General features: G+C 37.5%; 2 protein-coding genes, 1 long non-coding RNA gene and 2 other non-coding genes across 5 annotated transcripts; 3 read left to right on the top strand and 2 right to left on the bottom strand.

The window, feature by feature from the left end:
• Positions 1–23,825: 23,825 nt before the first annotated feature.
• On the bottom strand, positions 23,826–24,754 carry LOC135079248 (uncharacterized). The gene is made up of 2 exons (XR_010258764.1): positions 24,445–24,754; positions 23,826–24,070 (listed from the first exon to the last, which is right to left on the bottom strand). It is a non-coding gene; the product is annotated as an uncharacterized LOC135079248 (long non-coding RNA).
• Positions 24,755–86,425: 61,671 nt separating this feature from the next.
• LOC135079266 (neurotrimin-like) lies at positions 86,426–199,832 on the bottom strand. Its single transcript, XM_063973879.1, has 9 exons — positions 199,668–199,832; positions 140,135–140,262; positions 119,591–119,798; positions 114,701–114,874; positions 112,111–112,239; positions 99,180–99,318; positions 97,608–97,756; positions 96,259–96,309; positions 86,426–86,772 (listed from the first exon to the last, which is right to left on the bottom strand). Exons 1-9 carry the CDS (start codon positions 199,732–199,734, stop codon positions 86,651–86,653), a joined length of 1,167 nt encoding a protein of 388 aa, XP_063829949.1. The 5' UTR covers positions 199,735–199,832; the 3' UTR covers positions 86,426–86,650.
• Positions 100,288–104,178, top strand: LOC135079191 (uncharacterized). The gene is made up of 3 exons (XM_063973778.1): positions 100,288–100,417; positions 100,781–101,780; positions 103,601–104,178. Exons 1-2 carry the CDS (start codon positions 100,288–100,290, stop codon positions 101,773–101,775), a joined length of 1,125 nt encoding a protein of 374 aa, XP_063829848.1. The 3' UTR covers positions 101,776–101,780; positions 103,601–104,178.
• On the top strand, positions 137,534–137,605 carry Trnal-caa (transfer RNA leucine (anticodon CAA)). Its single transcript has one exon. It is a non-coding gene; the product is annotated as a tRNA-Leu (tRNA).
• A 46,496-nt stretch (positions 199,833–246,328) lies between the features above and the next one.
• Trnal-cag (transfer RNA leucine (anticodon CAG)) lies at positions 246,329–246,400 on the top strand. The gene has a single exon. It is a non-coding gene; the product is annotated as a tRNA-Leu (tRNA).
• The last annotated feature ends 41,958 nt before the right edge of the window (positions 246,401–288,358 follow it).

Here is a 288,358-nt window from a genome sequence, read left to right as displayed (position 1 = left end):
GATTTTTCTTTTTTATCACCATTCCTCTCCGGATCCAAAGCAGACTGTAATTTACAGACTACTTAGATCTAAAGACACCAAAAATATTATATAGTAATTATTATAATAGGGTAGCAGGAAGGCGCTGGATGCAGGCCGCTGCCAACCGGACGATGTGGAAATGATCAAGAGAAGGCATAGATTCAGCAGTGGACGTCCTGTGGCTGAAATTATGAATTCAAAATATTCTTTGTTGATACATTTCATACTTAGTTATCTATTACTTAGTTTCATACTTATAGTTCTGTTTGGAAGGAATATTTTGCGTTCCATGACAGTTAAAAATATGTAGAATCACGGTTTCAACGGGATACTTATTATGTAGTACCTACATCAGTACCTACCAGTTTAGTAATTAATGACCATACAGCCTTTCTTATTGCAAAATGAAGTATCTAATACTATAGTGGTCTATCTTGTAATATCAATCAATACACCTTTGCCTTAAATTTTCTTCCGGGGCAATGACTGGCCGTCAAATATTTACGAGCACAAAAATATTGCTAGGCTTGTTTTTTCGACATTTATTTTATGTTCCGTATTCATAGTGTAGTAACGAACCCTTTTTAGTAACATAATTTATATGATAACATATTCATTCAAGCTAAATTAGAGACTTAGAGCTAGAGGATATAGAAAGAAAATGTCCAAAAAGTACCTAGGTACCTAGAAAAGGCCTTTGTCCAGCAGTGGACGTCTTTCGGCTGAAACGAACGAACGAACGAACCTAGAAAATACGCAAAAATTTACCACAAACTACATAATAAACAGCATATCTACAGTAACTTCAGCTTAACAACTGTAAAGTTTAGCTAGCAAGTAAGATAACTATGTTCTTACGCATATATTGGTTCTAAGTACGTTTGCAACGTTGTGTTTATGTTGGCATAGAGTTACAGGTTTTGTGGAACAGCCAGGTCACGATGAACTACATATTTGATTTAGAAAGGCATTCATTGGAAAATATGTAGGGGTAATTTTTTAGGTTGCTGTTCAATCAAGTACCACTGCTAGTTATAGTGCCTTTGCCTTTAACTTAAAAAAAAAGACGATTATCTCATTACTAACGCTAATCGCTTTGATACGATGAAAAATAAAATAAAGAAGTAGGAAACCTCGAAATGAACTATAGTCTCATAATAACAAAAGCACAGGCACGTCTTTGCCAAGCATAACTACAAGGCTTGCCCTTCTTGCCCTTTACTTTTCCCGTATCCCTGACAGTTCTATGTTTTGACTGCAAACGGGATGTCTGCTGGAAAATCCCGCAATGATTAAAGACAGTGCGCTCAGATTGGCGTCAGAACTCCACCAAGTGTATTGTCAAGCTCACTTCTTACCAATAATATGGTTAAGACTTTTTCCCTTAATTTTCCCTGTGTGTTAAGACACTTTTCCCCACACTCCTGGCTGTTTTTCCTCGGCCATAGCACAGTCTCGACTTCAGAAATGGGATGTCTGCTGGAAAATCCTGCAATGATTGAAGACAGCGCGCTCATATTGGCGTCAGATCTTCACCAAGTATCAGTTGTTGCCGATGTGTTGGAGATGTTTTCTTTTGATGTTTTCCCATATCCTCTTGGCATTTGCTTTCACCCTTCATTTTTCCCACTTTCCTTGCTGCTCTCGTTGTACACAGCACAGTCTCGACTTCGGAAATGGGATGTCTGCTGGAAAATCCCGCAATGATTGAAGACAGTGCGCTCAGATTGGCGTCAGAACTACACCACAACCAAGCAAACTTCTTTCCAATGTGATTAAGACTTTTTCCCTTAATTTTCCCTTTGTGTTAAGACACTTTTTCCCATATTCCTGGCTGTTCTCCCCGGCTATAGCACAGTCTCGACTTCGGAAATGGGATGTCTGCTGGAAAATCCCGCTATGATTGAAGACAGCGCGCTCAGATTGGCGTCAGTAGTACACCACAATCAAGCAAAGTTCTTTCCAATATGGTTAAGACTTTTTCCCTTAATTTTCCCATACTCCTGGCTGTTTTCTCTGGGCATAGTACAGTCTCGACTTCGGAAATGGGATGTCTGCTGGAAAATCCTGCAATGATTGAAGACAGCGCGCTCAGATTGGCGTCAGATTTATATGCGCGCCGGTTAATGTTTCGGCCGTGCCCCTATTTGCGTGGGCAAAACGATGTTACTTGCAAAAATGTTCCCGTGAATATTTCACGCAGCTTGGATTACAGCGGGATATTCGGGGTGATGTGTAGTAGTGTGTTTGTCGAGGGAATGTAAGGAAAATAATGTTTCGGTAAAATGTTTGCTTTCGACGTTTTGCTTAGTAAGGATGAATTCTGGATTATTTGTGGTTATACTGCTTTTACATCTTATGATAATAGTTAAGACTAATAATTTAGGGTCGCGAAGGCAAGATTTGAAGTTTTATCTGTTTATTTTCAAATTCAAATTTGAAACAAAAATTTTATGCAAATAAACCACGGTAAGGTTTATGTATCATACATTGATCTTCTCGAATGCATATCTTTAAGTCCGATCCGAGCATCCTGTCCTGATGAAATATCATCATCGTTGAACATAAGCATTCCCCAAGGCGCACCAGAATGCTCGATGTTTACCAGTCATTGATGACTAACTCTTTAAGTCTTCGTAGACAGAATCCATCGGAAACACTACAATTTTACCAAATTATAAGGATGTACCAGCAATTTCGTTTCCATATATGAACCGCTGTACATTCTGTAACATATTTTCACTGACGTCACATTTACACACAATGAAGAAACACTAAACTCGTAATATTTTAAAAATATTCCTCAAATCTATTTCGCACGGCGAAAAAACGCGATCTTTTGGCAATTCAGCTGATTTATGGGCAATAACGCAGGTTATTGGACTTTTAAGAAAAAGAACGAGTCACGGGGCAAAGGTGGGATCAGGTTTTATTTAACTTGTTGCAAGAGTCCTGATATAGGGGACGTGCTCATATTTTTTGGAAGATTTCATAATTTTAGATTTGTTCTCTCTTGCTTAGGTATACTTTCTACTGCCTAAGATGAATATGCTTAATTTAGAAGAACACAGCTGCATATACAGGGTGTTAGGTAAATGGGTATATGAGCCGACACTAGCCCATGTTAACATGGTCATATAAATGGTATGGTGAAGTCAGAAAATTGATATCTTCATTTTAATTATTTTAATTTTCATACAAATCGGATTTTATAAAATTTATTTTGTATGTTAATTAAAAAAATTAAAATGATGATATCAAATTTCTGACTTCACCACACCATTTATATGACCATGTTAACATGGGCTAGTGTCAGCTCATATACCCATATACCTAACACCCTGTAGACCTCGGGACCACTATTCAGTTTACGAAGCTGGTCTAGGCTGTTTCTTTTACTTGCAATCCCAGTTAATGGTTTGATCTAGAAGTAAACTTTGATTTCCCCAAAGTACAATTACTTTATTTCTTATTCTGTAACAAAACAATAACTATGCCACTGTAATTTTCTTTTTCACATTTAATCTTTGTTCAATACGTACCAGACGTACCTATTCTGTCAACAAGATTTTAAACCATAATTTTCTAAGGCTGGGTTGCACCATCTTACTTTGACTTTAACAAATGTCAAATATCTGTCAAAATCCATACAAAATACACCGGTTATCGTTATAGTTACAGTCAAAGTCAGGTGGTGCAACTAAGCCTAAAAATAAAAATCATTTCCTAGTCATTTTTATGATCACAAAGACAATTTTATTGCTATTTTATGTTGTGGATAACGGACGAAATTAACCTTTTACAAATACGTAAAACTCATAGTAGTGTTGTAAAAATCCATCGGTTAGTTAGTGTGTTTCTTTGGGTGCATATTTTATAATACGAGTAAGAGGTCCTTTAAATTCGTAATATCTGAGTAATAAAATTCTTAATTTAACATGTCAATATTGTCTCTTTCTTATCATAATTGTTTAATTAAAATTATCTCTAAGCTATATTTGGCTAAAAAGTCGACATCAAATATAAAATTTTCAGTAAATATGCTATTTTTGTAATGCTCTTGATAAAAATCTCACCCGAGGGGTGCAAGATGCGATCTACGAGTGGGCTAGTCTAGTAGACACCTATTAATAATTTTATTCACTCGTCAAAAAAATATCCTCATAGACGGTCTTCAGCGTTATTCTCGTTGACGTGGACTAGGTTAACACATCATTTTTTTAAACAAATAAAGCATCCCATTCATTCCAAAATAAAATGAAGCATTCAAAGTATAAAAGATGCTTAAGGTAACAAAATTAAATCACATTCAAAAACAGTATTGCTTGATTTCACAGTTTTCACAGTCAACCGGATTAAATATCAAAGAATAACTAAAGGAGTACCTTTTGAAACTCTATCGATATTAATATGGGTTAAAATCAAACAGAAACCCTCTGATTTCCGGCAGCACTAGTTGGCAGCCGAAATTGAATTTAATTAAATTGTAGGCCTAACGTAAGAAAATACTATAAAAGCGTCATCCCCGTCGGCTAATTGTAAGTGGATTGGCATTTATAATTACGGTCTTTGTTTAATTTTGCAAGTCCGGGGAAGTTATTACGTTCCTGAACCTCGGTCCGTTTTTCCTGGAATAGGTCAACGTCTAGTTATGTTACTTTTTGTTCTACAATTCTCAATTTCATTTCGTTAGCTATAAGATTTCTCCGCTTTGGTTTGTGTGTGAGAATTTTATTATTTGCGTAGGAAAAGGTATTTTGGTGACGGAAAATAGATTGTAGAGACATTACTTTGATTCTGTTTAGATAATTATCTAAGGTAAAATTGTAGAAATACCCAATGACATTAATTAAATGTTACCTTTACACTTATTTTGTACACTGAACTACTTTCAAGTAACTTAATTTAATTAGGTAATTTAATATGGAAAATCTCACGAGATTGAAACAAGCCATCCATTACTTTAGCCACAGGATGTTTACTGTTGAATATAGGCCTCCACACGAAACCTCATGATCATCATCCATCAGTTCATCAATAATGTTTTATGGTTGAACATAAACCTCCCTCAATAATTTCTAGATTGCCCGATTGTCCAAGCGGCCTCCTTAACGCATTTCTGCAACCCATGGATAGAACCGAAAACATAAGAAGATCGTTTTTATCCACATCTTTGTATCACTCTTTGACGACAGCATAAAGTCAAAGCAAGCTATTCTAAATCCATTCTTGTTCAAACACATCCGTATGTTGTTTGGCTCTGTTAATAGTTGCTTCGACTTGTCCCAAACGACTTGTCCCACAGGATATTGCGACAGCCCCGGGACATAGGTCTAGTCGCTTAGCTGATGAGTTTTCTCATAATAACTTTTTGGTGCCTTCGGTTTCGTAATTCAAAAGAAAAATAATATTATGAACTTTTAGAAATTATAGGCCTGAGGTCTGGGAATGGAACGTTAGGGTGTTTTCGAGACGTTGCACGAGTGAGACATAGTATGTCAATGTCACTCCTCCCATACCCCATGTCTCAGGCACTGAGTAATTTAAGCGCTAGATCTATAAGTAGAGCTATAGCAATTTAACGTTTCTATTTTTAGTATTTATTGCAATCAATAATTCCGTCCTAATTCCTAAAAGTCCTTAATTCCGAAACAATTCTCTGATTGGGCTTGGTGTGTATTACAAAAGAAGTCTAAAACCTCGATTATAACTCAATCATAACACTGAACAACAAAATTGCAACTTTTGGCTGATGATTGACTTTCATTACATGATGTTTACTAATTTGACGTCGCTGATTCTGAATCTGCCATCCATTTTTTCGTAGCAGCTCTTGTTTACGTGTTATAGCTTTCACTTAAAAATTGCTAAATTTCGGTCTTAATTCGCCGACAGTTCAAAAAATACTATGTTTTCTTTGTATAATTTAATATGGTAGCATTAAGAAGTGTTTGTGTGAATGTTTTAAATCAATTTTATTTCATTTGCGGAGAGCATATGTTTAAATAATCCGTTTAAATGTGACAAAGTTCGTAAAATTGGCTTACAAAAATTAGTTTGGGGACCCAGTGGAAATGAAAGATAAGCCTTGAATTCCGCAAAAGGCGTGGAAAAGATGCGTTGAGTTTTTACGTTTATAAACAAATAAGAATATGTGTAGATTTAGGTACGAAACCGCTATGATCTGAAAGGAACCCTTGAACCATCACGACGACTGTTATTTTTATTTTTGAACATATTGGTATTAACCAAAAAATATTGAACTAAATGGTAATTTCTTGCATACGTTTGGCATGTAGACGTCTTTTCAACCCTAAGAAGTCACCTGAACCTCATGTTGATACTTCACATGAGGATTTTGAGGCGAAATCTGTCAGTGTGGTAGAGACTTTGAATGTGACCCGAAATTTTCAAAACCATGTAGCCAAGATGGTTTAAACGATCGTTTTAGAGATTTAAGATCTTCAAGTCTTCCGAAAAGACATGGAATGAGATATTTTGGCATTTTAATTATTTTTTTTTGGAAAATCCGAAAAAATCTTATTATTCTTACACATCGAACAACGTACGAGTCACTTACAAACATGTTTTTTTGGTTGGATGTAATATAAACATCGAATTACACTCTCTTCGCAATCACCTGAACAATTTTATTACAACTCTTAAGGATCTAAGTGAAGAACATGGCGAGCAAATCCACCAGGGCCTTCGTACGATAGAGGGACGCTATCAGGGCCACTGGAATGCACACATGATGGCTGACTGCTGTTTAATCATTCAGAAGAGCTGTCTGCCTTCAGCATCAGCAAGGAAGTCAAATAAAAGAAAGTTTTTTCAACTTAACAACTTCATAAAATAGGATCATCTCTAAAAAAAGTGTGTTTTTTTACAAAAAGACCCAAGTGTCATATTTTTTTAACTAGAGCTGATACAGATATTTCAATCACAGATTTGAAATCGTCATTAAAAATTGGACTAATATCATGTAACATAACCCAATCATCAGAAATGCTGTTGTGCAGTGTAATTGTCTTATGATTGGTCTAAATATTAAAATCAAACGTTTTAAGTTTTGACCTGCGTGTCTTGTAATTTTAATATTATTTTTTATAAAGGTACCGTTGTAAGGTAAGTGGCGACCACGGGCTGGAAGACGTAGCGTGGGCAGGCCTCCTACTAGGTGGACCGACGATCTGGTAAAGGTCGCGGGAAGAGCCTGGATGCGGGCAGCGCAGGACCGTTCATTGTGGAAAACCTTGGGGGAGGCCTTTGTCCAGCAGTGGACGTCATTTGGCTGAAAAGAAAGAAGAAAGAAAGGTACCGTTACAGTATACCTGCCTAGACTAAAACTCATTTATAGGAAAAATACAGCTACAAATTACTTGCAAATCTTCAGTTACAACTGTAAAAATTTACCTTAACGTCGTTTAAGACCGATTTTATATCGTACTTTTTAGTTTAAGAGTAATAATACTAAGAAAATCAAAGTACAAACTCTCGTAGGGTTTCGCCCCGCTTGAGGGGCGCCTCACCTTGCCACATAAATCTTGGGTGATGACGTGCTTTTAGGCGCGTTACTCGGAGCCCTAACTGAATGTACGTGTGCGTAGCTTAGGGCCCTTTCTTACGAACATCCAGTTTTGAGGGATCTGGTATAAACTGGATCCCGCAAAATTATGTGTTCTTATGGCAGTAAGTATTCTGTTTTTTCAGGTTCGGTTTTTTAAGGTACGGGTGTTTGCAAAAATTGCAGAAAACTGCTAGTGGAACACTTCTATTAAACAAGAAATGATTGTAATTCAAACGGAGTCTTTTTTTAGACAAAACCAACAAGACACCAAATAGTCGGTTTTTTGTGAGACTCTACAAACGTGATGTTCGTGTGAATCTATACTAATTATCTATACTAATAATATAAATGCGAAAGTAACTTTGTCTGCCTGTCTTGCTTTCACGCCTAAACCACTGAACCGACTTTGATGAAATTTGGCATAGAGATAGTTTGAGTCCCGGGAAAGGACATAGGATAGTTTTATCCCGGTTTTTGAAACAGGGATGCGCGCAATAAAGTTTTTCTGTCACAAACCAAACTCCACGCGGGCGGAAAGCTAGTGTTTGGTATAAAGCACGTACCTACACTACTAAATAGTATCCTGCAAAAAACAGTAACCAAAAACGGGATGTTACAATGGGAAAGAGCCCTTACTCGTAGCCCTAACTGGATGTACGTGTGTGCAGCTTACTTGAGAGGAAACGACTTAATAGACTTTGACAGCCTTATTAGAGTGTAGATAAGGATCAGAATACATCTCTTATAATGTTGTAAAGAGGGGAAAATTTTCGCTACTATTTGGAAAAATCTTTAGCTGTTCCGTGATGGACGTGTGTAGCTAAAGATATTCAATGATAACAAATACAAGTTACCAATGGACAGGGCATATATTACGCAGAACTGATGACCAATAGGGCAGCAAAATTCTGAGATGGCGGCCACTTACTAGAAAACAAAGCATGGGATCTCCTCTCACAAGATGGACCGACGACCTCACAAAGGTAGTAGGAAGGCGCTGGATGCAGGCAGCTACCAACCGATCATGATTGAAATCATTTGGAAAGTCCTATGTTCAGCAGTGGACATACTGTGGCTGAAACGATGATTATGATGAAGTTATCAATGACTTTACGAAGTATTTCAGTAGGTAATTAGATTTACAAATTCAGAAAGTTTCAGAAATAAAATATTTTGTCCGTTCATTCTTATTTAAATGTGTACTAAAAGAATAGTAATTCATCCAATAAAACAAAAACAAATTACAAACCAAAAAGTGCCTACAAAACAAATTAGAACGTTGTTTAATCGGGCTCATATTAAAATCTAGCTCATTAATAACTTTCCGATTAATAAACCGTAATGACAACAAACTGCGATTATCTTTCGGCCAAATAGATAAAATTTGCGTTTCGAAATTGCAGTATATCGGAATTTCTGATTTATTTTGAACTAGCTTTCCGCCCGCGGCTTCGCCCGCGTCGAATTTTGTCTGTCACAGAAAAACTTTATCGCGCGCGTCCCTGTTTCAAAAACCGGGATAAAAACTATCCTATGTTCTTTCCCGGGACTCAAACTATCTCTATGCCAAATTTCATCAAAATCGGTTGCGAGGTTTAAGCGGGAAAGCGTAACAGACAGACAGACAGACAGACAGACAGACAGACAGAGTTACTTTCGCATTTATAATATTAGTTGGGATACATTTGCATAATCATGTCGTAACGAACAAAACGTTATTTACTGAACGAACATAATAGTAGTTAATGCCCAATAAATCTATAAGCCGTAGAAATAATACTGCACTTTATCAATGAGTGTTAATATTGCGAGAATAGTGTAACTGTAATTGATTCATAGTAAAATGATTTATTCCATTTCTAGGAAAGATATCAGCAGGCAGTGAATTCCAGTATTTAGTGTTTTGTTATAAAAGAGTCTTACAGCAACTTGGCCCACTTTTAGCTTGGTCCACGGGCCAAGTCGCCGGATTGAATTTTTAAATATTTTTTCTTCCGGTAACTGGGCACACCTTCGATTATTAATTTTATTAAACACCAAATCAACAAAAATCTAACTAGAATCTTACGCCCGTATTCACAAACATTACTATAAGGTCTCACAGTGCGCGTGGACACACAGAGTCACCCAAGAACCAATCATAGAGCTCTATTCAACGATGTGCGTTCAATTTGCTGCTTCACTTAGGCAAGCATCGTTTGTGAATACGGGTGTTAAGAGTAGGAGCAGTTAAGGCTGAGTTGCACCACCTAACTTTGACCGTAACTTAACGATAACCGGTGTTTTTTGTATGGAGTTTGACAGATTTTTGACGTTTGTCAAAGCTAAAGTAAGATGGTGCAACCCAGCCTAAGACTCAAAAGAGTGAGCGAAACGCCTTTCTGCACTGATAACAGAGCTTAATAAAATTAATATAACACGCTTGGAGTTTTAGCACGCTTACCGAATTACACCTATAACACGAGTCGTCACAGCCAGTATCACACGGGACACTCTCTGTGACTGATGACATCATATCTCAGACGTATACTTAGCGGCATAACAGAAATTAATGAAGTAGACTCACCTTTCGATATAGCACGTACCAGCAAGTGCAGTGTGGGAAGACCTCATAAGGGTAGCAGGAAAGCGCTGGATGCAGGCCACTGCCAACCGGCTAATCTGGAAATAATTGAGGGTGACAGGTGACAGTGAGTTTATGATGAAAAACTTCTCAACTTCGGAAATTTAGTAAATAAAGTATGAGTATAAGATGAAATTGACTCTAACAGAAATTGAACTACTAACTACCTCACTCGTTCGTTTCAGCCGAAAGACGTCCACTGCTGCAATATTGCAATACTATTCAAATTCAAATCGTTTATTTACTAAAAGAAACTATTACAATTTTTTTTATTTTTTTTATTGCACACAAAAATTGAGGTACAAAAAACGAATTTAATGCCGTGTGACATTCTCTACCAGTTAAGCTAATATTACTACTGACTGAGTTTCTTGCGCTACTTCACCTTAAAGGACGGCAACGCACCTGTAACGCCCCTGGGTCTGCGGGTGTCTATGGGCGACGGTAATCACTTACCGTCAGGTGATCCGTCTGCTCGTTTGCCTCCTGTCACATAAAAAAAAAACTTCTCAGCACTGGCCCATTTATTGTCCCAAAGCAGTGGTAGGGTTAATACTAGGACGAGTAAAAGTGCTATAAAAAAGCCTATTTGCAAAAATAAATGAGTTATGAGATTTTTATGGGTTTTTATTTTATACCTACCGTGAAAATTATTATCTGATTCTCAATATCTATGGTTCTACTGAATAACGTTGACTTTGTGTAAGCGCAAGTGGATTAAGCGTAGGTCTCCCGAATGATGTATGAAGGATACTCGGTATGATCTAAAACCTTACATTACTATATCTTAGCAAATAACAAAGTCCTTCAACGATGAGAATAAATATTTCACAATTCTATAGATTTACCTACAATAATCACTGTTAAATAGAATAGAGTGTAATTATTGTGAAGAACCAAAAGTGAGGTAGGTATTTCCTCAAAGGATTTAGAATTTTATTTCAATAACGTTTCAAATCGGCATGTTCGTTTATCATTACTATCACTACATACATAGTACCTATAAAACAAAGTCGCTTTCCGCTGTCTGTCCCTATGTACGCTTAGATCTTTAGAACTACGCAACGGATTTTGATGCGGTTTTTTTAATAGATAGAGTGACTCAAGAGGATGGTTTATAGGTATAAATAAAACATGCAAGCATATTATAGAAGAGAAAAGCCGGGAAATTCCATTGCAACCGTGCGAAGCCGGGTCGGGCCGCTAGTTAATATTAAAACACGTATTACTAAACGGCACCCTGCAAATAACTGGATGTCTCCATGTGAAAGAGCCCTAATAGTATGATAGTCATGAAGTCGAGCTAATTATATTTCCACTAGCTCGTCAGAGGCCTTGAATGTTTAAACCTACCCGCAAACTACAGCAATTACAGTTTAACTAATGCGTCAACCAAAAGTCCCGCGGCAACCCGTAAATTTAAGACGCATGCAAACTTTATTAGTTATCCCACACTACACTATCAGCTAACTAATGGCTGTTGATAAATGGCTGTTCTAGATATTAACGATTCGAAACATTAATTATTTCCTTTGATACACGCTCGTTATATCACTTGATATATGGACATAGACAACGTTAATACGTAGACCCTCTCATAAGAATAGAATAGAATAGTTTTTATTTGAAAGAAAGGTATAGGTACTATGAAAGAGATACACAAATGGACAGATAGCTGCATATGCCCCTCTGACAAAAAGGACTCAGCATACATCAAGACCGCGCCAGGGTCATAAGAGTGCTCGTTCCACTCATTCCTATCAATGTAGCTCCTGTGTAATCAATAAAACCCACCCAGTATAGACTAAGGGGAAGGGGTAAAGTCCAGGGGAAATATGAAATTCCGATTTAGACTCTACATGACAGAGTGTTTGATCCTGAAGCAGTGGAAGAGTTTAGCGAGACGCGTAAAAGCACTTTACGAAAAACCGTACTTGCAAAAAATGTATGACTTTTATTGTCAGTTTCACAAAATTTGACACAGTGAACCAATTAATTTGTGAGTAATCTGAATCCGGTCCGACGACGATCTGGTAAAGGTCGCGGGAAGAGCCTGGATGCGGGCAGCGCAGGACCGTTCATTGTGGAAAACCTTGGGGGAGGCCTTTGCCCAGCAGTGGACGTCATTTGGCTGAAACGACGAATCTGAATCCGGTACGTTTTCCGGTACGCGGCCTCCATTCCAGAACCTTGCTGCCCCATCGGCCGTCAGTTCTGCGTACTATGTGCCCTGCCTATTACCACTTCAGCTTGCTAATCCGTCTGGCGTCAGCGTGAGACTTCCACCTACAAGGAGGACCGACGACAACGTAAAGGTAGCAGGGAAGCGCTGGACGCAGGCCGCTACCAATCGATCAACGTGGAAAGCATTAGGGGAGGCCTGTGTTCAGCAGTGGACGTCCTATGGTTGAAATGATGATGATGATGATGATAAAAACCCAAATTAAAAAAAAAAAATGAGTTTCATTGTCAGTTTCACAAATATTGACACAGTGAACAATTTAATTTGTGTATCCATATCAGGCGGGATCTATAAATCTGTTTGGTCTATGTACTATGATAGAGTTATTACCGGGACGCTTTTTGGAGTTATGTATCAGTTATGGAAGGTACGAGTACATGGTTGAAGCAGATAAGCTTTAGTTATGATTTTGTCACGATCTGTGTTGGATAGTGGTTTTGTTTCTAGCAGATTTTAAACGCCGATAATCTAAATTTAATATTTATTTACACATATATTTAGTATTATTCACTTAATGATTATTTCAGCCAATGGACTCCCATTCTAAGGCTGAGTTGCACCTCCTTAACCGTAACTGTAATGATAACTGGTGATATTTGTATAGAGTTTGGCAGATTTTTGACGTTTGTTAAAGCTAATGTAAGATGGTGCAACCCAGCTTAAGACAGGCTTTCAGGAGATCATATCAGATAATAGGTATGTTAGGGTCTGACTAGACTTAAGATATAAATTAAAGGCGGACTGTATTTCATAGGTGTAATGATTATAAAATATTATATCGCTAGTTCGCGCCTACGTGGGAGGGCCGCGTCTGACACCGGTGACGGTCGTGAGGCTGAGTGGGCGTCGGGCACGTACGGAGTGTGCCGGCGCCTCGCGTGGAGCCGATGATGGCCGATCGATGTCGATGAAGCCCGAGGACCCGAGAAGCGCCAACAGGTATGCTCGTTTTCATGTGGCTAAATGAACTGATGATGATGAGGATACTCAATACTCATCATAATAGTGTACGAATAGGCTGACAAATAAGGTCAGATCTTTCAGTACAATTTAGGCTGAAAATCATTAAAATGTAGCTTTGTTTGAAATCTAATACATCCGTTTATTTTTCTTTTTCTTCTTCTTTTGTTTCATTTATTATTTAAAATAAAAGAAGCAATTATAATAATCTTAACTAGGGAATTTTCCGTTAATTAGTGACAGTCTGGAGACTCCGTTAAATTAATTATTTGAGCTATTGAGTAACGAATAATATAGGTACCTATTGTGGTTTTGTTGTAAATAACACCTCTAAAAGTGATTAGTATCGATGCCAGACTGGCCAAATCAAGACCGAGTAACGCTGGTTCGCTCCCCGCCGCACCGGACTTACATATTTGGTGAACACACTCCTAACACATACAAGCACAAATAATATTACACCCGTATTCATAAGCGATGTTTGCTTAAGTGAAGCATCAAATCGAACGCACAGCGTTGAATAGAGTTCTGTGATTGGTTCGTCTGTGACCCTGTGCGTCCACGCGCACTGTGAAACCTCATAGTAATGTTTGTGAATACGTGCGTTAAGCTTAGCTGAAAGGGTTAATATTAATACCATGCAAATAGTTATTTGATTCATACTCTACCTATGTTTCAATGTCTGATAATAACTGATTCATACTCTACCAATGTTTTTATGTTTTCAATGTCTGTGTGAGTAAATAAATACTTTTTGATTCGATTTTGACCTATGTTTTGTAGATTTGAAAAAAAAAACATATACAATAATTATTTTACAGTCCAACTTGAGATCAAACCCACGACCTCAGATTCCGAAGAGTCCAATCTTTCACTTTGAATGGAACTGCACTAAATCGCTCACGAGTCACGTATTCTTCAATCACAAATTCACTCCTAACAGAAAAACAAAATACATCAGTAAAGGCGTAACCCCTAAACATCTTGCCTCACACTATAACATTTAGCCCGCACTTAGAGTTAATTACACAATAGCACGTCCACGTAAGTATATCGCCGCTCATACCTATGTTACAGTCAAAACTCATAATCGGTGAAAATCACTTTTGACTGCAAAAATCACTCAAAAGTGATTTTGACTGATGCCCTTAGCTAATATCACTTTTGACTGATTATTCCAGTCAAAAGTGGTTTTGACCAAGGGCGTTCGTCAAAACTGCTTTTGAGTGCAAAAAATTTGCCAAAAGTGCTTTCGCCTGATTTAAAATTTTACCAACCAGTCAAAATTCATATAAAGTTGTGATTAGTGAAAATTCCTTGAAAATCATCAAAAATGTGTTAAGGCTTGGTATTTCTGCTAAAGTAGGTATTTCGCGCTGTCAAAATCTGCGCGCGCAATTCTTCGCTGAAGACAGCGCGCCAAAAAGCTCCCGCCACAATTTCCAGCTACACAGTATAGAAATACGCAGTTGGTTAGGTTAGGTTGACTTCCTTCCCTTCAAGCGTCACATTCACAACACTTTCTAATACAAATCATATCCAAGTGATACAAATTAAAACACCTTTCAGACTTTTTGGGAATATATTCTAGAATCGAATAAATATAAAATATAACTGCAGAAGTAAACACAGTTCAAAGTGGCCGTGGCGTCGCCCGACCTTCTGGAAGTTCTGCGCCGGCTTAAAGAATTTCAAGATTACGTCACCCGACCTATCGGTAGCCCTTGGGACCCTTGGGAGCTTGAGCGATTGCAAAAACATTTTATGATAAGTTACTCTTAGTAGCGATTATTTAGACCTTGGATAATAAATTATAGTTGTTGCAATTCACGAAGCTTTGCATGTGGTTAATAACATTAATCAGTACACGCGTCAATTTTGTTCAGTCTCTTTGTTTATTAATAAATAAAAATATCATACTAAAATTGCAGAAACATATTTGTTTGTATTGGTCTGGGTGTTTTCTTTCTATAATATGTATGACGTATGTACGGGGTTCTGTATCGAAAATTACTATGAGCATCACACGCGGTTACCTGCGTACCTCTGTGCACTCATGGGAGTTTAAGCAGAGGTCCCTAGAGTTTGACTTTGAGCTTTGTTTATCGTCATTACGAAGCAGACTGATGGGAAACTGCACTGTCTTGAATTCGAAAGGGTAATTTGACGGTGTTAGGGGAATTCTAGGAATAAATACAGAGTCTCCTCATTGAGATTGAGACATTTCAATTTGAGATTTCACTTGACATTGAACACAATCTGACATGGAGTTTTCAAACACTTGTAAAAATAAAAAGTAATTAAATCAAAAGCACTAAGTAGTATTGATATCAACTTCGAAGAAAATTACTGCCAAAATTACTTTCAACCCGTTCCACACGTCTTTCATGAATTATATTAATGAATTATTCAGCTATATTTCAAGTAGATTGAACCAAGGAATCACTTTGTCCCATACAAACTTTGCCCCCTTTTTTCACCCCCTTCATTTCACCCCATTTCGGAAAATCTTTTCTTATGAGATGCCTACGTCATACAAAGATGATAAGATACCTTCCAACTTTCAGGTCTCTACGATATCCGTCAGTCATTTAGGACAAAGCATTTTTATTAGTTGTCCAATACTCTATCGTTCCAGGTATGTCATTGACAGGAGGGCGCTACTATCTTAATGGGTTATTCATTAGTCCCAACTTTATGCCACTTGACATTTCAGAATCGTTTGACTTTAGATACCTAAGCGATTTGATGTTCGGAGTCTTTTAATGAAATCAAGTTCTGAAATAACTTGAGGTGTTGTACCCGATCAAGCTTTTCATTGCAGGACAGACAAATAGTTTTATATAATATTAATAATATAATAATAATAAATAGTTAAACAGTTGAAATCGGTTCAGTAGATCCCGAGATTACCCCTTACAATTTAAAAAATATGCAAACACACAAACTTTACCTCTTTATAATATTAGATATAGATAGGTAATTTGAAACCCTATTTTGTTTTTTTTTATTTTATTGTAAATATTTCACAATCCAAAGTAATATTTACTGTAAGTAAATGCTAAATAGTAAATATTAGTTTGGATTGTGAAATATCCTACTAATATTATAAAGGCGAAAGTTTGGATGTCATGATGTCTGGATGTTTGTTACTCTTTCACGCAAAAACTACCGAACGGATTTTGTTGAAACTTTACAGTATTATTGTTTATAACCCAGATTAACATTATGACGATATGTGGTAAATAAATTTCAATAAATAAATAAGACGTGTCTAAAAAGCGCCATCTATCGTCATTGGTTAAAATCTACAGCACTGGACAAACTACGGTATGACGTTCGTAAATATTCATTCGGGGGAAGCCGTGAAACGCCATCTATCAACATGGGTAAAACGAGGTAAAACATCATATCTAACGGGGGTAAAACGAGGTCCACGCGAACGAAGTCGCGGGCGGCCGCTAGTTTATAATAGGTAGCTTTCCCTCTGCAACCTTATTGGTATTCCATGTATGTGTCTTTTAACTGATTTCTGTTAAACATTTCATGTAAAATTTGTCCAGTTATAACTCTATTTACATCTGCATCTGTAAGCAAGGATTCATGTTCTCCAGCCCAGATGCCGAGTAAACTGAATTGTCTTTCAGTGACGTGCAGCTGCCCCTGTATTTGACCCACTGACCTAATTTTTTATTATTTATTTGTGTCAGTGTGCTCTTCTAAAGAGTGTAAGACGATTGTATGTAGGTACTATTAAAATGTAATTTTAACTCATTGCTTTTGTCTCATATTTGAGGAATGTACTATGTATAAACGATTAAAATTTCAATAGGTAGACAAAATTCATAATTCTTAATTATCAAAAATTTTAGCCTTCTCCAGTAACACTGATATTATTATACTGTGACTCATCAAAGTCATCATTGTCAAAAATATTGACAAATCGCGAACTGTCACGGCCAAAAAACTGACACGCGTCCGTCCTCCGTAAGCGCCACCGCGCGACTGATTGAGATTGTCCAAGCCGTCATGGGCGATTTTTTCCACATTTTTTAACATAGTAACTAAATAAGACGCAATATAAAAATTTCATCCGTTAAAAGCCCTCAAGTTATTTCTGAACTTTAGTTTAGTAAAAGATTCAGAATCTCAAATCGCTTATTTTAAAAATAAAACCATAAATAGAAAACGAATAGAGGTAACTTTGGGAATTTATTCTATCGAGTCAACTTCATCAAATCGTGTTTCCATCCGTTAATAGCCCTAGAAAATATCCTCAACTATGCCCAAAAAAAATCTTAGCCTTTAATTTTACTGTTTAGTACCTCAAAAATGAAAAATGAAAACCTCATTTTCGCCATTTTCTCTGCTACCCGGCCTTAAAAACCATCTTAGTGTAATTTTTTAATGATTTGTGTATACAAAATGATCACATCTAACTTACAACAACAGTAATATTGCTAGGTATTTATCAGGTAAAAGTTAAGTAGATTATTAATTTGTTCGGTTGGTTAAATAAAATGTTTTGTACTTTTTTACTGCAAAAATCAGTCAAAAGGTTATTTTTGCAGTCAAAATTGGTTTTGACCGATTATGAGTTTTGACTGTAACACCTACAGCAGCCCGTAATATGTGACGGCGAATAAAACCTCGAGTTCGTCGTATTTCCGCCACTCCTCTCGGGGGAGTAGCTGTGGGTTAAGAGATGAGCTTAGGTGATGTGAGGCTCTGAATAAATTAAAGGACTATATTAGATGCTGGACAAACTTGGCCTTTACTGGTTGGGTTATTAACAAGCGGTCACCTGTCATCCACTTTAAACTGGATTGGAACATTGTGTGGCTGGCATACATTTAGTATGGAAGCTGGAAACATTGAATTTTCGGATAGATCCAGCTTATTTTGTAACCTATTATTGGTACCGTTTGAAAGAGCTCGTGAAGCATTTTCAGGATCAATAATCACTTTTTCGATATCTTGTATGGTTTAGAAATAATCGAATGAGATCACTTATCATTTTCACCCTGTATAGGCACTTACTAGGGCAGATATGTACCATTCTAGACTGCATCTCACTTAACATCAGGTGCTATTGTTTTCAAATGCTTGCCTTTTCTTGCATAAAAGAAAACACTTTATTTTTATTACAGCAGAGTAGAATAGGACCATTTTACTTTTCTAGATGACGTAAAAGACGACTAAGGGACACTTAACAAAGATTAGGGCTCAACCTTCTGGTCAGAGGAAGGAGAGTAAGCTAAATCATCTTTTTGTCTCTGGTAAATTAAGGGAGGTCTTCTGTAGGGTAAGTCCAGGATAGATGCCCCACTTTTTGAAACAGCTCTGTAACTCAGTCAGTAAGTTTTTATCAACAATTTGACCTTAGTATCTATAAACTTTGGTGTTTCGTCTATGATATTACTTTAATTATTTTAGTTTAAGTTATACCGATTCTGAGTAAATACTATTTTAATTGACCTCTAAAAAGTGGGATAGACGCCTAATGTGGGGGATAGAAGACTCACTGTATGATTGCTTCAAAGGATAGATGCCTGATGCAGGGATAGATGACTCGTTAATACAGTTTTTCAATTCTAAGGATCAAATGCTTTTTGAAATCAAACAAGCCAAGTATTATTATTTAAGATTGTTTGTTATGAATGAATTAAAAATGAAATTTAGTATTTTTTATTAAAAAAATAGTACATATACGTACATCCACCCGAAAAACATAACCCTCCTTCTAGCGCAGTCGGGTAAAAAGGTAATTTGATCAGAAGGGCACCCTATTATTACTTTCGTAAGGTTAGCCGTACTACATTCTTTTTTTCTTCTTAACTACTTGCTACTTGTGACAAAAAGAGCAGGTTAGGATAGATGCCCCTAGGTGCATGGGACATGGCCCTAAGGGCATCTATACCCAAAAAAAATTAGGCAACTATCCTATGCTAAAAGGATAGTTGCATTTTTGAATAAAAAATATAATAACACTAAAAATCGAATTAAACATGGCTATCCCGTCTAATTTATAAAATAGTCTATCAAATTATATAAAAATCTGTTTTATTTTACAGCTGACAAAAAAATTATGCATTAAAAGATACTTACCAATTTTATTTCGACGCTCGTTAAGGTTTGGGCGCGGAAGATTTTTGCTCTCACTGGCTAAACGAACGCACTCTTTCATGGTTTGCGAGGCGAAAAGTGGTACGGGGAGGTCCCTTTCTATTATACGTACTATAACTTTAGGCTAAGTTGCTTGTAACATAGTGTACTTAAAATCGCGGCACCTATCCCACTGGGGCATGTATCCTGGAATTACCCTAGTGAAGACTAAGAGTAGGCGCACACCGTTGATTTTTCGTCGGCCGATATTTCAGTCGGGCAGTTGATCAGTATGGGCATGTATGGGAGTGCGCACACTACGCCGATTCGATTTGGCCGATTCTTCATACAATTTAAAATCGGGCACAACTATCGGCCAACTAAAAATCAACGGTGTGCGCCTACTCTAAGGCTAGATGGCACCATCTTACTTTGATTATAACAAACTCAAAAATCTGTCAAGCTCCATACAAAAATCCCCGGTTATCGTTATAGTTACGGTCAAAGTTTGGTGGTGCAACTCAGCCTAAATGACGTGATGGTGTCGATGTAAAAGTAAAGAAACTGGACCACGAAGGTGTTTTCCCACTAATTTGTTGCTAAATACATCAGTACAGGTACTGCTACTGTACATAGGCAGGTATGTCGTTAATTATCGTAGCTCAAAGAAGCCTACTTACATACTGCCTACGCACTAAAAATAGCAGGAGTGAAGTGATCACGAAAATAAGCCTTTCATGTTAAATTTCTACAAAATATATTTTTATTCTGACCGTACATAAAAATCTTATATTTTTAAGTGGTTTTAAAATGGGTTGAGCTAGGAATGTTTTTGGGGTGAACAAGGAACATAAAATTAAAAATTTGTAGTGGGTAGAGTAAGGAGTGGGTTGAGTTGTCGTGGGTCGAATACGGAATGACCCAAGGAGGGGTCTAGAGTACCTTTGTGAAAAAGAATATCAGATCAAATTGGAAATATATCTCTTTAAAGATAAATTAGTCCCGCAAATCTTCTCTCCCTTACGCCGGCCGAAATTCCCGAAGTTGGCGTGAATTGTTAGTTCAGAAATCGTGGCTAACTACGAGCAATAAGTCTGGAAGTCGCCGCCGTGACTGAGCGCTCCTTTAAAGACACGCCACTTGACTCCCTAATGTATGGATTGTTTTGGCACGACACCACCTACTCGCCTTTTCTGGACGGAAAGGATTTTGGGGAAAATGTTGCCTGAATACAACTGTTAATTATGAAAAATCTAAAACGTTAAAATAACGATATAGTTGTGGCCAATGAGTTGCTGTCATAGTGACATTGACAATACGTCAATGTCACACGAGAATCAAACGTCAGAATCAGGGCTGCCAGATGTACGATTTAAATCGTACTCCTACGATTTTTTGGCATTTCTTCTCATGTACGATCGCTAGACCACGATCGTACGGAAAGTGTACGATTTTCCTGCACCTGGCAACATTTCGTAATGAAACGAATGTGTTCCTTGCGGTAGCTTTATGGTCGTAGAATCCCCTATCAACATTACTTATGCCTAAATCTTTTACTTGAAAAATGACCTTTTTACAATGCTATAAGGTCTGTATTTGTGTACATTGTATGAATGAATGAACAATGAATGAATGAAATGATTTATTTACATGTACGAAACTTAGTACTTTTTCTTGTATTAAGTTATGTTGGACATCTCAAAAACCTGTTTTTCTCGTTAATCAAGCCGTACGTAGTGATTAAATCCTATTTTGATCTGAATACAGTTTTACACAGTAAGAATGGATAGTGAAAGTGAAGAAGAACGACCTGCGCCAGATACTCCAAAAAAGAAATTAGCTAAAAGAGGAGAGCTTCCTGCATCAGAAAGGGATAAGCACAGATCACAAAAGTATCGTGCCGATTGGGAAAAATTGGATTTGTTCAAGGGCTGGTTAGGGCCCGGTAAAAACCAATTTAAAGCCAAGTGCACTGTTTGTGACGTCGAAATGGTTTCGGAATATGGAGTTTTAAAGTTACACTCTTCAAGGCAAAAGCATATAAAAGCCATGTCTGCATCATCAAGCAAAACTAAACAGCGTAATATGATGTCAGCATTTGTGACTAAAGGAGTTGTGCCGAAAAATAAAGTTGTCACATCGACTGAAATCAAGTTGGCTGCTTTTCTAGCTGAACATAATATTGCATTCCAAACCGCAGATCATATGTCAGACTTAATAAATGGTATATTGGAAGATTTCGGAGTGGAACAAAAAATTTCTATGAAAAGAACTAAAGCTACAGCTGTGATTACCGAAGTCATTGGTAAAGAAGAAAAATCGTCTCTAGCCACAAAACTGAAAACTGAAAAATTCAGTGCTATGTCTGACGAATCCACAGATGTCAGCACTCACAAAGCGAGTTGTATAATTGTAAGATATTATGACGTCGACGAAAATAAAATTTTGAGTAAGTTCTGGGATCTTTGCAAAATATTTAGCTCAGATGATGAAAAAACAGCAGAAGAAGGTGCTACGGGGGAAAATTTGTATAGAATACTCATGAAGTCTTTTTCTGACTGGGGTATACCGATTGAAAATATTGTTGGTTTTGGTGCAGACGGTTGCAACGTGATGATGGGTGGGAATAACTCTGTGGCGAGCAGACTCAAGGAAAACTTGCCCGGTATATTTGTAATAAAATGTGTTTGCCACTCTGCACACCTTTGCGCATCTGAATCATGCAAACAGTTACCAAGACGCTGCGAAGATTTAGCTAGAGAGATTTATAGTTTTTTTAAAAACAGTTCGAAAAGACAATTTCGCCTTCAACAATTTCAAGATTTTGTGAGTACTTCACCTCATAAGCTTTTACATCCTTCGCAGACACGTTGGTTGTCATTGGTGGCGGTGGTAGATCGATTGTTAGAACAATGGGATGCATTAAAATTGTTCTTTACTGATTGCTGGCTGAATGAACGTCTTCTTTCAACCGAACTGATATTCAAAAGTTTGAATGATCCATTCATACAACTTTATTACTTGTTCTTGTCTTGGATATTGCCGAAATTCACCAACTTCAACAAACTTTTTCAATCGGAAAAAGTAGTGATCACGTTGTTAAACGAAAAGGTGCGCGAAATGTATAAAGACATTTTGCTGTGTATTTTGGATCGTGATTATGTCAACAAAACAGAGCTGTCTGCTATTGACCTTGAACGACAAGACAAATGGTTGAAAGATGAACAAATGTATCTGGGAATTCAAGTGATGAACAAAATTACACAGCCTGAACTTCGTTGCCAGAGTACTGCTTTCAAGGAGTTTTTTCAACGCTGTCGGCATTTTTTAATCACAAGTGCTAAAGAAATTAAAAAAAGATATGATTTAGATGACCCCATTTTATCAAAACTGGACTGCCTTGAACCTACCAATGCTGCTTCCAGTAACTACAGGAAAAAGGTACCGACGTTACAGCCACTCATGATACTTCTTCCGAGAATAATAAAACCAGAGCAGAGCAGAGAGATGCAGGCAATAGATGATGAATGGCGCAGTTTTCCGAGTATTGCTGATAAAATTGATTTAATTTCTATGAATACCGATGAGTTTTGGGGTGTAATTAAAAAACAATTTGAAGAATACAAAACACTGGCTCAGTTTGCCATAAATGTGTTGTGTTTACCCCATTCCAGTGCAGACTGTGAAAGGGCATTCAGTGAAGTCAATTTAATTAAAACAAAACTTAGAAATAGTTTGTCTAATGAAACACTGAAGGGAACATTATTGGCCAAGCAATTAATACGAAGAAACGAAAATTGCACAAAGTTTAAGCCAACTACAGAAATGTTAAAAAATATGACCTCAGAAAATTTGTACAAATCGAATAAATAGTTTTAGTATTATAATTCTAATACTGGAACTTCTTTTAATAAAAACTGAACTTCTAAGTTGTACGATCTTTTCATTTAAACATTTCCTTGGAATACGATTTTTTTGTGGTTGACGTACGATCATGCCTTTTTTTCATCTGGCAGCCCTGGTCAGAATAGAGGGACCATAAAGTTAATATTCCTTCGGAATAGAGCAACAATCACGAGCTGTCAAACGAAACCAAAAATGAGATGTCATATGTGTGTGTAAAAATAAATATGTGTGCATGTCAGTGATGTATGTATGTCGTTACTGTTCACATGAATATCGATATCGGTTAAATATTAATTAACACCTAACAGTAATAATATAAATAGAATAGGATGGAATGGGATTGTAGGTATATGGGAATTGGGAGAGTGGCCAAAGAAAATAAAAAAAAACTCAGAAGATTAAAATTATTCAACTTATTTATTTGGAAGAATGAGAGTTACAAACATCAAGACATCCATACAAACTTTCGCATTTATAATATTAGTAGGAGTAAAACAATAATTAAAAAATGATAATTCTGACGATAACGTAAGAAAATAGGATTCTAACGATGTAATAATCGTTGTTGGCCGTATAGTGTAGTGGTTTGAAACGGACTACTATTCCGGAGGTAGCGGGTTCGATTCCCGCACAGTACAAACATCTGTGTGCATAAACATATTTATTATTATATTTAGTATGTAATATTTAGTTTAGTTTATTAACTAACAGGTAATTACAAAATAATACTTTTCTATATTCACATACAAACGCCATTTATGTACCTACATAATCAGCAGTGACTGTGATAAACAGCGCAGAAAATATATTTATCGATTGTGGTACAACCCTAGTGTAAAACGAAAATTATTTCTTTACACAAAATATTCATAAATTCTGGATTATGAGCATGAAATCTTTGCTTACAACTTAAATTAATGTTTAAAGAACATAATTATCACACTTAGTGCTTAAAATTCTAAGCGCATTCACAAAAATAAAGCTAAAGTTTGGAGGTGTCGATTTCAATAAATTTACCTGTGAAATGAATATTTTGCAGGATTATTCCTTTGGTGTACATCACAATCAAGGACGGAACAGGTCACCATTATATAAGAAAACAAATTTTCCAAAAATAAACAGGATTTTACGATATTTTTATAAAAAACTATAATTTAAAATTTTCTTTGTGCCTCTATGTGTCACTGCCTGTCAAATCTTTTGCAAAAATGGTTCTATTGACGTGACGATGATAGCATCACACATCTCTTTTTATCACACAGGGTTGCAGATAGTGACATCTCGCTCGCTCATTCTTTGTTGCTCTATTCCGAAGGAATATTAACTTTATGAGAGGGACGCGCGGAGACGACTCCGCGCGCTTTTGTGCTAAGTGATGAATTGTATCTAAAATAAGACAATATAATGTATAAGATGAGTATCCAGTGTTTTATTTATGAGAATAGATCTACCGGCCTCTAATAGTTCAGAAGTGAGATCTGAAACCTATGATAGTAACGTGATTTCAAAGTGTTCCAGGTGACCAATGTTTCGTGTTATTTGTCACGAATATTAACACAAAACGCCCACGATTCTATGATTAAAATTGAATATGATGAAGAGAGAATGTCAAGGAAACCACGCTGACAAAGGTGTGAGATGCAGAAAAGTATTTAAGTACGAGAAATGATGGACGCAAATTATGAAGATACTCCCTCCGTAACTTGGCTTGTGGTCACGTAAGTGGTGAACAATTTGACTAACGATGGCCCCAGAGCAGGTATGATTTATTATTATTATCGATTATTCCAACAGCAACAATATTAACACATTTCCTTTTTGAGCAAAATAATGCATGGAAGTGAATGATGCATCAAATGTTATAGGTATTGTCAGTCTTTACTGATAATGCCAGGAATGTGTGTGAAAGCTATGGTATGTGCTCACTTTAATTGCAATGCCTAATAAACTATTTTAGTAAATTGAACAGTGTTAATTTGTTCATGTTTACATTCTGCGAAGAATAACCTGTTGAGATTTAAAATCTACAAAGAATAGATAGAATATGGTCACATAAATTAAATAAGTTTGGTGATCATGCCCGAGTAACCTCTTGGCATTATTTTGGAGAAGAATTAATAATTAGTTTTATTCAAGTAAATTGAAGCTAAGGTCTGTGTTGTGTAAACCAGTTTTAGTGTCATGATGTTTCTTTCTTGATGTTGACCACTATAAGATGAGATAAAATATATTAATTAGCTTCATTGTAAATTGAAATTAAGTAAAGCAGCCAGTTATGCCGTTAAACATGTGGTGTATTTTTGGTACTCTTATAGTGATTGATACTTCAATTATTGGGAAACATAATTATTATTATGTTACATGATGCTATATTTTGAGTAAAGTAATGTTAATATTGAACTTTTCCAACTTATCAATTAATTTCTGCTGCCAGTAGTGATTTGGGTTGTATCACTAAAATTGAAAATTAGTGTGGGTGACCAAATTTATCCAATTATGATATTACATAAAAGATATAGAATGTGGTACATTTAACTTAAAGGGGTATTCTTGTGTACCAGTCATTATTGTTGATTATTCTCATATGGTGAAAATGATTTTAATCTTAAGGTTATTTATTAGCTGTTTAATAAAAAGGTTTCTGGTTGTAGCATGTTGTGTGTGCATATTTTTAGATTTGACTTGAGTTTTAGATATGGTGACCTATCTGTCTGCGGGTTGGCCCTGTGGTGAGCAAATCAGTCAAGCACAATACCTGAGTGAAGCTTAACACTGAGCAAGGGTACTCCACATAAGTGATTTGGAGTTGAACAGAAGGTAATGCTATACAAAAGGCATCAGCTGTGATATTTGGTGAGTGAAAATGCCATACAAAAGGAATCAGCTGTGATATTTGGTGAGTTGAATTAATGTTTTATTGCAAGGGTTGAGCTGAGACTAGCAGTGCCACTGCGGCTTGGTTGTTTAACTGTGCTTATTCTTGTCATTGGCATGAAATTGCATACAATTAACTTGAGTGTGAACAGATTTTAATAATTAATTAGCTACAGTCTACTGCTAGATTTTAGAACTTCCCAACTGCCGCTAGCAGCCTTAAGCAAAAAGTTATTTAAAGTACTTGGGTATTTCTTGTGAATGCTTTGAGGATGGTAACTTCATTGAAGTATTTGCAATTGTGCTGTTACCTAAGATAATAACAAGAAGTTTATTTTGATAAAGTTGCATTTGTGTGTGGAGCAACTTGGTGTTCACCCAAATACAATGTTAAGCATCAATATGTTTCACTTGCATTGTTTTGTTGTCAGTGATGATTCATGTAGTTGTGTTATTCATCTTAATATTTTGATAATGTTGTGGTTATGGGAATGGTTTGAAAATAATAATAATAATGTGTATGATGTACTTGTTGATCATACACCAGTGGACATTGTCATGAAGCTGGGCGGACAATGTCATTCTGCGTGAGATGTCCTGATATCTGTGTGGGGAGAACATGTGGCATGACATGACAAGCTATGTGGAATGGCCTAATCTGTGTGGGTTTAAAGTGAAAATGTTCAAAGAAGCCTAACTAATCCCATAAATCATTTAGGATGATGACATTAGATGTACTGTATGATGGTGTATAGATGTACTGTATGATGATTTCTTGTGTCAGCAGAGCCGAAAGTAGTCAGCGTGCAAAGGTGCGTGGAGTGCAGCGCGCCTAGCGGCGCCAGCTGCAGGTGCCCGCGCGTGGGCGGCGGTGGCGGCTCAAGCGCGGCGGGCCGCAGCGGCGCGACAGCCAGCTCGGTGCAGTGCGGCGTGGCGCGCGGCGCGGTCAGCATGCGGCTGCTCCTGCCGCGTGTCCAGCGGGTGCCACCAGCTGTGTGTAACATGTTATGACAAGCTATGTGAGACATGTCATGACAAGCTGTGTGGGATGTCTGTGTGACATCAGGAATTGTGAAGATGTCGTGCCTTGTGTGGGATGTCTGTGTGACATCAGGAATTGTGAAGATGTCGTGCCTTGTGTGGGAGACATCATGAACTATGTTTGGCGCGGTTAGCGCTGATGCTTCGCGCAGCAGCGCAGTCAGCGCGGGCGCTTCGGACAGCAGCGTGGGCGCTTCGGGCAGCCGCGCGCACAGCGCGGGCGCTTCGGGCAACAGCAGCGCGTTCAGCGCGCGCGCTTCGGGCAGCAGCGCGGTCAGCGCGAGCGCTTCGGGCAGCAGCGCGCACAGCGCGGGCGCTTCGGGCAACAGCAGCGCGGTCAGCGCGCGCGCTTCGGGCAGCAGCGCGGTCAGCGCGAGCGCTTCGGGCAGCAGCGCGGTCAGCGCGAGCGCTTCGGGCAGCAGCGCGGTCAGCGCGAGCGCTTCGGGCAGCAGCGCGGTCAGCGCGAGCGCTTCGGGCAGCAGCGCGGTCAGCGCGAGCGCTTCGGGCAGCAGCGCGGTCAGCGCGAGCGCTTCGGGCAGCAGCGCGGTCAGCGCGAGCGCTTCGGGCAGCAGCGCGGTCAGCGCGAGCGCTTCGGGCAGCAGCGCGGTCAGCGCGAGCGCTTCGGGCAGCAGCGCGGTCAGCGCGAGCGCTTCGGGCAGCAGCGCGGTCAGCGCGAGCGCTTCGGGCAGCAGCGCGGTCAGCGCGAGCGCTTCCGGCAGCAGCGCGGTCAGCGCGAGCGCTTCGGGCAGCAGCGCGGTCAGCGCGAGCGCTTCGGGCAGCAGCGCGGTCAGCGCGAGCGCTTCCGGCAGCAGCGCGGGCGCTTCGGGCAACAGCAGCGCGGCCAGCGCCAGCAGCGGCAACGGCTCGCGCTCAGCGCGCAGCAGGTCGCGCGCCAGGAAGTGCGCGGGCAGGCGGTGCAGCCGGGCGAGTCGGCGCGCCACGAGCGGCGCCCGCGCGGCGAGCGCTGCGTGGTGCGCGGCGCGGTCGGCGCAGCAGGAGTCCAGCAGGTGCCGCGCGTGCAGCAGGAACGCGCGGGTGGAGCCGGTGCGCGCGTGGTGGAGCAGCAGGGCGCGCGTGAGCCAGGGCACGTTGTGGGCGCCTACGAGCGCGTTCACGGCCAGCGTGTGGTGCGAATGGTGGTGGAGATGGCAGAGTGGACCTAGCAAGGTGCACAGCTGGATCCCAATACGAGGCGTCAAGTGTGCTATGAGTAGAGTAGACCTTCGAGGGCGAAGGAAATGCAGGATGGCCGAACTGTTAATTATGAAAAATCTAAAACGTTAAAATAACGGTATCGTTGTGGCCAATGAGATGCTGTCATAGTGACATTGACAATACGTCAATGTCACGCTAGCATCAAACGTCAGAATAGAGGGACGCGCGGAGACGACTCCGCGCGCTTTTGTGCTAAGTGATGAATTGTATCTAAAATAAGGCAATATACTGTGAAAGTTAAGTATCCAGTGTTTTATTTATGAGAATAGATCTACCGGCCTCTAATAATAGATACTAATAGATAGTATTCTTTACTGTTCACCATACAGGCAACGTAATTCATTTAAGGTACTAGGCATTCTTTTCGCTGGTAAGCGATTTAATTACGTATAGCAAAGTTATTAGATTAAAGTTATCTATCTACACTAATATTATAAAGGGGAAAGATTTGATTATTTGTTTGTTTTAAATGAGCTCCAAAACTACTGGGGCGATCGCATAAGAATCCTTATTTCTGATGATCACAGACGGTATGAAGTTCGAGTCATTTGAAATAAAAACCGAATTCGTGAAAAAATCTTCATATCATATGATTGAAGGATACACATATTGCTCGTAAAGTCGCTTGGGTTTTTTAAAATGTGCTATCGACCACAGTGTTAACTACGAATTTCCGTTCTTGCTCTCGCTCTCATCAAATGGCGATTCTTAGCGACAGAACGATATGACATGAGCAGAAATAGGTAGTTAACACTGTGGCCGATAGTACCTACCTAAACTTTACCTTTGCATAACCGATTTAATTTTCTTTATGTATGTATTCTCAGTAGATACTCGCAACAATTACATCTCGCTCCAAAGCGTAGGAAACTCACACTTAGCTATGCAACACAAACGTTTCAAACAGAAAGTCGTAAATAAGAACTTTGTTCGCAAGGATCAGTATAAATGGGTAACCAAATGAGCCGACAACTCTGAACTCGGCTGGAGAGCTCAAATCTGCCTATATTTGAATATTTTAAGCTACGAAGTCTGCCACACAGCTTATTAGGTATGCTGCCTCGTTTTATTGTTGGGGACAAAAAAGGAGAAGACTTTGGCAGGATAATGTGTTATGGTTACGTAAGGCCCAGAACAGACGGTGAAACGCAACTGCAACGAAACTGCAACTGCTAGTTACTTTTGAGTTGCATCTAAGTTTCTGCCATAGCGTCCGTTGAGAGACCACACATGACGCGACCAGTTTGAAACTTTCAGTTTCAGTTTCATTCATAAGAATCATCAGAAAGTTGCAGTTTCGTTGCAGTAGCGTTTCACCGTCTGTTCTGGGCCTAATTGTAATCGTTTTTAATTGAAGTAAATTGATATTTGAATCATAGGCATAGCACTTTATTCATGGTTGTTACTTGATCAACATTGCCAACATTATTTCATAGAAAATTAATTTACACTTGAAAATTGTGTGGTTTTACTAAATGTTTGGGTGCTGAGAATACAGAACTTTCGGATAGATCTAGTTTCATTCATCGTCATTTGATAGAGCTCGTGAAGCACTTTCAAAATCAGTAACCAGTTTTTCGATATCTTGTAAGTATAGTTTAGAAATAAATAAGCGAGTAAGAAAACTTGTCGTTTTCACCCTGTATAAAAAAATAAGTTACCATTAGCCGTAGAAACATGTATTGCAATAAAATGTTTTTCGATATCCTACTAATATTATAAATATACGAAAGTTTGGATGTCTGGATGGATGTTTGTTACTCTTTCACGCAAAAACTACTGAATGGATTTTGATGACACTTTACAGTATTATTCTTTATAAGCCAGAATAACATATAGGCTATAATTTATGACGATCTGTGACAAACTGAATTTCACGCGGGTGAAGCCGCGGGCAAAAGCTAGTCTTGTATAGTTTAGAAATAATCGAGTGATCGTTTCCACCCTGTATAAAAAATAAGTTACCATGGTAAAAACATGTAATAAAATGCCTAACAAAACCTCAAAATATCGCTCTAGATTAGGTAAATGGTTCAATGGAATAAATCTTACAGAAATAATTGACCCTAAAAAGTTATCACGTTTCAGTGCCAAACCTTTAGAAGTGGGAAGAGTTTATGAGCCATCTTGTAGACAAAGATTAAATAATATAAAGAGAGAAAACATGATAAAAGAAATTAATAATCATCCTATTTTACATAGGATAAATAAAGTTTTCCTAAATCTGTTTTCTTGTGTTTAGAGTTGAAACTATTTTGGAGTACCTACAGGACAGAGACAACATTATTCGTTCCATCGTGAGACAAAATATAGAAAAACCATATACACTCGCGAGCAAAACTATGGAATCACTTACATGAAGTTGTTTCCACGCGAACTTGTGTACTAACGAATTTGTTAGTAACAAAAAAAGTGGCACCATTTTAAAGATTAAACTTTTATCTTTAAATTGACACCAAATTCATTTAAATCACACCAGCATTTAAAAAGATATCCCGGCTGATGTGAAGAAGTAACGAAAAAGACATGTATGAACTGTTTAATACGTCGCGAGTTGCGGCCTATTTACCCCATATAAAAGCACGCGTTTTTAGATTTTTGCTTTCATACATTGATTCATACACATCTCCGCTTCTTTTGACACTTTACCTGGGATTCTACACCTTCAGAAGCAACACAAATCGTTGCACTATTGCAAGAAAGGCTCAGCCAGCGGGCTGTCGCACATCAGCGCCACATAAGCCAGTCCTGAGTTTCGAAAGTTTCAAGACGCTTTCGGGAGACTAGTGGCTTTATCCCGAGACCAAGTCCTGAACAGCGCCGGTGCACATCGCAGAGGGAAGACCGTTTTTTCATGTCAACCTCTCTATGAAATCGTCATTTGACTGGAATCGATGTCCATCAAGAGCTCAGAAATGTTCGTAAGATAGCTGTAAGCGAGTGGACAGTTCGTCTAAGATATAAGCAATAGAATTTGACTCCAAAAAGGCCTGCCACAGGCTCGAAACTGACGGCAGGTCACCGATAAGCACCCTTTCAATTTGCTCGTACACATCTCGATGGGAAGGCGAGTAATGGAGGCGAGTTCTGTTCTCCGATGAATGCAAACTGTGTTTGCAGGGCAGCAGTCGAAGAGGTCGGGTTTATAGGCGGCCTGAGGAGCGATTTGTGCAGTGCTGGTTCGCTGAAACAGTGGCTTATGGGGATGGCTTGCTCGACTTAACATCGAGATGTGTACGAGCAAATTGAAAGCGTGCTTATCGGTGACCTGCCGTTAGTTTCGAGCCTGTGGCAGGCCTTTTTGGAGTTAAATTCTATTGCTTATGTCTTAGACCAACTGTCTACTCGCTAACAGCTATCCTACGAACATTTCTGAGCTCTTACTGGACGTCGATTCCAGTCAAATGACGATTTCATAGAGAGGTTGACATGAAAAAACGGTCTTCCCTCTGCGATGTGCGCCGGCGCTGTTCAGAACTTGGTCTCGGGATAAAGCCACCAGTCTCCCGAAAGCGTCTTAAAACTTTCGAAACCCAGGACTGGCTTATGTGGCGCTGACGTGCGACAGCCCGCTGGCTGAGCCCTTCTTGCAATAGTGCAACGATTTGTGCTGCTTCTGAAGGTGTAGAATCCCAGATAAAGTGTCAAAAGAAGCGGAGATGTGTATGAATCAACGTGTGAAAGCAAAAATCCGAAAACGCGTGCTTTTATAGGGGGTAAATAGGCCGCAACTCGCGACGTATCAAACAGTTCATACATGTCTTTTTCGTTACTTCTTCACATCAGCCGGGATATCTTTTTTAATACTGGTGTGATTTAAATGAATTTGGTATCAATTTAAAGATAAAAGTTTAATCTTTAAAATGGTGCCACTTTTTTTGTTCCTAACAAATTCGTTAGTACACAAGATCGCGTGGAAACAACTTCATGTAAGTGATTCCATACTTTTGCTCGCGAGTGTATGTACGTGCCTAGGGTTGCCCTCGATTTCCCTAGGATCTCATCATCAGATCCTGGCTTGGTGACAATGGGACCACTTCAGAAGGAATACCCTATCGAACAAAAAAGGAATTTTGAAAATCGGTCCACAATTGACGGAGTAATCAGTAAACATACATAGAAAAAAAAAACATACATACAGCCGAACATAATATGTATAACTTCCTCCTTTTTTGAAGTCGGTTAAAAATACGCACATCTATGTTCAATTGTTCATGCGCATGGACTGACGAATTACCATCAAAGTAAATGAGAGACATTCGCGCGTATTCACAAACGATACTTGCTTAAGTGAAGCAGCAAATCGAACGCACAGCGTTGAACAGAACACTGTTATTGGTTCGTGTGTTACCCTGTGCGTCTACGCGCACTGTGAGACCTCGTAGTAATGATTGTGAATACGGGCGAGAGTCATAAAATTATCGACTATGTAATGCATATCAAGAGCTTATTCGTGAAGTTCGACCATCTTTCTATATGCGATGATGATGACGATTTCTACGTGACGGGATTTATGATCATAGGTAAGTAGGTACATTTGCAACTTAGACGTTTCTGTCTTATTAGTCTATGACCCAAAATATCGCTTGACGTATTCATAGTATAATGTGCCGTTCCACAAAAGTTTCTCATCCTGTCTGCAGGTTGAACATTTAATTTTTATTACGTACTCAAGACGTTCTGTTAAGAAATGTTCTGGCAAAATTATAACTGGTATTAAACCTAACATGCTCGCGTGAGATCATATTATGTAGAGGAATGAGTATATTTGAGTTAGTCACGTTACGTCGAATGTGGATTGTGGGTGTAAAGTGGGATATAAATGTATTTATATTCATAATTATCATTATGTTGAGTGGGTGTACTTGAATTTATGATAAGTGGTAGGTCGTGTAGGAATCTTGAGAAAATTTGTATAGATAATGACGTAATTTATCAAGTTTATTAATATATCATGCAATTGCGATTTGAAATGCAACTGCAACTACATTGAAACGAATTCTATTACCTACGTATAAGAGTCTAATGCCAGTTTTCACCACCAATCCCTAATGTTTAAGTTACCCCTATGAAAACAAAATTCCTGTTAAGTGTTACCGTAGAGGTCACTTAAAAATTAGAGATTGATGCTGAAAACGGGCATAAAGGTATTCGTTCCGCCTACGTTTATCATAAATAATGTAAGATTCTAACGGTGAAAGATTTTTTCAAAGCAGTGCAGTGGTTTCGAAGCCTTTTCAAAACAAACAATCAAATCATCTTTTTTATAATATTAGTGTAGATTGTCTCATAGTTAGACCCAAAACGACCAAGCTGGTATTTATTTTGACAACAAATAGTTAAAATAGATGCATGAATATTCTATACCCATTCGACCACGTAACCAAAGCTTCGTACTAATTACGAACGAACTCTATTTCTGTCTTGTGTAGGATTTGAACCTGCAACCGCAGACTACTAGGAACGCCAGACGACTATCCAATTACAAAAGATGTACCTAATAATACTAAAGGAACTGCTAGAAGGATTTTCTTGGAACTGGTAGCTTTAGGCCTTTATTAATAGGACTATTATAGATCAATCAGAAGCTTGGACTTTCGCCCGTATTCACAAACATTACTATGAGGTCTTGTGAGACCTCGCAGACGCATAGGGTTACACACGAACCAATCATCGGCGAGACAAGGCGAGAGTGAATAGGCACTTACAGGGCAGATATGTACCATCCTAGAATGCATCCCACTTAACATCAGGTGCGATTGTGGTCAAATACCTGCCTTGTTATGCATAAAAAAATCAGAATGCTCTATTCAATGCTTTGCATTTGATTTGCTGCTTCACTTAAGGAAGTATCGTTTGTGAATAATACGGGCATTAGAGTAATATTCTAGTCCTATCATTTTACAATTAGGGTCGGTAGAAACGATTCTGTGATTGGTTTAAAGACCTACAGAAATTCAACTCATGACATGAATCAATGCTAGAGGTTGAATTGAGATTTTAGCGTCATTTCTTAATACATACAAGACCTGTAATCAACCCAAAAATCAAACAACCTAAGTAATTGCTTAAAATCCCAGTTAAACTATCTAATAACTGACAATGCAAATTCTCGCTTGAAAGTAAACAAACCGTCTGCAAATCACGCGAGAGATACATTACCATTAATAAAATAATGCACGGAATTCCAAACTCTGACCTGCCTTTTGGAAGTTGGAAGCAATTATCATTCCATTTGGTTCTTGCGAAGGTGCTGCAGCCAACTGCTCCATTTGAATAATGCGGCGATTCGTTAATACAACACGCGATGTAATTAAGCCACTTTGCACTGTCGCGAGGTGCCGTTTGTTAAGGTTTTTAGATCGTATTCAAATGATATTTAAAATTAATCCACGATCATTAGTTGCTAGACTCTATGAAATAATACTATATTATTTTCAAAAAAGCTACGAATGGAAGTTGTCAATGAATCTATACTAATCTATACTAATATTAAAATTTCGAAAGTAACTCTGTCTGTCTTACTTTCACACCTAAACCACTGAACCGATTTTGATGGGCATAGAGATAGTTTGAGTCCCGGGAAAGGACATAGGATAGTTTTTATCCCGGTTTTTGAAACAGGGAAACGCGCGATAAAGTTTTTCTGTGTCAGACAAAATTCCACGCGGGCGAAGCCGCGGGTGGCAAGCTAGTAGATTTATATTTCTGTCTTACTCGTTCTGTTTGAATTCTTCATTTCTGTACTTTCAATACCATTGGACTATCGCATCTGCTTCAACAGCTTGGCATCTATTTACATTTAATTTTAACTCTGATTAAGGAGACCTCCCCCAAAGTACTAGGACTAAGCGGATTCGGGTGCAACGACCCCTATTGTTGTTACATTGATTAATGTCTATATGATTAGGGGCGGTTCCACTGATGCGATTTTGATTATAATTTCGTATGACAATAAAGGTTGTCGTTAACAACGTAATTCTTGGAAATAATTAGTAAATCAATAAAATATTATTTTTTTACCACAACCAGTATATCTAATACTAATAGTAACGGTCCTACTGTAATGGAGACTAGATACCCTGATGATGATGATGACATCTACAAATAAAATTACCTTAATTAATGTTAGTTAAGGGCACTCACAAAATTTCAGCATAAGCCGTCCTTCAAAATGCTCCAATTGAGACATTTTGCAGCTATCGTTAACAACCCAGTGTTTTACTAAATTTCAATTTGATGTCGGATATTATTAGTTCATAAACGTAAAAAATACTTATTATAACTGCATTCGCATTATGAACTATTATTTTGTTATGAACACCTTACTTATTATCTAAACGTAAAGTATTTTTGCGACTAGTCGCGATGATGACACGGCCCCTTAAGAGAAGTAGGGTGAAAGCTGCTCCTGAAGTGGTTAATGCAAGAGTTATGAGTGTTATGATGGATCTCGCGACTTCCCCCGAAATTAGTCGCGTGTGTGATATGGATAAAGATGAATGGTGTATGGAAACTTTGGTTCGTTAGAAATAGTACTGTAATTATAGTTTATTTTATTGTTTTTATTTCATTAATATTCGTTCGTTTCAGCCAAATGACATCCATTGCTGGACAAAGGACTCCCCCAAGTATTACCATAAAAAAATTGTAGGTATTGTTTTTTGATTTTGATCAATTTTACGCTATATTTCGGTGGTTTATCAACAGTGTGGACGGCCTACACTACGTTCACAATTTCGTCTATACCCTACAAGTGTATTCTACGTTTCTCCAACAAATATAGCTGTTTCACTGCCTCTTGACATTGCTGTATTTTTAGACTTGCTATTTCAAAGTATTCATTAGAATATCCTGAACCTGTTTATTTATTTTAGAAAATATAAAGCGTCGACTTTATAAGCTTCACAATAATTTGAAGCAATTACACGCTCCACCTCATTGGTCAACAGAGCAGAAAAACGCTACATTTGTCAAGGTGTGGTCTCTATTCAAGATCCCTTTTATTCCGTCAGTTCTCTGACAGCTAAGTATACTTCTTGAGTTTGCTCCATTTTTGAGCTAAATATGTCTTTTATCGAATTACCTCATTTCCAATATTTCCTGACCGATACTTCCAGCATCGTCTTTTCCAAGACTTCAACAATAAGTGACATAAGAGTTGTTAATCAAAATAAACAACTAACCTCACTTAACAGCAATCAAGTTATGAAGCAATTAAAATCCATGTATCACTTTGATCCACACACGCAGTTTATGAATATTAGAATGGCCGACAACTAAGCGTTTTATTATATTCTTTAGGGCAGCGTTATTATTTTTAACGCGTGAATAAAACATAATCTAGATGCTGAGTGTTTACCCTCAAAATTAACGAGGGACACTTCTAATTTGCGTTTCGTTGGAAAATAAATATTCTGGACGTGAGAATAATGTATATTTAAATGCGGGTGTGTAATTGTAAAATAATTAACTTAACTGGCATTTTGATTACGGTTTCTTCTACATGTCATAAAAGGCTATTGTTATTTTTATTATGAAACTTTTGCAAATAAATTAATAATACTAATCTAACCTCTACTAAAAAGCGCGAGGTTGACCGATGACCTCATATAAAGGCAACAGGAAGGCGCTGGATGCAGGCCGCTACCAACCGGCCGGCTATATGGAAATTATTGAGGGAGGCCTATGTCCAGCAGTAGACATCCTGTGGCTAAAATGGTCCTGATGATGATGACCTAACCCATATTTTCTATTCGATTGTCATAGAGACTCTAACATTAATCTCATTATTAATTTGCAATAAAGATGGTTTTCTAGAAAATAGAGATTTGACATCTCGTAGAAAAGTGTGTGTAGACGGCCTTATAGGTACACAAGATTCCATTGGAGTAGCCTATACGATTATTATGAACGCCTAAGCGAAGATTTAGTATAAAACATAATTATAATAAAGCTGATGGATCACTAATAATTTATTAAGTCTATTAGTAAACCTCATTACTAAAAGAATTAATTGAGATTGAAAAATTCAAAGCCTAAAAAATAAATTCCTCAGGATTAACGCCCCTAATTTGTATGAGATCCATGATTAAAGTTAGTCTAAAGAAAATTCTAGAGTTCCAGCGGCACTGGTCATTAAGGGAACTTCGCCGTCAGGTCCCAGGGGATAGCGGCGACAACCGAATGCTACGTTGACCTGGTTTCCCTGGGCTGTTTAACCATATCGAAATTAAAACTTTTGTTGTAATATTCATAAGTTTTCTGTGGCTTTACGTCCAATGATGAAAACTAAGCAATGCTGTTTAGGATTGCCGCCATATGTAACGCTCTTTGATATTGTCGTCGAAAGCGCACCAAATTGTAGAGGTTGGTGCGTTTTGGACTTTTTGTAATTATTTTAACAAAAATGTAGATTTTGTTGCAAAATAAAACGTATTAGAAGTAAATAAGATGTCGCAATATTGAGTTTGCTTGATGAGTATTATGTGTTTTATGTTCGTCAAGCCTTTTCAACCTGTCTGGCCAGGGTGGTGACGGTGAGTATGGGCCAAATCCTCCATTTACCTTTGGTAGTAGGTAGAGAGTAGGTAGTGCTGAGCGATACCAATTGAGGATGATTAGGTATATTATGTGTTTCTTGAAATTTTCTGTAATTTAAATAACCCTTCCATAATCTTTGTATGATGGAGTCTGGATCTGATAGGTTCATCTGATACACATTTTCAGATTTTTGAAAATTTATTAAATAATATTAAAGCTCCTCCAAAAGTAAGAATATCATCAGCTCATTTATATTCCGAACATTATTCGAAACATATGAGCGTTATGTGATTTTATTTTATAATCTTTATAATATTAAAATTGCTCCATTTTTGCTCTGTCAAACTGAACTCACCTGAACCGACAAAGAGATTCGCAATCGCATCAAAAACAATCAAAGTTAATCGAAATGAGCCTCTTGTTTCGCTTCTCATTACCTCCTTTTTATCCCAATAACAAAGATTTGCATTCCACCAGTAATCGCTTAAACTACCTACTTTTAAACGAGTTCGCAGATCTACCAAATTGAAAAATAACTGGGCGTCCTTACGATAAATTTCAACTCAAAAGTTTTCGTGTAATCGTTCGCGAGACGGAATTTCGGTCTTCTAAGCACAGTTTTATATTCTTGGTTATTGCGAGCGAATGGAGAAGGCTTTGATCGTTAGATGTTTGAAATTAACTTGATAACAGGGTCATAGTGAAATGAATACTGTTTCTTTGCGTAAAGGTATACGTTGCTCCGTGCGTGGGATGCCAGGCGAAGTTTTGTGTGGAGAGAGTTGTTATTTGTACCAAAAAGCAATGTGAATGTATGTAACAGTGACGGCACGTCAAGCTAAAAACTGTAGCAGCATGTTACAATGACGATAGAGCCGATTTTGCGTAATGTATAGACTAATTCACTGCTGACTGATCTTAAAATACATAAACATCATTAGTGAATTTACTAGTCTTTATTTGTATCTATGTAAATAACGAACTTGTGAAGAACTTCGCAAACTATGCGGTAAAAAGATCCACTTGACTTTAAGAGAATATGAAGGTTTTTGAGTCATTTACAGTCTTATTTTAAACAAAAATAACTTTTCGGACTGCCGCATCCATCGTGAAACCTTTATTCAAAGCATCGATTACAATTCAACAGAAACTCATGCCAAAAATAAAACGGTTCCTTTAATGCTATAAATATTATTATAATTCGAAGCAAAATTTCCATTCCGATATTATTCCAGAAACATCGTCAAAATGCTTCCGCAAATGACGGGCCGGTAAAATAGGGGCTTCCCCTGACAATTGGAATAACGTTTTTCATTACTTTGAGTGGTACAAAAACTAGTTTCACTAAGAGGATATCGGAAAAAATAATACAGATCCAATCTATTGTGTATTCTGAGAAAATATTAAGAAAAGACCCGTTTTGACAGTCCTATTACAATACCGGGCATTTTTTGTGTTTTCTTTTAATATTGCGGGGAATGGGTCTCATCGGTATTTGGGGTTAAATGGAAGTGGTCTAATTGTTTATTTATGGTTTAATACTTAGAAAAACTTATCTATTATTACATTCAAGAAATCTTTAATTTATTGTTATCATACAAAATCGACGAGTATGAGACGGTTTTGACATTTTTTTAGCTTTTAAACATCAGCTTGTAATTTTTATGAAAATAGAGGCTGACGAAAGTTATTTTCACCAGTCGATGACTTACGCAACTTCATTTTAACATTAAACTTCTCTGACTCTTTTAGACAATCTTACATAAACATTTAATGGATGTTAAAAGCAAACTTAAGAGTGAACACTTTAATTATGAGGTACAGAGAGTAAACAAAGGAACTATCGCATTTATAATATTCGCGATATTAAATTCAAAACAAGAAACACCAGAGAATAGCACTATTCCAAAGCGTTATCTGCTCCTTTTTACCCCGAAAATATACAGTTCCCGAGATACCCGATACCCCAGCCAAATATCCAGTTCTACACCGTAGGGGAGACCGAGGAGAGTTGTAACAGAGAAGAGTTCTGACTGAGTCGATTTTTTGGAAACCAATTAACTATCAGCAAGCTCGCAAAAGCGCGTATTTGTTAGCTCGAGACTTGAACCAAAACGCGCATTGTTACGAGCTCGCTAGGAGATAGGTATGTTCCAAAAAATCGACAACGTCACAACTCTCCTCTGTTAGAGTAGGCGCACACCGTTGATTTTTCGTCGGCCGATAGTTTAGTCGGGCAGTTGATCAGTATGGGCATGTATGGGAGTGCGCACACTACGCCGATTCGATTTGGCCGATTCTTCATACAAATTAAATTCGGGCACAACTATCGGCCAACTAAAAATCAACGGTGTGCGCCTACTCTTACAGCTCACCTTGGTCTCCCCTACAAAACAACACAACAGTCGCCGAAGATTGAACGAATAAAAATCCCATACAGAAAATCGTTTCCGATTTTATACCTCGAAAACATTTTACGATTAAAAAGGTGAATCAAATAAAATAATCCGAATCACAATCTAAGCATGAGCGGATTTTTACAGCGCATAAAACTTTTACACCTTCCTAAAAGTAGGTTGGGGGTTGAAGCAGGTGGGGGTCACTTTTACAGCGTATAAAATTTGTAATTTATTGCCTTGAATGAGATATGAGTTTCGATCGGCGTATTTGCGTACTATGTTGTATGGCTGAAATACATTTTTGATCTTTATGCGGCATTAAAGTTGACTTACTTTGACTTATGGTCCTATGTCCCCTAGGTGGGGCAGAGGGCGTCCACAACAGTCCTCCATCTCGTTCGGTCTTGAGCTAGTCTCGCTTGAGCTCGCTCCAGGTCTTGCCGATCTTCTTCGCCTCGTCCGCTACAGTGCGCCGCTAAGTTTGCCTGGGGCGAACACTTTTGTTATGGGGTAGGTATTACCGCATTAAAGTTAACGCCGTCGAAATGGACAGAGGCTTGGTGGTTTGGGTGATTATTACAATGCTGGCTGCGGTAGCAGGCTCAATCCTGCAGCCTACTTGTTCGAATATGATAGCGTGTTGTGTCCATAAAAACTATGACTAACTGATTGTGTTTGGTCACAACTTTGCACGCAGCTTATGGTCTATGAGTTATAAGTCCAATAGCATAAGCAGAAGAACCTATCCTATTAAGTCTTAGAAAATAATTCTTTGTAATATTATTATCAATACTAATTTAGATTAAGGTGAAAATTAATAGTCTGAAAGCTTTTTTATTAATTACTGCTGTTGCGGTGGGTCACTGAAGTTTAGTTTTTAGGTAGTATTTTAAAGCGACAAATTAAAAATGTTGCATTTATCGACCGAGCTAGAGGTATAATCAGCACACAAAGGTTGTAAGTAGTTGATAATAAGAACTCTTAGCAAAAATGAATGATAAACTTTGTCATTACGTTCACATTCACAAGAACAGCTTGCCGTCTGCTATAAAATCTTGAAGCAGACTCTTTTTTTAGAAAGACATTAAGTGGCAAGGACATCAAGTTCTGACGTGTTAGTGTGTAAGCTCCACGTTTCCCGTAAGCCTCGCATAATGAAATAAGTTTCACTCTGCAGTTATCCTGCTCGGGGGATTCTTTAATACTTTTAATATCCTGTCGCTTTTCAAGTTTGTAACGTCGGCAGTGAAACTGGGTGTTTGACTTCTGATACGGTTTTAAGTGGGTTTTTAATATTTGTGTTTTTTTGCGGGATAAAAATGATACAGTGATTGTCAAAACTGAATAAATGCAGGTAGTTATAACAAGACAACTACAAGTATGATAATGCACTGCACAGGTTTTAAAGAAACTCCAAGGAAGTTTAGTTTATTTAGTAAATATTTTATATGCAACTACAAAAATTTGTCCTGCTGGTATTCGAACCCGGACCGTTGGTCCGCAAAAACGAATGGAATAGTTTTTTTAAATAATTCAAATTAATAGACAGTTTTGTACGTACTGACCAGTTAAGTAAGATGAACCTCGTACTTACCTGTAAATAAAGAAAATAAATTATAAATAAAAATAGGTTATAATGACGTTTTTGTCTTTTATTAAATGATAAAAACTCATAAAAGTAATTTTATAGACAAACATAGGTAAAGTACTTACATAAAATTTATAAGAATGTAAGTCTTTTTCAATTACAATTTTAATGGTTTTGCCGATCATACCAGCTTTAATTCATAGTAAGAAGCCCTCACATTGTAACTACAATGTATCTTGCTCTCGCAGCTTTATCACGCTTTATTTTCTCCCGAGCTTACGTATAAAAGCACTAAAATGACACGTAAAGGAGCTCAGTATAATTAAATATTAAAATATACTTTATTTATACTTCGCCTTGAGTGGCGACCACGAGCCGGAAGACTTAGCGTGGGCAGGCCTCCCACTAGATGGACCGACGATCTGGTGAAGGTCGCGGGAAGCGCCTGGATGCAAGCGGCGCAGGACCGGTCTTTGTGGAAATCCTTGGGAGAGGCCTTTGTCCAGCAGTGGACGTCTTTCGGCTGAAACGAACGAACGAACGAAATACTTTATTAATTTGAGATATTTTTAACTGACATTATGCTAGAAGGCAGAGGCGGGCCTTGTTTGTTTTAAAGCTAAGTTGGAAAATTCGTAAACAACGATGTAACGTACCATGTCAAAAAAAAATCTAAGCTACAGGCATAATAAAAGCTTCTCTATTATCTTTCAGTAAATAAGAGCACATTTTTTTGTAATATTTAAAACCAAGTATTATAAATTGGGCAGGCCCCCCACTAGGTGGATCGACGATCTGGTGAAGGTCGCGGGAGGTGCCTGGATGCGGGCGGTGCATGAACGGTCGTTGTAGAAATCCTTGGGGGAGGCCTTTGTCCAGCAGTGGACGTCATGTGGCTGAAACGACGATTATAAAACATGTTGGTTGCACCACCCTTTGACCGTAACTATGACGATAACCGGTATTTTTTGTATGGAGTTTGACAGTTAATTGACGTTTGTCAAAGGTAAAGTAAGATGGTGCAACTCAGCCTTAATGTTAAAGAATGGATAAATAATACCTCAAGAACTTCAGTTATTGCTCAAAGATGATGTAGACCACCTTTTTAAATTGATTCTCCAAAGACTACCGATAAATTGATAATAAACTCAATAGGATTTTTCTTTTTTATCACCATTCCTCTCCGGATCCAAAGCAGACTGTAATTTACAGACTACTTAGATCTGAAGACACCAAAAATATTATACAGGGTGACTGGAACTGAACCCGCCATAGCTAATACGCGTATAGAGGAGGTCATTTGCTAATTATTGAACCCTACTTTCTATGACTAAAGTTTTATAGTTTCGGAGATATGTCAATTTTTATACTTTTTTCAGATTTTTCCGAAATTTGACCTAAAAACTGCTTACATTTTTTTTCTCGCATCTTTTTAACCGATTTTTTTATTTGATACTAATATCGAATAAACCTGTAGTCAAATAAAATAAATTTCAGATCTAGATAATGATTCAATAACTAGTTACGAGCCGTCAAAGTTCAACAAAAGTACAAACCACGATAAAAAATTCAAGTGCGAATTCGATTTAAAAAAAAAACTTATGGTGATAATGGATTGCCAATGATCTTAAAAATATCTCTACCTTCTCTTCTTTCCAATGATATATCACACGTAGTAATTAGATATTATAATTGATTAAAAATTCAAAGTTTATGGAAGAAAATGGAGTAATAATACGAAAATTATCCATACAAAGTTTCTTCAAACATCTCATATTTTCTGCTATACTCCTTTTCATAACTATTTTTGTGTGTTTTTTGAAAAATGAATTTAAAAACAATAATCAAATTATGATGAAAAGAGTTTAAAAAAATTCAAAGTAAACTTTGCATGGATAATTTTTGTATTATTACTCCATTTTCTTCCATAAACTTTGATTTTTTGACAAATTTCATATCTAATTACAACGTGTGATATATCATTGGAAAGAAGAGAAGCTAGAGATATTTTTAAGATCATTGGCAATCCATTATCACCATTAATTTTTGTTTCAATCGAATTCGAAGTAGAATTTTTTATAGTGGTTTGTACTTTTGTTAGACTTTGGCGGCTCGTAACTAGCTATTCAATCATTATTTGGATCAAAATTTTATTTTATTTGAATAAAGACATATTCGATATTAATATCAAATAAAAAGAACTGCTGAAATCACGCGAGAAAAAAAATTGAAGCAGTTTTTAGGTCAAATTTCGGAAAAATCTGAAAAAAGTATAAAAATTGACATATCTCCTAAACTATAAAACTTTAGCTATAGAAAGTAAGGTTCAATAATAAGCAAATGACCTCCTCTATACGCGTATTAGCTATGGCGGGTTCAGTTCCAGTCACCCTGTATAGTAATTATTATAATAGGTAGCAGGAAGGCGTTGGATGCAGGCCGCTGCCAACCGGACGATGTGGAAATGATGAAGAGAAGGCATAGATTCAGTAGTGGACGTCCTGTGGCTGAAATTATGAATTCAAAATATTTTTTGTTGATACATTTTATACTTAGTTATTTATTACTTAGTTTCATACTCATAGTTCTATTTGGAAGGAATATTTTGCGTTCCATGACAGTTAAAAAATAGAATCACGGGTTTCAAAATGATACTTATGTAGTACCTACATCAGTACCTACCAGTTTAGTAATTATTTATTGACCATACAGCCTTTCTCATTGCAAGATGAAGTATCTAATACTATAGTGGTCTATCTTGTAATCTTAATCAATACACCTTTGCCTTAAATTTTCTTCCGGCGCAATGACTGGCCGTCAAATATTTACGAGTAGCGGCACAAAAATATTGCTAGGCTCGTTTTTTTGACATTTATTTTATGTTCCGTATTCATAGTGTAGCAACGGAACCTTTTTAGTCACATAATTTATATGATAACATATTCATTCAGGCTAAATTAGAGACTTAGAGCTAGAGGATAAAAAAAGAAAATATGGCCAAAAAGTACCTTGGTACCTACATTAACGCTGAAAGTTATGAAAATACGCAAAAATGTACAAAAAACTACATAATAAACAGCATATCTACAGTAACTTCAGCTTAACAACTGTAAAGTTTAGCTAGCAAGTAAGATAACTATGTTATTACGCACATATTGGTTCTAAGTACGTTTGCAACGTTGTGTTTATTTTGGCATAGAGTTACAGGTTTTGTGGAACAGCCAGGTCACGATGAACCTGAGATTTAGAAAGGCATCCATAGGAAAATAAGTAGAGGTATTTTTTAGCTTGCTTTTCAAGCACCACTGCTAGTTATAGTGCCTTTACCTGCACCAAACATTGTTAACATAAAAAATATCTCTTAACTAACGCTGATCGCTTTAATATGAAAAAAAGAAAATGAAGAAGGGAATCTCGAAATAGACTGGAAAAGGCAAATTCTACTAATAATAACAGTACAGGCATGTCTTTGCAATGAGCAGGGCGCATAGTAAGCAGAACTGACGATCGATGGGGCAGCAAGGTTCTGGAGTGGAGGTCACTTACCGGAAATCGCAGCGTAGGTCCGACAACCTCATAAAGGTAGCAGGAAGGCGCTGGATGCAGGTCGCTGTCAACCGGCCATTGTGGAAATCATTGGGGGAGGCCTATGTTCACCAGTGGATGTCCTATGGCTGAAATTAAGTTGATGATGAGGCGTCATATCCTTGCTAAATATAACTACAAGGCTTGATTTCTTGCAATTTATTGCTGGCTGTTCTCCTTATACACAGCACAGTCTCGACTTCGGAAATGGGATGTCTGCTGGAAAATTCCGCAATGATTGAAGACAGCGCGCTCAGATTGGCGTCAGATCTTCACCAAGTATCAGTTGTTGCCGATGTGTTGGAGATGTTTTCTTTTGATTTTTTCCCATATCCTCTTGCCACATGACTTTCACCATTTATTTTTTTCCATTAGCTTCGGAAATGGGATGTCTGCTGGAAAATCCTGCAATGATTGAAGACACCGCGCTCAGATTGGCGTCAGAACTTCACCAAGTGTATTGTCAAGCTCACTTCTTACCAATAATATGGTTAAGACGTTTTCCTTTATTTTCCCCATGTGATAATACCCTTTTCCATATTACTGTCTCGACTTTTCAAAATGTCTGCTGGAAAATCCCCCAATTATTCAATACAGATCACTCAGATGGGCGTTAGAACTACACCACGTGTATGAAGAAAAATACTTGCAAATATGACTTTCGCCCTTAATATTTTTCCATATATCTGGCTGTTCTCTTTGTACACAGCACAGTCTCGACTTCGGAAATGGGATGTCTGCTGGAAAATCCCGCAATGATTGAAGACAGCGCGCTCAGATTGGCGTCAGAACTCCACCAAGTGTATTGTCAAGCTCACTTCTTTCCAATAATATGGTTAAGACGTTTTCCTTTATTTTCCCCATGTGATAATACCCTTTTCCATATTACTGTCTCGACTTTTCAAAATGTCTGCTGGAAAATCCCCCAATTATTCAATACAGATCACTCAGATGATCGTTAGAACTACACCACGTGTATGAAGAAAAATACTTGCAAATATGACTTTCGCTCTTAATTTTTTCCATATATCTGGCTGTTCTTCTTGTACACATCACAGTCTCGACTTCGGAAATGGGATGTCTGCTGGAAAATCCTGCAATGATTGAAGACAGCGCAGTCAGATATAATCAAGCAAATTACCTATTATGTTGAAGACTTTCCAGTGCCAGTGGGCCGACCTGTCGAGGAAACGCTCCAGGCGTTCCAGTATACAGTGTGTAAGAGTTTTTTTAATATTTCGTCATTATCATCATCAACAGCCCTTTACAGTCCACTGCTGGACTATGAGCCTCCGCTTCTATAGTGGAGGATTTTGCCATGATCCCCACGCTTGGCAGGCGGGTAGGAGATCGCAGTTTAAAATATTGATGTTTTTCAGAGAGCGCTGCTGCCCGTTCTCTGTTTGATGTGTAGTCCCTAAGTCGCCTCTTACGACACCCGCGGGAAGAGTAGGGGTTGGTGACAAATGTATTCTACTCTGCCGTAAGCCGTGTGGTGACGGCAGAGTAGAGTTTTAATCTTTATTTTCCACAAATTCCTGGCTGTTCTCTCCGGCCATAGCACAGTCTCGACTTCGGAAATGGGATGTCTGCTGGAAAATCCTGCAATGATTGAAGACAGCGCGCTCAGATTGGCGTCAGAACTCCACCAAGTGTATTTTCAAGCTCACTTCTTACCAATAATATGGTTAAGACGTTTCCCTTTATTTTCCCCATGTGATAATACCCTTTTCCATATTACTGTCTCGACTTTTCAAAATGTCTGCTGGAAAATCCCCCAATTATTCAATACAGATCACTCAGATGGGCGTTAGAACTACACCACGTGTATGAAGAAAAATACTTGCAAATATGACTTTCGTCCTTTCTTTTTTTCATATATCTGGCTGTTCTCCTTGTACACAGCACAGTCTCGACTTCGGAAATGGGATGTCTGCTGGAAAATCCCGCAATGATTGAAGACAGCGCGCTCAGATTGGCGTCAGATTTATATGCGCGCCGGTTAATGTTTCGGCCGTGCCCCTATTTGCGTGGGCAAAACGATGTTACTTGCAAAAATGTTCCCGTGAATATTTCACGCAGCTTGGATTACAGCGGGATATTCGGGGTGATGTGTACTAGTGTGTTTGTCGAGAGAATGTAAGGAAAATAATGTTTCGGTAAAATGTTTGCTTTCGACGTTTTGCTTAGTAAGGATGAATTCTGGATTATTTGTGGTTATACTGCTTTTACATCTTAAGATAATAGTTAAGACTAATATAATTTAGGGTCGCAAAGGCAAAATTTGAAGCTTTATCTATTTATTTAAAACTTTTATGCAAATAAACCACGGTAAGGTTTATGTATCCCACATTGATCTCCTCGAATGCATATCTTTAAGCCCGATCCGAGCATCCTGTCCTGATGAAATATCATCATCATTTCAGCCACTATACAGTCCACGCTGAACATAAGCCTTCCCCAAGGCGCACCAGAATGCTCGATGTTTACCAGTCATTGATGACTAACTCTTTAAGTCTTCGTAGACAGAATCCATCGCAAACACTACAATTTTACTAAAATAAGAATGTACCAGCAATTTCGTTTCCATATAAATATGACCCGCTATACATTCTGTAACATATTTTCACTGACGTCACATTTACACACAATGAAGAAACACTAAACTCGTAATATTTTAAAAATATTCCTCAAATCTATTTCGCACGGCGAAAAAACGCGATCTTTTGGCAATTCAGCTGATTTATGGGCAATAACGCAGGTTATTGGACTTTTAAGAAAAAGAACGAGTCACGGGGCAAAGGTGGGATCAGGTTTTATTTAACTTGTTGCAAGAGTCCTGATATAGGGGATGTGCTCATATTTTTTGGAAGATTTCATAATTTTAGGTTTGTTCTCTCTTGCTTAGGTATACTTTCTACTGCCTTAGATGAATATGCTTAATTTATAAGAACACAGCTGCATATAGACCTCGGGACCACTATTCAGTTTACGAAGCTGGTCTAGGCTGTTTCTTTTACTTGCAATCCCAGTTAATGGTTTGATCTAGAAGTAAACTTTGATTTCCCCAAAGTACAATTACATTATTTCTTATTCTGTAACAAAACAATAACTATGCCACTGTAATTTTCTTTTTCACATTTAATCTTTGTTCAATACGTACCAGACGTACCTATTCTGTCAACAAGAGTTTAAACCATAATTTTCTAAGGCTGGGTTGCACCATCTTACTTTGACTTTAACAAACGTCAAAAATCTGTCAAACTCCATACAAAATACACCGGTTATCGTTATAGTTACAGTCAAAGTAAGGTGGTGCAACTAAGCCTAAAAATAAAAATGATTTCCTAGTCATTTTTATGATCACAAAGACAATTGCCATTTTATGTTGTGGATAACGGACGAAATTAAGCTTTTACAAATACGTAAAACTCATAGTAGTGTTGTAAAAATCCATCGATTAGTTAAAGTGCGTTTCTTTGGGTGCATATTTTATGATACGAGTAAAATGTCCTTTTAATTCGTAATATCTGAGTAATAAAATTATTAATTTAACATGTCAATATTGTCTCTTTCTTATCATAATTGTTTAATTAAAATTATCTCTAAGCTATATTTGGCTAAAAAGTCGACATCAAATATAAAATTTTCAGTAAATATGCTATTTTTGTAATGCTCTTGATAAAAATCTCACCCGAGGGGTGCAAGATGCGATCTACGAGTGGGCTAGTCTAGTAGACACCTATTAATAATTTTATTCACTCGTCAAAAAAATATCCTCATAGACGGCCTTCAGCGTTATTCTCGTTGACGTGGACTAGGTTAACACATCATTTTTTTAAACAAATAAAGCATCCCATTCATCCCAAAATAAAATGAAGCATTCAAAGTATAAAAGATGCTTAAGGTAACAAAATTAAATCACATTCAAAAACAGTATTGCTTGATTTCACAGTTTTCACAGTCAACCGGATTAAATATCAAAGAATAACTAAAGGAGTACCTTTTGAAACTCTATCGATATTAATATGGGTTAAAATCAAACAGAAACCCTCTGATTTCCGGCAGCACTAGTTGGCAGCCGAAATTGAATTTAATTAAATTGTAGGCCTAACGTAAGAAAATACTATAAAAGCGTCATCCCCGTCGGCTAATTGTAAGTGGATTGGCATTTATAATTACGGTCTTTGTTTAATTTTGCAAGTCCGGGGAAGTTATTACGTTCCTGAACCTCGGTCCGTTTTTCCTGGAATAGGTCAACGTCTAGTTATGTTACTTTTTGTTCTACAATTCTCAATTTCATTTCGTTAGCTATAAGATTTCTCCGCTTTGGTTTGTGTTTGAGAATTTTATTATTTGCGTAGGAAAAGGTATTTTGGTGACGGAAAATAGATTGTAGAGACATTACTTTGATTCTGTTTAGATAATTATCTAAGGTAAAATTGTAGAAATACCCAATGACATTAATTAAATGTTACCTTTACACTTATTTTGTACACTGAACTACTTTCAAGTAACTTAATTTAATTAGGTAATTTAATATGGAAAATCTCACGAGATTGAAACAAGCCATCCATTACTTTAGCCACAGGATGTTTACTGTTGAATATAGGCCTCCACACGAAACCTCATGATCATCATCCATCAGTTCATCAATAATGTTTTATGGTTGAACATAAACCTCCCTCAATAATTTCTAGATTGCCCGATTGTCCAAGCGGCCTCCTTAACGCATTTCTGCAACCCATGGATAGAACCGAAAACATAAGAAGATCGTTTTTATCCACATCTTTGTATCACTCTTTGACGACAGCATAAAGTCAAAGCAAGCTATTCTAAATCCATTCTTGTTCAAACACATCCGTATGTTGTTTGGCTCTGTTAATAGTTGCTTCGACTTGTCCCAAACGACTTGTCCCACAGGATATTGCGACAACCCCGGGACATAGGTCTAGTCGCTTAGCTGATGAGTTTTCTCATAATAACTTTTTGGTGCCTTCGGTTTCGTAATTCAAAAGAAAAATAATATTATGAACTTTTAGAAATTATGGGCCTGAGGTCTGGGAATGGAACGTTAGGGTGTTTTCGAGACGTTGCACGAGTGAGACATAGTATGTCAATGTCACTCCTCCCATACCCCATGTCTCAGGCACTGAGTAATTTAAGCGCTAGATCTATAAGTAGAGCTATAGCAATTTAACGTTTCTATTTTTAGTATTTATTGCAATCAATAATTCCGTCCTAATTCCTAAAAGTCCTTAATTCCGAAACAATTCTCTGATTGGGCTTGGTGCGTATTACAAAAGAAGTATAAAACCTCGATTATAACTCAATCATAATTGTCTTATGATTGGTCTAAATATTAAAATCAAACGTTTTAAGTTTTGACCTGCGTGTCTTGTAATTTTAATATTATTTTTTATAAAGGTACCGTTACAGTATACTTGCCTAGACTAAAACTCATTTATAGGAAAAATACAGCTACAAATTACTTGCAAATCTTTAGTTACAACTGTAAAAATTTACCTTAACGTCGTTTAAGACCTGATTTTATATCTTTATTTTTAGGTAAACTGTAATAATACTAAGAAAATCAAAGTACAAACTCTCGTAGGGTTTCGCCCCGCTTGAGGGGCGCCTCACCTTGCCACATAAATCTTGGGTGATGACGTGCTTTTAGGCGCGTTACTCGGAGCCCTAACTGGAAGTACGTGTGCGTAGCTTGGGGCCCTTTCTCACGAAAATCCAGTTTGAGGGATCTAGTATAAACTGGATCCCGCAAAATTATATGTAAGTATCCTGTTTTTTCAGGTTCGGTTTTCTAAGGTACGGGTGTTTGCAATAATTGCAGAAAGCTGCTAGTGGAACACTTCTATTAAACAAGAAATGCTTGTAATTCAAATGAAAGAAAGAAAGAAAAAAAATTGTTTATTTGGTTCAAGCAAAGTAATTTTACAAAACTCGTTTTTTTAGACAAAACCATCCCGGTTTATGAAACAGGGACGCGCGCAATAAAGTTTTTCTGTCACAGGCAAAACTCCACGCGGGCGGAAAGCTAGTGTTTGGTATAAAACACGTACCTACACTACTAAATAGTATCCTGGAAAAAACAGTAACCAAAAACGGGATGTCACAATGGGAAAGAGCCCTTACTCGTAGCCCTAACTGGATGTACGTGTGTGCAGCTTACTTGAGAGGAAACGACTTAATAGACTTTGACGGCCTTTATTACACTGTAGATAAGGATCAGAATACATCTCTTTTAATGTTATAAAGAGGGGGAAATTTTCGCTACTATTTGGAAAAATCTTTCGCTGTTCCGTGATGGACGTGTGAAGCTGAAGATATTCAATGATAACAAATACAAGTTACCAAATGGGCAGGGTACATGGAACGCAGAACTGATGGCCAATGGGGCGCAAGGTTCTGGAATGGAAGCCACTTACTGGAAAACATAGCGTGGGACGTCCAATCCACAAGATGGACAGACGACCTTATAAAGGAAGGCGCTGGATGCATGCCGCTATATACCAACCGGACAATAATGGAAAACATTTGGAGAGTCCTAGGTTCAGCAGTGGACATACTGTGGCTGAAATGATGATGATGATAAAGTTATCAATGACTTTACGAAGTATTGCAGTAAGTAATTAGATTTACAAATTCTGAAAGCTTCAGAAATAAAATATTTTGTCCGTTTATTCTTATTTCAATGTGTACTAAAATAATAGTAGGTAGGTAATTCATCCAATAAAACAAACGCAAATTGCAAACCAAAAAGTGCCTACAAAACAAATTAGAACGTTGTTTAATCGGGCTCATATTAAAACCTAGCTCATTAATAACTTTTCGATTAATAAACCGTAATGACAACAAACTGCGATTATCTTTCGGCCAAATACACTCAACATCAAATAAACCGCACCTTCCGCGACGCGAACTTTAAAGATTTTCTTCTGACACAATCATGGTGCCCCAACAATATTGGTGTTATTTGAAAGCCCAATAAATATCCTTAAAGAAAAACACATTTAATTTCTAAATAAATGATTATCATATACCATAAATGTGACTTGAAAAGAGACCTCACTTTGGGCTCACCTGTGGGATCAATTAGACCAAATTTTATGGTTATAAAACCAAATAATGATCACACGTGTCCTCTTTAACAGATGTATACCGATTAATCCCAACTTAACAGTTTTATAGCCATAAAAGTTGGCTCAAGCGTAATAGCCTATTTTTTGAAGAAGTGACTCTGGGTCCTTCTAAAGACACATTTTTGGGGTAAAAACCTTTCCTTTAATGAAATGAAGCTTAGAACTAGGATTTTAAATGGTGCCAATATTGGTGGGAAGTAGGGATGCATACGTTTGAAAGTGCTTGTTGCGGGAGGTGCGATTTATTTGATGTTGAGTGTAGATAAAATTTGCGTTTCGAAATTGCAGTATATCGGAATTTCTGATTTATTTTGAATACATTTGCATAATCATGTCGTAACGAACAAAACGTTATTTACTGAACGAACATAATAGTAGTTAATGCCCAATCCCAACTAATAATATTATAAATGCGAAAGTAACTCTGTCTGTCTGTCTGTCTGTCTGTCTGTTACGCTTTCCCGCTTAAACCTCGCATCCGATTTTGATGAAATTTGGCATAGAGATAGTTTGAGTCCCGGGAAAGAACATAGGATAGTTTTTATCCCGGTTTTTGAAACAGGGACGCGCGCGATAAAGTTTTTCTGTGACAGACAAAATACCACGCGGGCGAAGCCGCGGGCGGAAAGCTAGTAAATCTATAAGCCGTAGAAATAATATTGCACTTCATCAATGAGTGTTAATATTGCGAGAATAGTGTAACTGTAATTGATTCATAGTAAAATGATTTATTCCATTTCTAGGAAAGATATCAGCAGGCAGTGAATTCCAGTATTTAGTGTTTTGTTATAAAAGAGTCTTCCAGCAACTTGGCCCACTTTTAGCTTGGTCCACGGGCCAAATCGCCGAATTGAATTTTTAAATATTTTTTCTTCCGGCAACTGGACAACCTTGGATATTAATTATACACCAAATCAACAAAAATCTAACTCTAGAATCTTACGCCCGTATTCACAAACATTGCTATGAGTGCGCGTGGACGCACAGAGTCACCCAATAACCAATCACAGAGCTCTATTCAACGCTGTGCGTTAAATTTGCTGCTTTATATTAGGTAAGCAGTTTGTGAATACGGATATTAGAGTGGGAGCGGTTAAGACTCAAAAGAGTGAGCGAAACGCGTTTCAGCACTGATAACAGAGCTTAATAAAATTAATATAACAGGCTTGGAGTTTTAGCACGCTTACCGAATTACACCTATAACACGAGTCGTCACAGCCAGTATCACACGGGACACTCTCCGTGACTGATGACATCATATCTCAGACGTATACTTAGCGGCGTTATAGAAATTAATGAAGTAGACTCACCTTTCGATATAGCACGTACCAGCAAGTGCAGTGTGGGAAGACCTCATAAGGGTAGCAGGAAAGCGCTGGATGCAGGCCACTGCCAACCGGCCAATCTGGAAATAATTGAGGGTGACAGGTGACAGTGAGTTTATGATGAAAAACTTCTCAACTTCGGAAATTTAGTAAATAAAGTATGAGTATAAGATGAAATTGACTCTAACAGAAATTGAACTAATAACTACCTCACTCACACACAATATTGAAATAATACTATTCAAATTCAAAAATCGTTTATTTACTAAGAGAAACTACATATTACTATTTATTTTATTTAAAACCTATAATGCACACAAAAATTGCGGTACAAAAGGCGAATTTAATGCCGTGTGGCATTCTCTACCAGTTAACCAACTATTACTAGTGACTGAGTTTTTTGCGCTGCTTCTTCTCAGTAGGTACTGGCCCATTTATTGTCCCGAAGCAGTGGTAGGGTTAATACTAGGACGAGTAAAAGTGCTATAAAAAAGCCTATTTGCAAAAATAAATGAGTTATGAGATTTTTTATGGGTTTTTTATTTTATACCTACCGTGAAAATTATTATCTGATTCTCAATATCTATGGTTCTACTGAGTAACTTTGCCTTTGTGTAAGCGCAAGTGGATTAAGCGCAGGTCTCCCGAATGATGTATGAAGGATACTCGGTATGATCTAAAACCTTACATTACTATATCTTAGCAAAGAAGAACAAAGTCCTTCACCGGTGAGAATAAATATTTCACAATTCTATAGATTTACCTACAATAATCACTCTTAAATAGAATAGATAGAGTGTAATTATAATGAAAAACCTACCACAAAGTGAGGAATTTCTTCAAAGGATTTAGAACTTTATTTCTTTAGCAATAACGTTTCAAATCAACCACTGCCCTTATCTTACACTGCAGTCCGTTCTCTCTTAAAACTCGATTCAATTTCAATGACTATTCTGGGATTTTTTAAATATTTAAAATCAACCAATCAAAACCCTCAATTGAGACTCAAGCTTAGGCATCAGATAGAATTGAACTTTCAGCGTTTTTTAATGCATAACAAGGACACAATCGCACCTGATGTTAAGTGGGATGCAGTCTAGGATGGTACACATCTAGTGCCTATTCACTTTCGTCTTGAAATGGCCCGGATTATAGTCTTCGGGAAAGACAGCAGCAGCTTAAAAGCTTTGAGCTTCGTTCTGTTATAATGCACCCACATTTACCATATACCTCTATTCCCCGTTCAGACAGCTCCATTACCCGTTCGTCTAATCGTATGATATTATTATCATGAAGTCGAGCTAATTATATTTCCACTAGCTCGTCAGAGGCCTTGAATGTTTAAACCTACCCGCAAACTACAGCAATTACAGTTTAACTAATGCGTCAACCAAAAGTCCCGCGGCAACCCGTAAATTTAAGACGCATGCAAACTTTATTAGTTATCCCACACTACACTATCAGCTAACTAATGGCTGTTGATAAATGGCTGTTCTAGATATTAACGATTCGAAACATTAATTATTTCCTTTGATACACGCTCGTTATATCACTTGATATATGGACATAGACAACGTTAATACGTAGACCCCTCATAAGAATAGAATAGTTTTTATTTGAAAGAAAGGTATACAGCAGACAAGACATAGGTACAATGAAAGATACACAAATGGACCCTGGCTTGTGCCCCTCTGACAAAAAGGCACCCACTCAGCATACGAGTCATAAGAGTGCTCTTTCCACTCATTCCTACAATGTAACTCCTGTGTAATCAATAAAACCTACCCAATAAAGACTAAGGGGAAGGGGTAAAGTCCAAGGGAAATATGAAATTCCGATTCAGATTTGATCATCATCAGGTGATCCGTCTGCTCGTTTGCCTCCTGTCACATAAAAAAAAACATGACAGATGTGGAAAGAAAACCGAGAAAAGAAAAGCGCTTCATCAGTAGTTTGTGATTTGAGGGAGATAATAAAATGGAATGAAGTTCGAAGTCAAATCAGGCGGCAATTGCGTATGCTGAATTTCTTGCGCTACTTCCTCTCAGCATTGGCCCATATTATTGCAGTGCCTGATCCTTAAGCAGTGGTAGAGTTTAACGAGTCGCGTAAAAGCACTTTATGAAAAATCCTACTTGCAAAAAATGTATGACTTTTATTGCCAGTTTCACAAATATTGACACAGTGAACAAATAAATTTGTGAGTAATCTGGATCCATATCAGGCGGGATCTATGAAACTGTTTGGTCTATGTACTATGATAGAGTTATTACCGGGACGCTTTTTGGAGTTATGTATCAGTTATGGAAGGTACGAGTACATGGTTGTGTAGATAAGCTTTAGTTACGATTTTGTCATGATCTGTGTTGGATAGTGGTTTTGTTTCTAGCAGATTTTAAACGCCGATAATCTAAATTTAATATTTATTTACACACTAGCTGACCCGGCGAACTTTGTTCCGCCTTAATGGCAATAAATAAGCAGACTTTTTTTTAATTTCGAACGGGATAAAAAGTATCCTATGTCCTTCTCCTGGCTCTAAACTACCTCCCTAACAATTTTCAGCTAAATCGGTTCAGCCGTTCTTGAGTTATAAGTGGAGTAACTAACACGACTTTCTTTTATATATATAGATATATTTATTATTATTCACTCAATGATTATTTCAGCCCATGGACTCCCATTCTAAGGCTGAGTTTCATCTCCTTAACCGTAACTGTAACGATAACTGGTGATATTTGTATAGAGTTTGGCAGATTTTTGACGTTTGTTAAAGCTAAAGTAAGATGGTGCAACCCAGCTTAAGACAGGCTTTCAGGAGATCATATCAGATAATAGGTATGTTAGGGTCTGACTAGACTTAAGATATAAATTAAAGGCGGACTGTATTTCATAGGTGTAATGATTATAAAATATTATATCGCTAGTTCGCGCCTACGTGGGAGGGCCGCGTCTGACACCGGTGACGGTCGTGAGGCTGAGTGGGCGTCGGGCACTTACGGAGTGTGCCGGCGCCTCGCGCGGAGCCGATGATGGTCGATCGATGTCGATGAAGCCCGAGGACCCGAGAAGCGCCAACAGGTATGCTCGTTTTCATGTGGCTAAATGAACTGATGATGATGAGGATACTCAATACTCATCATAATAGTGTACGAATAGGCTGAAAAATAAAGTCAGATCTTTCAGTACAATTTAGGCTGAAAATCATTAAAATGTAGCTTTGTTTGAAATCTAATACATCCGTTTATTTTTCTTTTTCTCTTCCTTTGAGAATAGTCAATTATTTGTCCGTCAGACAGATAATTAGAAAACATTAAAGTCATATTTTTTATTTTCTTTCATAATTAAATAATAACATACGATGTAGCACACATCGAGTTGAAATGGCGCGATACGTCACGCTTGAGTAGAATTTTTACAGTGACAGTCTGGAGACTCCGTTAAATTTAATTATTTGAGGTATTGACTGACGAATAATATAGGTATTGTGGTTTTGCTGTAAATAACACCACTCAAATTGATTATAAATATGTCTAACTTAGAGCGATAACCGCCTAATGGTATCAGTGCCAGACTGGCCGAATCGAGACTGCGAAACGCTGGTTCGATCCCCACCGCTGCCGGACTTTTGTTGTGGTGAGCCCACTTCTAACACAAGCATAATAATAATAATTTACACCCATATTCACAAACGATGCTTGCTTAAGTGAAGCAGCAAATCGAACGCACAGCGTTGAATAGAGCTCTATGATTGGTTCGTCTGTGACCCTGTGCGTTCACGCGCACTGTGAGACCTCATAGTAATGTTTGTGAATACGTGCGTTAAGCTTAGCTGAAAGGGTTAATATTAATACCATGCAAATAGTTATTTGATTCATACTCTACCTATGTTTCAATATCTGTGTGAATAAATAAATACTTTTTGATTCGATTTTGACCTATGTTTTGAAGATTTGAAAAAAAAAACATACAATAATTATTTTACAGTCCAACTTGAGATCAAACCCACGACCTCAGATTCCGAAGAGTGCAACTCTTTCACTTTGAATGGAACTGCACTAAATCACTCACGAGTCACGTATTCTTCAATCACAATTCACTCCTAACAGAAAAACAAAATACATCAGTAAAGGCGTAACCCCTAAACATCTTGCCTCACACTGTAACATTTAGCCCGCACTTAGAGTTAATTACACAATAGCACGTCCACGTAAGTATATCGCCGCTCATACCTATGTTACAGTCAAAACTCATAATCGGTCAAAACCACTTTTGACTGATTTTTCCAGTCAAAAGTGATTTCGACCAAGGGCGTTAGTCAAACACTTTTGAGTGCAAAAAAATCTGTCAAAAGTGCTTTCGCCTGATTTTAAATTTTACCAATCAGTCAAAATTCATATAAAGTGTTATGATTAGTGAAAATTACTTGAAAATCATCAAAAATGTATTAAAAAACCATCTCAAAGTGTATTTTTTATGATTTTATGCATACAAAATGATCACATCTAACTTACATGATCACATCTAACTTACAATAACAGTAATATTGCTAGGTATTTATCAGGTAAATTTGTTCGGTTGGTTAAATAAAATGTTTTGTACTTTTTTTTACTGCAAAAAACAGTCAAAAGTGGTTTTGACCGATTATGAGTTTTGACTGCAACACCTACAGATGCCCGTAATATGTGACGGCGAATAAAACCTCGAGTTCGTCGTATTTCCGCCACTCCTCTCGGGGGAGTAGCTGTGGGTTAAGAGATGAGCTTATGTGATGTGAGGCACTGAATAAATTAAAGGACTAGGTATATTATGTTTTAGTTGCTGGACAAACTTGGCCTTTACTGGTTGGGTTAATAACAAGCGGTCACCCGTCATCAGCTTTGCACTATATTGGAACATTGTGTGGCATATATTTAGTATGGAAGCTGGAAACATTGAATTTTCGGATAGATCCAGCTTATTTTGTAACCTATTATTGGTACCGTTTGAAAGAGCTCGTGAAGCATTTTCAACATCAATAATCACTTTTTCGATATCTTGTATGTTTAGAAATAATCGAATGAGATCACTTATCATTTCCACCCTGTATAGGCACTTACTAGGGCAGATATGTACCATTCTAGACTGCATCTCACTTAACATCAGGTGCTATTGTTTTCAAATGCTTGCCTTTTCTTGCGTAAAAGAAAACACTTTATTTTTATTACAGCAGAGTAGAATAGGACCATTTTACTTTTCTGGATGACGTAATAGACGACTAAGGGACACTTAACAAAAATTGGGGCTCAACTTTCTGGTCAGCGTAAGGAGAGTAAGCTAAATCATATTTTTGTCTCTGGTAAATTAAGGGAGGTCTTCTGTAGTGAAGACTAAGAGTAGGCGCACACCGTTGATTTTTCGTCGGCCTATAGTTTAGTCGGGCAGTTGATCAGTATGGGCATGTATGGGAGTGCGCACACTACGCCGATTCGATTTGGCCGATTCTTCATACAATTTAAAACCGGGCACAACTATCGGCCAACTAAAAATCAACGGTGTGCGCCTACTCTAAGGCTAGATGGCACCATCTTACTTTGATTATAACAAACTCAAAAATCTGTCAAGCTCCATACAAAAATCCCCGGTTATCGTTATAGTTACGGTCAAAGTTTGGTGGTGCAACTCAGCCTAAATGACGTGATGGTGACGATGTAAAAGTAAAGGAACTGGACCACGAAGGCGTTTTCCAACTAATTTGTTGCTAAATACATCAGCTACTGTACATAGGCAGGTATGTCGTTAATTATCGTAGCTCAAAGAAGCCTACTTACATACTGCCTACGCACTAAAAATAGCAGGAGTGAAGTGATCACGAAAATAATAAGCCTTTCATGTTAAATTTCTAAAAATACATTTTTATTCTTTATTTTTATAAAAATCTTATATTTTTAAGTAGTTTTAAAATGGGTTGAGCTAGGAATGTTTTTGGGGTGAATAAGGAACATAAAATAAAAAATTTGTTGTGGGTAGAGTAAGGAACAAAATTGGGTTGAGTAAGGAAAAAATAATGAGTGGGTTGAGTTGTCGTGGGTCGAATACGGAATAACCCAAGGAGGGGTCTAGAGTACCTTTGTGAAAAAGAATATCAGATCAAATTGGAAATATATCTCTTTAAAAGTATATTAGTCCCGCAAATCTTCTCTCCCTTACGCCGGCCGAAATTCCCGAAGTTGGCGTGAATTGTTAGTTCAGAAATCGTGGCTAACTACGAGCAATAAGTCTGGAAGTCGCCGCCGTGACTGAGCGCTCCTTTAAAGACACGCCACTTGACTCCCTAATGTATGGATTGTTTTGGCACGACACCACCTACTTGCCTTTTCTGGACGGGAAGGATTTGGGGAAAATGTTGCCTGAAAATAACATACCTAGAATAATGGGTAGGTACAGCTTGAACGTGGAAATTTTTAGAATCTGGACGGTTTTTTATGGATGACAAATTTTTTCTTGTCATTCTGAGAGCTTCTTTAAAGAAACGCCACTTATTGACGTATGGAATGTTTTGGCACAACACCACCTACTTGCCTCTGGACGGGAAGGATTTTGGGGAAAATTCCGGGCAAAATGTTGCCTGGATACAACGCTTGAAATGTGGACCTATTTAGAATTTTGACGAAATATTTCATTTTTTTGTATGGATAATAATGTTTTTTGTTGCTCTGAATGCTTGTTTATAGACACGCCACTTTTGAATCCTTAATGTATGGATTGTTTTGGCACGACACCACCTACTAGCTTTTTCTGGACGGTAAGTATTCTGTGGAAAATCAATACAAAAACTGGCACTGCTTGAACGATTAAAACGTGCGAAATATTTAGAATCTGAATGACATGTTAAGAAGTAAGCGCGAATGACGGAAAATCAAGCATAACACTGTTGCATCTTGTGGAATTGTTATAAGGGCCCTCGCCCACGGCGACTATTTGTAGCGATGCAGTCGCGCTGCTGTAGTGCGTTAGTAGCGCGTTGGCATCACTTCTGTAGTGCGTTGCAAATGCGACTAACGCGCGTTTGTAGCGATGCCGCGAAAAAGTCGCTGTGAGCGAGGGCCCTAAGAGTATTTTTGCAACAAAAAACAAAAAAGCGATGTGCTTTCGCTCAGCTACAAAATTTCCCAATGATTATTATAAGTGTAATAAGATGTTAAGTCGTTTTTTTTACTACATACCAAAAGTACGGTTTGTCTGAAAGGTAGATCGATATCTAGCTCCAGACTTTTGGCAAATCCACCCACACGCGCGGCCAAGTCTTTTGAGCCGCTTAGTTAGTGTAACACTCATACGACGTAACAAGAATTAAGAGACAGAGCAATCTTTATTATAGAACGACTTTTTCAGTAGGCAAAATAATTATTTCTTTTGCAGTAATTATCCCAGCGCAGCGTGGGACGTCCACCCACAAGGTGGACCGACGACGATATCATATAGGTAGCAGGAACGCGCTGGACGCAGGCCCCTACCAATCGATCAACATGGAAATCATTGGGGGAGGTCTATGTTCAGCAGTGGACGTCCTATAGCTGAAATGATTATGACGATGATGATGATGAATTATCCCAGCGCAGCGTGGGATGTCTTCCGACAAGGTGGACCGACGACGACATCATAAAGGTAGCAGGAAGGCGCTGGACGCAGGCTAGGTACCAATTTACTACCAATCAGCTACCAATCGATCAACATGGAAATCATTGGGGGAGGCCTATGTTCAGCAGTAGACGTCCTATGGCTGAAATGATGATGATGATGATGATTATCCCAGACCAGTAATTGGGGGTGGGCTAAGTCCAGCAGTTGACGTCATGTGGCTGAAATGATGATGATGATTATCTCAGGGACATCATTATTTTATAATCACATTTTTGGACTTTCCTGAACTCGCTCCAAACAAACGAATGCCTCTGCCTTGTCTTGAACTAGAACAGAAATCAGCAATGTTTCCACAGTTACGTATGAATATGAATACATAATGTACTTACTTACCATTTTATGTACTACCGTTGTACACAGAGAAATTATGAAAATTATAATAGAGTTTTCCATCGCACAAGGAACTGAATAGCAGTTTTTGTTGTATTCTAATGTAAACAAATATTCTTGCAAGGATCTGTAATTACTACAACTGGTCACATTAGCAAGTTACCCCTCCCTGTCCGTCCACAGCACATCATTCTTTCACTTGCAAAATAGCTCCTAATTCAATTACACAAGATTCAAGATGCTGTTCAGCTTGACGTGCTCTATCTATTCAGGAAGATTTGCAGGTCCGGAGTTGGAGCGGCGCCCAGGGACCGTGTACTGGTTACGATTGCTATAGCCATGTGCACCGTGTTTAGTACAATTAATTAACTATAAGTGAATCCCTATTGGATCATTGAGTGGTTGAAGAATACTCATGGACTGTAGGGAGGGGTTTGACATGATTGATTGGGCTTTGGCTTTTATTTACGGAACGGAACGGATAATTTGTAGTGTTTGTATGATCGCTAATGATAAGTTAAGATTTGAATGAATAATAAATTTTATACTATGCCATCTAGTCCCAAAATAGGTAAGGCAATATTGTAGCCTTACTAAAAAGCAAAGCTAACATTTCTGTCATTGCGTCAATTACGTATTATTAAGGTGCAGTTTTTCACCATTATTTCCCTTATAGTTTGTTCGTTCATTAAATTAATAAAACTACATAAGATCCCCTAGTTAAGCTTGTGTAGTCTTACGCAGCCTCTGAGTAAAAAATCCCGACCACGGATATTTTTTCCAAATCCGGAACTTCAGTTAGCATTTTTCTTAAGAAATAAGAGTTAAATTTCATCGCACCCACAAGGCGAAAGCGATATTTTTATCTACGCGCCAAAAGCCCGCGGTCGGTCCCATGCGAGCTGTTTACCTTAAAAACTTTTTATAATGGCTTTAATTTTTTGCTCTCCCTTTTAGGGTTGGAGTTGTAAATGTCCAAAAAAGTGGAATCAACGGAGCAAAAAAATAAAATTGAGTTTTAAAAAAGGAAAACGTGGAACGGTAACTGGCAGCTTGTAAATGCTTGCAGTTTATGCAGTGTTAAAAACAAAATTGTAATTCTTGATTTCGCAAAAAATATAAGTTTGTCGGAAAAAAAACCATAGATTTTGTGACTGGCCACAAAAAAGAAAAAATAAGTTACAGTCGTCGTCGTTGTTTCAGTCAAATGAAGTCCAATGCTGTATAAAGGAGGAGGACAAGGATTTCTACAATGAGCAGTCCTGCGCTGCCCGCATCCAGGTACTTCCCACGACCTTCACCAGATCGTCGGTCCACCTAGTGGGAGGCCTGTCCACACTACGGCTGCCGGTCCCTAGTTGCTACATGAGAACTTTTCTGCCCCAGTACAGTCTACTATGTACACGAAAACTTTTATGTCGACTGTGTGAGAAATCTCAATTAAAAGCAAAAAATCATGCCAAAAAAGCAGCAGACGATATTTTTAGAAATAAAGAGTTCTTTTAAATCAAATAGCAGTACCAAGATAAATAAATATCCTTTTTCTGCCTTGGTTTCTTTTGGTCAGTTAAATAAAACAACATCTACGTGGGTGCACATGAATGATTCCAGGAAGAAAAACTTTCATTCAGATTTTTCTCGGAATCTGATATTTCTGTAAAATTATCTGCGAATCATTTTCGGAATCGGATCGGACTTCAAAGATTACTTTTAAAAGTTATTCATCGACATTCATAAAGTAAAAAAAAAACAGATAAAAGTTCCTTCCGCATATCAAACATTATACAGTACAAAAACTGAATATTCTATAGAATATCGTGAAATATTTTTGGACAAAATATTTTTGTGCGAGGCTTTCGTGCCAGGCACGCTCTGTACCCAGAATTGGTACAATTAATCAACATTGTGTATTAATATAAAACTTTAAATAAAACTTATTGGCGACTGCTCTCACTACATTGGATTTTAATTTTTATGTAAGAGCTATTTTGGCAATATTTTAAATACTTAAAAAATATGAGTCACTGATATTGTACGTTTCATATAATAAGGTATCAATGCACACACATAGAATCAACTATACTGTTCACAAACGATGCTTGCTAAGTGAAGCATCAAATCGAACGCACAGCGTTGAATAGAGCTCTGTGATTGGTTCGTGCGTCACACTGTGCGTCTACGCGCACTGTGAGACCTCATAGTAATGTTTGTAAATACGGGCGTTATACTTGCATACAACCATTCCTATGCGCTGCGTTGGATCTCAGCATACACGTACTCGTACCCTTACACGTACACGTACCCATTCGCAAACACGGTAGGTTCATTTACGCCGTGTTCAAACTGACCCACTTTCGTTTGCTTTTCGTTAAACTTCATTGAGAGTTGGAATATACCATTTTAATTTTTCACGCGGGCAGAGTGTTAGGCAAGTGGCTTAGAGTATTCGTTATTAAGATTCCGTAAATTAAAATTAAATAAAAGAACTACCATGTCTGTCTAGGTCAAGTGTGTCGTCAACGTAGTGTGCCATCTGACACCTAGGTATTAAACTTTTATTGCAAAATAACACATATTTAGTTTGCAAATTTTGCAATTGAAAAAGTTACATTTACATTGTATTAGAAATCATTTTGATAGTTTTTTAATTATTATTAAGAGACTAAGGATATAAAGAATTCTTTGTGATCGAGTTCAACTCGCACTTGGCCGTTTTTTTATATATTTCGTAATTTATTTACACGTTAATTACTCGTTAGCTTCGCAACCAATTCACTGCAAATGTCCCGTCACAAAAAGTTTAAATCGGGATTTGTAGCTAAATTGAGCATTCACGAACCGGAATTCCGGTAGCCTATATTCCGCTGAGTGAAAATGTTAGTGTGATGAACATTTGTACCTGAAGTTCTATTTGTTACAGTCAACGTCAAATAATTCGTGACACCCAAAGTAGTCAAAAACTTGACAACACAATCATACCTATTCCAATCGTAAGAAAGACGTGTTGCGAACTTATTGGCTATTTTGGGTGTCACGAACTCTTTGATGACTGTACCTGCGTCTGCATGCAAACGAATTTGAAGCTTAAAATCACCAAATCCATGGATTTAATAACAAAATAAAATTAAGATTAAATTTGACTAAATGAAATATGAATAAAAAAAATTGGGAACCTTTGATGCCTCTACAAAAGAAATAAAGTGGAACTTGTTGAAAGTTTACGGCTTCACTGTAGGTAGAAATCGTTATTATTTCAACTTTTTACGCTACCTTCAACATATTTTATTTGTAAATCATCATCATTTCAGCCATATCACGTCCACCGCTGAACATAAGGCCTCCCCCAATGGTTTCCACATCGGCCTGTTGTTAGCGGCCTAGGCATCCAGCGCCTTACGGCTATCTTTATGAGGTAGATTGTCCACCTTGTAGGTGGAAATCCTACACTGCATTTGCCGGTACATAGCCACCAGAACTTTGCTCTCTACGCATAACAATATTTTATATGTAGATAAAATATTATATGACAATAATGATGATAAAACTTCGACTACAATAGCACTCAAAATACAGGGACCTTAGTTCGACAGATCCCTTTGTTGCCAAAAAACTCTAGATGGTTTGATCGTAACATGTTTCTCTATACAAAAGTTCCACATTATTTGTATAAGGAAATACATATAATATGTAAATATATAAGTTATAAGGAAATCCGATTCAATAAGGTGAAACTAACCAAAACATATTGTGTGTAGCAAGGATAAACTTTTCTTTTGAACAAGTTGTTGTATCGTTACACGTTTACTTATATGCGGCTTATATTTGGAGGCTTACATAAATCCGATAGAATACAATAAAATGTTTTGTTGAGTAATCCAGCCAATGTACTTTTATTTAAGAACATTATACGGTGATTGCGGTTCAGATTATGGTTTATTTTATGTCCTATTCTATGGTCAGAGCGCAGAATTAGTTTCAGTTTAGATTTATTAGATAAATTTTACTTCTAATATGTGTTTGTAACATTAAAGGTTTTTTGATGGTTAAGGTTTCTTAACCAAATTAAGTCTGACATTTAAACAAACTTAGCGTGAAACCTTTATACTATTTTTCTGTTCAATCAGATCGAATCGAAGATAAATAAAATACAAATGGCTTTCCTAACAGCCAAAGGCAAAAATAAAGCAAATATAGCTAAATAAGGGCTTTATTTTATGCACATTTACTAAATTACCCACTAACTATATAAATCAACTTTTCACGATCATGCCCAATTTTTCTATTACACGGTTTCTATGAAAATATCCTCAAAATAATGTTATAAAGTTAATTCACCATGTGTTCTACGAACCACGTCATGATCGATAGGACTAGTCATGGTAGCAGCACGGCACAAGACAAAGAAATAAACATGCACTGTACTTCCATTAGCGAGCATGGATAGTCCGGGAGCTTGGTCCCTTTTTTTCAAATATGAACGAAATAATGTAATTTTTAAAACGATCCTAAGTTCCATTATGTTTTTTCAATAAATAAATAACTTTTTAAGAGGAGTGGAGTTGTTCAGTAGGTATTTGAGATTCTATCTAATTCTAGTGCTTTGGGATGCGACATAAGTCTTATAATAAGTTCAGCATATTCTGTAAATAGGTATAACCAGCATCTACATCTACAACTGTGTATCAAGCCTGGGTGTTTATCTTGATAATGCTGTCGTCTGTACAACATCTTGTTTGCACTTTGCAGCAAATTAAATATTCCGTCCCTTTGCTCCTAGACTACTACCTCACATGCAACGTGCTTAGCGTTTGTAGAAAATAGAGTAAAACAAAACACAGTGCGCTATCTCATTACATTACTAACTAATGGGAGGTCTATTGGTCTGAAATGGAAACTTAATTTAACTTAATGCTAACGGGTGTTTTCTTAAGTGTCGTTTTACAAGGAACTCAGTTTGAACTCGCATGTGACTGTTGATTTTAATTTCACGGAATATGAAGTTACCATTCAAGACAATTAAGCTTTCATTTAAGTTCTAGCTAGTTGTTAAAAGATGGCGTTGTCTGTCAGTTAGCTCGCAATGTAAATGCATTGCTGGAATGAAATAAGTTTTGTAATATACACGTAAGGATGACTTCGTAAAAGAAACCTTTGTCCACAGTTTTAGGTTTATACACGGTTCGTTTTTGGTACTATGTCACAGAGGTACATTTGCAAATCCTTTTGGGAACTGCGTGGCCTCCTGCAACCTAAATTTGATGGATTTTGAGTACTGGATGCAAGGGAGTCATTTAATCATAATCATAATCATAATCATAATCATTTATTTGCAATTAAACATGGTATATAAAGATGTTAGGTACAGACAGTGAGAACTATACATGTTTAGCTAAAATTATTAGCATGCAAAAGTTAAATTAGAAACACCACAATATTAGCGACGATTCTAAAGAAGAACAAAACTACAGCAAGTCAAAGAACTCTTTTAAATCGTAAAGTGTCAGTGATAGCAACCATTTACTCAAATGTTTCTTAAAATTACAAATGCTTAATGTCCTAAATTCTTTGGGTATTTTATCATTATTCTTTGTTTGGTCGATATTACTTTACTATGTGACTAACCTTAACTTCTTTTAGTTTAACTTCACTATCCTTAACTTTTTTAACTTTAATGTGAATATTTTTAACTTCAAACTCCTCCCATTTTCTTCTGATTTCGTTGTGGGTCCAATTCACCTAAGACATACTACGCCTTCTGCTGATTGGGTTTTTATTGGTCAAGCTGTTGCACCGGTGGGAAAGACAGGTGGGAATACTCCTGTACGTGATTACCTTTATCTTTCTAGAGTAATGGCGCTGCACTCAAATAATGCCACAGAGCTAGAATTAAACAGACAGTGGCCATCCTTTACAAAATTCCTTTTTCGTGATTAATTTATACAAAAATCTGTTACTTTGTTCTTCAGATTTCTAAGTCTTTTAATGCTATTATATTTTAGCTCGTTCATTTCAAGCAAAGGTTGTCATCGTAGATGTGTGGGAGAGTTCTGCCCACATCGCTTCTTCCATGGTCGACACTCGAGATCTTTTCCCACTCCAAGAGCCATCAGTCCTACGAGCTTTATGCCCCGCCCACTGCTCATTATCTTAAGTATAAATTCTTTAATGACTCTACCAGGAATCGTACTCAGAACTCGGCAAATCTCGATACAAGACATAAAACCTAGCTCAATATTATAAAGATTCAAACAACCCAACCTTGTAAAGTTTTGTAAATGAGTATGCAAAATCACCTTTCAAGAAAGGAGAACAAGCGTGGCAGTTCCACAATACACCTGTTGTTGAAACCTGTCTTAAATTTTCACTATAGCTCGCATCAAAGGAGCGCGCGAAATAAAAATTACGTACATTCACCATGTGCACAGTGAATTGCACATTTTGTCATGCTGTAGCTTTTTGAAGGGATTTGTCATCCAGTCGTGAAGTTTTGGTCTAAGCGTTAAGACAATTGAGATTTATACTTGAGTAATGCGAGCCAGATGCTGCTTAGTACATAATGGGCAATGGAAAAGTTCTATCTATCAAGTGTAAATTTTAAATTATGACCTATGGGATAAAACGAATGCCTGTTACTGGATGAGCTGTAATGTTTTGACCCAAAAGTTTACACGTTATGATGAGACTATCCTGTTAGAAGTGCCAAAGAAGTGTCAACCTTAAACACGGGAAATCTGTATTAACTTTTGCTTACTTTGGTGAACTGACGATTTAGTGAAGTTGCGGGAAGCACCTGGATGCAGGTAGTGCAGGGCCAGTTGTAATGGAAATCCTTGGGAACCATTTGTCCAGCATTGGTCATAATTTGCTTGCAACGAACAAACTAACTTATGCACTAGATGGCGCTGTATAAAACCTCGTTTATTACAATATTTTCTCTTATGGCTTGTACCACACAAAACCCGTCACCGGCAAGCGTCGACTTAAATAATAACTTCTCTCTAGATTCGCTCAGGAAATAGTGCTACAGGAACGTCTAGGCAGTGTGGATTAGACGTCTCCTTGACCTAATGCGAGCGATAACTCTGGGGACCTGGACTGAGCTGGTTAAAATGGGGGAAAACAAACGGTTCTTATATTATTTCTGGTTTTGCTGCGGATCTCTTCATTTCCGACTCGATTACACAGAGAAACTCCAAGCATAGCCGAAAGGGCGATGGTGCGCCATCGCCTTTTGAGCCTTCTCATGAGGTACATAGTAAGCTACCACGTCTCAGATCCATATACCATCACACTGGTCAAAGACACAAAACTATTACCATAGCCCAATAATGTCGGTGCCGGATTGCTAGTTATGCGTTCGCTATGCACTGGAGGAAAGTCGAACCCTAGCTTCGAACTCCTCCAATGTTCTTCTGACTAATTTCGTTGAGGGTCCAATGACAGATGTTGCTCCGGGATGAACTTGACCTTCACTAGTTGGGTTTTTATCGGAGTTCAAGCTGTAGATCCTGGCTACACAAGAGTTGCAGCAGTGGGAACAAAAGATAGGTTTATTTCCGTAACTCCCAAATATATCAAAAATAGTAACTTCGAAACTTGTTTTTGTGAGTCCTTGGATACCACGATGCCCTGCATAGATTTTTTCTTACAACCTTCATAAACAAAAAGGTACATAGAGTTATTTGTTTCACACCATCTAGACCAGGCGTAGATTATCTGTCTGCGAGGCTAATGTAGGCGATAACTCGCGCTGGAATCTAGGCCGAGTCTGCAAACGAGTTGACTGGAAGCGTGAATATTTTGCTTCTGTTACTTGTGACGGGGGCGTTGTCACAGTATCACGGGTCACTTTGTTACAAAATGGAACCAATTTATTTCATTGATATTCGTTATAACTTAACACTTTGGTGGACAGTACAGGTTAAGAATTTCTTCCCAATACGACACTACTTATTCACATACGTTGCCTATGTGAGTAGTGTCAATGTAAAATGAGTAAAAACTTGACGTCTATAGGCGATATATATCATCCTTTACTACCTGAACGCCTGTGGACATTACTGTCCATTAAAGTGTTAAGGGATATACACCCGTATTCATAAACATTACTATGAGGTCTCACATTGCGCGTGGCGCACAGGGTGACACACAAACCAATCACAAAGCTCTATTGAGCTGCTTCACTTAAGCAAGCATCGTTTGTGAATACGGGCGTTACTCAAGTAAGCTCAAACCACGACGTTAGTACATCAAGCTATTTGTGGCATCTTATGTAGAGCTAGATTTATTATACAACAAAACTGATAAGTCTAAAGGGCTGTCGAATGTAAGTACATTTGTCAGTAAATAAATTAAAAACTTCATAATATCTATAAAGGAATTATAATCATAATAATGATTCCTACTCATTTTTTTTTTTTATATATTAGTGCTACTGAAATGCACTTGCAACTGCTGCTAACGGTTTACTCCAATTGCAATGCGGTGTTTTAGATGGAGATTTTGTGGGTTTTCATTTATTAAAATCTTTCAGGCTGTTTACAATATAGGTTATGTAGGTATATTTTAAAGCTATTGGTAGTTTCTTCTTTTTTGGTTATATCTATTAGATTGTATGGATTTACGTTAAGCAAGCGAGAAGTGGTTTCATGGATGTGGCGTTGTGTGACGAATCTAGGGCATTGTGTAAGAAGATGTTCCCATGTTTGTGGCGTTTGGTCGTCACAGGGACAGTGGTCATCTGCGACGATATGGAAACGTTTTAAGTAGCTTTTGTGATATCCGTGGTTGGTTAACACTTGGGTAATTGCGAAGTCCGGTCGGATGATCTTTGTGAACTCCCGTAGGGTGTTAAACGAAGGCAGGAGAGATCTTGTATGGACGCAGGTATTAGGGTCCATATATAATTTCTCGGCCGATACTTCGCATATGTGTCTATTATGGTGTTTAACCAGGCTAATAGGGACGGCTCGGTAGTCCGGTGATTTATGCATCTTGGCAGCAGCCTTAGCCGCCGAGTCATCGCCGAGCCTCATTGCCGTTGAATCCAGCGTGGGCCTTGATCCACGCGAATTCGATGTCTAAGCTGGATGAGCGGGCTTGGTATAGCAGTCGGTGAATATCAACGGCCAACTGGTTATGGCTGCTGCCATTTTGCAACTCTGCGAGGCCGGATCAGCTATCAGAGAGTATGAGTGTGTTTGGGAGTTGAAAGTCAAGTATGTATTTACAAGCCCTCTGTATAGCGAGCATTTCTGCTTGGAACACTGAGCAGCCACCATGAAGTTTGAGCCTCTTGACGACTGGTGGTTGTGAGTTGGCTGAGTCTTTGACGACAAATGCAGCCCCTACGCAGTCGTCAATCAACAAGACACATTATTTCCTTTAAGTTAATATTCGTATACTTTACAAAGCCCTGTAATTGACTGGATTTAAATATTTAGATCTATTGCCCATATTGTCAAGCTTTGCTTAGTTTAAGACTAGAGGCGCAATATAAAATTGTCGTCGTATGTAACCTACTAACTTCTAACTTCACTGCAAACTACTTTAAGCAAAAATAGTACTAAAATATTCTGCAATACGAAATTGAATTGTGCAACTTCCTCGCAATCGCAAAACAGGTTTTATTGGGACTTAAATAAGAATCGGAAACCGTTCGTACCTTGAGTTTGTGGAAATATAATGCGGAATCTAAGCGGATATTATATTCGCGTTTACTTTGAAAATGACTTTTTAAAGTACATACTTACTCGCAGATCCGATTTTGACTCGATTTTAGTCTAGGTTCCGAATACCTAAAGGCGATGTTTCTCTGATTTATTTTGAATGTGTAGGTTGGGCACGCCAAAGAGTAAACAAAGTAGAATTAATAGTCCGTCACTAGGGACAATTATTTATTGTATAAGAATCATAATTATGAAAATCATAATAAGCTACCAAAACCAATTTTACTTTGCCATCAAAGATTGATTTATATATCAGTGCAGTGCAGTGTATTTTATGCATACTAGTGTGGCGACAGTATGATATTTCGATTATTATTGATCGATTATTGTTAGAGATAGTAGGTTGTTTTGGTTCGCAACGTAAGTAGAGTGAGCTGATTTGTTTGCAAGTCTAATGTAGCTCGTACTGTATGTGTATAGCGAATGGTAAGTAAATACTTAAACTGACTCGCGATATTTCTACTTTAAATCATTCACATGACGTAAATGCAACAAATTCAGTTCCATATTGCATTCATCGACTGCCTCCGTTTGCTGTCAATTTTCGTATCATTTTATATTTACCACGCCAAGCATTCGGAGTGTGGAGAAATATGGGAACTAAAAGGATTTAAGATTTGCGTTAGTGACAACCTGATATGCATTAAGTTTAAGCCTCAGTTGCACCTCAACTTTAACTGTAATTATAACTTTGTTTAACCGGTGTTTTTGTATGGATTTTGAGAGACTTTTGACGTTTGATATAGTTAAGTAAGATGGTGCAACCCAGCCTTAGACTTTTTCAGACAGTAAAGTTTTCTTGGGGAACTGTTTCATAGGTCCAGCTTCATCCCAAACCTGTATGACGTAATAAACTTATTATACTACACAATTACAGAAACAATACAGACACGTTTTGACATAAACGGCATGTTAATTGAATTTGGGCGTCAACATGTCTACGTTATACCAAAACTAAACAATAATGAGAATTGCGCTTCCGACAAATTCCGATGAAGTGCTCTTCTCTACGCAATCGCGCTATAAATTATAGTCACGTCATAGGTTTAGCGATTAACACAGTCGGTACCTGTGGTATAATTACGGCACAGGAGGGTGATTTTGTGACAGTCAAACGTCAGCGAGACTTCAAATTTGTATGTCCTGTCTTTTTAGGGTTCCGTAGCGTCAAAAAACGGAACCCTTATAGATTCGTCATGTCTGTCCGTCTGTCCGTCTGTCCGTCTGTCCGTCTGTCCGTTTGTCCGTCTGTCCGTCTGTCCGTCTGTCCGTCTGTCCGTCTGTCCGTCTGTCCGTCTGTCCGTCTGTCCGTCTGTCCGTCTGTCCGTCTGTCCGTCTGTCCGTCTGTCCGTCTGTCCGTCTGTCCGTCTGTCCGTCCGTATGTCACAGCCATTTTTTTCCGAAACTATAAGAGCTATACTGTTGAAACTTGGTAGGTAGGTAGATGTATTCTGTGAACCGCATTAAGATTTTGATGCAAAAATAAAAAAAAAAAAAAATATATTGGGGGATCCCCATTCTTAGAACTGAAACTCATTTTTTTTTCAACAAACATACGTGTGGGTTATCTATGGATAGGTCTTCAAAAATGATATCGAGGTTTCTAAAATACTTTTTTTCTAAACCGAATAGTTTGCGTGACAGACGCTTCCAAAGTGGAAAAAAGTTGGTAATAATGTCAATGTCACCCCTCCCGTGTTGCTTCCATACCTTACCTACCTCGCCTCATACCTGTCACTGACTGAGTAAAGTGCTAAACCCGTAGCAAAACCACCACTACACACACTACACTACAGTTTGATGCAATGTGAGCACTTGAAGACCACAATGAACGCTATAACCTACATCCAGTTTTAAAATTGTAGGAAGCATTAAAATATTGATGATCCAAGCAACGTTATAGTCCCGGTAGATTTAAACATAGTTACCGTAAACAGACGTTGAGCGGACGACATCGTAAAACTTTTAATATTCCGGTGAGTTGCGGTCTTCGTGTAGAGCGATGGAGTAAAGCTTGTAGACAAAGTAACTTTCAAGACTGATTCAATTGGTGACTGCTATAAGTAGTGAAGTAATGAAATATAAACGTAGCGAAGCGATTGCGACATTTAATTTGACATAATCAATCAGAGATAAAGAGGCCTGGTGTACCTTTAGAAAATATCGTTACATTTGTCCAGAACCCTAGCTCCATTAACCAACGACCTAAAGAAGATAGCTAACAGTAACAGATCACACAGATAATGGAGGTTAGGATGAAGGAATAAATGATGGTTTGGTTATATTACGACCAAAGTATTTGTATGTGGAGAGATTTTGAATGTCATTCATTACCGAAGTAAGGAATGACAGTAAGATAGTACGTTAGTGTCTGGAGGCCTATTAACTAGATGAAAAAAGTGGGAGATAGTGTTATGAGGCTCTTTATGGTTGAGACATATCTACGTCTAGCAGAAGTCTGCCATTGACTGAAATGATGATAAGACAGAATTCAACAACTTATTTTATCTTGTCCCAAAAATTCAATTGTCACATTTCGTTATAGACACACAAAAAATACTTCTTTGGCGTATCTCAAAGGCATTGTTTCACAAAAAGCTCGTCACCAGTTTGCTCAGACAATAATGAAGCCAAATGAAAACTTGACTTAATAGGGATTTGTGTAGCTGTTTGGTTAGATTCAATGATGACAACAAGGTGTTTAGGTTTATATTTTACATTTTTGTAATTGTTTTCAGCATTTTTTATGACTTCAAACATTTTTACAGATATATTTAGGATTAACAAGCTGAAGTGGCAATGGGGAGGGCACATAGTACGCAGAACTGACGGCCGATGGGGCAGCAAGGTTCTGGAGTGAAGGCCGCGTACCGGAAAACGCAGCGTGGGATGTCCACCCACAAGGTGGACCGACGACATCATAAAGGTAGCAGGAAAGCGCTGGACGCAGGCCGCTACCAACCGAGAAACATGGAAAGCATTGGGGGAGGCCTATGTTCAGCAGTGGACGTCCTATGGCTGAGATGATGATGATGATGATGATTTGTTATTTTAATCTCGTCTTGAACTTCTTAATGATGTTAAGGCCATTTTAAGCAGCACTTAAGACATAACTAGTTTTTCTGGTCAGATTTTTCTTTGTTAAGGTCTCCTTAGTATCCTGACATGAGAGCTCTTAGTTCGTCTAAGAAACAATTTAGCGACATAATCTTGAAGAAAAGTGTCTTTATTTTCGTGACGCGCTCTGATAGTGATGTGGTTGTGTCATCGATTCACTATTTGTATAGAATCTTACTTTGTCTTGTGATAAAATAGAAATGTCTGTATCGAACATTATAAGTTGGGACAATTTACCGGGACATGTTGAGTGTTGACCTGGGACGTCTTTATCAACATTAAGGATCATTCAATCTACTTTGTTTTCCTCAAATCTTTTAAAACATCCAAGTTTCATACTTTATAGTTTACGTATGGAAATATTTGTCTCAAGAAGTAAATAACAGCTCAGGAAATCTATCATTTAACATCTGGCACAGCGTGCGAATAATCCTCGCGCTAATTGACCTGGGACATGTAGGGAACATGATGTTTACTCGGAGCGTTTTCAACTTTGAAAATAATTAAATGCTAGTTATTTATTTTACTCCTATTACCTTTAAAAGTGGTGAGTTAAGTTTTCTTAGTTTACGTGCGAAATTTACTTTGAAAAATAAAAAAAACAGTTGCAGAAATCTATCATTTGATATCTGGGACAGCGCGAGAATAATCCCCGCGCTAATTGTCCCGGGGACATGTTTACCCGGGCGTCTTCATCAATCTTGCGACGCGTCCCGGTATTGACGCTAAATGCGCTGAGTTATTACTCACCCTGATACGTTCGGTTCCATCTGCGGATCCCTAATCATTGCGGGGTCCTTTGGAGAGGCGTTTGCTTAATGACGTCTTGTGAGCCGCGAAAAATTGGATTTGAGGTGATCTCGTGTTTTCCCATGCGATTTGTGAAATGTTGTTTTTATAATTTTATTATAACTGTATTTTTGGAAATAAATGGTATTATGAAATCATAATGCAATGATTACAAAAAACTAGATGAAACTTAACTACAAAACTAGATTTTAGTATTTTTATTTACCTACTTGATTGGATTCTGTATGTACTTAAAAACAGCGCCCTCCGTGTTTTTAATTTTAGTCCATATTAAAGGCGAGTCTTTACGATCCAAGAACTTAAATAATAATATTTTATAGCATTTCGTATTATGTATCATTACTGACACATTTATTTACATAAACGTCGCAAAATATTACAGATTTTCCGGATGATTTAACTGGCAATAGAGAAGATAAAATTTTATAGCTCAATATCACATTTACAATCCCGTATCTCTACAATGACTGGGTACGTTCGATTCTTTCATAGTTTCATGCCGTTTGTGACTTTATTGAGTCAGAGTGAGACAGATAGTCTGCACTGCTCTCGAGTTGACTGCATTTGTTTATTTTCTGGTCTTCAACTTTGAAAAATATTGCCAGGAAATTCTCCGTAGGGAACGAATTCTGAGGCGACATAGACTTGGGAAAGGATGGACGCTGTCTCCAAGCCACAAGGTTCACATTCGGTGCAGTTTTCGGCCAGTCTACGAGAGACATATTGGATTTACTGTTGATGTTTGAAACTTGTGTTTATTCAAGTTGCTCTAAGAATTCCATATTGGCGCGACCCAGATTCGGGTCATATTCGTCTCGAGTTATCATAATAATATCGTTTATTCTGACTTTGGATCGAGTACGGTTCGGTTAAGTAGTTTTGAAACTTATCTGCTTTGTTGGAGAACAAGTGAAATTGGTGCAATTGAATGCCGGATATTGGGTTTCATATTCATTGTCTTTATTTCTTACTCAATTCTCATTCTGGAATTTTGATTAATCTTTTAATAGGTATCCTTCCGTTTGGCCAAATTACTTTTCGCCAAATTTCACTTCGCAAACAACTTATCGCCAAAGTTTCATTTCCCAAATAAACTTTTAGCAACTGTACTTTTCGCAACTAATTCATTTGGTCAAATTAACATTTGGCCAAATTTTACTTGGCAAATGTTTATATAGCAAATGTTTTATTTTGCCAAATATTATATCCCAAATAATTTGCTTGGTCAAATTGACACTTCACATACTTACGAGTACCCACCGTTACCCACAAATCAAAGCATAAGGCACATAGTCATGGTTTTCACAATAATTTTATGTAAAACAGAGAGATTGCAGAAAATAGTATGGTTGCAAAAAGTAGGTATTGTAGAAAATAGTAGGTTAGGTTAGGTTAGAACAGTGACCCTTAATGCGCGAAGGCGAGCGAAGCGTGCCGCGGCAGCGGCCGCCGAGCGGTAGAATCATCTCTATTGTTAATGAATCATTTGGAAATTTCGATAAAAAGAATGAAATATGAAAATTTATTTAGAAAAAAAAATTATATTAACTACCCACTAAACAAAATAATAACCACAAGCTAATTTGTATTCCATTTTATGCACCAATCAAATTGTTTTGTAAATAGTTTATCGTGAAATATTTTTGCCAAATGAAACATTTGGCAAAACATACTTTGCGAAACAATAATTTGCTAAACAATAATATGCCAAAAACGACATTTGCGAATTAAAAGTTTGCAATAAGTTGTTTTGCCAAATGAGAATTTGCCAAATGAAAATTTGCGAAACGTTGTTTGCGATGTGATAATTTGGGAAACGTTTTTTGGCCAAACATTAGTAATCCCCTTTTCTTAGGTCTAGCTTATTACCCTATAAAAATTGGTTCAGTAAATGTGAAAACGTGACGATAATAATAATTAATGCTACATGAATTCGCCTAAGAATAATGTCATTATTAATAACATTGTGTATTGTTCAGCTATTTTAATATCATCATACTTATGTACGAGTATATCGACAAACAATACTTGATAGGTCCCACAATTGACAGGCGAATCTATGAAAATATTATGAAGAATATTTTGGACAAAATAAAGGTCCGGATCAAAGTAACTTACGCTGAGAAAGTTTATTTTTATCTGGCCTGGACCCTTGGAAAACAAATTTCATGAATAAATTTTTCCTTTGTAAACAAATCGAGCAGCCCATATTAAATTAAGGCTCTCCTGTGACGGGAATGCAATAAAAAACAGAATTTTAGACGGTGTTCGTGTTTACATGAACTCACGCGAATCGAGATTGCTTATTTGCGAGATATGAACGTTTTTCATTTGTACGGTTGATGTTTTGGATGCGTATAAGAGTCTTATTTCGCCTATTAGAGTGTTGATATTGGAAAAATTTGCGAGAAAATTAGGCCGATTACTCGAGTGTGTTTAGAGCTCGTTTTACGCTCGATCGGGTAGTCTTTGATGTCGTGTGTATTGAAAAAGACCCAATAATACGTTGTAATTTGTTCGCGTGAAAAGCGAATTACCACTTCGATGAAATATCTTCAAATGCCTAGTGAAAAGCTGCCCTAATAAAAGCCCGCTTAAATTTAACTCGGAGGATATGAAGCTCAACAAAGTATAGTAACTTTTAGTGCTTCATTGATGTCAAATTAAAATCGCTGCGACTATATTTGCTGCTAAACTTTCCCAGGCCATTGACGTCAATTCGATGATTATTGTTTTATAGTTCCTGTATTTTGACCTATAACTATGTGATAAGTAGGTACCTATAATGTAACAATAGGTGGGCCAACGACCTGAAGATCCAAGCATTGAGGAGTGGGATATCGTGGCTTATGACGTTACTTGAGAGAGACTTACGTCCAGAAGCACACTGTCATTGGCTAAAATGACCACCAATCTCTCTCAAGATTAAGACGTGTCAATGTCGAGTGATATATTCAAGCACAATCTAACACGTTCATAACTGTATTGACTGGACTGCAGCTTGTATTTAGCCAGAATTTACATCGATTGGTTTATTTTTATTTTAAAAGCGATTGATTTCCAGCACAAATAACAACATATTATTATGGGCTGTTTTTTCGAAGGCACTAATACACTTCTATGCGAGCACTAGCCAGTTTCTTTATATCTATAAAAGCGAAAGGTCACTGACTGACTGACTGCCCCACTCATCGCGAAATCTCAGAAACTAAAAGTGCTAGGAGTCTCAATTTTTGCATGGGGGTTTCTTTTGGAACGTAGGTGCTCACAAAGACGGGATTTTGCACAATTCAAACCCTAAAGGGGGTAAAACGGGGTTCACGAATACGAAGTCGCGGGCGGCCGCTAGTAACAACATAATATTATAGGCTGTTTTCTCGAAGGCACAAATATACTTCTATGTGAGCACCAGCCAGCTTCTTTATAGGTAAATATCTATGAATTCCTAAGACTAACCCAAGAAAAATATACCCACAACCTCTCCGTTATACTTTATTACTTGCCCACGTACCAGCCTCCTTATTTAATAGTTTTTAGGCACTTGGCCCTTTTTACGAGGGGAAAGATTGTATGCTTTTTGCCACGTTTGGAGTAAAACAGTTTTTATAACCGCAACGGTTAGGCTTTACACGCTACTAAAGTATACTGGATGGGCACTCAAGAATTATCTGTAGAGATAAAGAACTTAGTGGCATGTTATGTCCAGTTTTACAACCGGAGTTTAAGGGCAGTAGGAAAGGATTATGTACGTACCAGTTTGTTTTATGGGCTCGGTTAATTTAATTAAAAAGTTTTTATGGTTGCGGTATTGAATGTTATCGCGGCATTTAATATTGATAAAGGTTTATGATGTTAGATAATGTTAATTGTCATGGCTCGCCTACAAACTTTAGTTTCTCAAAGTAATAACTGGATACTTAAAACAACTTTAGATTGCAAAATTCAACGTCAAATACTTTAAAAATTACTTTATATTTATTATAACAATAAATTCTACCTACCTACATAATTTATCATCTAAATATTGATCATCTCATACGTTATACCAAATATTACCATAATGTAAGAAGTAAATTGGTACTTACCGCTTGCAACGCCAGAAACAGTCAGCGACACGTCCACTCTCGTCCGTAGCCCCGACACAACTGAAGCAAATGGCAGTCCATCCCCACTTTTTCATATTTCAACACGTCCTCTCTCGTTCACAGCTCCGGCGCAACTAAAGCAAATGGCGGTCCATCCCCACTCTTTTACAGCGATATTTTGCTGTCAATATCTACCCACATTATAAAATGTTACGAAAACGTCAATCAACAAACAAATAAAATACCTTTATCGATATAATTTTATTTCAGTAATTAAACAACAATATAAATCATAAAAGAACAAGTGTAAAACTTAATTACACCACTAATCATTTAAACTCGGCGCTCAATGAATAGTAAAATACTATTAAAACTAAACCCAACTCGTTAAAACAATAGGGCAACAATATAAAATGAAATATGATAAAGTTAAGTCGTTCTTATTGAATTTCATTATTAAACGGGGTTACAATGGAGGGTAACCACGCGTCCGAATCTTTCCGGATTTTTTTTATTTTATCCGGCTTTATTATTTTTTCTAATACATTTTGGATCATAAGATTTACATTACATAATATTGGTAAGAATAGAGTAGTCAAGCAAGAGCCTGGCGAAAAGTGAGTTTCGCCACCAGTCGATATTCAGTCACCAATAAAAAAAAAGTAAATTAGTACTTACGGCTTGCAACACTAGAAACAGCCAATAAACACATGCTCTTTCGTTCACAGATCCGACGCAACTGAATTAAAAATGACAATCCATCCCCATTCTTAAAACGGGCCAGTACTGCGAAGAAGCAGCGCAAGTCACCTACTCAGCCAATCAAAAAAATTTTTGCGCTAAAAATTATCATTAATATTTAAGGCTGGACTTTTTTCAGTCTCTTGAAAATTTTCATATGGTAACCCTAACTTCGCCGGAGGGTTTGGGTGTAACTCAAACATTTTACAGGCCACGTTAAGGGGAATAAATATTTTCGCAAGAAAGTTAACTTGTTTGCTCGAGATATTTTATAATTATTTTATGTAATTAACCCGTTTTTTAGAACAAGGCATTTTATTTCTTTGATGTAAAGATACAAATTGGGGAAAGATTAACGGGTAATTGTACTGAAAATTGGGTAAAAAGGGTCTTAAGACTGGCAAAGTGGGTATTATTTTTCTCTGGATATAGAAAAACATCAAGGCAGTTTCTTTCCCAATATAAGAAGTACCTACCCAGTAATCTTAATAGTGAGTAATCTAAATAAAAATGAGAAAAGACCATGCTATCAAATTGTTTTACTCTTGATATTTTGAACTTTACTTACCTACACTTAAGTTTGAAATTTTGCAGTAGGTTGATAGTTTTCACCGGTATTGTAATAAATTAACAGCAAATATTTTTCAAATAATATATTTCATTGTAAAATGTTAACAAAAACTCTTACATTTACATCAATTGCGACATATTTAGCAAATAACTAAACAACATATTTACATTCAACAAACGTACTGTACAGAACAAATAATGCTTTGAAAACATATTCAGAAACCGGATGTTAAGCAAATAACGCCCAAAGATACGCGGGATAGCCTGAACGTGGCTGAAGTCGTTTATACAGGGTGACTTAGAAATCGATGGCATCCTTTTAAATAAGATTCTACTCATGATACATAATAATATTATTATGTAGTATATTCCCCAAATGAGTTGGAGCTAAAAGGACAATGTTCGTTCTCCATACATTGTTCGCCTAAAGAACCAACAATTTTGACATATTACTACCCGAAAGCGAAATAATACGATTCTGTGTGTAAGAACAATGATTCCTGATGGACACTTGCCATAAAATTAATGATTAAGAATATTAAATCACAGCGATTTTATAATATGTCGTTTATGACAACATGGCGTCTAATGTATTGTGTGAATGTGTATTGTGTAATGTATTGTGAACACCGATTCGCGAAAAATGTTTTGTATTGTCGTCACGCCGAGTCGCAGCCAAATAGTATAAAATAATAGAACAAGTTTTAGAAATACAACTCGGCATTCCACTTTTACAATATGCCCACATATTGCACGTAAATAAACAACATGAATCGTAGGTTGTTTCCACCCTTGTCATCTGACACATGAAATAAACTCCTATTGTATTATAGATATCGAAGCCGAATCGTATATAATAATAGAATGGGTTTTGGAGATCACTCGGGGTTCCACTTTTATAAAATACCTACATATTACATAAAAATACCACGAATCATGAGTTTTCTTTTCACCATTTACATCTGACACGAGATAACAAACTCCTATCTCCATGACTACCATCGTAGTCTATGCCAAAGACTACAATATTTTAAGCAAGAAGTTTCAAACCTTAGCGGCTACGGTAACCCCTGGGCCACATACATCATGATAACATTCGGTCGACACCGGAACGAAGTCTTGCGATTATGCAAAAAAGCATCGTATTCTAGTGCGGCTATATCACGTTCAACCGGGGTTTTAATTCGACTAAAGTCCTGACTAAAGACTGGAAGAAAATACGCCGCATTGTATGAGCACTTCGTGTTCGTTAAAGCGGCTTCAGATCTAGAGCCCACATAGTTTTCTTTCCAATAATATCCGCAAGTAGCGCTGCATGATCTTTACAACAAAAACGGCAATAGTTATTAAGGTGCCAAAATTATATGATTACTTTGGCACGGTATTATACACGTTCGAGTATTTGTCATTTTCATTCATTTCTTCATCATCATCATCATTTCAGCCACAGGACGTCCACTACTGAACATAGGCCTCCCCCAATGACTTCCACATCGCACGGTTGGTAGCGGCCTGCATCCAGCGCCTTCCCGCTACCTTTATCAGGTCGTCGGTCCACCTTGTGGTGGGTTGACATTGCAGAATATGACTTTTGATAGGTTCATCATAGAATTCGGCGGGGATATCCTCACGGAGGAAGTTCGTAAAAGGGCGGAACAAGATCTTATAATAATGCAAGGCCGAAGCTGTTACGCGCGTGCTCCTACGTGTAATCCGGCGAGTATGCAATAAATAGTAATGTCTGGTAAATAGTGGTAATACGTATCGTTCGTTCGTTCGTTTCAGCCGAAAAGACGTCCACTGCTGGACAAAGGCCTCCCCCAAGGATTTCCACGAAGACCGATCCTGCACCGCTCGCATACAGGCACCTCCCGCGACCTTCACCAGATCGTCGGTCCACCTAGTGGGAGGCCTGCCCACGCTAAGTCTTTCGGCTCGTGGTCGCCACTCAAGAACTTTCCTGCCCCAGCGGCCATCAGCTCTACGAGCTATGTGCCCCGCCCCGTCTATGTCTGTATGCGCTACGATTACAGGGTATCATTTTGCATAGTCGCAAGACTTCACTCCGCTGCTGTCAAATCAATGTCGCATAATGTTATCGCAATGTGTGTGGCCCTTGGCCAAATCACAGAAGCCTATGCGAAGAAAGAGCACTTGAATGACAATAAAAATCAGGGTTACCATTTTATAAGATTTCCTCACTATTGAGGGTAACAAAGTAACATTAATAATCTAGCCATTAATTACATTTATTACCTATACGAGAAAGTAAAGCAACATGCGGTTTTATTTTAATTTGTAAAATATTAAACCCCTCATATTTGTAACAGTTTGTTCCAAGTTTAGTTTTACTGTTTTGTTAACAGTATTGCTGTTTCAGCTGTCACTGTGAAGCTTTGGGAAAATAAATAAATAGAAAAAATATTAACATAAATATTTATTTAAGTTTTTATGTTCATTATCATAATATGCCAATTTAAGTTACACTGTGTGACAGTCTTTGACACTAAACAAACTCTTCAGCTTAATAATACCTACCTACAGGGCGTTTTTATAGTTACTCTTGCTGATGAAACAAGAAGGGTTGATTCTACTACTGAAATACAACTACTTTTCTTACAGGACCAATATCAAATTCTCAAAAAAATTCACAACCTCGTGATGGTGATAATTTCTATGGAGAGGTTTTTTTTATATTCGGTCTCTTGGGATAAGTTATTCCATTTGAGCAGTAGAATTAATCCTTTTTATTCGATCACATATAAAAACAACACAAGTGTTTAGGAAAACTTCTTCTTTGGTATGGTATCACTACGGAGTTATAATGTCGGCAACTCTGTATCACTGACTTGTAACTTTCAAACAGCATGAATAATAAGGGCACCACATTGGTTTTCTTTCTGAAAAAAGGCTTTCAGTTTTAGTACTAACCCTTTAGCACTATTTCATTGAAATAAAAATACAATAAACGCACAGAAGACTGAAATTGAGTCAACTGACGTGACATTTATAATTTGTTGACATTATGACAGTTTGACAAGACTAGGGATTGAAAAAGTTTTAATTGAAAAAGTAAAATGACAATTTATTAAAACGATTCACATGGATATAATCGATTAAAAATATTTATAAAATGTTCTGATACTTGCCTGTAGCGATTATCCAATCCTGGTTTCTACTGAAAAACTACCTCGTGGCAAGATTTTAATAAAATAATAAAATCTTTATCTTCTCTTTCACAATCTATAAAAGTTCATTTGGTCTATTATTATACATGTGCTATGAATGAGGGTTTTCGCGATTGAAAAATCCGCGAGATGGCAATACGTAGACGCGAGGTCCAAATGCTGCATGATTGGTGGATATCTGTCAATGTCATGTCAAAAATAACCAATCATGCAGCATTTGGACCTCACGTCTACGTATTGCCATCTGGCGGATTTTTCAATCGCGAAAACCCTCATTGGCATAGATTATGAGAGACTGGCAACTATACTAGGTTGATATCAGGTGATCCGTCTGCTCATTTGCCTCCTGTCACATAAAAAAAAATATATATGTTTCTCACACTTCAACTGGCATTGGATTCAACATCGGATTCTGACACTTTTACAGTTATGATACCATGAATATCAGTTTATGGTCCTAATTATTTTTATTTTATTTACGACCTTCGACCAGTTGGACACTTTAGATATCTTCTTGTAATAGTGTCAAACTGTCAATATCTTTTTAGCTTTTAACGCAAATCTAGTCTTCAAAGCAGTTTAATCGATTTATTTTATTTTCAAAATCGATATTTTATTGTCTATGATGGCCGCAGGAACATCACTATACATGGACTCCCAGCAATAAAGTACGGTAATGCCTCGTACAGATTTTATCGGCAAAAATTATGGAACTTGATAGGTTTTAGACCATGCCACGCACCAAAACGTCCGGAAGTTGTAATAGTATTATAGAATAAACGTTAAAAGACTTATTTATTTAATTTTTCAATGCTTAAGTGTCCATTAGAATGAAAGGGTGCTTAATGTATTAAAAAAAATAGAAAATAATTATGATGGGTTAATGTTTTTGGGCGGTTTTTTAGGCGGTTTCTGACAATGTCCTTTCAATATTTAAAATCTTGTACATCAATCTTATTACTGTGACATTTTATTCCGATGTATTAAGTGTTATTTTGCAATAAAATGTATATATAGGCTGATGTGCTGTTGCTGTAAAATAGTTAAACTCTATAAAAGAGCTAGGGTTCGAAAAGAGCACACTAATACAAATACATAGTAAAAATAATGTCAAAAATCTTATTCGATTTGTCTCATATTTGGAGAATGGACTATGTATCAAGAGTAGAGGCTTATATTAAAAGGATGACAATGATTTCAAAGTCACCCTGTATACAAGCTGAAAGTATACAAACAGTCATTTCAAAGCGAAGAGTTTATCTGGCGGAAACGGGTGCTAAAGAAATCATAGAAGCCACGCTCCATACAAATTCTTTATTGGAATTAAAACTCGAACGGGATGGGTCACCGAAAAAAAGTGATCAACTTATTTTTAACCAAAAAAACTTTTCCGAAATTTTTTACCATCATTAATTATAACACAATAGTTGATTTTGGTCCACCCACAAGGTGGACCGACGATCTGATAAAGGCGTAGCAGGCAGGCGCTGGATGCGATGTGGAAGTCATTGGGGGAGGCCTATGTTTAGCAGTGGGCGTCCTATAGCTGAGATGATGATGATGATTTGGGTTTGATAGGAATACATTTTCAATTTGCTCCTAATTGTAGAGACTGAAGGATCATATTGATGATGATGTGATGATGTATTGAAATTAAGATAAAGAATTCATACACTACACATTCGCTTTAGTTTGATTAACACATACTTATCATTTTCTTCATTTTCCTTAGCAAATTCATAATAATTGCAAACGAAAATAAAGAAAATGGAACATGTTTACAAATATACTCTTTTGCATTCCTTCAGTTTGTTTAAATACACAACATTATAACTACTCTACGTAACAAATACTCAGTAACTTTACATGATATTTACAATCTTAACCTTCATTTGAATACACTGATATGATTGAGCAATGAAACACCAAGCAACAAAACAAAGGGAATATTTACACCACTATTTTGTAAACACCTATATTTGGAACGTATGTAAGGCTAGGTTACACCATCTTACTTTAACTTTGACAAACGTCATCAATCTGTCAAACTCCATACCAAAAACACCGGTTATCGATATAGTTACGGTCAAAGTTAGGTGGTGCAACTCAGCCTCAGACTTTCGACATTTTTTCTTTATTACTAAGCTTTATATTCAGTCACGAAAAATTACCTCAAATTACTACAGTAACGTTATTGACTTCATTTATATACAGTCTTTCATTTGAAACATTTAATTTTATTTACATTACCTCTAATTTAACAACGGCTACGATAACGAGTGTTAAAAGATAGAGTGTTCTGGAAAACACCTCGCTTGAGTCACTTGAAGCTGGCTTCTGTTTCACAGCACCTTCTGTAAGACCTGTAAAAGAAAATGTATTTTTAAAAAGGTCCATACTCGCTACCACGCGCGACCCATGACAGTTGGCGCGACCTCTCATTGGCCTATGAACGCACCGGCGATGGCGAGTAATGTGAGTGTATGTGTAGTGTGTACCTATGTGTATGTGTGTATGTGTATGCGAGTGTGAGTGCGTTTTTACAAAATGTTTTGGTTTAAACATTGGTCTTATGTTTGTGATTAACATTAAGATTTATTTAGTGTAAAAAGTCAGCGGCGGTCACCATTTTATCAGTAAGAAAAGAGTCCTTGGGGTGGGTTGTACCATCTTACTTTAACTTTAACAAACGTCAAGGGTCTATCAAACTCCATATAGAAGGCACCGGTTGTTGTGGTCGCGATTGGGGCGGGGTGGTGCAATTCAACCTAAGTGTTTTACTTGGCGTGCCGTCGTCTGTACCTATACGTATAATTTTATTTAGAGGCTATGTAATAACAGTATTGTGAGAACTGCTGCCGACAAACTGTGTCACAGTTTGGCAGAAAATATTAATGTTTACTGTGTATATTTATATGGAAAATAAATAATAAAAAAAATATGCGCGCGGTGAGCTTCAACCTTGCCAACGCGATCGCCATCGCCGGCGCGATCATAGGCCAATGACAGGTCGCGCCAACTGTCATGGGTCGCGCGACATGTCATTGGCATACGATCGCGCCGCGATGGCGATCTGCACGCGTTGGTGTGGTTGAAGCTCAAGTTATGAACACATGGATGGACAGTATAAAATTATCGAATTTAGTTTAGGTTAGTGACAAATACGCCACGAAAAACTTGCCCTTCTTGTATAGTATGGAACATCAAACGTTTTAAGATGTACTAAATGAAGATGAGTAAGACTACACGGTATAAGACTGTCAAATAGTTATTAAGCACCTACATATCGCTATCAAGCTACATGTCAGTAGGCTACAAAATTTATAGACGAACGAAGGAGAATCCTCATGTTTCTCTCAATATTTTTGACTTCTGCTTATAAGTAAAGAACTACAATTATTAATAAGGTAAGGCTGAGTTTCACCACCTAATTTTGATCGTAACTTTAACGATAACTGGTGATTTTGTATGGAGTTTGACAGATTTTTGACATTTGTGAAAAAAGTCAAAGTAAGCTAAACTCCGCCTAAGTGTCATAACTAATAATAACATCATGACAATAGTGCTGCAAATAACAATAACTACTTTGTAGAATGGGCACAACCAGCAAAGATTTCGTAGAACCGTAATCTTAGAAGATTCAATAATAAATTAACTGGAATGGTGCAAACCCTTATAGAAGTTTGGTTGTTACTCACAAAGACCGCGTATGTGGGCTTAGAACGGCCATTAAAACTATTCCTCTAACAGTTCCACAAAATAGCATAGTTCGGATATTTGACGGTTGTGTTTGGCCTCATTTATAATTAAGTTAATCCTTTCAAGGCTTGAATATGAAGTAGAAAGACGCAGAAGGTTCGACACATCAGTGTTAAAGCCTAATCTCCCTGTTTTTTAGATGTTTTTAGATGTTACCCTCAGGTGAAATGCTGGCCAGGAGCTACCTCCTTGAAGATAAAAAAAGACCTTCAACTGTACCTATGTAATTATAAAATCTGATAAATAAATAAAAGAACAACACTGTTCTCAGTTGGGGATATCTTGGCTCAATCTTATTCACAGAAAGTAGCATTCTAGTTAGACAAGTATTTGGTTCGATAAAATGTCATATTCACCAATTTTTTATCAGCTCTGCCAAACTTTGTTGGGTGTTTTGCCAGTGCACAGGAACGTTAATCTTATCTTGCTAGTATAAGACTTAATACGACACTGTTCACATTTGCCGTATGTCTACAACCATTGTAGATTATGCCAATTATAGATCGTTTCATCCACGAAGACGCGCCCCACCATCTTTTGGGCGAGGGAAGCGCTGGGTGCGGAAAGTTTGATCCGAGTAATCCGAGCGTCATTAATGTAGTGTGCATGTGCACTAGGGTGTCCCTTATATGGCCGAAAAAAATTTTTTTTTAGATATTGAAATGCATACCCCCTATTTCTTTTCGTACTACTCAGACATACTTAAATACAAAATTTCATCTTCCTACGTCAACATTAACCCGTGCCGACCGAGCTCTGAAGATTTTGAAAATTGCTGGTTTTACCCCTTTTATTAAGTAGCTAAATCAATTAAAATATTTATTTTTTATAAAATATTTATAAAAAGAAGATAACATTACAGATCAGACAATATATTTTACTTTTGAGGGACCTTTTTTACATTCTGGATACAGATTTCCATGCTCCTGAATATTGGCCTAATTTTTGCTACACTGTGCGAAGCAAAAAAAGCTTTTGCTCTTCCTTTGCAGTGATCAAACCAATAAAATCTTGCATAGCTTTATTGCTCTTTCAGCTGTATCATTAACTACCCTAAAAGAAAGCACTTTTTTGCCTTTAAATAGGCAACATCTTTATCTCATAAAGAAATGTGTCTCAGGGGGAAATTATTATCAATTTTCAATCGAGAAAATAAATTTATACACTTGACAGACACAAAACCACTCAATGGTTTTCCAGCAACAATAAATAAGGCTGTATTATTATCAATTCATTAAAAACAGGATAAAAAATTAGTACAAAGTCCTATTTACCATAGAAATAATCATACCTTCTTCAGATGGAATGTATCTCTTCCCAGAATCATACATACTCTCTCTTTGTACTTTTACTACAATATTGACGGTGTTTGTTCATTACCTTCATCATCAAATAGTGATAAAACGGCAATTTCTTTTGATATGAAGTACCAAAGATGTTGACTAAACTTGCTCAGGGCTGCCTTGGAAATCAATTTGTCAACACTCTCATATACTTTTTGGAAAGTGGATGTCAAGAGTTCCTTAAGGCTTTTCTCAGAGCTGGTAAGCTGGTCGTGATGTCCTTGCGTTTGTATAGAATCTTGCGTAGTAAGAGATGACGATAAACCTCCGAAACATATTTGCTCTATTTTTTATTTATTTATTTATTTAATTTTCTTTGTCTTGCACTTTCTACTTTCTTAACTATAACTTTTTGTCTACACCTCAACACTCTGGACGCCTTGGTTTTATTTGTTTTTGTTAAAATATTTTATTTGTTTTTAAATCCTCCTCACCGCGGCGCTTATAAATCTTGATTTTTTTAAATAATTTTTCTTGCAACTCCCTCCAAGCATGGTGAAGATACACAAGTTTTTTTTACACAGTTAGGCTCTGGTATGATTTATAGCTTTTCCCAAAATATAATACACTCCAGAATGATGAGATTAGAGCTTTCAATAACATTTAATTAACTTCGCAAAATATGTTAAAACATACTGCAAAAACTTGACGATTAACGGTAACTTTGTGCCTATTATTTGATAAATTTACGTCTCCGACTAAGAAAATACTTTTTTTATTGCTTCTTAATTCCACAGCCATCTTCTAAATGTCAAACAATAGGTGTTAATCACGAGATTAATTGAGAACAAATGACAAATACCGTAAATACGCACCGCAACTGCCGCGCAACATGTTTCGATGCAAGTCGGCACGGGTTATCGTACTCCAAATAAGGTAAAAATTTATTTCCGAGTGTTTTAGAGGTAAACAAACAAAACTAAGACCTATGCGTTACAAATTTAAAACTTTGAAAAATAAGGGATACCCTAATGTGCACTCATGGATAATTAGGCGTGTAGGAGGCCTAAGTTTGGTGTGTGGTGTGTAGCCTTCCTACTTTTCAGTGTTGAGGAGAGGTAGTTGAAGTAAAACTCAATTGCTGGTTCAGAAGGGAATAATTTATTGGCGAAACAATGCCATATTTATTTACAAAACTTATGTACAACTAGACTACCTAAGCAACCATACATTTTGACCAATCGCCGTTTGATGTTATATTCTTGTCGTCTCGCTCCCACGATGTCTCTCTGTCATCGGGTTCGCGCAGTGTTCCGAGTGCGGCGCGAGTCTTCTGTCTCGCTCTCACGCTACCTCCTTGTCGCGCGGCGCGCGCGCGGAGTGCGAGGGGAGGTGTCGACTGGAGTGCCCACTGCCCGGCTTCGATCTTTTCGACGGCAGGCAGCGGCGCAGGACGCACGTGTGCACCGGAGCGCGACGCGGCGCGTGCCCACGCGGCTCGCCGCTCCACACGTGGGCGTTGGTGATGCTGCTTGGTGACAGTGGTGCGAGCGGTGCTGGTGCTGCGATGAGGGACGGTGCGACGTGCAGTGGTCACAACAAAACAGCTCTTCTCAGAGCTATGCAACGGCTCTTGTCAGGGCCACATTCCTGTTTCTATTATGATGACCAATGTGGTGTTCCTGTGCTGAAAGTTGCTTGTGGCTTCGGCTGCAAACATTCTTTGTTTCTATTCGAAGACGATTTTATTGTGGTCGCTGGCGGCTACAGTACTCCCCCTCAAGCGAAGCGTACCGGCAGCTTGATGACTCGCCCTGCTCGGGTCGTGCGGGGGGCAGGGTCGCGCTCGGGCTGGCGGGCGGCGCGAGCGTCGCGCTCGCTCCGCGCGGGCTGGCGCGCGGCTGGCTGGCGCGCGTCGGGCGCATCGTTGTCGTCGGCGGGAGCCGGTTGCTGAGCGTGAGCGGCGAGTGCGGTGTCTTCAGTGTTCATAGTGTAGGCCGGTTTCAATCGATCGATCGAAATCGTGGCTTCTCTTGCAGGTAACTGTAGTGTGAAATATTTGTCGTTTCTTCGAAGCACGGTGTAGGGTCCGTCGTAGGGTGGCTGTAGCGGTTTTTTCACGGCGTCGACTCGTACAAAAACTTGTTTGCACGATTTCAGGTCTGGGTGCACGAAGATTGAACGAGTGCTTCCATGCGAACTCGTTGGCGTCGGTCGTAGTTTGTTGATAGTGGCTCGTAGCTTCTCGACATAGGTGTAACCCATGGAGTCGTTCGCGATTGATGGGACGAAGAAATCGCCTGGTAGCCGTAAGTTGTGCCCAAGCGTGAGTTCAGCTGCACTCACACTGTCGTCGGTCCTGACGGCTGCACGGAGTCCAAGGAGGATTGTTGGTAGTTCTTCGACCCAGTTGGTGGTTGATAGGCGAGCTCGAAGTGCGGTCTTCATGCATCGATGCCAACGTTCGACGATGCCGTTGCTCTGGGGATGGTAGGGCGTGGTGCGAATCTTCGTGATGCCAAACAGCTTGGTGAGCTCTCCGAACAGGTGACATTCGAATTGTCGGCCTTGGTCGGTAGTTATTCGTGTCGGGCATCCAAATCTTGCAATCCATTGTTCATAAATAATCTTAGCAATTATTTCAGCGGTGATCTCTTGTATTGCGTGTGCTTCTGGCCATCGTGTAGCACGGTCGATCATTGTTAACACGTAGCGTTGACCTTGGGGTGAAGTCTTCAGCGGGCCAACGATGTCAACATGAAGGTGCTCGAAGCGTGGCGATGCGGGAAATGACGTAAGTGGGCTGTTAGTGTGTTTTTGAATCTTCGCGCGCTGACAACCGATGCATGTTTGAACCCATTTCTTTATGTCAGTGTTCATTGATGGCCAAAAGTACCTCTTCTGTATGAGTTTTCTCGTGGTTCTTACGCCGGGATGACTGAGTCCATGAATCGCATTGAACGCGATTATTCTAAACTCTTCAGTTAGGTATGGGCGTGCTGTTTGTGTTGATGTTTCGCAGTATATTTGCTTTGTAGTCGTATCCGGTAGCGATATTTGCTTCAAGGCAATGTTCGATTGTCGTAGCAGCGCTTGTATAGCGCTATCTCTCTCTTGCGCGTGAGCGAGCGCGTCGTAGTCGATCGTAGTCGGACAGCTGATGGCTTCTAGGCGAGATAAGGCGTCTGCTATGACGTTGTCTTGACCACTGATGTGTCTTATGTCACTAGTAAATTCACTAATGAATAAGAGTTGTCTTGTTCGGCGTGGTATTTCGTTGTCGGTCGATATCTTCTGCATTGAGTAGGTGAGCGGTTTGTGATCGGTGAAGATGATTGTTTCTCGGCCTTCTATGATTTTTCTGAAGTGTTTGACTGCCATGTATATTGCTTGAAGTTCTCGGTCGAAGGTAGAATACTTTTGTTGCGCAGGTGTGAATTTCTTCGAGTAGTAACCGAGAGCTTGCCACTTGTTGTCTACGAGTTGTTGTAGTACGGCGCCGGCACATGTGTTTGACGCGTCACACATTAGTGCGAGCGGGACGGAGTGATGCGGGTGAGCGAGGTAGGTGGCGTCTTCGATACATTTCTTGCAGTTTTCGAAGGCTTGCGTTGATTGCTCGGTCCATTGTATTTCAGTTTTGTCGTGTTTTTTTGTTTTGTGTAGGAATGCGTGTAGTGGTGCTTGAACTATTGCGGCGTTAGGGATGTTATCTCGGTAGTAATTTATCATACCGAGAAAACGTCGGAGCTCTTCGATAGTTTTCGGTTGAGGGTACTCGGTGATAATCTTGACCTTTTCTTTCGGTGGTTTGATACCGTCTTTGGTGACTGTGTAACCGAGAAAAGTTACTTCGGGCTGGCCAAACACACACTTGGCCGGGTTTATTGTGATGCCGTATTCTTCCAGGCGTTGTAGGACGATGCGCAGGTGTTGGCGGTGCGTTGGCTCGTCGGTTGAAGCCAGGAGGAGGTCGTCAACGAACGGATACACGAAATCGAGGTCTCGTAGTACTTCGTGTATGAAGCGTTGGAAGGTTTGGCCTGCGTTCTTGAGACCCGGACACATTCGCGGGAACTCAAATAACCCAAATGGCGTGATGATGGCGGTTTTCTCTATGTCTTGCTCTTGGACTGGCAATTGCTGGTAGGCTCGGTTGAGGTCCAGTGTCGAAAATACTTGCTTGCCGTGTAGTTGATACGTAAAGTCCTTTATTCTCGGTATCGGGTAGCGGTCGGGTTTAGTGATGTTGTTGAGCCGTCGATAGTCGCCACAGACTCGTAGATCTCCGTTTTTCTTTGGTACTATGTGAAGAGGGCTTGACCACGGGCTCTTGCTTGGTCTGCAGAGGCCTTGTTGCATCATGTTTTCAAACTCCTTTTTGACTTGATTGTAGCGGTGCGGCGGGATCGGTCGGGGGCGGCAGTGGAGTGGTGGGCCGGTTGTTTCGATGAAATGTTCGACGTTGTGCTTCGCGTTGAGTTTCATTGATGTTAACCGAGTGGTACCCGGGTATTCAGCGAGTATGTCGTGGTATGACTGTCGTACATCGATGCTGCGAATTGTTGGCGTATTGTTGAATGATCTTGCCGTGTTGGTTTGTAGCTTCGTGGTATTGTCGATGAGTCGTTGATTCTTTAAATCAACTAACAAGTTGTGATGTTTGAGGAAGTCGGCCCCTATTATAGGCTTGCTAACTGCGGCTACGATGAACTTCCACTTGTATGGTCTTCGAAGGTTGAGGTCGAGTTCTAGTGTCTTCTCTCCGTAGGTAGGGATGATGGTGTTATTTGCAGCGTAGAGATTGAATGGTAATGGTTTACCACACGATCCCTTCTTCTTTGGTATGACTGAGATGTTGGCGCCGGTGTCGATCAGGAATGATAATCTTGAGTTTTTGTCGGTGACGAATAGGCGGTAAGACTTGTTTCCTACGTTGGATTCCGCCTCAGCCAACGTTTGTTTTAGTTTTCCGTTTTCTCGTTGACAAAACTGCACGGCGATGTGCATTTTCTTGCATTTTTGCCGAACTTGCGGTGGTAATAGCAGTACGGTGAAGGCGTGCTATCTCGCTCACGCGGGTACGGGCTGTGCGAGCGAGAGGGCGATGTCTGCTTTCCTTGTCTGCCGCGGGAGTGATGGTATTGTTGGTAGCGCGATCGTGGGTTGTTGTAATTATCTCTGCTGTAGTTGTAGGCTCTTAATTCTGCAACTTCGATTTGTAATTTTCTTACTTCCTCGACGAGAAAATGCATGTCGACATGTTGGTCTTGCTGGCGTAGTGGCGGTGCGTGGGCGGCAGCGGAGACTGCAGAGACTTGATGAGATTGCTCGATCATCTTGTCGGCGAGTTTTGACAGTTCGTCCAGCGCTGTGTCCTTGCTGATGGTGTCGCTGACAACGAGTACGGAGCGGACGTGAGGTGGTAGCAAGTTCATCCACATCAGCCTCAGCGTGTTGTCCGGAACCTTGTTGCGGGCAAGTGTCCGCATGCGGCGTAGTAGTTGGCTGGGTCGCTGGTCGCCGAGTTCCATGTCGGACAGGAGTTTCTGCAGTTGGCGGCCGTCGGACTCTTCGTACACGGACACCAGTCGCTCCTTCAGTACTGTGTACTGGTTTTCTGCGGGCGGGTCGTACAGCAGGTCGCAGACTTGCTCGATGTCTTCCTTCTCGAGTTGCGCGATGACCATTTGTGCTCGCTGGGCTTCGCTCCTCTTCAGGTCGTTGGTTGCTGCTTCGAAAGCGATGAACCAGAGCCGAGGTCTGTCGCGCCAAAACGGTGGGACACGCATAGACAATGCAATGCCCGATACTTCTTGCGCCGTTGTTGCTTGTTGTTCTTCCATGTTCAGTTTTCAGACGGGGTCACCACTGTAGGAGGCCTAAGTTTGGTGTGTGGTGTGTAGCCTTCCTACTTTTCAGTGTTGAGGAGAGGTAGTTGAAGTAAAACTCAATTGCTGGTTCAGAAGGGAATAATTTATTGGCGAAACAATGCCATATTTATTTACAAAACTTATGTACAACTAGACTACCTAAGCAACCATACATTTTGACCAATCGCCGTTTGATGTTATATTCTTGTCGTCTCGCTCCCACGATGTCTCTCTGTCATCGGGTTCGCGCAGTGTTCCGAGTGCGGCGCGAGTCTTCTGTCTCGCTCTCACGCTACCTCCTTGTCGCGCGGCGCGCGCGCGGAGTGCGAGGGGAGGTGTCGACTGGAGTGCCCACTGCCCGGCTTCGATCTTTTCGACGGCAGGCAGCGGCGCAGGACGCACGTGTGCACCGGAGCGCGACGCGGCGCGTGCCCACGCGGCTCGCCGCTCCACACGTGGGCGTTGGTGATGCTGCTTGGTGACAGTGGTGCGAGCGGTGCTGGTGCTGCGATGAGGGACGGTGCGACGTGCAGTGGTCACAACAAAACAGCTCTTCTCAGAGCTATGCAACGGCTCTTGTCAGGGCCACATTCCTGTTTCTATTATGATGACCAATGTGGTGTTTCTGTGCTGAAAGTTGCTTGTGGCTTCGGCTGCAAACATTCTTTGTTTCTATTCGAAGACGATTTTATTGTGGTCGCTGGCGGCTACAGGCGTGTACCGATAACACTCAAATATTAGCGGAAGAATGGTGGGGCGCGTCTTCGTGGATGAAGCGATCTATATGTGCTCTGAGCGCTCCTCGGATATCGAGTCGGTCAGTCAGACCCCTTCACTGTTCGGCCATCGTAGCTTCTGAACCGACTGTGACATTAAAATAAGCAGTGGTCCTGGTGCTATTTGCTATGTTATGGATTAAATCTTAATTACTCACCGCCTACATTCACTTCTGCGGCCGACTGCGAGCTGGGGTACAGCTTTATTTCTGAAAAATAGATTATAAAATTGAAGATCGTTATTCATTTGGGACTAAAACTTCCTGATTAATGTTTTTTTGTCTTTTTTCGCAAGTTCCTGTCTTACTGAAGCTTGGGCCATTTTTATTTTTTGGGAAATACTTGTACGTAAATGAAATGTTTATGTAATCAAATGCTCATCAAAGTACCTTCATGGATAGTCTTAATTGTTTTTCAGTTTTTACTGCCTATCAAAAAATAAAAATATTCCTCCAAACGGTTCAATAATGGGCCTTATACATAAATTAGCTTAGTTAAAATTGAAACGTAATTACGGAAAATAATTAAATCATCTCTTTTGAGAGATATAACTTTGGGATTTCCCTAATAGCTCATCAAAGTAGCTGACATGGACAGTCTTAATTGTTTCTCAAACTCGTGCCTTTAAATTTGTTATTTGATACTTACAGGCCGGAAAATATAATCTAGTATTCATTTTATTCAGGACTAGCGGCCGCCCGCGACTTCGTACGCGTGGATCCCGTTTTACCCCCTTCATCTATCTTACGCGGTTTAGATTTTTTCATACAAATGTTCTTTCCCGCTAACTCCCGTTCCCGTGGGAATTTTGCAATATCCTGTTGTAACTAAGCTTTGAGTTTACTAAGGTACCTGCATGCCAAATTTCAAGCGTCTAACTTAAGTGGTTTAGATTTTTCATACAAATGTTTTTTCCCGCTAACTCCCGTTCCCGTGGGAATTTTGCAATATCCTGTTGTAACTAAGCTTTAAGTTTACTAACTTAAGCAGTTTAGATTTTTCATACAAAAGGATTTTCCCGCTAATTCCCGTACCCATGGGAATTCCTAAGTATCCTTTAACCTGCCCAGGAGTACCAAGAATAATTGTACCAAGTTCCGTTAAAATCCGTCAAGTAGTTTTTGTTTCTATAAGGAACATACAGACAGACAGACAGACAGACAGACAAAAATTTTACTGATTGCATTTTTGGCATCAGTATCGATCACTAATCACCCCCTGATAGTTATTTTGAAAATATATTTCATGTACAGAATTGACCTCTCTACAGATTTATTATAAGTATAGATAGTATCTAAACTTAAAAGAAGAGAAAGAAAAACTCAGAAGAAAAAGAATAGTCAAAATAACTGTTACATCAAGCAGAACAGTCGTGTAAGTTGTTTGCCTGTCACGCACTTCCTGAGGAAAAAAAAGGCCGTAGCCCGCAATGGTGGGCCAGGGGTTCTTTTGCACCAGGATCATGAGGAGAAAACCTTTATAGAAAACAATCACCATAATAACTTACCATAAAGCCTTAAGGTCCCTTCGCTCTTCCCTAAGGAGTTGGTGCTGACACAGTTGTAGGTCCCGATGTCGTGCTTCGAGAACTGCTTGATGGTCAGCTTCATCATCACCTTGTAGGATGACCTCTCCTCGCTTATTATGTATTTTGGCCTGCAATAGGTGGATCATGATAAACTGAAGACAAATTCAATTCTTTAGGTGTCCCTTGATAAGACTGGCCTGAATGTCATTTGATTCTCTTTGAGTGATAAAATTAACTAATTTCTTGAATATCTGGTCGCTTCTTAGGCTGGGTTGCACCATCTCACTTTAAGCCTATGCCCAGACCATTGATTTTTCGTCGACCGATAGTTAAGTCGGCAGTTGATCAGTATGGGCATGTATGGAAGTGCGCACATTACGCCGATTCGATTTGGCCAATTCTTCATACAATTTAAAATCGGGCCAACTAAAAATCGATGGTCTGCGCCTGGTTTAAGTTTGACAAACGTCAAAAATCTGTCAACTCCATAAAAAAATCGCCGGTTATCGTTATAGTTACGGCCAAAGTTAGGTAGTGAAACACAGCCCTCTTTTTAGTGTGATTGTAATCATTCACTGTATATTATTTCGATTTATTTATAAAAGCAGGACTTTTAATCAGAATCAACCATACTGCTTTGGATAAAGAAAAAAATGTCGACAAAGCATCAAGGATTGAAGTTTACTTGGTTCAGTTTTAATATATATGTTACAGGAAATGTATGAATTCTAGGAATTGTATACTATTCCTAGGAAATGTATACAATTCCGAAGCTATTTCGGAAATGTATAAAATATTGCTTCAGAGATTTTTTAATACGCACATATCCTAGGAAATGTATACTTTTCCTAGGAATTTTATAGAATTCCAATATTGTATTAGGAAATGTATAAAACTAAGCGGCACAAGCGCGGTCGCGTGATCGGGTGTCCCTCGGTACGCCTAAAATTTCATTTAGCCAAACCACATTGGCCGATAGGTACTTTTAACTCACAATTATTATTGTTTAGCCTGACAGTTGTTTTCGCACTATTATACCTTTCTTTCGGCATCACGCATATTACGCTGAAGTATTGAAAATCCCTAATTTTAACATCTCTTTTATTAAACTATTATTGACATGAAGGTTTTAGTACTCCTTTAGCTGGATAACAAAGTCTCGGTTAGGTTAGGTTAGACTTGCGACCTTACACATACACAGCTGCCGCGGCGCGGTAGCGCCATTTAAGTTTCGGAGAACAAAAAAAGGCGTAATAAAAAAAAAATTATGTAAAAAAAAAAATCTTAATTACATTTCCGATTGCTGTTTAGGAAATGTGTAATTTTCCTAGGAAATGTGTCTAATATAATTTACATCACACATTTCCGGGTGATTTTAGGACTTATACACAATTCCTAGGAATTGTATACAATGACGGATTTCATACATTTCCTGTAACATATACAGAAAATATTGAATTTGAGCTACTGATATGAGTTCACCATCTAACTGTCCCATAATTTCAATCCCTGCATAAGAAACAAGATAATAATTTAGAAGTAAATCGTTACCCATCTAGCAGCATCTCGCCACGGTTCTTGACCCAGTAGTTGATGGTGTTGGGGTATGCTTCTACGGTGCATTCTAGCACCACATCGGTTCCAAGCGGCGCTCCTAACAGCTGGTTTGGCACTATCACCGTAGGTGGGACTGTGAAAAAAACAGCGTTGAAAAAACTAAAAAAAGTAATTTTAACACTGACATTTTTTTATGCTTAACAAGGCAGATTATTTGACCACAATCGCACCTGGTGTTAAGTGGGATGCAGACTAGGATGTTACGCTAACCTGCGTTTGGTTCACCGGTGATGGCTGGTGGAATTTTCCTGCATACCAGAAAATTAAAATTCCGCGTGCTTTTATGATTTGGTCACAATAACTACAAGGTTCATGGAATTTAAATTTTTCGCGCTCTGGTTTCTCTCGTTTAAAGATGTGAGCATTGTGTTTTTTTTAGTTTTAAATATTTTTTGTTTTCATTGAAAGCTATAGAGACCCACCATTTTTCTTTATCTGGGATCCTATGAGTGGTTAGGATGATGCTTCATTTGTAAAATAACAGTATACCTCAATATTATGAAATTTTTAATTGTCAAGCAAATTAGGATAAATATCCTACGTAAATATGCGTACTTAACCTCTTACCTACGGGAGGCATCTATAGTTGCCAAGTCAAAAGTCACTTCTCAATACGGGTGACATCTATTGTTATTTTGGCAAAGCCAATACTAAATCACGGTTTACGACAAAAAACAATAAAATTGCAAATTAAGTGTAAAATGCGCTTGTAATTATGAAACTACATTAGTTGCAGAATATAATATTCTAAATTTCAATACCGTAAGTCTCATACTTTTTAAAATATCTTGATGTAAAGTGGAGCAAACAATTTTATAGGTTATTATATTTCGTCACTTCATTCTTCAGATAAAGTTTATTTATAACCAGGTAGTCCTTTTAACCTACAGGCAACATCGCACGTTTTTTAGAGAAATCGATAATCAATAAATCGATCTTTTAACTTAATCGAATGTACGGCCGCGCGCCCCTCCCTAGGCCGGCCATGTTTGAGCCATTCTTTTTTCGTGCGGCAACGAGTGCACACCAATTATACGAAAAAATGCCTAAGCGAAGTGCTCAGGAGAAGTTAAAACGATACAAACGTAAAATAAGGAAAATTCAAGAAGAGGAGAGTAAAAAACGACGACTACGACGTGTTTTTGATTCCTCAGATGACGAAAATGTTACAGGTAAGCAAAGTGTTAATTATTTGGTGATAATAAATGAAGTGATTTTACGTTAAATATCGGAATAGACTGCGAGTTTATTGCGATGGGGTGTAACTGCGAGTTACACGCCGCTAATTTACATTTATGAACTTGAAAGTCGGGATCGACTGCGAGTCGATCAAGACAATGTGGGTAACCGCGAGTTTACCACAATGTACTATGTTACACTTACAATAAAGCCGAATATCGTTAATTACAACCGATTTTGTCTGCGAGACAAAATTATTTTGTTAAATACAATTAGAATATTTTTGTCGAAGGGGATATAAAATTACCCACATTTATTTTTATTGGCAAAGTGCTAAATTTAGACTTGCTTTTTAGATTTGGATCAATCCGAATCATTCGGACTTATGGATGGACAAACTGAGGCTCCGATTTCCATGCCGGAATGTCAACCAGATGAGCCGGACGAACCACCACCGGCGTCTCCGACTCCAAAACTATCAGAGTCCGCAGACGGGGCGCAACCTGAAGACTCGCAAGTACCGAACACATCACCTACGGAGGTCACGCCCGAACCGGAACAGACCTTAGATCCCGAGCTATTATCGGCTTTAGGTGCTTCCACCTCAGACACGCCAGAATTCGGGGAAGCTATTCACGACAGCTTAGCGACTTTGTGGCTCCCTTTGCTGCGGAAAGGATTGCCCAAAGACGAGAAAGACAAACTAGTTAAGGACCATTTGATTCCCAGTAATTGTAGACTTTTACAGTCACCAAAACTGAACCCAGAAATTTCAGCGGCTGTTTCTGAGATTGTCAGAGGTCGTGATAAAAAACTTGCTGGTTTCCAACAAACGCTCGGGATAGGTATCTCCGCAATGAACCGAGCTATGGATATTTTACTCAAGTCTGACGATAAAATAAAATCTTTGAAATATCTCAGTGATAGCTGTCGTCTTTTATCCGACTTACACCATTCTTTTACTAAAGACAGAGTAAAACTTGTTACACCAAGTTTAGAAAAGAGCGTCCTACACGTTATTCACGACGCAGAACGCGATGACACGCTTTTCGGTAGCTCGTTAGGGGAGAAAATTAAAGCCTGTAAGGCTATAGAAAAGCAAGGCCAACAAATTAGAAAAGTTGGCTATCAGGCTAAACAGAATGCCGCTCCTCAGCCCTCAACAAGTCGTCCTGTCCATCAGGGAAATTGGACAGGACCTCCTCGCTACCCTTCAAACAGAGGGGGACGGGGAGGTCAGCAGAGGCCAGCACCGAAAGTGGTTCGTCGGACTTATCCCTCGACGACAACCCAACAAACGCCGTCGAAGAACTTCAACCAATCCAAGAACCGTGCCAACGCACAGCAATAGTGCAGGTACATGCTGGCCGACTATCTTATTTTTATAATTGTTGGGAAAATGTCACCAATAATCGCGTGATACTAACGTGGATTGAACAAGGATTTACAATTCCTTTTAGTGAAAAAGTAACCCAATCTATTGTCCCGCAGTGTACGTTTAATATTAATGAAAGTCGAGAAATGTCCACTGCCATTAAAAAACTCGAACAACTAGGGGCTGTATCTCCTTGTTCTCCCTGTAATGAACAATACATATCTAAGATATTTTTAGCGCCTAAGGCTAATGGTGGCAAAAGATTTATACTGAATCTAAAGTCATTGAATAAATTTATCCCACACATGCATTTTAAGATGGAGGATTATAGGACAGCCTCCAAATTAATCCCTCAAAATGGATTTTTAGCCACCATTGACCTCAAGGAAGCTTACCTTTTAGTCCCAATTGCTATTTCCGATCGGAAATACCTAAGGTTTCAATTCCAAACTTCACTCTCACAAGAACCAACTCTGTACGAGTTTTCAGCAATGCCCTATGGTTTGTCTGTAGCACCAAGAGTTTTTACTAAAATTATGAAGGAAGTAGTCACTTACCTGAGAAGACAAGGTTTTAAGTCAGTTATATTCTTAGACGACTTATTATGCATAGGAAATGACCTGCAAGAGTGCAAAGACAATGTAAGAGCGACTTTAAATTTATTGCAATGTTTAGGCTTTGTTATAAATTATGAAAAAAGTTCTTTACATCCTGAACAAGTAAAAAAATTTTTAGGATTTTTATATGATTCAAGTAACCTTACAATGTCTTTGCCAATAGAAAAACGCAATAATATTGCTCAATTAGTTGGTAAATATTCAGGTTTACCTCGTTGTAGTATTCGAGACTATGCTCAACTCATTGGAGTCCTCAATGCAGCATGTCCAGCATCTAAATACGGATTTTTATATACAAAAATATTAGAACGCCAGAAATATCTAGCCTTATTGGATCATAATAATAACTATGAAGCAAAAATTAGTTTACCAAGCGTTATATTAAATGATTTGAACTGGTGGAAAGATAACATATTTACAACATTTTCTCACATAAGCGAACCAATATACAAATATGAAATATTTACAGACGCCTCCCTAACAGGTTGGGGTGCTGTTTGTAACGATAAAAAAGTTAATGGAAAATGGAAGAATATTGAAAAGCATTACCACATAAATCAACTAGAATTGTTAGCTGTATTTTTAGGACTCAAAAGTTTTGTTAGCAATGAATCTAATTGCGCAATATTATTACGCGTGGACAACACCACAGCTATTAGCTATGTGAACAGAATGGGAGGTATCCAATTCCCACACCTAAATAATCTAACCAGGGACATTTGGCAATGGTGCGAGAGCCGTAATATCTGGTTGTTTGCATCTTACGTGAATACCAAGGAAAATCGCGCAGATGCCGAATCCAGGAAAAATAACCCTGATACGGAATGGGAGTTATCAGATAACGCATTTCAGGAAATAACTAAACTTTTTGGTTCACCAGATATAGACCTTTTTGCCTCTCGCCACAATGCCAAATGTAACACATTCATTTCTCGATATCCGGATCCAGATGCATTGGCCGTCGATGCATTCACTATTAATTGGAAATTTAATTGTTTTTACGCTTTCCCGCCTTTTTGTTTAATACTAAAATGCCTAAGAAAAATCACCGACGACCAAGCTACCGGCATATTAATATTCCCACACTGGCCTTCACAGCCTTGGTTCCCAATTTTACAAGATCTGTTAACGTCTAAAATACATTACTTTACACCCAGTAAATATCTCCTACGTTCTTCTTCCAGGGAGTACCATCCCCTGCACAACACTCTTATCCTGGGTGCCGCGAAGCTCTGCGGACGGCGTTTGCACGCAGGGACGTCCCGCCTGCCGCGCTTGACCTAATGTTAGCGTCGCTATCCGACAACACTGTCAAACAGTATAGCGTCTCGATAAAACTCTGGTGGCAATTTTGTATGGCTAATAACATAGATATTTTTGACAACACCATTTCTCATGTGTTATCCTTTTTAACAGAACAGTTCAATAAGGGGTGTTCGTATGGGTCCCTTAACAGCCACCGGTCGGCATTATCACTTCTTTTGGGAGACAAAATCGGTTCTGATGATCGGGTCAAACGTATTCTTAAAGGAGCTTACAAAATTAAACCTAACCGACCCAAGTATCATTCTACTTGGGACCCTCAAGTAGTACTTAATTACATATCAAGTTGGCATCCAAATTTAGAATTAACTCTGGAAAAAATTACAAAGAAATTAACCGTTCTTCTAGCACTGTGCACAGCGCACAGGGTTCAGACTATTTCACTAATCAAGATTGACAATATTGTAATAACAGACAGCGGCGTTAAGATACCCATCACAGACACAATTAACCCTTTTCTTGGCATTGTGCATTTAAAGATACGTTGACCAAAACAAAAATATGGGCGAGAAACCAAAAACAATTTTTAATTGTTTTTTTAATATAACATTAGCCCAAATACTACAGATTGTGTTACACAGTATAGAATCGCTACAGGCTGCACAGATTTATCAGTAATATACAAAATGTCAGACCATTGACAGGCGTCTACGCACCGGCTAATAATTTTAATTATTTTCGGTGTTTTTTTTAAAGAATATTGGTGATTATTTGTAGTAATATGGATAGTAAATAAAGGTTTCTTGATGATAGTTCTGTTTTTTCATCACAAAACTTGTATAATTATTCTTGTACGATGCGGATTGTCCGAATGTATCTCTAAATGCACACTGTCAGATACGTAATAATTTACTTTCAATTTTGAATGTATCTTTAAAGACACATTGCCAGGTTCTCGTTGACTTTATTTTATGATTTTTTTCATAGATTTTATCGCATAAAGAAGGGATCATGTTATTAGTTAGTAATATTTAACCCTTAACCACTGACGTGTCATTTTGTTACACTAACACTGACGTACGTACGGCATACGTACGTAACTTTGAAGGCCTCCTGGTGTATCAATAGAGTGTAACTTTGGTGAAATTCGAATTTAAATTATTTACACATGTTTATATTAAACATAGATAGCAAAAAAACATAGTAAGATTAATAGAATAGTATGATTTTAGTGAAATCCTCCAGATGTAATAAAAGTTAGACAGGCATTTTTTTAAAATCAACACTAAAAATATTCGATAACACTAGGAACTTATATTTTGGCCATATTAAAGATTAATAATAGTTTTAATCAGGAAAAAATCACAATAGCAATAATTCACAAATTAAGTCACTTTTTAATACAGTTCATTTAGGAAGGCTATTTTCTATAGTTTTTCTTTGTTTGATGACCTGGTCACTAGTTTGCCGTGCTTCAAACTAGCTAGGAAATATGAAAATATGGTATACAATCTTCAGAAGAAGTCAAATCCAAAGCCACGAACTAAAGCTCCTTTACCATCATGATGTTTGTCCTCGAAAACCGCAAGTAATATAAAAATTTTCATCCATTGGATTTTTTGCTAATTTCTTCGTCATTTGTAATAATTTTTGGCGTAAATAAGGTTTTTTATAAATAGACGGCCAAGTAAATAAATTAGACTGCTAACAATTAATTTTATCTATGGACCAACATACAAAAGCGATGTTGAAAAAGTTACACTAACACTGACGTTACGTACCACATACGTCGGGTGGTCTAGCTCTCCTACTTAGGGACGTGCTACCCATCTATTTTCTCCCGTCGCACACGCATCTCTGGCCATTAGGAAACTACCAAAAAGGACACGCAAAAATTCCCGCACAAAATGAAGTTTTGAACGAAAAACCGTTTGACCGACGTACCACGTACGTACGTCAGTGGTTAAGGGTTAAAGCTGTAAATTATATGCCGATGTGAGTTTTAATTCATGTAATAAAGAATGTTGTTTTTTGGACAACTTTGTGCTGCAGCAACAAAATCAGGCGCGCAAAATGCTGGTTCTGGTTCCAAAATCTGGAACCAGGTCGAAAGTTAGTGGCGGTGACACTTCAGCTGATGAATTAGAAGCCGCACTTAGCCTCCTGATTCTCTTGGGTGGTTATCTTCCTACTCCAAACAACCCAGATCACCCCCAAAAAGCGAGCAGCCTGTGCAGGCTGCTGCATGCTTCTGGTTATAAAGCTGGTGATTGAAGAATTTCAGCCAGTTCGACTGCTGCATAGTTTCCCAGAGAGTTCCAGAGATCCATTTCCGCTATCTTGCGTTTCCACTGTAAGTTGGGTATCAAATTATCTTCAATCGAAGACGTGAACACAGTGCGGTACCAGTTGGCATCAATACCCCTCGTATTTTTTTAATGCTCTTGCAGGATTCCTATGTGTCCTATCTGCATTTGCTTCTCCTGGATGGTAAGAAGGGTGTGAGGTTCAGGAGGTACTCCAACGACGCTGATGGACTGGTTCTCATACATCCAAATGCAGCTATACTTGCAAGGCGTTACAGACTTTGAAGTGGGTTTTTTACTTTGTTTTCAGTTTTTTGTAAAATATACTTATTTTTTATTTCTCAAATAAGGAATAGCTTAAGGTTTTGTAGTAATTTTCATTTAAATAACTAATTTTTACTAACAATTAAACCATTTTTTAGTTTACTACAAAGCTGGCAATGTGCACTTAAAGATACATACTATATTTCCAAAACTACATACCTAAGATTTTTTTTCGTATTTTTTACATGATTTTTACTCGTCCTAAATCCAATATTTATAGTGTAAATCACAAATATTAACCAAAACCGTCTTTGCCAAGTATAGGGTTAAAACATCTGCACCTGGTCGCAATCAACCGGTGCTATTCTTACCCTACTTTCACGAAGATGTAAGGATCTGCCCCGCTTCCGTCCTCAAGGATTATATTTTTTTTACAAAAAATCTGAGAACTGAGAACGCGGGTAATCTATTATTGACCATCAAAAAGCCACACAAGGCTGCTACCGCTCAATCCGTTAGTCGGTGGATCAAGGCAGTACTGTCGGAGAGCGGCATAGATACGCGCATTTTCAGCGCGCATAGCACGCGACACGCGGCCACGTCCGCCGCTTGCTCCGCGGGACTCAGCGTAGACGTAATTAGGAAGACAGCTGGCTGGACTTCCACGTCTCAATGTTTTGCGCGTTACTATAACAGACCTATAATCAATGCTGATAGCGATTTCACAAGATCTGTTTTTAATCAAATTATTTGAAATGTTTCATTTCATTGATTCTGAAGAAGAAAAGACTGTTTTTGTTACTTATTTTTTATTATGTCTTGATTAAGAGAGTGTTTCTGTATCGGACCCTGTCCTGTTTACTGAATTAAAATGTGAAGTTTAAGTTTACGAAATAAATATTATTGATTATAAAAGTAATTTATTCTTTATTGATAAAACTGCAAATAGTAGTTACATTCTGAATTTGCTTAATAGCAAAACAAAACTTTAGTCTCTAAACATCTACCTGGTTATAAATAAACTATATCTGAAGAATGAAGTGACGAAATATAATATATGATCAAACGAACTTCCAAGTGAAGTTCGATCATTATTATATGAGTCACTTCATTCGAAGATATAGTTACCCTAAACCCACCCTGAGAAAAACAGCAGAATGCATGTTTTTCAAACCCAAAATAAAGTTTTGTTTTCCTTGAACTCTAAAAAATGGCTCAAACATGGCCGGCCTAGGGAGGGGCGCGCGGCCGTACATTCGATTAAGTTAAAAGATCGATTTATTGATTATCGATTTCTCTAAAAAACGTGCGATGTTGCCTGTAGGTTAAAAGGACTACCTGGTTATAAATAAACTATATCTTCGAATGAAGTGACTCATATAATAATGATCGAACTTCACTTGGAAGTTCGTTTGATCATATAAAATACCCCGTATTGAGAGGCGACTTTGGGTTTCCAAGGGCCCGTAGGTAAAGGGTTAAAGTTTTCCTCCTTTTTATTGTTCTTCAAAGAATTAAAAAATACAAACCTTTCCGTTTTTTAGTAAACATTCAAGGCAGTGATTTTTTACTTATTCGGATTTTCTTTTCAGAGAAAGAAAAGGAATCCAAATCGAAAAGTAACAGCTGAACGTCGCTTTTAAACGTTAACATTTATCCAAGCCATTACATAACACTCGATTGTGTACGTATCGATTATTCGTATCGTTTCGAAATCGATTTACATAAATGGCAATTAATGTAAGGCAGAGAATGTAACGGTGGTAATACGACTACAAAGCGAAAAGGGAGCGAAATACTGAAATTTGAAAGACGAATTAAATGGGTTAAAAAGTAATCAAGTCTAGACGGGTCTTAAAAATTTTTATTCTTTGGGAGTTGTTTGGTAAGTCCTTCTTTGTATAGATTCTTAGATTAGAAAACTCTTTGTTAATAGGTACAGTAGGTATCCGTAGGATGGAACACAGAAGATTTTTATAGAATGGACCAAGGCGTCTTGATGGTGAATAATCATAGTTAAATCCTCAACCCAGTAGATAAAAAATAAGGAAAAGATTTTCTAAAAAAGATTGATAAATTATTTGGAAATCATAATGAATACTGATATTTTAATTTTACAAAGCTCTCTTATTATTTTGAGCCAAAAATCCACCTTAATCCAATCCAGGCAGAGCCGTGCAATTTCCCCAAAACTGGCCAATAAAGAGAAATTGCTTAAAAACCCAATCTACTAACCAACAGATCATGATTATTGGATCCACCGAATGCATTAAAATGGGACTTTCAAATTACCCGCAAATCGGGTAAAATTTCTAGCAAAATCGGGCAATTCGATGAGTGGGGATTTGCTTAGCGGTTAGTGCGCTGAAGGCAATGTACTGATAAACTGGGATTCATCCCACAGACGGGATTCGGAATTGGAGATTCGGGATTCGATGGTCCGTGTAATTCACTCCGCACTCTTCACTGAGTTTCGAATGTGGGAGGGGATTCCAATTATTGTCTCTGATTTTGGATGTAAGTGTAAATTGAACTTTATTGTATTAGCTATAACCGTTAACGTTAGCTTTTAAAGTTTTAATAACATTAAACTTTAAAATACGATAAAATTGTTGCACTCTGAAACATAAATTAAGTACTTTAAACATTCAAATAAAGTCACTTTGCAAAAATAATTTTAATTTCTAATATTAATGTTTTCTTTCTTATAGAATGTATAAAATGAAACTGGTAATAGAATAAAATATTTAAGTGACGCTTAAAAGTTATATGAAAAAGATAAGAATGGATTTACCGTCAAATGACCATAGGAAACCATTAAATTTCTGCCCAATAATGCCCCTATAAAAAGTTTAGATTGCAATAAAAGCTTTAGAGATGACAAAAATCATATAAACTTTGTAATATCCGTAAACAAAGGATATTTTACGGGGAACTGATAGATATAACCTCTGATGTATTGGTATAAAGTCTCTAATGATTTATGGGAATAACTGTGGCTGCAATCGCCCAAATTGAGATTCCTGGATCCCTTTTGTGAAGGCATATAGTAGCGGAATTTATCCTACTATGTATTTTCCGAATATCACAATATTGTGTCTCATATTCTTTGTTTCGGTGGCTTCAATCAATGGGCTTTTCTCTTTATTTTTAGGAAGTATAGGTAAAGTTCTTGCAACTCATAAAGGCGAGTGAGCTTTTCTTGTGTGTGTACGTGTACATGTATATAACGATAGTGTAATGTCAAAACTTTTGAAAAATAAACAGTAGCGGGCCACCACACATGTAAAGCTCACTCGCCTTCGTGAATTGCAACAACTATATACATAATAATAATGAGATGTTTATTGTAGCAAAAAAGTGAAATTATGAAATTATCATCAACTTATATTTACTGGCGACACCTATATCTACTGACAGGCAGGAGAGTATAGCACGAATAATTAAAACTTTATTTCCATACTAACCGACTCCCACGCAAGAGGAAGGGAGAAGAAATTTACGGACGAGAGCACATCAGTCTTTACAATTTTGTTGCAAAATCGCCCATATTAGAACTACATAGATGCTACAGTGATTATCTTGACGTTCTTTCGCTGTACGATAGCTAGATAATAGATATACGATACAATGTACAAAATGGAAGTCAAAATAGCAACCATTAACCAAGCAGGAACTAGTAAAGTCAACAAATAAAATATGCTCGCATGTTTTGGAAAAAACGTATTCAGTGTGCCTACCATGAGTTTGCGTTAGGTGTGCTCGCTAGCGACTGCGTAAAAAAATGACATTTAAATGTATGACATATTGTGCAGCGCCTCTAGTGGCTACTTTCAAGAAATAAGATCTTCATAGAATTTTTTGACGTATTCGCTAGCGAGCTCACCTAACGTAAACTCATGGTAGGCACACAGATATTGCAAACATTTTCATTTGAAAACCGAATTTTTCCACCTTATTTCGATATTACTTCCATAGAAAAACCTATTGAATACCACCTGATTCGGCGCCACAAAGGGTACACTTACTATGATTTCATTTTTACGGTGTATTATTGCATGCTAAAAATAATATCCAAATAGTTTTAGCAGAATTCCCCCGGGACTTTCGTCACCGCAACCGTGAGCTACGAATCTGAATCCCGGGATCAAGACAGTGCGGGATTCAATCCCTACATTTATATCGGCTATGGGAGTGGCCAATGACAGGGAAGAGTCAATTATACGCAAGGACGGCTTACAAGAGGGAGATCAATTCGACTTTATCACGGCTCTGGGCAGTGGTTCAAGGGATGAGCTCGAGGGAAAATTTTCCGGGAAAATTGTGAAGAATGGGATTATAACGCGGGATTATTGTGGAGTGATTTGTGACGGCGATTTGATATATTTTGTTTGTTGGTATTAGTTTTGTTATTTATGCTGCAGGCTTCCATTAGCTAATTGGACAGTGGGTCGTTGTAATAGAAAAACATTTTTGTTGACTTATCAACTGTCTAAAACCATTAAAGTTGTAGTAGTATTCCTAACTTAACCCAGATCATTGATTTAAAAAAGATAAGTGGAAGTATACAGTTTTTGACCCCAATTTGGCTATAATAATATCTGCTTATCGGGAAAAAATGTGATTCAATTTAGTGTCGATTTTGGAATTTACCTTTCGTTTTATTTTGTTTTTTTTTTGTTTAATTAAAAATTTTAACATTGGGCAAACTTATCCAGTTTACCTTCCGGTTAATATAGGTCTAAGTTTTACAATAAAGTCATGGATTCAAAACCTTCTTTTCATGACTTGCACCACCTTCCTTAGTATACGTAGGCAGGTAAGAGGAATCATGCTCTAATTGTACGGCCGTCAAAGGTGAGACGCCTAGTTTATTCGATTCCAGCCTTTATTTGATCCAAGATTCGAAGGTACTATTATACTCCGATCAATTTTGCCCCTTCAAAAAGAATTCGAAGCCAATTTGCGTCAGAAAAATATTTGAAACCATCTAAGAGTTTTACTGTTGAAAAGTATTTTCACAGAAAATATTGGGAAGAACCGTTATTTTGATGTTGGTGTATTTCAATTTATAAATTGAAACTTGAGCTTAGAGTTATAAAATATTTTCTTGCGTTCTTTCTAATGTTTTTTCTTTTAATATTATATGAGTTGAGTGTTCTGTTTTCACACCACTTAGGAATAAGCGAGGATTATTTACAGACCAAGCGCATTTTATTTTCATATCTTTACATTTTGACCAAAAATTGTATGAAATCAGTCAGTAACAGAAGTAGTACCAGTTGTTTAGATTGTATAGGTCGGATAAACTCCTTACAAAAACTATTTACTTGGGAATCAAATTGTAGACATGTAGTTGATACTGTCAATACTAATTTATTAACAATATACTTATATGACCTGTCAAAACTCCAGTCCCTTTGATGTAAAACCAATTTTTACCAGAATTTCATGGCTAAAGAAAAGACATTAGCTACCCAACTGTGTAGAAAATAGAATCCAAAAGTGTTATCTAGATCTTTAGATAATACTCAGTAAAATTGGCTTCAAAGTTGTTTCCAACGCCACTAGTCCCACGTGTGGATCTAGACAATAGCTTGTCCCAAACGTTGGTGCCAATACTATTATGTAGATCCACATGTTGGATAAATTAGGCCAATGTTGGGGCCTACATGTGGAGTCAACATTTGGCATTATAGGACTATTCCCATCTCTCGTTCCCACCGCTGCAACTCCTGTGTAGCCAGGATCTATAGCTTGACCGCCAATAAAATCCCAACCGGGGATAAGTGGGTAAGTTAAACTGTCATTGGACCCGCAACGAAATTAATCAGAAGAACAGCATTAGCATGGATACTCACAATTGACATTCAGTATGATCCGCTTGCTGACGGCGGGAGGGACGTCGTTGGAGGCGATGCAGAGGAACGCGCCCATCTGCCGCCGGTCCACCCGCCAAAGGGGCAGGGAGCTGCCCACGTAGCTCTCCACTGCACAAAACAATCATCATCATCATCATCATCTTCAGGTCATTTATTTAGTCTCCTCTTCAAGAGGATGACCAGAGAGGCAGGGATCTGCTGACGTAGCTCTCCACTAGACAAAACAATCATCATCATTATCAGCTCATTTAATATCTACTGAAGGGTCCTCTTTAATGTAGCGCCACAGAGGCAGAGATTTGCCGATGTATATTTCTACTGGGCAAAACAATCACCATCATTATCAGCTCATTTAGTATCTACTACAAGACGACGACCCTCTGTAATTTAGCGCCATAGCTAGTGGCAGAGAGCTGCCGACGTAGCTCTCCATTGGAAAAAACAATCATAATTTATCATCTTCATCAGCTTATTTAATATACACTGTAAGAGGGGTCCCTATCCAATGTAGCGCCACAATGGCAGAAAGCTGCCGTACACGGCTACTTTTCATTAGACAGACACAACAATCATCGTCATCATCATCAGCTCATTTAATATCCACTCCTAGAAACTCCTCTCTAATGTAGCGCCACAGTGGCAGAGAGATATAATAAAAAATACAGATAGTAGATTTTTTTATTAGAATCCATCAATAAATCGAAACATAGTCCGAAAGCCTGCCGTTCGGCTACTTACATAAGTACGTTATACATTATCGAGTTACTAGATAAGAACACCTTCCACGAAAAGTAGACCTAAAATAGGTACGTCAAATGTTGGTTTACAAGGCTCAACCAGAAGGATCCTTGGCAGTAACAAGTTATGTTACCCATTATTGAGTTAAAAGATATCATTAATTGAATTATTGTCTGTAAATAAGACAGCTTATTTTTAATGTGCAGATTCAATTTTATATTTTGTTCATTTTACAGTGCATTTTAACGACAATAAATAATAATGACACGTTAGTCTATGTAGTTCATAATAAACTATGTATGACACGTTATAACGCCGTCAAAAAAGTGAATATCATGGCTGAATTTTAACTTATCATGCCCTACAAAATAGTCAAATCAGTTAAAAGTTTCTAATTCATTAATTCCTTAACTAAACACGGAATCTCGAAAACTACTTGACCTTCCAAGCTGAAATTCGGCAGGTAGTTTATAAATAGAAGTCGTCTAAGAATGGATATTGCGACGGGGTTCAATTATAGGGGGAAAGGGTTTAAGCCTTGTGAATCTGTTGTTTTACATGTAAAGTTCTTGGAGATGGTTATTTTAGTTTTAGGATTTAGAAGACACGTGGAAGTATTTATAGAAATAGCCTACTTTCACGTTAATCTTGAGCTGAGTAGAATAAGACCGACCACCCCCATTCTTCCCGGTGATATCAAAAGAGGCGACTTAGAGAAGAACATGCGATATTCAGGCATCCCCAACCCGTTTGGACAGCGTGGATAGTGTATGCCAAAACTTCCATTTACCTCTTGTAAATTAAATAGAGTCGTCTGCTTGCAGTGGAAGCTATTTTTTATCCACAACGGTTAGCTCAGTTCAGATACTGCTAGAAAGTGATGATCAGGCCAAAGTTTGAAGCGAGTATCAACCGGAATCATTGACCACACAACTGTCTGTCTTATCTCGAAATGGCTAAAAGCCTATTCAGACCTAAGCGGTATTCACTACCGTCTGCGACAGAGAAAACCCAATCGGTATGCGGTAATAATACTGTTTAGACCTAAGCGGTATTCGCTACCGTCTGCCATGTACCTCTACCCAAAGCGGCAGCGAATATCGCTCAGGTCGCTCTAGCCGCGATACTTGATACTAAATACCTGAGCGAAACCGGCGCGGTATGTACCTCTACCAGGCCTGTTCATCTCCGCGAGTTTACATCGAAAACAAAACACGCACGATGGCCCACCTACAGGATACTATTCGACAAGGCCTCACATACGAGCGAACATTGACTCACGCACGCGTATTCTTGTGTATTATGGAAGAAAATAAAAAAAATGGTGTACTAAATACTGTGCAGTATTTAACTGCCTAAATAATAATAAAAACACAGAATGTACTTTTTTAAGTTGCCTCAAGACACTGAGAGGTAAATAAGTAGTTAATATTATTCGTGATAATTCATGCTAAATCATGTATTTCCTCCGCCATTTTCCGCAGTTTGGCACCTCACGTCACATCATTTTACCGAAGTCAGCCCTATAGCTTCGGCGCAGTGCCGATCACTGACGTTTGTCAACAAAATGGTGCTTGACTCTTGAGACAGGCTAAATTACACCATATTGTTAATGACATTGAGCATACATTTTTTTTTAATACCTTCGCGAAGTAAAACTTCTGTACGTAGTACTTATTATTATTCTGTGCCTCTACCCACAGCGGTAGCGAATATCGCTCAGGTTTGAATAGGCCTTAACTTACTTCTAACTCTAAAATGACGTGATCATAATGATAATGAAGTCGTCAAATCAATATCAATATCAAATCATAACGTTAAAAGATCTTACCTTTATAAAAGTCTCTGCCGCCAACTTTCTTCAGCAGCATCTGGTCGTGGTCCTCTCTCCTCCACGTGATCTTGGGAGGAGGGTGGCCGGTAGCTTTGCAGGAGAGAGTGACGTTGTCCAGTTCCTGGGCTGACACGTCCGTTGAAGTCTCTTCGTTGCTGATGTCTGGGGGCACTGTTGAAGATAAGGAACATATTTTAGGTTGTCCTTATGACGGTTTCCATATGGAGGAGGCTTGTGTCCAATACTCAATGCTCACATCTTTTACTGCATTTCACACTGTGTACAAGATCTTACAAAAACACAGTTCTTAAGAGCGTTTACGCCGTTTGGCGCAAAAACAGTACTTTTTCAACTCGTTACAATCATTAACCAGTAATACTACAAATATGTTATAGGCATAAATAGTTAGGCAATTTCGTCGTCTAAATAGTTAATTGAGAAAATATTGCGATTAGTTTAGTATTTAAGAATTCTATCAAGATAAGTCCACACAGGTTTTGTAAATTTCCACTTTAGCGTCAGTTTACAAGCTGAAATTTTTATAAAAATACTGTGAAAACGTTTTAAAAAACATTTATATCCTATAGCATAGATCCTTGAGCAAATAGTTATCTGAGAAATTTTTTAGATTTAAGCATTTTACAATAAGAAATCACAAATTAAAATAACGTGAAATACCCAAAAATCAAAGTGATTTTTTCACCAATATTCTTCCTTTATTCAACATAAAAATAGCTTAATATAATAAAACAACATCTTCTTTAAAATATTTACTTTGAAACTATATTTAATTCATTGTTATTGTTTTGCTATAAACATTTGAAAACTATTAGAAAACGCCGCGCGCGAATCATTTCCAATGATGCCCCTTGAAACGCCGCGCTTCGCGTAAACGCTCTTAATAAATCATTATTTTGTGTTTTGTTGCCTTTCAAAAAACTAATAATGCCGTGGACTAATAATGCCTAAGTTTGAAATACTATCGTTTAATTATTTTACTACGCAAAAACGTTACTATCTGCAAAAATAACTCGCTTTCACACCACCCACTCATACAAAACCAGTTGTTTTTGCCGATAGCCCTCCGACAAGTGTGGCGCAAAAGAGCGCAAAGTTAAAAGGCAATAAAAGGCAGCGCACTCCCGAACGCGTTTATGTAAATACGAGTGCGACTGTGGGAACAAACGAGGCGATACACTCCAGCGGTCGTAAACCGTGCCCGTAGAATAACTTGCGAGAAAGTGGGCGTCATCTAAAATAATATTGCGACAAAGTGTGGCATCGACAAATTTTGGGAACAATAAAGAAATATGAAGGGAATAAGATACATTGATATTATTTTGGATGTGACATGAGAAATTGAAAAAAAAAACAAAAATAAAGAAAAATTTTGCTGTTGCTAATAATTTTGTCGAACGATAAAATAATAAAGCGCAGTCAATAATTGATTTTTTTGCTTATGTAAATACGAGTGCGACTACGGGAACAAACGAGGCGATACACTCCAGCGGTCGTAAACCGTGCCCGTAGAATAACTTGCGAGAAAGTGGGCGTCATCTAAAATAATATTGCGACAAAGTGTGGCATCGACAAATTTTGCGAACAATAAAAATATATGAAGGGAGTAAGATACATTGATATTATTTTGGATGTGACATGAGAAATTGAAAAAAAAAACAAAAATAAATAAAAGAAGATTTGCTTTCGCTAATGATTTTGTTGAACAATAAAAATTAACAATACTACTACAGAATAATAATAAGTACTACGTACAGAAGTTTTACTTCGCGAAGGTATTTAAAAAAATGTATGCTCAATGTCATTAACAATGTGGTGTAATTTAGCCTGTCTCAAGAGTCAAGCACCATTTTGTTGACAAATGTCAGTGATCGGCACTGCGCCGAAGCTGTAGGGCTGACTTCGGTAAAATTATGTGACGTGAGGTGCCAAACTGCGGAAAATGGCGGAGGAAATACATGATTTAGCATGAATTATCATGAATAATATTAACTACTTATTTACCTCTCAGTGTCTTGAGGCAACTTAAAAAAATACATTCTGTGTTTTTATTATTATTTAGGCAGTTAAATACTGCACAGTATTTAGTACACCAGTTTCTTTATTTTCTTCCATCATACACAAGAAAACGCGTGCGTGAGTCAATGTTCGCTCGTATGTGAGGCCTTGTCGAATAGTATCCTGTAGGTGGGCCATCGTGCGTGTTTTGTTTTCGATGTAAACTCGCGGAGATGAACAGGCCTGATACTACCTAATAAATAAAAAAACGTTGTAGCAAACACTTTGTCTGACTTTGTCATGACAGCTGATACACTTCGAGATACGAGTAATTTTGTTTTTTTATTGTCTCTATCACAATCTAGCCTAATTCGACTCAGAGACTGTGCATATTATATTCCTAAACATTTAGTAAAAGCATAAAATACGTTTATTTTTCTTCTTTAAAATTTCAAATAAAAAGACATGAATCGAAAAAAATATGATCTTTTCATACACAGCTGCCTCAAAATTCGAAAATCTGACAGATCCACTTTATCAGACAAATCTCAATCAAATGCTGAAATGATTAGCTGTTCAATATTTTATAACAATGAGATGTTGATTACGGTGGATATTAGGGCCGCCACTGGTCAAACACAAAGTGATGGCCCGCATTGAGGCCCTTGGTGGATTAATAGCTTAATCTGCCGATGTATTGGGAGTTGGCCATGCAATCAGTATACCTTCGATGTAGTATTGTGTATAATGTTGGGCATTAGTTCCATTTGATGGTATGCCGAAAGCAGTTTCAAACTATCCACAAACTTTGATAAAACATTATAACAGTACTAGCTTTTGCCCGCGGCTTCTCCCGCATGAAATTTAGTTTGTCACAGATCGTCATAAATTATAGCCTATATAATGTTGTTAATCTCGGTTATAAACAATAATACTGTAAATTCATCAAAATCTGTTCAGTAGTTTTTGCGTGAAAGAGCAACAAATATCCAGACATCAAGCCATCTAGACATCCAGACATCCAAACTTTCTCATTTATAATATTATTAAGTAGGATATTAGTAGGATACTGTAAAGTTTCATCAAAATCTGTTCAGTAGTTTTTGCGTGAAAGAGCAACAAACATCCAGACATCCAGACATCCAGACATCCAGACATCTAGACATCCAGACATCCAGACATCCAAACTTTCGCATTTCTAATATTAGTAGGAGTAGGAAGTAGAATCTAGGTAGGTGTTATATTTTACAATAACATCGCTGCTAAAGAAAAAACTTGAACACACGCTTCTTCAACATACTAATTTAAAATTCACGCTGCAACAGATTTTGAGTTGCGAAAGCAATCGCATGTCGTTAGGGTCCCACAATTCCTTCCCAAGTAATCCACAAGAGTTCCACATCTTGAAATATTCCAGGGCAATTTCGTCAATTTCATTCCACGTCAAAAGATTGCATAACTCTGCAACGTGACGGCGTATTAAATTTCCCAGGAAAAGTTGCGGGCCACATGCCTCAGAGACATAGTAAAAATTCAATATTGAAATCCATACTTCAAAAGTTGAAAAGAAAAAAGAATAGCCCCGAACTAATTTGAACTGGGCGATAAAAGTTGGCTCTCACCTCCAATGGCGCGAGGAGGTAAAGCTAACTTTTCTTACGTGATTTATTTTCCCAAGGAAAAATACTTTTCCACCGTTTTCATTCGAGACATTTCATTGATATTGAGTTTTGTTCTAAGTTCGACGTAAGTACTTTGAGATGTTTTGAAGCCGTCTCCTATTCCTAATAAGCTTAAGTCCCCTCTTTTATATTTTTGCGTATTATGCGTTTAAAGAAATCGCCCGTTGGGAGTTTCTTTTGAAAATGTTTACGGTTGAATTCGCATGGGGAAGTTTGGAATTCGGTTTGTTTCTCTGTAATTTACTTAAGTTCTTTACGGCTACACCTTTCAGTGTTACCTGGGACAACTCAAATTTTCATTTACGCTACTTTGGACTTTAATGACGTTCCAAATATCCAGCTTTGTTTCAGCATTTATTTCGGAAATTTATATTTAAATGTGCAATGGAAAATGTATTTTGTACAGCAATGAAGAATTTAGATGATTTAAAAATCTTAGATGTAAATTATGATATTAAGTCCTTACTTCATTTAATTAAAATGGTAGCTATTAATGATAAGAATGTGTCTTTTAAGGTGAATAACGTTGATATTTTTATCACAGACGTTATTAAAAACAAGAAGGAAAATCCATTCACAAAAAAAAAAAAACTCTACCACACTTTTATTAGAAATGTTATTGCCAGCAATCTCTCAGAATTCCAAAACAAACAGAAGTTGTGAAGTAAAAACTCAAAACAAAAGCGTTGCTTGTAGGAGAGAACCGCAAACGTTGAACAAAACATTTCAATAAGTATAATTTGCTAACTCAATTAGGATCCTCACCATTATCCAGGATAACTGTGAATAAAGGATACGTGCAGTGCAGTGGGATTAAGAAACATTTTCTATAATTAGTTGCTTTTGTTAGATTGGAGTGGTACCACAGCTTTTATAATTGAAACATGTAAATTAACTTAATCAAAAATACATTAGGTACTCATCACACTAGCAGCTGTAAACTTTTAAATGTTGACTAAATAAAATTACAATAACAATAATTTATAATTAATTTATTTATTAAGGATAAAAGATAATAATATGACTATAATTACTTCAGCAAGAAGTTAGAACGTTTAGTACTGCATTTTGCGAGAAACTGGATCATCTCGGATATCCAATGGCCTGCAATATGGCGGTACATGATTGGGAAAGCCAACCCCATGTAACAGGATTAGGTGAGGCGAAAGAAGAAGACCCAGAAACTTACCATAAACATCGATGCAGCCAATCTGCCACTTCATGACGGGCTGTGTGTTGATTTGGCACATGTAACAGCCCCGGTCCTCTGCCCTCAGAGGCCTGATCCTCAGCTGCCAGGTGCTCGGAGAGTCCAGGCTGACGGAGTACCGCGGGCCGAGCACCACTCGCTCGTGAAGGGACAGGACTGTTTGGTCTTCAGCTCGGAGCCAGCCGACCTGAGAAAAAAAGGCTTTGTTTAGTTAGAATGCAGATATTTTTTTTATAATATGTTTTCTTTTCTGACGGCGCCAGAAGGAGCCCTGTTTCGTGTGTAAGTCTACTTAAACTTTACGGAATAAAGATTGGGATGCGTTGTCAAATTCGTGTCAGTTTTGAGAGTGACAATGTTTACATCAAAATAACATTTCAGTTCTTTATTGAAATGAAAATATTTGTCTTCTCTGAAAATCTTTCTGTACCGAAATTGTTAGCTTAATTTTTCAGTTGACGCATTCAGTTTTTATTGTTTACTTCATTGTGACTATCAAGATTGGGCCTACGGTCATTTTGAAAGTTACCGTAACTAAACCTAGTATAGCATTCAAGATAGCACGAACTATAATGCTGATATTAATAATTAACTCATGAATACCCCGTAATTCAAGACCGTTTGTTGATGCTCACAAGTTAATACCCAACTAATTCAAAGCTACTATTCCGATGCAACTGTTAATTCGAGCTATTTAGCATTCCCATTTCCTTGTGGAGGCTAAATTAAATACCAGGCTACAGTCGTGAATAAATTCCTTCTATTGCTATTTGTGTTGGGGAAAAGACGAAACAGAACGATCGATTAGTACTTCTTTATTCTCTTTATTCTTTACGAGAACGAGTATCTTTGAATGGTCAAAAAAGCTACATAACGTTTTGATAGAATCTTGAGCGCACCGCAATAAAAATTGTATGATTTTAGTCAAAATTAAATATTATTATAATAACATTTTTGATTGATTTGATAAGATACTGAGTCTAAGTTGCACCATCTTACTTTAAACATGTCAAAATCTGTCAAAGCCCATACAAAAAACACCGGTTAGTGTTATAGTTACGGTTAAAGTAAGTTTCAACAATAACAAATGAAATTTAAAAGTTTGAGAAGTCGCATCTTGTCAAAGAAGTAATTGCGAAGCAAAAATAACTTGTCCTTTGTTAGAGGTTTTATCGAACTACTGTGACCTGGTTTTCTAAGAACAGGTCGTTTTGTTCTGTCTCAGTATTGACTATTCCAGTTCTTGTGCGAGGACGTTATCTAAATGTGGTAATAGCGATTTAAATAAGCATCGTCTGAAGATATCCTTTGAGATGTCGCAAAATAGGAATAATTTACGAAACAAAATCTATTTCGCTCGAAGATAGGAAAACGTGATAAAATTTCTTCGTAATTTGGCATCGATTATGCAAAATTGTTAAAACTAATTTTTACAAGAGAAACAAAATTTCATTGGACGATCTGGTGAAGGTTGCCAGAAGAACCTGGATGCGGGCAGCGTAGGACCGGTCGTTATAGAAATCCTTGGGGGAGGCAAACGATGGAACTCAAAACATAGACATACGCCCGACCGTATTCACAAACATTACTATGAGGTCTCACAGTGCGCGTAGACGCACAGGGTGACACACGAACCAATCACAGAACTCTATTCAACGCTGTGCGTTCGATTCGCTGCTTCACTTCAGCAAGCATCGTTTGTGAATGCGGGCGTAAAAATACGCCAGATGTGAGTTGGCCATATATTTTTCACACGATTGTCTTAGTGTACTTACTCAACTAATAGAATAAAGACACCAGCTTTATTCCATACCAGATGTCGCATCCCTATATTCTTACAATATTAGCAGAAAAAGATTAGGAGAACAAACATCCAGTACAATAATCGCAGCCATTACCACACCCTTTGTGTAAGCTCCAAATTAATCTCAGGAAAGCACAGACATTGTCTGCCCCTTGCTTTCTAATGTACTGGGAAATGGCCCCTTCCCTTATGGTTTTAATAGAGGAGACCGAGGAGAGTTGTAACAGAGGAGAGTTGTGACGTTGTCGATTTTTGGAAATCTATTATTCGCAACCACACAACAGCGCGTATATGTTAGCTTGGGACTTGAACTCTTCTTCTTCGTCGCTACACTCTTGCCAGAGTGGTCTTCACACCAGGTCTGGTAGTAAGCCTCACAATCCGTCGCCATTCCTCCCGCACTGCAGCCTTTCTTGTGCACTCGTGGAGTGGGCTATTGAGTGCGACCTGCCACGCGCTCTTGTACCCTCAACCTTCCCCTGCACAACAATTCGTTCAACAGAAACGACGTCTCCGCGTGTAATATGGCCAAAGAAAGTGAAAATACGACTTTGGACGATGGAAGAAAGACGCTGCTTGACATCAAATTCTTGGATCGATCGAATCGAGTGGTTCGAAACTGGGACCTGTGCACCTACCATGAGTTTACGTTAGGTGTGCTCGCTAGCGAGTACGTCAAAAATCTCTATGAAGATTTTGTTTCTTGAAAGTAGCCGCTAGGGGCGCTGCACAATATGTCATACAATTAATGTCATTTTTTTACGTAGTCGCTAGCGAGCACACCTAACGTAAACTCATGGTAAGCACACTGAACTAAGTTCCAAAATATCGACAATGTCACAACTCTCCTCTGTTATAACTCACCTCGGTCTCCTTTAGTATAAAGATAAGGATCACAAGGCCTCAGAAACTAGAATATAACAATTTTTTAATAAAATATACGAATTTGGGAATCTAAAATACTCAGTCAGCGTCTGTCATTAGAGTTCAATTTTGGAAATATCAGTAAAAATCTCTTTCAAACACTGAATCTATTTCTGATTACAGCAAAAAACTTAAATCTGATCGTCCTATCGAATAAAATAAAAAAGTAATTTTGATAAACGAATATAAAAGTATTTTGTTGAATCGTACGACATCGTTATAATATTACAAAGGTTTTGGAATATAATCTAAGAAATGCTTTATTTATTGAAAAATAAGGGATTCAATAAGTAAATAAAAGGGTTTAGTCTTTATGAAATTACTTATTCATGGAAGGCTTTCCACATGAGTAAGCGACTAACTAAAAACTATTTTGTCTCTCAAAAATCTTCAAGTGGTGAAGTTAAACGTATTCTGACTTGAATAGGACTAACATGATCTATTAATAAGTGTTTATTATGATTTTTACATATTGAGGTGTTTTCACAAATTATTGTTTTTTGTGTTGAACGAGCTTTTAATTTGTACTGTCCCTTATATCTATAAAAGAGTGAGTGTGAAGAAATGTGCGTCAAATTGATCCAATAACTTTAAGTGTATTGATTTTATCACTAAAGTGTCCGATTAATGTAAGATTAAAATTATTTTCGACCCCATTCACTAATTTAATAATGGATAAAACAATATCGCATTATATTGAGCAGAAACAAATTTTAGGTCGAAATTGCTATGTACTTTGTTTAGCAAAATTAATGGATACTTGTAATTAATTTTTGTTGAGAAGCCTTTATCCGTTACAAATATTGTTTGAAGTAATAATTAATTTTGATTTTAAATATGGCGGTAACTGAGGCCACTTAAGAGGAAAATTGTTTTCTATGGGCTTATACTGTTTGTTCGCTTTAAACTGAGGTTATTAGACTCTAGTAAAATAAATACTGAATTTAGGTAGGTACCTAAAGGCAGTAGGTTTACTTAATAATGATATACCTAATTTAAAAATTAAGAAACGTAAACATAATACGGTGACTTTCAGATCACTATGTTAGCTATGTCTTCTAGAAATCCATTAGAAAAATACAATGTAGCACATGATGTCGTGCCCTGCGTGCCCAAACCACTGCACGCAGGAAGATTTAAGGAATGCTACTGACAACGCCTCTCTTTTAGCGGAGTTTAGGCGGACACTATAAGTTCGTTGTCGACACGACAAGAAGAAGGTCAGAAAACCAGAATCAGATGATATCGTAGAGTAAGAAACACGTTGTGAAATTATTAGACAATGTAATCAAATTCATAGAGATTTATAATAGTGTAATAAGGTGGGTATTACTTATGTCTAATAATAATTAAGTACCTAATTTATACACACCTTAATGAAGCTAAAATCTGAGATTCTGGAGAAGTAGGGAATTCAAAACATGTAATACTAATACGTATTTAATACATGTACCTATCAGAGTTTCTCGACGGCAAAGGAAGAAATTACAACATTCTGAACATTCAACATACTATGAAAATGATCAAATAAAAATGATTTGCTTTCTCACACGAGTAGGTAATTTCGTGTGCTCATTCGATCGTTTGACGTATTTGCGTATCTACTGTACCTCACAGGGCCGAAATAACAGGACAAATGAGTTTTTTACGTACATTTTTATTGAAATGAAATGAATTAGTTTATTCAGTACATAGGCCCTTTCCATGGCACTTAAACACGTCCCAAATATAGCTTGCCCTACCACCACTTTGGGACAACATACAGGCTGATGTTGAGAAGAAGTGGCAGAAGAAACAGTCACCTTTGTTATCCTCTTTTTCAATCAAATACAGTAATTTATAACTTACACGACACGTAAGTGCGAACAAGGTAGGTAAAGTCCACGCACTTTTGTCATTTCAATAATCTTTTACTTTATAATAACTTAATTACTTTTTTCATAAGGATTTTTTTAACATGTACTTTGAATTTATGAATTTTCAGTGTGATCGAATATAGGTAGTAATGTAGATGAGGGAAGTTTATCGATACAGAAGATATAAAGTAGAATATTGAGCTGAGTAAATATTACTATGCTTAGAGAAAGCACAACTCTCAAACCACCTAAAGCGTCACATCATAAGTACTGAAATTGTTAAAGAAAAATGCTCAACCGAGCCTAAAATGGGTTTCACGAGACAAATCGCTGTCGCAAAACGCTCGGAGCTATCACTCGACACAATGAAACTCTATGTTATCCTCGGGGACATATGAAAGAACACCTCCCGCATTAAGGTGTACGCTGCTAAGCATCAGATGGTTCCGTAAGAGCACTTCATTTGAGATACCACTTCACTTTATCATACGCAATGTACCGTCATCGTGGTTATGGCCTAAATTAATGGTGCCTGTCAAATGGCTCTTGAAAGATGTGTATTTTGGTCTAAGATAAAGGGTTGGGTATGCTTGTTTAACTGATGGTATTACTCATTCGATAATGGGCCCTGCTTTATGGGAATGTCTGAGTGGAGACGCTTACGTTTATGTTGTGATCGTAAAGATTAGGTAAGGTAATGATAAGTACCTAACAGAAATATTTGTACAATGTAGTTAAACTTTTTATTGTTAACTACTTACAGAAATGACTAGAGGAGCACCTAATTGGATTTAAAAAAAAATGAGAATTGCAAAAAAAAATGGATTCTCATTTTTATTTTAAAACTTTTATATTTGGGAAACACGTTTTCCATATACGAGTAGCTTCAGTGCATTTCTCCAATACAGAGACAGTATTTTTATTAATTCAAATGGATTTTGGGGCACACCAATCAAAGCTATTTCACATACCAATAAAATATGAATGTGTTCAACGTATCGGTAATAACAACAATATGAAGTAATAGTTTCAATAAATGTATTCACTTTATTCTATGAATGTGCAATTTCTAATAAAAATCATATTTCTCCCGTAACTCTGTTTGTCAGGTGATAATTTTAAATTTTTTGTGGCGTTTTTATTCCAAAATATTTGTTAACACACGAGCACGCATGAGATTGGATTTTTATAGTCCACACAAACAACTTTCCCCAAATCACAGTCTCAGTTACGCAGTCATAAAAAAAACAAGACAAAATCGTAAAACTCGAAAACTTTTGTCACATTCGCGTACCGTTCGGAAAATCGAACGCCCCTGATTGTCGAAATATCGGAAAACGAAACAAATGACGGATGTATCGCAGCGTAAACGCGGGCGTTATCTCGACATTGCTACCGGACGGTCTCCCTTTATTTCTTGTACATTTTATTGCCCCATTGTTGCTACAAGTGAATGATGGCGGTTTTACCAGGGCCCGCTTTTGTGTACAACCTTCACGTCTCGAGGAGCGCTCTCAACAAATTCTGACAGGTATCATTAATTTAATACGCGCCGCGATGGTCCAATTTCCCATGATAATGTTAGGGAAAAATTGTTTTAGACGATCTGAATCTGATGCTCGTACTCTTGACAGCGCCCGTCATTGGATCAATCGGATCGCGATGGGTCGGGTAATTTATTGTAAAAGAGGGTCTTAGATGCCGTGATTTAACCTTAAAGGGTTGTTTTTAGATAAAATATATATACTTTTATAGAATCTATACAATCATGCTCACTGTGTTCTCGTATTTTCTATACTTAGTTCAGGCGGGGCAACAGTTAGGCGAGTTGTAATTTAGTATCGTTTTAATTAAAATGTCTACAGCAAAATGAAGATAATGAGTCGATTCGAAGTGTTCAGTATCTGTCGAGATTAATTTAGATGTTATTTCGAAGGCTTTAATGCGAAAATCAGTAACAGTCAAGGAGGTACTTATTTTTCGATTAGCAATATAAAATCGGACCGGTCTTTGTGGAAATTCTTGGGGAAGGCTTTTGTCCAGCAGTGGACGTTTTTCGGCTGAAACGAACGAATTTATAATATCAACTAAGATTAGATAAAAAAATCTAAAAATCGAATGCACAATGTTGATAGCGCGTTCTCCTGAAAAAAAAAAGGAAAACTGATATTTTTAAGATTTTAAAATTAGTTAATAATATAAATATATTACGTTAACGTCTCCCCACTTGCACCACATACCACAGACGTATAAATACGTGTAGACATGCTCGTAACACGCAGATACGTCTTATTTTAACACGTGCTTCCCATTTCTTGCACGTTACCTGTTTTAAGGATAAACAGCATACGTGGCGGTTCTTATTAAATGTTCTTGCTTGAAACCTAAAATGAATGCTATAATTGTATGATTTTGATAAGGAAAGGGAAATATTTGAAAGTTTTATAGGATTCTCCATTTGAGTCAATTAGGTTTACCAGCGACTTCTCATAAAAAACTCAACTCTAATTTAATATTTACAAGTAGGCTTTTAAAAAGCACTTTTACACGTCCCTGTATTATTAACCCTACCACTGCTTCGGGACAATAAATGGGATAGAGCTGAGAAAAAGCATCGCAAGAAACTCAGTCACTATTGCTACTTCACTTGTGTGGATTTCGATTTCAGAAATAATGTATGCTATGATAAAATCAATCAATCTTCGTACTTCGTAGGTAAGAACTTTAAGAGGTTGTCAATGTCATTAAACTGAATTTCAGTTAATTACTTTTCCGGAATTCATCCAGAATTTTGCGGTTTAGGTAGGTGAAAAATGAAACAATTGTTTTCTCGTTGATATAACTTAGGAATTGATTTGACAAAAGAATAATTTTAATCGTTAAAATTTCTAAGCGAATAGAGTCGCTTCTCAAACTAAATTTTAGTAAACAACTTGAAAAAAACGAATGCCCAATAAATGCCCGGCTTAGGCAGGACTCGAACCCACGACCTTCCGCTTACCGGGCGACTGCTCTTACGGACTCTTCTTCTCGTGGGGTCGAGTCCCGCCTTAGGCAGTTCGTGTTTTTAAAATTGCTTATTAAAATGTAGAATAATTTTACACTGTAATGAATGACAAAAAAAAATACTTTAAAAACTCAGCTCAATTTATTTTTTATTATTACTTCGTTACATAACCAAAAAAAATTAACAAAGAAATTATGTATTTCGAAGCTGAAACATTAATTGGGCTTATGAATGAATAATTCATTGATTTAATTCAGAGAGAACCATCATAATTGAAATCAACAGTTGCCTTCGTATTTGAATAAAATTAAATAAAAATCATTTTGAATGTAGCTTTGGTATTTTGGAAGATTGGGCGAGTAATTGAGCCATGTATTTCTTCATATACTGACATACCTCAACTGAATTGTATTAATATTCGGTTATCAGGTTAAAACAAGACTATTTTTTAAACTGGAAGGGAAACAATACACAAACTAGGTAGGTACCTACTCCTACACTTTTTTGATATTAAGGCGACACACTGCACCGCGCTCCGCTGCGGTCCGCGTGGCGACATAATAACGAATCCCGCGCGCAAACGCCTTGTCAGTGTGTTGTGCCGCGCGTGTTTTCTGTACAAATTGAGGTACTTGCATATAATGATTAAATCTGTCGTCCCGCGTACCGCCGCGGAGCGCGGTGCAAAGAGATGCGAGCCCTACATAATAACTTTCCGATTCTAGAGAGCACAACCACTGTACTTCAAATTTTTTAGAGTCGTGGAAATCTAAAAAGCCTCGAGATATTTTTACAACATAACAGAATCCAAACATTAAAATTCAACTAAATTTAAATGTTCGTGGCCCATTCCTGTCAACTCTGATTCCAGAAACGATTATTACAAATCGTGATAACAAATAACAAAATATAGATTTAAAACATCGCCGGAAAAGCAAGATTGTACGACGCAACGGATTATCCCCTATTAATTTTATCTCCTGTACCTCTAGCACGAAAATCTTTCGTGTTTGAATCGTTTGCGTATCCGAATAGTCATCAAAAGATTAAGCTGGGTTGCGCCATCTTACTTTAACTTTAAGAAACGTCAAATATCTGTCAAATTCCATACAAAAAATACCGGTCATCGATAAACTTACGGTTAAAGTTAGATTGTCTCAGAATTAGTACGAAAACTTAAACAACGCCCCTGCAGTGAACGTGACGTAAAGTGAATTTAGTATGAGAAATGGTAGCACGAAACCAATTTTGACAATCGAGATCGCCACGTTATCGTTGAATTCGAAGGCGCTGTATCGAATTTTCTTGAATACGCGAACAATTCGAATTCAAAAAGTTTTCGTGCTAGAGCCACTGAACGTACCCACGAATCGGTGCTATCTATAACTGTTTTCGTTTTGTTTTTAATCTCTGGGGTGGGTATAATTGTCGTCCTTTATGTTTCGCTGTCTTCGCCGGTCATATTTCTGGGCGCCATGTTAACAACGCGAATCACGATTGTAACAATTCCCAAGAAGTTGTCCTAATTGCTTGTTTTTCAAATGATGAATTTGAATATTTTATTCATAAATAAACTGTTTCCTTAACGAGCCAATTAGCTTTTTGGTTTGGGGAAGGAATAACTCAAACTCAATCAGTATAATAACTGGGTATATAGGGTGTTTCTTGTGTTAAGTGCGAAGAGGTAAATCTGTATCAAGGTTATTGATTGAACTCCCGTGTAGGTACGAGTATGTTCAGCGATTGCGTACCTAGTTATTGAGTTATAATCTTTCAAAGTTTATTTAGGATGTTATGCCTGAAGAGAATAATTATGTTATCATTAAAATGAAGCTTAATTAAAAACGCTAGCGATTATGTTGCAAATAAGAACCGAAGAAAAAGTAACCAAAAAATATGAAGAAAAAGTAAGCCAAAAATATGAAAAAATGCTTCATTTGAAAGTTACAAAAAATACTGTTCAAACTTTATAATAATTTAAAACTAAGAAAAAATCACATAAACATGGGGGCTAAAAATATTATATTCCATCAAATTTCACTGGTATAACACCTTACAAGAAATACCCTGTATATTAACCTACAGCATTCTATCATGAAAATATCAAAATAACTTCGTACGCGTGTACCCCGTTTTACTCTAGGGGTTGAATTTTAGAAAATCCCGTCTTAGTGAGCACTTAAGTTCTAAAAGGAACCCCCATGCAAAATTTGAGACGCCTGGCACTTGTAGTTTCTGAGATTTCGTGATGAGTGAGTGAGTCAGTCAGTGACCTTTCGCTTTTATGATGTACATAATATTCAATTTGATTTAACAGAACCTTTGATAAATTTTGCTGTTCTGCTGTACTTTAAAGAGAACTTTAGATTAATGAGGCCAACACTAATTAGTATGCAGACTATTCACTTTGCGCTAAATACAGACCTTTAAAGGTACTTTTATGTCCTAGGATAAAGGAACGTCTAAGCTTGCTAGAATTAAGTAACAATTTGCACTTTAGTTACCTTGCAACATGATGGACAATGGACCTCAGGCTATACAAGTTTGTTGAAAAATTGCTCGTATTACCACTATGTAAGTGCCACAGTTTTATCTTGGTATTCCGAAGACACAGTTCTGTTAGAAGTAAAGCCTTTTATTCTTAGGGCACAGTTTAAATTCATTAATTTAGCAGAAATACCTATTTTGTAAAAAAAAATATTTTTTAGAATGATAGTTTTCTTAACTTTTCTAGTTACGTGACTCAAAACTCATTAAAACTCATTTTGTTTTTGTAAGTAGGTTTTTAAAACGTACTTATTATACATCTCTGTGAATGACAATGAAAGAAATTCTTTCTCTATACGATAGGATAGAAGGATGGGTTATTACAAAAATAATTCGTTAACCAGACATTCCGTTATCGTCACTATGTAATTATTTCTCTGGCTCTAACAAAATTATACCAGTACCTCTATTTAATTAAAAATTAACTAACAACATTCCGCGCGACATTAATGTTTTTAATTTCATTAGCTTTAACATAAGATCCTATGCAAATGTTTAAAATTAACCCTAAAATGGGGGCGGGTTTAATAACCAAGTGTTTGTAGAAGATGATAATCATACTTCCGCTCTCATATTAAGGCTATATGACCGCCATAAAGATATATTAGGCCTGTGGAAGTGGCGTACTTTATTAGAAAATATTTACGTTTCATTAGGCGCTGGCGATGGTTATGACAGGTTATAAACGGAAATTAATTAGTGTAAACATGGAAGAACTAGTTATGGGTTATTAATTTAAATTGGGAAGACGGGTATTGTTAACTTAGTTTTAATAACCCTTGATGGTGCATGATACATATTTGAATCAACCGAATATTAATTTGAAAAATAAATGCAAGAAGAAATAGCAGACTTTTACACTAGGTACTTACTTTATCAGATGCTGATAATAACCATTGACTTTTAGGCCCAAATTCTTAACGACGCTTAAATCTCAATTTAAGTTTAAGCCCGTGTGATATTCATCAATACTTTCATCACGTTTCAGGCATTTAATTACAAAATTACTACTGTTAATTTAACAGAGTTACAGTGACCAATACTAAGGCTGGGTTGCACCATCTTACTTTAACATTGACAAACGTTAAAAATCTGTCAAACTCCATACAAAAAACACTAGTTACGGTCAGAGTTAGGTGGTGCAACTCAGCCTAAAACTTGACATCCCATGTGACAAAACAAAGAAATCCATACCGGGTTGTGACCGGGTCCCGTAAAACAACACCCAATAAATTACCCAAAACAAAACACATTAACCCTAAATTCATTTGCAGCTCCCATAACAGTCGCAAATCATTGTGTCCCTTCATTCAGATGGGAAATGAAGAATTTGAATCACGCCCCATCACTAAATTGATTTGGTGTTCGCGAGCGCAGCATTTAGGTCCGCAGTCACGTTCTGTTTTATTGTGAGGCAGAAGTTACAATCGTCCGGCGCGAATAGCAATGGCGACGCACCTAATGTTATGTAATCCGAAAATTGAACCGCCTGAACGGATTGTGAAGAGCTTTTAAAGTTTCGTTTAGGACGGAGTGAAAGGTTGTGGTCCCGTAGGGGGCAATTGTAAGGCTTGAAGAAATAACTGTGGCGCGAATAGTCAAGTTACATGCCTGATTTTTTTTATTAGATGAATACTAGGCCTAGCTGATTCAGAAGTTTCAGTTGTAAAAAAATCATTACTCTAAAACTATCAAAAGGTGATTCGGGTAGCCCTAGTGATGCTCTACCTCTGGACTTCGGCTTGACACTACTTTTTGGGACACCCTGTATAAACATGGTCTAAGCAAACTTCAATGTCATAGTTTTTCAACCGATCTTGATCTCATCAAGAGCAATAATTATATTATGTGTAGGTAAATTTAAAAGTGCATATATTTGGTGGCAAATAATCATTTTTCCTTCTTTCGTTCTTTCAATAAATATAGTATTCATAGAAACAGATTCTCGAAGTCACTCTTTAGTTCAATAGCTGTTACCATGATATTTTTGTAAGTTTTACATAAATTGACTGCCAATTAAAAGTTTTAAATTTACGATATTCTTAATTTGATATTCGGTAAACGACCTTAAAACTTTTTGACGTTTTTATTTTAGTTGTCAAATTGAAACAGATCGTCGGACTTTGTGGAGTTATAGAGTTTCCTCTTTTACAAAGCCTTAAAGAGTGACATCCACAATGAGACTTTTTTAAGAAACGGTGTCATGTTCCGGCACTTTTACAAAACGCTCCGCGAGTTCACAAAGTAGTTAATGATATGTCTAGGTCATAAATAAGTTCTTACAGAGTTAGATATTTCATGATGGTAGATTTTCTTCCTTTTGGCTTTATATTATTATCTAGGCTGAGATTTGATGGATGGAATGGATGGAACCATCATCAAAAAATGTAGCTGATTAAAATGATACATTTAAGCAACGTTTCATTTATTCTTTCTTTAACCGATTGAGCCCCAGACGGCATTAATTAATGTCATAACAATTGATTATCTATTGTGTCTAGATTCGCGGACCTTGAAGGATTAAAAATATTTTTAATGAACAGTACTATTATTATTTACTTCTACTCTTTCAGTAGACATTCGCAAAAATATATTTTTTTTAACAAAAGTTGGCACCCAGCAATTTTTAAAGCCTTGAACTTAACTTTAAAGGACTGAGCTTGATCTTACTTCAATCTCATAACTGTTAGTTTAATAGAGCCAAACGCCATTTCTTTTGTGCCAAAAAACTATCTATTTCTGTAAACATCCATTCACTAAACCAACTACTAGTCGATTCGGATCCCATAAACGTACCGCGTTTAAATCGTCCAAGTTATCCACTTAAAACGCGAAATGTCCATTAAACGAACCGATCGTTTTCGAGCAATTATGAATAATACCTTTATCGTTTTCATACATTTAAAAGCTATCGGAGATTAAATTCACCACTTGCCTAATTGATATCGTGGCATCAAAGGGCGCTAATTAATTTAATACCTCAGACGCCAAAGGAACATGGTGTACAGAGTAATTATTTCAGATTTGGGGGTAATGTTGCTCAATTGAAATTGTATAAGAAATACGCAGGTTTTTATATACATAAAGGCGTATTTGGTGTCTCAAGCAATTTTGTATTTGAATGAAATAAATAAGGTTATAAGCATTTAAAATTATTTCAAACTAAATCTCTACTTGTACAGTTTATTAAAAAGCTCATAAAAACTAATAAAACTAATTTATTGTTTAAGTAGGCTTTTAAAAAACACTTTTACACGTCCCAGTATTAACCCTACCACTGTTTCGTCGGGACAATAAATGGGCCAGTGCTGAGAAGAAGCAGCGCCAGAAACTCAGTCACTATTGTCACCCTACTTTTCATCATATTACACCTAACACCTATCATACTGGCATATTTTATGCTTAAATATCAAATATACGTCTTTCAATTGAAAATGGTTTTATGAAACAGAAACTAAGCTTTCTTATTCAGGTTTTGTACTTAAAATAAATTCAGAAAAGAGCTTGATAAGATGGAATCGTTTTGGTTCAATATTTCTTATCGCATTTTTCCCCATCGAGGAGTGTAATCCACCCTAAATGCTTTTCGAATTAAGAAAATTGGGGTTCATTTCAAAATTTCGAAACCATAATATGACGTAACATAAAACGTGTTTACTTATTTATGTGAAATGGAATATGCGTAATCCTAAAAATAATATTCTATTTTTACGGCGTCTTAAGGATGAAGCACACTTATCGACCCGGATACGGATCGTAATCGTATCGAGGCTGTCAGTATTATTTGTATGAAACTCCGTAGGTACTGCAACGCACACTATCCGCACCGTAAACGCTTCGCCTCGCCACAAAGCCTCGCGGTCGACAGCACAATCGACAGCGCGGCGGTTAATCCCATTCTGGGTTGATAAGTGTGCCTTTAATAAAAATTAATCCCACCAAAAACATTCTGTAAAAAACTAGTCAAGTATCGATGGAGCTGTTGTTTATCTCTAAAAAGTAATGAAAACTAGACAAAGTCGTGCCAAGTCTATAGTTTCTTACTGCGATTTCTTTATTATTTATAGTTATCTAATGTTGTGTGACTTGGCCGTCTTACATTAGTGTATAAAAAAGACACTGAATTTCATTAAGGGCAATCAAAATTAAAATGCATGAATCAATCCACCCCAAACAAAACCTTAGCATTAGCAAATTAAACGATCAACTAACCAAATGAATTCTCAAGAATTTGGACCGTGGTTTTCCTTAATAAATAATTCATTGTGGCCAAGAAAACTCAAAATGTACGCACATTTTGGGTTCCGTAGCTAATTACGGGACGCATTATTAAAGCAGGGCTATTGAGATTAACGCGGGGGTCCTAATTGCAAAATTTGTGTGAGGAGAAAATAAAAACAAATGTACCTAGTAGGTAATTTCCTTTGGGAGGGCGGATTTGAGACGATTGTATGGGAGCAAGTGCGTTCATTATGTTTTTATTCATTGTTTATTAATATTTTTTGTGAATAGTTGTAGGATAAAAGAACACCATACCTATGCAAAAGAAAGAAAGAGTAAAAGGGAGAAAAAACAGTTCGTAACTAAAATAAACAACACTTTGTTAGAATCAAAATGACAAGTGCTCAGCACAATGAGGGTTTTCGCGATTGAAAAATCCGCCAGATGGCAATACGTAGACGCGAGGTCCAAATGCTGCATGATTGGTGGATTTTGACATATCTGTCAATGTCATGTCAAAAATAACCAATCATGCAGCATTTGGATCTCGCGTCTACGTATTGCTATCTGGCGGATTTTTCAATCGCGAAAACCCTCATTGAGTCATGCAGGTCAGTAGATCCCAGAACATATCGCTGGTGTTCTGCGGCAGCAATAACTGAAAATATCGAATAATTGATTTATGAATATTGTACAAATATTGAATATCGATCTTTAGATCGATTATTTTAATTGCATCATACACTTCTCACATTTTCCAGGTGGTTTGGGAAAACCGGATCCGCATATTTGTCCTATAGACGCCTTTTACGGATAATAACGGGAAGAGCGATCACATGGTTCTAATATATTAAGACCACTCCCACTCATCCCGTGGATCTTAGAGGAACACAAAGGATAATGCCAATACATGTATGGAAGTTGTGGAAGGCCATTGTGGAAATCATTGAGGAGGCCTATGTTCAGCAGTGGACGTCCTGTGGCTGAAAATGATGATGATGTATGGAGTTGGACCAAGTATCCAGACTTGACAGACTACATTACTACTACTGTATTATTTTACATGAAGAAAGTGCCCGGCAATTTAAGCTGTACGACTGATTAAGACATTTCTACACTTATAGTGGCATATAAAGCTTTACAGCAAGGTCGTAACCCCGTCGTAACACCCTCAGGGTAGAAGAATATTTTTTATTACAAAATTACACCCCATTTCTCAAACACAAGCTGTTTTCAACAATAACTTATAGTATTACAAACTTGCACCTGCTCCTATAATGTTACCTTAAGAGGCTGAAAATGTCGGTGATATAAAAAAAGCTTTTAAAAAAAACATATTCTGCGAAGATTTGAATGGATAAAAGTATAATTTGTTTGCATGATTGCCAGTTTTTATTATTTTTAGTAACACAACTTCAACTGGCGTAAGATTCTGACACTAAGGCTGAGTTGCACCACCTAACTGTAACCGTAACTATAACGATAACCGGTGCTTTTTATATGTAGTTGACAGGTTTTTGACGTTCGTTAAAGTTAAAATAACATAGTGCAATCCAGGCTAAGTGGTTAAGTAATCAACAGGACTAGACTTCGAGTAAATAATAATAAAGAATTATTATAATAATAATCGTCTCTCTCTCGAACCCTTATTCTATGAAAAGTGAGAAAAACTCCAACCATAATGATCAAGATCGCTTAATATGGACCCTGGGTGCGTAAAATTAAGACTGATAGCAACTTAATAGCAAGTGAGTGAGACATATATGGCAGATTTTTCACGGGAAGCTGAGGAAACCGGCCATTTTTACCAATTTCAACCCCGCAAGTGTAAGCCCTTAACAAATCTGTGGGGTATTTGTATTCATGAAGAATTTGAATGGGTTAAATGCGAAAGAAATCTTCTTTAAATATATAAAACTCAAAGGTGACTGACTGACTAACTGACTGACATAGTGATCTATCAACCCACAGCCCAAACCACTGGACAGATCAGGCTGAAATTTGCCATGCAGGTAGATGTTATGACGTAGGCATCCGCTAAGAAAGGATTTTACGAAACTCCACTCCTAAGGGGGTAAAACGGGATCCACGCGTACAAAGTCGCGGGCGGCCGCTAGTTATACCACAGAATAAGTAATAGTACAGGTACAGAAGGATTACTCCGCAAGACGATTTAAATAAATGCGAGTCTTGCTGCGACGCGATACAGTGGAATTCAGCTCGCACAGCACTACGTACCTACAAATTTATTCACCTACAAGTTTTGTCTCTTTCTATCACGTGCCTCTGAACTCTTCTTACGCTGTTAGGGTTGCTGTCTAGTGAAAAAAATAATTAATCTACTTATATGTCATGAGGTACGTACCTCATGATACGTATGTATGTAAGTACGCATTCATTATGGAAAACCTTGGGAGAGGCCTTTGTCCAGCAGTGGACGTCATTTGGCTGAAACGAACGAACGCATTCTGAGCAGTAGTCATGGTAGGTTAGGTTCCTATACTATCCTAAGAATTATTGATTACCTACATGGCCAACATACCTTTCAGTATCTTTGGGAAGCGAAAAAAAAAAGATAAATCCGGTAGATTTCTTTTCGAATTTAAACACCCGAACGCCGCACAATATTATTTCTTTCTCTTTATGTCCATTTTTAAATAATACTTCGATCATAGAATTAGGTACTACAACGCACGCCAGCGTCCTGACGGGCGCGCGCGTGACACTCGACTGATATAATACCCGCCGGCGGGGCGCTTCGCTGTAGGTAATTATCGGATGTACCGCGCGGAGTGAGCCAGGCCTGGTTATACATAAATACTTAGGCTAGACAGAATGTCAATTTTTTTTTATCGACATCATGCCGACAAGGCTGATCACGGCTTGAACACATATTTTGTTTGTACATCATACTCCTTACCTGTGTTTCACAAATAAATTATTTGAATTTGAATTTGAATTTGAATCATCTTATTAACTCGAAGTTTATTATAGGTAGGTAATTATTAGTATAAATTACTATAATTATAATTTTAAAATTTTAAAACATTATTAAGAGACGATGCGACGCGACGCTCAATAGATTTAACTTTTTTTAGTGAATTAAAATATGATTTTAAATTGTTGCTATTTTTCAATTATTTTCAACGCAAAGAAAGCTTTTATTCATACCAAAAAGGTTGTCAAACCCTGTTTTAGACCATTCATTAAAACAAAAATTCTAATAATAATATGCCAGGTAAATTTATCCTAAGCCCTCAATTCTAGGCAGAACAAGTGATCGTGAAAGCTAATGCCAGCCGTAATTCGGGAGCCTGGCAATTATCTAAGCAATTACTACCCCACTGATGCCGCATCCGTTCCAGGAAGATAGTTTCGAAGCTCCTTGCTATAGACCATTGGTTCCCAAAGTCCTCCAATTTGGGAACCAATAGTCTACAGCGCCTCACAGGGGAGGCGCAAAGACCTTTAAAGGAGGGCGTGGGCCATCTGTGTACTTAAGTATAAAAAACCTGTGACCGATGAGAGAATGCATTCCAGACTGCTCGATACGACCAATAACCGCCTCTGTGGTCTAGTGGTAAGACCACCTGCTTCAAATGCAGAGGTCCCGGGTTCGATTCCCAGTGGGGGCAGATTTTTCTGTTCGGTTTGTTTGGTGGTAAGGGCTTGTTCTAAGTCCGCCTGGCTAGCTACCACCTGTCTGCCTGTGTCTGTCGTCATAACAACAATGTTAACAGCATTGTTTTGCATTCCGGGTGAAGCTCGCTTCCACCTTCGGCCTGATCATCACTTACCATCAGGTAAGATACAGGCCAAGAGCTTCGACGTTGTGGATAAAAAAAAATCTGGACATGGGGGGGATTTTTTGTATGGTCAAAAGGGGGCGCGTCTTAAATAAGTTTGGGAACCAATGCTGTAGGTAGAGAAATAGAACGCTTTACTCTATTACCCATCTACGTCGTCTATTTATATTGCCGGTGCAAATGTGTAATTATATCGTGGAAGAGAACCCTATTCTGACACCATCGTATAACACAAGGTCTTAAGAAACTTGAAACTTTTAAATTGAGGTTTATTTTATTTATTTAGGTATATTTTAGGAGTAAAAATGTGAAATAATTTCAACAGACATGGTATTGTGTATCGGTTCCACAAGGCAGAGAGATTAATACAAAATAGTGCAGTATGCTTTAAAAATATAGGGTGTACGACGGTTGGCACCACTGTCACGATATATGGTATCACTCGCGATCGCGAACAACACCATCAAAAGTTTTTTCACTAATTTCTATCAGATCTTTCAGTTTTATTTCGTTTCATTCGTTTTAAGCGGATTCTAAAAACTTATTCAGCATCTGTCAAAGTGGCTTATTTAAATTTTATTGGCCGAAGTAAGCCAAGCTTCGGTCGGACGAACGCTATCACATCAATATTCGTTTCAGCCAAATGACGTCCACTGCTGGAAAAAGGCCTCCACAACGACCGATACGATATCAATATGTACCTACCTAATTATAGGTATATTAAGCAATTTTATCAGGTTCAAATTAGCAACAGAAATCTACAATCAAATATGCCGTCTTTAAAAATCATTCGCACAATAAATCCAATGCAATATTGCTTCAATAAACATAAACTGAAATATCACAAGTTTGAACGCCCCATCAAACGGTACAGCTGTAATATCCTCGAACAAAGCTCACTGTGCTCGTTTTATGGACTGGTTGTTCAGGTGGTCGTCAAAGCTAACTGTGCCGTTACTCCGGTATTCGGTAATAAACAAGACGTAATTACGGTACGCGCGAACAAATACCGCATCCGTTCCGGAGGCCAATTAAAGTTTTTAGCTCCTTGGTTCGTTTGATTCGGTTGGGGATACGTTTATTTCTTGGTGCATTTAACGGGACAAAAGTAAAGCTGTTACTTCCACATCGCTTAGCTTGAAGTGCGGTTTTTATGAAACAGTTACCACAAGCAAAAACTTTTAGATTAAGTACTCAAAAGTCTATCTATAAGCTTATTTTTAGTACATACGAAACCTTTATTTGTTCAGAATCAGTAATAGAATCCATCGCAACATTTTTATAATCTTTTTTTTATGTGCCAGGAGGCAAACGAGCAGACTGATCACCTGATGGTAAGTGATTACCGTCGCCCATAGACAAACTTAACAAACATTGCGTTGTCAACAACGAAAGTGCCGCGCGCTGTACCTACGATGTATACACTCGCGTGCGGATAATGGGACAACAAAAAAAGCTTGGAACTTCGTGAGTTTTCAAGGTATCATTTTAATTTTTTTTATACTGATTCTAAAGTATATATATTTTTAAATTCATTGTTTAAATCAGAATATTGTTATAAAATATTATTATGCTGTGTTAACTGTCTGACTGTTTATATAAATAACTCTGTTCACTTGGAAAATTCCAATTTAAATGATTTGTGGGAATGAATAGAGGTATCCGTGGCCGTGGGCTCCACTGATTGTTCTGTTCATTTCCATAAATCAGCTAGTAGTGCAAAGAGGCAAGGCATGTTTGTAAGATGGGGATAGCGGTGCGGGTTGTACAATAATTAAATGTCGATGTATAACTTTACTGCATATCTGAATTGTACAATTGTTTGTTATCCTAAATAAAATAAAATAAAATAAAAATAAAATAAAGATTGAAATACGTGACACGTGTTTCGGCTTTCGTATATACAAAAAATAATGTTGTATTAACAGTCTACGATATCGACCTAAACTCTGGCATCTTATTCTGATTCAAGTTCGCAACACGTCTTTGTTACAATTTGAATAAGGTCGTGTTGTCAACTTTTTGGCCACTTGGAATGTCGCAAACTATTTCACGTAGATTGTGCATAGAAATCATCATTTCAGCGATATGACGTCCACTGCTGAACATAAGTATGCCTTCTCCAATGATATTTTCTAGATTAGCCGGTTGGTAGCGGCGACCTGCATCCAGCGCCTTCCTACAGCTTTAAATTATGGTCACACACGTCATGATCATCATCATCATCATTTCAGCCACAGGACGTCCATTGCTGAACATCGGCTTCCCCCAATAATTTCGATATTGACCGGTTGGTAGCGCTGCTACACACGAGTAAATAGTGTTATTTGTATGAAATTCTCTGCCTAATCTACTTACCTTATGTTTCCCTAAGTTGACGATGGAGCACCCCAGCACCGCTTCCCTGCCGATGTGGAAGGTCTGGTTCCCGATCGGCTTCTCGAACTGCGGCACGTCGGCCATCTTGCGATTTATTATGTTCGAATCTGTAACAAAAATAAAATGTTAACTGTTATTAAAAACTGCATCTTTTTGGCTGTGGATAAATCCACATATCTTTAATAAACTTCTAGAAAATAAAAGTGCCTTCCACTGCGTACATTAAAAATGCAGCGTGGGACGTCCACCCACAAGGTGGTCCGACGACATCATAAAGGTAGCAGAAGGCGCTGGACGCAGGCCGCTACCAACCGGGCAAGATGGAAATCATTGAGGGAGGCTTATGTTCAGCAGTGGACGTCCTATGGCTTGAATGGCGATGATGATGATGATGATGAAAGTGCATTCATGGTGCAATGATGTAAAGTCTCTCTTACAGCATGGAAGAAGATTGAAGTCATAAAAACGTTGTCAAAATTCGTAAATAAGAAGCAATGAATGATTTTTTTGACATATTTCAGTTTCAGAACTCCTAAACGTGTTTCAACTAAAATAAGTTCTTGAAAGCTTACAACCTAGAACTTCTTCACTACTTATGACTCAAAGTCAACATTGTTTTAATAAAATTATAGCAGCACTCTTGAATTTATCATTAGGGAGAAGCATAATCTCTTCGTAGTTCCCGACCTTAGTCCTAAAGACAAATGGAAAAGTTCCCAGCTCCACTGTGCAAAGACTATAGACCTAACTAACTAGCTAACAAGGGAACAACAATAATAATTTCCATCAACGCCCCCACTCGGACAAAGTTTCAACAATCGTACGACCCGCACTGCCCATGGAACTTTGCCGCTCTCACCACAATGTGTCATTTTGTGCTGAATGTGTGGAGTGGTCGGGTACACGCATTGCTTGTTTGGGGACTCCATTTGCGGGGTCAATTCTAGAATTTTGAAACGTGCTTTTTAACTTATCCTTTATTTTTGCCCAACTAGATGCTTCCGGGGATTTTTGAGAAAGTATAATGGTCAGTTTTATCAAGTTATTCCACTTATGCTTATACACATCAACTTTAGAAAGTTTTTCGTAAAAAAAGATACTTTTAGTCATATAATATTTTATTTAGTTAATGTTTTATCTTTTCCAAGCTTAAAATATTTGTTAGGTACATAATAAACTACACATCGATGACATCATAATAGTAGCAGGAAGGCGCTGAATGCAGGCCGGGTATTATACGGAAATCATTGGGGGAAGCCTGTGTTCAGCTGTGGACGTCCTGTGAAACTAAAAAACATAGTAGTTTTCCTCTGTAATAAATATACCAAAGAAATAATTTACTGTGTCTATTTTACACACCGTTATCGTTTTGATGATATTTTACAAAATGTTCGACCAAAAACATCCGATAGCAGACTTCCAATCTACCAATGTTTGTTTGTTTTGTTTTTCACATCAAGTTAAACACTGTGGCGTATTATGTAGTGGTAATAAGAGCGATTTTGTAAGGATTTTTGGTACGTTTTTGCATGCATCCCGTTTAGTTTACCTCGTTATTTAAAACTAGCGGCCGCCCGCGACTTTTTACGCGTGGACCCCGTTTTACCCCCTTAGTGGTGGAGTTCTATAAAATACTTTCTTAGCGGATGCCTCCGTCATAACATCTACCTGCATGCCATATTTCAATCCGATCCGTCCAGTGGTTTGGCTGTGCGTTGATAGATCACTATGTCAGTCATTCAGTCCTTTGAGTTATATTTATATAGATACATCGATATTGAAAAAAAATCTAGTATTATCTTATCAATGGTCAGTTAAAGTAAAGCAGCCACTGAAAGTCGTTGAAAGCAAATAAATCACCACCTTTAACACGTTCAAATCCACATACTGAAATAATTAATCGTCTGCTAATCCTGAAACGAAACGGGAAACAAATTGAGGGTAGCATTAAAAAAACCAGCCTCATTCCCACCTCGGTATTTTAAGGGTCCTTGACCGGTGATTACCGGTCACTGGTAAATTACGGAACCTCTCGTTGTTTAACTTTGGCAATTACCTCACCCGCATCTGAGGTAACTACAGATTTCGGACTTGAATTTATGGGATCAGACATTTTTGTTTTATAGAACAACTAAATAAATAAACTCTAAAGCTGAGTTGCACCACCTAACTTTGACAGTAACTATGACGATAACCGGTGGTTTTCGTATGGAGTTTGACAGATTTTTGACATTTGTCAAAGTTAAAGTAAAATGGTGCAACTCAGCATCGTTTCATTTATTCTTTAAAATGCGGCGTATTTTTGTTTACGACACAACTTTTTTAGTTTAGTAGACGAATGGCCACCACTGTCCAAACATTTAAAAACATGGCTCACGTACAACGTCACCCGCCCGGCTGACACTATTTGATATATGACCCCAGTAACGTTTAAAACGAATTTAAATAGCATTTTTACAATTCATGAATTATTTATTACAAACCATGAATTTCTGATTTCGCTTTTGTAATTTTGCTGTGCGATGTATTTTTCCGGTATAATCTACGTATTTATTAACAGCCTTGCGGCCGTTGTGCGAAACTGACAATATTCTTTTAGATTAAAACATAAATTGTGTCAGTAGGTACTATGATTTTTCATTTGCGAAAATGGGAAAATGAAATACGGGCAAAGAGCCGAAACAATTGAACTGTGACAGTTATATATCACATAGTACGCAGAACTGACGGCCGATAGGGCAGCAAAGTTCTGAAATGGAGACCGCGTACCGGAAAACGCAGTTTAGGACGTCCAGTCGTCCACCCACAAGGTGGACCGTCGTGAAGGTAGCAGGAAGGCGCTGGACGCAGGCCGCTACCAACCGGGCAACATGGAAAGCATTGGGGGAGGCCTATATTCAGCAGTGGACGTTCTATGGCTGAGATGATGATGAGTTATATTTCAGCATGATATTAGTACCAGTTACTGTACTGGTATCAATACCAATTTTAAGGATGTCGCGATGACAATAAATTTGTCTTGTTATTTAATGTAAAAATCTAAAAAAAAAATACAGTCTCCGCTGCGACTCGATCGCACGACCTTTCATTTGCCATTGAGTAGCTATTCTAACCACTGGACTTTTTTAGTTACACAAACTGAAGCTCACACTAAAAGCACCTAAAAGCAACTTATCGCCTTCCAACTCTTTGCTCAATATTAATAACTGAAAACGTGGCCTTTGTCACGTTTCATAAAAGAATAAAATATTGCAACACTCACAATACATTTTGCGAAAAACATTTAACTCACATTGACCTTTCGCTACATCAAAAATAAATTCATTCGCAACTGTAGGGCTACTCCGAAATACTGTTTACGTAGTTTCAGGTCTGTCTGTCACCGTCGCTCATACTGACATCTCGCTATGCATGAGAGGGATGGGAACATTCGAAACTTCGGATAACGTTTTTCGGAACAACCCACTGTACGTTAAAACAAAAGCCTGTAAACGGGTTACAAAGGTTCATTTGTTGCATTAATTGGGTCATTATTACACTATTGATCCTCTAATTTATAGTTAACAGTTACTAGGCTGGTTCAGATTAGATGCAAAATCGATGAGTTGGTTTGTTACATTTCTGTTTGGAAGGGTTGTTGTTTCAGCCAAATGACGTCCACTGCTGGACAAAGGCCTCCAAGGTTTTCCAGAATGCACAATGGAAGCGTTGATCTGATAATATTTGCAATAATAGTTATTAACTACCTGAAGAGGCACTTGAGAAAAAGCATCTTTGACCAATAAACATGTGCAAACTCTTTAGAGAAGACGCAGTAGTCAATAGAGGTCTGTTTACTTCATTTTATTGCCATACATGCAGTTCCTTCTGGCATTTTGGCTAAGAAAGTCTCAAATTATATTGTCCAAAGATAAACTTAACCAATTTATCACGTTAAGTGTGATAACACATGGCAACACAAGTGGAAGCCGATAACTACAACAAATTAAATATTAATCACATTAAAAGTTGCCATGTTACATCGGTTTTCGGGGCTTAGACGCGTCCAACGAAAGCTGGTCTTTCACGTTTCTATCCTGAACTCAGATTCAAGAGGAAATGTTGTAGGTTGGGGTTCTAAGTGCTCTGGACATCCTCTGGCAAACAATTAACAAAAGTTAAACACGAATTTGACCCTAACTCCCGCTGGAGGCGATTCCTCATTCGGCTTGAAAGCTTACTCGACGAATAAGAATCTGTTTCTAAGGCTGAGTTGCGCCACCTAACTTTGACGATACCAATATTTTGTGTAAGGAGTTTGACAGATTTTTGACGATTGTTAAAGTTAAAATAAGATGGTGCAATCCAGCCTAAGTATTTCGTTATATCAGTTGTTATTTCAGGAAGCCAATCCAAATAAACAAAATTCAACTTTAACAATTACTGTCAGAATTCAAAATTCAAGGCCTCAAAGTCTGTCAAAACAAGTCTGAAACCTGAATTCAAAACAAGTTCATCGGATGGAACGTAAACTCGCAATTAACAGGCAAACGTTATAATTAGTTGGGCATTAAAATGAGGTTCATAATTGAGCCCAAACTTGCTTCTATCTAGCCTTTAGCAGAGTCACGCTATGCTTAAGGTTGGAAGTATCCAGTGTTACACGAAACTTTGTAGGCTGAAGATTCTTTAAAATATTTAACAATTCCGTCTCGGAAAGTCTTAAAAAGCGCTTTATCAAAGTACGTGTTACTTGCAATAAGGCTTTTGAAAAAGATTTTTGGCTCTCTATTATCTAACCCTACTACTACTACGGGACCATAATGTAGGCCAGTACTGAGAAAAAGTAGCACAAGCATCTCAATCACTCTCGCTCGCAGCTAGCAAACATGTCATGTACTCGTAATCAAAATTAAATAAAGGCACACAGTTACGTAAATAAAAATCAGACTGAGAAACTAAGATAGATAGGACATACATAAAGTACGAGTCGATTTAAGTTAATAAGATAACAACAGCTTTGAAATGACAAATTTCCAAGATGCCAACTTCTATTTACTACAATGCTTATGCAAACTGTAGCCAACAAGGTATTTTACCCCGCTTTTCTTAACCCAATGTGCATTGTGCTAAATTGTGCCAAATCCCAGAATTTCCTTGCGACAATTGAGCATGGCCGGCACCGTTTGCAGCTATTGAACAGGGACCATTTTACGTCACCGACTACAATACAATTTAGAAGCCGTGCACACTTGCGTTCCAATGCCGTTCCAACGAAATACCCGTTTCATTGTTCTAGATTCTGGACTCTAGACATTTGACGCAAAAGGTATTAATATTGAATGGTAACTTTGCGTCTGTGCGGCTTCAGTTGCTATCTGCAATGTGCTGTTCTTGCACTGCTTTAGTAGTTAGTTTAGGACAATGCAGCGTATTGTTTAGTGAAGCAAGCGCTTGGTTTGAATATTTTTTGTTTTATAGTTAATCCATCCAAATAGATGGATTTACTAAAGAAATATTGGTACCAAAAACATTATTCTTTAGTTCGTTAAAATTATCGCAAGAAACAACTATAATTATGGACGTGGCTGATGCCAAGCCGAATACAAAAACATCAGACAGAAAAAATAATTGCGTTTACGTTGACTGTCAAAATTTAAAACAAATTAAGCCATGATCGATAAGACGTGTAGACAATGGAAACCAGCGGCATCGTGACAGCCACCACCTGTCACGGCAATCGAGTCAGCACCTCGAACCCCGCGGATATAATTGTCGGCGGAATTAACATTTTCGCCTTCCGCTGGACGAATTAAAATTTCGGAAGTGGAACTGTTCCGGGCACTTTGAATCGTGTGATTAATGGCTCCGAAAAGTTTATCTTTAATTTGCTTACTTCGCTTTTTGAATCGGCATTGAGTTCCTTTTCGCTGTCGGATCGATGGGCTGGCGATTTGCACGCGCCATTTCGGGCCATTCGTCAATCTTTGATACGCAATTGGTTGGAATTTTTGGGTGCATCACTGTAATCCTGGGGTGAAACTTTTTTTTAATTTCATGGAGTTTTGCAGCGTGTGCGAAGGTAATTTTTGGTGTGGAGATGATTTTTGTCAGTTCGAACTTAAGAATACTAGCATTGAAGGCACTCCGAGAATGGGCACTAGAGGTCTAGAAACTGAAGTAGTTATTTTGTTTTTCTTTTCGACATTTCAGTTGTATTTGAATTTGTGAACTGTTCGAATCTAAATATTAACATTTTCATTTCAACTACCAATGTTTAAACTATTTCCAAACTACTCTAAAATCTGCATCAATCATAAACTTATCCAATTATTTATTCAGCTGACTAGTCGGGATACTGAAACGGCAAATATTTGAACAAGTAAATGACTAAAATAAAAACATCGTTATATTGCAAAACAAAATAATAAAAAGCATTGATGAAAATAACGATTTCAGTAACAAGAATTCCTTTTCAAAACAAATGAACCCAGAATGAGATTAGATCATTTTACAGCAATAATATAATCAAATACAGCTCATTTAACTGTAGCAAGAATACAAGTATTCCTCGGCAACAAATAGAGCAAAACGAAAAAATCTGGTGAAAAAGACATTTTCGAGCACAGCTCATAAAAATTCAGACTTGAAATAACAGGCCTACCTGCAGTAATCACTTCGGCTAGAACAGTATTCCGTGAGCTTGTAAATTTTCCCCCAAGCTGAAAAACACTGTAACCTCTGACATTAAAGTCGAATTTCCACTACAAGATCCAGATGACGTGACGCATAAAATTCGGTAGACAGTACCATAACGGTTTAATTTATTAACTTGATGATTTTCAACTTTCCTGCTCTGCATGAATAAGAAGGTTGAATGACAAATTTTTGCGTCGTTTTCAAAAGTTTAGGGAGGCGATTTAGTTGAAGTACGGCGTTTTGAGAGCCGATATAACAAATTATGGTATTATTGTTATCTTTAGGCTACTTAACTTCCTTAATTTCATACATTTTTATAAATAATGTATTTGGAAATTATAAACCTTCAAGCTAGGTCCTACGCCGCCCGTATCCTTCACCAGATCGTCGGTCCACCTAGTAGGAGGCCTGCCCACACTACTACGTCTTCCGGCTCGTGGTCGCCACTCGAGAACTTTTCTGCCCCAGCGGGCTCTACAAGCTGTGTGCCCCGCCCACTGCCACTTGATTTTAGCGATACTGCAGGCTATGATGGTCACTTTAGTTCTCCTGTGGATTGGCGCAGGACCGGTCTTTGTGGAAATCCTTGGGGGAGGCCTTTGTCCAGCAGTGGACGTCATTAGGCTGAAACGAACAAAAGAAGCAATGAAGCATAGGTATTTTATTACTGTAGCATATTACCTATTAATTTTCAATTTTAACGTAACATTCCCTCAACTAAAACATATTCCCATACCTGCCAGATGTTTGAAGTTAATTGAGTCAGAATAATGGATTATTTTCAGTCAACTCGACTCATTTTATAACATTTACTCCATCTGAAATTGTAAGATAGAATTACTCGCATATTTTGATCCAGGATTATTATATTAAGTTAAAGTAAGTAGAAGCCAATGTAATTTGAAAACTAAAATTGTAAGCTTAAGGTATTACTTAGTTATTTACTGTATATATCTTTTGGTTGAATAATCTTTACTAAATATTATAAAACTCCAGAGTTTGCAGAACTAATCTCAGGAACTTCTGGCCCGATTTGAAAAATTATTTGTTTGTTGGTTAGCCCATTTATCGAGGAAGACTTTACCCATATAACGTGACCCTACAGCTAATAGTGGCGGAGCTGTTAATAAAAATGTTGCAAAAACGGGAAATATTACTCAAACTAATAACTAACGGGAAGTATTAATTAAAAAACTCCCTATAAAGTTTATTCTCGCTGTTTACAGCAAATAATATATTTTTGTTAATAAATGACTGAATACCGACGCTGCAAATAACAATAATCCAACCACGTACACGTAATGAACACGGATAATCCCGGGTTAACTGTATCAACGGACTTTTTCAATCCAGATCGAAACAATCAAACTGTAATTAGCACTAAGCAAACCCGCATTGTAATTGTTTAATCGGTGAAATTCACTAGACTTTTACTATGAAACCGCCACAGCATTTTGAGCTTTAAAGCTCGAAGAACAAGAGCCAAAGCTGTATTTGCTGGTGATACCTGCGTACCCTTTCGTTAGAAATGAGTGGAGGAAATGAGAGGGCTGAGTACTCTCGATGAAACGTGAGGAGGAATCTAATAGCAGCCCTCCAACAGAGGATTGGGGTGTGTAATTGAAAAATCATTTTGAGTAAGGTCAAAGATTTGTTGGGATCCTGAGCTTGGACTACGTACTTTTGTACTCTGTACTCAAAAATGCGGTAGGTATATAATTTTGATTTTCATTAAGGGATATTGTATAAAAAATATCAAGTGATTATCGTGGTCTTAGGAAGGAAAAAAGATTTATTTACAGGATCCCACGCAAATGATAAACAGAAACCAGATAAAAGACAATAAAAAGAAAAAACAAATAGTATAACCATAGATAAGTTACAAAAGACGTTCGTAAATATACTGTTACGAACTTTACTTTTTTGTCGACGTGTTGAATTAATAAGGTTTCTTTCTAGGTCAAGTTATTTTTATAAGTAAACTTAGTATAATACGGTGTCAAATGATCTAAAGACTTTATTTGAAAAGGTATAAGTATTATTTTTACAAGATATTGACTTGGTATCTCGATCTACAGATTTTGGGTTTGATTTTCTGGTAGACACAAAAAATAATCGTTGAGTAAATGTTCTCAGTTTGGTAAGAATATAGCAAACCGTCAGTCTTTTGTCATGTCAGACTGCATATCGAGTTGTAAAGTATATGTAGTATTTAGGGCTATGTTAATCTTGGTTACAAACATACGACAGAAAAAGAATACTCTACCTTGTGTCAGAACCACAATAATTCTTGACATCAACAATAAGGTGGCTTTGTTAGTGATTCAGTTTTGTCGAAATGAACAATAAACCTTAGCTTTGCTTAAATTTTAGTACCTACAATAATGAAAACACGTCTGAAGTGCAGATTGTTTGTTTCATTACGAGCTTACTCGTCGGATCTCAGACTATAGCGTTGTTTCATTTCCTACCATCGGCAAATAAAGGGTGCTTACTGCGAGGGTACGACCGTCGGCGTAAAGTTTACTGGAACAGACTCATTGTAAATAAACATTATAAGTATTTGAAAACAAAATAATGTCTGGTGTGCTTATTTACCTAATTTTACTGAAGCTGTGGTTTGAGAAAACTGCGTTTATTAGCTGTGTTAGGCATTAATAATAATTTCATTTAAATTTCAAAAAGCTACCTAATCATATTCAATTTTATTCGTGGTTTCTTTTCTCTTCTCTTTTTAGCCGTTCCACTCTTAGCAGAGTGGTCTTGTTCGTCCTGAGTGTGATTTGTTGTGGGCAGACTTAACCCTTGCCCCTAGTTAAAACCACTTTTGACCGATTTTTGCAGTCAAAACTGTTTTGACTCCGGGCGGCCAAAAGTGGTTTTGATCGGTCATGAGTTTTGACTCATCACCTCAGCCATAGGACGTCCACTGCTGAACATAGGCCTCCCCAAATGCTTTCCATGTTGATCGATTGGTAGCGACCTGCATCCAACGCTTCCCCACTACCTTTACGATGTCGTCGGTCCACCTTGTAGGTGGACGTCTCACGCTGCGTTTCCCGGTACGCGGCCTCCATTCCAGAACCTTTCTGCCCCATCGGCCGTCAGTTCTGCGTACTATGTGCCCTGCCCATTGCCACTTCAGCTTGCTAATCCGTCGGGCTATGTCAGCGACTTTAGTTCATTTACGGATCTCCTCATTTCTGATTCGATCTCGCAAAGAAACACCAAGCATAGAGTATTGACTCACCGAACCTATAAATGTATTGTACCTAGTTCTTACCCCATCTAGATGTCAACTTTAATGCTGTATCAGTTAAATATAGTCCAATAGACGATATCGTCTGCAGTGTGAACCGATTTATACCGTGTTCCCGCGGTTCACAGCTCTGTCTGGCATTGTTAACTTCGGCCATACCTTAATGAAATTCAGCGCTGAATTTAATGAGTGATATAAAAGAGGTTACCTAACAAGCTGGGGGGAAACTTTAGCGACTATTCTTGGTAAGTATTGGTTGTTTGTAACTAAGGTGTCTGTTCAGGTTTTGAAAAAAGGATTTTCTGTTGCTTTTTGCAAGGATTTGACAATGATTTATGAATTTCATGGTTAATAAAAAGAGAGTTTTACTTCTCAGATTAAGAAGTAAAGCTCTCTTTTAAGGTATTCCTTTAAGGTTCGAACTATTATTATGAAAGGTGAAGATGAAACCAAGTTTGATAGGTATCGTTTAGCTTGACAAAAGGTACCAGAAAACCCCATGTAATTTTCAGTGGCTATGTTTCCTCCCATTACCGAGTCCCTCACGAAAAAAAATATGTTAAAGCATGTGTAACCCAATTAGCATGGACTATAAACACCAGAGTTCAATAAAGAATACAGAAATACAAGTACCTTCTTGCATTTTCAGATTGAAGATGCGATAATTAAATAATAAAGATTCGATTGTCACTGTCTTTGCTTTAAAAGTTTGTTTGAAGAGAGAATAATGTACTTAGTCGATAAGAAACCACAACTTTAACTTGTAATTTTAAGTATACTCCAGCTCGAAAAGAGGCCATCAAATCTAAGGAAACAGCCCTATTCTAAGAGGTGCAAGATTTTGCAAATCATTGTCTATTCGGCTTTGCCTGTAATATACAATGAATGGCTGAGGCAGTGACTAGGCGAGAAATAACAAAGTTGTGCAGAGAAATTGCAAAGTGTAAGCTTCTCTCGGCTTCTACTTAGATTAGATATTGTCTTTTAGTAATATACCTCATTTTTGAAATTGGTTAAAATTTAAGTGCTAACCAGACTCTCGCATTTGTAGACTATTACAAAGTTAACTATGTTGTAAGAATTACTGACAAGACAAACTGACTGTTTAACATACAGGTAGACAGAATTCTCGCTAACTGAGGCTTACTTATTACCTTAAAACTTGTTCCGTACACGTATTTAAATCTCAAAAAGAATGAACAACAAGGAATAAGGTAGTACGTAATTATTCAAGAAACAATTAATTGTTATCCTTATTATTTTTTCCACGAAAACGCTGCTGAGTATAAAGACGTAATAAACAAAACATTAGAATATAACATTTTAAACTTTCGCGTTCCATTTCAACTAAAATAATAGAGACGCCGCGAGCCGCCAGTCAGCTTGTGACCACGGCTGCGGCATAGCAGCCGAAACGTCAAGCCGTGAGTACATAAATATCTCATATAAAAATCTCGCGTTAAGACCCGGGTTTCTCTATTTAAGTTAAAACTTAATTATTGGAATAGTTTAAATTGTATTCTTGATTCTCAGTTACTTTTTACAACCGTTAACAACTACGTGAGTATATTGACCAGTTCTAAAGTGTGCGCCAAGTTTGCCAAGCCGCAGTGTCCACTCGAGGGCACGTCTACCCCATCGTTTATCGGTTCCACGGCAAATGTGACAAGCTCTTGGCCACTCCAGTTTGCTCCTTTGAGCTTTAACAATGTTTTTGTTCTTGGTCCAATTACATTGTTCTTATTTTATTCTTTTTAAACCTCGAACGAAGGTGTTTGTGCATTACAGTGTTGAAAATTTTAGATTGAATAGTAGGTACTATATGCGGATATTAGGGCTCTTCAACCCGTCTGACCAAAGCATAGGGAGATTCACCCCAATCTGACTTGTGCGGTTTTAAATCATCATCATCATCTCAGCCATAGGACGTCCGCAGCTGAACATTGGCCTCCCCCAATGCTTTCCATGTTACCCGGTTGGTAGCGGCCTCCGTCCAGCGCTTTCCTGCTACCTTTATGATGTCGTCGGTCCACCTTGTGGGTGGACGTCCCACGCTGCGTTTTCCAGTTTTAAATAATCAATCTGAATCAAAAATCCGTCCGTCAAACTGTCTAATTTAATTTGATTTTGATCAAAATATCCCCTATTTTCGATATTTTCACATTTTTATATTGTTTATAAGACTATTGATAGAGTAAGAAAGTGTAATAGCATCGAAAATAATTGTGGATATTTGATCGAAAACAGATTTGAATTTGACAGTTGAAGGACGGATTTGGATAGGAATTGACGGCATTGAAAAGATTTGCATCAGAGATTATTATATGACCTGATAATGATAATAAAATAAAGTTGGAGTTAAAAAGCCTTATTTTATTTTATCTCCTTACTCGTAGCTCCCAAAAGATTTAAACGTCTTAACTTACGAAAATTCCGACGTAGATTAGTAGCGAGTGTAGCCGGCAGATAAGTGGGAAGTGTGGCAACCCTGCAATAATTATTGCCAGATTAGGGTAATGGCAACGTAGAGCCTGCGTCTTGGCTCAGGTGGTAGACTGTGAGACCAAAATGACATGGTTTTGGTAAATATTCTGAAAAAATAGACCTTTTAGACCTATATTTAGGTCAGGATAGTCACTTGCAAAACGTCATTATTGATAATTGGCATTTTAATGAAAAGGGTAGCTTATTTATTTTCCTGTAGAAATTGTGTAACTTCTTCCCTCTTCTGCTGGGTTATTCATACAAATTTTCATTTTCAATTCTACCCAATTCAATCTTTGTTTTGCGATAAAAGTTAGCTAGGTTAGCACCAGGTTCTGTCTAACTTTATATCATGCGTCAAAATTGGATCAGCTACTTACGAGCGAAAATAAAGAACAATAGAAACTTTACTTTGCTAAATACCTTTAATATGTGTAATCCCAAAGGCATAAAGCAATCCAACAATAAGCCGTTACGATAAATCCTACTAATATTATAAATGCGAAAGTTTGTATGGATATCTGGATGTCAACATGTTTGTTATTCTTTCACGCAAAAACTGCTGAACGTATTTTGATGAAGCTTTAAAATATTATTGTTTATAACCCAGAATAACATATAGGGTATAATTTATGACAATCTGTGACTAACTAAATATCACGCGGGTGAAGCCGCGGGCTAAAGCCAGTCCTCTATATTTTCTAAAAATACACTGGGTTCTACATGAATTCTGAATTGCTTTCCTTGAGAAACATGTAAGTATTAGTTACCTTCATTTACCGTGTCCCGTGTGAGTATCGATCGATCAGTAAATACAGAGCAGTAGTGCACTCTCTGATATATTATTCAACAGTCTTGTCTGTGTTTCTAGTTTCATTTCCTTTAATTTAGGATGTGCCTCGTAATTGTGCTATGAATTATTTCCTACTTTTTGTTTTGGTCCCGAGCAATCTTTTCTCGTAGAAGTATTGTGAGGGCGGTCGGTTAGTTTAACTTTTTCTTTTAGCATGATTAAAACTGAATAAATACATAGAAAATAATTATTTGTCACAGGGTTTGAACATAATTATTACGAGTACTTATGTCATAACAAACGTCTTAAATGTTACAACTACATTGTACTCTAGAAATATATTTTTTCGGATCTTTACCCAAATAAGGTTAGTTTTCAATATTCTAATAACTAATGCAATTAATTGATTGCTATCTTGATTCACTATATTAATAAGTAATCGAACATTAATATTACATTCTACTACGCTCCTATTTTAAGTTAGAGTACAGCTATGAAAAGTGTAATACACGTGCACTTATGTGAATTCGATGAAGCGCGGCCACTGCAGTTATAATTAAATTTGATATTTCTGAAGCATTTTCAATAACATTCTTGGAAACCAAAACCCTATGCCAAAAACTATCCAACTAACGTGTTTATGTCTAGGAAAACGTATGGAGTTTAACAACTTTAAAAAGACCGGAATGATCATAAATCCTTTGTTATTCTCAGCTTAAGCTAAAAATTGGTGGCTATTTTCATCTGGTTACATTAGCTTTTTAGCTATTAGCTTTTTCAGGTGTAGTCACCAGTGTCCTAATTCACGTATTTTGACACAGTCAAAATCTCGCTGAAGTTCAGAAGTTTTTCCATTGAAAAACAGTTCTAAATCCGTATTCACAAAACTCATTTCGATAGAACGATTACTCGATAGGATCGCAACTCAGCGATTTGTTGTCGTTAAAATTTTGTTCGTGAATATGGCTACAGTACTACTTCTGTTCTTTAGTTACAACCTTTATCACAAAAGGCCACTTTCTAGGCTATTTTCATCGGTGGCATTAACATTTTTAGCTATTAACTCACTCAGTAGAACCTACTAATGTCACTTCTGTTGTGTCTAAACTGACAGCCAGTTAAAACTTCCAACTTCCCAAAAGTACTATTTCATAGTTGGCATAAACAAAAACATCACCTTCCACTTCGCTGTCGGCTAATTAATATTACAGCTACACCAAATAAATGAGCCACAACAGTTTATGACACTTTATGGGCGTGGGACGCCCATCCAAAGGTGGACCGAAGCTGGTGGCGGTGGCTGCCAGTGGAAAGCTCTGAACGCTACCGCTACCAACCGGGCAGCATGAAAAGCATTGGGGGAGGCTTATGTTCAGCAGTGGACGTCCTATGGTTGAGATGATGATGATGATGATGATGACTTTATGGGAAACTGTAAGTAAATATCACCTGCAAAGTTGACAAATGACACGAAAATTACGCCCGTATTCACAAACATTACTATGCGCTATGGTCTCACAGTGCACGTGGACACACGAACCAATCACAGAGCTCTATTCAACGCTGTGCGTTCGATTTGCTGCTTCACGTAAGCAAGCATCGTTTGTGAATACGGGTGTTAATGTATTCATGGTCGGAGTACAGAATATTTTGTAGCAATTAGTGTTTCATTCAATAAAATTGTGATAAGTTTGAAGTGACAATAATATAATAGTGTTATTGACTTAGGTAAAAATGGTGTCGGTGTTGGATTAATAATTATGAGAATATCACTTGGTGCGTTCAATATCGCATGAATATCAAGTTAGCAAACCTATATGTATTAGTTTAGGCTGTTGCACCACCTTATTTTAACCGTAACAATAACCGCGATGCTTTTTGTATGGAGTTCGACAAATTTTTGACGTTTGTCAAAGTTAAAGTTAGATGGTGCAACTCAGCCTTAATCTTGCTGTCTATTTGACATGTCATGACACAATGACATACTTATTTGAGTTGTTCTATTTTACGTTTTTAAATTGCTTGCGTTTCTTTTTAAAACCTGGTTTATAATCACAATACAATATACTTTTTAGTTGGCTCTACAAAATGTATTTCTCTTGCTGCTCAGCGTAGGTAATTATTTACCACCAGTTCGCAGAGTCCAGCAATACTGCCCTGTCCACTCAGGCCACACAGGTAAGTCGTAACATAATTACGTATTTTGAACACGTTGAGCAGTTTGTACTATTTATGCTATGGTAGGTACTCGTAGTGTAACCTCCAGGGACAGTCCGCCCGAGTAAGTGGTACAGTAACAACCCAACAGAGAGTAACTGTAATATCACGTAATGATGATGCGAGGTGCTGATCGAAGTTACAAAGTGCAACTTGTAGTTACCTCGTAGTTAGTAGACAAATGACTAACACTGGAGTGGTCGCGTGAGTGACATGGAGTAGTTAAAAGCATAAAGCAACTTCATAAACTTTTTGGTGTAATTCGAGTACGAATTTATTTCTTAATGGTACAGGTACAGCTGACCATATGGACCATCAGACTATTAAAATTTTAGTCTACATCAGAATTAATAAAATATTGTCAGACTAGACAGGTATCTGCCTGGGGGAGGCCTATGTTCAGCAGTAGACGTCCTGTGGCTAAAATGATAATGATGATGATGGAGAGGTCCCTCTTAAACACTCATAGAATACTTACTAGTACTTAAAAGTAGCGCCATCTCTATTCCATTATCAAGAAAAAAATACACCATTCTCGAGACTAAATAAGAAGTAATGTTTTAAATAAGTGCCATATTCTACGGCTTATAAACTCAAAAAAAAAACATTGCAAGAACAGCACGTTTTTAAACTGGAAATGGAAGAGAAAATCTTTGGGTACTTCACGAAGTTACTCCGCTCCGAAATAAGTGCGCCCCAGTGCAATCTCCGCAAGGTGGCGCTGTACGCGCTCTAATACTGCAATTTAATTTAAATCCTAGCACGCGAGAATGCGTCCTGAGTTACACGTATTTACTGGTTTGAAGACGTACTCGGTTATACAGCACTGTGTTTATGCATAGGGTTGCGAATACCTTTGTTTAATAAAAAGTAATTATAAGATTTCAAACTTTCGCGTTCCATTTCAACTATAGTATTTTTCACCTAAGATGATTCGTATGACGTTTCGAGTTTGAAAGTTAAAGAGATGTCAATGATGATCAATCGATTTTTTTCTAAGAGTTAGTAAAACCTACTTTTAGAGAAATATTTTGTATAGGTGTTATTTAACAAAAAAACATGTTTTTTTAATTACAAATATTATTTTAACAATTTTTTATTGATAACATTCAAATTCCATGGACTTCGTGTTAAAAAAAACGATGCCTAAAAAGTACTGGTTCTATTTCTTTAAATTAAAAACTAGTAATTTATTTTCAATGCGTTTATTAAAGTCAACAATCGAAATCAAATATAGTTGATTTTTGTGATGTTTTTAATAACTAAGTATTCACTGCAATCGATTAATGAACCGCGGAAATAATCGATTTTGTTATACAACAAATACCCCAGCACTAAATCTATTCCGTTTCACACATTGCGTACATTAAATAAAAAATATTTTTACATCGTATTTAATTAAAATATAATTAATAGACTCAGATTTTACTATATATTTCAAGACAAGTAGTTAACTTTTTTTTATTATATTGCTAATAAAATACAAATATTTTTTTTAATATAAGTATTCTGCATATGTAGTATGCTTAGGTGAAAAAGACTATAAAGTAGTAAGACACGGGTCTGCTTGTGACCACGGCTACAGCAACGTAGCCGAAACGTCAAGCCGTGAGTACATAATGTAACTCATTAATAAACGTCGCGTTAAGAATTCTAATTATTTAAAGATACTACCTACTTTGGTACAAGAGTTTCTAAGGTATTGGTTTACATATAACCAACTTGAATTAAGCTTATAAGGCATAATACACAAACTGTATTGTTGCTTGCAAATATAATCATACATAGACTAGAATTAAGTATTGAAACCCCATATGAATCACTATCTTCTGTTTTAGATAATTATGCATCCTTGACGCTAAAATTATCCTATCCCATCGCTCTAGGTATACGTATCGTACAGGTACATCTCAAAATTGTAAGCACGTTTTAAATAAGGTATTCTCAACTCCATTGTTTTGTCACCGTCTGAAATTCAAAAAAGGCTGTCCAAGTATAGTTGGGCACGAACTATAGTTAGCTTGGCATAATAGTCGCCAAGTAGTAGCCTCCCAGACGGTCTTGGCCGGGGGTCAACTCGTTATCGGGCCTTTGAGACCTGATATTGGACCTCCCGTCGCATCACACGAAACTTTCTACATTTTCTTAGCTACTCGAGAGAGTAACTAAGTGAACAGTGAAGGAGATAGTACAGTAGTCTCGCAATCTACGTAGCCACGATAGCCGAACGGTGAAGGGGTCGACGTAGCCGACTCGAGATCTGAGGAACGCGGGTTCGAATCCCATCGCCGCTCGACTATTGTGGTGAGCCCACTCGTAGTCGTAGGAGCTAATTGGACTATCAGTAATTTGGGCAATACAAATTGCTAATAAATCTTTTGAAAAAAAAATCTAGCGACAGTAGCCGAACGGTGAAGGTGGCCGAAAATGAAGAACGCTAGTTCGAGCCCCGTCGCTACTGGACTATTGTGGTGAACACACTCGCAACATAATAGCTTACGAGAGGGTAACGGAATTAATATTTTTTTTTATATGAATAAAAATAAATTATTCAATATGAGCCATCCCTGATGATTATAGTCGGTATATCAGAAGTCATAGATGACGTATAATTAATTTGGGGTGATTAATAGCAAACTGTTAAGCCGATTCTTGTAGAAATATAACCAATCCTACTCTTCTCATGGATGTCGTAAGGTCAGGCTTCTTCAACCCGTCAGGACGGCTCGGAAAGAATAGGACGGATTCCCCATTTGCCTCTCGTAAATAAGGGCCTTGCCACACTGGCGGATTGCAAGCGTTTTCTGGGCGGAGCAGCGGCGTAATCGATTATGACAGTCAAAATGATTTAAGGATCTATTCAGGACTACTCTAGAAAGTTAAAAAATCTTTCATAACCATTGAAGTCAAGGGTTCTTGCTTGAAGACTTTTTTTAATCATGTATGTCGGTTTATAAGTGCCAAGAAGTAGGTATATACCTAGGTAAAGGGTTGATATCTACCTAATCTATCTTACACGATAACCAGTAGACCAGTAGTGAATATTATAATGACAATAAAAACAACTTAGACTACCTAGTACCTACAAACTTAGGTTCTAGTTTGAAAGGTTTTAGCGTGAAATGTAGTAAGTTAGACTAAGTATATTTATCTATTAATAATTACTTTAAGTGCATTAAAATCAATAATGCATAAATAAAAATATTTAAAATTTTGCATGTCCATTACTCGCTTCGCCGCGCGTGCCCGCAAAAAGTATTTATGTAGTAATGTTAGGCACCATAGGTACTTACGACTACATAAGGTTTGACCGCTACAGTTTGCAACAGTAGCCAGAAAAAAAATAAAAAAGATTTTTCTCCATACAAATTTTCTTGTCATATTTTTTTTAAGCATGAAAGGCTCGTTTTATCGAAAAATGCATAATAACAAATGTTGATCAGCATTCAAAATGCTATCCAAAACAATTTTTGTTTCGGTGAAATTATGACTTTCGATCGTATGTCCACCTATTTTTAAAATCAAACTACTGTGCGGCGCGGCGCGGTACGCCGCGACTCCGCTCCGCTTGCAATCCGCCAGTGTGACACGGCCCTTATGCCCGTTTTCACTATCAATCCTTAATTTTTAAGTGACCCCCTTGAAAACAAAATGCCTGTTATTTGTTACCATAGGGGTGACTAAAAATTAGGGATTAATGATGAAAACAGGCATTAGAGTACCTAATCCTTCTCCTGCAATGGAGACAAAATTTGTAGTTATAACGCTACGTGAGCCTACTTACTAGACAGTGTATTGTGCTGGGATTTTCTACTTACAATACCTACTCGAGACTAACTCAGAGGTAAAATGAGAAAAGCAAGCAGTTACGTTTAAAATATACGCTTTGAACGCGTGACCTTGAGTTTGCAAAAACACTAGTAACAAAAAATATCAATTGTTTTAAAAGCCTTAACGAGGTATTCTTGAAGGAACATGGCATTTATTTTGATAATCTCGATATAGGGAATTGGGTAAAATAATATTATTATACTTAGAATAATTTGGAAACAGAACTTAGGATCAATTTCATTGGTGTCAGATTAAAAATAAATAATAAATATCCTTAGACATTTTACACTGCGCTTCTAGTCCCAAACTAAGCAAAGCTTGTACTATGGGTACTAGACAACGGATTTAAACATACTGAAATACTTTTTTTTTGTAAATACATACTTATTATACATAGAAAACACCCAGTCCAATACAAACAAATATGTTTGAACTGTGCGGGAATCGAACCCGCTACCTCCAGAATAGTAGTCCGTTTCGAACCACTACACCAAACGGTCGACAAAAGATTAAAAAGCCACCATAAATGTGTGACGTTAAGAAAAATCAAGCTTTTGAGTAGTACCTACGTAACTCAGAGCGTGTACGTACCTACTCTTCAAAAAGCGTATTTTCATTTGGTATATCCGTAAGACTCAATCCTATGTATTGCTCCAAAAATAAATTTCACCCGAGCACTATTTATTGTAATCTTCTAAATGCAAATAACTTTATTTTGGTTAAAGTTATTCGGCAATTCTTTATCAAACTCTTATTGCATATTCAAAGCGGTTTCCTGCGATGATTCAACAAGAAAATATTGCGTGAATTATTCAAATTAGGCTTTTACAAACTCTTATGAATGCAAATGAAGTCTCAGACCGATCTGAGAAAAATGGTAGACTAGAGGGAGAAAGGGGACAAAAGGAACGATGACATAATTTTGCCAATCCAAAACAGATAAATGTGGAAGTAAATTTGGATTTGTTTGGGGTAATGCGACAAGAATAGCATCTAGTTATTTGTGTTCCAAGTCAATACTTAGGTCCATATTACAGATAGAGAAAGAAGCTCAAAAGTATACAATATCAAGCATAGATTGACACTCTTAGTTTTCTATATTTAGGCAAATTATGGAACAGGATGCAAATGCAGGCCTCTACCAATCGGCCAATCTGGAAGTCATTGGGGGAGGCCTATGTTCAGCAGTAGACGTCCTGTAGCTGAAATGATGATGATGATGATCATGACAGAACAGAATGAATGATTCGGGGTTTAAGCGTTGTTTTGTAAGATAAACCTTAAGGTTAGGTCATTTATTAGGTCCATATAGGGACGCCAAAGCTTAATGTGCTGTCGTCCATACATTGTTAGCAAAGAATTTATCAAAAAAATTCGGCTTTATGTCTGAGCAAGAAAGACTAATGACATGAAGTTCTGGAATTCACAGTTAAAGTTTTAGGTAAACTGTACTTTATGTCCTTGTTATAAGATCTTATTCTTGTTCCAGAGGCTAAGCACGCGATCCTAGGCATCATTGTTATATCACGTCCGCGTCTATCCGTCACAGCATTGCGACAAAGTTATCGAGCGCCTTCCATGTAAATACTACTATATTTTCCACATTTACAAGTAACTACATACAAAAAAAATGTGGAAAACCTTGGGGGAGGCCTTTGTCCAGCAGTGGACGTCATTTGGCTGAAGCGAACGAACATACAAATAAGTCTTGATGCACAAAGGAGGTAGACTTTTTAACCGAATTCGAAAAAGGAAGTGATTCTATTTAATATTTTTGTCACATTGCAATAGTTTTGTATCTACTATTCAATATTTAGGAATGATATGAATTAATAAAACAGCAGAACCAGTAACCAACATTGCCTACGATTATTTTAATCAGTTCTCCTGCCTACTGATATCTTTTCCGATCACTATAATCTAGGACTCTAAATGCCTAGGCATTTACTGGGCAGGTATGTACAACCCTAGACTGCATATCTCAACACTTAACTTCAAATGTAATAGCGTCAAAAACCTGCCTTTTGCTTCAAAAAAGAAAGTCCCGGAAATTAAACAGATAAAGTAGAGTGAGTATACTCGTAGATCGTTTCATGCACGAAGACGCGTCCCACCATTCTTCCACTAATGTTTGAGTGTTATCGATACCTACACGCTAATTATCAATAAGTACACGCAAACTACAATAATGACGCTCGGATTGCTTGTATCAAACTCCTCGCACCCCACGCTTGCCTCGACCAAAAATTGGTGGGGCGCGTCTTCGTGATATAGATACTTACAGGGCACGTATGATGTACCATCCTAGACTGCATCTCACTTAACATGAGGTGCGATTGCAGTCAAATACCTGATATTCACTGCATATAGAAAAAAGGAGGTAAAGAATTCAGACAAATGATTAGTTGATGATGATATAATTAATAACGTTTCTAACCTCAAATTCTACCAATAAACGTAACCATTATTACCCTAGTCAGTCTACTTTGGCACGATTCAGCGAGGGTTCGTTAGCATTCCCCAGGGATCCCAAATAACAGTGCGGTCCTCATCATGCGATCGAAACGGCCATGTTTATTGAGTGACAGGGTATTCTGCGTTTGTCATGTGATACCAGGAGTAGTGACTGGATCATGAATATTTTTTCGCGCATTATCTATACTTCTATACTAATATCTATCTATCTATACTAATATTATAAATGCGAAAGTAACTCTGTCTTGCTTAAGTAACTCTGTCTGTCTGTCTGTCTGTCTTGCTTTCATGCCTAAAACACTGAAGCGATTTTGATGAAATTTGGCATAGAGATAGTTTAAGTCCCGGGAAAGGACATAGGATAGTTTTTATCCCGGTTTTTGTAACAGGGACGCACGCGATATAGTTTTTTGGTGACAGACAAAATTCCACGCGGGCGAAGCCGCGGGCGGAAAGCTAGTTTATTATAATTATAGAGTCTAGTCAAATACAGGTATAATTAAAGTAATGAATTACGAAATCGAAATTATAAGATACACCTACAGAATGTTAGTTCCTACTTTTTGTGCGGACATACCTATCAAGAGACTTATTTATTACTAGCTTTTTCCCGCGGCTTCACCCGCGTGAAATTTAGTTTGTCACAGATCGTCATAAATTATAGCCTATATGTTATTCTGGGTTTTATACAATAATACTGTAAAGTTTCATCAAAATCCGTTCAGTACTCAGATCATAGAAGGGAATAGATGTGAAACGGGGGCGTGGCGCGTGTCTCCGCGATATGCCCAGAAACGAACATCGGCCGCGTAGCTAGGTTAGTCGCGATTCAGTCGTACTAAGGAAATGTTCTCCGATATTTTGGATAATGCGTCGTTACGTGCAATAAAACAAGTGAAACGAAGAACTACAGGAACAATGGAGTCATTTACTACATGTAAGTATTGCAAATCCATTGGTATTTTGCTTATAAATAAAAAAAACTAAACATTTTTACGAACGAATTCAGTGCCGTAACAGTTACTGCGATATCGAAATCAGGGGTGAAATTCTAACACACTTGTACATTGACGATTTAGTTAGCAACCACTTTATGTCATGCTCAACTACTGCGCAATGTATTTAATTTCTTCCGATATCCACTGTCGTGTTTAAATACACAGTACGGCCGCATGTGCCGGTCGTAACATAGTGCCGTGCTCGTGTTCTAATGCGGTTTCCTATTATCGATAAATAGAAATAAATTATAATTTTCTATTTTGTAATTTTCAATAAAAAAATGATGTGTTACTTGCGATTATAAGATTTTACAAAAAAAAATAACAGTAGAAATAATTAGTAACTGTCAACTATGTAATTACTATAAGAGCTAGTTGAAAGCCTAATATAGGCATTATTTTTGATATAAAACATATTTTATGCGGTACGCAGATCGCCATAATTAAAAAGTAAATGCGTGATAGCAGTTAATTATAACGTATAATAATAAAAAGGTTTTCATACATAAGCATTTTGTGAAACCAGTTTCGAGCCTTGCCCCTATAGCGATTTAAAGTATCGATATCTTGTCGACTCCATTTTATCTTTGTTCTCTCACTAGCGTTTTCAAAGTGTGCGTCACGTCACGCGGCCATTGATTGGCCATAAGGCACGCCTTCTGGCCAATCACAGCACTTTTAAGCCGGTTGCACATGTTGTCGTAGACTCTCAGTCGCTTTGTTTTTACACAGTTGAATGTGTGTGTGGGAGCTGTGGTGGGGGAAATGTGGGGACACTGGTTCTCGTTGTAGTTACGCGCGACTTCATATCTATTCTCTTTCTATGATCTGAGGTTCAGTAGTTTTTGCGTGGAAGAGTAACAAACATCCAGACATCCAAACATTCTCATTTATAATATTAAGTAGGAAGTAGGATAGTAGGATGATTTCATTATGTTTGTAAGTCAACAAACCACGCAAATGTGCTGTTGACTGTTCTCGTACTTGTGAGTACATTGTAAAACTACTCACTAACTGTAATGGTTTTATATTTGACGAATGGTGTGTTTACACTGTAACAAATTTTACTTTATTCTAAAAGACTATGTGATTTAAAAATATTTAACTTTTTCATCGTAATGCGAAATCGAATAATGGAACTAAGCAAACTAAAAGCATCTAGGAAAAATTAATATTCGTATTGCGATATGAAAAATACTTACCCAAGGTAATCAAATAAGTGAAGGTATCTTCAATATGAGGGCAGGTACAGTCGCCAGCACAGAGACTATACATTTTATTGTTAAATCTATACTATCTTTACTTCTATGCTTACTTATTAATATTATAAATGCGAAAGTAACTCTGTCTGTCTTGCTTTCACGCCTAAACCACTGAACCGATTCTGATGAAATTTGGCATATACATAGTTTGAGTCCCGAGAAAGGACATAGGATAGTTCTTATTCCGGTTTTTGAAACAGAGATGCGCGCGATAAAGTTTTTCTGTGACAGACAAAATTCCTTGCGTGCGAAGCCGCGGGCGGAAAGCTAGTTGTAAAATATGACTTATTACAATAACATAAAGTAGTATAATGTGCTGTCTGTACAAACGACATATAAAACAGTTGACCGGCTTTTTATTTCGACGGAATATTTCTTAACATTTTCTATCACAGACCAGTGAGCCAGTAAATATGAAATTGATTGCAGGCAATGTACCGCTTAATGCATATTATTATGCTGAGTGTACTTAAGCAGGACAAGGTTTGAGACTCTATGGTAATGTAGTAAAGTTTACATTCAAGTGTCATTAAAATATATGGAGGAAGAAGCGCCCCAATTGATTGGTGGAAGTAAGTGTTCTTTGTATTATTAAGGAAATAATACACACCATTAACCTCTTACCTACGGGAGGCACCTATAGTTGCCAAGTCAAAAGTCACTTCTCAATACGGGTGGCATCTATTGTTATTTTGGCAAAGCCAATACTAAATCACGGTTTACGACAAAAAAACAATAAAATTGCAAATTAAGTGTAAAATGCGCTTGTAATTATGAAACTACATTAGTTGCAGTATATAATATTCCAAATTTCAATACCGTAAGTCTCATACTTTTTAAAATATCTTGATGTAAATTGGAGCAAACAATTTTATAGGTTAAAATACCCCGTATTGAGAGGCGACTTTGGGTTTCCAAGGGCCCGTAGGTAAAGGGTTAAAAGCCTTTTGTAAGGAATTCGGTGGCAGAGAATAAGAAATTAAATATTGATTTTTTTGGACTATTTACTAATGAAAAGGAAGTTAATAAATAATAAAGCTTGTGGTGGGAAGGTTTAGCAGTTGAGACTTGTAAAAAACATATTACCTAGTCGACAGTTGTTAGTAGAAAACTGATGGTTTTCTCAGCTATATTTTACTATCCTAGTATACGTATGAGAACATTGCCGTAAGTATAAATGCGCTTTGGTATTACAACGAGTATGTTACATACATAGTACGCAGAACTGAAGCCGATAGGGCAAAAGATTCTGAAGTGGAGACCACGTACCGGAAAACGCAGCGTGGCATATCCAACCACTAGCTTGGTAAACCGACGAACTCATAAAGGTAGCAGGAAGGCGCTGGATGCAGGCCGCTACCAACCGGGCGATGTGGGAATCATTGGGGGAGGCCTATGTTCAGCAGTAGACGTTCTGTGGCTAAAATGAAGATGATATTGATGAAGTTACCAAAACATAATGCAGTAATCCAGGATTAAAAGTGTATTTCGAGGTAAACGCAAAATAAAGTGGTTTCGATTTATACAAGTGATTTAGACTGCATCCCACTTAACATCAGGTGCGATTGTGGTCAAATACCTGCCTTGTTATGTATAAAAAAAAAAGAAAAAAAAAAGTCTATAGTCGAGGTATTAAAAACGTCTAATAGATAAATATTTCTGCCCACATAGTGCTTTGATTCTAAAGTACGTCCAATAAAGTAATATCAAAGAGAATTATTACTAAGCTGGAGCTCAGGGAGTGAAATGGGCCTATTTACGTCACTTCTGAAATATACCAAGGGTTAAGTCTCAAGATTACCGACCCACGCAGTAAAAACTACGTCTTAAGGCATCTTCACACACATGCGGAGCTCACTGCGGAGTTTCAAGACTCAAAACAGGACGTGAAACTGGTTTCTGCAAGCTCTTTGCGTTTATGCAAATGGAACATGTGGAGCTCGAATTTTAAACTTCTTTTTTCTTCGTGCAATTTGTACATAAAGCCAGTGTCAAGTAAAATTAAGTATACCAAGGGTTAAGACTCAAAATTACTGACCTACGCAGTAAAAACTACCTCTTAGGGCATCTTCATACTATGCGGAGTTTGCTGAAAAAAACGTTCAAATGTCAAACTTTGCAACGCACTAGCACTTTTTAGCACTTCTACACTGCTCTAGGTCAACATTCTATGGTCACCTTACTTTACCTACTTGATATACTTTTTTGAATGCCCAGCCCCACTATCCCATAGATTTTGTATGGCAAAAGGAACTAGGTATGCTGTTATTTGGTTGTTAATTGAATTATCTAACCTGATACTCGATTCTCAGTGCTAGAATATACTAACATAGGGTTTTTTAAGCTGTTAGTGATCGGTAACTACCCAATTTCAACAGAAAAATGCACAATTATAAAAAAAAAACTGCGCGTTTAAAAGAGACCTGCCTGAAAATGTACGCATGGAAAGTTTTATTACATGCGTAATATTTTGAATAAAGAAAGGAATGATGTACAAAGAAAATTACTTACTTATAAACCAAATTATAGGCTGTCATCTACTTCGACTATGTCGGAATTTCCTTATTATTTTCAGTTACTTTTTTACCAGTTATGGGGAAGAAAATTCTATTTTGTTTTGGTTATTGGAAGATTATTTATTATGTAAGCTTAACTATTTCATACAATATCAATAGAAAGTGTACAGTCTTTCGTAATTTATTTAAACACTATGATTTCTAAGAAAGTAGTGTAACTAAGATTTAAAATTTTACTCTTGAGTTCTCTGCATGTCTTAATAAATGTACTTACTACAAAATGTCAAAATATCGTTTTTATAAGCTTCTTTGCGCAGGATAAAAATATTGTCAGATGGTAAACTTTAATATTTAAATACTGTTTAAGAAATAATATGGCGTCCATGTAATAATATACTGAGTGAAACAAGAAGCTTTTGACTTTGAAATATTCTGTTTTTAGTGCCTTTGAAACAAAAATGTTCAGCCATAGGACGTCCACTTTTTCAACCGACTTCAAAAAAGGAGGAGGTTTGTTACGCGATAACTCCGCCAATTATGAACCGATTTGAACAAATCTTTTTTCGGCGTATAGGTAATACCTCAAGGGTGGTCCCATTTAAATTTAATAATAAAAAAAAATAACCCCCTAGGGTGGAAAATTGGGGATGAACTTTTTTATACGCAATATCTCCGCCGATTATAAACCAATTTGAACGATTATTTTTTTGTTGAATAGGTATTATCAAAAGGGTGGTTTCATGCGAATTTGAAGAAAATATTTCACCCCCAAGGGTGGAAAATTGGGGATGAACTTTTTTATACGCAATATCTCCGCCGATTATGAACCAATTTTTTTTGGTCTCAGTGTACTGCCTACCTTCAGTGGTAACATCAAGGTAATAATTAGTTAACTAAAAAGCAAGAAATAAGTAAAATTTTATAAAAAAAATTAAAACCGACTCCAAAAAACCTACACTAAAACGTAGAAAAATAATTACTAATTACCTACTTATTTATTAGGACGAATTATTAATATTTATGTAGGTATACCATGATTGATACTTCTGGAGTCGGTGCCAAGATTATGAAACATGTAAAGTTTGCCTGCATTATTTTTCTACGTTTTAGTGCAGGTTTTTTGGAGTCGGTTTTAATTTTTTTTATAAAATTTTTTGGTTTGACAATTTAAATTAAAGTTATTATTTAAAGTTAATACAATTTTAATTGTTTACATTTTGTACAATAGCAGTCACTCGAATATTAATATATTAGCACAAATTAGTATACATTGTAAACATAAATATGATTTGTCCACTGTTTAGGATATTGAAAAAATCTATCACATTTTTGTGAATTTATCTTATTGGAGTTAAGTGAGCAAACAGCCTTACACCGCTTAAATTTTTCATCCCTTTCAAACATTCAGCGCAATAAAAAAGGTTATGTCAACAATAATTGTGCATTTGGCGATAAATATACAAGAGTACAGTTGCCCTCACACGTAAGAGGGAAGACTTTCTAAGAGGATTAGAGGCGATAATAAGGTTTGCACCGACACACTTGGCAGGTCAAGTAGGGCTTACCAACTGGAGTTTTGTTCTAGTGGCTTATTAGAGAGACCGTTTTTGTAGTTGCGTGGGTATAAAATTATTATAGTCTGTTCTTGGGGATACAAAGTTTGATAGCCTCTTCGTTCGTCCGTTCGATCGTTTCAGCCGAAAGATGTCCACTGCTGGACAAAGGCCTCCCCCAAGGATTTCTACAGACCGGTCCTGCGCCGCTCGCATCCAGGCACGTTCCGCGACCTTCACCAGATCGTCGGTCCACTTAGTGGGAGGCCTGCCCACGCTACCTTTTCCAGCTCATGGTCGCCACTCAAGAAATTTCCAAATTTAAATACCATAAAAATATTTATTACTGCATGAAAGTACTTTATATTTTATTGCATACGTAATATTGTATTTATCAGGACCAAAACGTAAACGTTTTGAAGATTTTTTTTTTTTGAAGAGCCCTTTATTTTATAACATAAAGCAATTATTTTTATCAGACTATTTATACCTAAGATTTGTAGAATTACTAAACTTGATTTTTCATGCTTTCCATATTATCGACCTTTGATAAGAGACGTCCTTCTAAAACAAAATGCAACATTATTGTTAATTGGTAGGTTTTGATGGAATATATCAATGAAATTGAGATTTTCTGATGCACATTTATTGCAAGTAAGAACACTGTTCCTAGACCACAGTAATAGAGTGACTTTTTTTTTTTTATTACATAGACAATATTTTATTGCTCTATGACCAAACCATTCATCAACATACAGCCAAGACAAACAATGATAGACAACAAATGATCTCTTAAAAATACAAATGTTTGAGTTGGCAAAGATTTTGTTAAAATGTCTGCTAATTGATTGGAACTGGAAATATAATTAATTTTTAATATGCCTTCTTCTACCTTCTCTCTTATAAAGTTATATTTGACATCTATGTGCTTAGTTCTTTTGTGATAGATAGGATTATTTATCAACTTTATTGCACTTTGGTTATCTACGTGCAGGGTAATACAATCACACATTTCACCTAGGTCAGATAACATTTGTTTCAACCACATAACTTCCTTAGCAGACTCACTAGCGGCTACAAATTCCGCTTCTGTTGTAGAGAGGGTAATAGTCTTTTGTTTTTGACTAGACCAAGTGATTGGTCCTCCATTCAATAAGAAAATGTATCCAGTAGTAGACTTCCTAGTGTCTAAGTCACTTGCAAAATCTGAATCAGAATATCCTGTAAGACTGCTGCTCTCTCCATAAGAAATACATAAATCTTTTGTATCAATTAAGTATCTTACAATGCGTTTCGCGGCATTTACATGTTGTCTTTTAGGACTGTTTACATATCTGCTTAACAAGTTTACTATAAAACTGATGTCTGGTCGTGACACAGAACATAAGAACAACAGTGAACCTATTAGTTCTCTATACGGAAAGTTTACAATTTCTTCATCTAGATTTTTAGAGATTGTTACATTTACATCAGATGGGGTTTTTACAGGATTAGCATCATTCATGTTAAATCTTTTTATGATCTGTTCTATATAATTTCTTTGATGAATGATAATGTGATTATTATCTTTTATTATTTGCATACCCACAAAATAAGTTAAATTTAATTCTTTAATTTTAAAAGCTTGTTTCAAATAGACTATAATTTGTTTTATCAGGTCTTCACTTGAGGAGACCACAAGACAGTCATCAACAAAAATTAATAAGTAAATTTTTATGCCATTAAATTCTCCTACATATATACAATAATGTCTGCCTGTGACTGTGTAAAACCATAATCTTTTAGAAAATTAGTGAACTTTTTATTCCAACATCTGGATGCTTGCTTAAGGCCGTAGAGAGCTTTATTCAATTTTAAAATATAATCATTACTCACTGACACTCCCTCTGGGACTTCTAAATATATGTCCTCATCCAGATTACCATTTAGAAAAGCTGTTTTGACATCGAACTGTTGAATTGCAAAATTGTATTTAGCTGCGAGAGATAGAATAATTCTAATGGAATCATACCTGATAGTTGGTGAAAATATTTCTTCATAGTCAATGCCCTTTACTTGCCTGAACCCACGTGCACATAAACGAGCTTTATACCTTGTTACCTCTCCATTTTCATCTCTTTTTATGGCAAAGACCCACTTGGCAGATAAGGTTCTTTGGTTTGTTCTTTTGACAGCAGTCCAGGTCTTATTGTCTTCATGTGCTTCAAGTTCTTCATTGACAGCTTTAGACCACTTATCTTTTTGGGAATCCCTCATGGCCTCTTCATATGTGGATGGCACTGTAAATTCCACAAAGTTTGCTTCATAATTTCTATTATATCGAGGTCTTAGATTTATTTGTCTTTCTTCTATGTCTTCTATCTCTTGAGATGGTTCATAACTGGGATCATCGTCTTCTTGACAGCTGTGCAAACTTTCAACTGAGTTTTCTAATGTCGATGAAGTGTCATTGGGATCGTGTACTTGTGTGTCTTCTTGAGTTTTGTCATCTTCTTCATCTACTAAAATTGTTGATATATTTCTTCTCATTTCAGGTGCTTTGTCTTCGTCGAAAATTACATTTCTTGATATTTTTATTTGTTTATTCCTTGTATTGAACATACTGTAATTGTTGTTGTCGTATCCTACTAATATCATTTTCTCACTCTTCTTCTCTAGTTTCTTTCTTAGTTGGTCTGGTATGTGTACATATCCTTCGCTTCCAAACACCCGCACATGATCCAATTGAGGTTTTACACCAGTCCATGACTCAAAAGGTGTTTTATTGGGAGATTGACTTGAAGAAGTCCTGTTGAGTAGATATACTGCTGTATTGACAGCTTCTGCCCATAAGTATAATGGGACATCTCGAGCATATAACATAGAGCGAGCACTCTCTACTATGGTTCGAAACTCCCTCTCTGCACGTCCGTTCTGTTCTGGAGTGTAGGGTGCTGTGAGCTCATGTGTTATGCCTTCTTTCTCCATGTACTCCTTAAATGCAGTATTGACATATTCCTTTCCGTTATCGGTGTGTAAGATTTTGACACTGTGCATGTATTTGTTCTTGATCATGGCATTATAGATTTTAAAATAATCTAATACATCACTTTTATTTCTCATAAAATACACACATCTGTAGCTAGTCTTGGCATCTTTGAATAACACGAAGTATCTCATACCTTGTATTGATGTCTGACTCATTGGGCCGCATACATCGCTATACACCAGATCCCCTGGCTGTATTTCACTTCTTGAAGATTTTCGAAACGGTAGCCGATGTTGTTTACCATAAGCACATGCTTCACAGGTGTAGTTTTCTTCTGCATTGCCTTTTATTTTCAAACCTTCAGCCACATTGTTAACATTCATGTTTTTGATTTCTTTCAAATTTATGTGACCCAATCTTTCATGCCACTTTCTAATGTCAATATTGTCTTGTACTAAATTGCATTTTGCAGGAATTACTGGCTTAATATTCAATTCATATAGGTTATTTGTTTTTATTTCTGCACTCATTACCACTTCTTTGTTCAAATAAATTAATGCACTATTTCCTTTCTTTGTAATTGAATAACCTTGACGCATTATTACACCCTCGGAAAATAAATTTCTTCTTAAACTTGGAACAAAAAGTACATCATTCAATATTCCTGAATGCCATTTTCCATTCACATATCTTTCTATCATTATTCTTCCAATTCCACATACTTCAACTACATGTTCATTTCCGAGAGTCAATGTCTTTTGATTGCATTCCTTCAAATCCAAAAATATGTCTCTTTTGTAGGTTATAAGAGCTGAAGCGCCACTGTCTAAGATCCAAATATTCTGATCACTTAACTCAATCTTGTTTTCTATATTAAATGCCAGCATATTATCAGGCTTCCTTGTGAACCTTTTTGGTGCTCGACATTCCTTAGCAAAGTGACCTCTCTTTCCACAATTATAACACTCGAAGCGATGTTTGTTATATTTGTTTTGTTTTGGACCATCACTATTGTGGAAGTTACGCAGTGGAAGCGTGCTGGGCCCATAACCTGTTAATTGGTAGGTTTTGATGGAATATATCAATGAAATTGAGATTTTCTGATGCACATTTATTGCAAGTAAGAACACTGTTCCTAGACCACAGTAATAGAGTGACTTTTTTTTTTATTACATAGACAATATTTTATTGCTCTATGACCAAACCATTCATCAACATACAGCCAAGAGCAATATTCAAAATAAAATTACTATATACTTAACAATTATGTAGGTACCTATTAACCTCAAAATTCTCTATCTTCCACAATATTATTGTAATCTATACTCAACCTTAAAACTTTGAAATTGAGGCTTAGATTTCACCTTAAAGCGAGCTAAAATAATCCATACTCTAACAGCGATCGAAAACTTCAACTACATCCCCATAATTGCAATCCGCACGTAGGAATCCCTTTCATCACCGATCCATTCCCATTCAAATGGGATAAATATACGGGACGTGTTCTACGCCCAGGAGGACATATCAATCTTTCCCGACATTAGTGGGCGACATGTCAAGTGAACATCAATCACGCATTTGATCCTGGTATGGGAAACAGAGGTGGTGGGAAAAATTTTGGCACGTGCGAGCACCGGTGCTGTGCAGGGGTTTACTTTTGCAAAAATATCTCCTAGGATTACTGCACTGGGCTGAGTGTGAGTTTTGTGAGCGCGTTTAAAAAATGTATGAAGATTTTAGTTTTTGAAAGTTTCCCGCTAGGGGCGCTGTACAATCCGTCATACAATTAATGTCATTTTTTGACGCGCTCACTAGTGAGCGCGTTTGAAAAAAACTCACACTCAGCCCTCTGATGACAATTGATGATTTTTTTTTACAAAAATAGAGGAGTATATTATTAGACGCCTTTACGTCTGGCATTACTACGGGTGACAATTTGTTGATGAGTTTATTTTAAAAATAATAAAGACGTTCAGATAAGTACGCTTAGGAAACCGTTGCTTTTCGTATGAAGTTTGACAGAATTTTGACGTTTGTTATCGTTAAAGTAAGATGGTGCAACCCAGCTTTTGGGAAGGTCGTCAGCAGTGTAATGTCTAGAGTCCAAGTTTAGATGATAACAAATATGTAATGTAGTCACAGCTGGATTTAGATCGGAGCTCTTATCCAAAAGATTAAATTGACACATTTCATTTGTTTCGCGATACTCGCTACGCCATTATTTTTATAAAATACATCCATCATCCACCATCTACGTCGTTTGATGACACAAGTCTAATACTTATGATAAAGGGCTTACATAATTAAATTTTCACAAACACATAACTTTTTGAACGTTAAATAATGTAAAAATATAATATCTAAAATTATTCACAAAATGTTAACTACATAACACACCTCATTATTTCAAAGCAATGAAAATTTACAAAACCCTGCAGCACACGACTACAACATGCACTTCCCCGGCTATTTCTAAAAAACTGAAATATCGAAATGAGAAAAAAACAAACGCCACCTATCACTGGTGCGCTCACCTCAGCACCGGGATGACAGATAGAATGGGTAATTTGTCGGGAGCAGATGGGGAATGGATCCGCGGCGTCCCGCATAAAAACAAATAAGAATAAGAGAGACGCCATTTCGTCTATAGTAAAAAATATCACACGTCCGCGGTAAGGGAAAACAGCAATTGGCAATTTCAAACACAGTTCTAGGGATGGGAAGTAGTTCCACTTATGGGAATTGAAGAATCGTTGATATAGTTATCTTGTAGGTATATTATAATTGAACGAAATCATTAATATGTTTCTAAAAATATTATTTATCAAAAGTAATATTAGAATATTTAAGTCCAAAACAGGCACGCACAGGGCACTTAGTAACCCGGCCCTTTTATACTAAATAAATAATATTTAGATTTTCTTCATTAAATGCACTAAAATCAATCACTATTCCAATAACAGTCAACGTCACTCAAATAAAAACTAAAAATCGAAAACCGAAATAAAATATTCAAATGTTTTTTAAACCGATGGAATAACGTTTCGCATTTATTTTTTAGAACGTTACATTTTTGAATTTAAAAACCGAACCGTTTCTATTCACGCAGTGGTCCGTCTCCAGTTATTAATTATTTACTTCAAAATTAGGAGTAATTGGCGCGCGGGACTCGGGCAATCTAGATAAAAGCCTGCCACGGCTGGATGGATGCTTGTGAACGGGTAAACGATGGGACTGGAAACCGTCTAGCACTTATGCACATTATAAACTAGAATTTTGGAGCTGACTAAACTTTTGGGTGAAAATACAGGGTGTTAGGCTGGTAAAAGCGCTTAATTTGGTGCAATCAAATCTGTAAAAAAAATATTAATATACACAAGCATGGTAGAGTAATACGGTACTACCTCTCGTTCCCACTCAACTGCTGTTGCAAGTCCTGTGTAACCAGGATCTACAGCTTGACCGCCAATAAAAACCCAACCAGTGAAGGTAAAGTTTGTCCCGGGGGAAAGTTAAACTGTCATTGTATATCAAGCGTGGTAGAGTTGTGTAACAAAAATAAATTCAAGTAGGTACCTAAGAAGGTATAGAAAGGAAGATGAAACAAAATAAAAATGTGTAGAATGTAAGAGCTAGCTCGCACCATTATAAATATTGCAAGCATTTGAGAAAGTTGCTAACGATGGAGACTAAGATTTCTTTAATGCTTCTTCTCAGCGCTGGCCTACATTATTGTCCCGAAGCAGCACTAAGTACGAAGTTATTTAAAACAAACGAGTCCCAAGGTCCATTTTAAACAATTTTTTGTTTTGAAAGATTTGACTTTCGGAAGAAGACAGGTACACACTGTATAATAAATGCGCCTGTAATTTAACATACCGAGTGGTGATTTATGCCAAAGATTAGACTAAATAAATTCATGATTTATCAAAGTTTCTGACTCTGATTTATCTGAATTTTGTAAACGATAAAAAAATCTAACTGACATTTATGTTAAGAGAATGAAAGTAAACGAAATCGCGAGCAAAACCAACTACAAAACACTGTACTGTATACATATAATGATTACCTACAGTATATAAATTGTAGTGTAAACCTACTGCGTTTTAAAGTCAATATCTCTTGCAATGAACTAAAAACTGTAATTCCACGAATAAGCCATACATTTTACATTGCTGACTTTAATCTGCTAATATTTAATATTAGGTTTTAACAATTCACATTTGCATTTGCTTACAAACCACTGCAGCACTGGTGCGAATGAAGAGATAATAAACGCAAATAATGATTATTAATGATTGTATGTCATTTAATTTGTTAATGATATTACGTTTTTATTTTGCAACGCATACTGAAACTAATTACGGAGTTTGTTGAAGCATTAAATGGATTGAAAACGTTGTTAAAGTGGGCTAATTTTGTTTGGTTTAATACAAGTGTAATTGACACTGTTCGGTTGAGGTATTTACGATGTAATTATATTTAAAGTTATTTTTAATTAAATATCCGGACATTTCACTCGGCCCAGTGTCCAATCACAACACCCAGTCGTCATGTTCATTGGACACAAAAGGTTTGTATTCTGCTGGAATCTTGCCGTGACCTTTATCGAAGAAGTCCGGTATGAATCGCCATGTCATTACCCATTCATTTTAATCCGACATACGCTTCTAACTGAAAAAGTTATTATAATCTTTCATTAATTGTTATAGGTATGATATTTTTTTATAATGTAATTACGAAAATTACGATCTAAATTACTTAACAAATACAAAAACCTGTGCATATTTTTTGATAACTGTCTTTTTACTTTCAAATGCAATTATTGGAAACGTCTCGAAACGTTTAAAGTAAGGTTATAAACCAAAATAGAATCTTCCTAATTCCACAATCTGCACACCAAAAGCATACTCGAGCAACTTTTTCCATGGCTACCATTTACTATTCCAACCAATCTGCCTAATGGACTCCCAATCCTCCATACCTCTTCCTTAATCTTTCGTGATTTCGAATGAAGTTATTTGGCTTATTGCGCTTTCTTACACAACTTATGTAACCCAATAGTAAAAAACTTTTCTTATTATAAAAAAGCTAAAACAGGTAGGGATGTTCCGATACCACCTAAGTATCGATACCTACTCATTTCGATAATACTCAAATCTTTTTTCGATACTACTTAAATAAGTACTCCTAAAGTATCGATAGTTACTCATATCGATACTTTTTGGAACTTTTATTTTGTTTTATTATTTTGAGGGTGCTATCAATGAACGTTGAAGGACGACGTATTCCCACAATACGACTTAAAACACTGTTTACATTTTGCAACTGTTTCGTTTGTTTTGGTAAAATGTGTCCATATTATAGATTTTGGTTGTGCCATGATAACATTGGAACCGATGAATTTGATGATTACAATTAATAAAATTACTTGTAAACAATCACTTAACACTTTCACAATGGCGGAATGGCGAGATGATTTGCGGGCGGGTGCGGGTGTCTCTTTCTCTCGCTTTCGGCTCGGGCTCGGCTGAAGTCGGACGAATTCGGCTGGCCCAGCGCGAGACAACGCGTCACTCACGCCGCCACGCGTCGAATACAGGTAAATCGGTAACCGATTAAAGCTGATTAGCTGACTGTTTTTGCTCTCTCAGTTCTGTATGATGCGTTCTCGGTTTTTTTTTATTGTTTTCGGTTGTTTTGCTGATTCGATTCGATACCAAGTATTTTTGTTTCGATACCGATTATGTATCGCAAAATCGATTCGATACAATAAATACTTGGTATCGAATCAAAAGTATCGAGTACCTACTCGTATTTATTAGTATCGGAATATCCCTAAAAACAGGTAACTACGAGTATGTTTCTTAATTAGGTAGGTATTTTGTATTTTGATATTCAAGTCTGCCAGTAGTATAATTTAAATAAAATACTGATTATGATATTTTCACTGAGGCATTCCGAGAGTTATTTCCGATTTCCATTAAATCAATTATTTCATGGTCGATCGTTCGATCCTTTGCCAAATGACGTCCACTGCCGGACAATGGCCTCTCCCATAGCAACCGGTCGCTGCCCGCATCCAGGTTCTTTCAGCGACCGTCACCAGAGCGTCGGTCCCGATTTCATGATAGTAAAAAAATTTGTCAAAAACGTGGAATTGAAAAAAATATTGAGTTTTTACTCAACATCATTTATCGCCGGGTACGTATGTTTATACACGCAGTAATGTTCCTTATACACATCAAAGTATTAGTGCCAGATGCTCCAAAATCCTGACCTTCAACTAATTGATATCTTTGCAAGTGTGAGGCAGTGCGTCTTGTAAGTTAGGCAGATAATGCCCTGTGACAAATAGACCGTCGGCCAGCAGAGCTCAGATTAATGATACCAAGTCCCTCGGAGGCCCCAGGAGGCGTCGTTTGTCTTAGAATCAGTTTGGATACAATCGAATAGAAAAATAAAAGGTAAATAGAGTTTTGTTTAGCACTGGAGTTCAGTCCGTTATAGGAGTTTCTAGGAAATCGGGATTTGTTAGTAAATAAGCCTTAGCCTGGAATTCACAGTCTTTATAACAAACATTGTTTTCTTTAAAGTTCAATGTAACTTCTACTTTTTCAGATGATCATGTAAGTAGTTCCAGCCCACACACTTAAATCATTATTCACAGTATGAGAGCCTTACAATACAATACGTTCAAATCTGTTAATTTGAGTTCTTTTTAAACTTAATACTATTTGAAACTAAAACCAACCGCTAATGTACGAACCTAACCTAATCAATCAGTGAAAACCAACTTAGCTCATGTAATAACTTTGCACCGAACTGAACACAATACCATTATTTTAGGAAATGAGGTTTCACATTCCATTGTACTGCATTATCCTATTACATTATTAATAACTGAACCAATAATTAACTAGGTAATTCTCAGAAGTGAACAAGAGATTAGAACCAGTTGAGCTATTAAACAGCTTCGTTTATTGATTTATGCCATTAATTACGGAATTTTCTTGGAATTTTCATTCCAGTTTCAATCAATTTCTTTCACTATCATTATAAAAAAACTCATAAAAACTCAAAAAACTCATTTATTTTTGCAAATAGGCTTTTAAGAAGCACTTTCACCAGTCCTAGTATTAACCCTTTTAACCAGTATTTCCAGTATAGTTTAGTAATTACTATATTTTACAAACTGACAATTCATAACTGCGCTAACAACACAAATTAAAAGTTAACGTCGTTCAAGAAAAAAAGCTAATGAAACCATACATGCAATTTAAGCTCTTCCCGCCCAAAAACCGCAGCTTAAAAAAGTCGCATGCACGGCGCCCGCCCGGCCACCATCCGGATAGGAACCCGAGTGATCACGTGCGCGGAAATGGAATTTTAAATCTGCACATTGTGTTTAACGCAGTCAGCCGCAAGGTTTATGGGCTTTTTTTTGCAATTTAGGTCCAGTTCTGCGAGAGATATAGAAGTAGAAAATGCAAAACGTTTTGTTTTTGGAAGGTCTATAGGCCGCGTACCGGAAAATGCAGCATGGGACGGCCACCAACAAGGTGGACCGACGACATCATAAAGGTAGCGCTGAACGCAAGCCGCTACTAACCGGGCAACATGGAAAGCATTGGGGGAGGCCTATGCTTAGCAGTGGATGTCCTATGGCTGAGATGATAAAATAAATATTGAAATTCTAATTACCAATAAATAGGATTCAAACCCGCCGATGTGAGTCGTCAAAAGTCATAGAGTTTAAAAGCTGCTGGCTTCAAGCCGCTGTCAGTGAGCTTACTGGGTTGAACCATCTTTACTTTGACTATAACAAACGTCAAAGATCTGTCAAACTCCATATTATTATAAAAAGCACCGGTTATCGTTATAGTTACGGTCAAAGTTAGGTGGTGCAACTCAGCCTTAGTGTGTAGAGTCTTAGGACTCTAAAAATCACATTGCTTTTGTTCGATCTCAGAACTACTATGAAACTTATACATACCGTGAAAAAGTCTCAATTTGATTAATGGCTTGTCCTTCCAAATAAATCCCGAAGACATATTTTTTTCAGAGAGTCAGATTGATTCCAGGAACAATTATACAAAGTGATTTTTCAGCTGTTTCCCGCCTGAAAATCAAATCCAGTCAGAGGCGGAGTATAATACCGTTAGAATCCCCAAAAGAATTGATTTTATACTATCATCTTCTAGAAAACAAAACTTCAGTGAATAATTATGAATAGAACACTTGAATTTAATAATATATTTAAAAGCTGAAGAGTTTGTTTGAACGTATTATCTTAGGAATTACTGGTTCGATTGTAAAAAATATTTTTGTGTTGAATAGCCTATTTATTGAGGAAGGCTTTATTATAAACATTATTATAACCTCACCCTACAGCCTATAGGGGCGAAGCAGTACAGTAAAAATATTTTCACGCGTACCACGTCGCGGGTACAGCCAGTCACTTATATTGTATGTTCTAATAAAACTCTATTTCAGCCAATGGTATAAATTAAACAAATAGCATCACGTCAAAGGATTTATCCATGAAGAACAGAGTATTAATAATAGAGCTATAACGAACGGAAGAAGCGAAGTCATGTCAATAGGAAAAAACCGGAGCCCAGACAAAAAAAAAACTCGAAGAAAGTTAAAAGAAGGATCAGAATAAAAGCTCCTTCCAAGCTAATATTCCGCTCGAGAATTTCCACTAAACTATTCGAGATTTCACAAAGCATTGACCTGAAATTATGATAACTTAACTTTTTAAAACTGGATTCTTTGCTACAGTTTAAATTATAAAACGTTCTCATTTTAAAAACACGATTCTAAAACCGGACTCTGAATACCGGTGCCGAATTTAAAAAGGCGTAATTCAGGCTCCAGGCAGAGACAAAAAGAGCAACTGAAAAAACCCTTCTACAATTTCTAGCGTCATTATCTTGGATAGATGTAATTAATTTGACGTACCCCGGGGTCAGGGCCTTAATTACAGAGCCAAATTAAGACGCCGGGGAATTATCTAAGACATTCGCACCGTCTGATGACCAGTGTGGGATTTTAAATTCTACCCTTTAAGTTTAAGGTCACTTTTGTGTCACGAGTTTGCTAAAAGGGCTAAGTGACATAAGTAAACATTTTGAGTGAGAAGTTTAAATTAATTTTGAAAAGTCACATTAACATTAAAACTTAACCTACAGTAAACATCGATTTATAACCACAATTTGACTGAAGACTGTGTAAAAATTCTGAATTGGTTCATTTTATACCGAGCGAGAAGCCAGCTAGAGAAATAATAGCTTAATGGCATTTACTTAAATATTCTTCTGTAAATACATCAATATAACATAACGGAAACACGCGTGTCCCAAAAACGAATATGTTCATGTACACAAATATTTAATTTTGTTTTGTGCGGATTCGAATTCGATCTATCTAAACTAACAAAAATCTCGCGCTTCGTCTGTTCATATAAAGTTACAATACTGTATAGATAACTGCATTACCGTGCTTCAACCGTACATAAAATCCACCGAAGTGACGTAGAAATGTAGAAAAGTTACAATAGAGCAATTACATTTTAATAAAAGGTATATAGCGTCCAAAGTGCACGCCTGTTTATTCACGCCCATAAAATGCACGGATGATAAATATTACATCCGGGAATGGCGGGTGTTCGTAGCGTAATCTGTAGCCAGTGGAATACAACAATCTTGCCAGCAAATACGTCCGGATTTTAGATAGGTTTTATAGCTTGCATTTTTTTTTGTCTGACTGCGTACCTAATATTGATGCAAACGAATGATACAGAAGACAGCACTCTTAAGGTACGTAAACACTATCTCCTAGGAATAAGTGTTACTTTGCACCTAATGTAAAAATCTAATGGGCTGCCGACCGTACATGACTTTGAGATCTGTTATCCAAGTGGCAAAAGGGAAAACAGAATAGAAACACTCTATAATTACACTTTTGGCAAATGTCGAACTTTGTTACAAGCTATAGACTTCAACATTAACATGAATTCCCTGTGTAACTGACTGTACCTATCACAGGATGTCAACTGTAAGGGATGGAGACCCACGTCTTTGAAACAAAACCTTCACCTTTCAAACCAAAACCTCCGGGGCGTAAAACCTACCAACCCAAAATCACGCGCCAAATTTAGCGGCGCTTAGTTCCAATGAGAATGCTATGCCCGCGGAAATATTTCATTTTATCCTTTAAGGGTGTGCGTTATGAAAACAGGAGTTCTACTGTGTTTCCGGCCCATTCACAGAGAGGAAACATCGGTAAGATTTATTAAATTCGACCCGAATAGGGATGTGTTTGGGACTGTCGAATTTTAAGTAGTTGCCGGTTTTTCTTGTTTGGGGTAAAAAACTTTGTTTGGATGTTGTAGGAAAACAACGGAAACCTTTTTGATATAAGTGCATGACAACAGTTTTGTTTATTTGCCTATTTAATTTAGATACCTAGTTCTTTCTATAGTAGAAAGTATTTTTATTTTACGATTTTTTTTCCTGTAAGAGTAAGACTTTTTTAAACAAATAGCTCTTTTTATTTTCTATTTATTACTACCGTGGAAACTGGTAAATTCGAATTCTAGAAATCTATTATTCGGTCTATTATCTATTTTTAGATTTAATTTAAGTGGGTTTACAATCTGGGCCTGTGTTTGTCTTAATTCCGCGTGTTTATCGACAATCGATGCTATATTATACAAACATAAGCACATCACTACGCAATGTGTTGTCGCAAATATTATAAAGAGGTAAACGAGGCTGATCGCAAGACCGGGGTTGAGGTGGGTCCGCAATCAGGGCTGTGTAATGAAATGTCTTTGATAATTTCGTGTTTGGGATTTTGTACTGCTTGATATAACACGAGGATTTCACACGTGTACATATTTACCAACTTTTAATAAACATTTATAAATACTCTTTATTTCAAACCAGACGAAACTGACAGAGACAAAAAATTTAATGGCACAATTTAGAAAGCATAGTTACTTCATTGATAAAGCCATTACATAAGAAAGACGACCCAAACGACCCCTCCAATTACAGGCCAATAGCACTACTACCCACCTTCTCGAAAATCTTTGAAAAAGCTATGTGTGTAAGACTTTACTCCTTTTTAGAAAAATACAACATTCTAGATGACAGTCAAAACGGCTTTAGAAAATCCAGATCTACTACCCTTGCAGTATTCAAATACACTCAAACAGCCCTTCAACTCATTAATGACAAAAAACATGCTGTAGGTCTTCTGCTCGATATGAGCAAGGCATACGATCGAGTACCGTATGACCGTCTACTCCAGAAACTAAATGGCTCGGGCATACGCGGCCCAGCATACAGCTGGTTTAAATCATATTTACACAACCGAAAACAAATTGTTCAGATCGATAATTACAATAGAGAAACCAACGAGCTAGAAAAAGTACAGTCAGCGGTGAAACACCTAAATGGATCTATCCCTCAAGGAAGCGTGTTAGGCTGCGTACTTTTTCTTCTGTACATTAACGACCTCCCGAAATGCTTAAACAAAGAATTAACACTACCGGTACTGTTCGCAGATGATATATCAATACTTATTAAATCTGATGATAAAACCAACCATGAAACCCTAATTAACGATACATTAAAAAACGTAATTGCATGGCTTGAAAACCACAATCTCAGAATAAACTTAAAAAAAACTAAAATAATGGAATATCGATCTTATAATAAATCACCATTAAACATATCTATCAAATACCACAATGAAAAAATAGAAACCGTAGACACGTTAAACCTACTAGGAATAAATATTGACAGTCACTTAAATTGGAAATCTCACATAGAGAAAATTCAAACCAAGCTATCTCGTTTTACTTATGCCCTTTTCCAAATTAACCAAAGTACCAATATGAAGACAGCCCTTTCAGCTTATTACGCGTATGCTTTCTCATGGCTCAAATATGGCATAATCCTATGGGGGAATAGCGTCAATGTTAATGATCTGTTCTTACAACAAAAGAAATGTATACGAATTATGGCCCAAATTAAAAATACCCAAAGTTGCAGACCATTTTTTAAAAAATTTAATATCCTCACGCTCACATCGATATACATTCTGGAAATATGCACATTCGTCTTTAAAAATATGCACTTCTTCTTAAAGAGGAAAGACACTCATAATTTAAACACCCGACATAAAGATAAACTCTTTCTTCCACAATCTAGAATTAAAAAACTTAACTGCAGCCCACTATTTATGTCAGTAAAAATTTATAATAAAATACCTATAGAGATAAAAAACCAAACTAAATTCAAAATTTTCAAGAACCAATTAAAAAAATATTTAATTACTAACTGCTTTTATACATTAGATGAATTCTTTAATAGTAAACAAACTCATTTAAGATAAGGCATCTCATAATGTAAGTTGCTAGACCTAAGTTTAGACTAGTCCTCTCTCACCACTAATATTGCAATACCCATTAACGGGTTATTAAGTTATAAGCTCATTGTTTAGATTAAGACCCAATTGTAAACACTTAATAGCAATAAAAAATTTGAATTTGAATTTGAATTTGAATTACTTACAGTGTTCTTACAACTCCTTTTTATTTTTCTTTGTTCCTACTCGTAGGAATTAAATAATTTTCCAGACAGTCGTCAAGTGAATAAATATCCCACATTTATCTACCTACATAAACTCTACTGAGACGATTTCGTATTGGATTAGTTCCAACATTTAAAAAAAGCTTTCTTTTATTTAATTTGATTAATTCCAACATATAAAAAAAAGTTTTTTTAACATAATCGCACCTCATGTGCACGTTGCCTTATCTTTTGGACTCTACGAGTCCAAGTGCTTTTAGACAATCATTTTATACAACAATACACAAATACATGTTCAGTCTTGAATACTTTAACAATACACTCAACATCAAATAAACCGCACTTTCCGCGACGCGAACTTTAAAGATTTTCTTCTGACACAATCATGGTACCCCGACAATATTGGTGTTATTTGAAAGCCCAATAAATATCCTTAAAGAAAAACACATTTAATTTCTTAATAAAAGATTAACATATACCATAAATGTGACTTGAAAGAAGACCTCACTTCGGGCTCACCTCTGGGATCAATTAGACCAAATTTTATGGTTATAAAACCAAATAATGATTACACGTATCCTCTTTAACAGATGGATAGCGATTAATCCCAACTTAACAGTTTTATGGCCATAAAAGTTGGCTCAAACGTAACTACCTATTTTTTGAAGAAGTGTCTCTGGATCCTTTTAAAGACACATTTTTAGGGTAAAAACCTTTCCTTTAATGAAATGAAGTTTAGAACTAGGTTTTTAAATGGTGCCAATATTGGTAGGAAGTGGGGATGCATATGTTTCAAAGTGCTTGTCGCGGGAGGTGCGATTTATTTGACGACGAGTGTATTTTATACGTTATTTAAAGCCTTTGATATAAACGGACATAATCCAAAACAAAAAACCTTTTTACCTTAATAATTTCATGCATTTCCATGACATACTCGTACTCGTATATTGTTCTGCGGCAACAAAATTAAATACAAGTACTCTTCAGGCATCGAGAATACTGGCAGTAAAAAACAACAACAAAACCTACAGTCGCCTGTTTAATTCAGAAGCCCTATTTAACGCATAACGGGCAGGGTTCGTCCATTAATGCGTCATTAACGAAAATTTAATGGGAACGAGCAGCCAAAAGTTGAACACTGTTATACGACTAATCAAAATTCAACTATGCTAATTTCAAAACGGAAACACTATTAAACTCACTCTGTTCGCGCTTTTCACCGCTTTCAGGACACATAGGATATTTAATTATGCGTCCCCCACTATTATACGTTGTGGGACACTCGGGATTGAAGGATGGCAAGCATAGTACACAAAGGACAAAGACTTTTGTGTGCAAACGAAAGCATAGCATCGCAGCTTATAGGTTCGCAAAAAAAAGTATACCGATTCCCACAGGTGGAGGCTGGTAGAGCGTTTGCCCGGGCCCATTCTTTGGAGGGTCGCTCTCGGTACTTCTCTGATCAACAGAGCTGACTGAGCAGCGGCATGGAGCAGACCGTAACCCACAACGGAGGTCCTTTTGTACCAGGGCCACGTGGCGGAGCTGTGGACGAATGTCCGAGCTCCGAAATGCTCCGTTTCTTTGGGCTCTGGTGGACACCATCGGGTTTTAGTGGGTAGGCCCCGCCTTTAGTGAGCAGGCTGGGAGAGTCCCATAACCCACTGGCCGTCCCCATTGACCAGTGAGTATGCGAAAAGCATTTGCCAACGTTAAAAAAATAAAAAATAATAAAAAGGAACTATCGACAGCGCTATTACTAGTAGATATTTTGTAGAAGCTAAGATATTGCTTAATAAGTTTTTGACAAGTGTGTCAACAATAAACAGAGTAGTATTAGCATTGGTAGCAGAAGTACCTATAGCTTTGCTTTCTTCGTTGTTTCTAAGTAAAATTTAATTTACTTTGATCAATAGAATAACGTCTTAAAATCTCTATTTAAGTAGCTAACAAATATTGAGCGTATCAGTGAAGATGTGGGCGATCATGCATGTTGCATGAAGATTTACATAATCTATCTAGTTTGCGGTAATAAACAAACTTATCGGCATACAGCGTCTTCTTACTGACTTACTTAGTTTCGGATTTTCAGCTTCTTTCTATAAATATCAATAGTAGTTAAATTACTGAAGGGTTTTATACGTTGATTAAGATTATTGACTTTCATGACTCAAAAAAAAACTTTGTCATTCGCATAACTGTGTCTGTGAGGATCTTTTCATAAGGCTAAGTAATAGTATCAAATTGTTATCATCTCCGTCGTATCAGTCAAAAGATGTCCACGGCTGGAAAAAAGCCTCCAAGGATTCCCACAACAACCGGTTCTGACGTAAACTATAAAAAGAAAAATAAAACAAATATTGACTGGCGTGAGTGTAGCTTTAAATGTAGCTTACAGGAACATACTTATTATTCTGTGAAAATACATATTTGCCATCAACCGGCCATTGTGGAAATCATTGGGGAGGCCTATGATCAACAGTGGACGTTCTATGGCAGAAATGATGATGATAATGAAGATGAATATTTATTTGTTTTACATCCTCTACTACCGTATGTAATTCACGTGACCTGCCCATTTAGCATGAAAGTAATTCAATCATATTATGACCACTGAAATGATAAAATGGCGCACAATCAACCTACCACCAGCTATTAAGCTATTTCAGAATACAATGCGTGGTAGTGTTTTAAATTAAGCCTTTCTATTATTAGTCACGAATGTTATTTATGGACATAAAAACTATTTTGTACGTTGATAGGCGATATTAAATAAAGTTCATCAATGTTTTGAATACCTTATAATGTAATTATTTTGAGTTATTATGAAATCATGAAAACCTATGTCGAATCTACGTAAGCAATTTGAATTTGTCGATGACAAAATTGATTTGCCTTTTCTTATAAAAAAAATATTTTAATAAATTATGTTCTTAATTAAACCATTGTGATAATGACGATTAATATTTATATCAAAATTGTCAGAAATTATAGTCAAGCGTCTATACAAGCACTAAATTCCATGTAGCCATTTTCATACTACAAACCAAGCTGCTACAGTGCTACGGTGTCGCTGCTACAGCGATCTCGTAGACGCTACGAAATTCTGTAGCATTGTAGCTACGAATTCCGTAACAATTTGCTCGATCGGTCGTAGGTAGTTCTTTGTAATACAAAATGACTTGTCAGCTACGAACTTCCTTTCCTACTTTTAATGTCGTGTACGTGAATTACATACATCTAATTATAGTAATAAATTCCTAATATTATCTACAATTTGAATTAAACTCCAATTAAAATTAAATAATATTTCAGACGTTGGTTTCAAAAAAAATATAAGGTAAACTTCTTTATTCCATTTTAAACCTTATTCAATTGGCATACATTACAATTTAAGCTTATTACTCTATGCGGACTCCGGGGAATACACGGTAGCATTTCATGCCAATATCCACGTAATCAAGGTAACATTATTATGGAATTCAAAATAAATCAACAAAATTTTATGATGACGAATGCAAAATAGTTTTGATTTTACGATTTGTAATCCGACATAAATAATTCACTTTGGAATATTTCAAATGTTTTAAATCATTGATATGATGCAAATGACGTTTTGGAGTGAATCCGAATTCGTTCGCTATTCGGCCTATTTACAATGTTGATTTGCTGTTTTAAAATACTTCACTGCACATTGTCATAAATATTTACGGACAAATCGATGTTAGCTTTTTATCATTGTAATGAACTGGCCAAAAATTCATTGAAAAACTATACAATGCAACGTTCTATATGCATTTAGTTGCCAATGTATGAATTGTGATTACGGAATTAAAAGAGATCATAGTTTTATTTATTTTTGGTACCTCCCAGCATAAAAATGTTTCTTAGTTAGGGACTAAATATAACTTTAAAATATGCCCGACTCGAGATCCAAGGAACGCGGGTTCAAACCCAACGCACGCTGCTTGACTATTGTGGTGAACGCACTCGTAACACTAGTAATTTAACTTAGTAACGGGACATTATTTATAAAATTGCCCTAGATACGCGTTGTAGATAAAACCTATAGTTTCTGATAAAGAATATTGTAGATACTGAAGCAAACAGTTATATAACAGTACCTAAATTGTTTTTCCATCCACTCGAAAACGTTGAAGTGTAGCTTACACTTCGACCGTTTGCTAACATCACTCTCACCTGATCGAGACAAACATTATTAGGAACATCCCAAACTGCCCGCTATCCTCGCCTTTATTCACACGAAATAGAACTCCAATTTGCTCAGCAATTCCGAGCTCATTTAGCTAAATGAACTGAGTCTGAGACACAGCTCGAGTTGCCTGTACTTCGGAAACAATCCGGAACTTCGTCTTGGTAACCAATTTAATTCGGTATTTCGGTGTTCGGGCTCGCGCCTTCGAGAGACTGTAAGTTGGGAATTTTGTTGTTTGAGGGGATCGAGGTGTGAAAAGAGGATTTTTGGCGCTACATAATAGTATGTATTTAAGAGGTCTGTATTATATTGGACTTCAGGGCACAAGACCAATAGTCAAGAAAAAACAATTGCTTCATGAATTTAGTATGATATGACGTAATGTAGGTACAACACCTAAAAACATATAATTTCAGTTGATGCGTGCTAGCCAAAGCACACCATGAGTTCATCACACGCATCGCAAAGATTTCGCCGTAGAATCAAAGCACACGATGCACAGCCACAGTGATTATTTCTATGTAAGACAACTACGCTCCAGCGTAGTGTGCTTTGGTTTACTGAAAAACATTGAAAGCATAAATGTAACTTTCAGCACGGTACTTTCAACAGATGGCTACCTTGAGGAACCTTTTATCCGCTTGCATACATGACGAAACCCATGGGTTTTTAACATTACTGATTATTACTCATTATAATTCTATATCTTTGTGGCACCCCATACTAGGGAGTCCTTTAAAAAATCATAAATCTCTAACTGAAATGTCTCGATTTTATAGTATTGTGAGTCATCCGCTAAAACTAAACTTAGTTCATTCAACCCCACCCTCATAAAAATAAAATATGATGCAACAGAAAGCAAAAAACAGCAAAGGCAAATGAACTTAATTACAGTCCATGAATATACATGAAAGTGTAAAGTTTACTGCGAGTTTTGAGGCACGATCGGAATTATGCTTTATTGTGCGGAATTGCTTCTATGACGGCCATATTTATTTTACTGTTATTGGTATTAGCCGTAGATTTGTGGGTAGGGTAAAAATCTTTATATCAAGAGGTGCCAGGTTCGGTTTCCAGGTAGGACACAATGTGGATACATATTTCTAATTGCCTAATAATATCGCCGGCTCTTGTAAATCTATGTGATTTTGTTCTAAATAAGTAAAATTATGATTCCGGCTTTAAAGTTCCTGGATTGATATTGAAAGCTTGAGCGTGGTCATCTTCTACTCAATCAACAATGAATTTAATATAAAAGTTTATACTAGATTAGAAGATAAGAACGCTCAAGCCAAAAATCTTAATTTAGAAACCCCGTCTAAAGCGGCTAAATCTGACACCAGAGTATTGTCTAGTTTGCACAATAACACAATAATTGGAAGAACTAACTAAGAAAGTCCAGATAGGAAACGAAATATTCTCAGGAACAACACCAACAAGTAACATAATCTACGCACACCTACGCAAACAATCGACCCTCAAAATTTGTTAATAATATCATTCCAAACAATACCTACTGTCAAAATTTGTAATATCCAACAAATCTACTGAAATAACGCTTAAATTCCCTTTATAATTGACTCAATTTTGACTGTCCATTTATGGGATTGTGTTGTTGTTGAAGTGGAACGTAGTTAAGGTAATTTGGGCAATGATTAATGTTATTGCTAATTTCCATAATTAAAAACGACTGATGTCGGTCGCCATTAATATTCGTTGGATTCGTACCCGTGCTTGTTAATGGTTGGTGTGTCATAAATATAGAGGCTACAGTGCATTAACTATGGGCAAAATTTAATTTTGTGTCATACAGCAACCTTTTGACCAGGGTACCAATTGACTAACGCCCGTATTCACAAACATTACTATGAGGTCTCACAGTGCGCGTGGACGCACAGGATGACACATGAACCAATCACAGAGCTCTATTCAACCCTGTGCTTCACGCAGAGATTTGAATTACTTCAAGGTGGACTGGTACAAATGTTGTAAGGCATCAATTCCGCCTATTGTACTTTCTGGGTGTAATAATGTTTTAATTATAGCAATAGATGTTTGAACACTTCAAATGGGAATCTTATAATTTTAAAAATAGTCAAAATTCGGACTATTAGAACTGTTTTTGACGAACAAAATAGGTACTTATTTTTATGTTGGGTACCTACATTAAAATTTCTTTTTCTACGAATAGATAAAGTGATGTTGTTCGTAGTAAGAGCATGAATTGAGAGACTACTTATGGTATAATGATTTCAACATAATAATGTAAGTCCAAATCAGGTTTTCCTGGAACCAACTCGGTAAAAATCATTGAAGGTCGTTTTTTATTCGGGAGAAACCGAACGGTCTTTTATCTAAGGGAATTTTTTACTCAAATTACTTATGTAGGTACTCGAGATACAAACGACGGATATTCGTAATTATTTTATTTCATATTTTGTTTTTTATCAGGCAAAAAATATCTTCAGAAAAGGGAAGCAAAACTAAGTGATTGAGAACGCTACGCCATTTTACGTAATTAAAAGGACAATGTTCGTTCTCCATACATTGTTCGCCGTTAGATCAACAGTGCCGAAATAATACTTTCTAGGTTATAAATGACACAAATCTTTATGTAAGAACAATTATTCCTGGCGGACCAATTCTATAAACTTATTGATAGCAATATTGTTATCATAACCTCTTACTTACTAGTATTGTATTACCTATATTATTTTATGCACATCGATTTGGGAGATGTTCTGTATTGTAGTTGTCGCAGCCAAATTGTATTATAATATTCAGTGGCGGGGCGAGACCTAAATTTGATGTGGGCAAGACAGATTTCGCGAGGCCTTGTTCTGTGGCGACCTGAAGACGGATTTTATGAAATAATATAAAAAAAAACGGGTCAATGGTCTATTCATTGACAGTTTCTGATTTCTTGATTCAGTGATTATTTTTAAAGGAATATTGCGCCAAAGAATAATGTTCGTCACTTAAAACCGTGTTGTTGCTTAATTTTGTGTCTGATTATGGTTGAATTTGTTTGGAAAAAAAAATATTTTTATTTTTAACTACATTGTTTAGCTATCAAGAATGTATATTTAATAGTCAATGTTTGCATTTATTGTCGTATTGTGATATTGTCATCTCCACCTTGTATAGGTACATTTTTTCAAAATGTTTGATGCGCGAGGCCCCTTGTACCGCGAGGCCGTAGGCGGTGGCCCACGTCGCCCACGCCTTACGCCGCCACTGATAATATTGGACGGGTTTTGGAAATAGCTCGGCGTTCCACTTTTATGATTTACTTACTTACATTTTGCACGTAAATAAATAACATGAATCCTATGTTTACTTTCCACTCTTGACATTTAACACGTGACTTACCAAACTAACTATCTCCATGGTTACCGTCTTAGTCTATGCATGACTAGGGATTGAACAACTTTTAATTGAATATTATTAACAATTCTCGATAATTTTTATCGATTGAAAAATATTCGGTATTTGAATCGAAAGATATATTCAATTTTATCAATATCAAAATATTCAATTTTAATAATAAAATAAATATTATTTACTACCACCTATGAAATGTTCTAAAAATTGCCTGGAGCGCTCCCCCAATCCTGGGTTTTCCCTTTCCAAGCTGAGAGGATATCATTTTGGTTCTATCGATACATTATAAAGGTACTTAATATTTGAAATGTATTACCAATTATTGTTATAAGCATTTTGAGTGAATAAAACTTTCAATTCTATTAGAACTTTAGACATTTCTCTCACTTTAAGCGGCATTGGATTTTTCATCGAATTTTGAAACTGTAACAGATATATTAAAAATGATCCCATATTGTTGTCATTGTCTATATCAGTGTTATGATCACAATTCTTTTTATTTTATTCATGACCTTCGACCAGTTGGACACATTAGATAGCTTCTTGTAGTATCGTGCAATATATTTTTAACTTTTAATTAAAATCTAGTCATACTGTAGCAATTTGGACGATTTATTTTATTTACAAATCGGTATCTTATTGTCTATGATGACCGCAGTCAACATCACTATTACATGGATTCCTAACAATGAAGTACGGCATTGCCTTGTGCCGATTTTACATAGATTTTATCGACACAAATTATGGAACTTCATAGGATATGGAGCAGGCCACGCCCTAAAATGTCCGGATGTCGTCATAGTATTATGGAATACATATAAAATACTTTTATTATTTCATTTTTTAATCCTCAAGTGTCCGTTACAATCTAATTAATATTTAAGTATTCAAAAAGTAAGAGATTAATTTTGATACTTTACTGCTGTGCCCAGGAATCTAAGGCGGTTTCTAACAATGTCCTTTGCACGTAAGTGAGTGAACTAGTATAAAACGTAATTCAAATTACAATTAGCAATACCTACTGCTAGTCGACAGCACATCAGACTATGCATTTTTGTTGTAAAATGACCCTTATTACGAGTACATAAGAAAAAACAGTGCTAAGCTTGACGTGATGTCGTCTTTATGTCCATATTTTAGCAAATTATGGTGAATTTGAGATTGCCCTCAAATTCAATGTTTTATTTTGAAACCTTTCATCATTTCAGCCACAGGACGTCCTTTGTTGAACATGGACCTCCCCCAATGATTCCTACATTTCCGGGTGGTTGCGACCTGCATCAAACGCCTTTATGAGGTCGTCGGTCTTGCGGGTAGACGTCCCACGCAGCACTTTCCGATACGTGGCCTCCACTCCAGAACCTCTCTGCCCCATCGGCCGTCAGTTCTACGTACTATGTGTCCTGCCTATAACCACTTCAGCTTGCTAATCCGTCGGGCTATATCAGCAATACTTTATTTCGTTTACAGATCTCTTCATTTCTGATTCGAACATAAAGCATAGCCCTCTCAGTACGCTGTGCAACTTTGAGCTTCTTTATAAAGCCTATAGTAACTTTTACCACAATTTAAATCACAATTAGAGTATGTTCCTGGTAACACTAGATACCCTACGTAATCAAAACACCACCTAAAACTAGCTAGTAGAAACTGTTACAAGTCAGTGGCAGGCGGCCAAGGCTGCCGGCTGCGCCTCATATTTATGACGTCACATTTAACAGAACGCTTCACGTCATGTGTGCACTAATTGAAATAGCGTAATACATATGACGCAAACGCATCTATTGTCTGGCTTGGTGGTTGCGTAGGGGACCACCACCCTAGTGGTGGTTCTCGTGGCACCACCAATCTGGTGGTGGTTGTGGGTGCGAAGCCTTTAGGGGTCAAATATTTGGGTGACAACGATGACTTTCGACGTCCTTCTTTATGTACCTAAATATGAACAAGTACAGTCGCGGAATGAAAAGGTTCATCACCTTAGTGTCGATTTTCGCTTGCACTAGGTACTGTAAGAGTCAAACCTGCCAACATAACCGTGCAAGAAACAGTGCTGCTAACATTTAAATAAATATGACGTTTGCTAACGAATAAGGTTTTGCTTGTTTATTTTTCTATCCCATCAGTGCAATGCTACAAAATTGTTGTTTTTTTTTATTTAATAGATAATGGCAGGTTGAACCAACAAGAAGGTTTTAGTTTATCAATCATAATAATCATCTTGACAAGTTAAATCGTCAAACAACTTTGATCTGAATAATTTTGAATTTTACTGACGAACAGTTAAAGATTATTTTCTATAACTCGAGATTATTCTGTAACATAGTTTCAAAAGGTAATATATGCTCGCGATTCGTTGAAGGAATCAATTTGAAAACTGACGAACCTTTTCATTCCGTGACTGTACATTCATAAATATTTATTTAAGTTTAAACGTTAATTTTCGAACAAAAGACGTCTAAGTACTGCTGAATAGAGCCAAGCAATTCCACTATTACCGGTACTTCGTAGCCCGTGTGCAAATTAATTTATCATTGTTTAGAGATTTTATTTCAGAACGCCACCGTACATTATGAATTAACATTAAAGTCTACGAATCTAAAAAAAATTAAAAATTATTCAAGCCTGTTAGTTGGTATTTACATTCAAATTCAAGAATCTTAAAAGTTTAAACTGAATTCAGAACGTCAACTGAAAATGAACAAAATACCTTTGTATTTTTGGGTAGCATTACGAAATGCATTTGTATTTTCGCGATCAAAAGTACCGAATCGTAGGTTACCAAACAAACGGTATCCCACGTACAAATTGAAAACGTAATCGCGGCTTACTTTGCACAAAACACTAACGCCATCTCACCAGACTTAATTTGTGAAATGAAAAAGTCCCAGTTTCCTCTCCTTTCTAATCTCGAGAAAATCTGCTTAAAATAAATTAGGAACGAACACGCTCCGCGGAAAACTTTGTTTTAATTTCCTGCACGAAAAAAAATGTAAAAGACCGTAACGACTTTAATTAATTAGTAGGATTTCGTGAATGCGATCGAGTGTTTTAATGAATGTTTCTAGCTTTTATGGCTTTTGCCTTTCATATACAGGGTGTGTAAATGAAGATGCGAGACTCAAAAGTGTTCACAGAATGATGGTAGAGTTAAAAGAGGCATTGTAGCTTAGATTTGGTAGTAGTCTAAAGGGTGTTGGGACATTACTTTCTACAAGATTACTACCTATTCCCATTCCCATCACGGCTAGTCTAAATCAACAGCTTTATCACCAATAGAACACTACAATTGAAGGCAGAGTTAGGCTGAATTTCACCACCTAACTTTAATGGTGACTATAACGATAACCAACGTGTGATCTTTGGAAACATGAACGTGATATAATGCTTAATTCAATACAACATACATCTGTTTCCGCAATTTATTACACCGATCTTGTCGCGACAAGGAAAAATTTCCGTGCTTTTAAGCGATTTTGTGAAAAATATTATTGGCAGGTAGTCGCTAATTGCTCATAAGATAGGCCCCCTTAAGAGCGTTTACGCGAAGCGCGGCGTTTCAAGGGGCATCATTGGAAATGATTCGCGCGCGGCGTTTTTTAATAGTTTTCAAATGTTTATAGCAAAACAATAACAATGAATTAAATATCGTTTCAAAGTAAATATTTTAAAGAAGATGTTATTTTATTATATTAAGCTATTTTTATGTTGAATAAAGGAAGAATATTGGTGAAAAAATCACTTTGATTTTTGGGTATTTCACGTTCTTTTAATTTGTGATTTCTTATTGTAAAATGCTTAAATCTAAAAATTTTCTCAGATAACTATTTGCCCAAGGATATAAATGTTTGTTAAATCGTTTTCACAGTATTTTTATAAAAATTTCAGCTTGTAAACTGACGCTAAAGTGGAAATTTACAAAACCTGTGTGGACTTATCTTGATAGAATTCTTAAATACTAAACTAATCGCAATATTTTCTCAATTAACTATTTAGACGACGAAATTGCCTAACTATTTATGCCTATAACATATTTGTAGTATTACTGGTTAATGATTGTAACGAGTTGAAAAAGTACTGTTTTTGCGCCAAACGGCGTAAACGCTCTTAATTGATATTTATTGTCCGTGGTGCATAATCTTTTCTTAAAGGTTTTAAACCTTTGCTTGTCACCTGTCATCCGCTTTGCAATGGAGGGAAGTCGAACCTTAATTTCGAACTCCTCCTATGTTCTTCTGATTAATTTCGTTGCGGGTCCAATGACAGTTTAACTTTCCCCCGGGACAAACTTGAACTTCATTGGTTGGGTTTTTGTGGCAGTCAAGCTGTAGATCCTGGCTACTGAGGAGTTGCAGTGGTGGGAACGAGAGGTGGAAATAGTCCCGTATAACGATAACCAGTGCTTTTTGTATGGAGTTTGACAGATTTTTGACGTTTGTCAAAGTTAACGTAAGATGGTGCAACCCACCCTTAGTTTCGTGGGGAAAATTTAACAACTGGGGGATTCGCACCCGAATGCTTACTATTTCTTAATTAAATTAGAAGGAAATTATAAAGATGTGTTAATGTTTTTCAAGAGTAAATTGAGTAAGTAAGTATTTGAGATAATATTAACTAAGAAAATTTATTTTACCTTCGCTCACTTAGAAAAGACATTGATTTTCTATGATGCTCTCAAAAAATGCAAGTTGAATGAGATTTAACAGTGAGACCTTATGTATGAACAAGAATACGTAATAAAACAATAATGAATTTGAATTCAGTTTCATCAAATTCTTGCAATTAAATCAGTAAATATTGGCAATATTGATTCGGCGAATTATGTCAGATGCTCAAGTTTTTCTTTTATAATTTGAGAAATCAAGAATGTTCAAAATATAACGAACAATTACATTGCGATATTTGTTAATTCAAGTTTTTCACCACGATTTTATTTCCTTGAATTTACGTATTTTATCTACAAAAAGATTTTATTGGCAGTATCGGATATTCGAATCATCACAGATTTTTTTGCCAATGAATAATGAAAAGCCCTAAAGATTACATAAAAAAAAAAACTGCGGTTGAAATTGAAGTTTATTTTAAAATAAAACTTGAACAATAATTACGGGTAACTTCCTATATTTATTAAGTCAGTTTTAGGGTTTTCTTTGGATTGATTTTCGTTTCAACTCAATTATCTAATTTGATTCTAACAATAACATTTCAAAGCTCCAAGACCCAAATTCAGTTGTAAATTATATTAAATCTCTAATAGATTCTTGATGGATAAGATACGACCACCATAAAAACGACTTTGATCCTTGGGAATAACATTCAAAGTTGCCTAAAGATGTTCTCAAACTAAATGTGTGTCTGTAGCACTACAATTTTCCAGTGTCAGAAGCAATTCCCTTCAAGTGTAAACTAAGGGCGTGATTGGCGTTAAGCCCCGTGTACACTTACCGAGTTAATTGCAGGCCAAGGCAACTAAAGACCTCCGTCGCAAGTAATATTATGGAGAATTGTTTATCAGTGATTAAAAGTCATTATATTACGTTAACAATTAACATTTTAAAGTAAATTTAATTTGCCGTAATTGTTGAAGATGGTAGAATTGAATACGTACCTTAACTACCTAATTACAAAAAATATTATTTGAACAACATAAACTATTCGTATACTAATGAATTTTAGATGTTTAATTTTGTACCTTTTTGCATATTATTATACTTACCATAGTTTATTAATATGTAGTTTTATAAGGGCCAATTTTTTATTGGTAATAAATTGAAAATAATAAAGATTATTATTTTTATTTTCAACAATTTTCAATTTTCTTTAAAAGTTAAAATTAAGGCTTTAAAAAGGTAGGTCAAAGTCTTGCTAAGAATAACCTAACCATTACGGTTTTAGCTCAGTATTTAGCTAGTCTTATAAAACCTGACAGTTTTATAAAAAATCCTAGAGACACCACCAATCACCTATAACGACAATCCGCATCAGCCAAAAAACCCCGTTGTATCGTATGTAACCGGTTTAAAAAAACGACAATTCAGGTTACCCTCCCGTTGATGTTGACTGACGCTAAGGCCCGGTTTTTTGATTCGTAGTTAAAATAACCAATAGTCAAATTTGACAGATGTCAAATGACAAGTGGTTAAATATCAGAAAAAAATGTTTTTCGTACAATGGTTAGCTTGACTTTTAGTACATTTTTAAACTATTAGTTAACATTTTGTTAATATTTAACCATTAGTAGCAAAATTTAACAATTTGTTATTTTAACTATGAATCAAAAAACTGGGCCTAAGTCGAGTACAGTCGACAGTAGAGATGTTATCGATATGTAGTTTCGGTTATGGATACGGTTACGGATATAGGAATAATATAGTACTGGTTTCGGTTACGGTTACAGATATTTTTAAATTTTTGATTTCCGAAAGTTTCGGTTACGTTTACGGAAATCTGTGCTTAAGAATGCAATTTGCAACACGTTTCATTCATGGCCGCACACTTTACATCGAATAAAAAGTAAATAAAAAATAAAAATCGATACTAGGTGGTATGTTTACATAATAATATAATGCTATACAAAAAACAATTTAAACTGCCTACATCCGAAACTATCTGAAACTTTTGAATCGGTTACAGTTACGGTTTCGGATATATTTTTATTTCGGATATCCGAAAGTTTCGGTTACGGTTACGGATATACATTTACATCCCTGGTCGACAGTACACCAGACTATACGTTTTTGTTGCAAATCCGCCTCTATTACAACTGAATAAGATGCCAAAGCATTTAGCTTGATGTGCTTGTACAAAATCAAACGGACACCGGTCGGGTTTGGATCCTTGCCAAAAGAACGTCCTAGTTTTTTAGGACACTAACTCGCGTCATGTGGTAAATGATGGACTGTGATTTTTGTTCTATAGACTGTCGAAATGTCGAACATTTTGCCTTTTTGTACACTGGGTAGTAGATAGTTGACACAACAACAACACAACTTAACTGAAAACTATAGAACCTGAAAATCCACTTAGCTTTCCTTTTTTTATCTTTTTAATGTAAAGACGCCCACAGTTAGACAAAGGCTCCAATGATTTCTACTTTCACCGGGTCATCGGTCCTCCGAGCCGGAGGTCTACCTACACTGCTCAGATTGATTTAATTTCCTTACCGACTTTTTGATTATACCTACGGACCTTGTTAACATCTAAAAATCGGGTTTTAAAGGCACTCAGGTGTGCCTAAGATGCGCACCGAGACAAGCGGTTATCACGCCATTTTATCGATTTTCCCCATACATTTTAACGTCGATAAAAGTTATCACGGCGTGCATCCTTAGGCCTACAGGTTATGGTGATCCAGGTATTAACATTTTCATGTATATCATATTAGTTATTGTTTTAACAGAATTTGATTAACTGTCAAAACAACATTAGTCTAGGTAAAAATCAACGTGAATCATGAAACAGGGTTAAGTATTAGAGCACTACGAAGATTAATGAACTCTACCGAAAAACTAGCGAAGTAGTTTCGCTAACTTGAGAAGTTTAAACGTTTTTCTTCATGTCATTCCTAAGGAAAACTTACGGTTATGTAATGACTTGTAGTAGAGGTTTTAATATAGGGCACAAAGTACGCAGAACGCAGGCCGATGGGTCAGCAAGGTTCTGGAATGAAGGCCGCGTACCGGAAAACGCAGCGTAGGACCTACAAGGTGGACCGACAACATCGTAAAAGTAGCGGGGAAGCACTGGACGCAAGCCGCTACCAATCGATCAACATGGAAAGCATTGGGGGAGGCCTATGTTCAGCAGTGAACGTCCTGTGGCTGAAATAATGATGATGATGATGAGAGGTTTTAATGGCTATATGATGCCAGTTTAATTCTGAGTAATATGATCTACAGAATAAACGAATACAATTATTTAAAAAAATCATCTACGAACGAATATTATTGAGATAGTTGTTCATACGAAATTTATTCTATTTTGTTATTTTTTAAGTCGTCGCAAGGCCTTAAACATTTATATTCGAGATTACCTACGTGTACATATACCTATTTAACATCATACCGATAAGTGTAAGCGACTAGTCAAATGGTGGAGGTGTTGGAATTGCCAACTCGAGATTGATTGCTCAACTCGTAGGAAAGCTGGTTCGAACTCTGGACAGCTGGATTGACATTGACAGCTTCAGCTGGACTATTGTGGTGAACCCACACAAGAATATTGAGCTTAGCACGAGGTTATTCTTTACGTGAGCAAAACAAAACCTTTCTTACCTTTGATTGCTATAGTTGGCAGCAAAACGAAGCCTTGGAGCACAGTCCAAAAAAGTTTTCTTAACATTTTGATCGAATTCAATTCACTCACACTTCACTTAACGTTATTGTCTCACTTATTTTAAACATTTCACTTCTTCTCTTCAACTCAAATCACTGTTTTTCACGCATCTGTAACAAAAAATTATAGTACTGAATCACTTTAAAATAAGTACACAAATCAATACAGGAAAAGAATAAAGAAGTTACAGATAAAATGGATTATCTTCTGTTTATTTCAATTTCGTTTATTTCACAAAATAATATTCTTAAAAACTATTTTCTTCCAAACGTTTTAAAATTCAGCATCTATTCCTTAAATCTTAGGCCTCAGCCTCGAACTTAGCGGGCAGCGGGGCGGGAGCGGCGGCGGCGCTGGAGCGGGGCGGGCAACGCAGACCCGTTCTCGAAACAAGCGGGCAGCTCGCGCGGCGCTTTAGTGGCGAAGTGTTGTGTTCGGGGTTGTGTTGTCGAGATATTTGTTTTTATTCACAAACGAAATGTCTGCGACAACGGCGACAATTTTATTTCGATTCAAATTTATTCCTAACGCTCGATTTATTGTGGGCAAAAGAAGGAGTGCGCTGCCCGCTCGTTGCCCGCTCCGGCGCCGCTGCCGCGCCGCTGTTTTCGAGAACCGGTCTATTTGATTTTACGCATAAGATCCTGCCGCTCCCGCGCCGCCGCCGCCGCCGCCCCGCTGCCCGCTAAGTTCGAGGCTGAGGCCTTAGAAGAAAAGTCTCATCCTTTAAAACAAAAGAGAAGTGGGATACCAATAGGTCCACTTCAGAAAAGTTAAGAAAATCAGAAGTTTTGAAGGTTATAGAAATCCTATTATCCTACTACCTTCTGATAGTCTATACGCAGTTTAGCTTAAATAATTGTATGCTAGTACAAAGTGGTTTGACCTTAGACCATTTATAGATCACTAATTTGAAACGCCAGTATTTTAACCAGAAGATATTTTACATAGTTTTCCATGTCTCGCTGGTACCCATAGTACAAGCACTACAAGCTTTATTTAGTTTGGAACTACTACATAGTCAGATTTCGGGAGCGGGGTGGAAGCTTTTTAAAAAGGATTATATTTAATTAAACTAAGTGATCACGTCCTCGCCGAGTTGGAGGCGATTTAATAATGATTTAATATTGTGGCCGATCGCAGTCGTCCAGTACGGTGTTTACAATTTAGTTCTGCTGACACATCTCTTATGTGAATAACAATTCTACGAATGCTTACACTGTAGAGCGGAAAGTGATGACTTATCTTGTTTAGTCTAGAGCAGAGGGAGCTGACGGATGCATAACTCCTCCCTCCCTAAGTGAGAAATTATCGGAAGTTTCATTTTTATGAGTATTCCGATAATTTCGTTTACATAAAATTTTTATATGTTTGCGGAAGGCAATTAACACAATTAACATAAAAAGAATCAAAACTAATATAAATGTAAAGTATGTAAAATAAGAAGTGTCTGTTTCATTTTCACTAGCACTGATTGCTGCACTGTGTTTCAGGGCGTACGACATGTATTTGATTTCATCCAAATTGATTCCATGCATATTGAGTGCGCGTGCACCGGATAGCGTTGCGTTTACAGGTAGCTCGGGTAGGTGAATCACCGGTACGTGTTCTACGATGTCTGATGAAATGTAGAGTCGATGGTGGATCTGCAGGCCATGGATTTCCAGGTCACAGGGCTCATCGATGGTGATGATGTACGTGCCGAAGACTGACTGCTTACTGACTTCGCTGTCGCAGTGTTTGGTCAGCGTGCCTTTCAGTCTGCTGTACAGAATCCAGTTGTTCGCGTTGAGCTGCTGGAGTTTTACTTCTTCCAGCTGGATCTGGTGCTGCTTGCAGGAGGTAAGGTCCTTACTGAACCTCATCAGCTGTTCCACGCAGGTAGGCTCGTTATGTAGAGCCTGGTTGTCCGTAGAGCACAGGAAGCGATCGCCGGCGGCAAGCGGGCGACACGGTGTTACGATCGGTAAGTATTTCAAACCCTTCGCCAAAAGGTAAGGAAATTTGGGGAAAATGGAAAGCGTAACGTTTTGGGATTCTTGGAATATAGGAAGTGAGTATATCTTATAATAATTGTAAGTATCATTATCTATCAATGGTATTTCTAAAATAAATGTTATCTGATCCTGTTTCATATAAGATTTTACACAAATAGTTTCTTCTAAATTTAACAAATTACTTTCCGTAGGCTGGTAAACTAAATTGGCAGAGTTTGAAATTAACTTTAAATGATACAATAATTCTGTAGAGTTTACAATTGCTTGGTGTAAAATGGATACTCTACTTAATGCTAATGCTGTTTCTATTTCACTTAATCTTATAAATATTGTACGGAAACTGCTTATGAATATGTTATACACTCCTAGTATGTATGTAGAAAAAGTCCAATCGTTTTGTGTGGACGTTATGTTTTGCAATAGGCTTTCAACTCGTTTCAAGCGTTCATCAAGAATAATAGAGTTGTTATTTATTTGCTCTGAAATATTTATGAAACTGTCGAACATTTTTGAGACCAGGGTAATTTTCTTAGATATTATAACTTGATTATTACTCAATTGAGAAGTCAACTTATCATATTTAAGTGCATCATCGTGGTCAAGGTTTCCTGTAATTAATTTTATAAGAGATCCTAATGGATTAATAAGGCCTCGCTTATAGCGTTGCTGTGGTACTAATTGCCTGTATTTTTCTAATGTTATGTCGCGGATGAAATCAGTGTGATATTTATTATTGATAAATTCATGATAATATGGATTGTTATAATCGATTAAAGTGTCTAATTGCCTGTAACTATTGGTTAAACTAACAAGATCGGAGTAAATTCCTTTTAAGTTGATTACTTTAATAATTGTCCAAAAATCTGTTTGCAAAAATGCTTGTCCTTGTTTTACCGGTAGAATGCCTGGATTATCTTTAATCGGTTGCAGTTGAAGGGCCAGCGCCTGCGTCCCTATCATCAGCAGAAGGCACCACCTGCGGAGGGCGTTTTATGTTTTTAATAGGCACTTTGGTAGTCCTATCACCTACTTTAATTGGTAAGATGTTTCGCTTGGCTTTGCCTACAACCTTTGCTTTTACATAACGTGGTTTGTCTTTGCTTTTACGCTTATTTACGTCTTTTGCAAATATTATGTTTCCTTCGGAAAACTCTATATCTGTTTCACCACCTTTCTTTTCCTTAATGGTTTCCTTTTTGGCTGTCGTTTTCTGAGCTATGTATTTATATAAGTGCTTTGTACGTTTCGCATGATCTTGAACTAATTGCTGATAATATTGCTTTTCGAAATTGATTCTAAATGGACTATCTGAATCTGTATGACCAAAAACTACCTCAAATGGTGTTAACTCAGTTACAGAGTGGATGGTGTGGTTATATGCCATTACTGAATATGTCATAACTGATGCGGCATCTGTACATCGTCTTTCGTATTTAGCCAATCTATAGATCTCTATAATTGTCGAGTGAAAGCGTTCGATAAGTCCCATAGAATTAGGGTTATTTGGGGTTCCGATGTGAAGTTCAACTTTATGTAAATTTAGAAATTCTTTCATGAGTTCGTTATTAAATTCGGTTCCTGGATCTGAGCTTATACGTTTTGGAATTCCGTAGAATGAGAAATATTTCATAAGTGCTCTAGTAACGTCTGATGTTGATTTGCTAGGTATCTCTATTGCTTGTCCTAATTTGCTGAAGGCGTCAATTAGGGTTAAATATGTGATTCCTTCAATACTGAAGAGATCAATGAAAATTTCCTGAAATGGGGAATCTTGAGTTTTAGTTAATTGTAAAAATGGTTTTATGGGTTTCCTATCGTATTTCATTTTACGGCAGGCTTCGCAAGCGTTAATGATTGCGGAAACTGTTTGTTGCATGTTAGGCCAAAAATGATTTCTACGAATTCTAATCAATGTTTCCTTAATACCACGGTGGCATGTTTTTCCTTCATGGTATTGGATAACTATTGCTTTTTGTTCACCCTCGTCTTCTATGTAATTTACCCGTTCTGTACACTCGTAAAACTGAACTACATCTTTCTTAAAAAGTTTAATAATTACGTCTGTGAAAATTCGTCTAAGTTGATCTGATTCAAAATAAATGAAATACTTTGTTTTAGGTTTGATATATTCTTTTAAAAACTGTTTTACTAATTCTGCATTATTATCAGGTAAATGTACTTCAAGAACCTTTTGTTTATCGCGCGAAAGGTTTTTGACTGAAAGTTCATTATCGAATCGTTCAAAGACTAATATTTGATTAGGTTTGTTATCGATTGCTTCGTTTAAGATTGGGATGCCTTGTGATTCGGTATCCTTTGCGGAATGAATAGTTTGTGAGTTATTTGATTGTTCATCGACACAGTCTGAATTATTTGACGACGGAATCGGATATTCTGAACCTAATTGTCTACTTCCTTCTGAGGATGTAGAGTCGGAAATTACTATTGTACTTCCTGATGATAATTTTTCTATTTTCTTTACTACTTTATCAACATGTTTTTGAATACGTTTTTCCTTTTTGCTAACATTTACTTTCATGGACTGATTATCTGAATCAAGAGCATTTACTTTTATGCGGGATAACGCGTCTGCATTTGCGTTTTGTTTATTGATTGATTCATTACGGTAATTAGCGGTTGCACTAGGCATTCTAACGTTGTCTGTGAATTTTTTGTAATTTAAAATGATTGGAATGCACGCAGTTTTAGTTTTGAGGACTCTATTTTTAATGTCGATTAATGCTTCCAATTGTTCCAATAAATCTTGTCCAATTACACCATCGTACCATTTGTGTACGTCATATAAATAAAATTTGTGGTATTTTCTGCATTTAAAAGTTGGAAAAAGGGGAATTTCTATGGTTTTGTTGTGCGTACTTGACGCGTGTGTACTCACAACTTGGAATGGTTCATTTTTTATGAATTTACTGAAATACTGATAGGCAATACGCGGACTGAAGAACGAACGCATGCTGCCAGTGTCGATCATCATGCGAGCATCCAGTTCCGGTAGGTAAATATATGGTAATGTTAATTCCGGATCGCAATTAATGTTTATCTGTTCGGTTCTTTGATGGAGGCTGTTTCGTGAAAATCCTGTTGGGATTCAGTTTCCTGGGTTTCCTCGGGAGTTTCCTCGAAATCAGGGTAATACTGTTCGCTGTACATGTTATTATATTCGTCTATAGGGTATTCACAATAATATTGGTCGTAATACGACTGTTCTGATTCGTCGTAGTTCAGATCATTTAAGTTTGTTTCATTTACATTGTTTGGTTTTGTAGCCGTACGCATAGACACGTCGGTCAGCTGCATACGTGGCGGCTGGACTTGTTGGGCTTGCTGAGCACCGAACTGTGGCTTATAGCCGAATTGAGGCGGCTTGTAACCGAATTGCTGAGGAGGATGTCTATAGCCAAATTGCTGGGGCGGTCTATATCCGAACTGCTGTGGAGGCCTGTAGCCGAACTGCTGCGGCGGCCTGAAACCTGGTTGATACGGAGGCTTGAAATAGCCGAATTGTTGTAAAGGTTTATTTCCATATTGCTGGAAGGGTTTGTAGCCTTGATTAGGCGGAAGGCCAAATTTAAATTGTGGAGGAATTATCGGTTTGAAAGCATTAGAGCTGACAAAATGAGGCTGATTGCCTGAAAATTTCTGTTGAGTTGGCGTAAACGAATTGTTAGGTTTGGGTTGCGAATGCATTTTGCTTCGCATGTTATATTGGTCCATAAAGTTTACTTCCTCGAGCACAATCGAGAGGGCGGCTTCCAAAGTGGACGGTGCCTTTAGTCTCACAATGCGCACAAGGTTTTCTGGTAAATTATAGAGAAACACGTTTAACGCGGTGTTGTTGTATATGGTGATTTTGGCGTGACGGATTGACTCGTCTGCTATGGTGTTTACTTTGGATATAAGCATTGACCTGGTTGATTGCACGCGGTTGCAAAAGTCTGTGTACGATTCATTCGATCTGATTTTTAGTGATTCTAATTCGATATTAATACATGCCTCACTACGCGGGTCTCCAAAATGTTGTGTCAGAATTTCTTTAAGTTCCGACCAGTTTGTTAAATTTTCTTGTTCTGATAACAGTGCTGCTGCATTTTCTGTAAGGCGGCTAGTGATAGCGTGGTACACGTATAAATCTTGCTCAACCCCACCTCTATATCTCGATATAACATACTCACATTTTTTAAGGAACAAATTTAGATGTTTTTTGTCACCATTAAAAAATGGAATTAATCTGAGCATCTCGTTGGGTATTGGCGTGATTTGTACGGATTCGATTTGTGGTGAAGCCATTTTTACTGAATTTAAATTTATTAATTGATATGCGCCAGTCAGAATTTGTAACAGTACTTTACACAATATTCACAATTAAAATACACGTAGTGATTACCGTGTAAAACACACAATAAAATACACAGTAAAAATACACAGTAAAAATAAGAGTGGTTCTTAATTTAATTGTTCAATTTCGAGAGACAATTAACTTAAAAACTTTAATAATTTTTACTTTACACTATAAACTTATTTAATTCAATACAATTTATTTACTTTATTTCACTTTATTTCACTTTATTTCACTTTATTTCAATTTATTTACTTTATTTCAATTTATTTACTTTATTTCAATTAATTTTCTTTACTTTGTTTCAATATTTAATTCACTTAAATCTAAACGAAAAGTGTTAACGATAAAGTTTTATGACGAAAACACAAAATGCGATACCCTGGGAGAAGTTCTATCCCGGAGTAGCAATATTTCCCTACGATTTAAAAAGCATGAAAAATACACAGAGGATAAGGAGTGGAAGGATTGGCGAAAAGTTCTACTCACCAACCGACCGTTCTCTGCATACTCGTTCCACCCGTACTTCGATGACAAATTTATTTGGTTCGGCGGATTTATTAGTTTCCCGTAGTATCACGAATTTAAACGGCGGATTTTGACACCAATCGCGTAAACTTTAGGAAAACTTGCAGCAATAAATCCGAACGGCTGCGCCAGTCAGATTTCGGGAGCGGGGTGGAAGCTTTTTAAAAAGGATTATATTTAATTAAACTAAGTGATCACGTCCTCGCCGAGTTGGAGGCGATTTAATAATGATTTAATATTGTGGCCGATCGCAGTCGTCCAGTACGGTGTTTACAATTTAGTTCTGCTGACACATCTCTTATGTGAATAACAATTCTACGAATGCTTACACTGTAGAGCGGAAAGTGATGACTTATCTTGTTTAGTCTAGAGCAGAGGGAGCTGACGGATGCATAACTACATAGATGGCACAGTGTAAAATATCTAAAGATTTATTATTATTATTTTACTTATATATTTTACATAATAAAATGAGTTTCTAAATGTATTGTGCTCTGTGTAAAGAATGACTCAAGCAAGTATGATATTTGTTGTAGTCCGAGAAAGGAACGAACGAAGAGAATAAAATCCTACTCTTTATTTTACAATTCACATGTTTGACACAGCGACTCTTTTTTTTAAATACCTTTTTACTAGTAGGTGTCAATTAAGCATAGGTTTTTACATTGAATTATAGATCGTTTCAGCCACGAAGACGCGCACCACCACTTTTTGATCGAGGGAAGCGCGGGGCGCGGGGAGTTTGATCCGAGCAATCCGAGATTGTGCGTGTGCACTCATGAATAATTTAGCGTGTACCGATAACACTCAAACATTAGCGGAAGAATTGTGCGGCGCGTCTTCGTGGATGAAACAATCATATAACTTTCTACTAATTTCATTTATTCCACTACGGGCCTACTGTTCATACCTTATTCGTCTCTAAACTCGTAGCCAGTGGCCGTAAACAAATGGAACTTATTGCCACCGCATGTTCAGCAGTTTAAAATCCAAGGAAATACTCAGGGAAGACCGGGAATACTCGGGGAATACCGGGGATAAGAATTTGTTTTGCTATCTATACGGGAATTTATTAGGACGGCTTGACTAATAAAGGATGGGGCTCTGTAAATAAGTACAAAAAGATGCAATGAAGTAAAAAGAAATATAGCGGTAAAAGATTCGCGGGAATTTGAAGTAATGAACTAGATTAATATTGGCTTACATAACTAAGAGAGCTTACACATTGCAACTTATTGCAGCGATACAAACGTTTTATAGTCGCGCGACTGTATCGCAATAGTATCGCGTATGTAAAAGTAGATGTTTTGCGTCTGTATCGATGCTGCATCGCCACTGAATCGCGTTTGCATCGCTGAAAAAAGTCGCAATGTAAAAGTGCCTAAGGTCTTTATAAAAAGTAGGAACTACATAGTATTTCACAGTAATAAATATTCACAAAGCTAAATAAAAATTAGTAGATGAAATCTTAATGAATCGTAGACACTCTGTTGACCCCAAAGTAATATCGTTTTGGTTATACAAAGCGTACCGGAAAACGCAGCGTAGGACGTCCACCCACAAGGTGTACCGACGATATCATAAAGGTAGCAGGAAGGCGCTGGACGCAGGCCGCTACCAACCGGGTAACATGGAAAACATTGGGGGAGGCCTATGTTCAGCAGTGGACGTCCTATGGCTGAGATGATGATGATGATGATGATGAATACAAAGCTAATACACCTATAGCTTTTCTTTAACTGACATTAGATATTTCGAGTATATGTAGGTACTAGACAGACTATTTCTAACAATAGCTTTCTTAATAATTATATTTTCTAATTATAATGACATTGTTTCTTTTTTATGTATTAATATTCAAACTTGCATGCTTCTTGATGTAGCAAAACATGTGGACTTATTTTGTAGCTGTTACAACTGTCATGTTTTATGCAAATAAACAATTATTCTATTCTATTCTATTCTTCTATTCTTGTAATAAGACCGCAACCTGTCCCTATTCACCACAACAAAACACGATTTGGGACTAGCCCCGTCAATTAGGTAATTCCTAGAATATTTATTTCTACGAAAAAGTTCTTAGATGAGGATTTACAGCTTTATCATTCCAGTAATTCTTTAATGTGATTTTGTTGTTGTAATTTCATTTCTATCACTTCAACGTATTTGTGGCATTTCTTAGAAAAAGTCTAAAACCTGCACAGTAAATTCTTCTAATTAGAAGTTCTTTTTCGTTTCAACCAAATGACGTTCACTGCTGGACTGAAACCTCTCCCAAGGATTTCCACAACGACCGGTGTTCCGTCATCTTAGCTTTTCGTTTAATTTTCATAATAATCGCGGGTATCGATATCTCTGCATAAGTATCAATGTAGTGACAAAACGCAGTCATACTAGGCTGCTTATGCGCTCCGTCCTTCGAGTTGGATTTTTATTGACAACTTGAGGGCAGTCACGCTTTGGAGGCCGCACCGGTCACATCGCCATCTTCTATTCGTATCTAACGGGCCCGTCGACGCGTGTGCTAGTCACCCTCCCATGTGATCTCAACTTACCTCATCATCTACACGCCCAAATGTGCTAGAAACCGAAGGAATTCCCAACTGCTGCTGCCCAAACTCGAGGTGGAACTGTCAACGATCTGCTCAAGGTACGTGAGTGCATAGTATTTTGTCATTGCGTACTGCTCGTACAGAACATCAATCCCTTTTTACCGGTAAGCCTTCTACGGTTTGATCTAGGTGTAGCAGGAAGCCACCAATCGCCTTTTAATCGTGGTGCGTTTGCTACAACCAGTCCTGTGCTGCCCGCATCCAGGCGCCTACTTCCCGAGACCTTCACCGTTTAGACTTTAGATGCTCTATGGTTAGACTGTCTACTTTCGTGTAATAGAGATGAGTAATTCCAAAAACACCCTCCTTCTAGCGCAGTTGCGTAAAAACTCAGTATCTCGTATACTTACAACAAATTAATTGCTTTATATTTTTCGAGCAATTTGCGCATTATAAAGCGGGCCGAACAATGTTGCGGAGCAAGCCATGGTTAACCACGTGCGACCTCGCGCGTACGTCGGTCTTTACACGGCACGATCCACAGGGGATACGATCGAAGAAAAAAAATATTTAATTACTGTAATGATGTAGGTCCTGTGTTAAATATACGTTTTCCTTTCTTTCTATCTCATCCACAACGAGGCAGCTATTGAGCTGCGACTCACCTGATGGAAAGTGATGCTCAGGCCGAATTTATTCATTTCACCATTCATTGATGAATTTTATTAATTTCTTAACCAATGGAATACCAGTAAATTAAGATACGATTGAAATGCATTGTTAGCGCTGCGCTGTTTCAGGCAACTATTTTAGGTGTCCATGAATTAGGTGTGTGAGTTTATTATCATCACTCTTGCAACGATCAAAAGTCACTTCTTTTGATCTTTACTCACTCATTGAAAAGTGCTGACATGAGCCAGTAAGAGATAGAAATAAATAGGTATAAAACGCAAACCGCACTGACACTTTGTGTGTAAGTTACTATCGTGTCGCTAGTAATTTGAGCCATCACCACAGAACAACATAAATCACGCTAAATTAAATCTTTGTGGACACTAGAATAATAAAACACCCAAGAATCGATTGTTGTAAATGCCACAGTGATTAATCTCTTTATCCGAAAAGCCTTACCGCAATCTCTTTTATACGCGTTATGTTGTATTGTGATAGAAATTATTTGATTTAACCGTACTCGGGATACGTTTCAAAGGGCGTTTGTGAGAAATCAAAATATTTACGGGTAAAGGTGGGAAAGTTTTTGCCCCGGGACGTTTCTTTTAGAAGGGTCTAATCCCATCTTTGATGAAGAAATCCCGAGTGTTAGGTACATTATTATGTTTTGAAACAATATTTTGATCGGGTCAAAATGATTATGTTGATCGCTATCAAATGTAACTTTTGGTTCTTGGGTCATTGAACCGTTACTTACACCATGGCACAGAGGCACCCGCTGAAAACCAGTGTCGAAGCACGCGTACACATTTCGATTAATACTGAGCGGGCGCCTTTTCGGCACGAGATACTATGTTTATGTGTGTTAATTTTTGTTTTCTTCTTTTATTTGTTCATTTTCATTTGTGTTTTCGTTGTGGCGACATCTACGATACGCCACTACAAACGTGTACCAACAGATAGATGGCGCTGTTACGACTGCACTATGGCACACTCCGCCGCTCATACAAACCTGCATCGCGGTGACGGAGTTTTATATCCTGCCAAAAATATATAGGCAAACCAAGATGGTGCAAATAGGACCTTGGTCCCCGAGCACAACACCCGCTCGGAAGGAAAGCACTAACATCTAGCTTCCTTATTGTGGATGAACATCATATCCGACATTGGTGACCCTCCGGGGGGAGTGGTGTGGCGACACCGACGATACGCCACTACAAACTGTGTACCAACAGATGGCGCTGTCGCTACTACACTATGGCACACTCCGTCGCTCATACAAACCTGCATCGCGGTGACGAAGTTTTATATCCTGCCAAGTATATATAGACAAACCAAGATGGTGTAAATCGGATTCTGGAAAAGCTCCTCAAGCTACCAGCGCGCGTCCCTTCAATCTGGAAAAGCTCCTCAAGCTACCAGCGCGCGTCCCTTCAATAAGCTGGAAAAGCTCCTCAAGCTACCAGCGCGCGTCCCTTCAAAAAAAAAAAAATGTAAATCGGACCTTGGTCCCCGAGCATAACACCCGCTCGGAAGGAAGCACTAACACCATAGCTTCCTTAATGTGGGAGCGACGGAGTGTGCCATAGTGAAGTAGCGACAGCGCCATCTGTTGGTACACAGTTTGTAGTGGCGTATCGTCGGTGTCGCCACATCGTGTCAAATAAAGGTTTTTCTATTTCTATTTCTATTCTATCGCTTATAAGCTTTCGACAACAAATTCAAATCAGTTTGGCAGATGACGCCATTAATGAATAATTTAAAGACACAACTTTTCTAAAAGAATTCGCAATTCACCAATATCATAAAAGTTTTCAGTAGCTTTAACATCAATAAATAGTAAATCAACCAAGTTAGTTCAATTTAAATAATCGTGATTTGCGGTTTACCATTAAAAAAACCTTTGCAACCTGTTAAACCGGGGTTTAATAGTTCATAAAAAATCTGTCAATATCGTAGAGTCAAAAAGCCTCTCTATTGTAGGTTGAGAATAGGGTTGCCAACCGTACTATAATATATAGTATTGTACTATTTTTCGGGTCTGCGTACTATATACTGTTGAAAAAATATATAGTACGCAAAAATACTATATTTTCAACACCGACAAATCTAACAAACAAATCCTTCATTTAAAAAAAATAAGAACGCGCCTTTAAAGTAACTTAACTGTTAAGATGGCTAAGTCATATAACCTATTGCGCACGTACCATCTCCTTTGATGAGGTCCGTGAACTTACCCGATAGGCGATAGCGTGTATCCGAACGCTTGCGTAACGAACTTCATCATTTCAGCCATAGGACGTCCACTGCTGAACATAGGCCTCCCCTAATGCTTTCCATGTTGATCGATTGGTAGCGGCCTGCGTCCAGCGCTTCCCTGCTACCTTTACGATGTCGTCGGTCCACCTTGTAGGTGGACGTCCCACGCTGCGTTTTCCGGTACGCGGCCTCCATTCCAGAACCTTTCCGCCCCATCGCACGTAACGAACTGGTCAATGTCAAATTGACAACGTAAATTTTAACGTCGTCAAACGATATTTTGGTCTGCTTTATTTATCGTCAGAATCGTTTTCAACTAGATGTTGTTATTTCTTTTGAAAAGTTGAAATCTTATATTTAGGTATGGAAAGTGGTAGTGATAACGAAAGTGCGTCAAATTCTGTTGCGCCGCTAACGCCGATTAAAAAACGAAAAATACCAAAGAGACTCCAAATAAAATAAACCTGAGTGGGAAAGAGAGTATGACTGGATTACTGAAGATCCCCAAAATATACAGTGTGAGTCACGATAAAGTGCACATATGAAAATATGTGAAACTAGACCTATTTTTTTCAAGAAAAAAGAGGTCAAAAAATTTTTGAGTTTTTTTTTTAAATTTTTTATAGAATTTTTTTCTTCCAATTACTTCTCGTAAAGAAAACGTAATCACTTTTAAACTAAGAGGTATATCCTGATAAAATAAAAACAATAATAATGCTAAATAACAGGCGATACTAATAAAATACATAAAATACCCAGAAAATGCCAACAAATAATAAAAAATTATACTTTTTGAAAAAAATTCTGCTTTTAAATTCGTGTTTTTTTGGTTATTTGATCAATTTCTCCAAAAAATGCCCCTATAACAGTATTACTTTTGTAAAACTAAAAATTGCATGTCTCTATCCTTATCACAACATATTATGTCAATTTTAAAATCGGCGCTAGAACAACGTAAAAAAGATATTTTTTTTGGTTACAAAACAAAAAAAATGTTGCAATCATTAGAAGCAAAATCCCCCCCACAGAAAGTTATGGAATTCAAAAGATATTTTTGCTATTTCTTGATAAATGTTTAGACTATCTTAATAAATGGTTTGATTTCAGTGAAAGCAATTGGTTATTTAAAATCCAAAAATTAAATTTAAAAAAGGAGGTTTCATTTAATGACTGTGAGACAATATTAGAAGTTCTAAATTTACAAGAAAAAATATTTGAAGTAATTTCATTCCTGCTCTCTATTCCCGCCACTTCGGCATTTACTGAAAAGATATTTTCGGTTATGAATTCGAAGTGGTGAGAAGAAAGAAACAGAAGTAGTGTATCATTAATAAAAAATGAGCTTTTGATTTATATCAATTTAAAAATTGAATGTGACAATGCATATGACACTTTTATTTTATACAAAAAACTGTTACACAGCGCAAGAACTGCAAAAAAATATAGTTTTTATAAAAATAAATGATTAAAAAATTTATATTTGTCTATTTTTTGTTTTTCGAATAAAATACTATATTTTTTTAAATGTACTATATTTTTCTACACCTTATTTTGGAAAATACTATATTTCGCTGATGAAATGTTGGCAACCCTAGTTGAGAAAGACCCCAGTTAACAAAGTAGTTGGTAGATCCTACTATTGAAAATCCTGTGTATCCAGGATCTACAACTTGACCGCTAATAAAACTTACCCAACCAGTCAAGGCTGAGTTACTACCAAGGTAAAGTTAAACTGTCATTGGACCCGCAACGAAATTAATCAGAAGAAAATGGGAGGAGATTAGAGAAAAGATCGATTTCTCGCTGAAGTAACATGATATCGACTATTATAGTTTCGATTAACAAATTGAAGTTAACATATATTATATTTTCGATTAAAAAATAATATTTCCATATTATTTAGTAATGGGTAGTTTACAAATACTACGCATTTTATAAAGCTGACCAAAAAACTAAAAATAACATATTGTTTCAATTACTACCCACAAAAAATGAAACAGAGCTTATACATGATAATGACCTAGCTAAAAAATATTTAGATGCATAATTATGAATAAATAAGTAATCATGCAGAACTTCAGGTCTTAAATAGTCACTACTCTAAAATTTTTCCGTGCGAAATCAGAACTCGCTTTAAGGAACCGCCACGCTACAGTCTTTTTATTGACCTATCTTTCTTGTCAATTTACCCCGTGAGCACTAAGGCTGAGTTGCACCACCCAACTTTGACCGTAACTATGACGTTAACCGGTGCTTTTTGTATGGAGTTTGACAGATTTTTGACGTTTGTCAAAGTTAAAGTTAGGTGGTGCAACTCAGCCTAAGAAATTACCATGCAAAAAAGCCAATACCTCTTAGCCCAGTATTAACCCTTACACCGGCCAACTAACCAGCTTGATTACATTCTAATGCAAAGGTTTTCTTTAGCGAATTCGTTCGTCACAAATCACGCTCCGGATGGGGGTTGCGTGGGGTTAACCAACGTATTATCTATCTCCCATTCCATTTTAAACCGTATTACTAATAAGTGAAGGTGGGAATTGGTATGGCAAGTAAAGTGTTTGCTGCTTGTGAAGCTAAACTGATTTTGATTAGAAATCAGCACGGTTACGAGCTATTACACGATGTTTGCGTACTGACTACGATTTTCTGTCTGAAATTTCCATTAAGTTACACTTGACGTTAAGTTAGTTGGTAATTTTGTTGCAGCTTTCGCTGTGTGGAAGTGGAAGATAATAATGAAAATTAGAACACAAATATAAATCAACTTAATACTTTGGAGATTTGAATTTTAATATGAATTATATAGTTCTTTCAATCGTTAAAAGAATAAGGCGATTTTTAAGGTGAATAGGGACTTACAAGGCAGATTGTGTACCATCCTAGACTGCGTCTCACTTAACACCAGATGCATTACGGTCAAATTCTGCCTTGTCATGCCTAAAAAAAAGATAAACGATTTCATAATTTTCATAGTAAATTTATTATGTTGTTAGTAAATACTATAAAAAATATTATATTAATTACTAGTTGCCCCGGCGAACTTCGTACCGCTATATTTTTCTTTTATAAGAACTGTGTTTGTTCGCGCCTTGCAGACGCGATGGAATTTTATAAATAAAACTCGGAAACTGCTTATTTCGTTGTATTCTTGAGACGTTACAATTTTGATGTTGTTCGATCGGAATCCAAAAGAGAAGTGATTTTATACAAAGGTTCTCAATATAAAGTATTGACTGACAAAAGTTATGTGACATTTACATTAGAAGTAGATATTGCTATTGGAAAATGATGAGGCGCGAGTAGGGCCGCAACAGTGTTTTTTCACCGTTTAAACCTTCCCTGAACTTTCACAAATATTTCAAGACAAAAATAAGCCAAATCGGTCTTGCCGTTCTCGAGTTTTAGCCAGACTAACGAACATCAATTCATTTTCATTTATACATATACATATAGATAGATTAGCCAAATCGGTCCTGCCGTTCTCGAGTTTTAGCCAGACTAACGAACATCAATTCATTTTTATTTATATAGATGATGATACTCGTAGTAATAGTAATTCTTTGTTTTAGTGACGTGGTGCTAACTTTTAAAATCGAAGGCACTTGAGAAAAAAAATCGAATCGAAACTTTCGAATTCAGACTGCGACTAGCAGTAGCAGTTGACATATTACGCAATAAATAACTGTGATTAAGATGTGATTGTTAAGAAAGTTTATCACTTTAATTTTTGGAATAAAACATTAAATTTTCTTATCTATGTGTCACAGTTAGAGATGGGTTTCCACCCGTTTCATTCCACCCGTGGGTGTTTACACCGGGTGAAAACAAATAATTTTATAATTATTTCAATTGGTATCTTTTCTTTATTTTTATTGAATTTTTCTCATTTAAGTTTATTGATTAATAAGTAATAAGTCAAATTTAACACTAATATGCATTTATATCGTGGCCAAATCGTAAAATTGATCACGTTATGATGATGTGACCAATTATTTTATAAAATGGTGTTATTTCAAGAATCGTTGAACCGATTTAGAAGAAATTTAGTAGGAACACAATAATTTGTGATCATGGCAAGGACATGGAGGGGGGGGATGCCAAGATGCCAAACTCTCTCTTTGATGACATTACGGTATAAAGTTACAAATAACAACACCAACTACAAAGTACTTCTGCTTAAAAACTTGAAATCGAACCGCCCTTCCGCCACTGTAACGCATTGTAACGTTTTTCAAGACCTCCTCTCCCCCCAGATTGCATTACGTAATACTAGAACGCCCCCTTAGCAACAAATACCACTTCTCACTTTGAAAAAACGCTATTTTTGTTTTCACCCACCAGAATGGGTGGTAATGGGTAAAAACCGGGTTTTTACCCAAATCACCCAGTTTTAACCCAATCGGGTGAAATGGGTTTTTACCCACTACCCATCTCTAGTCACAGTCGTCATAGTAAGACCATCTACTTCCTCAGAACTGTTTTTTTGTACCACGCCAATGTTTGATACTTGTGCCTATACATATAATATTATGTATGTATTTGTTTGCTTCAACTTGGCCTGCTTTGCACTCTATTTCCACCTGTCCCGATTAAAACACCGCTCAACCCCACTTAAATCGGGCCAGTTACTCAGCGTTTTGTTTACCGATGCCGTTCTGTTTGGTTTGCTTATGAATTTCTCCTCTGGATTAGCGGAGTTCGTGTTCGCAAGTGTACACGCGAGCCTGTTATTTGTACGTGATTAATTTCTTCACTGGTGCAGCTACACGCGTGGCTAATGCAAGGAAATGTAAAGAAACAGACGCCATTTTGATTGTGAAACAATGGTGATTGTCACGACCACCTTTTTTATAAACCTTTACATACTTTTTTGTACCATAGATTTACCATAGATTTACATAATTATTAAGAAAAAATAAACCAGTGTCAAACTAGCTTCTGTTTGTTTCACTCAACATAATTTGGTGTCAGAAGAAAAGGAAAAATATTAATATCGTAATATGCCCATAACACGATCCAAAGGTAAAGCCGCAGGCGTGGCAGTGCCCCCTGCTACTATCCCTGCTACAACGGAAGCGGAGACCTCGGAAGACGGAGCCTCCAGCGTCATCCCGGAGACGGCGGGCCCGTCTACGACACCATCTCCCGCTAGTATTACATCAGTTCCTAAGAGTGCGCGTTCTAATCGCTCTACTAGTACTATGAAGGCTCGCATTTTAACTGCAAAAGCGGAGCACGCTCGACGCCTAGCACAGCTCGACGCAGAGCGAGAGCGTGCCCAGCTTGAGCGCGAGCGTGCCCAGCTTGAGCGCGAGCGCGCCCAGCTTGAGCGCGAGCGAGAACGTGAGTGTGATATTGCTAACTTGGAATTACAGGCCGAGCTGGCCGCCATAGCAGCCAGCTCCTCTCAAAGGTCTCTTAGTAATTCTAGGTCGAGCGTAGAACGTTGGCTGGCACAGTCGACAATTCAGGACACAGATTATAACGCTAATGCATTACTCGACAGGGAACCGTTTCCTAACGTTAAGCCGCAGCCACCGCCGCGGCCGGCGCCACCCGCCACAGCAGATGGAGCCGCCTACACTGCGTTACCGGTCCCTGCGGAGCCGCAGCCACCGCCACGGCCGGCGCCATCCGCCACTGCGGGTGGAGTCTACACAGCGCTACCGATGGCTACATGTTCGCAATCAGCGTTAGTTGTGCCAGCTGAGCCAACCACACAACACATAGATTTAGGCACACGTAAAGAACATCATTGTAATTGCTACCAAAATAAAAAGACTGATCATGAGGGTACACAGATTTATCAGCTGGCTAACGCAATTGCGGACCTCAAGCGGCCTACACAGGTTTGTGAACTCCTTAAATTTGACGGGCGCGTCGCGGACTGGTTCATTTTCAAGAAGGCGTACGACCAGTCGAAGGCACACTTCACCCCAAGTGAAAATGTCGCCAGACTTAGCGCTGCACTGTGTGGAGCTGCTAAGGAGGCCGTCGCAGTGCGTTTGGTTGCTGCTGATGATCCGGACCAGATAATGAAGGCTCTTGAGGTTAGATTTGCACAGCCTGAAGTCATCATTCTTCACCAGCTTGCCATGGTAAGAGCCCTTCCTAAACTCGGTCTTTATGACAACTCGCGCGAATTGAATACTTTTGCCTGTCGTGTTCGCAATTGTATTGATCTAGTTCGCCTACTCAATCAAAGTGAATATCTCGCCTCGCCAGAGTTATCCAACTCCATCATTACTAAATTGACCCCGCTTCTCAGGTCTAGATGGGCTGACTTTGCGGCGGCAAGAGTTGGCTCTGGCAAATTTAAATTAGAAATTTTGTCGGACTTTTTGGAAAACGAAGCATATTTACAAACGAAATTTGGCATTGTCATGTCAGAGCCGACGTTTGTCAAAAGTCAAAGTCAGCCTGTCAAGACCAAAGACAAAATTTATCAGAATGTAGTTTCGTCTAGTTCGCCTAGTCAACCAAAAAGTTCCGAATCATTGTGTAAATATTGCGCAACCGGTACGCACGAGGTAAGCGAATGTATAGGATTCAAATCGCTTGGTGTAGATGATCGGTGGCAGTGGGTCATGGATAATAAGGTTTGCCGCAAATGTTTAAGGAAGGGCTCTCATCTGTATAAAAACTGTAAAAAGCAATGTGAAGTTGATGGCTGCGTGGCGAATCGTAGACATCATACGTTACTTCACAAGCTTAGGTCCGACCTGTCGGCTTCCACGACTCAACCGGAAGAGCAAGCTGCCATCGTAGCGCATAACGCTGCACCGATTGTTAGTAAGCGACGACAACCGCTACTCAAGATTATTCCCGTGACGCTTTCCGGTAAAAAGGGTAGTGTCGATACCTTCGCGCTATTGGATGACGGTAGTTCCGCGACGTTGTTGGATAGATCAGTTGCTAATGCACTTGAGGATGAGGGACCGAGAGAACCTCTGAGAATTCATTGCATCGGGGGTCTCACTAAATTGTCGGACGTCTCTTTTGTTAATATTAAAGTTAGAGGCCGGTATAGCTCAGACACTTTCGAGGTTCGCGCTCGTTCTATCCCCAATCTCAATCTCAGCGCGCAAACTGCCAGCTTTGATGATGTCCAGCGATTCAGTCACCTTACAGATTTAGCCGACGTCTTAGCTTATGGGGACGCTCAACCAACATGCCTTATAGGAACGGACAACTGGCATCTTCTCTTGACCCAAAGCGTACGTCGTGGTACAAAATCTGAGCCTGCCGCTGCCCTTACCCCTTTGGGCTGGGTACTTTTTGGTTTTATGGGCAACACGGCCAGTTCGGTAGAATTTGTCAATCATGTAAATCAAGTCGAAGATGACCAGTTGGACAATAATTTAGAAAATCTGGTTAAAAACTACTACAAATTAGACTCCATTGGCATAGAAAAGAAACTTCATAGTAGTCCTAGCGATAAACGTGCTATAGAAATTCTAGATGAGACTACGGTGCGGTTAACCTCTGGTCGCTTCCAAACTGGTCTTCTATGGCGGGACAACATTAAGATCATCCCCAACAGTAAGCGCCTAGCACTGTCCCGATTTCAAAGTCTCGAATCTAAAATGGCTAAAGACAAAACTTACGCGACTTCCTATAAACAGAACATTCAGGGTATGATTGACAAAGGATACGCGGAGCTTTGCTCTGGACCACCAACTGGTAACATCACGTGGTACCTCCCGCATTTTGGGGTCGTACACCCACACAAAAAGAAGTTACGCGTGGTGCACGATGCGGCAGCGAAATGTAACGGGGTGAGCCTGAACTCTATGCTTTTATCAGGTCCAGACTTGCTGCAACCCCTGCTTGCTATTGTCATGAGATTCAGAGAAGGTAAGATCGCTATTACGGGGGATATAAGGGAGATGTTCCCACAAGTAAAAATTAGACCTGAGGACCGCGACGCTCAGCGCTTTTTGTGGAGGGATGACCCTCAGTCCCCTCTCTTAGAATATAGGATGTCTTCTATGATTTTTGGAGCAACGTCTAGCCCGTGTACAGCACTCTACTTGAAAAACAAAAATGCTCTTGAATTTCAGAATTCTTATCCGAAAGCTGCTCAGTCCATTATAGAAAATCATTACATGGACGATTATCTTGAAAGCTTTGAAAGTGTAGAGGAGGCAGCTCGCTTAGCTTCGGAAATAGTCACCGTCCATAAGGCTGCAGGATTTGAAATGCGATCTTGGGTCTCTAATCATGCTGAAGCTCTTACCTTATTACCTTTAGACCTCCGCGCCACTGAAGCTTCTGAGGTAGGGTTAGGTCCGTCTTCTCCATCGCGCATTAGAGTTTTGGGATTGACTTGGCTTGTTGGCGATGACTCCTTGTCCTTTCTTAAGTCCATCCCGAAATTTCCCCCAACGCTTACGAAACGTTCTGCCTTGTCTTTACTTATGTCGATATACGATCCGTTAGGGTTGATAACGCCTCTTATTATAAAGGGTCGAATTCTTTTCCAAAAGACATGGAAGCTAGGTTTGGATTGGGATCAAAAATTATCTGAGGGGTTATTTCTAAAATACCAGTCGTGGTTCCGGGAACTTGAGAACTTATCAGGGAGCGCTATTCCCAGATGTTATTCGGAGGGAAAGCAAGTTATAGAAAGTCAGCTTCACGTCTTATGCGACGCTAGCGAGCTAGCTTACGCTTGCGTTGCCTACTGGCGATTTGTTTTATCGGATGGTTCAGTCAAATTGGCGCTTATAGGAGGCAAAGCTAGGCTCGCGCCACTAAAACCAGCGACTATTCCGAGAATGGAACTTCAGGCGGCGTTGATAGGCGCGCGTTTTGCTGCTTACATTATTGAGGCTCACAAAAATAAGCCCTTTAAAACGTTTCTGTGGTCTGATTCGATTACAGTGCTGAAATGGTTACGTAGCGACGCCTGCACGTTTAAGCCATTCGTGTCCTTTCGTGTAGCCGAGATCTCGGATCTTACTGATGTACAGTCTTGGAGATATGTTCCTAGTGGCTTAAATGTTGCTGACGACGCCACGCGCGATACAGCGGAGTTCTCTCTACATTCACGTTGGTTCACTGGCCCGACTTATCTTCTTTCACCGGAAGCTACGTGGCCCCGCGAACCGCTTTACACTGATTCTTCAACCACAAGTGAAATAAAAATGGTTGAATGCTTGGTTGTACCTTCTACAGAATCCCCGGCTCTTTCGCCTGTGGTCGCAGACCATCGGAGATTCAGCCGATGGATTCGCTTGCTCAGAGCCACAGCTCGAGCACACCAGTCGGCAAAAATGTTTAGGACCTTATTACCTCTAAATTATTTCTAAACTCGCCTCGTTGCGATCGAAAATTACCTCTTTTATCAGCTGACGACTTAAACTCGGCAGAGCAGCATTTACTCATGTCTGTACAACGCGATTCATTGTCCGAAGAGCTTGATTGTGTTAACGCAGGACGCCCCGTTTCTAGATTAAGTAAACTTAAGAACGTGTCCTTGCTTGTCTGTAACGGTCTTCTACGGTTATCCGGTCGCACATCCGCTTCAGATGCCATTGAGTCCCGCCCAATTGTCCTTGATGGAAAGCATCAGATAACAAGACTGTTGATTCATGACTACCATATACGATGCGCTCACGCAAACAATGAACTCGTCGTCAACGAAATGCGCCAGAAGTTCTACATCATCGGCCTGAGATCTGCCGTCAAACAAGTGGCTTCAAGATGTCAGCGTTGCAGAGTATGGAAGGCTAGACCTGTGCCGCCGCCCATTGGCGACTTACCAGACGTGCGGATGGCCATCTATGAGCGCCCATTCTCCTACGTCGGTTTGGACTATTTTGGCCCTCTCAATGTCACGATCGGCCGGAAGCATGCGAAAAGATGGGTCGCGCTCTTTACCTGTATGACTGTCCGAGCAGTTCACCTGGAAATCGTCGATAACCTGTCAGCGGACTCTGCGATAATGGCCCTACGCCGCTTCATATCTCGTCGAGGCTGCCCGACTTGCATCTATTCTGACAATGGGACGGCTTTCGTTGGGGCCTCTAAGATGTTAGCGGAAGTCTATGAGTTCGCAACCACCAAGCGGATACAGTGGAAATTTATCCCGCCGTAGGCTCCTTTCATGGGTGGATGCTGGGAGAGATTGGTACGGAACGTCAAGTCTGCGCTATCCGCAACCTTGAAAGAACAGTCACCCAGAGAAGAGACACTCCACACCCTACTCCTTGAAGCAGAGGCTATAGTTAACTCTAGGCCGCTGACTCACGTGTCAACGGAACCCGATGCAGAGGAGGCGCTTACGCCGTTTACGTTCCTTATTGGCACCCCTTCGTACGATCTGCAAACACGGCCGTTCGACGACACCGATCTGTCCAGCCGGGCACAGTGGCGGAAGGCGCAGCGTCTGGCCGACCATTTTTGGCAGCGCTTCACCAAAGAATACCTGCCCAGCCTAGTCCCTCGCCGCTCTTCACCGACGGCTTCGGCGAGCTTCATCATTGGCGATCTGGTGGTCATAGTGGACGGGACTCTACCCAGGCGTTGCTGGCCACGTGGCCGCATCGTTGCTACTTACCCCGGCAAGGACCGGATAGTTAGGGTAGTGGATGTTCAAACTAAAGGGGGTGTCCTGCGTAGGCCCGTAAAAAAATTGGCCAAGCTGGTCGTTTCACCCTAAACCTGGTGCTTACACCGCCGGGGGCCATGTCACGACCACCTTTTTATAAACCTTTACATACTTTTTTGTACCATAGATTTACCATAGATTTACATAATTATTAAGAAAAAATAAACCAGTGTCAAACTAGCTTCTGTTTGTTTCACTCAACACTGATAATGCATGCTAAAGGTTTTGTCGTTGCGACAAAACGGCACGGCTAAGGTTTTAAATTAAGAAAAAATACAAGTTTCAGGCTCAAGGTCACCCAAAGGGTGATGGAGCGGGCTTTGCTCGGAGTTTCCCTGCGTGATCGAATAGAAATAAGAAAATCCGCAGGAAAACCAAAGTGACCGACATAGCTCGCAGAATTGCTAAAATCAAGGGGTGTCATACTTGCTATCGAACGTTGAAGTATCTATTGTCTAGATATCGACAACTATGCATCAACGGGTCGCTACATCTACGGTACTCCATATTAAAAGTCATGAAATCAACGGGTCGCTACATCTACGGTACTCCATATTAAAAGTCATGAAATCAATCGGTTGTTTAATCAGTGTCATGACATCAAAAGTCGCGGTGGGTAAATAACGAACTTCTCAGGGTGGGTATGTAATATTTTCCTACCAAATTTTGTACTAAAAGGTAAAGTATTAAGAAAAAACAATTTTTTAATCATACATAATTGTGTATTTAAATAATGAAATAAGGAGTCCCAGGAAAGGACATAGGATAGTTTTTATCCCGGTTTTTGAAACAGGGACGTGCGCGATAAAGTTTTTCTGTGACAGACAAGATTCCACGCGGGCGAAGCCGCGGGCGGAAAGCTAGTACAAAAGTAAATAAATGAAAGGACAATGTTCGTTCTCCATACATTGTTTCACAGATCACTATATATGTAGCATTGTTTGCCCCAGAGCAACAGTGCTGAAAATATACTTTCTAGGTTCGAAATCATACAACTATGTAAGAACAAGTTATTCCAGGCGAACAAATCCACGTGACTTACTAAACTATCTCCATGGTTACCGTCGTAGTCTATGCAGGACTATATAGGGATTGAACATTTTGAACAACTTTTAATTGAATTATTAAATTCCAATTTATTATTAACAGTTCTCGATAATTTATCGATTGAAAAATATTCGGTATTTGAATCGAAAGGTATATTCAATTTTATCAATATCAAAATATTCAATTTTAATGATAAAATAATTATTATTTACTACCACCTATTTAATTTGCATTCTTATTTAAAATTATTCATGGAAAACATTGGTTTTAGGCTTTACTTGCTAACATTATCAAGTAATGAGTGCCATTACTGTGGCAGTACTAAATGTATGGAAGCTAGTAACATTGAATTTTCGGATATTATCCAGTCTGTAACCTATTACTAATATTGTTTGAAAGAGCTCGTGAAGCACTTTCAGGATCAGTAATCAATTTTTCGGTATCTTGTGTAGTTTAGAAATAATCGAGTTAGATCACAAATCGTTTCCATCCTGTATAACTTTAGACATTTCTCTCACTTTAAGCGGCATTGGATTTTTAATCGGATTTTGAAACTGTTACAGATATATTAAAGATGATCCCATATTGCTGTCAACGGAACGGGGCAACAACGACTAGGCGCTGCGGAGACATTTGAGTACATACGCGTGCGTGTGTGTGACGAAGTCCTTGCGAGCAAATCCGTGGGTTGCGGGCGTACGTTAAAAAACCCATGCCAAAGCGGGAATACAAATAGATACAGCAACATTCATTGTAACGTACCTACTAATTATTATGGAGTACTGTAGATGTAGCGACCCGTTGATGCATAGTTGTCGATATCTAGACAATAAATACATCGACGTTCGATAACAAAACATTCATTGTAACGTACTAATTAATATCGTCACCGTCGTGGCAGAATTAAATAACTGACAAAACCAAAGTTGCGAGATATTCACGTTTTTGTGATTTTTTTCGTTAAAAATGGCGATAACTTTTAAGGGTAAAAATATTTTACTGTCGGTCTTTTGATATTTTATACAGCAAATTTACCTTTATTGAATCAATATTCTTCGATAATGTTATTTTGTATTATTTTAAATAAAAAAAATAAAAATGTAATTATCTAGTTTTGCCACAACCGTATTTTACAACTAAGTTGCAGTTATTTAGTTTTTGCATGTCACTTATTTAGTTTTTCCACAACCAAGGTATTACAAAAACGAATATTTCCATTGAATAAGTACACTTGTTTAATTTTGCCACACTTTTATTGACCTAAATATTGATTTATTCATTTTATTTTATTTGTTTTGTTAATGCGATTTTAGTCAAAATCTGTAAAATTCTTAAATAATACTAGAATATACCTACTTATTAAATACTTATAAATGTTTAACAAATTGGTATGGTAACCATCAACATCAGATTCCTATAACATTGAAATTAAATTGAAAGAACCAACATCAAAATGAATATCAAAATTAAAATAATCCAAAAACAATAAAACTGTAATAGGGATATCTCCCTAGGGATCCATAGGGATCCCTTACCCTCAACGTCATGGCAGAACGACGTTCAATGTCACTGCAGATCTCTGTTGACGCTAAGGCACATCGGCAGCTCAAAAGACAGATATGGAAGTCCTTGCGACATGATGTTCGCAACTTTAATACAAATAGTATTAAAGAGGCGATAGAGCGGAACCAACGCTCGAAAGTGTTCGCTAGAGACAACTCTATTGGGCGAAGCTAGCTTACAAAGCTGAAGACTGCGGAAGGTGGTGTAACGCCAACAAAAGCCGAGGTTCTGGGTGAGATTGAAAAGTTTTATGGACAGCTATATACCTCGACGAAGATATTGTGGATATCAGCATTATCAGCCTATACGAGATTAGGATGGCTCTCAAACACCTAAAGAACAACAAGGCACCGGGTCATGACGGGATAACCTCGGTCCTTCAGAGACTATTTAACTTCGTCTTACTCCAGGGAATAACGCCAGAGGCATGGAACAGAAGCGTGGTGGTACTCTTCTTCAAGAAAGGGGATAAAACCTTGTTGAAGAATTACTGACCTATCTCTACAAGCTGTTTGCGAAAGTTATCACGAATGATCTCGCGCGTAGGTTCGATGACTTCTAGCCTCCCGAACAAGCCGGTTTCTGAAAAGTGTCGGTACATATCGAGGTGCTGAAGTGCTTGTACAGAAACGCCACCATGTTGGTCCGAGTACAGGAGTGGAGTACGAGGGCGATTCCTCTGCAGCGAGGCATGAGGGACATGTTATATCTCCGGATCTCCGAAACTATTCACCGCTGCATTGGAAGACGCTTTCAAACTCCTTGAATAGAAAGGATTCGGCACAAACATCAACGACGAGTACATCATTCAGCTTCGGTTTGCCGACGATATTGTGTGGTCATGGCAAAATCACTGGAAGACCTCGGCACAATGCTCGAAGACCTTAGTCTCCCAAAAGGTAGGCCTTCGGGTGAACAACATGGAAAAACGAAGCTTTTGTCGAAAGCTTTTGTTGGTTAGGAGCTCGGATCTTGAGATTGTTGACAAGTATGTCTACCTCGGACAAACGTTTCAGCTAGGTAGAGAAAGAGGTCGAATCCAACTCGGCTGGGAAGCATTCGGGAAACTACACAACATCTTTTCGTCCAAAATATCTCAGTACCTAAAGACAAAAATCTACAATCTGTATGTGTTACCACTGATGACGGCTCGGGAACGCGGCCTCTTACTCAAGTTGCACAGCGTGCTTTGAAGAGGGCTATGCTCAGTTTTTCTGTACAAGAGACAGGGCACATAGTACGCAGAACTGACAGACGATGGGGCAGCAAGGTTCTGGAGTGGAGGGCACGTACCGAAAAGCACAACGTGGACTTCATAAAGGTAGCAGGAAAGCACTGGATGCAGACCGCTACCAGCCGGTCATCATGGAAATCATTGGGGGAGGCCAATGTTCGGCAGTGGACGTCCTATATGGCTGAAATGATGATGATGATGAAGGTTTAACATCTGAGTAATGAACATTGAAATTAAAAGTAACATTTAAAGTAATGTTACAAAAATGAAATAAATCAAAAACACAATTGTACGAGTATTTTGAAGCAATATTTCGGATTGAGTTGTGGCAGAATTAAATAAAGTCACTTATTGACTTTCTTAGTACAAGTATTTTGAAGCAATGTTTTGCAGTGAGTTGTGGCAGAATTAAATAAAGTCACTTATTCAGTTTTGCCAGGTAAATTTTACAACAAACAGAGTTGTAATTTATGGTCAATAGTTTCACTAAACTGAAGATATCTTTGGAAATATCATAGATATTGCCACGAGAGTAAGACCAAAATATAGGTAACACTTTCTACTATACAAAAAGTGGAAAAAGTGATTTTTGCCAAAAGTGTCAGTTATTTAATTCTGCCACGACGGTGACGATATAGAGTACCGTAGATGTAGCGACCCGTTGATGCATAGTTGTCAATATCTAGACAATAGATACTTCGACGTTCGATAGCAAGTATGACACCCAAAATCAAGACGTGGCAGTGAGCGGGGCTATGCAGCTCGTAGAGACGATGGCCGTTGGGGCAGAAAAGTTCTCGGGTGGCGACCACGGGCAGGCCTCCCACTAGGTGGACCAACGAGCCTGGATGCGGGTCACGCAGGAAAGGTCGTTATGGAAATCCTTGGGGAAGGCCTTTGTCCAGCAGTAGACGTCATTCGGATGAAACGAAAGAACATAAAATGATACAGTTTACTGCGTATTTACTTTATTAAGCGTAAACAATACCTGACTTAAAGTTTACCTGTGGGTAATTCTATAAGGAAGTAAAAGAGGGTTTTATAATGTTTTTTCCGCCCCAGAGTTTTTATACTCTTAATTTTCCGGGCAATATCAATTCTGATAGTCTCATTTCAAATTTGACCTTTAAATAAGAGCTTTTAAGACGGTAGGTGTATTCCGCAAGAAATTTTAATGCGAAGAGTTTTACATGTGAAAAATCAAACATTCATGGTCACTTTTAGTCCAAATACATGCATTCTTTGCATCATGGCTCAATTCTTCCCACTTACGCCATTTTGTCTTAAAATATTTCATCATCATCATCGGTCATTCGGTCTTCACTGATTGGCAAGATGGCCAGGCGGGTTAAGTAATTGTCTAAATTGTACAGTTAATTTAATCATGTCACTTCTTTACATATTATAATAATCTCAAAATCAGCAGTTTTACTAACTACAATTTTATTGCAAACCACTGAATCTACTATATAAACTTCTATTACTTAAAGGCCGTGACAATAAAACGGTCGTAAATCGTTGGTCACTTACAAACAAATTGATGGCGATCCGACCGGCCATAACAGCCTATGACGGCAGTTAACGATGGATCACGCGAGCCAGGTTTTACGAATGTCAATTTAGCTGACGCCCCGTTAAAAGCCGTGGGCGAATAAAAATACACGGGCACGGTTGTTGTTGGGCGAATCATAAATATATTTACATTTTAACTATGTTTTGCTGGTGACTCGGAAAATTGCTTATCTAAAAGTTTTTAGAAACTGCGAATTTAGCTCAGGTTAAGAAATCTGTTTGATCAAGGTAGAGCATTAATCAAAATATTCAAATCTCAATGAATTTTTGTTACTAAATCGTTAAATTTTAATAACTACTCGTTATGTGATCGTCATCATCATCATCTCAGCCACAGGACATCCACACATCCATTGTTTCTTTACATTAAAAAAATTATACTTGCCATAAAACACCCCATTCTCCAATCCACATTTACCCTACCAATTAAAGCTGATTTATATTATTACTTCCTGAATCATAAAAAACATGGCAGCTGATTGAGTGCTCCGGTTTAATTCGCTTTCTTCACAATTTTAATATCATCGTGATAAAGAGTCAAATCAACGGTATGACTATCATTTTTAACGCACTCAAATTAATCTCGTGTTTAATTAAACCAGGGGATTAAATTAAAAATACCCTACACAACTAGCCCCATGGAAATGAGATGTAATTTCTCCGACTTGGTTATTAGATATTAAGTCTTTGTTCTTGCAAGGGCCCGAGGGGCAAAAATGTAATAATTTCGGCTTAATTTATTGTGCCATTTAATTTCGTATCCAGGCAGATACAGAAAGGGTATGCGATTTGTCACTGCAGATCGTAATTTAATTGTGAAGCACTGCAGCTGATGATAAGATGGTTGAAATATAAATTAATTGGGATAAAAGTAGGTAATCTCCTTTACTTAAACTGGATTATGTAGCAAAGAAGTTTTCTAAACAAATAGTAGGCCATCATAATAGGTAGGTACCAGCGTTTATTTGAAGTCAATAATCTATAGACGTAATTATAAGAATCTGTCAAGCTCCGTACTTTTTCTTCTTTTCGTGTCGACAACAAACCTACACAGTGTCAGCCCAAAACTCCGCCACAAGAGTGGCGTTGTCAGTACCACTCTTCAAATCCTCCTGAGTGCAGTTGCTTGGGCACTCAGGGCACGACATCAGGTGCTTCATCGACTGGGGAACAAAACCGCACCCGCACTCCATGTTCAAGCCATCCAAGAATCCCCACCTGACCAGATTCATACTAAAACACCGGTTATCGTTATAGTTACCGGTATAGCTGGTAGGGCAAAAAAAGAATGAGACATGTATAGGCTCCTTAAGAGCATTTGACGATTTGCAAGAACTAATTTAATTAGTCTAAACAAATAAAGATAATTTTGATTTTGATTTTTGATTTTGTTTGAGTTACGATTAAAGTTGGTGCAATTCAGCTCAGACTGATAATATCAGAACCTGTCAGTAGAAAATTCGAGTCCCACCTAAGCCAGATAAAATTATGACCAGAAGTAGGGAAAGCACCACTCAAGTGCAAAAAAACCCCTACAACCCTTTCAGTGACGAAATATTCGGCCAAAGGCACACCTCACCCACAAATTTTATTTATCTACCAGGTGAAACCCGTAATTAGTCTATGGTAATGAGATTAGCTTAACCTGGGATGTCGCGTTCCATAAAACCCGTCTTGTTGCCGCGACATAGTGTTAAATTGTTTTGGTTTTGGCGCTCACACGGCACCGAAGAGGTTGAGGATTTACGATCTGGCTTTCGCTTTAACACGCCGCGTTTTCATGTTTATACCTACTCGCAGCTTGTTGTTATTAATTTAATCTTTATTCTTTTCTAAAACTTTAATCTTGACATAAATTGCAATTTAGGATCTTAAATCCATCGTCTGTTCTTTCATTAAAAGACCCTTTTTATTTTCAAGTTCTGTTTTTTGTTTGGTTTTGAAGTAAGGTTAAATTTCAAATACCAGGTGTCGAAACCAAGAATAAGGACTTGTTGGTTTCGACTGACTTCATAGTCAATTTCGTTCATTAATCGGTTATGTTGTTGTCGCAAACAATATATTGTTATTTGGGTAGTTCTACTCACGGTGGAATTATTTAGGACCATAAAATGAATCTCCAGTTTTTGTTAGTAATCAGTATAAACAGTGACTAAAGACCGAGAAAATACTACAACATATACAATTTTTAACGGGCCAGACAAAATTATGATAAATATTGATTTTATAGCGGTTTTTCTATTTTCGATGGACAGGGAAGTGATAACATATACAGGATAGTGAAAATTTAACTGAAAGATGCATTTGAGTTTATAGTCTTTATTCTAAAAATAATAAAAAATACTTTTATGTGCATCATAAAGGTCCACTATCAATTGAACATGGAACTCATTTAGGTTGCTTCTTTTTCCGTCACCCGATCTCTTTGACTTTTCCCTACTATTCGTATCTCCTTCTATTATCTTCCTCTTCTTTCCTCGACGCTTTTCTTCGACTGGAAACAATTCGTTAGTATCTATTTTCGGCATCTCCAGCAATCCATTAGGATCATCAATGTTCATTCAGTCCCAGTACACTCGTAAGGTCAACCAAGTCTGATGAATCAAAATACTGGTGTTGCAGGCATTACTGGTCTCAGTTTCAGATTCAGTTTAAGCGTCATCAACATTTGCTTTCATGGAAGAATATTTTAGGATGCCTATTTGGAAGTGTTCGCACACGTTACTGCAAAAACAGCTAAAAGTTTGTATAGAGTCAAGCAAGTCAAAATGGAGTATCTACTTTCAATGGAGTGTATGCATTTGCCTGCACTTAGTGTATTTGTAAAATGCCTTTATATAGCAGTAAGTTTTGCTGGTTAGTCGATATTAACTTTTCCATTTTTTTCGTAAACCCAGGGAAATGATACACAGGGAAGTGAGACTTTTGATGTATTTTGCCAAAATCATGAATTATATAAACTTCATATCAAATTTAATATTATCAGTCAATGGACGCAAGCGAGTTTGACAATATTGTTTCATAATTGCCCTAAAATAATATAAAATACTGTTATAAATACGTAACAGATGAGTGAGAAGTTGTCTGGCCCAGACACGACAGACGATGATAACAGATGTAGCTGCGTCTAACTGACCGACGATTTGGGCGAAATAAACGTTTCACTAGGCGAACTTAACTGCATACTTAAATACATAAGAACGACAACGTGGCTTACCCTTTGTTTTGTCACAGATTTTAACGTGTTTATAGGTGGCAGGGAAGTGATACTTAATTCGTGTCGCCTTTGTTCAGCAATAAAAAAATGATGTAAATAGGGAATTTAACATAATCCATATAGGTTAAATGAAAGATACACTAATGGTTACTTTCAATACAATATTATTTTTGACTAATTATATTTTTATATATTTTTTATTGTGATTTACATCATGAATTCTGGAATGTCACCCCACAGGGAAATGAGAATTTTTCCCATTTGAAGCCATTTTTGTCTGGGATGTTTTTATTAAAACGTGTTGAAATTCAGTGACCAAGTACTATGTGAGTTAAACTTTATTAATACCCTAAAACGAAAACTATTAATTGGTAATTTAAGGAGCTGCAAGTTGAGCCCCGTAAAATTCCCTGATTTGTAGAACTACCCATTTGGCAGTTACCACAGGAAAGTGTACAAAAGGCAGCACATGAAATATCCAATCATAAAACACCATAACAACTTCACATAACGAAAATCAAACCAACCAACGATCTTACAATAATTACAAAATCGCAGCGGTTGAAAGTGTAAAACCTCGCCGTGTGTTTACAGCTGTAGATTGCTTCCCAACCACACGACAGCGCTCCGTAAACATACGTCGGTTATATATGGGACGCTTCCAGGTAACGATTTAATTAAGGAAAAGTACAGATTGAAACACTTAATTGGAAAAGCTGGTTTTTGATTTGAAATCACGTAAAAGATGTTGAGAAAATAAGTTTTAGAGGTCATAGCTTCCTTTTTAAAATATTTTTAAAGCATTCTTAATTTCTTATCCTTCATATGGGGCCGTAAGCCTGTGTTAGAAGTATGATATACTGTAGCCATATTAAATGCATCCATTGATCCAAACACATTTAGTTTTATGCACGTTTCCTGCTACTTTTCGCAGGAGTTGCAGTGGTGGGAACGAGAGGTGGGAATAGTTTTTTTTTCCTGCCACTTAATGCAAACTTTTGTCATTTTTCTCAAACTAAAGGCGGGACTCGAACCCACGACCTTCCGCTTGCCGGGCTCTTCCAACTGAGCTACTTACACTACGCTGAGAATACGCTGTTATGGCCGCGTTTTATTTCATCAATGTTGCTTAGGCAGTTCGATATTTTCAAGTTGTTTACTTAAAATCCGTAACATTGTTTAAACCCTTTATTTTTGTCATAACTGAAAAACCAGTTACCAGATGGTTAAATCATCGCTGCCCACATTAATCAGGCTGAGCCGACTGCCTAAACTGTTTTGAAGAATTACAAAATGACCCCTAACATTGAGGGAAACTTCGGTTATAAAGTTATTAGGACCAAAGTGTTTTCAAGTAATCGTTTTTAGATAAATTATGATGAATCGCTTCAAAAGCAGCTTAAGGTTCGTTCTCACGAGGTGTAACGCTTGTATAGTGCATTCGGCATTAAAAATAATTTGAGTGATTTTATAAAAAAATAAATATTACAGTTCGAAATGAATAATTAATACATAATTGGCCCTGTGGCAAATTTTTAAAACAATAAATGTTATTAAAATAATGACAAAATCATATTTTGTCCTAAATGTTACAGAAAAGTGGTAGCAACGATTTTGGCAAATGTCAATAAATTTTTGACAAGAATGAGCACTTATATATGTCTATTCAAACAATAAACGACTAATATTTTTCACTGCATACAATAACCGTTGTCCTTACATAGAAGCATAATGTTTTTTTTTAAGTAAACCATAATATCTTTTCAATCTGTGATTAATTTAATACAGTTACAGATTTGAATCTAGAAACTTAGTAAAACGGCTGGTGAAAACGCACCTTAAAATGAATAATGACACTCGTCGAGCCGGATTATAACAAACGATCGGAAAACTCTAGCAGTCAATTTATTTTAATCAACTGCTACATTGTTCAGATGTTTAGTTTTATTCGTTTTATTCGCCGAGTTGTTTACGTTTCTACGTAATTTTCTAAACGACTTGCCTTGGAATTCAAGTCTTCCTAGAGACGTTAACGTGAAGTTTTTAATTAAAGAAATGTAGAGATAAACAAGCAAACATTTAGAGTAGACGCACACCGTTGATTTTTCGTCGGGATAGTTTAGTCGGGCAGTTGATCAGTATGGGCATGTATGGGAGTGCGCACACTACGTCGATTCGATTTGGCCGATTCTTCATACAATTTAAAATCGGGCACAACTATCGGCCAACTAAAAATCAACGGTGTGCGCCTACTCTTAGAGGCATTAGAAAATGCTCGTATTCAGTGACACTTGATTGACCTATGTACGATTACTCGATTTACTCAGAAATGTCTAATTATGGTACTTTTAAAACAACTAGTAAGAAACTTAGGCTGACTTGCACCACCTAACTTTGACCGTAACTATGACGTTAACCGGTGCTTTTTGTGTGGAGTTTGACAGATTTTTGACGTTTGTCAAAGCTTAAGTAAGATGGTGCAACCCTGCCTTCATATTATAGGGTGGAAACAATAAGTGATCTCACTAGATTATTTCTAAACTATACAAGATATCAAAAAACTGGTTACTGATCCTGAAAGTTGGTTCCTGCGGTGATAGAGCAACGCGAAAGGAGTGACATATGACGTAACAGAGCTGTCACATAATAATCGAACCACATTTGAAGTTTTGCTGAGGTTTTGACGTAGCTTCTGCACATAGAAACCGTCTCATTTATGCTCTATGCCTAAAGCACACGTTTTTCGCAGACTTTTTCGCCTCGTTAAATAACTATACAAAAGCTGACAGGCTTTGCATATTTGAAAATGTCAGCTACAACTAATTTCATATGCTACTGTGAGTGCATGACTGTACTGACGCACTAACAGTCTTTTCTTATCTTTCAAAGCTATTTCAGGCTGTTTCGGACCTTGACGTGGGCAACAAGTCACGCCACGTCAAGGACCGAAACGACCTAAAATCACTTTTCAGTTGGTTCAACTCAGCGTTTAGAGTGACACGGACGACGGCAAAAATCGCTATTAGTACTGCAAAAAGGTTAATCACGAGGATTAACGCAAATGGGGGGTCGCGTGACGGTAATTGGGGTTTGAGAGGACCAAACACACAGTCTACGGTGAACAGTACGTCTCATTTTGTAATAAGACTTGTAAGCAAATCACTAGATCAGTAAAACAAAGTTTCATGTATACTGAATACCATGTAAACAAAAACGAACCTAGCTATCGAACTTAATATCAGTCTTTAAAAGTAAAAGTTTTTAATTCAACTGAATTTTGGATGTCCAAAGCCTTTTAATTTTTAGGTTGAGTTGCACCATCTTACTTTAACGATAACTATAACGGTAACCGTTTTATGTATGGAGTTTGACAGTTTTTTGACGTTTGTTAAAGTTAAATTAAGATGGTGCAACCCAGCCTTAGAATAGCCATATCTAGAGGTGATAAGAGACGACAATGCCAACCTGGCTAACATTAAACTACAACAATAAACGTTTTCTATTCTATACTATTAAACAGTGTTTTGTTGACAAAAACTACTACGGAGTCAAACTAAAGTAGCCTCAGCCACGATTGTAAGCGAAGAAAATGTGTTTAAAACTACCCACAGATTATTTTAATAGCTTTTTCAGTGGCTTTAAATAAATCTTTGGAAGTTTTATTATAAACTAGCTGACCCGGCGAACTCTGTTCCGCCTTAAAGGCAGTAAATAAGCAAATTTTGACCGTTTAGACCTACCCTGGACTACAACAAACATTTTAAAACCAAAATCAGCTCAATCGGCCCAGCCGTTCTCGAGTTTTAATCAGACTAACGAACAGCAATTCATTTTTATGTATATAGAAGATAGATAGATAGATAGATATTTACATTTTTACTAAATTAAGTGATGTTACATTCTTTCCAGATGATAAAATAATTGTAAATTAATTTATGACCGTAGTAATATACTCAATACTCATACTTATTATGACGATATTTTATTTATTCACAAAACTTAATTTTCAAAAGCTTACTTCCCATAAAAAGCTCTTAGTGAAATTAACAAAGAAAGCTAAATACCTTCTATTAGCAAAAGCGTTATAGAGGCAGTTTCACGGCTCCTCCCGCTTGCAGGAGGCATAAATCATTTAACAGTATCGATTTGAAAGCAGGCGGTGGGCAAGCTGTTAATAATATGGCCGTAAGAAATACCTTGTAGCTTTACGTAAAGGTAAGTAAAGAAAACCTGGCAATATTCTCACCTTTTGTTGTTATTGTTACTACATAGCCCAACCAGTGAAGGTTGAGTTAGTCCCAGAGAAAAAACGGGACTATTCCCACCTCTCGTTCCCACCGCTGCAACTCCTGTGTAGCCAGGATCTACAGTTTGACCGCCGATATAAACCCAATCAGTGAAAGTCAAGTTTGTCCCGAAGGAAAGTTATACTGCCCTTGGAACTGCAACGAAATTAAGAAGAAGAATTAGGACGAGATCGAATCTGTACCAGGGAAAAGTTAAACTTTAAGTATCTGTAGCCGCGTGGCTCCTTGTGAATTTGTGGTTCTGGTATCTTCGAGTAGAATGGGGGCCACTTCTAATAATTATTTCCGTGGAAACCGTAAAAAGTAACTGTTGGGAACCGGTAGGTGGAACAACCTATTTTTATATTTTTGTCTATTTTTTATACTTTTTTTACTCTTTTTGATACCTTTTGATTTTTTGTTTTGATGTTTAAATGTATTTTGATGGCTGTCTGGGCATTTAATGCAGAAATACACATTTATTTTAAACCGAAGGTATTTTCTTGTTTTTGCCCGCCCAAGCGGCTGTCCACTACAGTAACTAAGGGACAAATATAAAAATCAGGCCTCCCCAACCCGTCTGATCAGCGAGGCGAGTGATGGCCAAATCCTCCATTGGCCTCCAGATAGTAGAGAGGAGATATAGAGAGGGTCGTACTCTTGTGGTGGAGACTAAATAACCTGATGGTGATAATGTTTTTTTTATGCATTACAAGGCAGATATTTGACCACAATCGCACCTGATGTTAAGTGGGATGCAGTCTAGGATGGTACATATCTGCCCTGTAAGTGCCTATTCACTCTCGCCTCAAAAACGCCCGGATTATAGTCTGATAATAATAGATGTTGATTTTTTTATTGAAATTACCTCTAAAGAATATTTTTGAGTACTACTACAGTTCTATACTGTGGTTTTACCAGTCTTTCAAGTAAATTTAGTCATGTCACCGACGCAATATGTTTGCCGTCGAAAACGCTACCTTCAGCAGTTTTTTGTAAGTAGAACCAGGTATTTTATATACCCTTGATAAAATGTGTGATTAAACTGAACATTGTTTAATTCGAAAAAAGCGTGGTCCTTTGTCTTTTTTTTTTTTCAACATTCGTGCACAAACTAGACAAATAGAGCGTAGTCTTTTGTTTGCTTTATATTTTTACATACGTACCTAAAACCCTTTTTTCGTGTCCATCACTACAGCAGCTTATCCACTAATAAAATTTTACTTTAAAAGTTGAGTTCCTAGCTACTTTTGGGATAAGTTAATTTAAACCGCAAAGAAATTCATCGGAAGAAAGTGGGAGGAGCTTTAAGTTTGGGATTAAGTTCCTTCCTTGGTAGGATTTAAAAGCATTTCCTTCTAATAATACTCATAATATTATTAATAATCTATCGTTTCAAATGCTCCTCTTATATTCTTCTGCTTAATTTCGTCGCGGGTACAATGACAGTTTAACTTTTCCCCGGGACAAACTTGACCTCACTAGTTGAGTTTTTATTGGCGGAAAAGCTGTAGATCCTGGCTACACAGGAGATGCAGCGGTGGGAACGAGAGTTGGGAATAGTCCTGTATCATTTCAAATGATCTTCTTTTTTAAAACTCATAAAAAAATATTTTGCAAATAGGCTTTTAAAAAGCACTTTTACACGTCCCAGTATTAACCCTACCAATGCCTGCTTTTGTCTTTGATATCTTCACCTTTACTTTTAATTCATCAATCATTTAATTATTTATTAAGTCATTGTTTTTCTATTATAATAAATGCTAATTCAAAATACTATATCAATCTGTACTCCAGTAACTATGTAAGTACATACAGTAAGTAAGTCTTACTCACGTTGTTCGAAGCCAAGTTTTATCTCTGCATACTCAAACCTTTAACCCTTCAGCACGTCTTGGAAACCGATGACTCACAACATAACTTTTAACCCTTTGAGAGCAGTTTAATCGTGGAAAGTAAAAGTTAAATCGAGCGTTTTCATCGCAACTCCGAACTTTGTACAGGCATGATAAAAATACGTTTTCATGGCGAGAAACATGTTAAGTATTTTACTAAGAGATAAGTCAAAAATCTCTCTTTAACTTTGAATGTACCATCCTGTTCGACTTAAGTTTAATTTTCATGGAAAATGAACAAATCTGATCCATTTGAATAAAAAACTAAATAATGCATATTTTCATATCAATTCAGTTTTCTTTTGAGAACATGATACATTCGGGTCAAACGCAGTGTTACCAGGCCTGTTCATCTCCGCGAGTTCACATCGAAAACAAAACACGCACGATAGCCCACCTACAGGAGGCGATTCGACAAGGCGTCACATACGAGATACGAGCGAGCATTGACACACGCACGCGTACTCTTGTATTATGGAAAAAAATAAAAAAATACTGTGTAAAAAATACTGTGCAGTATTTAACTGCCTAAATAATAATAAAAACACACAATGTACTTTTTTTAAGTTGCCTGAAGACACTGAGAGGTAAATAAGTGGTTATTATTATTCATGATAATTCATGCAAATTCATGTATTTCTTCCGACATTTTCCGCGATTTGGCACTTCACGTCACACATTAGTTTGCCGAAGTTCGCCGAGCCAGCTATTGTCAATTATTATAGGTGTCAAACAGGATGGGGTCTTTGCGCTGGTTTTCGTCCAACTATCGGAGTTGCGAACTTTGTGATCTTAAAATACCCTTACATAAATGTATCATATTATTTTATGTCGTTCGAGTGCTCATAAAGGCAGTCAACTAAAGTCCATACTGCAACGCACACACAATCCGCACCGTAACGTAAACGCCTTGCCTCGCCGATGACAGCGCGCGAAGGGCAATGACAGCTCGCAAAACACTGACGTATATCAATGTCTTCTGGACTTGGCGTAACTTTAAAATAAACGTACTCGGTAGGTACATTACGCACACACTTACACGCATTATAAATACATACACGATTTAAGAAAACAACATGGCCGCAATATAGGCAATCAGCTGACAGGTATTTGTGTGTGTGTGTGTGTGTGCGTGTAGTTGTCAGCTGATTGCCTAATATGTTGTTTTCTTAAATCTTGTATGTAGGTACCTACTCGGCACAAGTCAGGTAGTTAGTGACGTCACATGAAAATGTTGCCAGAATGAGTACTGACCAAACATTTTCTATTTCTTTTTTTTATACATCACCAGGGGTAAGTTAGAAAGAGATAAACAGCTGTTTGTCATTAATTTGTCGAATTTTTGTATAGATCTATATTTCCTCTCCACTATTACCTCCATGTCACAAAAGGTGATACGTTGTTGATCCCTTTCTGAGTTGATTTGCCTGCTATATGACCTGAGCTATGCTTTAAAAAAATGACCCTTAGTCATCTAACGCACTCGTGCGAAGTGGTCTAGAATATTGTAGTGTAGTGTGGAATCCACATTACGACGTTTATATAAAAAAACTTGAGCGCATCCAAAAAAGGTTTTTATGGCATCTGGCATTCAGTGTCAACCTGGCAAAAAAATTACCCCACTATCAAGATAGATTACGTTACTTCAAGTTAAATACTCTTCAGGAACGCCGCTGTGTGCTTGATAATTCGTTTTTATACAAATTGGTCAACGGTGCTTTTGACTGCCCTAACCTGCTCTCAAAAGTTACTCTAAACGTTCCCTATAAGTTGCCTAGGATATCCCGATACAACTTGTTTGCGACCAGGAGCTCCAAATCAAATCTAGGTCTGTTTTCCCCTTTGAATAGAATGTTTAATCAATACAATGCCCTGTCTAGGTCCAATAATGTTAATGTTGATATTTTTTTCCTTAGTTTACGTAAATACAAGTCCACATGCTTGGACAAATCTCACCGATTTGAACAAGCATAGGGACTTCTTTACACCATATTAAATAAGTATTTTTAGTTTTTAATCCCTAATTGCTGTTGCTTTAGTCTCTAACGCATGATGTTTTCACCTATAATTAAGTTTGCATTTAACAAGTGTCATTTTTTATAGTTACTTTTGTGAAGCCTCAATGTAACCTTGTTGGTGTTCAAATAAATAAATAAATAAATAAATAAAATAAATAAACATTTAAAATTGTGTTTATAATGCTATCAATTAGACATACGTGCCAAAAACTTTTCCTGTCAGCACGTTTTTTTTCTAGCGCGATGATTTCTGCAATGTACCGGTGACCGGTGTATGGCCGCGCATTTACGTAATTTTTTGGAACTCACTACTTTTTAAATTACATTTTCATTTAGGTAGAACTGTTGCTTAGGCATTATAGATTGCAACAAAACTAGCGCGGGATGGCTACTGCCTTGTGTGAATACAATACTTTGTATTCAAATTTTACGCATGTGTTTATGGCAGCTCAGTGAAATGGACGAAAACCGAAGTTAGATAGAAAACCAGCACAATGACCCTACTTTCAAAAATTAATATTGCGATTTTATAAATCACTTAGACAACTTTATATTAATTTGCGGTACGAAGTACGCCGGGACAGCTCGTAAAACAAATTCATTATTTACATATTACTAATTTATCAACTTTGTTCATTGTTAGTTCATTAGTTGTTCGTGTTTCGTATGGGTTAGACCAAGAGCCGAATGCAAAAAATAAATGTTACTTAATTATATTAATCCTACAAAAAACGGACGGACGTGTGCAAGTCTAATAGCCAGTTTGAAAATGCCTCCCAGAGAATTCATAGAATACATACGGAGTTTAGAAGCAAGTTTTACACATAACTTTGAAAAATTCCTTCAATTTAATCCAGGAAGACAAATATAATAATATAATTTATTTAAAACCTTACCTCCACAATCTCCGTGCTCTTGTTTTCCGGTAGAATATTTGTTAAAATTGTTTACCAAGCTACGCATATACGCAACAATAAAATTCAATAACAGATGTTTTAAAGATTCTAAAAAAGAAATAAAAAAATATCTAAAAATTAGGCATCTATAATTTTTATTATAATTGCTTGCATAATTTTGGGTAAACAAAGTGACAAAGAAGCGTAGTCGTGACTGAGAATTTCGTTTCTTCTCAGCACTTGCCAAAATATGTTTGTCTCACAAAGCACTAATAGGGCAAAAAAATAATGAGACATTTTAAAGGCTCCTTATGAGCATTTTTTGAGATTTTATAAGAATCAATTTATGAAGTTAGATTTATCATAGTACTAGTGACCCGCCACTGCTCCACAATGTACAATGTATTATTTATTATACCTTCCTCTTGAATCACTCTATTTAAAAAAAAACCGGCCAAGTGCGAATCGGACTCGCTAGGGTTCCGTACAAGCCAGTTGGTATATAACTTTGATTTTGTTACAGCTTAAAGGTACTATAGACCTGAGTATTTAATATGAATTTCAATTTAATACCTCTACGCGTACATGAGGAAATAAGTAGCAACTTTAAATTTTTTTCAAAAATATTTTCAAAAATCTGCTTACAAGATCTCGTTCAAACCAATTTTCGTTGGAAGTTTTTATGATGTACAATGTGTGTACATACATATAAAATGATGTTAGAAACCTTAATATCATTTTTAAAGACCTATCCATAGATACCCCACACGTATGGGTTTAATGAAAACCAAAATGTATTGCTTTTTTCTATATTAATTTGTATGAAAATCTTAATGCTGTTCACAGAATACATCTACATACCAAGTTTCATCAGTATTTTTCTTATAGTTTCGGAAAAAAATGGCTGTTTCATACGGACGGACAGACAGACTATATGACGAATCTATAAGGGTTTCGTTTTTGCCATTTGGCTACGGAACCCTACATACCGTATCAAAATCTGTTGCATAGTTTTAAAGATCTAAGCATACATAGGGACAGACAGACAGGAAAGCGACTTTTTTTTATAATTATTACGTAGTGATGATGGGCATATAGACCAAATAAAGACATTTTGATTTAAGGGGGGGACATCGTAAGAGCCATTCACATTTTTATCAGAAAGTTAATAAATTAATAAATTTAGGTTTTTGAAATCTAAAACAGCCAGGAAATCAAAGAGGCAAACATGATACCTTTGTGATTTTATAGGAATTTTATTGTAAAACACGGTCATATTAAACTTTTATAAAAAAATCCAGAGGTAAATGTTTTTTTTCGAGAAAAATTTTTTCTAATCGTGTTTTCGAAAATATCATCCCATCACACATACGTTCTGTAATACATAATATTGAAAACAGTGCGAAATATCGTCAATTGCAGTTTCCACATACTAAGGGCCCATAATGAAATTAGTATAATGTTTGTTTATGTAATAAAATTTGGTTTGAAATACCTACTGAATTGAATTTTTATTTCTTACTAGCTTTTTGGCTTCGCCCACGTGAAATAAATTGTCACAGTTATGTGTGTTATAAAATATTTAGGTGCTAGCTCTTACACTATATAACTGGCGGCCGCATGTAGCTGCGCGTTGCCGTGAAGAGCAGTGAATGCAAGTGTGGTGCGCTAGATGGCGACACAGTAGCTTCTTGTAGCAGTCAGCCCTATGGCATCAAGACAGTACCGATCACTGACGTATGTCAACAAAACGGTGCTCGACTCTTAAGACAAGCTAAATTACACCATATTGTTAATGACATTGAGCATACATTTTTTTGAATACCTTCGCGAAGAAAAACTTCTGTACGTAGTACTTATTATTATTCTGTGGTGTTACTTTCATATTAAAAAACTGGTAATCCCTTTTTGGGCGTATTTTCTCTTGACTTTTTTATGAACTCCTTTAATTGAGTGAGAGAGTAAGTAAAGTCGATAGCACATAAAAGAAAATATTTGGCAACAAAATCACTATCACAAATACCTTAGATGCCACAGTATTTAGCTATCTTATGGTAATAAAGCCTCTACCAACTGGTCAATCTGGAAATCATTGAACGAGGTCTATGTTCAGCAGTGGACGTCCTGTGGCTGATTAAATTAATAAGTTAGCCTTTTGTACCCTGTTATCGATAAATAAACAATGACTGTTCTTCTGGTTCCCGATTGTATCAGTAACTGTACCTGTCTAGTGTTGATACCTCACTAAGAAAGTTGCGAAAGTAAAAATTGGCTCCAACGTTATGCAGCGGACGGCTCGTAACTTCGCTACCAGGAAGTAATTAATGTGAAGTTACGGCGTTTTCTACTTTACCCCAGTAATAATAAGTTGCATGGCTGGCCTTTGTTGGAAGATTGATTGGGTTACATTAGTTTAAGTGATACAATACGTAAAAGTTGTAAAAATAGTAGTAAGTATGTAATATACACGTAATACGTTTAGGTATCCTTATAATTAAGTTAAAATCAAATAAAATAACATTAAGTTTTCGAGATGACCGTCAGAGCAGAAAAGTTCTTGAGTGGCGATCATGAGCCTAAAGATGTAGTGTGGGCACTGTGGACAGGTCCCGCACTAGGTGAACCGGTCGTTCTGGAAATCTTTGGGAGGCCTTTGTCCAGCAGTGGTCATTTGGCTGAGACAGACGAACGAATGATCGATACAATGAGAAGCGGAACCGAATGTACACCGAACTTAGAAAAAAAAAGCCTGTCAACCCGTTCCCATCTCTCAATTTCCAAAATTCCACCTTAAAGCACACATGCCACGGTGCGGCACTCCCATACATCATAGCGATGCTTGATTTATAACGCGCGCGCTCGAACGGGACGGCGAACGAATTGATTCAATATTTCTTTCCGCGATAGTTTGGATGCATTGCAATTATGTCAGGATTTTAGGATTGGTTTGTTTTTATTACTGGGAGACTTAGGCCGTGTGAGTTTCGGTCTGCACGGTTTTCGTTCCCTAAATAGGTATTTTTTGCACGTTTCTCTTATGTTTTTTTCTCAAATAAAAACAACCGACGTAACACCTTGTATTATCGGCTCTAGTCAAAGTCCGCTCAAAATAAATAAACACTGGTAAATTTTGCAGTTTTATTATGAACTATTTGCTATAAAGAATCTCATGGGAATTCTTTACTGATAAGTATTTTAAATTTTTTAACATTTCTCAAACGGTTGATGGCACTATAATTTATAAATGCGAAAGTAACTCTGTCTGTCTGTCTGTCATGCTTTTACGTCTAAACCACTGAACCGATTTTGATGAAATTTGGCATAGAGATAGTTTGAACCCCGGGAAAGGACAGAGGATAGTTTTTATCCCAGTTTTTGAAACTGGGACGCGCGCGACAAAGTTTTTCTGTGACAGACAAAATGCCACGCGGGCGAAGCCGCGGACGGAAAGCTAGTAACGTTATATTTTTTTCGCAAAACAGTATCTACATCATTACAAATACATAAGATACTTATATCATTATAAGTATTTATCTCATTATGCTGTCAACCGTAGGTACAGTCGCGGAATGAAAAGGTTCGTCACCTTAGTGTCGGTTTTAGCTTGCACTGTAAGAGTCAAACCTGCCAACATAACCGTGCAAGAAACAGTGCTGCTAACATTTAAATAAATATGACGTTTGCTAACGAATAAGGTTTTGCTTGTTTATTTTTCTATCCCATCAGTGCAATGTTACAAAATGTAGTTTTTTTATTTAATGGATAATGGCAGGTTGAACCAACAAGAAGGTTTTAGTTTATCAATCATAATAATCTTCTTGACAAGTTAAATCGTCAAACAACTTTGATCTGAATAATTTTGAACTTTACTGACAAACAGTTAAAGATTATTTTCTCTAACTTGAGATGATTCTGTAACATAGTTTCAAAAGGTAATATGTGCTCGCGATTAGTTGAAGGAATCAATTTGAAAACTGACGAACCTTTTCATTCCGTGACTGTACATTGATTTGCAGTCCACAGTCGACGCACAAATTCCAAAACCCGATATTTTCCCAATTTTCTTGCAATTTGAAAACTCACACCTGCCAACTTCTTTTAAGTTTACTGTCGAAAGCCTTTGTAGTTAAATTTTCTATAGAAATCCTTATTCCGCTCGATTTCAGTACCGATAACGTGAAATAACTCCTTTGCCTGCATTTTCAGTGTGGAGCGATAACTATCATTTAAATTTAGAACATTGGTTTTCAAAGTGGGAGGTGCGCGCCCCAGGGGAGGCGCAAAGACCTTTAAAGGGGGGCGCGGGCCATCTGTGTACTTAAGTATAAAAAACCTGCGACCGCTAAGAGAATGCATTCCGGACTGCTCGATACGACCAATAAATAATCTTGACTGGAGGAGGGGGGCGCGGATTTTTTTGAATGGTCGAAAGGGGGTGCGTTTCAAGTAAGTTTGGGAACCAATGATTTAGAATTTTAGCGAAAATGTTTAAAGCCACTAAGTTTCATGATACGTTTTGGTTTAACACGCCTCGTTTTAAACTGATAACCAAGCGTAGTCGAATGGAATTATTTTAGTAGTTGATACACAATAACAGTTTAATAAAACTTTCATCATAATGTTTTACTCTTTGTCGTAATACATATCGCACACCTAGATCTACAGGGTGTTAGGTAAATGGGTATATGAGCCGACACTAGTCCATGTTAACATGGGCATATAAATGGTATGGTGAAGTCAGAAAATTCATATCTTCATTTTAATTATTTAAATTTTCATACAAATCGGATTTTACAAAATTTATTTAGTATGAAAATAAAAAAACTAAAATGATAATTTTAAATTTCTGACTTCACTATACCATTTATATGCCCATGTTAACATGGGCTAGTGTCGGCTCATATACCCATTTACCTAACACCCTGTATACTTTTTTTTGCCTTTGGCACTTTTAAGTTTTTGGTTAAAGTACCTAATAATGTGCTTACAGTTTATAGAACTTCGGAAGTTCTGAGCTCAAAGGGCATTTTGATTGCAGTCTGCTAATAGATCTATACTAACTGAGACAATCAAAAATAATGAATTTTGAGTTATTGTCTGTTCAAACAATGTATTTCGTATGAAGCTTTTAAGGTTTTTGTATTTTCGGTGCGTATTTAAACAAAATATGAGTAGAAAAGTGACCTTCTATGACGTATCCGTTTCATGCTTCAATGATAAAATATTGTTTAAATTTTACATTAATTTGATAGAAAGAAACGGTTACAGTTACTGAAACAACTTTAGACTATGAGCGAAAGCATAACTTTTTAAGAATGCCGAGGAATTTTTTCAAAGTATTAGCATTCCTCACACTGACGTCACTTCCTCGCTCTTCTTTACCGGAAGCTGTTAGAATTAAAAAACAAACAAAAAGCTCGCCCGAGGTGTTCAATGTTTAAAACAATACGTATGCGACCCAGCACACCTTGTATCGGGTGGAAATGTCGAGACAACGGCTCAGCTTGACGCGTTTGCAAAGAGTTCATAAAATATTCACGGGCAGGACTAACAATGTACGGGAGACAGGGGGAATGTTCTCGTGATTGGAACGAATGGCACGTTTGTTTTAATCCCAACTAATATTATAAATGCGAAAGTAACTCTGTCTGTCTGTCTGTCTGTTACGCTTTCCCGCTTAAACCTCGCAACCGATTTTGATGAAATTTGGCATAGAGATAGTTTGAGTCCCGGGAAAGAACATAGGATAGTTTTTATCCCGGTTTTTGAAACAGGGACGCGCGCGATAAAGTTTTTCTGTGACAGACAAAATTCCACGCGGGCGAAGCCGCGGGCGGAAAGCTAGTGTGAAATATAATTTATAAATGCCTTGATGATCTTGGAAAATTAACCGCCTCTATGGTCTAGTGGTAAGACCACCTGCTTCAGACGCAGAGGTCCCGGGTTCGATTCCCAGTGGGGGCAGATTTTTCTGTTCGGTTTGGTTGGTGGTAGGGCTTGTTTTAAGTCCGCCTGGCTAGCTACCCCCATCTTACCTAAGTCTGTCGCCATAACAACAATGTTAACAGCATTGTTGTGTTCCGGCAGTTAGAGGTAAGATAGCCAGTTCCTCCGTGGTTGAGGATTCCGGGTGAAGCTCGCTTTCACCTTCGGCCTGACTTACCATCAGGAGCTACCACCAAGAGCTTCCTCGTTGTGGATAAAAAAAAGTTTAAACTTACAACTTTGATGCTAGCATTGCTAGCTAATGTCACAGAAAAAATACACACACAAAGTCAAAAGTGGTGCGCCTCACCAGTCTGTCCATCCTACAGAAGTATTTCGATCGAATACCTAGTAATTGTCGAGATTGAACAAATAATCATTATTAGACGTGAACAAAATATTTCGTAAGGCGATTATCACACTGCACCGCGCTCCGCCGCCGCGGTCCGCGTGGCTACATACTCGTTTAACGAATCCCGCGCGCAAACGCGTTGTCAGTGTGTTGTGCCGCGCGTGTTTTTTATACAAACTGAGGTACTTGCATACAATGATTAAATCTGTCATCCCGCGTACCGCGGCAGAGCGCGGTGCATTGTGATAATCGCCTAAAACACACTACTTTTCCAAAAGTGCACAAAGTTGACCACCTTTTTCAACCGACTTCAAAAAAAAGGAGGAGGTTCTCAATTCGACCCGTATGTTTTTTTTTTTTTTTTCTATGTTTGTTACGCGATAACTCCGCCAATTATGAACCGATTTGAAAAAATCTTTTTTCGGCGTATAGGTAATACCTCAAGGGTGGTCCCATTTAAATTTAATAATAGAAAAAACAACCCCCAAGGGTGGAAAATTGGGGATGAACTTTTTTATACGCAATATCTCCGCCGATTATAAATCAATTTGAACGATTATTTTTTTGTTGAATAGGTATTATCAAAAGGGTGGTTTCATGCGAATTTGAAGAAAATATTTCACCCCCAAGGGTGGAAAATTGGGGATGAACTTTTTTATACGCAATATTTTTAATTTTTAGTTTTTTTTTGTGTTAACGCATTTGAAGTCGGTTTTATTTTTTTAAAAAGTTAATTATTTGCGATTGTGATTTGTAATTTTTATATTGTCACTTGTTTCTTGTGTCTAAACTCTAATCTCAAACAATATTTTCTATACTACACTGATAACTTTATCCATTTCAAAGTAAAAAAAATGCAAATCGGATCTTTACAAAACATAGTTTATGACACGTTGTTTTGAGGAAATCGTGTCGTGAGTTCACGTCGTAAAACGACGAGACAGCGGCCGTAAGCTCGAGTTGTACAGTCCTCGCCAACAGAAACCGACAATATTGTTAATGCGATAAGTATGATAAAAATCGCCTCCAAGAATGATCGAACCGTCTCAACATCCTTAATATGACCTCACGATTTTATTAATCAACTTTTATTAGGTATGTACTTTGATTTATTGTTAAGGCGTAATGTATATCTATAAAAGCGAAAGGTCACTGATTGACTGACTCACTCACTCATCACGAAATCTCAGAAACTATAACATCTACAAACGTAATTATGTTAACAGCATTGTTGTGTTCCGGCAGTTAGAGTTAAGATAGCCAGTTCCTCCGTGGTTGAGGATTCCGGGTGAAGCTCGCCTCCACCTTCGGCCTGATCGTCACTTATCATCAGGTGAGATACAGGCCAAGAGCTTGCGCGTTGTGAATAAAAAAAACTTGAAACCTTACAGGGTGTAGACATCCGCTAAGAACCGATTTTACGAAACTCCTTCCCTAAGGAGGAGGTAAAACAGGATCCACGTGTACGAAGTCGCGGGCGGCTGCTAGTCAAATAATAATCATGTCTTTAAAAGTATTGACTTGTTAGTTTCAGATTAGAATTTGTACCATTTTATCTTTAAATGGTCAAACCTGGACTGTAACGTGTTTATTGTATACTATTGATAAAAAAAAATACTTACACAGCTCGGTCTCAGTGCGGCTTTTATCACCAAAAGTTAAGTTATTTTTCAACTGTTACTAATAAATAAAAAGCTCGGTGTTAATGTCACTCGCCTTTGGAGCTTTGTTACAAAAAATGGCAGTTTGTATTGGCGCAGACCATATTCCTAAGCGTTTACAAAGACTTAGTAAAATATTCACGAGCAGCCCTGACAACGTAACTGCAGGTGGGATATTCTGAGAGCTGCTGCATTACTGAGACTTAGTTTAATTTAAGGAGAATATTTCAAGGAAGTAATAAGTTTATGTATTATTACGATACTCCACTGTTATTTATTAATATGACGTATTGTCATCATCATCATCACCATTTCAGCCTCAGCTTAAGACGTCCACTGCTGAAAATAGCTGCTGAAGCATTTTCACCTTTGTTTCATCTTTTATTGATAAAAACTAAAACTCGCTGATTGATTTAACACCTTCTTTTTATTACAAGTACCTAATTTGACATTTACCAGTGAGTTACAACATTCATTAACGCAAACTAGCTCTGTTTTATTTTATTCATAAGACAGCCATGTTTTACAACGTAACAATACCTTAACCCTGAAAAAACCCCTGTAAAATGAAACAGCAAACACCGTCCCACATTTCGTAGTTAGATTGTTTCCGATACCATGACAGTCCAATTACTAGGCCGGGCCTGCTCTTGATGCCTATTGAAAAGAAAAAACAACGGGCTGGAGTCCTAAGAATAATTGGTACGGGTTGAGGCCAGGTTTCCACCAAGGCAGAGCGGTGCTGAGCGCGGCAGAGAAGATTTTTGAATAAACAATCAGACACGTACCGGAAAACGCAGTGTGTGACGTCCACCTACAAGGTGGACCGACGACATCGTAAAGGTAGCAGGGAAGCGCTGGACGCAGGCCGCTACCAATCGATCAAAGTGGAATGGAAAGCATTGGGGGAGGCCTATGTTCAGCAGTGGACGTTCTATGGCTGAAATGATGATGATGATGATGAATCAGATTCCATCATTTTCACATCTCCACGCTGCTCCGTTTCGGTGGAAATGGATCGAGCGGAAAAAAGCGGATATGTGTCGGGCGCACTTGTTTTTCTATAGAATTTGACAGCGGCAGCGGTGCGGCGCGGCGCGGTGCGGAAATGAGCGGAGCGATGCGGAGATGAGCGGAGCGGTGCGGAGATGAGTGGAGCGGTGCGGAGATGAGCGGAACGGTGCGGAGATGAGCGGAGCGGCTCGGAGATAAGCGGAGCGGTGCGGAGATGAGCGGAGCTATTTTAAAGATAGCAATAGACAGACGCCCATATTAACAAAACGATGCTCGCTTTAGTGAAGCAGTAAATCGAACGCACAGCGTTGAATAGAGCTCTGTGATTGGTTCGTGTCACGCTGTGCGTCTACGCGCACTGTGAGACCTCATAGTAATGTTTGTGAATACGGGCGTGACAGCTGACAGCTACGCACAACACACACATCTCCTCTCGTTTCCACTCTTTTCCACTCTTCTCCGCCCCGCTTTGGTGGAAACAATCTGCCAGCTACGCCGCACAACTACTCCTGAAGCAATATTATGTACCTACTGCCGCTCTTTCTATTTATTATAACCGGCATACAGTGGTGACTGCCAAATGTTGGTCTCGAAGCGCTGGTAGGGCAAAAAGATTATGAGACATGTGAAGGCTCCATAAGAGCAAATCTTTATTTTTTTTATTAGATTATTTATTTTTTTAATTTATTATTTGACGATTTGTAAGCTCTTTTTTATTAGTCCATGCAAATAAAGGAATTTTGACTTTTGACATTTTTGCACATCTGCTTTCGTCTCCGCACCGCTCCGCTTTAGTGGAAACCAGGCTTAACTGGTACGGGTTGAATGACGGAAATATTGCTGCCGTTGTAGATATGGTAATAGTGGTCGCTGACGGGTTAAGTTTTTTGTCGTTGTTTTGCTGAAGGTTTTGTTGAGGGAAAGTAGAGATTGGAGTTTGAATTTAAAGATTGATTGATGAATACTGTTTTGGTAAGTAGGCAATGAGTGAAGACTATTTCTTACGTGGTTTGAATTAGGTCCTGAAATTATTAAAACCTAGATGGATAAAAAAGCGCAAGATAAGAGAGGCACTTTAAACTAGCACTGGTTGAGTTGACACTATGTAGTTAAAACGTATCTAAGATGACATTGGATGACATTAAAATAGCGGAAATAGAAGCGATTGTACCTATAATAGTCAATACTCAATACTCAATTCTTTATTGCATTTCACAGAGTCAATATTTCGTGACATTCAAAGTAGTCAAAAAGTTCGCAACACGCCTTTGTTGAAATTGGAGTAAGGTTGTGTGTTGTCAACTTTTGGCCACTTTGGGTGTCACCAACTATTTGACGCTGACTGTATGAAGATAATTTTAACGCCTGTTTTCACAAACATCACTATGAGTTCTCACACACAATAGATCAAACCTGGTCGAGCTGGCGCAAATGAAGGCCAGAAACCAATAATAAAAAAATAAATGAGTTCTCACAGTGCGCGTGGACGCACAGGGTGACAAACGAACCAATCACAGATCTCTATTCAACGCTATGCGTTTGCTGCTTCACTTAAGCAAGTATCGTTTGTGAATACGGGCGTTAGTATTGTTGTGAGTTAAATATATTGTCGATGATACTGAATAAACATTTCTTTTTTTCTTTTTTTACAATCCATCAAGGTGTTAATATGGTCCTGAGAAAACTAAATCGCATCTTCATTTAAACTGAGATAGTAAGCAGGTAGGTAAAAAAGGACAAGTATTTTAGACACAAATGAAGTTTAAATTGCAAAATAAATACCGTACTAAATTCAGTACGCTGCATTTACTAAATCTGTACATTTCATGTACCTTTTGCAGCTTCTGAGGCACCTAACCATTATACGGTTGGAAAACAAACTTTGCACTTTGATTGGCTTTTCAAAATTGTGCCTTATTCTCCCGAGATAGGGTTTAAAGTGTCGGTATGTGTGTTGTAAAAGTCCCAATCTATTTCGCGACAGGACAGCCAATTTTGTCGTCGTAGCTAGGGTTGCCAGGTAAATCACAAAAGCCGGACTTTGTGCTTCATTTGGCCGGACATTTTACCCTAAAAGCCGGACATGTGACGGGGGGGGGTGCAATTAGTGTCAGCTCATGAGTGAGTAGATACTATCATCATCGGTTGCTAACCAACATCCTGATGCGTGCGCTTCGTATAATTCTGTGGCTCGACTTTCGCCTGGCGCGGCAACCAAATAAAAAGCCTAACAAAAGCCGGACAGGCCGGACAAGGCAATATTTGGCCGGACAAGTCCCTAAAAAGCCAAACATGTCCGGCTAAAGCCGGACGCCTGGCAACCCTAGTCGTAGCGCCTTTGAGTGGTTTCGATGGCTGCTTGTATGGTAGAGAGATAATAGAAAAATATTTGAGGTACATTTCGTACGGTTCATTAAAATAAATGTGTTGCTATTGTAAAGTGAAAATGTTAGTAATGTGGGCAGATCGAAATACTAAAACATTATTGGCATTCTTTGGTACAACCAAATTAATAAAGAATGAAGTTAAAAAACTGAACTTAAATGAAGTTAATAGCCTGAAAAGGTAGAACTAAGAGATGCCTGTAACCTATTTATGAGAACCCTTGTAACCTTTGTTCATACACAATAAAGACTTTAAAAAAAAAGTTTTAAGAAATCATATTTACATATTATAAAACAAAATCGCTCCCTCTGTCTGACGGATTTAAAAATAGTGCTTACAAATCGTCAAATATAGCAAAAGATTAAAATAAATAATTACTACTAAAAAAAACTATTATAAAGTTTTGTTCTTATGGAGCTTAATTACATGTCTCATAATCTTTTTGCCCATTCAGCGCTTCGAGACCAACTTTTGCAAGTGCCCATTAAAAATAATGACCTAGCTCGTCAGTAAATTAAATAATGAAAAAGTCAAAATTACTTTATTATTGGTTAATAAACATTAAACGTAGAGACGTTAACGTATACTCTATGGTTGTTCGCACGCCCTGCATCCTTTATACCAGGGATGTTGAGGATGAACTTTCGGATACGGATATGTATATAAAATAATATTATACCGGTTTCGGTTACGGTTACGGATAGTAAATCATTTCGGATTATCCGAAAGTTTCGGATAATTTCGGTTACGGATATTAGAATTTTAAAAAGGTAAAATTCAAATAGCAAGATGCTGCGCGACCAACATAGCCACTTTATGTAGGTACTATGACGGTACCTATGATAAAGGTAAAACAGGCGATATCAGAATGGTGCCAGGGGATGCCAGACAAGTAACAAATATTAAAATATTTAGACTCAACCTTTATCCGAAACTTTTGAATCGGTTTCGGTTACGGTTACGGATATCCATAGCATCCCTGCTTTATACGATCATACGACGAGACCGCGTTTTATCGGTCACTATTACACGACATCCGACGCAGATGGAGACGATTTGATGCGTTATTGCTTCGCTGTTTATTTCTAATCGAGCTGGCACAGAATATAAAACGATATTTTTAAATATAGTGCAATATAGTGTAAGGGAATATTGCTTTTTCTCGGAAAGTGAATTCAACTGGCGCAATAATTACGTTGCTTTGAAAACAAATAAAAAATAAAATAATATCAGAACAGGAATCCAAAAAACTCTACTCTACACCAGATAATTGCGCGAACACTAAATCCTGGCTCCCTTCGTATGAAAATCTTATCGAGTTCATATCACATATCAAACCCTCCTTTTCTATTACTCAGTTACTCACAAACCACGGATACCATAAAGAATACCTCCACAGATTCAAGATTACTGACAATGACACATGTCCCTGTGATAATATAACCACCCAATCAATGTTGCATCTCGTTCAGGACTGCCCAAGATTTCAATCAACAAGACTTAGCCATAATATAGTTTGCCAAATTTACAACATCGACCCATTCAATTTCCAACACATTATAACCAAGCAAGATTCCATAACAACATTTACCACCCACGTTGAAAACATAGTTAGCAACCTAAAATCTTTCAACAATTAAAATTCTAAATCACGTAGGAGAGAGCAACGCGTAAACCGATAGCGCCGCGCTCTCTCTGAAATTAAAATTGCCCAAATTAAAAAAAAAAAAAAAAAAAAAGCTACTTTGAATGAAATTTGTAGTTTTAGTTATAAAAAATTCATAAAAAGCATATTATTATAAGATAATGAAACCTACTTTGTTTGAGTTAAAATGTTTGACTTATAATAATACTAGGGCACTATTTAAGTTGTGAGCCTCGACAACATAACGTGTTGTTAGACGACATCTGATACTTTTAATGAAAAGTTTGACATTTTTGACTACAGCCTTATTCAAAACTTTTTATCATTTGAGCACGTTTTTTATTATTAACATTGAATTGAAAATTATCTTGACTACAAAAACATGGAATTGACTTGAGGAAATTTTCGCGCGAAGATTTATTATGACTTTCGACGTGGTTAATCAATACAAAACTGAAGCGGTCAGCTAAATTTCACTTTTGGTGATAAAGATCTATCCTTTACCATTGTAAAACGCTAGTTTAAGAAGTATAATATTGTATGTCATTGGCTCACCAGTGAACTTTGCGAAAGTCGTCCAAAATGACTAATTCTGGCGGAAAACATTGATGTTGTCAAAAAAATGGAAGAGAAACCTCGTCATGTGATATATCGTAGGATTGAGATAATCTTAGGCATTAATTCCACCAGCAGTAATAAAATATTGTATGACCATATTATGGTTAATACGTTTTTTTCTCGCTGGATGTCACAAAATTTTTCAAACGCTCAATAGGACGCTTGTGTCGTTTAGTCCTTGGAAATGTTTGATAAATACGTTTAAAAAGCTTTAAAAGCCATTTTTAAAATTGTGACAGTTGACGAATTAAGGATCTATGCATAATGATCCTGAAAATAAACAGCTATCGACTATGGAGGTGTTTTAAGATGAACCAATTTCAACAAAAGTCCCATGCGCTCGGAACACTTTGAAACTTACGGTCGCCTATTTTTCCGAAATATCCGATTATGTGACAGAAACGTCACTAGAGAAATTTAGAATAGTTAATTGTTAATAGTAAACAGCCACTTTTTTTCAAAAAGTCTTCAGTTTAATAAGGGAAACTGACCAGCATAGTCGAATCGCCATTCGTGACGAAAATGTGAGCTTTTACACGTCTCGTCAAACAACTGACTATTTAAACACTCAAAATATGAAATAAACAGGTCCAACGCTACAAAATTCTTGCTTGGAATCTAAACACTTCTTTTGGTACCCATATATTAAAATTAAATGCGTGAACAGCGATTTATGTAGCCAGAAGCAACTGTCGGTGCGGTCAAAAACCATGCTTTGGAGGTGCCTCAAGCTGAGTGGAAAAATTGCCATGAAAAATATTTCGAACACATTAAAAAGTACATAAATCATGAAAGACAATACCAATAAACGCAATCAATATCATTTTAATAATAAACTACTTTGTTTTCATAGTTAGGCTCACAACTTAAATAGTGTCCCACTACTAGCTTTCCGCCCGCGGCATCGCCCGCGTGGAATTTAACGAAGAAAAACTTTATTGCCCTGTTTCAAAAACTGGAATAAAAACTATCCTATGTCCTTTCCCGGGACTCAAACTATCTCTATGCTTTTCTTCAAAATCGGTTCAGTTGTTTAGGCGTGAAAGCAAGACAGTCAGATAGACAGACAGACAGAGTTACTTTCGCATTTATAATATTAGTATAGATAGTGTAGATAGTATAGATTTTCTAAATCTTAAAGTTTAATAAAGTTTCCTCAAAAATCCTCTTTCTTGTAGAACCTTTGTTTCAGCAATAAGCACTGAAAAAAGAAAGTCGAAAGCTTTAATTTCCGGGAAAGACTAATGATAATATCAAGTTGAGGACAGTGATTTGAATTTGCTGTTTAAGTTTTTTGCTTACCTGTTTCTTAATTACACTCCATCCAATTAAGTAGGTTTGCCGAATTACGTTTACGTAGAAGTCCCTTTAACTTAAACTATGTCATATTTAAATGTTAAATACCCGATACATTTTTTACGCAGGTAAAATTGGTTTAAAAGGTCCTCCTCCACTTATTAGTAACAGCATTATTGTCAGTGACGAATGGTTATTTTGCTGCACGTCCTAACTGGTTTAAAGGGTCATGCAACGTATGTAATAATAAAATAATTTTCCTACAGTAAACAAAGAAGCACTTACAGAAAATAATGAAGAAAGTTCGCAAATTCTTCTACAAAACCACAGCTTCAACTATAAAACAATAAAGATGAGGAATTTTGTCAGAATCCCGTCCGAACTAAAATAAGTGGATAATTCACTGATGGATTATGAAAATTCCAGTAATATCCTTGGACCATGGAATACCCGAAGTTGGAAGTTTGCGATCGAACGGAAATGAATTCCACTTTGGTCTAATGAAAATTCTTTGAACCTCGGATAAGCACCGAAATTTTGAAACTTTAATATTTGAAGGTTCCTTTCACTATTAAGGGTGTGTCACGGTGGATTACTTGGCGATTTTTTTCTTAACTTCGTTATCATAGACTGTGTATAGCAACGAATAAAAGTGCAAGGACTTTGCCCTTGCAAGGTAGGGCAAGCTTTATTTGGGACGTGTTTAAGTGCCCTGTAAAGAGCCTTTAAACTAATAAATATTTTGATTTTGCCTAATGAAATGGATACTTCACTATATCAGTATTTTTGCAGGATTTCTGAAACTTTGGAGTTCATGGTATTTTCAGTTAAGTATTTAACTTAGGTTATACTAAGTATGTATGGATTAGAAAACTTTACTAGCTGGCAGAATACCTTATAGGTATGTACCTGATAAGTATACCTTATAGTTCCTTTGGGAAAGCCTAGAGTAAACATTGAAAGGGGTTTGTTAGATTTTATCCACACTAATATTAAAGCGATTTGAAAAATTCTTTCATCATTAATAATAAATAAAATAATAAATAAATAACTTTATTGTGTCTTTAACAATGCACATGGTATCTTAACGAAAAAATTACATTTAACAATAGGAGCTGTATTAAGATAGGGATCATTAACGTCTATACTAGTTACATTTAAACTGTGTGACAGACGCTAATTCTTCCACCAATTTAATTTCACAGTTGTAATTTAGTTGATGATGCCAAACATAATTTTAATTAAGTACTATAGCTTTTGGTAAATAGGTACCTACTTGTGAGTGTGTGAGTGTCGTGTGTGTGTGTGTGTGTGTGTGTGTGTGTGTGTGTGTGTGTGTGTGTGTGTCGAGTGTGTGTAAGAGAGAGTAGAATATGTATTTGAAATTGTACGTACGTGTGCAGTGCATATTAAAACAAGTGAGTGTGTAAGAGAGAAAGAAGGAAAGAAAGAAAGAAAGAGCCCTGCGATGTAGATCTTGGGATCGGTTTTATCTGTAAAAGATAGACAACCACTCAATTTTCTCTCTATAACTGCAATCAATTATGGCGACTTTATGAGATTCTCTGTTTCGTGAAATGTGAGATCTTGCAACCAATTTTTCAATGTAATTTTGATTTTGAATTTGTTACGTGGGTAAGTGTAAATATCAAGGATTTTGTTTATTTTGTTGTAAAGGAATGAACAACGCACATAGTATTGTCTACTCGCAAGAGCAGTTCTATGAGGTACACTGTGACATACTCTGTGTGTCGTGCGCCGGTTTTGTAGGGTCACGTCTAAGGGAAGCGAGGAATGTTTGCGTAACATCAATTGAAGCACATAAAGCTGTCTCACTGAAAGGACCTGGCAATTAGCATATAATTGAGCAGTTGGATAACGGTATGGTTTCCCGGTCATAACTTTTAAGACAGCTCTCTGCGCCCTTTCAAGTCTAAGAAGATGAGTGACACCGGCTCCACCCCAGGCAGGGATACAATACAACACCATGGACTGTGCTATTGCACAATAGACCATCCTGAGGGTATTTATATCAGCTGAGTTTCTCAATTTTCTCAGGATCGGCATGACTTTTCGCAGGCGCGAAGTCAAATTAACAATATGAGTGGACCAGCTGAGAGTACTGTCAAGGTGGACACCCAGGTACTTAATGTCATTGGCACGCGACAGTGATAGGCAGCAACAGGTTTGGTCATGTTCATCACATGTGTGAATTTTCACGTCAAAAGGATCCTTTGGTTGTGAAGTTACAGAAGCAGAGAAGGTAATATACTTGGTTTTGCTCACGTTTAGAGTTAATAGGTTTCTATTAAGCCATTGAGCAACAGCACTTAGGGCACCTTCAGTCAATTTACGGGCATGCTTCCAAGTATCCCCATGCACAAGAAGAACCGTGTCATCTGCGTATGTTAGGATTTTACAATTTGGTAAAGTCATTTGGCATAGGCCATTAATATAGATTAAAAACAGGGTAGGTCCTAGGACACTACCCTGTGGAACTCCGTAGCTTAAAGGACGCTTGTCACTGGTGTATGAACCCAGCTTGACACTCTGTTGACGGCCAGTTAGGTAGTCGCGAAAGATATTCAAAATCGTTCCCCGTATACCTATTTGTTCCATCTTGTTAATCAGCATCGGAACAGAAACAGTGTCGATCATTAGAATCCTACATTATCTCTTACGAACATAGGCTAAAGATAGATTAGATAAGTTGAGACAACTTTTTATTGACGGTACGGAGCTCGCCGGGTCATCTACTTAAAAAATAAAGTTGAAACCAAAAATTAAAGAAGATATTTTAATCTCACTCTATTACGGGTACGTGTACTTACCTATTATTAGAACGCTACCTCTAGTTACCGTGATCGCTCCTCTAATGACGTAGCAAGTTCAGCATAATTTATTCAAGCGTCTTAAAAGCCTCGGCTTAGGTGACCTCACGCCAATACTGCTTCACTTTGACGATTATACATGTTGATAATGCTCAATTTTACCTGTCCGCTTTTACTAACGTTTACGTTGCAACCTGATGTTGAATTCTATGAGCTACCAATAAGGGTTACTGTATTAGTGCTTGCTAGGTGGCGCCACTGTAGAATAAGGTTCTGTCACAATATGCTTAGTGGCTGAGAGAGTGCCACTGTTGAGAGCTGAAGCAATAGGAGGACTACTTAGAGTGGACTTGCACTCTTGAGGATGATGCCAATGTAGACCAAGATCCTGTCACATGCAAAGACAACGCAAACTGGTAAGAGCTTAAGTGGTAGGAGGACAATCGCTGCGGAATTGCATTCATCAGGCAGTACTGTAAGGCCCCCGTCAGTTGTCAGTTGTGCCATCTAGTTGTAAGCAGTCTCCACTCAAGCAGACTCTGGTTAGATTTTTATTGATGATCAAGCTGTAGATCCTAGCTAACAGAAGTTGCAGCAGTAGGAATAGTCCCTTCGCACAACTTCATCATCATTAACCTTCCTCCTACAATTCTTCATCATCATTTAAATAAACTTCCCCCAAATTGCTCCCGAAAGAACTACATACCATTTGCCTTCCCACGCCTGTAAGAAACGCGTACAATGTCGTTCCCGAAATACGCACATAATCGCAAGCCGAATAATGCATAGAAATAAAAATCCGTACCGAGACGTTGCCATTCAATCGGCCACGAGTGTACAAAATATATGCGCATATATTTCCCCTCGTTAGTCCCATTCTACGTGGATGTAGGAATACTGGAAGCGAACAATAAGGTAATATATTTACTATAAATACGGGAATAAAACAAAAATTTGTAGACAATTTATTTTAACTCAAAAGTGGTTGGATCATTTAAAATGATCTCTCATTTCTTGGATTCGTCTCCGCCGCGAATAGCAAAAATAATATTGAAATATTACTACGAAGGTGTGCGGGTTCATCCTGTACCTATTAATTTATTGTTTTTGTATTTGTAAAAGGTATTCGCATGAAATACCAACTGGACTGAAAATCTGTCTATAGGCGTGAAAATTACGCCCGTATTCACAAACATTACCATGAGGTCTCACAGTGCACGTGGACGCACAAGGTGACACACGAACCAATCACAGAGCTCTATTCAACGCTGTGCGTTCGATTTGCTGCCTCACTTAAGCAAGCATCGTTTGTGTTTACGGGCACAGTAACACGGGCGTTATTTCTTAAAGTGTGAAACCAAACTAACTCGGTATCCAGATAATGAGGATGAAAAGATGAAAGAATGAAATGGGTATATTATTTTTGCGGACACATCTAGTATTCCTAACAACGTCCGCATTCAGTGATTGTTCGAAAGAATCCAGATTTTTCTAACTATGGACCTAATTGGATTTTCGTATCGACTCTTGAGTCGAATGATGTCAAGTCCCACTCAGAATAATCCTAAAATCTCAAGTCATTACTAGCAGAGACACATTAGCGCTAGATTTTTGTTTGAAGTATAAATAGAGCAAATGTAATTATGATAACAAAATAATAAGAGTAGGAATTAATTAGCTAGGTAGGTCTAATGGTTTATTACTAAATTTATTACTCGACCTCTTTCTTTGACCTTAGTCCTTTTTTCGATTCAAAGCGATTTTTATTTGTTTTATTTGCAGTGCTTTTCGGTGCAATATAAAGATTTTTTTTCCTAAGCCTTATTGACTTACTGACTTATGGTCCTATGTCCCCTAGATGGGGCAGAGGGCGTCCACAACAGACCTCCATCGCGTTCGGTCTTGAGCTTCGCGTTAGATCTCGCTCCAGGTGTTGCCGATTTTCTTTGTTTCGTCTGCTACAGTGCGCCGCCAAGTTTGCTTGGGGCGACCACGTTTGTGTTTTCCTTCGGGGTTCCAATCCAGAGCTTGCTTAGGGATGTGATCGGGATCCTTATTGACCCTTATTAGGCTTAATAATTTACCTTTCATTACATCAAACTGGACAAACTTACATAGTTATAAGTATTTACCAACCACTAAGTATTTAACGGCCCCACGGCTACACTACATAAATATAGACGCTTCGATTTTCCTCAATCATGAAAACTATGTTGCGAATGTGTAAGTCGAGTTACAGGGTATTATAATGGTGTTAGGGTGGGGACATACGGGCCGATATAATGTGGACCGGTAATGTTGGAAGAGGACAATTAGAGTTTGGTCACCATTGGCTACTGGGATATAATTAGTGGTTCCTTCTAGCACTTGCATAACTCCTAATATTTAGCATAAATTCGCTTAATAAACCTCGTTGTGAGTAAAACAAAATTGTGCCAGTAATTACTTATTTTTTTCAAAAACATATTTTTTACTAAAGTAAGGTGTACGGATGCAGTATGGTTAAGTTCAACATAGCAAGTGTTATTTAATGCCACAATCGCGAAATCTTATGCGTAGTACGTATACACCGATGATATTTTATTTTTTTAATCTTTATTGCACACATAAAAAAACAGTGGTACAACAGGCGAGCTTAAAGCCATGTGGCATTCTCTTCCAGCTAACCAGAAAATTAAATAATTCAAAACAAAACTCTTTTTTTTCTCTTAACTCCAGGGATAGATTTCAGTGCGCTTCGGTTTACACAATTAGTATAGGCCTGAGGAACAAAATGCACTATGGGTTGATTCTGGGCAACACTTGGTCCAGACCCTGGCACTATCCTTTTTAGGGTTCCGTAGCCAAATGGCAAATAACGGAACCCTTATAGATTCGTCATGTCTGTCTGTCCGTCCGTCCGTCTGTCCGTCCGTATGTCACAGCCATTTTTTTCCGAAACTATAAGAGCTATACTGTTGAAACTTGGTAAGTAGATGTATTCTGTGAACCGCATTAAGATTTTGATGCAAAAATAAAAAAATAATAATAAATATTGGGGGCTCCCCATACTTAGAACTGAAACTCAAAAAATTTTTTTCATCAAACACATACGTGTGGGGTATCTATGGATAGGTCTTCAAAAATGATAGCGAGGTTTCTAAAATATATTTTTTTCTAAACCGAATAGTTTGCGTGACAGACGCTTCCAAAGTGAACCCTTTGTGCGTGAGTCCAACACGCACTTGGCCGGTTTTTAAAGGGATAAAAAAATTAACACCTTACTGCTAAAATGTGAAATGTCTCCAATACTTTACTCGCCGCAATTATACGTCCGTGTGTTTCCAAACATATTGGAGTGTGGCAAATACATCTGAAAACTTTCGATATGTTCCGTAAAAACGAACGCGAAAGTTGGATGAGATCGCAAGTCGGCAGCCACTTCAGACATAACGTTACTCGTTATTGAGGCGTACCTACGTAACGTTACTAGTAATAGAGTCGTTCTTCCGAATTTAGTATTGGCTTAATATTTGTTCAAGGAGGAATTATGTACGCCACTGACTGCCGGGCGCCAGTTTTGTATTTGCACGTTATTTGAACCAACATAGTACTTGCTAATAAAGTGTAAACTCCAAGGGAACTACGCTCAACTATGAATCTATACTCAGGAAGAGTATCAAACTTGTTCGTATACCTATATTTTAAAACTGAACTAGATAGTTCATAAACTGATCTACATATGAGATGCTTGAACTGAGTTTTGATTGAGATGCCTATTAAATAACCAAGCTCAAACTCGATTCAATTAAAACATAAATGGTTGTTGTGCCTCACTCGACATAGATAGGTATAGTGTGTCGCGGATAAGATCTACAATTAATTAAAACATTTTATGGTTCTATCTTTTATAGTTTAGGTAGCGTACGCAAAATAAGTAACATTTCTGGTTGAATTTTACACCTTATGTCCGAAAAACTCAAATATTTTACGGAACCCTATTTTTTTCAAAAATATAATTTAGCCGATGTTACTCGTGGATAATGTAGCTTTCGAAAGGTGAAAGAATTTTTAAAAACGGTCCAGTAGTTTTTGAGCTTATTCATTACACAACCAAACAAACAAACAAAGTTTTCCTCTTTATGATATTAGTGTAGATGTACTACTGACTACGACGCGATCCTGCAAAAGAACAGTTCTTGCAAAAAGCTGGAAAGATCCCTAACGCGATGATGTGTGTGTTCATTTGTTTCGCTGTCACAATAGTTTTGCTGCGATGGTGTGCTAACGGCGTTAAACCAGGATTGCAATTCATGTTATCGGCTCGCAATATGTCAATTACACGTGCATCGGCCGCCGCAAGCTATTGCGTTCGATACAAGGGCGACATTGTAATAAATGATGCAGACGTTAATACAACACTAGACTGTGTTTAACTGTCTTGGAGATACTGAGACTTGTTTTGCGTTTTCTGAAGCTACGAAGGTTATGTTGTTTATATTATTATTTGTAAAAGTGCTTTTTAAAAGCCTACGAGTATTTGCAAAAATAAATGAGTTTTAAGGCCCAGAACACACGGTGAAACGCAATTGCAACAGTTGATCTATCTGAATCGATTGCAACAAATTTCAAACCGGTTTCAAACTGGTCGCGTCATGTGTGGTCTCTCAACGGAATCTATGGCAGAAACTTAGATGCAACTCAAAAGTAACTAGAAATTGCAGTTTCGTTGCAATTGCGTTTCACCGTGTGTTCTGGGCCTTATGAGTATTTTTTATGAGTTACATAATAACTGTTTGAGGTGTAGAAATCAAATCTCTCCGACGCGTCGTTGGCCAGGCGTGGGGGTCAGGCCTATGTCCCATGAGATTGACCATGTGCTTTCAGTTCACTTTGTCACCCCTACTTTGAGAGGGACATGGGCGGGACGTCCACGGAAGGCATCGTGGTTGTTTCTAGTACCTAAGAGGTATAGGCAAGCCATTTTTCGGGGATGAAAAAACATCTGTCAATTAGTTGCCTTTTACATCATACACGGGATAAGTGAGGGTGGCCCAGTTCTACTTTGCCTGTACTACAGACAATTTATATTCACGTCGTCCATTAAAGCAGTCACATCACTAGAGATAGAGTGCGCCCGCGCCACTGACTGACGTATCAGCGAAATTAATTGTGGTACAAGCAATTAAGATGCGTGCAAGATTCAGGATCATACGCATACATCATTTGTGATAAAACCTTTGTATTAAAAAAAACGGCTTTGCTTGTTTTTCCAGCACATAACAGCTAAACATGGCGGCATCTTATAGGTACAGTTGAAATTAGAGCTAGTTTTCAACAATGTATTGTGCTGTCGATTGTAGTTAAGCCTGTGCAACACTGTACACGTCTTTTACTCGTAAATAGTAGCTACTTATTAGTTTATTTTAACAAACAAAAGAAGTATTTACGAAACACTTTCATTTGACCTAATTAATAAAACCTCTTTCTAACAAAAAAGCATTGAAATCGGTTCACCCATTGAAGAGCTGATACAAAAAGTACAGTGCATCATAAATTAATAAGTACCGACTTACAGCACCGGTCCTCAGAGACTACCAAAATACAAAACGTCCCATAGGCTTTTAGATAACAGCCTTAGATTAGGTACCCCTCTAATAAATACTCCATGTAAACCCACGTAACAAACCGCAAAGATTTGATTAAAACCGTTGACTTAGGAGCAACAAATAAGCGTCCTTGGGGTATTTTTCATCGGCCGAAATTAGGACTTTTTCGTAAAGGGCCTCTTCACGTAATTACTCTATTCGACCGAGTGAAAAGACGGACCTTTTAGACCCTCAGGTTCCTTGAATGAGACGTATTTTGTCATACAGCCGCTTTATGTTCGTATGAGCCTGAGATTCGGTTCTCGGAATTAAAATACATGATTAATGTACGCGATATAACGGGGTTTGGAGTTTAATTTGATAATACGCTTTCGGCTGATTAAAAATCCACGTGTATTCTCGCAAGCGAATGAAATTAAATATTTTTTCTCATTTCTCGTCGTTTAACATTATGAAATAATTAATTTGTCTAAAAGACTATGAGATAAGTTCACCGTGTAAATATGTATAGTGTCAGATTTTTAGCTCAAAGGCGTCTGACATAGATCAAATAAACGGCTTTTTATTTTTTTGCGTTAATGCTTAAATGAAGCAGTAAAACGAACGCACAGCGTTGAATAGAGCTCTTTAATTGATTCGTGTCACCCTGTGCGTCCACGCACACTGTTAGGCCTCATAGTAATTTGAGATGCGACTCTTAACGCTAAAAATTAAATCTCTTTCTTCTTAGAATGGTCGTGGTTGCGCTGACGAGGTACATGGTGGGGTGATGTTATCTCCGAAGGTAGCTCTCCTGGCGATGTGCTGCCATTTCTGACGGTTAGAGGCGTCGCGAGTACCAAACCATGGTGGACTCAGTGGCCTTCGTGATGGCGTCTATCCAGCGGGTTGGCGATCGACTGCGCCGAAAAATTTAATAACCTCATAGTAATATTTGTAAAAAAGTCTTTTTCCCATGTCCAAATTATACGAATGTCAAAATATCAGATTCGTCTACACTCTACATTGATCCAGAGATTTAGGCCAAAAAATTACTACAAGTAAACCAACAAACAATGTAACATCCGTATTTACAATAAGTAAGTTTATCAAGTTATCGGCTAACTGAAAGCTCCACGTGCTTGCAAAAGTGTTGTTTACGCAAAACGGAACTGGCGTATCCGGTGCTTTCTTTGGCTATTAATTGTGCGCGAGGGATTTTCGACTTAACGCGGATTATCGAAGTTAAACTTTCAGTTAGCAAGTTCCATAAGCCAGAGTATGGCAGCTTAAGGATTTGTCTGCAGTTCGAGCACTGTTCGAATTTAATATTCTGTGCGGTGATCGACGGGAGCTGATATTGATAGCAGAAACTAAGAACCACAACACACAGCGAGTAAATGCAGATTTTGTAGCGATTCAGGGGCGATGCATCGGCGATATGAGACGTTTGGTGTCCACCTACACTAATAAAGTCATAAATTATATTAAAGTCTGCAATTTCTCCAATTATTAACAAAAAATGCTTTCAGATAGCGAAAAAAATTAGTTCTACAGAATATAAAATTTTGATGAAATTTGGCATAGAGATAGTTTGAGTCCCAGGAAAGGACATAGGATAGTTTTTATCCCGGTTTTTGAAACAGGGACGCGCGCAATAAAGTTTTTCTGTGACAGACAAAATTCCACGCGGTCGATGCCGCGGGCGGAAAGCTAGTTTTAATATAGACTCCATGAAAGTGCATGTCTACGGATACGAATCAATCAAACATTTAATTTTGCTCTTACCGAGACTCAAACCTACAACCGCTACTGACATTGTTCAACCGACCCACCAAGCCAATCGACCGCCAAAAATCGTTATTTTTACGCGACTCACTTTTACAGGCCGTAAACAATTACGGCTGGAGATCAGCAGCGGTCGTTACGATATATCGATGTTACGCGACTGAGTAAATTCCACTGGCAAACATAAATACATGTTACGCGATCGCGTATAAATTGTACCTAAACAATGTAGTGACTGGGCATAGTCCGAAGAATCGCTAAAATCAAGTGGCAGTGGGCGGGGCACATAGCTCGCAGAGCTGATGGCCGCTGGGGCAGAAAAGTTCTCGAGTGGCGACTACGAGCCGGAAGATGTAGTGTGGTAGACTCCGACTAGGTGGACCGACGATCCGGTGAAGGTCGCGGGAGGTGCCTAGATTCTGACAGCAAAGGACCGGTCTTTGTGAAAATCCTTGGGAGAGACCTTTTTCCAGCAGTGGACGTCATTTGGCTGAAAGTAACGAACGAATGTATAGGACTTATACGCACAGCAGTCTGTATAGACTGTATACAGTCTGCAGTTAGCTATAGGTAGCTTAGTGTAGTTTGTTGAAGAAATATACATAACATAACTAAACACTACATAATAAATATCGCGGGTCTGAAACCCGTTGTTCTTAGTTTGAGACAATCTCATTTTCAGTGGCATAAAATTGACAAATTGAAAAATTGTACAATACTCGTAAAGACTTTTCCTCCTCACAAGTACGAGTACCTTCGTAGACGTTCTCTCTCAGTACAAAAAATAAACTAAGTAGACTATTTTTGGGAAAATTCTTGGACTGAAACTATGTTATATAAAAATTAAGGACAACAATTTCAACAGTGTGCAACGACTATACACTGAGTATAGTAACGGGAATCGAACTAGTGTCCTTTCGAATCGGTAGTCCGATGAAACCTCTCTTTCAAAATAGTTATTTATATCCGCCTGTTTCAAAAGGGATACTTAATCCATTTTGTTATTAACACTTTTGTGTTTCAATTACAACTTTATTCGGCGTAACCATGATTCATCCGTTGCCAGATGGAAAATTTGCTCCATCACCTCCCCATCATTTGTCATTCACAATCACAAGCTTGGGGAGAACGTGTTTATGAGGTTGGTGAGATAGACTCACTCCCGATCTACAAAGAGGTGTATTATAGTTATAAAGTATTGTAACAACAATTGTGTATAATTGAAAACCAGCGTCGTGGCCTTCCCCACCGTGGGCCACGGCATATGCTGAGTGGAGTCCCATTGCGATGGGCATCGCTGTTGCGCCAGGATATCATTGCTCAGTTCACTTTTTATTTCCTTGTAATATTTATGTGCTATTTCTGTCTTTTTTTCTGTATACGTTCTCTGTCCTTAACTAAGTGATGTTCATCGTAATAAATGTTTCTTTCTTTCTTTTCTTTCTATTGTAGACTAAAGTTCGAGTACCTACTAAACAATTGGGGATAATTGTCACCTGATTAATTTCGTTGTGGTTTAATGACAGTTCAACTTTTCCCGGGAACAAACTTGGCGTTTATTGTCTAAGTTGTATTGGCGGTGCAGCTGTAGATCCTGGCTACACAGGAATTACGATGGGGTCATCATGGGAGGTGGGAAACAAGGGTTATCAATCCTCAAATTCGAATCGGCAGTCCGACACCGATACTGTTAAGCTAATATCGCCACAAAATATTGGTGAAGTAATTTATTTGTTTTTTTTTACGTTAGCTACTTATACCTAATCATTTATGTATATCATTATGTTTACAAGATAGGGGAGACCTAGGAGAGTTGTAACAGAGGAGAGTTGAGACATTGACGATTTTTTGGAACTTATTAACTACTCGTAACATTGCGCGCTTTTTAGTTCAAGTCTCAAACAACTACGTGCTATTGCGAGCTCGCTGATAGTTAATATGTTCCAAAAAATCACCAATGTCTCAACTCTCCTCGGTCTCCCCTATATTCAAGTAACCATTACAGAAATGTCTACTAATTAATATTCCTTCGCTCCGAATGGAGAAACTGCAGGTCTATTTGTACTTTGACTCAACTTTAGAGCTGGGTCCGTTTGAGTCAACTAATGCTATTGTCACTTATATTAACCGTTGGTATTTTCCCGTCGAACTCCGGAACAAACTATTCGAATCCCGCAGGAATAGCCGGGGAACAGTCAAACGAATAATTGGAGCAAACACTTCTGTGAATTTATTGACTGATTCTTAGGTGGAAACGTAACAGTATTGTTTTTTGTTTGGACCAGTGTTCCCAGGTGTCCCAATTTGGGTGGGACATTCCAATTTTAACTAGGTGGACCGATAATCTGGTGAAGGTCGCCGGAAGAGCCTGGATGCGTGCAGTGCAGGACCCGTCGATATGGAAATCCTTGGGGGAGACCTTTGTCCAGCTGTGGACGTCATTTGGCCGAAACGAACGAACGATTCCGATTTTAGAGTTTGATATGACATATCCCGATTAGATCCTTGTCGAATTACCTCGCCTTTGCCAAGATGACCATGTGACCAGCCAAGAAGAAAATAAGGGTATCCAGAATTTTATTCATATCAAAGTCACAAATCATGCATACCCGAAATAGTTACTGGATCTAGCCAGCGCTGCAGCGTGGGAGTGTCGGCCAAATCCTGCATTAGCCTCTGTTAAATTAGAAAAGGTCGTGCAGTTAACTAAATAAAACTAAGGCTGGGTTGCACTTTCTCAGATTAACATTGACTATCTTCAAAAATCTGTCAAATTGCATACAAAAAAACGTCGGATAATGTTATGGTTGCCGTTAAAGTTAGGTGGTGCAACTCAGCCTAAATATTTTTTGAGGTTTGCATGCCTAACCTGGACATCCAACCCAGGACCTTTGAGTTGAAAGATTGCAACTCCTACACCACTAATCCTAAAATGAGAAACCTAACTTATGTATACTTTTAGTGAATAAGTAGGTGTCTGAATGCGTGTGAGAGACACTCTTAAATATCAAGTTGCGTATAAAATATCAACGCAACCTGAGTTATGTAGTTAACACAAAGATATAACCTTTATACCTAGTATAAAAGTACAAATATACAGGGAATACTTTCAGGTGTTTTCTGGAATATTCTATTCACTTTATTGGCTTAATTTTCTAGTTATAAATCAATAAACCTATGTTTTTATGATTACGCATTCTGAACTAAGCTGTATCTATTTATGTCTATAGCATAACAAAAGCCATAAATAGGCTGACTGTCAACAACGCAGACATAGCAATCACATACATAATTATGACTGTTGGAACTATAGTTATTTATAAGTCCGATTTATGAAAGTCAACACGGACGCAGAATTAACCTAAGCCCGACCCAAGTGTAATGATAAGATGTTTATAACAGCATAAAATTATATTATTTATTTCTTATTTACATAATTTCAAACGTCAATATAGCCAAAATAAAAAATAATTTGTAAAAATAAATGTACAGCATTTATTTGGATTCATTTAGTTCATATTTTGATTTCATATTTAAAATATGCTGAAATATTATATTGGTACTCCAATCGATGTGAATATTTCGTTTCTATTTTGATTACATGAATCAAAACATTCAACGCTTTAAAATAAGATATCACAAAAATTGTCGGACAAATATCTGAAATATTTTCACAGCGTGAAGTTTCAGTGTGAAATAACAGGCAGCTGCAAGTAAAATATGAGTAGATAAAATTCCACAGCTACCGTTTAGGGATTTACGAAAACTCACCGGAATTGGCGTCCAAACGTATCGGTATGTGTTCCTGAAAAACACTATTAAGTTCACATCGTATCAGTCACAGATTCATATCTAATAGAATTACGCGTCACAGTAAAATTCATTTGTCAAAACACCATGGTACGCCGGTTTTCGTAAAAAAATCCGGCGAGGAGTCACGGGCGCGTGTGAACGCTACGAAAGCTCGTAGCAAACTGCCGGCTCAGCCGTCTACGGTTCCGGATACCAATAATACAGGTTTAGTATTTACGTTGACACTCATACGGAATGTTGAGCTATCGGTTGGCTCGCCTCCGTGTTTCTTTAGGGTTCTAAGTGGGATCGGTCACTTGGATTACGATTACAACTACTAACGCCATCTATTGGCGGCGGGAGCAGTGTGCTTTGTTGAACAAAACCCACTTGTCGGCGCGAACTACTTCATTGGTGACGGTTTTCCATTTAGTATTTATTCACTCATCTATTTCACTATAATAAAATCTATAGCAATACTCATAAAATCTTCTTTTCCTAAATATCAAAGGCGATGTCATTTCAAAAAATCGTATGTTGAAAGGATTATTATCTTTAGGATGTTGGCGGTTAGATATTTTGGTTTCAGTTTGGACGACTAATGATAACCGGTGATTTTTGTGGAGTTACCCAGCCTCTATCTGCTAATATAGGCTCTCTTAGGTAATAAGATTATTTACATGCTAATATCAAAGTAATTCACATATTTATTACTACATTCGCAACCTTAAAGCACAATCAAATCACAAAGCAGAAAATGGACTGCTAATTTTATTCCATTTACATTCCACGACTTAAGCTTTGCTAGGAATAAAACGTAATTAACGGGACGTCTTATTAAGCAGACATTTCGAAAGACGCTAGTCGTTGTAATATAGTTATTCAGCTTTTAGAAGCGACAAAGCAAGCGAGTATAAATAATTCAATTCCCCACGCGTTGTCGTCACAACTTTGTAAGTGAAGGCTTTTTTAAAGGCGCCATTTTTAAATTGCATTGCGTTGTTAAAAATTTGCAACAAATTTTCAAAATTTTGTAAAAGTTAATTTTAGTTATAATTGTTGCAATTCACGAAGGCGAGTGAGCTTTACATGTATAGTGGCTCGCTACTGTTCGTTTTTCAAAAGTTTTGACAGACATTACACTATTGTTATGTGCATGTACACGTACACACACAAGTAAAGCTCACTCGCCTTCGTGAGTTGCAAGAACTAGAAGTCCATATGCAGAGAGTATAGTCGCTAGCATATTGACTGTAAATGTTTGTTCAAATAGCTCATAATAGAGCTACATAAAATTACTGCTAGTGATGATGCTTTTAACCGTAGGTACTACAACAAAGATCCATTGCATGCTAAAAGTAAAAAGTGGTACATGGGATACAGACCTCTCGTTTAGGTTATAGTCGTATTTACTACTAGGTGGACCGACGATCTGGTGAAGGTCGCGGGAAGTGCCTGGATGCGGGCGGCGCAGGACCGGTCTTTGTGAAAAACCTTGGGACCCAACGAAAGTATTTTTGATCGTTATAAAGGAGGTCGTAGTTATGAGCTACAAGGATTCTAGGAAAAGTGGTTCATGAGACTAAAACTCCATAGTTTTGAGCTCCCATGAACCTATAGTTTAGATATACGAAGCTGTTTTTAATCGTTTTAAAAGAAGACGAAACCAAGGAAAAAGCTAGTGCAAATGCTATACATTTATGTCGTAGTGCTATTGACCAATAAAGTATGAATCAAGTGGAGACCGTGACTTGGCAAACGTCGCGTAGAGCGTGTGGCTGCTATACTAGAAGTGAATAAACTAAAGTTTAGTGAAATAAATTTTATTGCATTGAATCTTGAGATCACAGAGACAGTAATTCAATTACTACTTGTATATTAGTATATAGCTTTCCGCCCGCGGCTTCGCCTGCGTTGAATTTTTTCTTTCACAGAAAAACTTATCGCGCGTGTCCCTGTGTCATAAACCGGGATAAAAACTATCCTATGTCCTTTCCCGGGACTCAAACTATCTCTATGCCAAATTTCATCAAAATCGGTTCAGTGGTTTAGGCGTGAAAGCAAGACAGACAGACAGAGAGTTAAGATCTTTCGCATTTATAATATTAGTATAGAAGTATAATAAAGTATAGAAAGTATATATTTTTATCAGAATTACTCATCATCATCATCATTTCAGCCACAGGACGTCCACTGCTGAACGTAGACCTCCCCTAATTTAATGGTTTCCACATCGCCCGCTTGGTAGCCGCCTGCATCCAGCGCCTTCCTGCTACCTTTATGAGGTCGTCAGTTCACCTTATGGGTGGACGTCCCCCGCTGTGTTTTCAAGATTTAGTGAGTACTTCTGAAAATGCAACGGGGGATTCATGGGGATACAACTCTGCATGTTCCAAATTATCTTCACTGTGTATGCTGTTGCTATGCTACACTAGTCAGTCACTAATCGTTTTTATTTTTGTTGATTGTCTTTGTACAAGTTTCATGTCAGTGAGCCATTAAATTATAAAGTTTATTTTAAGGAAGAGGCCTATATTATGTCCATCATCAATGAATTGACGTAGGTTGATGATAATGATGACGTCTGTTTTCGTCCGTTACATTTACATAGATACCCATAATGTTAATTCATTTTTAATGGGGCCAAAAATACCTATGTCATCGGACTCATAGGGTAGGCTTGATATTAATAGAAATAGTACTATAATAGTACGTTGACACTTAACGTTTAATAGAGGTGACCGTCGTTTCTATAGATAACTATGTTTAACGTTTTTAGTCACGTCAGCAGCAAGTTTGGGGAAAGTTAGGTATATTGGATCGACTGCTAAATTGGACCACCTTAATATTTCGTAGGATCTAAATACGCGAAACAAAATTCAAAACGCGAAATACCATTCACAGATTAATCACGAAATCTCAGAAACTAAAACACCTACAAACTTGAAAGGCAGGTAACCTACCTCTTATTCTTAAGAACGGATTTTACGAAACTCCACCTCTAAGGGGGTAAAACGGGATCCACGCGCACGAAGTCGTGGGCGGCCGCTAGTATTATTTAAATTGCTACAACAGCGACACTCATCGATACATAACTAATAATTACATTGATTATATTATCAGTCGTATTGTTTTTGCGTATCACTGTGTTGCCATTGTAGCCATTTAAAGAATATGATTCGAAATATGAAGATTGAAGATGGTACAATTTACCAGCCGGTCCAATATACCTGACTTTCCCCTTTTATCGTAAGGTGATAGGCTCGAATTTAGAAAACGGACGATATTCAATGTCAAGCCCTTTTGATTGATTGAATGAAGTAGGTAGGTATTTAGATCAATCATAGGAATTCATGAAATCAAGTGATCCGTCTGCTCGTTTGCCTCCTGTCACATAAAAAAATGAGCTTAAAAAATTTAACCCTCGATTACCTTAGCAAACATGAAAGGACGACGACATTTTAATCTTAACATGTTACATATTATTATTTTAAAACTGTATCAGTCAGTACGCTGATGGACATGAGCTCCCCTGGCTTACCTAGAAGTCTACATAGACTTCGGACGCAGGTCGGCCGTAGTAAGGACAATCTGTACAGGTGGGATTTCTTGGATGGAGTGCAGGTGCAGTTTTGTTCCCCAGTCGATGAAGCACATGATGTCGTGCCCTGCGTGCCCAAACAACTGCACGTAGGAGGATTTAATGAATGCTACTGACAACGCCACTCTTGTACCGGAGTTTTGGGCTGACACTGTGTAGGTTTGTTGTCGACACGATAAGAAGAAGGAAGAAGTACGCTGATGTACTGATAACTTTCAAGATATACCTACCTGTAACCAGATAAAATCCTAATAATAATTATTATGTATTCGACTTTGAAATAGCTCGAGCACGAAACCCCGTTTCTTATTAAATACGTTTAGTTTGAAACAGGGTTATCAGACCAATCTTTGGGATGGTTTTATCGAAATTTTCGAGTTCGAAGATGGCACACTTAGATAGTGATAATTCTCTAAGTTTTGGGCCTACGGCGCCCCTGGGATTTCGATATGTGAAACGATACAGTCAGTTCCAAAAACGTCTATGTAAAATTTAAGTTTACTAAAATTGTCGGCGGAAACGGGACATTTGGAAGTAGAAGATAGAAAAGATAAATATTTGGAAAGTTTTTAGTGACTGAGATTCTTCAGCTGCTTCTTCTTGGGACTGACTCACATTTTTGTCTCGAAGCAGTTGTAGAGTAAAATTACTTAGCGCTCCTGCACACGACGCCGCCGCCGCGCCACCGCGCCGCCGCCGCTCCGCCGCCGCGCCTTTGCACTATTTATACGCGCCGCGTGAAGCCCGCTGCCGCGCCGCCGCCGCCCCGTGGGCGAAATTATGCTTTGACGGCGCGGTGGCGGCGCGCGTATGAACATTGTAGGGGCGCGGCGGCGGCGCGGTGGCGGCGTCATGTGCAGGAGCGCTTACTGTATAATAAATACTGGCACGTAAATAACTCTTAAAAACACTCGTCTCTTAAAGGAAGAGTTTTAACCAATTGCAAGTTATGTTAAAGTGTCGGACTGGCCGAGTCCGAACCGAGGAACGCTGATTCGAATCCCGCCGCCACTGGACCATTGTGGTTGGGTATCCTTCCGTTTGGCCAAATTACTTTTCGCCAAATTTCACTTCGCAAACAACTTATCGCCAAAGTTTCATTTCCCAAATGAACTTTTAGCAACTGTACTTTTCGCAACTAATTCATTTGGTCAAATTATCATTTGGCCAAATTTTACTTGGCAAATGTTTATATAGCAAATGTTTTATTTTGCCAAATATTATATCCCAAATAATTTGTTGTGGTTGTGGTAAACCCATTCATAACACAAGCACTTATTGAGCTTACTACAAGGTGTTAACGGGACTTTCTTTGAATTGCAGAAATAAAAACAAAAAAAAATTAGAATTCAGAACTAAAGCCTTAAAACTTTCTATTACAAACATGTAGACATTTTTCAGTCTCATTATACCAACTTCACAGACAGTATGCAGTTCTAAGGTCTTCGACAGTCGAAACTAAGAACAACCTAAACGATTTGTCTTGCTTAAACTTCGCCAAAACGTTTGAAATGCCTGCGAAAGTCTTGGCGAAAGCTTTCTTTTCTAAATTGACTTTAAGCTCTGTACGCGTTGAAGTAATTTTCGATGTAATAAATACAGTTAAAGTTTAAAGTTACTGACAATATTTATGGTATATTCAGTGGAGGGAGAATCCAACATTTACCTCTGGTAGAGCAAAAAACATAACATATAATGACGTCTTATTTGCAATTGACGATTTGCAAGTACTAATTAAAATAATACAGACAAATGAAGATATTTTTGATTTTTATTATACTATTCTTTGTCATGAGAATACGTAGTTTGAAATACGCCTACTGACTACTTTGAAATATAACTAACTTGCCGCTTCTTCTAATTTTCATTGTAAAAAAGATACGTTATGTACATAAAATAAGTGACATTTCGCAAAAGCTAAGCAGCAAAATATCACCTCAATTTTTTATCAATACAGCATAGTTTGGGCATTACCTTAATGCACCTCTTCCTTAGAAAGACCAATCCTTCCACCTGCAATCATTACTTAGCCCACAGAATCCCCATTATAAAAGCTGGGATTCAGTTTAAAACCCTCTAACGTTGTAGAAGCGCAGACAACACTAAATTCTAGCCTAGATTCCAGGTAGAAAGGCTTTTTTACAAATCCGAGTAACGAGACCGAATGGTCAGCAGCCTAAAGTAATGGTCGCATTCAGGCTGTACCGGGTACATGGAGGTAGAAATATGTAGAGACGCCTTTTGATTATTGTTGGGCCATAGAATGAGCTAATTTTGGGTTAAAACTGGAAAACTAGTCATAAGTTATATTTCATTTTGTACAAACCCATGGACCAACTGTAGTCTGAAATAATAAAATATTTGAATTTGAATTTGCAAAAATATTCGCCCGTATTCACAAACATTACTATGAGGTCTCACAGTGCGCGTGGACGTTGTGCGTTCGATTTGCTGCTTCGCTTAAGCAAGCATCGTTTGTGAATATGAACGATTGTCTTTTGAACACAACTTTTTACTTGAATTAAATTGTCGACTATTTCAAGTGGTACTTGAATACTTTTATTTCACCTTGACAGGTGTTTCAACACAATTTTTTCCTAAGCAATGTAGGTATTTATATCCTAAAACGTATAATATTCTAAATACAGGCACTATACTATTACTTATTCTGTGCTACAGGAAAATTGCAACCAGGATTTATTGCATGTTTCAAATTTTGATTTTTTTCTACTTATTATACTACTAGAGTATACCAAAAAGATACTATTTAGAGCAAGCAAGCACCACAATAAATCTTATTCATCTATTTAGGTATGTTATAGTAGATACAGCAAGCCAATAATAGTTATCCACCCAAATAACGTAGAGCAACTTCGAACATTGGCCATTGAGTACTTGTAAAGACCATTGATACAGATTGGCCAACTTCAATAATACCCTTACATAACGGCTGAACCACGGGACCCTTATAATCACATGGTCTACCACAACTGGATAGGGTGAAAGTACCAGTAGTTGACCATTTGCAGTGTTATGGTTAATTGCACAGAAAAACTACTATTTGTAGTACGTTCATTTTTTTCTGTGTCAAAATACTGGTAAAAATTGAATGAATATTTTTAATTGATTTGATCGCTTTTCAGGGAATGCACTCTAGGAACTAACTAACTAGGGAATGCACTCACAAACTAATGAATAACTTCCCAAGTATGAAAAATTTCAGAAATATTAAAGACTAGCGGCCGCCCGCGACTTCGTACGCGTGGATTTACCCCCTCAGGGGTGGAGTTTCGGAAAATCCTTTCTTAGCGGATGCCTACGTCATAACATCTACCTGCATGCCAAATTTCAGCCCGATCCGTCCAGTGGTTTGGGCTGTGCATTGATAGATCACTATGTCAGTCAGTCACCTTTGAGTTATTATTTAGATATTTTTTTAAATGTCTCATTGCAAGACTTTGATTAACACTTCTTATATGGACTAACTAAACTTGCCGTAGTTTCTTAATTTCCTTTAATGTTGAAATGTTGGTGTGTGGTCAACTAGTGGTGCTTTCACCCTCGCTTGTTTCGGGGCCTATAAGTTATTGTTCACTTCATAATTCCAGGACTCGGAAACCGTGTTTACATTCTGTAGTTACTCGTTTCATGCATAATTTATATGAATATGTTTGTGATGAGGCGCAGAAAATTAGGTAAAACTGTGCTGGAGCATGAAATGAAACGACGTTACTTGAAAATGTTAGCATCGTAAGGAGATAAATATTCATTGAAAAGTTGTTTATGAGTTTACTGTTAAATATCCGTCATGGCAGTTTTATATTGTAGATAAATTGGCTAGCAATTCATTATTTGGTCCCGAGTCGTCGTCATCATCATCAGCCTTTAAAATAACTCCACAGCTGGATATAATGCCTCCAAGGAACGCCATAACTAGCGAATTTAATCCAGCGAGTTCCCACAATCTTTACTAGGTCATCAGTCCATCATCATGTTTAAGGCCTTTCCATTTCCAATCCAATCATCATCATCATTAAAGCTCAGTCTAGCAATTGAGGTTAATATTTTAACATCTTTAAGAAGATTAGTAAAGACGTACTTATTTGATGTTTCTGCTTCATGGCAATCTGTTTTCCAACAATAAGCCACTTTTTTGTTTGATTTCTCAGTTTATGTGTTCTTCGAAAGCTATACGTGTGAAAATTCATTTCACGCGACTCTCTTGATGTTAAGGGAAGATTTAATAATGTTTTCACTCTACTCATAATACTATCTTTAATCTTTAATTTTAATCTTTTTTATCCCAAGATAAAATACTTAGCAGTTCTATAAATGAATCGAATATTTATTCAAGACTTGTACTCGAAAGATTTCTAGAGATTCATCACCAAACTTGTACAAATTGTATTTTTCTGGTTCCACGGTGCAGCAGGTGTAACAAAGAGGTTCGTTAGCGGGCAGCGTTGCGAGTTTGCGCCGTTCCGAATGGTGGCGCTAGCGTCGAGACGCGTTTGCTGAGTTATCGGGTTACATGTTTTATTTACAAACTACAAAATAGCAACTAAATAAATACTATAGTAGTAAATACTAAAGCTTACTTAAATGTCTTAATAGTACACAATTTTTTTATTGTAACGATTAATTGTTGCTTGTGGTAAGTTTATGTACATTATGTAGAGATGTTGAATTGGTGAACATTGGGGCAAAAAAGTTTTCGAGTATTGTGGGGCAGGCCTCCCACTAGGTGGACTGGCGATCAATTTATCGCATAGCATTATGTTTAAAGCAGACTGTCAAGTACTATACGGACCGAAAAACACCAATAGTTGCCTGTTTTCTTGACATATCGAAGGCATTCGACCTGGTCTGTTATGATATTTTGTGGCAAAAATTAGAAAATATCAATGTGCCTACAGAATTAAACAATATCTTCAAATTCTGGTATCAGAATCAGATTAACTTTGTAAAGTGGTCTAACACGCTTTCTGAACCGTATGGATTGGAATGTGGGGTGAGACAGGGGGGCCTGACCTCGCCTAAGCTTTTCAATCTGTACGTAAACGCGTTAATAGAGGAGCTCGGCAGCACTCGTGTCGGCTGTCATATTGATGGAGTTTGTCTAAATAATATCAGCTATGCGGACGACATGGTGTTGCTGAGCGCTTCAGTGTGTGGCCTAACGAAGTTGTTGGGCATTTGTGAAAGATATGCTCTCAATCATGGCCTAACATACAATGTAAAGAAAAGTGAATGCATGGTCTTTCAGGTCAGAGGAAAACCACCAATCACAGTACCATCTGTTAAGCTGAATGGAATGCCTATTAAGAGGGTAGATCAGTTTAAATACTTAGGGCATATAATTACTACTGATCTGAACGACAATGCTGACATCGAGAGGGAGCGCAGGGCGCTGTCGGTGAGAGCTAATATGATAGCCCGGAGGTTCGCGCGTTGTTCCACTGAAGTTAAGACTACCCTTTTTAGGGCTTACTGCTCATCTTTTTACACAAGCAGCCTCTGGATTAGTTACTCACAAAAACAATACAGCGCTCTGCGCATTCAATATAATAACGCATTTAGAGCGCTGATGGGGCTGCCCCGATTCTGTAGCGCATCGGGGATGTTCGCGGAAGCGCGAGTAGATTGTTTTTATGCAACAATGTGCAAACGCTGCACATCCCTGGTGCGCAGGGTGGAGGCCAGCTCCAACAGCGTGCTGGGCATGTTTGCGTCGAGGTTTGACTGTCGGTACCTGAATCATTGCGCAATGATTCATGTGCTGGCAGACCGCTGATGCTTATTTTAAATTTTATATTTTAACTCAAACCAATTTGTATTCTTACTAACCTTTAAAATTGTTAAGTACTTATTTACTAACACTATGATCTGTATGTGGTCGAAATAAATAAAATTTATTATATTATTATAGGTACAAATTACTTACTAATATCCCTGTTAAGCCTTTATTAATAATCTTAGTCGGTATACGCTTGGCTAATAATGCTATCACAATCCATCGGTCGACGCCGATCGAACTAGCGTTCTTGAAATCTCCAATCGGCAGTCCGATGAAGACAACGCTAGGTTTATTGTCAACTGTTTCTAAAATATAATAAAGTATAAACTACCCGTTAAGTTCCAATAAGAGAATCTATAAAAAGTGCGCGCACTGTATGACTGATCGTACAATATCGTATACCATCAGGTGAGATGCAGGCCAAGAGTTTCCTCGTTGTGAATAAAAAAAAACTTACCACACAAAAGTTGTTCGAACATTCTGAAAGAGTGAGTATAGCACATTTTTGTAGCAAAACAGCTTTTATCACAACTAGATAAGATGCTACAAAGTTGTGTTATGATATCATCTACGTGCCAGGCCGCCATAGTGCTTGCAGCTTAAATGCGTCTTATGCTTCAGTGCGAAACTTTAAATTACATTTTAGAACGGCTTTTTACTAATAAAAACGCGTTATTTCCAGCAGAACAAGTCCGAAATTGCAGTAAGAATGCTAGTGTTTTTTGAAATTTGAAATGAAACAGACATGGTTTTCTTGAGTTCCCTTCATTGTTTACGTTAAATTACTTTAAATACGTTCTTTTTCTGTATTCTTATTATATTTGTCGTAACACTCTAAATTGCCGTTTTTATCCGAGAATTGAAATTAATATCATATTTTGTACAGACATTTTTGCATCTTTTAAATAAAAAAACTATAGAAAATAATTATAGAGATAATAAACAACCTTTTAATAATAATTATTCTTTGAATTGGCATCCAAACAAGTCCAAGAAAGAAATGTCACATAGATACTCATACAATGATGCAACAAAGAAAACTAAACTGTCTGGTTAAGACATCAAAGTAGGTACTTAATCGAATAAAAATGTAATAAACGCACAACGTGACGTTTTGTTCCGTTAAATTATGAAATAACTTAAATATTAGTATTCTTTCGCTGAGCTTTTATAGACAGATGACTTCAGAAGTAAAATAATAAAGTTTTTTATTTTACAAAAGACGGTCAAGTGCGAATAGGACTCGCGCACTGAGGGTTCCGTCTAGTCTTTCATTTTGTTTGTTCCTGTTACAATTCTTAGAAAACATCATATTAATTTTTTAAGTAGGTACTTGACAATTTGTTCTATCGATATCTACTCGTAGTTATAGACGCACTGATTTAAAAATACACTTAACATTATAGATACATTAGGCGAGTCTTACTACTTAATTTCAAGATTCGTCAATAAGTAGCCCCATCAGTTTTGATTTCCTTACAAGTTTCTTGACTTACATAATTAAGTACTCGTACAGACGGACAACGAAACAGATGTCCGTCTGTAGGGTGTAGGGTTCTTTTTTTTTCCTTTGATTTGCTGAATCCTAAAAATAACACACCCAAGGAAATACCCACTACTTTTGCTATGACCTGTAGTTACTCGGAATATGAGTCATCTGAGAGCTCTCCCAGGAGGTTCTGACCCAGTTAATATCCGGAAAACGACGGGACTTCTAATGGGTGTCAGACTTCCCTTGCCCGGTGACTAGGAAATAGTTAAATATCATTCAAGGTTTGCCTTTATGTGGTTAGTTTTAAATAAATAACTAAGAAAAATACGGCTTACATAAATTACGCCCGAATTCACAAACAATGCTTGCTTAAGTGAAGCAGCAAATCGAACGCACAGCGTTGAATAGAGCTCTGTGATTGGTTCGTGTGTCACCCTGTGCGTCCACGAGCACTGTGCGACCTCGTAGTAATGTTTGTGAATACGATAGCGTGATTAGACTGGCCAAAAATATGAGCAATTTTTTAATCTGTGATATTAGAGAGGGTGGGTCCTCCTGCAGTGTAGACTAGATAACCTGATGTTGATGATAATGATGAAATTACCTTTCATCCTCACCAATTCGCAGGCAATACAAAGGGCTTAGTTATTTTGTTTTCAGCTTGAAATATACTTTTTACTTTCTAACCAAAATGCTAAGTCGCTGGCAAGGGCGATGGGTTAGCAAGCTGGCAAAAAGCAAGTAGAACTGACGGCCGATGCGGTAGCAAGCTTCTGGAATAGAGGCCACGTACCGGCAAGCGCAGCGTAGGACGTCCACTGACAAGATGACCTTATAACAGGTGCAAGAAGGCTCAGCATATAGGCCGCTTCCATCCGGCCTAACAGTAAATACCTAGTTGGGGGAGGTTTTTGTTTAGCATTGGACGTCCTATGGCTTTTCAGCGATCATTTATCTTTAGATGCTTTGATATAAATGCCCTAAAATAAGTAAAAATAAATAAATATCCTTGGACATTTTACACTGCGCTTCTAGTCCCAAACTAAGCAAAGCTTGTACTATGGGTACTAGACAACGGATATAAACAAACATACTTAAATACTTTTTTTTTGTAAATACATACTTATTATACATAGAAAACACCCAGTCCAATACAAACAAATATGTTCATGCACACAAATGTTTCGGGAATCGAACCCGCTACCCCCGGAATAGTAGTCCGTTTCGAACCACTACACCAAACGGCCGACTCCTATTCAAATCAATCAATCAAACAAATCAATCTCCCGTTCTTGATCAAAGACCAAGTTCATGTACATTCTACCCTAAATTGGGAGCATAGGCTGACACACTTTCAGCTTTTATAAAATGACGTAGATCTGGCATTGACTAGCTCTTAGTCTATTTGATACGCCGTCAATTGTACAAGGATTTACCTATTACGATCGCGGTTTCTATTCAAAGGCAGTATCGACTGAACGGCTTAGCTTGCCGTCAAAGAACGTCAACCGTCAACTTGAAGTGCTTTGTATCGCGATATCATGCGATTGACATATTTGTATGTTGAAAATAATGTAATTAGCAAATTATTATAAACTATACTCGATTGTTATTATGTTTAATGTAAAAAAATATTAGATCTGTGGGAGGGTAATAAAATAGAAATCATTTAATGAATCAAGTTACTTTCATAGTTCATTTCTCCTCCCAATCTCCCATCCTACCCTCCTTCTTCTAACTATTTTAATCCCTGTATTATGTATATATTTGTGTTGTCTCAATTTGTGATATCTTTTTTGTTTTGTTTTAGGTTCTCACACAAATAATTTCGCTTATTGTTAAAAACTTATTTTTTTTTTCTCTTAAAACCCTGTAACTTTGTCAAAGCTGTTTACGTGACATTGGTGAAATCATGGTTCTCAAAACCAAGCCGTCGCGGCGTCGCCAGAATAAAAGAAGAAGAAGAATAATAATAATCATATAGATGACCCACGCTGAACTGTCCCGCCAAACTCAATGACAGGGGGGCGCTACCATCGTTCAACTATATGGTTTCCAACATGGCAAAAATCGGAACCAGCGATTCGGTATTGACGGTGGCGCCCCGCTGTCAATGTCATCGATAGGACAGTTCAGTATTTTGGAACTATAGTTTTTCAGGATACAGATTCAAAAAACATCAATTGTTCCTTTAGGTACATAGAGTAGAATTTCTTCATTGTGTCCAGGTTCTGTAACATAAGTAAACGCGTTAGACGGTAAGTCTATCATAGGTATTTTCATACTTTTTAAATTAGAAAATATGTTTTTATTTAAAACTTTAATGCCAAATAAAGTACATAAAGCGAACTTAATGCACTAAAGAATAGATCGCTCCATCCACGAAGACGCGCCCCACCATTCTTCCGCTAATGTTTGAGTGTTATCGGTACACGCTAAACTATGAGTGCTCAACTGCTCACGCACACTACAATAATGACGCTCGGATTGCTCGGATCAAACTCCCCCGCACCTGGCACTTCCCTCGACCAAAAATTGGTCGATCGAAAATGACAAAAAACCCAACTACGACAAAAAACGACGCTGAAAAAGTATAAAACAAGATTTACAGAATACTGAACTGAACAAAGTTGCTAATGTACTTAGTTGCATAGTAATTTTCATGTTTGGAAAACCGCAGTCACACGTGGTCAAAGTGCTACGGCAGGTAGGTATATGTAACGTGTGACTACGCCTTTCCAAACATGAAAATTACTATGCAACTAAGTAGGTACATTAGCAACTTTGTTCAGTTCAGTATTCTGAAAATCTTGTTTTATACTTTTTCAGCGTCGTTTTTTGTCGTAGTTGGGTTTTAGTTTTTTAACTTTTTATTTATTATTTGTACTATTTTGGTGTTAAAGTGTATTTGTGGCGCATAATATTAACAAAAGTTAAATTGATGAACTAATAAGTAGTAAAGAAGCTATGAACGAAAAGATGTGAATTATAATATGCAATCAGCCCATGAATATAGGTAAAGTCACAAGCAAATGCTAGTAATAATATTCAAAATGTACAAGTAAAGCGCCTTCAAATGATACCAGACAAGGCATATTTATCTTAACTTTATTTTTTTACTCTGTATGTTTTGTCCGCTAGAGGGCGCCACATTAGATTTTGTGAAACCCCATATAGCCTATAACCAGCGGACGATTAAGACGCTTCTAATGATATGTCATTTGTCGAATTCTGATAAGTAATCAAAAGTAGTTTAGAAGTTACGAGGGAACAGATGAACATACATACATACATACATACATACATAGCCTATCAAAATCATAACCCTCCTTTTGCTTTGCCGTAGTCGGGTAAAAAATATAATTCATTTTCAGAGTCTGAATTACCTAAAAACAGAAATGTTTCAGTAAAATTACAGCCATTCTTGACTTACGACTGAAATTTAATATGTAATACCGAAGTTAATAACAAAATTGGATAACACCAGCCAATTCCTAGTAATCGCATTACGCAGTTGTTTAAAATTTCCCTTTATCTCGGGGCAGCGTATTTCGATTAAACCTTCAAAGGTTTCTGCTACATTTATTCGGTAAAGTTAGTTTTGAACGAGTTTCCCAGTTTATAAGTCTTGCCCCTACTGCTGGTTCGATGCAGTCTATTGTTTTATCAAAAGATTCTCCAACTCCAACCGAGTTGGTTCAGCTACCAGTATCTTATTCATTGACAGCACTTTTAGATTTTCGTTGGATGAGTTACTTTTAATTTTACTTGCCTGCTTTTGATTTATATTGAGATCAGAAATTTTATCACCACTTCCCAACAGGTAAGATGGTGGGCAAATAATAGGCAAGGGCGTAGCAGTCGTATCAATGATACGTGTCTCCCGGGCTACAGGGGCCTCTGGGATGGATTAATTAACCATTAGGCAGAGTCGGAAAGTGCCTAGGGCACCACATGGTGACCCAGTCTGCGTTTACAATTACCCAACTTTTATGAGTACCTACATTTTTTAGATGAAAGGGCCCCGATAAATTTAGAAACAGGTCCGTCTAAGGCTACTTAGTCTTAATTAATTTAAGCGACGATAACGCAACGGTGAAGATGTCAGATGGCCAACTCGTGATCCGAGAACCGCGGTTTCAATCCGCGCCGCCGTTCGACTATTGCGGTGATCCCACTCGTAACACAAGCATGTATTTAGCTTACCACGAGGGGTTAATGTGTTTATTAATTATTTGTATTTTCAAGTTGTTAATATTCTTTAAAAAGTGTTTAATCAAAACAAAAGCCACGAGCAAACAGTAGGGCCCAAGAAGTTTGCATCCAAGGCGGGAGTATCGACGAACCCCCCGAGGGGATACGTGACGTATTTAAATCCTTAAGACAGCGATTAGGTGTCGTGTCGTTGGCGAGACGTTACCGAGGAGGTCCTGGGGGGTTCCGTAACATGAGTTAGACGTTAGACGGTACGTCTATTATATTCCAAGGTTCTTAGATGAAGACCTTTTACGATAGAAAGGTAAAAAATTCAAGATCCAAAATAGATCATTAAGGTGACACACATAAGAACTAAATAAATACACTTACACTATTTACACTGCGCCTCTAGTCCCAAACTAAGCAAAGCTTGTAGGTACTATGGGTACTAGATGACATCATATAAACATCTATAGTGGCTCCTATAATTTTTCATAGTACCTACCTATCTAAGGTAGCTCATTTATCTTACTGTGGACATTCGAATTTTTGGACTATGGTGGTCTGAAATAAATTAATTTCAATTTAAAATGTAGATGGATGACTCTAGTCGTAATAGATGGAACAATTAGAAGTCATGTAAAATTACCTGTAATTTATAGTAATTTTGAAAAAATGTATGACGAACGAAAATGTTTCTAAAACTCGCAATATTACCAATATTTTTTTTTTGACATCTATAGCTCTAAAGTACTACTCTTACGATCCCCTACTATAAAAATCAGCCATATTTTGTAAAGTCAGATTTCCGCATATTATTTCGCATTAATAATATTTAAATAACCGCAATCTCTATATCCCGAACAACAGACGTCGAGTACAACAATATTATGCATTCTCAAGCCAAGTTGATCGTTATAAAACGGTTTGCCAATCTATAGTTAATACCGAATAAAATTGTTAGACGAGATCGTTAGCCGCCGCTCCGGTGACCTCAGCATCCAATTATAGAGGGCCCTTTACACTGGCGGTCTTCTTTAAATTTAAAAAATGGGACAAAACATCAGATGCTTTTACGCTTCAAATCTTTAACAGTGCAAAAAGCTTGAAAATAAGGGGAGCGAAGAAAGACCGGCCAACTAGTACAGTGAACTTACCGGATCTTCGCTCCAATTGCCCGCCTTATGGTGCGCAGCCACTCCTGAGTGCTCTGGTTTCCTGGCCTTGCCAAAATACTGATTAAATTCTTCTAGATAGACTACTTCGTCTATCTTTTGGGTTGTAGTAACTATACTCACGTACCCTTAGGCTGAGTTACACCACCTTATTTTAACCGTAACAATAACAATAACCGGTGTTTTTTGTATGGATTTTGACAGATTTTTGACGTTTGTCAAAGTTAAATTAAGATGATGCAACTAAGCCTTAATGTCGGACTTTAAGAGCCTGCTTGTGCAGGCTTAAAGCTTTGTAGCTTTAACCACGTAGACGAGACGGGTCTGCGGCTGGATTCTGTGATTTGTGAAGGTACCTGTATTAAGACCAATACCATACATCTTAAAATACTTGGTATTGGATAAAATAATGTGGTGTAGTGGGCGGGGCACATAGCTCGTAGAGACGGCCGTTGGGGCAGGAAAGTTCTCGAGTGGCGACCACGGGCTGGAAGACATACCGTGGGCAGGCCTCCTACTAGGTGGACCGACGATCTGGTAAAGGTCGCGAGAAAAGTCTGAATGCGGACAGCGCAGGAGCGTTCATTGTGGAAAACCTTGGGGGAGGCCTTTGTCCAGCAGTGGACGTCATTTGGCTGAAACGAACGGATAAAATAATGACATTACAAAACAGTTGCCTATAATTTTACTATCTCACAAGTATAACTTAGATACGAACGACGTTTGATCAAAAAATCAATCAGTAAAGTTCCTTACTCATCAACTTTGACCTTGCAATGACCCAAATTCAGCACAAATCATAAACCGGGATTATTTTACCCGAAACAAAAGGCAGTTTTAGTGGCGAGCGTGGGTGGACACCGCACTGGATGGGGTTTATAGGCCATATAATGAGATGAGGCTGTCATAATGCTGTGTACTTCGCTGTATGGTGTAGGTATGGCTACGTCATGATGAGATTGGAATGTCAATGGTATCCAGGATTTTTGCCACCAAGAGGATGTAATTTGCTATTAGAATTATAGAATTACCTTTGAGATGTATTAGAAACGACCTATTATTTTAACGTTTCTTAAATATTATTTTAGTATAAAAATCGCTTATCGGTTTTCAAGATCAAGAGATAGATACCTTTGTAATAGGTACTAAACAATTAATATTTAATCTGGAACCTTAAAAATCTAATAATTCACCGAACATTTAAATAAAATAGTTGCAGATAAAATCAAGCCGCATGAGCATTGGTGTGTGGGTTTCAAAAATGGTTTCCGAAATTCACAATTATTACGAGTTTCTGATTTCGGTTTTATTGTTAATTTCAAGTATGTTAATGACAAACTTTGTGGCTTGCCATTCAATTCAATTGCGGTGGCCGGTTGCCAATTTGTTAGTAAATATTTTAATTAATATGAAAACTATTAATTGTGGAATTTCAAACTTTTTTGTTTTCTACATCAACGAAAGTGTTTATATGCTTTATGCTTTGTATAATCATATCACATAATAATAAACCTAAAATCATAAGAAAACATTAGATGTATCATTTTTAAAATAGCCACTTAATATGCAATAAACAATTCGAATTTGATTGAATAATGCCACTGAACACGGTCCACCAGTTTTTCTACTCCGAAGAACTTCTATTTACTACTCCAAAGGACCCAAATTGGATCCCCGTTTTGTTATTTACAATTTGTCATTTACTTTAATTACAAATGACAAAAAATTCCAATTCGATCCCGCTAAACGGGAATCGTGCAAGTGTAAACGGTCCTTAGGATTAAGCTTGACCATCAGGTTTAGTCGAGCATTAAGCGGCGCGTTGACGGGCCAGTCGTACAGCGACGGCTTATCAGACATTTTTGCAGTAAACTAGTACGTATTACAACGGCATAAGATGCCACAGTGTGTAACTTGATCTGCCGCCTGTATTACTTGCAGCGCTCGCCGCAGCGATGCCAATTTCATTCCACAATCACGAGCTTGGAATATCCCGGGAATAGTTTGGATTTTTCCAGATTTATTTTTAAGACCGCTTCGGGTATTTTAAGGGATTTTACTAAAGTATTTCCTCTGAAACTTAATATGCATGAACGCTGTTTGTATCTACAGGGCGCATTGTCGCTGCTTTATTTAACATGTGCGTACAAGTACATATTACACAGCTTATGACTGCAGTCTGTGAAGGAACACTATCTGTGGTCGCGATCCTCATCAGTAAGGAACCGAGGAAGAAGAAGAAGAATGTACGTATTAATTGTATAACTGTTGTCAAATCGTTATAGTATAGTCTAATCCAATGTTTCTTAACCTGTGGATGCTGCAGAACCCTGGGGGTCCGCGAGCATATTATACTATGGGAAACCCATCCTTGTATGGACCATGTAACAATCATAAATAAATACCATCAAAAGTCTCGTAATGTTGCTGCTTTTTTCATAAGGGGATCCTTAAAATTGTGCTCGATTTCGTAAGGGGTCCGTGGACAAAAAGGTTAAGAAACGCATAAAGCACACTATTCTTAGTCTAATCTTAGGCTGAGTTGCACCACCTAACTTTGACCGTAACTATGACGATAACCGGTGTTTTTTGTATGGACTTTGACAGATATATGACGTTTGTCAAAGTTAAAGTAAGATGGTGCAACCCAGCTTTAAATATAAACATTAACTTATCCGTTTGAAAATAATGTAATTCATGAGCTACCCAACGCTTAATAACTATTG

Source organism: Ostrinia nubilalis, chromosome 16 (assembly GCF_963855985.1).
Source record: "Ostrinia nubilalis chromosome 16, ilOstNubi1.1, whole genome shotgun sequence".
Lineage (NCBI taxonomy): Eukaryota > Metazoa > Arthropoda > Insecta > Lepidoptera > Crambidae > Ostrinia > Ostrinia nubilalis.
This window is presented reverse-complemented; position numbering and strand designations above follow the sequence as displayed.

What these genes read in the sequence shown, in the direction of transcription:
- LOC135079191 (XM_063973778.1), top strand. Translation starts at nt 100,288, where the DNA reads ATGCCTAAGCGAAGTGCTCAGGAGAAGTTAAAACGATACAAACGTAAA. An exon ending in AGATGACGAAAATGTTACAG is followed by an intron (nt 100,418 to 100,780) that starts GTAAGCAAAGTG and finishes CTTGCTTTTTAG; the next exon opens with ATTTGGATCAATCCGAATCA.
- LOC135079266 (XM_063973879.1), bottom strand. Translation starts at nt 199,734, where the DNA reads ATGTTAAGAAAACTTTTTTGGACTGTGCTCCAAGGCTTCGTTTTGCTG. An exon ending in CGGCAGAGACTTTTATAAAG is followed by an intron (nt 112,240 to 114,700) that starts GTAAGATCTTTT and finishes TGTTTTGTGCAG; the next exon opens with TGGAGAGCTACGTGGGCAGC. An exon ending in AGGGACCTTAAGGCTTTATG is followed by an intron (nt 96,310 to 97,607) that starts GTAAGTTATTAT and finishes TCTATTTTTCAG; the next exon opens with AAATAAAGCTGTACCCCAGC.